The sequence below is a fragment of the Sciurus vulgaris genome (genome assembly GCF_902686455.1).
Source record: "Sciurus vulgaris genome assembly, chromosome: 9".
Taxonomy (NCBI): domain Eukaryota; kingdom Metazoa; phylum Chordata; class Mammalia; order Rodentia; family Sciuridae; genus Sciurus; species Sciurus vulgaris.
This window is the reverse complement of record NC_136469.1, coordinates 135,148,572-135,436,929: the sequence shown is the minus strand read 5'-3', so window position 1 is coordinate 135,436,929 and position 288,358 is coordinate 135,148,572. Positions and strand designations below refer to the sequence as shown.

Genomic DNA, 288,358 nt, shown 5'->3' with positions numbered 1-288,358 from the left:
AGGAATCACTGTGCTTCTCAAATCAACTCGTCCCAAAATCACAACAGGTCCTCTCAGTTTTTAGGTTTCATCTTCTCAAACACTTGGAGCTGCACAGAACAGCCCGAGCCCGAGCCCTGCCCTTCTTCCCTTCATGAACTTGGGGTATTGTCATTACTGTCCTGTGCATTTAACTGTCTTCAAACTTTGATTCTCTGCACACAGTTTAATGGCCACTGCCTTTTAAATTCACACTCGGACCCCAGGTCCACCTCTCTCGTGCCAGTCATTCCCTTCTTCCCTCTTTGTCTCCCTCCTAGAGCGCCACAAGCATCCTGTGGGCAGAGAAGGGATTTAACCATCTTTGAATCTCTAAACCCAGTGATTGGCACTTTATGTTACAAGAGTGGATGAATTTTTTATTACAAAGATGAGGCGCGATCATCAAGAGTTTCAGAAAATAGAGTGCAGGAGAGGGAAACCAACAGTTCCAGGATCATAACAAAAAGCAAGTAACATTTTGTTGGATTTCTGTCCGCACTTCTTGTTGTTTTTAATATAAGGTTTTTTTCTTTCCCTTTCTCTCCTTAAAAATCATACGCACACATTTCAATGTTAGGACTCTTATACTAGACTTTATCACATAAGCATTGCCCATGGCAGCTCGTAGCCCTGAAGCGTGATTAAAGATGAAGAGTGTTCTATAACAGGGCTTTGGGGGGTACAGACAGATTTTAGGCCATTGAGCGCATTGTGAACTTCAACTCTGGTGTGATCAAAAGAGAACTCGGCTGCAACCCAGCTGTTACAAATCAGGCCACAGTTCCCCGACTTGACTAGAAAGTCCTTTTGTTTTGCTTCTTTTACATTTTATACTCTGTGACCTAAATTTAGATTGTCTCCATTTCTCCTTTCTCTGATAAGCAGTAACAGCCCTCTTAACCCGTCACCAGAACCCTCCACCAAGAGTCTCTTGGCAAAACAAGGTGTCAATCACTCTGATTCTATTGCTGTTCTATTTTTTTCCTACCAAAATAAATGTTTTCATGAACTCAAAACGTTTTAGTCATAGCTATCACAGAGTTCCAGTTGATGATTAAAAAACAAACGAGGTTTGGGATGGAATTCAAAATGCTTTCCATACTCCAAATTTGTTCCTCGTCAACAGAGAACAGGGGCCAATGCCTTGAAACCAAACATATTTTTTATGAAACCAAACATCATAAAACACGAGTGAGAGAACCCTTACATCACTCAGGCTGCTAAGATTAATTGACACGCTGAAAGCATTTGTTTCACACTTGCTCAACTGAACAAATACATCCCCTCGCAAAACAAGTCCAAAAATCTTGGCCATTACCAGATGTCTAAAATCCAAAACTCCTTGCTTTCAAATTCCTCAATGAGAAAGCATAGGAGAAGAAGAGAGTTTGGGACTTTAACCCAATGTTTAAGTCTGGCACCAACCAGAGAAGGAGCTAGAGTTATACATTGAAGAACCAAAAGCAAAAAGGGTTAGGAAGTGGGAAGAGAAACAGAAAATACGCTAGAAGAAATAGCCAAAAATATTCTTTTCTATTATCGTCTGTTTATTTCTTTGAGAAAGGGCGTGTCTCATGCACATAGCACATTGCCCATTGGGTGGGTAAGGAGGGTTTGCTTTGATTCTCTGCAGCATTTATCAACTTGTTTCTAAAACCACAAGGAATATGCTGATTGCCTCTTGCAGGAAACTCAAAAAATACAATAGAAATGAAAGCAGAAGATATAAATCATAACCCTCCCCCACAGTGATCAGCCACATTAATATTTTGTTACTGGGTCTTCTCATCTTCTTATTGGATGTGTATATTATGTTCCAAACTAGACCTACTCTTCGATAGCCTATGTTTTCCTTAAGAAATACATTGAGAGTATTAGCTTTGGTCATTAAATGTTCTTATAGGGCATAGAATTTAATGGTTGCAAGAGAGTGCCTTTGTTGATGTGCCATTGACATTTTCGACCTCTAATTTTAGACAAAATCAATTATAACAGTGAAAAACGGATTTCACCACGAACAGCAAGCAGACTTTACCTCCAGTTTTGACTCTTATTGTTTTCTTAAAATTAAATCAGGGACATGTGCAATTTTAAGACTCTGTGTATAGTTGTCAATGTAAATTCTGCACTCCTAAGAGACTACACAGTGCTACTTTGCAACTCCACAATCTGCATGCCCGGTTGCTGGATTTTATTCAGGTATCTATCCAGTACCTTATATGTGCCAGGCTTGGCTCCAGAGCTTCCAGAGAAATGGCTGCATCCAATATGTGACCTTCTCTTTCTTTCTTTCTTTTTTTGGTGCTTGGAATTAATCCTGGGGTGTTTTACCACTAAGCTATATCTTCCGTCCTTTTGATTTTTGATTTTGAGCCCGGGTCTCACTTTGTTGCTGAGGCTGACCTCAAACTTGCCATCCTCCTGCCTCAGCCTCCTGCATTGCTGAAATGTGCCACCGTGCCCACTAACACATGACCTTTTGTGCCTCTCACTTAATCTCATGTTTTTGAGATTCATCCTGGAGCACATATTGGTAGTCAATCCCTTTTTGCAGTCAAATAATAACATAACACACATACACAGACGAGTTTGGCTGGGTTCCTGGCACACTCGCTTGCCACCTGCTGCCTTGTGGCCAGGTTTCCATTTTGGAGAGGACACAGCAAGGACCCTGCTCAATGCACACACCTGGCTGAAGGAAGAGATGCCTGTAGTACAGCCAGGCTCACACAGGGGTCCTCCCCAGCACTGCTGGAGTAGGCACGTGGCTCTAGCACTTCCAAGTTACATGCATGTGTGAAAGACAATGGGCCTAACTGTACCTTTACTTTCTCTTTTGTAAAATGGGGATGCAACCATAGCCACCTCCTGGGGGTTGGAGCATAGTCCGTGAAAGGGCACATGTTCTAGAAGCTCTGTGTAGTGACCGGTCCCCAGCAAGTGATCGATAGATTTTAAAAACACTCATCAAGTACCAACTCTGCAGCAACCCCCAGTCTAGTGGTACGGAAATGAGCAAAACAGGCAGCTCGTAGTGCAGACAGGAAGCTGATGAAATAAAGTGGAACTGGTCACTTGTGACGTAAGGGCAGGATGCTAGGGAAGCAGAGAGAAGGCACTACAGGCAGCCAAAGGGAAAGCACTGAAGAGGTTCCCACAGAACATTGTGACTGGCCCATCAGGACTCAAGCAAAAACGTGGTTAATATCTGTCCGTTTCTCTCTTCACCCCCTGGTGCCACAGTAACCAGCTGTGATCGTCTTTGCCCTCTCAGCTGCATTAGCCACCCTGCTGGTCACCCTCCTCTCCTTGCCAGCCCTCTCTGATCCTTTCTCTACAGAGCACCTGGAAAATCATGCTAAATGTTACGAACAGCATCGCCTCCCCTGCTGGAAACCCTTGCATGGTCACGATTGCTCTTAAAGCAAAAGTCAAACTCTTCGTGCCCTGACTGATTTGACCTCATCTATTTCTCTGACCACTTCTCTTCCGGGCTACTTTATCCTAAAGGCTCCAAACCCCTGTCCCTTAGTTCCTAGAATTCCCAGTGTCCCCTCCTGCTCCAGGTCCCTGTCATATGCTGTTCCCTTTTCCAGAAGGCGCCTTCTGCCCTCCCTGGATAAGTCATCTTTGCGTGCTCCCTAAAGCATCCCTTCCTTAGAGTGACCTTCCTCATCCTCAAACAGAATCTCCCCCATTTCAATCTCAATCACCAATCCCTCTTTTTCTCCACCCTTTTTAGTTTGTACAGTTACTTATTGAAAAGAGACGGTAAAACACAGAGGTGTCCTAAGACCGCATGGCCTCAAGAAAGTGACTTGTCCCTTGAGCCTCAGTCTTTCCATCCGAGCAATGGAAATAGCATGCCTGCCGTAGGAACTTCCTTCCACTGTTACAGGAAGAGTGGAAATGTGCAGCACGGGGCCTTGCCCACAGCAGATCAGCAAGGGTCCTGGGGCCGTGCAGCCCGAGGCACGGCACACTTCGGCTACATTGCCTCTGTTCTGTGTGTGACCAATGCCTGGGTGTGTAGCTGAAGATTAATAAAGGGGCTTTTAGTGAGAAGGGGGTTGGACCAAGTGAACAAATGGAAAGAAAGCCTTGCAGCTTGGAAAAGGGTAACAGGAACAAAGCCCCAGGTTCTGTGAGAGCCAGGGGTATGGGACCCTAGCACTGGTGTGTCCGACCCTTGCCCCCAGGAAAGAGCAGACACTGGACATGGGAGATGCTCCATGAGCTTCCGTGGAATGAATAAACTGTATGGAGTGGCCAAGGCAAGCTCTTGCCTAGGACTGGGAAAATGGTAGGTTCTAGATTGCCTGAGCAGCAGGCAAAGGCCAGATGGCACCAACGGTCAACCCAAAGGCCGCAGTTAGGGCTGGGTCGGTGACACCTTGAAAGCGGAAGACTTAGAAATGGATTCTGCCCCCTGGGCCTGTGACTGCCCCCCTGATCACATGACTCCTGACCACATTGCCCAGTAAGGACTCCTGGGAGCTTTCGAGACTGGCCTATATGTCAAACACCCTGCATAAAAAGCTCCCCATGGGTGCAGGGCCTCTGGTGCCCTTGAGCCCTGGCCACATCGGAAGGGGACTATTTTGTTCCAGAGCCATCAACCCACAAAGACACTGAAATGGTAGCTTCAACCTAGGCTGTTGTCTCACCACCTACCTCCAATTCTGCCAGTATAGATGGAGCCCCCACTGTGAGCCAGGCACAGTTCCAGTTCTGAGAGATGACAAGTCAACAGCCCAGCTCCTGGCCGCAGCTGTGCAGAATTTGGGGTTTTTATGTAAAATTACTTCTGAGCTGCCACTCAACCCAGAGACGGTACAATTACCAATACCACCGTGGAATAAGCTGCAGTGTTCTCTCCACGGTAGACATCAGCTTCGCAGGCCTTGAAAGTGACTTCCAAATCTGAGACTCTGAGGCTCTATCTGTGTTGCAGGGACAAAAGGTGCCTGATAGTGAGGACTGCATGCTTCCCTGGACTGTGTCTTCACTCGGGTGGGGCAGTACCAATTCACACAGCCTTTTGGAAAGCACTTTGGCAGCACACACCAAGAGGGACATAAAACATGTAAACCTTTTGACCCAGTAATTCCACTTCTGGGAACCTATCCTAGGAAAATAATCCTAAATGGGGATAAGGGCCTGTGCACAATGTAATCTCATTTAGAATAGGAAAAAAAAAAAAAGGGAAACAGCTTAACTGTCCAATAGTAGGAGGGAAAGGAATTAAATAAATTATAAAACAACTACTTCATGGATATTATTTGGCCATTCCTGGCTCCAAAGAATAATCAGGGAAATACTTATGACATACTATTGGGTTAAGGAAAAAGCAAGCAGCAACCATGGACAGGTAATATTCAAAGTCTTTGACTAAAGGATCTGTGCACACACATGCATGCATGTGCACACACACATACAAAGGACAAAAATAACAGGAAAAAATAAACTATAGTGGTAACTGGCCATCTGAAAGATAGAACTGTAAATAATTTTACACTTATTTTTTAACTTTTTTTTATAAGTTTGGTTTAATAAGCATACATTTAAAATAAAATGTTAGTAATTTCCTATGGCAATTGTTATGGTTTGGATGTGAGGTGTCCCCCAAAAGCTCACGTGGGAAACAATGCAAGAAGTTCTGGAGGAAAAGGTTTGTGTTCTAGCCTGAACCTAATCAGTGAATTGATCCCTGATGGGGTTAACTGAGTGGTAACTGGAGGCACGTGGGGTGTGGCTGGAGGAAGCGATTATGGGGTATATTTTTTGTATCTAGAGAGTGGAGTCTCTCCTCTCTCTCTCTCTCTCTCTCTCTCTGCTTCCTGATCATCATGTGAGCTGCTTCCCTCTACCACGCTCTTCCACCATGTTTTTCTGCCTCAACTGGAGACCTGAGGAATAAAGCCAGCTGTCAATGAACTGAGACTTCTGAAACCATGAGCCCTTAAATACACTTTTCCTCTTCTGCAGTTGTTCTTGTAGGGTCCTTTAATCACAGGAGCAATATAGCTGACTAAAACAGCAATTATATGGGAATAGAGAGCATAGAAAATAAGCAGGACATGTATCTTGATTGGAAACTTTGCAAGTAATTAATAGGAAAAATATTAAGAGTGAATCACACAGACACACACACACACACACACACACACACACAACTGAGTCCAACAAATAAATAAACAAACCACAGCTGTGATGGCCTGGGAGAATCCTATTAGAGTCACGGCTGATGTTGGGGTGACTTTGGTATCCCCCTTTCCCCAAGGGTGCTATCTGCCAGAGTCCCTTCATTCTTGCTTCCTCCAATTGCTTCTCCAGATCAAGATCCAAGAGATCTTTCTGAAATGCATATATGGTCTCCTTACTCCCAGACATCTTCCTCACTGGCTCCTTATTGCCCCTATGATCTAGCCCAAAACACCCAGCAGGTTTGAACATATGTGTAGTTAGCCTCTGCCATGGTCTCCACCTCGTCTCCAACGTTCCTTCAGCCTCGCCAACTTCCTCTCACTTCCTCCAAAGTACTTCAGTTTCTCTCAGTGCCATTAGTTCTTTCTGGAAAGCTTACTCCATCCCACCCTGAAATCTATTTTCCCAGATACCTCTTAGTCATCCTTCAGGTCTCTAGGAAGTGTTTCCTTCAGGAGAGTTTTCCTGATCATAGAGATAAAATTGACCTGGAATCACACATCTAGAACTCAGTGGAAGTGTCTCCAGAGACCTGCAAGTCCTAGCCTCAGCAAGAGGTTCAGGCGCCCCTGATTTGAAGCAGCTCCCCACCCCCATACCAGAAATCAGCATTCCTTGAGTGGCACTGATATATCACTAATGAGATGAAAACTGCACCAATCTCTACTGATCTTCCTTGGTTTGGGCATTTTTAATATTTCAGTTTATGGAGAAGAATTCTAAGGCTCCGGCGGAGTGACATTTGCCCATAGCAGTTGCCTGAGGTCACATGGCTGGACAGTGAGGGCTCTGGCCATCAAAGCCAGAGGAGTCACCCACCAGCTGCACAGAGGGATGTCAGTAGGAGAGGGAGGACGTGGAAGGCCCACTCATTTAGACTCGAGAATAACATTCCATTGCTTTTGTCTTTTTTTGCCAAATTGTGATGCTCAACTGTCCTCGCCAGCACACTGTGACTCATGGCCGGATTGTCCACTTTTCTCTCCACTACAATAGATCTGCCGAGGACACTGGGCTGGAAAGGGATGTGTGTGGAGGAGGGACCACCTGCCACTAAATCTGCCTTCGTTGAGTCTGGGCTGGCTCCTGACCCTGTACTTGGCTCATATCCACAGGCCTCCTACCAGAAGGCCCCATGTGCTTCCTGCACAAAAGAAACAAAGCAGGGAACATGGGTTTGCCACTCTCTGAGTCATTTGAATAGAACTGAGATGCCTAAGAAGTGCATTTAGGAGGTTTTCCTAGTAAACAATAAATCTAAGCTATTATTAGTATTATCATCACTACCATTAGGCATACAAAATGCACACAAGTCTCAGGTGGAGAGGTGTGCCTCAGTGAATGGCCATGTTACCTCTAGGCCTCTGGCCTCCCTGCCGCCCACGCTGGGCACTCTGAAGGTTTGCAGGTGCAGAAATGAGAGGAATGAAAAACACAAGACAGAGAACGGCCCCTTGCAGAGAAAACTAGCCAAAGCTGCATGCAGGGAGGAAAGCACCGTTAGTCACCCGGGATTCACAGGGTACCTATTGTGTGCTCGGTAACCCATTTTCTGTGAATTAGTTCGATTGATCTTTATATAACAGTCCAAGGAATTAAGCACAGTCACTGTCCTCTTTTAAACTAAGGGTTTGCGTAGGTGGTCAGACAAAAGGTTTGAATGCCAAATCTTTTACCCCACAGCTGCATGACTTTAAGCAGATTTTCCCATTTAGAAGCCTCGGTGCATTAAGAAGACAATATTCCTACTTCACTACGTGGTCAGGACGCAGGGCTAGCATACAGGAAGTACTTAATAAATGGGCACCGTCATAGACTGCCTTCAAATTAGGAGTCCCTGGGCTGCCAGTTACCACCCTTCAGATAGATCCCGGTCCTGGCCTTCCAGCAAATAGCCTGGGATGCCAAATGTGGGCACTGCAGTGACCACACCTGCCCACCAGAGAAGGAGCAACCATGGCCAGCTGGAAGCCAGAGTAGGTTTCTTGGCCACCAAGGTGCTGTGGAGATCCAAGAGTACGGTGGGTCTCACCATTTCAACCAGTGCCACCCATGTGCTGGCCAAGAGTCCTCCTTCCCTTTGCACCTCCTATGGTTTCCCCCTTGCGTTTGCCCCCAGCCAAGTTCTGTGTAATGAGATGCCCTGGAGCCTGCTCCTTGTTATTCTTAACAGGCCGAAGGTTATTATTAGCAGGCTGCCAGGAGCTGCCTACTTCCCCTCCCGGCAAGGATAAGATCTCAAGTCATCCTTCCCTTTTAATGTCTCTCTTTTCTCTCATGAGGGGACTTTGCCCAGAGTCGAGATGCTGGCTCCTGAAACTCCCCTCCTTTCTCTTTGTCTGACCCCAAATCAGCCCACTGTGCCCTGGCCAAGATGAACACCCCGACAAGATCTCTTGGCTGTTCAGACCCCCCCCCCAGCCTAGCTGAACACTTTAGGAGAAGAAACTGTGATGGAAACTTGGGACCCAGAAAGTTCCACTTGAAACCAAACATTTGGCATCTCTGCTCCAACCATGACCAGCTGTGTGCCTTGGGACACGTTCCTTCCCCCGCTGAAGCTGTGATTTACGAGGCAGGCAAGAAGAAGTGCTTTTAGGAGGTTTTCCTAGTAAACAATAAATCTAAGAGGAGTATAAAATCATTCAATGGTGACTGTGAGAGCTTGCTGGGATCCCTACCCTGATCTCATGATGAACGAGTCCTTGCTTTTGAGGACTTGCTCAAGATCATGTCCTCATGGAGCTTCTATCAGGGCATATGCCTCTCATGCAACTCCTAAGAAAGCAGAACCAGTGTCCATGGTGGCACAGTGCCCGGAGAGCAACATTAAACACAAGTTAGCTATCGTCCTCACGATCAACATCATTATGATCGTCATCACTGCTGTGAATGATCGTATGTATTTAGAATCCAGTTGAAAATTCAAAGTCTTTTCAAATCAGCCATCCAGCTTCAGTTGACACTTTGACATGGGAACTCCCTATGAAAGAGGTTGAAATTCATTTTATACCTTAAGTGATATATTTATAAAATTTTGCAAATGCCTAGCAAATAGATCCACATGCATTTTTTTTGCAACATATTCTTTGCCCCAAAGATTTATTTATTTTTCTTTTGGTCAAATAAAAACAGAGTGCATTAAATTATTGGAATGATTTTAAATAAGGAAGTTATATTCATTCATTTACCATATCTTCATTTATCAAATGCTTGCTGTTTAGGTTCACCTTAGCAACAGACTAGAGGTTGAACTTGAAGGCAAAAAACTCCAAGTGCAGAAAAGACAGTAAAGAGGCTTTCACCAAATGTCAGTCAAGAGACAACAGGATGGAAACTCGGTAGTTGCTGAATGAAAGGAGAGAGTTGGGTGTTGGTACATACTCCTCAATGGTCACCTCCAGAATTCAATCAGCATTAAAGACTAATTTTCCCACTTGTATTTTGGTGCATGATTAGAATTAGAGGAAGAGCATTAGAATTAGATGAGAGTTTAGATGGCACGTTGCTGATTACAGTCACTGGCACCATATGGACGACACAAAGATAAATAAGATGGGATTACCACTCCGAGGAGTTCGCTGTGTGGTCTTGTTACTTGTGCCTGGGTCTGTATCAGGTGTGACTCATGTACAGAAGCCTGGCTTCCCCTTCCAAACCCTACAAAGGATAGCTTGGCTTTCTCACGTGAACCAGGGCCCCCAACAATCGTGTTCATCTTCCCTGTTGAAGAGTTCCACGAGTAGAGAAATGAGCTGAAGGACACGCTGACATCTGTGCTCGGGAGATCAACCAAGTGAGAACAAGGGAGTCGGCCACTGAGACTCAAAGTGACAGAGGAATGGAAAATGTCATGGAAAGAAAGGGAGCCTTCTGCCCTGCCCTGGTTGGAAGCTGTGCATGTGGGGAAGCTGGAGGTGGCAAACCAGAGGTGGGGCCTCCAGGGCAAGTGGTGAGGGGTGCATATCTGGTTGTCTCCAGATGGACTTGAGTTGGAAGTGGGGACAAAACTAGGGAAGTTGTCAGTTGACAATCAAGTCCTGGCTGTTTGGGACTGATTGTTCCAGCAGTTAGTGTTTGGCTTCCTGCATTGTTACTGGAGGTAGCGGTCGGATGTTGTACAAATCTAACTTACAGCAGGTTGGCTTTCCGGGTTGGTTAGTGTAGATAAGGGCTTGATTCCCTGGGAAGATCATGGGTCTGAGTTCTGTTTTTCTGTGTCTGACTACCATTCATTTTTATGTTAAATCCATCAATATGGGGGGGGGGGGGGGGAACAAGTATTTCTCCAGAAAGTGAGCAAATTGAAGTTAGCACAGCTAACTGTGGTCTGTCTAAATCAAAGCACTGGCTGTCCGGCAAGTGCTTGCTCTGCCCCTGTTCTCCGTGGCTGTGCAGCAAGGAGGTGGGAGTAGCATTGCCCTGCCTTCTGCTCACACTCCAGGCCACCACCTCCAAAGACAATTCGGGTCTCCCTCAGCCTTTGCATTCTAAGGTTCTGGGATGATGTAACATTTTAAAAACAGTGCCAGTTCTCTAGTGTTTCCTAAACAATCTTAAGGCAGTATGACAGGTTTTATTAGTAAAAGCAAAAATTGGAACACTTGACAGCCACATAACCAGTCTTCAACGTGTTGGGGAATTGAAGATTAGCTCCACCCACGTCCTTTCCCCAAATCCACCATGCACAGATAGGCCTGTAATGCACCCAAGTCTTCTTGGAATTTCTATAACAAGTCATCAGAGAGTTCTCCCTGCACTCTGAGAACTTCACTGAAAAGCCTTGACAGCTACATAAAATCCTATTTCAGAACTTTGAGTGCACCAGTATTCTCTTAGACATAGGTTCAACGGGGTTTCCCTGCAGAACACTCCGTAACACCCTGGACTTCTTCAGAGAACTCTGCAAAGATGATCTAATGGTTCAAATGCTCTGCCCCATCCTTCACAGATATAAATAAGAAACAGTTTCATTTTTTTTCCCATCAGTTGTTCTAGTCAAATTCTGTTAGATCTCTCTGCCCTGCCTTTCCATGACATCTCATGCAAATTCTTTAGCTTTTGGTAACTCTCAGTTACAGGAACAATTTCACTGGTCTATTGTGACTCATTTTCAGATATTAAAAAGACAAATCTAAATCAAAACTTCTATCGCACATCTAACACAAACGTTTCGTCTTTTCTTAAAAGGCTCAAGGGCCAAGGGAGCTGTACAGTGTCAATCATTCTATTATTATCCAAGATGATAAAAATTCCTAGTTTTTATAGAAATAGTTATGGACTAAGTGATACAATGTCTGGAATTTCCTTGAAAATATACAAGATGCAAGTGTGAGGAGAAAATGAGACGAATACATTCAGAGTGTCAATGGAATAATGTCGTGCTTGAGAAATCATTGAAGCCAGAAGCTGGTGCATGGGACTCATCGACTTATCTCTATTTCTGTCTATGTTTGAAATTTCCTGTGATTTGTTGAAGTTTCTTGTGTTTTAAGATATGAAAAGTGATATTTTGGATAAGGATCAATATTATGATCCGAGATGATGTTAATTCTCAAATATTCACAATAATAGATATTTATGTATATTGGAAACTGAAGTGCCTTCTAGTGTGAAATTAGGAATCAGGTCTGATGGGAGGTTGCGCTGAATGGAGGAGAGAATCTTGGGCATCATACAAGGACCTGAGTTCTAGTTCTGGCTTAGCAGGTAAATATAGCATGAGGCATGTCACTTCCCACTCATTCACAAAATGGGAAAAGCACGCAGAGATCTTGAAAGGCCCTTCCTTCCTTAATGGTGTGGACTGGGTCCCTCAAGTCTGCAGGTCCAGGACCCAGGGTGGCGCCTGCATATAGTATGGTGACATTTGTACATTCAGTGAGTGGGTTTGCTGCCCTATTCTTCATAAGCAAACTCCTTTTCACATGACAACCTGCCTTTTTCCCTACAATGAAAGCAGGTCCAGAAGCCGAACCAAGTTGGTTCAGTTTGCCGAGGTCACCTTGAAAAGCCAGGAGGGTGGCAGCAGTCACCACCTGTGCCGATATCATCCTTATTACTGAAAATCAGCGCTGAGGGAAAGAAACAGCCTGACCCCTAAAACCTTCTCGCAGTCCTTCAGGGGCTCCTACCCACCCCAAGATAAGACCAGAACCTTCTGCATCCCACAGAGTCTGAGCAGGAGCGGCGCACCTCCCCTCTGGGCTCATGTTCTCCTTCCCTCCTTCTCAGAGGCTGTCATTCCAGGCCCTCCTCCTCTGCTACCTCAGGGGTCTTTGCACGTGCATATTCTCAACCTGGAAGCATCTTCCTGCTCCGGCCTGATCAGTGCCACTGATCAGGATATTTTAGGGCAGATGTCATTTCTTGAGGCAAGTATTCTCCTAGCCATAGCTTCAACGGGGTTTCCCTGCAGAACCCTCCGTAACACCCTGCACTTCTCCTTCAGAGCGCTCTGCAAAGATGATCCAGTGGTTCCAAGGCTCTGCCTCATCCTTCCCATGATATAAATAAGAAACAGTTTCATTTTTCTCCCATCAGTTGTCCTAGTCAAATTCTGTTAGATCTCTCTGCCCTGCCCTTCCATGACATCTCAGGCAAATTCCTCAGCTTTCTGGTAACTCTGAGTTATAGGAAAAATTTCACTGGTCTACAGTGACTTGTTTTCAGATATTAAAAAGACGAATCTAAGTCAAAACTTCTATTTCACATCTAATACAAAAGCTGCAGCCCAGCTTCTCTCTGCTCTTCCCCTCCCCTCGTCTCCCTGTCTCTTCTGCCTTTGGCAACTCAGATCAGAGTGCAGGAGAATTAAAAAAAAATCTGATCTGGGTGATCAGATTCCTCACCCAGCGCTGCCTGCATGGTCCTCCCCTGGCTGCCCAGGTACTGAACTGCTGGCTTTCTCAGGATGAGTGTCTTCCCAGGGCACCATAGGTTTCCTAGGGGCCCCCACGTTGCACACTTCCCTGATGTGAGTGACACACTGCTTGGTTGATAGCTTGGTTTGCCCCACGATGGCCCCAGCTTCCATGCTCAGTGACATACTCAGTGACCTCCTGCCCCCTGGGAGGACTTCTTGTTGGCTCAAGGGGCTCCATCTGGATGACGCATTCCCAGCCGCCTTCCTCAGAACCACCCGCCTCCTGGGAAACTCGCCTCTCCAACAGCTACCCCTGCCCTGCTCTTCCCTCCAGTCAGCCTTCTCCTTCACAATGCTCAAGTTGGCATGACCCCAGAGGATGTGCAGGACGGGGGTCAAGCACCCCACCACTTCTCTACCCCATTTCTCTGACCCTGTGACAACCGCAAGGCTCTCAAAGATCCTGGTTTTACAGGACAGCTAGCATCCCACACTGCAAGGTAATAAGTAGCACCCCTAATATTTTCAGTCACTTCCCTTGGGGCCTTGTCACTTGGGAAGGAAAGGAGAAGCATTTCAACACTCCTTCATCAGCCAACAACTCTCTGCTAATCCTTTTTTGAATCTCTATTTTTTCTTACGTGGCTTAAAAATGGATGATGCTCTCAGGGTGCAGTGGCACATGCCCGTAATCCCAGCAGCTCAGGAGTCTGCGGCAGGAGGATGGAAAGTTCAAAGCCAGCCTCAGCAACTTAGTGAGGTCCTAAGCAACTCAGTGAGACCCTGTCTCAAAATAAAAAAATAAAAAGGGGCTGGGGATGTGGCTCAGTGGTTAAGCACCCCTGGGTTTGATCCCTGGTACAAAAGAAAAAAAAAAAATGGATAATGGTCAATGTCAAAACGAGTTGATTTTTCATAAGTTCTAAGCACATGGATGAGCAATGATTGCTCATTGTTCTCTGCTTTGGTTCCTCAATCGCAGTTCCAAGATGATGGGAATTCCCAGTTAATATCCTGTCAAACATGGCTCCGTGATTATTTGAAGAATGCCTGTCTTACTCACTAGATTTTATCTCTACAAGGGCTCTCTCTGATAGCTTTAAGACCAAGCATTCAACATCTGGCATTTAGCAGCACCCCCAATCAATTTGGGATGAAGCAATGAATAAAATAACAGAATGAGAGACAGAGAAGACCAGACTTATACCAGGGAGACTCCTTGACTGGGAAAGACTAACAAGCAGGACATCATTGAAACCAGAGTAGATGGGACACGGATCCCCCAAGTCAGGATGCCCCTCAGAATCACACAGCTTTTAAGAGCTGTAAATGCCTAGATTTAATCCACTGGTGTGAGAATTCAATAGATCTAGTTAAGCACCAGTGAGCCACAGTGGGTAGGAGAGGTGAAGAGAGCAAGTGAGGAGGATTCAAGGGAAACCTCGTACCTGCTCCAGAGTATCAGGATACTTCCTGGAGAAAATGATGCAAACAGAAAATAAATATAAACAGATGGAGAAGGGGGCATGGGGCACACACGCTTGGCAGGGACTTGGAGCCACAGGAGAAGACGCAGACAAGGTTCTGAGGCAGGCTATCAAGAGGAGATCCGACTCCTAAGAGAACTCGGTGCACCTACCAAGGGGGAGACCATGGAGCAGCCCAACTGGTGGCAAGCTGTTTGGATGCAGAGAGCTGCTGTTGGAAAGTTAGCAACACCCTAGGGAGGGTAGAGATGTAGATGGGGTGTGCAAACTGGCTCGGATGCCTGAAGTACACATCCACGAAAGGAGGCTAGATCACTCCCCTCCACAGGTCATGGTAAGGATCAAGTAATGACTGATGTCCTGGCACATTGTGTGTGTTTATTAGAGATCAGCTGGAACCACCTTTTTAAAATCATTCCAGTGCTTCGCAAAGTGGCTTACGTGTGTGTGTGTGTGTGTGTGTGTGTGTGTGTGTGTGTGTGTGTGAGAGAGAGAGACAGAGAGAGAGAGAGAGACAGAGAGAGAGAGAGAGACAGAGAGAGATATCAGTGTATACTGACCCAGCTCAGACCAGTCAACAAGGGCCAGTTCTACACATAGCTTCACAGCTTGGCATTCAGTAAATGTCAGGCTGGAGCTTGAAAGTGACCACAGTGGAGTATTTATTTACACCCAGAAAATTGCAAAATATCTCTCTTTCTCTCTCTCTCTCCTTCTCTCTCTCTCTCTCTCTCTCTCTCTCTCTCTCTCTCTCTCTCTCTCTCTCTCTCTCTCTCTCTCTCTCTCTCTCTCTCTCTCTCTCTCTCTCTCTCTCTCTCTCTCTCTCTCTCTCTCTCTCTCTCTCTCTCTCTCTCTCTCTCTCTCTCTCCCTGGTTTCCCATCACATTTGTTAGATTCTCTAGGAATGTTGACTGCATTGAAATGAGTTGACCTAGATTCAGTTGAAAAATCAGTAAAATTGCAGGAAAACTAAAGCAAAAACTCAAAGGGAGAATCTTTCTAAGAAAGAGAGAAGGAGACCTTGACCTGGGGCCAGCAGCAGGTGAAAATGGAGTCTGACTCAGAGCCCGTGTTCCTGGGCACACTGTCCCATCCACACGTCTCACCTCCACTTCTAGAGTGAGTGTGAAAATAAAAGAGTGAAGTTAACACTGACAAGTTCAATCCACATGTGAATGCTCTAAAAGACCAGTTCAAAGGCTCATTGGGAAAGCATAGATTATATTAGGTTAGCTGAGATGAAAAATAATTTTTTAAAAAGGAAAAAATTGAATAGTGCAGAACAGACAAAAGATTGCAATACTTTAATGATACAAGAGATCTTATCACCAGAAGTGTGTTGACATGTATGTAGAATAGTGAGTAACAGAGGTTGGGAAGGGTGGGTAGGGGAGATGGATAGAAGAAAATCAGATTTGGTCAGCATGTGTGGTATTAAGTAGCATACCAAACTCCACTAGTATGCACAATTCATACGTGTTGATAGAAAATAACTTAAAAACATGGTAAGCAACATTAAAGGGAAATGATGGGCATTGTGGATGATACAAAAAGCAAATATGAATCCATCAGTTGCATCAACACTTAGCCAAGTGGAGGCTGGGGATGGGGCACATCTGTCCTATTGGTCAACAATCATCCAAGGTCCTGTTCTATTCCAAAGACAAAAAAATAAAAGCCCATGTAAGTCATCAATTGTGAACAAATAAGTAAATAAATAAACTGACCATGTGAAATTAGCTTGTCAATGACTACTAACACTTGGCACCAAAATTTTGTTAGAGAAATTTAAGCAGTATTAGGAGCCTTAGAAATAGGTAAGGGTGACCATTTTATTTTGAGGATGAAAAAAACCAACCCAGGGACTCTGTATGATGAAGATTCTCATTTAGAAAAAAAAAAATGCACATATGACTAGCTTGTATACTCAAGATACTATTTTACATGCCATGAGGGCATTCAGATTCTGAGAACCAATAAATTCAAAAAGACCATCTCCTCTAGATTGGAGAGTACATACATACAGCAAGATAAAGCTGATCAGAACGGAGAGCTCACTGAAATTCTTGGTCAAATTTGTGGTCAGTGTTCACTTCCCTAACTCTGAACATTTCTTTCCATTAGACATCTCATTGCTAGAGAAGAATGAGGGAGAAAGCAAGATAAAAATGACACTTTTTTCAGTCACTTAATTTCCTTAAATGACATCATGAATTATATATTGCTGTTGCCAAGGCGATCTAAGAAAAACATACCAGAAGGAAACAAAGAAATTGATTGCACCAAAGATGACTAGTCTTAGGCTTTGGAGAATCATTTTGACTTTTGAGTTGTTATGATCAGTTCTCTATAGGAACAAAGACATATTAGTCAACTAAAAATACTCAATCATTGTCTCCATTCAGCAAAGAACAAAGAAAATATCAGTGCATGCTCAGCCCTCTTTCTTTCTGCAGCACATAGAATTGAAGGGCTATTTTCCTGCCACATGTATCAAGATTAGGCACAGTGCTCCCTGTTATTGCATGAAACCCCATCCTATGTCCAGAATCTAAAGAGCCCCCCTCAAACACTCTCAAATAGGAAATGACTTTTTTCTCTAAGTTAAAAAATAATTTCCAGGCAGTGAGTAATTTTTTTCCTGAACCATCCACTCAATGGAAAACAAATGAAGAGGGAAAAAATGAAGTAAACAAATCCAAAAAAGAGGCCACGACACCCAGAGATGGAGAAGCCTGCACACTGACCAGTCACAGGGAGCAGGAACTTAGAGTTTGTCCCAAACAAAACCATAATTTTAACTGGTCCTTGGGTTGAGCTTCACTGGATGAATGACTTCCAAGGCCTCTGGCTCTTTGGGACTAAGCGAGAAGATTATTTTTAGCACAACTATTTGGAAATCTTTGAGAACTTGGACCTGTTATTCTGTCTGGTACCAAAGCAAGCTTTTCACTGAGCTCTCATGAAAAATCCTCAGTCTCGGTGCATTGAGCATCCTGCAGCCGCTCACCGGCCAAGAGCACGGTATGGTGTTTACTCTTTTACAGGTTTGTGGTAAATGTGGGTACAATGGTCTTTTTCATTATGGTAGGTTTTGGGTTTATTAAACAGGTGGTAGTTTTGTAGGGAGAATCCAGGAAGCTAAAGTTCTGGGTCCAACCCTCTGGTCAGACATTCGCTTCATGACCATAGACAGTGGTCTTTGGATCTTGGGTCCCTGTCCTACCTGCCACGGAATGTCTTTGGGAGGATGGAATGCTCTTAGCATTATTCTGCAGACCATGAACTGTTTTGCACGTGTCAGAGTGCTTTACTGCTGTGCCGTCAGAGCACTTTAACAGGACATAGTCAAAACTTTATAAATCATGAACCATGGACGGTAAGAAATGCTGACCAATGTGTAGGTTCCTCATCCCGCCCTGTTGAGCTTCTCCTGTGGGCCAGTCTCAGGCTTATGTATCAGTGATACAGAGCTTACCTTTTACTGGGAAAATGAGCAGGAAATGGTCATAACACAAAGGCTATTGTGTGGTCCTGTGGGACCTGAGTGGTGTCAGGAGGAGAGGGAGCTCACTCAAATGGGAAAGCAGTTCTGCTAGGAAAGTGGGAGCCCCAAAGCAGGAAGCTGAATGGTCGCAACACAGAAGGATCAGGGGCATGAACAGCCAAAGTTCCCATCCTATCCCCAGTTCAGTGCTCCTCTCCAGCAGGCAGAGAAGGACCCGCCTGCTCTCGTAAAATCTCTGAGTCAGAGCCTGTTTCGGCCATCCTCGGTGACCTATCCTCTTTCTATGACTTCCAGGCAAAGCACGTTTCAAATTGAATTCAGAATCAAGTCCAGCCCTCTGTCTTCCTCGGTCTTAAAGTAATCTGTTATAGTCTCCTTCACATGATGTAGAAGAAAACTCATGTTTGGAGACAAAAAGAACTCAGTTCAAATCCTGGCTGTACCATTTTATGTCTGTAGATGTGACCACAGAGCACTGTAGAATATTTTCCTCTGGGAACCTCATGTGAAAGGAATCATATGCATTGGTCATTGGCTTATTTCACACAGTGCGATGTCTCCAGGTCCATCCATGTCCTTGCATATATTGAATTTCCTTCCTCTGTAAGGCTGAATAAGATTCCATCGTGTCACTATGTCATGCTTTGTTTACCATTCATCAGTGGACACTGGGTTGCTCCTCCCTTTGGGCTGTTGTGAAGAATTCTCCATGAACTTGGGTGTGCAAATATCTGTTTGAGTTCCTGCTTTTCAGAAGTGATTGCTGGATCCTTTGATAATCCTATATTTAATTTTCTTGAGGATTCACTACACTGTTTTTCATGAAGGTTGTACCATTTTACATTCCCACTGACAGCATCTTTTATTTTTAGAAGAAAAAAAAATCATAGGTTATTTATAAAGGAATTTCAATCTGTGAACACACTGTCTGGGATTTCGATCTTTGCGTTGATATCATCAGTGTTTCTTCAAGAGTTTTTCATGGCTATTTTAGCAAGAACAAAGGACTTCTAGAACTTACAGAAGTTTACAAAACACTATATATGATATCCCTGTCTTAAAGATTCAAAACATACATTAACATGAAAGCTCTGGTACGTATATGTACATATGTGTTCTAAATATTTGTTTAAAAATTTAAAAACGTGTTACTTTATTATCCCTATGGAAAAATATGATACAAAGTCATTTACAATTATCATCCAGGAAAGATCTGTTCAAGATTAGCATTATTTCCAGAACTTTGATTTTCTAACTCCAAAGGAGCACAAAAGTGGAAATATTGTATTTTGAATATGTAGCACATATTCTGCATAAATTTGCATAATTCAATCAAATGCTTTAAAGCATACTGTATGAGAAGTGACTGCTAATGAGTATAGCTTTCTTTTGGGGATTTTTGAAAACATTCTAAAGTTGGACTATGGTATGCATTGATTGTATACATTGGTTAATTTTATGGTGTGCAAATGATCTCTCTGTAAAGTTATAAAAATTATTATAATGTTTATAAAGTTGTGACACACATGCCCCTTCCCAGCCAAAATAACCAAGTTCACTGCAGGGCAGCGGGCATTCCGTGATGGATTGTTCCAGACGAGGTGTTGGAAACATAAAAATGGATCTCTACCTCGGAGTTTTTAATCAAAAAAATTCTAACACATGAGATTTTTTTTTAAGTGACAAAATGAAACAAGAGAATTGAAAGAAAAGTGTATTGTGCTTGTTTGTTTGCTCAGTACTGAGGATTGAACCCAGGGCCCCACCCATACTAGGCAACAGAGCTAACATCCCCAGCGCTAGAGAAAGAGATTATTTTTAGTTCCTTAAAGTGGGGGAAACTTTCTAAACACAATAAATTTGACTTCAAAAAATGTTTTTACAGTAAAATGTTCTTTTTTTTTAATACCTGAAAAAAAGTAAAAAGACAAACTAGGAAAAAATATTTTGCTGTACATGTCATGAACCATGTGCAGATAAACAAATATAAATATTCAGTGCACTGTCATTTAGTAAAACAAAAGAATGAAAAGATTCCTCCTGTCCATCAACTACTTAAATATAACATATGATGAATAGTCTATAGACGCTGAAATAACAGGGCCAAAGATAGCTCTGTCATCGCCAGTACAGATCACGAAGCTGAACCTGCACATCCACAGGTTCCACATCTGTGGATTCAATTAATCATGGATCAGAAATATTTTAGAAAACTGGGTACTAAACATGTACGGATATTTTTCTTATTATTCTCTTGGTGATACAGTAACAACTACTTACATAACATTTACATTGTGTTAAGTATTACAGGTAATACAGAGATGACTTAAAGTTTGCAAGAGGATATACATTGGTTATAGATGAATATTACAACATTTTCTATCAGAGACTTGAGCATCTTGAATTATGGGGTTGGGGAGACATGGACTCAATCCCCCTCGGACACCAAGGATGACATTCTACACACCCTTACAGAAGCCCAGCAAAGAGGCCAAGGGCAAAACACAGTACAGAGGATGCCAACATGGGGAAGGAGGAGACACAGGGAACTGACAATAGGCACCATCTTCAGGGAGGGAACTGGGTCTCTAGAAAACAGAAAAATAAGAAGAGATTTACTTGTCATTTTGTACCCTTTTTCTTTTGAATTTTAGTATGCAGATATTATATATACAAAAAAGAACTTGCATATATTTTTTTAATTTTTTTTTTTACAGACTGCATTTTGATTCATTGTACACAAGTGGGGTCCATCATTTCATTTCTATGGTTGGACAGGATGTAGGTTTTTAAGCACTGTTGCCTGTACAAAAGCAAAACAACTCAAATCCTTCATAGGTATTTCTTAAACACTGTAAAAGGAACCCACAGACCCCAGAAGGTCTTCTTTAAATCCTCGTTTCCCTTTTTCTCTTATAATATTTCATAGCCCATAATTTCTCACCAGTTTTTATTCAACAAAACTCACGCCTCCCCCAAAAGAGTCTCCATTTCCCCCGCTGGGGTTTTTGTACTGAGCACTGTTCTAGGCTGGCTTCCATTCCTTCAGACAGAAACGTGCAATATAAAATAAAGGCAGGAATACTGCAGCAGTTCATAGATGGTGAGTACAATGGAGAAAGAAAAGCAGAGCAGGAAGAGGGAGAAGGCAGGCTGCACCTGGCCAGGGCTGGACTCCAGGAACAGATGGCATGGGACAAGACTTTGAGCAGGAGCCACATGAGCATCTTGGTGCAGAGGGCTTTCGATGGTGGGGAGAAACATGTGGAGGCCTGAGGCAGAGACCACATGTCCTTAGGGAACACCAGGGAACCCAGTGACTGGAACTGGAGAGTGAGCACAGTGGAAGTCAGGGCAGCTGGAGGGCCTCGCGCACCACGGCACCAGGCAGCGAGAAGCCCTTGGCCCCTGGGTGCAGTGGTGAGCCATCTGGAGGCACCACTGTGGCTTTCCATTACGATCCACACCCCCTTTTCCTCCTGTGTGAACTGAGTCCCAAAACTGGAGTGACACTATCACGGGGCCATTGTCATCCATCAGGCACCTTGACACGTTGTGCCTCTGTGTCAGAGGAGGATCCTTAGTGGGTGATCACCTTGAGAGCCTTTCAGGAAGTCCTGATTGGGGATGTGCCTGTAGACTGGTGCAGACGATTAACCAGTGCCTTTCCCAGTGAACAGCAACCCACTGGTTCAATGACAGATCCATTTCAGTGGCTCTTATCTGTTCCTTCTTTGAGCCTTCATTGCCTGGCTATTGGCAGCATTCAACACCCTTTCATCAAGCACAGCTTTTAGGTTTCTGCTTCCTCGGTTCTTCACCTAGATGTCACCATGGTCTTCTTCCAGACTCTGCCCCTGACTGTCGGCATTGTCTTTTTCATATTCCATCACTGCCAGGGCACCTTCCCTTCCTCCAGATCATGTCAAGCCTCTCTTAAAACCACCTCCTGGCCTCAGCCAACTTCCATCTGTTCTGTTTGGGTTGGAAGGCTCAGAAGTTCTCCACTTACACATCCCTTCTCAGAGCCTCCCCATGACCAGTCTTTTACAGAGAGCAACAGGCAACTTAATCGATGTATCTAGTTTTGACTGTAGCCAGGATTGTGCATGGAAGGTTCTTACCATTTTCATTCATCTGCAGCTCATTTGGAAGTGCTGGTGTCTTTAGCAGAACACTGGGGCTGTCAGAAATAACCTTAAAACCATTCGCGCAGTGGGATCAATCACGTGGGGTTTGTGCTCACCTTGATTTGGATATGGTGTAAGTGTGTTCCCCAGGGATCATATGTTGGAAACTATGTCCTGTATGGTGGTGGGACTTCTAAGGGGTGGGGTCTATTGCACAGTCGCAAGACAGTCCACTCCTCTTTGCTGTGGCCTTCTGCCTTACCAATTGATCTCTCCCTTTCACTTGCATTTCCACCACGATACCATCTTCCCTGAATTGATGCAGTCAGTAGGGTCCTTGCCAAACATGGTGCTGTACAGTTTGGACTTTCTTCCTTCATAACTATGAGCTAAATTAGCTAAATAAATCTCTTTTCTTTTTAAGTACCCAGTCTTGAGTATTTCATTACAGTAGCCAAAAAACAGTTTAAGACAGCATGGTATGTCAAGCCTAACAGACAACATGGCAAAAATAATCTCTTTCATTTGGTAGGGAAGAAGGGAGGCTGGAAGTACTGAGATTTGGTAGAGAATATGGAGTCTATTTGAATAAGAGGCTTTGGCTTTTCAGTAATAAGATTTCTAGGAATCAGGCTTAATTCAAAATCTCAGAGCATCTGTGTTTTCCTCAGTTTGTCGTTCCTATGCTCTGTCAAATTTCTGGGTCTAACTCTAGGATGTTGCAATTTCCCCCACAGGTACCATAAAAGTGGCATGGTATATGTGGTTAAATTCTCTGAGGTGGTTATCTAAAAATAGCAAACTGTGCATGGCCGCGCACGCCTGTAATCCCAGCAGCTCGGGAGGCTGAGGCAGGAGGATCACAAGTTCAAAGCCAGCCTCAGCAACTTTGCAAGGCCCTAAGCAACTTAGGGAGACCCTGTCTCAAAATAAAATATATAAAGAATTGGGGATATGACTGTGTGATTGCTTGTCCCCAGGTTTCATGATTATTTCCTTTGGGAGAGTGTAGTCCAGATCAAGCACTGTGCAGATTTCTTGCTAAAACCCAGGTCCAGAAAGACCATCAGAGAAGAGGAAGGGGCTCAGGGGGAAGAGGAAGGGAAAATAGAAAAGGGCAAAGGGGATGGATATGATCATAGTTCATATAATCTGCCTGGATAAGTGTGCCACCATGAAACCCATTATTTTGTATAATCAAAAGCACTATAAAACAAATTCAGGTTCAGCCATCCATAGTCTCCCCATTTACACAAAACCAGAACCTACTTCTCAAGAAACTGCTTATTCTGAGGACCTTTTAGCCTAAAATATCAGGTATCCACAGTCTGCGCCACCCCTCCCCACCCTCAGCCTGTGTGCCAGGATTCCTGCTAATAAATGGTCCAGTCTCAAGCCTTGTGGAGGGAAAACCACGACCTATCCACTAGCACCGAAGAGACCTGTGCCTGCTTCACCCAGAGCACATGGTTTAATTTCACGTGGCTCTTTAATTGACCCCCAGTGCTAACGGCTTAATGGGACACCATGACATTATGTCCTGCAGATTCTAAATTAAAGTTTGAGACTCCCCTCAGGATTTGCACAGTACTCCAATTAACACTAATTGGCATTAGGCATGGTTATCAAGTGAAAAACATGGTTTTCCTACAAATGCCTCTTCCTTTCTCCTGCTTTAAGAATCCCATAACTTCTGCAAATACTAATCATGGATATATGCAAACAGTAGTTAGGATATGTCTGATGTGCTGTTTACCTTGGCAGAACACTGGAAACAAATGTCTATAATGAGGAATTACATGTGTGTGTATACATACATACATTATGCATGTCTATGTATGTATATACATGTACATCTATATATACAAAATAGTAGAGACAAAAGCAACAATTTTAATGTGAATAACTTTTGACATAAGATGTTTGTAATATTTTTAAGTAAAAAAGGATGAAGAATTATAGGAATGATACAAGATTGCTTTTCTCCATGGCACAGACAAAAAAGACTGGAAGCATGTATATGTTGGAGAGTAAAGGGTAATTATCTCGAGTGATGAGAATAGTGCTGATATTTATCTGATTCATTTGCATCTCTAATTTTCTACTTTTAAAAATACATTACTTTTGCAAAATGAAAGCATCATTTTTCAAAGTCTATTACTGATTCTGTAGAATAAATGCAATGCAGTGGTTTCCTTTGAAAAATTTTTCATCAGGCCTTTCTCTACACCAGCCCCTGCGTGGGGCACTGAGGACTCCGCATCGATGTTATTTTCAGTGGAAGTAGGAGGAAAAACACACGTAGAAAGGTGAGCACGAGAGTGAGAGGCTGCCAATGCCAGTTCCCATGTTCCAGCAGAATCAGCCACGCCAATCCCCACCCTGCAAGGGGACCTGATGTGTGTGTGTTTCTCTTCCAGAGCCAAAGATGTTTATCTTGCTCTATGTCACAAGCTTTGCCATCTGCGCAAGTGGACAACCTCGGGGCAATCAGGTCAAAGGAGACAACTACTCCCCAAGATACATCTGCAGCATCCCCGGCTTGCCTGGGCCTCCAGGGCCCCCTGGAGCAAACGGATCCCCGGGGCCCCACGGTCGCATCGGCCTTCCAGGAAGAGATGGTAGAGATGGCCGGAAAGGAGAGAAAGGTGAAAAAGGAACCGCAGGTAATGGACAATCAAGCTACGTAACGCTTCACTTCACCCCCACCTTAGACCAACTGCTTTCTCTGGTGCTTCATCTCATGGGAATTGCTCCTAAAGTCCCTTCTCTAGCTCACCTTCAATGGTCATAACGATTCACTGAGCTCTTACTGTGCCTCAGGTGATGCCCTCAACTCTTCACCTGCATCCTTGCTGCGTTGTCATGACAACTGTTTCAGATAGACAGGATCACGTGATATAGGTGAGGAAACTGAGCCAAAGCCTGACTAAGTGGAATAGTGGAGATGAACAGGCACCGCGCAGGAGATGGACTCAGACATCCGATGCCTGGAACCACCCATCTATTCCCGCTCCAGACCACGTGTGGTCACAGATGGATAGACAGACAGATGGGCAGGAGGGGAGATGAACAAACTAAACAGAGGCAGAAATCAGAGCCACACACACAGGTGCCATCTTGCTCAGCACTGACGAAGGTACCAAAAGGGCCTCTGGATTTTATTTTTCACAGGTGAAAAGGCAGTCACCTTTCCTAGCTCATTGCTTCCCACTTGTCCTGTAGCAGTTAAGGTGTAGATTTCTTATAGCACTTTGAGGTAACGCAATTGTCCCCTAGTACTTCAGTAATTTTCACTTTTTTTTTTTTTCTCTCCATCAAATAAGTTGGTCCGGGCATCTTGCCAGACTCTGCAGTCCTTCCTAGTCAACCAAATTGAAATTCTAGAGAGACTCTGTTAACTCCAAAGGATTCCAAATCAATCTTTGAAAACAAGTTTCTGAGTGTAAAAGTTAGGACTAAAAAGAGGAAGGAAAAAGTCAATAGATTTGAGATATATGACTCTATCTAATCATCTCGTCTGATTTACTGGAGTTCTATGAAACAGAACCATAATGTATATTCCGGTTATTGGCCAATAATTCATGTATGAATTTCCCATGCAAAAATACTTGGCAAATCAATACTGCCAAACCTATGAACATGGTTCAGTATTAGGAGAAAAACTTTAATAAAGGTTCAACATCAAATAAAGAACCTTGAATGTGGAGCTCAAGTGGAATTTTTCAAAGGCTTCCATAGGAAACACCCATACATCTAAGTTATCACTGTGCTGAGATTATGAGTGTCCTTGAAATCCTGCAGTAATATCAGGATTATAGTTTCGTATTAGTGACCCTTTTGGTGTGTGTCTCAAAGAAACCATGTAGCGGCTAAACCAACAAGCCCTGGAGCCGGCGGATGTAGACTCAAATCTTGGCTCCTTTGATTGCTTGACTTAATACCCTTAGGCAAATAAACTCTGGGAGCCTCAGTTTCCTCATCTATACACTGGTGATAGTACCTGTGAAGTTCAGGGCATGAAGCCTGAAAAACACTCCACAGAATTACTGCCATCTGGGAAACATGAGTAAATGTCAACTGTCATCATTTATTACATTTTGATCTGCAAATGTGTGTCCAGAGAAATCGTGACTATCCAAAGCCATGTAATAAGCTAGAAATCTGCTTCATGAAGTAGTTCCAATGTTATTTCATATTCCATTAAATGTTCATAATTGCTACAAGTTCAACCTTCTGTGAGGCTAGTCCTGCACCCAAATGCATCCATCTGTTTATTCATCCGTGTCCCCTTGAGTAATTCACTCAAAAATTTTTATGCACCTGTTAGTATCTAGTATTTTTCTAGACAGTGTTTCTCAGCCTCTGCATTAATGACATTTGGGGATGGACGTTTATTTGTGCAGGTGACTGTCCTGTGCACTGTAGGACTTTGGGCAGCATCACCCTAATGCCTCTCTCAATGGCGACAACCAGAATATCTCCAGACACCACCAACTGTCCCCTTGGGTAGGAGGTGGGCAGTGCAAAACTGCTCCTGGTTGAGGACTCTGGGAACAAAACCGTGAATAAAACGTTGTCCTTGTCTTGAGAAGCAGACATTTGTGTAGGGGAGGCAATATGTGAAGGCATAATTACACTGTGTCAGAATAATGACCTTTCATTAAGAACTCACTACCTGTCTAGAACTTTAAATTTAGTATTCGATGTCCCCCATTAAATTTTTCAATAATGATAATGAGCAATAAAAAGAATGTTATAAATTTAAAAACTAGTATTCAAAAATAAAGTGCCTCTGCCAGCCTGAGATTATTTAAACCCAACACACACACGAGGCTATGTATCAGCTCGGAAAGAAAAGGCAAGAAAGAGAAGCACTCCTCTTAGAAACTATGGGAGCACAGCCTTGGGTTTTGGGGATGTGCTTTTAATGTGGCTGGAACTGACACAGGGGGGTTCTGCTCCCTGGTTCTCCTTTATTGACACCACAAGACTCTTTTCATTGGTTGCCCTTAGTGAGCACCCACCACATCCACCCCAACCAAGTCCAGGCAGAACCAAGGGCATTTTTTTTGTTGTTCAATTCCCCTACCCTATAAATTTTCTGTAAAAAAATAGCTTTCTCACTGGTCTATAGCAATAATTAGGGTAGGATATTAACATTTCATTTAATTTGAATAAAAAATATTTCCAAATATCTCTAGAACTAACACATGAAACAGACCCCTTATTCCAGTTTACTGTATGTATTTAAGGTATCAATTAGCTTAGCTATGACCTGTATTTGCAGATTTCAAGATAATAACAGCTAATTTGAGAATGGGGCAGGTGTCCTTTTTGCCAATGTCACACCCAACCCCTGTCACAATGACTGGCATATGGTGGATGGTCAACCAATATTAAATGGTTTAGACGGATGTATGCATAATGTATAGGACCACAGATGACAGATGGACGGATAGATAAAATGGCCCTGAAAAGGAAATCAAGGTAAATACATTTCATGGAGAAATAAAAAGAGATTATTTCAGTCCAAGCTTCAGTACCTAAGCATAGACTAACCCTTACTCCATAATTCTCCTCTCTATCTGAGCATATATCTGACTAAATATGGAGAGGGAGAATGTTTCAGCTCTTAGTGTGTAGAGAGCTTTCTACTCTTAGTGTGTAGGTCTTCAGCATATGGACAAATTCTTCGTGCACAAAAAATGAATTACTATAAATTATTACAGTTAGTCCATGACTGCCTATCATCCAGTAGCTCAACACATTGACAAAATATTATTAAAGGACATCCAGGCATGGAGGCAGTGAAGATCTTTTCATGTGCAACATTGTGAAATTACATCCCAGTTTTTATGATTTGTTCTCATTGAATTTTTAAGAGGATGAAACTTAAGAAATCTAGTCTAAACTGTCATTTCAACTATTAGGAAACTGAAGTCAGAAAGCAAATGCACCTAACTAACCCATGGCCAAAGTGGGTTTTATCCCAGATCTGTTGAGTCTATTGTTGAGACTACTTTGCTCACTAAGTTTGGAGTAGATTTAGGTCTAATTTTTTTTTTATAAATGTAGTTTTTGAAACCAAGAGTAATGTACCCAAAATCATAGAAGCAAGGGGATTTGAGTTCATAAAGAAATAGTTAAAATTGTTACTGAGACGAAAAGAATTTTATTAATACGTAAAAAATCAATGATGCAGACAGAAAAAGTTGAGCCCCTGTTGAAGATAAAATAGCAATTTAGGAGTTGTAGTCTTTGATTCTAAAGTTAATTTAATAATAAAATTATATTCAGGTTCCATTTCTCCCAAAGAGAAACAAACATGGAAAGATCAGACTATTCTGACCTTGTTTCAAGAAATAAATATCAGAGTACTCTGGTTGAGTCTAGTAGAGTTTCACCTTAACAAGAAAAATCACCTGCAGGCAGGAAGCAGAACTGGATCAGTAAGAACGCTGGTCCTGACCCACCGAGTAAAGGTTACATTTACTATTTGCATTCTCAATGCAGAATAAATTTCCAACAGCCACTTTTCAAAACTATTAAATCATTAAAGGTAAAGTTAAAATTTTAATTCTTCCCAAATTTACATTACCCAGAATGCTTTATTGCTACCTTCTCCAACTCACTGAAAAACAAATCAGAACTCACACAATGATGTATGTACAATATTCAAACAAATGGTGTCAGAGCACTATCAAGATAAAAAGATTTACTCTCATGAAAGTTAATCATTTTAAATTAGACAGGTCCTAAATGATGTGTAACATACTCAGGAATATGGACTTGAAATTTGATGAGATTTTTCTCTTTTCATTTTTAGGGTATCAGTGATTTTTTTAAAGGACTTGTTATGTAGTAGTACACTGTTAAAGGTGGACTGAAAAGACAAAGTTAGGGTGTACTGGGACCGCGTAGGTAATGCTGTTCATGACTCTTTAATTCAACTATAAACTCTCTTTGAAGGTCTGAGAGGCAAGACCGGACCCTTGGGTCTTGCTGGTGAGAAAGGGGACCAAGGAGAGACTGGGAAGAAAGGACCCATGGGACCAGAGGGAGAGAAAGGAGAAGTGGGTCCAGCTGGGCCTCCTGGACCAAAGGGAGACCGAGGAGACCAAGGGGACCCAGGGCTGCCTGGAGTTTGCAGATGTGGCAGCATCGTGCTCAAATCCGCCTTTTCAGTTGGCATCACAACCAGCTACCCGGAAGAAAGAATACCTATTATATTTAACAAGGTGCTCTTCAATGAGGGTGAGCACTACAACCCTGCGACAGGGAAGTTCATCTGCGCCTTCCCAGGAATTTACTACTTTTCTTATGATATCACTTTGGCCAATAAGCACCTGGCCATCGGGCTGGTGCACAATGGGCAGTACCGGATAAGGACCTTCGACGCCAACACAGGGAACCATGATGTGGCTTCAGGGTCCACCGTCATCTATCTGCAGCCGGAAGATGAAGTCTGGCTGGAGATCTTCTTCACGGACCAGAACGGCCTCTTCTCAGACCCGGGTTGGGCAGACAGCTTGTTCTCTGGATTTCTCCTCTACGTTGACACGGATTACCTGGATTCCATATCAGAAGATGATGAACTGTGATCTGCACGGCTGACCTGAAAGTTCCCAGGTCACCACGGCTGATACCTTGATTTCATCTGGGTTACTGGAAGGTGGAGCGAGCAGGAAGGAGTTCCAAAGAGACTCCTGCAGATTCCAGGGCATTTGCAGACAGTTCCGGCAGAATTTATCAAAACAAGATAAACTACCACACAGCTAAAACCACACCAACACGAGCTATCTACAATAACTCCAGATATGAATTCTCTTGAAAGTCGTGTTCATAAATATTTAAACAAATTAAAGACAATATTAATAAAATTTTATTAAATGCCCATTGTGATAAAATCATCTGGTGATGATATTGTCCCATTAAAAATTCATAAAATCACATTTTGTCTGTTATTTAAGATAAACATAACATCCTAGACAGGGTTTGACAGTTCTCCAAAGGCTATATATAAGGGACTGGGGTTATAGCTCAGTTGGTAAAGTGCTTGCCTAGCATGCAAAAAAACCCTGGGTTCAATCCCCAGAGCTACCAAAAAATAAATAAATAAATAATAATAAGTAAATAAAGAAGGCTCTATATAATAGATCAAAAAACAAAGGTAAGAAATTCTGAGCATTTTCAATCAAACTAAAGTGATAAGTGTCTTTTATGACTTAGTTCTTTGTGCTGGTGTATATTCACTCAACAACTCATTGGTGAGCCTGTGTAGACCAGACACCATGGCGCTGAGTCAGATGGATTACTGAGTTAGGACACAAGCCTGACCTTCATCAGGCTAGTGTGTGGGAAGCACACTGTCACGACTCAGTGCTATGGTTGATTCAATGCTAGAGCTACACAGGACCTGCTCTTCCTGGAATTGGGGACCAGAGAAGATTTTACACATAGGAAAACAGTAGGCACACCAAGGTGTATTTAAGTAGGTGTGCTGGATGGACAGAAAATGAGGAATTCAGTACTGGCTTACTCCCACTCCCTCAAAACATGGTATTTTCAACTGGGAAGGCATGAAAATCCTAAAGATAGAATGGAGACCTGGGAGGGGTAATGGAAATGAAGATGGAAATGGAGAGAATCAGCCTGTAGGTCATTCTCCCAAACCTTTCAACACCATGTCTCCTAAATCATACATCGGTCCCAACAGCATTCTCATAAATAAGGCCGCTGCTTTATATCACGCTAGTGAAACCAGAACTGAGGGCAGGTGATTAGTGTAGAAACAGTGAATCTGGTCAAATTGAGGAATGGAGGCCATCAGGCTAGGAAGTTGGAGACCGCCCCTGGGAGATTGGAATGTCAGAGTCTCCAGAGCCCCTCAAGATTACCTGCCTAACTGCCACTCCCAAGAAGTTGCAGGCTGGGAGTTGCTAATTATTGCCCCCTGGGTCCCCACCTGCCTGAATCCTCCCTATGGCCCTTCCCCCTGCCATCTGCTTCTCATCTTTTTTGTCATACCATCTCCTGGGCCTAGTCATGAAGACAGGAAGGAGAGAGATAAGTGGGGAGAGAACAGGAGAACAAAAGAGACCCTAATCTATAAAACATGTAAGTTGTGCTCACTTCTCGGGACTCTAGAACGTCAGCCATGGCCCCTTTCTCCCTCCCAGGAGGAATCTGTATTATTACCTTTAAATAAAACCTGCTTAATATGCTTGATTTGGCGTGCTTCTCTAATGTTCAAACTTCAACATTTGAGGAAGCAGAACTCATCACCAGTAAACGGCGGTATCACTAGCAAGTGGCTTCTTGTGCATTTCTAAGTCTTGTATTCAAATGAGGCAAAGCCTGTATCCACTGATCCCTGAGTGCTAGCCAATCCACAAGTGAGCTGATCAGAGATGGACAGGAGGAGGCAGGAGAGCTATCAAAAGAATAAATAACTGTCTCTGCCAAGCCCTCTGGTCCCACTTCTTATTGCCCACTGAACTGCCATTCGTCAGCTGATCTCTTCTGTGGTTCTGTCTCATCTCCTGCTCCCTTGAGCAATCGTGTTTCCTTAGGCTTTTCCTTTCGGTATATTCTAGCTCCTTCTATGTATTCCTTTCTTCGCTTGCTAATGTAATACATTTCAATGCCTGGCATGCCTGAACCACGTCACCTCCTTTGTGAAGACAGAGGAACACCTAGATGACTACAGCACTGCCCCTGCCATCAGATCTCTAAGGGCACAGGGATGCATGCATAAAATCAGCTATAACTCTGGAAAAGGGCACCCTAAAACCTGCTAAGAGTTAGACTGGAGATAGAGACAGACGCTGTAAATGAAGATGAAACGTTTACTTCCAATTGTGAGGTGACAGAAGAGGGCCACGGAGACCTCTGCCCACTGGGCCTTGGGGGATGATTGGACTTGGAGTGACCCAAGTGAGAGGAAAGACACAGCAATGTGGACAAAGCACCAGGTGACCACAGAGACCCAAGACAGGCATTGATGGACACTGTTCGTAAGAGTCCCAAAGGCCAGCCTGAAGAGAGAGGGTGAAGCTCTGCATGTTCCAGAACTGGGTGCGACCATTACCAGAGGTGAAACTTATAATGATCGATAGGTTTGACTCCCCCTTATTTTTAGGCCTTTCTTGTCCCCACACTCTGTCCACTTGTTGCTCTCCTGAGTCAGGCAATAGTCCCAGGAGTCCCAGAGCAATGAGGATTAGACCAGGAAGAGAGAGCAAAAGTTGTTTGAGATAATCAACTGCCCACGCATTATAGCTGAAACCAGAATTCCCGGATATAAAGTACAAACAACAAAAGCTATCTAATCTGGGAAATAGAAAATTTAGGCCATTTCAGGACAATAGAATTTGCTGGAGAAAGTAGAAATGGAGATGTCATGCAGACAGTCATGACCCATGAGATTGTTGTGTAAATTTTTTCTGAGCATGATCTACAAATGCATTTATTTTTGGACATTGTTTACTTATCTTGTAAACGCTGTTCATTTCAAAGCCTATTTTGAGTAGCATTTTAAACAAAGTTTCTCTTATTAGTCTTGTGGCCTCAGATAAAATTTATCTTGAGCTATCTGGTGGGGTGGTGATGGGGATCAGAGAGTTCACATGGGAAAGGAAAGAAAGTTTTGGTATTGAAAGAATAAAATCTTAAGCAAATAAATGCCAGTGTCTTTTGTTTCATAAAAAACTAGCAGGTAGAATTTTTCTGCATTTATGAATATTTGTGTAAGGAAAATGGAAGAGTGATTTTTTTAAAAAAAGAAAAATCAAAGTTTCATTCCAATCATTCTACGTAAGGGCTAACTTGTAATGAATATTAATTAGGCAATATGAATTAACTACACACTATCTTGTTCTAGAAAGGCTTAAAGCATCTTAGAAAAGTAAAATATAGATAGAAAACAGCAGTAACAGTCAGGATAGAACAAAACAGTTGTTATGGTTTGAATGTGAGGTGTCCCCCAAAAGCTCACATGTGAGACAATGCAGGAAGGATCAGAGGAGAAATGATTGGGTTGTAAAAGTCTTAACCCAATCAGTGAATTAATCCCTGAAGGGATTAATTGAAGTCATACTGCATGGCTGGAGGAGGTGGCAGTTAGGGCGTGGTTTGGGGGTATATGTTTTGTATCTGGAGAGTGGAGACTCTCTCTCTCTCTGCTTTCTGATGATGTGAGCTGTTTCCCTCTGCCACGCTCTTCCGCCAAGATGTTCAGCCTCACCTCAAGCCCTGAAGAAGGCAGCTGGCCTTCCATGGACTAAGACCTCTGAAACCGTGAGCCCTCAAATAAACCTTTCCTCCTCTATAATTGCGCTGGTCAGATCCTCGAAAAAGCTAACTAACACAACAGCAAAACAAACAAAAAGGCCAGGGCGAGGCTAAGACCTTATTGTGGATCAGAAACATGGATATACCTGGGCAACCATTTCTTAGAGCACATTCTGCACAAGAATGCACCCAGATCTTTCATCACTGCGAATAATGTTGCTTATTATAAAAACTAGATTTCACGAACTCTGAATATGCTTTTTCTGTACCACCTTGGGGAAAAGATCATGAACATAAATAAACTTAAGATACTAGCTATTTTTTGTCTTACATTGTCCTCTCCCTCCTTCTGTAGTGATACGTTGCATCACTGCCCATGATGTCACCAAAGCCACAAACTAAGTGCATCCTAGATGTCTTCTTTTCCCTCCCCCGTCCCCCCACCCCGACTTTTGGTCAGCACAAATTCTTATGGTACTAGCCCCTAAATTACATTTCTGAATCACTGAAACTTTTCATCTCAACACCAAGGTTTCATCCATATATCCCTCATCACTTCCCTTGGTTAGTAGAAACCTTTGCAATGACCCCTCACCTCCAGCCACAACCCTCCAACTCGTCCTCCTTACCAAGTTTAATATATTCTTCTAAAATGCAAACACAGTCATGTCACTTCACAGCTTAAAAAACAGCAATCTCTAAATATAGGTGTCTTGAACTTCTCTGGGTCTTTCTAGCAGGCATGCATTCTATACTCTTTTTCTGATATCCATACCCAGCTTCCTCTGAAGGAATATCCTTCTTTACATGCTTAGTCTGTGAACTTCTCAGTAGAATTGACTCTTTCAGATATAAATCCCTGGTTTGATCAATCAAAGAATAGCATTCCCTCACCAAAAGAATAGGTTCAGGTGATTCAATTAAAGCCAATGAGACTTTGCTGGAACTTCTTTGGAGAGAATCTCATTCTTTCCCCTTGGACTTGAGCTATTGAAACTCCAGCTGGCATTTTACATCACAAAGCTAATACCACTTGATAATGGATTCATCCACAAATGAAGGCAGATGGAGATAAAAGGAGAAAAAGGTGATATTGGCATTATCACTTGAAACTTGAACTAGATATAGCTATGATCAGATTTTTCTTTGGACTTCTCAGTAATGTAACTTCTAAATGCCATTTTAACATACGCCTTCTGTGTATTTGATCATTTGCAAAAGGTGCGATCCTACCTACCAATTATAATAGTGCCTTTTAGCATGCACATTGGGCCTATTGGGATCTAGCCGCTGCTTACTTTTACAGTAAGCAGAAATCACCCATATATATTACATAATCCAAGAAAATGAAGAAAACCGCAGTTCTGGGATGACTTGCCAGTGCAAGTGTAGAACTTTACACAGCATGTTTCATTTGCTCATAAGGCCACTGCTGTTCTTACCTGCCTGGCTAGCTCATCTTTCAAGGACCAGCTCAAAAGTCACTTCCTTTCCTCTACCCATCCCCTTTCCTATGCCAGAGGGAACTGACAGGTAAACTCATTTGTCTTCCCTACCATCTGCGAAGCATGCCTAGTCACATAGCACCTGTTACATGCGTTACCAAGCACCTGTTATATACATTGCCCCACTTGGACTTTGCCGTGGTCTGCACATTTCTGTCTCCTCCGAATTCATATGTTGAAATTTCATCACTAGTGTGATGGTAACAAGAAATAGGATCTTTGGGGAGTGATTAGATCAAGAAGGTCCTGCCTTCATGAATGGGAGAGGCCCCAGAGAACTGCCTTCTTGTCCCTGCCACCACAGGAGAACAGAGCAATGAGAAGACCAGCATTTATAAACCAGGATGTGGGCCCTCGTTCAGTCACTGAATCTGCCAGCACTTGATCTTGGACTTCCCAGCCTCCATAACTGTAAGAAATAAATTTCTGTTCTTTGTAATCTGCACAGTTTTGGATATTTTGTGACAACAGCCCAAATGGACTAGAAAATCCTCATTTTACAGATGGAGAAACAGGAAGAAAGAGGTGAAGCAATGTGTGAAATAAATAGTGTCACGGTAGACCCAGGCCACCTGGCAGTGGAGCCCACGTGCTGGGCCTGCACCCTGTCTCACTGTGTTGCTCTGCCTGTTTACATCTGTTTGTCTGATGCAGATGATTTCCTATTCATCTTTATGTCCCAGGACCTACATGGTAACTGCCATAGTACGTGCTCAATGAAAGTTGATGAGTTAATGGAAGGCAAGTCCTTTCGATCACAACTTTCACAAGTGGCTAGAGAATGAGACAGACAGACAGAGAGGTGGGGGCAATCCCATCAGAAAAGCCAGGTAACATCCTGTGCTTTAATTCAGATTCTTTAGATGACAGCTGCCAGAATCTGACTCACACTGACTCAAGAGAGAGGGGAAGTGAAATAAAAGACAATTCTGGAGGCAGATCTAGGTACTCAATCCTTGGTACCATGATTTTATCTTTCTGTGCATCACAGATCAGCTCCCCTCGGTGTTGGCTTCAAGTTTGGCAGGTTCTTTCCTGTGCAAAGATGGCCACCAGCAGTTCAAGGTTGCATTCTGCATCTCAGCAAGAAAAAGAAAAGCCTTTTTTCCCAAGAGCTTACAGAAGACCCCTGTCTGATAATGTTCTGGCTCTTCTCCATCCTGCTGAATCGAGAGCCTATCCCGCAACAGCGCCTGGCCAGGGGCATGTGCTGCTCCCGTTGACCTGGGCTGCATGGTGCCAACCCTGGAGCTAGAAATAGTATCTGTTCCACCAAAGTCCCATGGAGTCAAGGTGGGGAAGAGATTATTTCCCCCCAGAAAATAAAGGGGCTAGTCCTACACAAAAGAAGCATTGTTAAACTGGCAGTCAAAAAAAAAAAAGAAAGAAAATAAAAACCACTTCTCTACAGTGTTTCCATATAAAATTAAAACCACATTTATTTTATCTGTGTGATACACAGTAAGTGTTGGTGGAATCACTTTTCTCTGTTAACCTAACTTTTGATAATACTTGGTAACAACTAAGCATTTCTCACTATATTAGCCTAGCATCTGTAATGATCTTATCCCACTGGTTGACATTACCCCAAATGAGGCTTTTAATGAAAAAATAGATTATTCTCAACTGAAGCCCTCCTCCTTTCCCTAAGACCCTCTGACTTTTTGCATCAATGCTGGAAGGTGCAACAACATATGCAATTATCTTTGATAATTATAAAAAGGGGGAGCATCCTTTGAGATAAGTCTTGTTACAGAATCACAAAAAGGCCAGTAAATCCAATTCATTCCTTAGACAACATAACAGCAGCCCCAAAAAGCCATCCTAGGTCACAAACTACATTGCTGTCCTGTCTTCTATCTTGTTTTGTTGGGAAATCATAAAGCAGTGCCCAAGGATACCAGTAGCTACAATTTACCGTGTGTCCCCTTCAAAAATGGCACCAGGCTGGATCCTTGTAGAATGTAGCTTATTTTATTCTCAGAAAGAGCCCTTGGTAGTGGCACATTCTTTTTTTTTTTTTTTAATTTATTTTTATTGTAAACAAATGGGATACATGTTGTTTCTGTTTGTACATGGAGTAACAGCATACCATTTGCATATTCATAAATTTACATAGAGTAATGATGTTTGATTCATTCCATTATTTTTTTTCCTTCCCCCTCACCCCTCCCACCTCTCTTTTCCCTCTATACAGTCCCTCCTTCCTCCATTCTTGTCCCACTCCCACCCCCCATTAAGAGTCATCATCCGCTTATCAGTGAGATCATTCCTCTTTTGGATTTTTGAGATTGGCTTATCTCACTTAACATGATATTCTCCAATTTCATCCATTTGCCTGCAATTTTGCCGCCATAATTTTATTATTCTTTATGGCGGAGTAATATTCCATTGTATATATATACCACTGTTTCTTTATCCATTCATCAATTGAAGGGCATCTAGGTTGGTTCCATAGTCTGGCTATTGTGAATTGAGCCGCTATGAACATTAATGTGGCTGTATCTCTGTAGTGTGCTGATTTTAAGTCCTTTGGGTATAGGCTGAGGAGTGGGATAGCTGGGTCAAATGGTAGGTCCATTCTAAGTTTTCTAAGGAATCTCCACACTGCTTTCCAGAGTGGCTGCACTAATTTGCAGTCCCACCAGCAATGTATGAGTGTACGTTTTTCCCCACATCCTCGCCAACACTTATTGTTGCTTGTGTTCTTGATAATCGCCTTTCTAATTGGGGTGAGATGGAATCTTAGTGTAGTTTTGATTTGCATTTCTCTTATTACTAAAGATGTTGAACGTTTTTTCATATATCTGTTGATTGCTTGTACATCTTCTTCTGTGAAGTGTCTGTTCATTTCCTTAGCCCATTTGTTGATTGGGTTATTTGTATTCTTTGTGTAGAGTTTTTTGAGTTCTTTATATATTCTGGAAATTAGTGCTCTATCTGAAGTATGAGTGGCAAAGATTTTCTCCCACTCTGTAGGCTCTCTCTTCATATTACTGATAGTTTCCTTTGCTGAGAGAAAGCTATTTAGTTTGAATCTATCCCAGTTATTGATTCTTGCTTTTATTTCTTGTGCTATGGGAGTCCTGTTAAGGAAGTCTGATCCTAAGCCAACAAGGTGAAGATTTGGACCTACTTTTTCTTCTATAAGATGCAGGGTCTCTGGTCTGATTTCAAGGTCCTTGATCCATTGTGAGTTGAGTTTTGTGCAGCGTGAGAGATAGGGGTTTAGTTTCATTCTGTTGCATATGGATTTCCAGTTTTCCCAGCACCATTTGTTGAAGAGGCTATCTTTTCTCCATTGCATATTTTTGGCACCTTTGTCTAGTATTAGAAAATTGCATTTATTTGGGTTTGTGTCCGTGTCCTCTATTCTGTACCATTGATCTACCTGTCTATTTTGGTACCAATACCATGCCGTTTTTGTTACTATTGCTTTGTAGTATAGTTGAAGTTCTGGTATTGCGATACCCCCTGTTTCATTCTTCCTGCTAAGGATTGCTTTAGCTATTCTGGGTTTCTTATTCTTCCAGATGAATTTCATGATTGCTTGCTCTATTTCTGTGAGGTACGTCATTGGGATTTTAATTGGAATTGCATTGAATCTGTATAGCACTTTTGGTAGTATGGCCATTTTGACAATATTAATTCTGCCTATCCAAGAACATGGGAGATCTTTCCATCTTCTAAGGTCTTCCTTAATTTCTTTCTTCAGTATTTTGTAGTTTTCATTGTAGAGATCTTTTACCTCTTTGGTTAGATTGATACCCAAGTATTTTTTTTTTTTTTTTGAGGCTATTGCAAATGGAGTTGTTTTCCTCATTTCCCTTTCAGCTGTTTCATCACTTGCATATAAAAATGCTTGACATTTATGCGTGTTGATTTTATAGCCTGCTATTTTGCTGAATTCATTGATGAGGTCTAAAAGTTTTCTGGAGGAGGTTTTTGGATCCTCTAAATATAGAATCATGTCATCCGCAAATAGTGACAGCTTAAGTTCCTCTTTTCCTATTCGTATCCCTTTAATTTCTTTGGTCTGCCTAATTGCTCTGGCTAGAGTTTCGAGGACAATGTTGAATAGAAGTGGTGAAAGAGGACATCCCTGTCTTGTTCCTGTTTTTAAAGGGAATGGTTTCAGTTTTTCTCCATTAAGAATGATGTTGGCCATGGGCTTAGCATCAATAGCCTTTACAATGTTCAGGTATGTTCCTACTATCCCTATTTTTTCTAGTGTTTTCAGCATGAAGGGGTGTTGTATATTGTCAAATGCTTTTTCTGTGTCAATTGAAATAACCATATGATTCTTATCCTTAAGTCTATTGACATGATGGATTGCGTTTATTGATTTACGGATGTTAAACCATCCTTGCATTCCAGGAATGAACCCCACTTGATCGTGGTGCACACTTTTCTTAATATGTTTTTGGATACGGTTTGCCAATATTTTGTTAAGGATCTTAGCATCTATATTCATCAAGGATATTGGTCTAAAATTTTCTTTCCTTGATGTGTCTTTTCCTGGTTTGGGTATGAGGGTGATATTAGCTTCATAGAATGAGTTTGGTAGGGTACCCTCCTTTTCTATTTCCTGGAATACTTTGAGAAGTATTGGAATGAGTTCTTCTTTGAAGGTCTTGTAGAACTCAGCTGAGAATCTATCTGGTCCTGGGCTTTTCTTGGATGGTAGATTTTTAATGGCTTCTTCTATTTCATTGCTTGATATTGATCTGTTTAAATCGTGTATGTCCTCCTGATTCAGTTTGGGAGGAGCATATGTCTCTAGAAATTTGTCAGTGTCTTCGGTACTTTCTATTTTGTTGGAATACAGATTTTCAAAGTAGCTTCTCATTATGTTCTGTATCTCAGTGGTGTCTGTTGTGATGTTTCCTTTTGCATCATGTATTTTAGTAATTTGAGTCTTCTCTCTCCTTCTCTTTGTTAGTGTGGCTAAGGGTTTATCTATTTTGTTTACTTTCTCAAAGAACCAACTTTTTGTTATGTCAATTTTTTGAATAGTTTCTTTTGTTTCAATTTCATTGATTTCAGCTCTGATTTTAATTATTTCCTGTCTTCTACTACTTTTGCTGTTATTCTGTTCTTCTTTTTCTAGGGTTTTGAGCTGTAATGTTAGGTCATTTAATTGTTGACTTTTCATTCTTTTCTGGAATGCGCTGCATGCAATGAATTTTCCTCTTAGTACCACTTTCATAGTGTCCCAGAGATTTTGATATGTTGTATCATCATTCTCATTGACCTCTAAGAATTTTTTAATCTCCTCCCTGATGTTTTTTGTTATCCATGTTTCATTCAATAGCATATTATTTAGTCTCCAAGTGTTGGAGTAATTTCCTTTTTTTACTTTGTCATTGATTTCTACTCTCAGTCCATTATGATCTGATAGAACACAAGGCAGGATCTCTATTTTTTTGCATTTCCTAAGGGCTGCTTTGTGGCATAACATATGGTCTATTTTTGAGAAGGTTCCATGTGCTGCTGAGAAGAAAGTGTATCCGCTCGTTGATGGATGGAATATTCTATATATGTCTATTAAGTCTAGGTTATTGATTGTGTTATTGAGTTCTATGGTTTCTTTGGTTGGATTTTGTTTGGAAGATCTATCAAGTGGTGACAGCGGTGCATTAAAGTCTCCCAGAATTATTGTGTTGTGGTCTATGTGATTCCTGAAATTGAGAAGGATTTGTTTGATGTACAGTGATGCACCATTGTTTGGGGCATAAATATTTACTATTGTTATGTCTTCCTGATTTATGGTTCCCTTAAGCAGTATGAAATGTCCTTCTTTATCCCTTCTGACTAACTTTGACTTGAAGTCCACTTTATCTGATATAAGGATGGAAACCCCTGCTTTTTTACTGGGTCCATGTGCGTGGTAGGTTTTTTCCCATCCTTTCACCTTTAGTCTGTGGATGCCTTTTTCTATGAGATGAGTCTCTTGCAGGCAGCATATTGTTGGGTCTTTCTTTTAATCCATTCTGCCAGTCTATGTCTTTTGATTGATGAGTTTAGGCCATTAATGTCCAGGGTTATTATTGAGAAATGATTTGTATTCCCAGTCATTTGGCTTATTTTTGGTTTTTAAGTTGGCTTGATTTCTCCTTTGAGTGGGTTTTCTCTAAGGTAGTTCCTCCCTTTGCTGACCTACATTGTTGTTTTTCATTTACTCCTCATGGAATATTTTGTTGAGAACATTCTGTAGTGCAGGCTTTCTATTGTAAATTCTTTTAACTTTTGTTTATCATGGAAGGATTTTATTTCATCTTCAAATCTGAAGGTTAGTTTTGCTGGGTATAGGATTCTTGGTTGGCAACCATGTTCTTTCAGAGCTTGAAATATATTGGTCCAGGCCCTTCTAGCTTTTAGAGTCTGGGTTGAGAAGTCTACTGCTATCCTTATTGGTCTCCCCCTATATGTAATCTGATGCTTTTCTCTCGCGGCCTTCAAAATCCTATCTTTATTTTGAATGTTAGGCATTTTCATTATAATGTGCCTTGGTGTGGATCTGTTGTGATTCTGTGCATTTGGTGTTCTGTAAGCCTCTTGTATTTGATTTTCCATTTCATTCTTCAGGTTTGGGAAATTTTCTGATATTATTTCATTGAATAGGTTGTTCATTCCTTTGGTTTGTATCTCTGTGCCTTCCTCAATCCCAATAATTCTTAAATTTGATCTTTTCATGATGTCCCATAATTCTTGGAGATTCTGTTCATGATTCTTACCATCTTCTCTGTTTGGGCAACTTTATTTTCAAGATTAAATATTTTGTCTTCATTGTCTGAGGTTCTGTCTTCCAAGTGGTCTAGTCTGTTGGTGATGCTTTCCATTGAGTTTTTTATTTGGTTTATTGTCTCCTACATTTCAAGGAATTCCGTTTGTTTTTTTTTTTTTTTTTTTTTTTTTTTTTTGAGAATCTCTATCTCTTTGTTGAAATGATCTTTTGCTTCCTGCAGGTGCTCTTTCAGCTTATTGTATTATCATTCATTGCCTGCAATTGCTCTCTTATCTCATCCTTTGCTTCGCGAATCATCTTAATCATGTATAATCTGAAGTCCTTTTCTGACATTTCTTCTACCATACTGTCATTGGATTCTATTACTATAGAATCTAGATTTGTTTGGATCATTTTCTTCCCTTGTTTTTTCATGTTGTTCATGTATCTTCCCCTCTAGCGCTGCAGATCTGGGGGTATTGCAGATTTCCCCCTATAGGCTTATAGTGGCCCTATAGATTTCCAAAACCCTTTCTTTAAGGGGAGATCAATATTAGCATTGCCCAAACCAGACACTATGCAATCCTAGACCAAATAGCCCCTATGGGGACAATAACATCATGTAAATAAGGGAGAAAGCGACTCTGAGGGAACAGGTAAACAGAAGGAAAAGAAAGCAAGAAACGTAAAGAAATGAAAACTTAAATTTTTTTTAAAAAGGAGAAAAAAAGAAAATGTACTGTATAATAGTCATATTGTAATGAAACCTCCCAGTGTTCAGTAGCCCGATGTATGAGAGGTACCTGAGAATGAGCTTCAAGCCTCCAGCAGGCGTCACAGGATGGGATTTGCCCCACCTGAAGATCGGAGCTACGGCTTCCAGGATTATCCAAGATGACTGCTCTGGCTTCCAAATGTGTTGGCAAATGGGGAGCTGCAGCTCAGGGGTGGATGTGGTCAGCTAGAGGTCCTGGAGACAGGATGCAGTTGGTCAGGCAGGGGTCCTGGAGGTCCGGTGTGTTTGGTGTGGTTGTGGGATCCTGGAGTCTGGGTGCAATCAGTCGGTCTGGTCCCGGTGATAGGGCGCAGTCAGTTGGTCTGGGGGTCCTGGTGGCAGGGAGCAGTCAGTTAATGTGAGGGCCCCAGAGGTAGGGAGTGATCGGTGGGGCTGAGGGATCCTGGAGACGGGACTCTGTCAGTCCGGCCAGGGGTCCTACAAGGCCTGGCTGTTGTCTCAAAATGGCGGCAGCCACATGCAATCAAACCTGCAAGTACTGCAACAGTCTAGTGGCACATTCTAATTCTAATTTTTTTACATATTTTATTGGTGCACTATAGCTGTACATAATGGTGGGATTTATTGCTATGTATTTGTACACATACACAATATAACAACATAATTTGGCCAATATCATTCCCTAGTATTTCCCTTTTCTGTCCCCTCCTCCCTCCTGGTCCCTTTGAATATAGTCCTTTCATTCAACTCTCCATAGTGAAATCCTTTTGAGTAAACCCTACTGCTTCCTGTCTTGTCCCTGAGTAGTGCGTTCTCAAGACAGCAGAACTCGAGAGAACTTGGTAGGTGGCCTCCGGACGCTGACTCCCTTCCTTCTCATGCTTAAGAAATACCCCAGCACTGGGGTCCCCTACCCCAGCACTGGGGTCCCCAACCTTTTCATACCAAGGCACCTTCTTCCATAGGGCAGGGATTAGGGATGGTACTGAATGAAAGGACTGTATTCCAAGGTGCAGGCTGGGTTAAAAGAACCAAGAAGGGATCTTGAGGTATCAAAGTATTGGCGACATCAGGAACCCATTACCATCTGGAAGCCTAAGGGCAGAGGAGGCCATGGTGGCTGCTGAGTGTGGTAGAGTCTGAAGACGTGCTGGAGAAGAGCTTCTGCCAGGACCACACGAACACAGGAGGAAGCCAGGGCGGTAAGCCCCCTGACCATGTTCCCTTCCACCCTCTGTCTCCTGACTGTGTCCTCCACTGGTCTGATCCATCAACACCAGGGGTCGTGGAATCTAGGTGATGCAGTGCACAGAGATGGGCTTCCCGGGCAAAGAACAGAACAGCGTTGTAGAGAATGGATGGGAGCAGCCGGAGTAGGAGGGTGAATGGAAATGCACCAGCTCCAGGCTTCTCTTTTAGAGCCCTTCCTACTCTAAAGTCTCTAAAATTCCACGCAACTGGCACAACAGAACAGGCAGCCTGTCCTGAGAAGCACAGAAGGGACACCTTTCGGTATTGCTTAAGGCAGCCTGTAACTAATGCAGGAGGAGCCGTCAGGTCTCAGAAGTGGTCCAGCTCCACTTACAAGAGAATTGCCTGGTGGCGTGAGGTCACAGCCCTGCAGTCATGAACAGAGAGTATTGCCAGAGCATTCCCTGGGGAAACGCCCCTCCTGAACTTGAAAACCCTCCTGAACTTGCAAAAGCATCGGCAGCTGGTAGAGCAATCGGGGTCCAAATTTCTAGTCAAATAGCTTTCCAGTTCATCATGAGTTAAATTATTTTCTCACCCTTTTAGAGATGAGACTACCGAGGCTCAGAGCAATTGGGCAATTTCCCCCTTGTCAAACCTTAGTAAATGCAGGTTCTGACTCCTGCCCACCCACCTCCAATGCTATGCCCTGCCATGAGCCTGGACCCACTCCCCACCTAAGATGCTGCCTCCAAACACATCGTGGCACTGTGGGGGAGTCACTCCACCCAGAAGGCTTCGATTTCCTCTGCTTCAGCTGGGAGCCAAAGAGGTCACCATCAGGCTCGTTCATTATGGAAAGAGTGTGGCTGACCACACAGCTCTGCAAACCCCGAATTCACCTGACCCCTTGGCTCTGCATACAGAATGAAGACTGGCCCCAAGGGTCCAGTGCAGACTCCCTGGGTCAGGTCTGCTTCTGTCAAAGGAGCACCTGGGCAAAATGTTAGCATCCCCCGTATATCATTATGCTCAGAAAGATCCAGGCGAGCTGAATCCCTCGCACAGGGGTGTACTGCCACCAGCACACACGCACGCCTGGTCTCAGGATGAATCCTGACAGGACCACCTTTCCACAGGCCTCCTGTGTCCTCAGTGTGGCTTTTATACCAAGCCCAAGACGTGACAAATGTGTTGAATACCTGAAGAATCCTTTTAAAAAGAAAATTTATTTTAATTGAGAACTTAAGAGGCCTGGGACTGGAGCTCAGTGGTGGAGCGCTTACCTTGTATGTGTGAGGCACTGGGTTCGTTTCTCAGCACCACATAGAAATAAGTGAATAAAATAAAGGTCCATCAACTTCTTTTCTTAAAAAATTTATATCTATATATATACACTTATATATGTATATATTACATATATATATATAATTTTTAAGAAAAGTTGTATATATATATAATTTTTTTAAGAAAAGAACTTATGAAACTTGAATGCCACACTGTGGTTTCCAAGAGACACGTGGACACGTCCTTCTCTGTCTACCCCAGGCCAGAGACTCTCAACCACAGCCATACTTTGAGCCGAATCCCTCTTTATCGTGAAAGACTGCCTGTCCATCAGAGGACACATGCAGCGTCCCTGGCCTCTATCCACTAGATGCCAGCAGCACCTGTCCTCAGTAATGACAACTAGCAGTGTCTCCAGACAGTGCCAAATGTCCCCTGGGGAGAAATTGTCCTCAGCTGAGAACCACTTTTCTGCAGTCTTGGCATGGTGACAGAGCCCACTCAGCCCCCCAATCTGTGTATGTGCTAATAATCATTTTCTAACTGACTTTTGTATAGACATAACCACATGGTTGGTCATTTGTTCAGGGAAGATACATGTTTGTTCCCTTGTGAGACCCTCAAGTTGACATGTACTCCATCCCGAAGGCATCAAGAGGTAGCAGAAACTCTGACCTCGTTGAAAGTTCTTCTTACTATCGCCAAAATATTTCTATTTTTCTAAGATATAAAAATCACAAAATCTCCTATTTCTAAGAACTCGCTCCAAAAAAAAATAACTAAAAATGTTTGCAAATATTTAATTACAGAGCCTTGAAGGAAAGCCTACAATATGAATATGGAAAACTGAGAAATGACCTAAATGCCTAATAATAGAATATGTGTTAAATGAATTGTGTACCTTTCTGCAATGAGCTCTAGTAGCTAAAACTGAGGGTGAAAATGTACTAGCACCACAGATGATCATGAAATAATAGAACAACTAGATTACTAAGGAATATTTTCAATAATTATCTCATTTTTTAAAGTGTGTTCGCTCATGTGCTTAGAAAATTTTGAGTAAAATAATTTAAAAATATTTTTAAATTTCTACCATTTGATCTTTCTTTTCAGTCTTCATAATAAACATATTTAAGTTATTTTACATAGCACTTTTTTATATAGCCTATTGGGTCATCAGAGTAGTTGCAAACTATTTTACTTCCAAAGAATTGCAGAGAAAAAGTCTTAAGGGGAGAGACAAAAACAAACCCCCTAAAACTTCAGGTTGAAGTGTGAAATGACATTATCCTTAAAATTACTGGTGGCTTACCCAGACTTCTACTCCCAGGGATCCTTCAAATAAAATTAATACAAAATAATGCTAGGTTGTGTATTTTTAAAATTATTCCCTCCTAACTTGAACAGGGAAGGAAATGAGTGTTGAATTGACATCATTTTATTGAGGTTTTAATAGTCCAGCACTATGAACTCAATGGGCTAGCTCTGGCATGAAGTCATTCAGAACTCAAGCATGTGTCGGATGGCAAAGGCGTTTATGAGCAGCGACATGAAGCCTGGATTCATGGCCTTCCTCCAGTGCCATCTCGGAGGTGGCAGAACACACTGAACCAGAGACTTGCCCAATCCCGTCAGCATTCCAAGGAATGACTGTGAGCCCTGGAAGGAGAAATTCATCCGCTCCGAGGGATCGCATAGCTGCTCTTATGTGCCTGAAGTGCTCTTTTACAAGAGTATTTGTGGGATGCTGCCTTGGCTGAAATAAAGAGAAGAGAAGTCAAAGCCTCTGCCATCGATCCCTACCGCAGCTTCAGAGAACAAATCTGGCCCTGCTGTGCACACTCTTGTTGATGGAACTACTCAGGAACAATGATGGGGAGTTGCTAAGATGGTCCACAGAAAACATCCAGGTCTTTCTATATTCAGAACTAGAAGTGAATATGCCACTTGATCAGACTATTGGCCAATAATAATTAGATGCTTGGTATGTAAGATGCTCAGGACCTAGGATACATATGCAACCACATACTAAGATACACAAACCTATTTTACCTCCATTTAGGGTTGCCAGATAAAATTCAGGAAATTCAAGTTTGAATTTCAAATTATGCAACAAATAATTGTTCAGGATAAGTATGTCTCAAGTATGTAACTGGGTATTCTGTATTCTTATTTGCTAAATCTGGCAACTCTACCCCCCTAGAACTGCCTTCAAAGACATAATGTGGATTCTAGTAAACTTCAAAAGGACTAGGCATACAATTTCTCATATAATAATTTTTCTTAAGAGATTTTCAGAGCTTCAGTTGTAAATGGTCAAAATTAACTGGATCAGAAAGATGTCAGAGAAGCTGATGAGTAGAAGGCAGAAGACATGAGCTGTAGTCTCAGAAATCACCCCTGTGTGCTGGGCACGGTGATGCATACCTATGATCCCAGTGGCTCAGGAGGCTGAGGCAGGAGGATCGCAAGTTCAAAGTCGACCTCAGCAATGGCAAGGTGCTTAGGAATTCAGTAAGACCCTGACTGTGAATAAAATACAAAATAGGACTGGGGATGTGGCTCAGGGGTTGAGTGCCCCTGAGTTCAATCCCTGGAACCAAAAAAAAAAAAAAAAATTTTTTTTAAAGAAATCCACCCTATCTGACTTTTAGTACCTAAGTCCTGTAAGCCTCCATTTCCACATTAGAAGTGGGTGGACAGTATGTGACTGCCTTCACACCCTGCTGTTGGCAGACTTTGCTTCATCCATCATGCATTCCTTGCCACTGTGTCCAGGGCAGTCACAGAATGCCCAGTAAGCCTCCAGGTGACCACCACCCATCAATGAGTCTCCACCCTTGAGATGTAATCAGTTTACCTTCCCTGAATTAAATGAGCCTTTGGTTTCCTTTTGGGCTCTGATGAAAGTTGAAAGCTAATTCAACTCTGAAAGGCAAGGCCATACCTAGTTTCACATCCTCAGCCAAAGAGCAAAACTTAGCAACTGTTTTCTGAAATAGTCTTTTTACCAACTCAGAGCAGGACTACTGGATCCCTACTCTGACCAGGCCTTCTAGGAGCTGGATGGCTCCAGCAGCCCCCAAGGACCTCGGTGGAGGACTGGGGACATCCTGACTCTGACCCACAGCGCTGAATTCGATTCCACTCTGCTCCAAGTTTCTGCTTCTTTCTGCAAGCATGGGCTCCTGGCACACTAGCTGGTTTCTTCACCGTCTTTTCTACTTCCTGAATTCTGCTCTCTTATCATTTCAACCCGGCCTCTCATTGCTGAGCTCCAGTTTTTTGTTTGTTTTGTTTTAATTTGTTTTTATGTTTTGTTTTGTTTTGTTTCTGCTTAGCTCCGATTGCTCAATCGCCGCCTGGTTCTTTCTTCACTTCCTAGTTCACCCTCCTCTCAGAGTGAGGATCTCATGGCTTAGTGGGGCCTTACTGGCTAAGGGGCCAGCCTGAGACTTAGCCACTACCTAGATCGAAACCCTCCTTTGGCCCAGTCATCTTAGGAGTGTAAATACCTTGGATATAACACAGTTGCCTGTTCAAAACCCATCAGCAAGACTTGTTGGCCAGTCTTTTTGTTGTTGTTTTGGTTTGTCTTGTTCTTTTTTCCAAAGGGTGTCGTTGGGTAGGCACCAGGATGTTCAGCTCAGAATCCTTCCAAGAACAAATGTGAAAACATATGTGTAGAGTGATTGTTTTAACTGGTGTCTCCTAAAAAGCAGAGCCTGAGGCCAGCGGCAAAGTGTAAGTAGTTTATTGAGGAGGTAAAGGAAGCATCAAAAGTGTGTAGTGCTAAGCAAACTACCACAGTAGCTGACTGGAGCTAATCCCAAAGGATAGCCAGGCAGTGGAAATGGGAGAGCACACAGTCCCCAGAACCGGTTCACACAAAGGGGAAGGGCAGAGGATTTAAAAGTCAGCTCCCGAGAGTCATTGGTAGAGGGCTTCTCCCAGTAATGTCCTTTCTTCAGCAGTGGGTATACCACTGATACCTGGCAGAAACATGTCTCAAGGTTTGAAAAAGGATTCAGGCATACAGATGGAGATGAGACCTTTGGAGATCTGTGAGAGCCCTCAATCAATTAAGGCCAAAGTCTATGGCAGAGGCATTGACATCGCCTGCCACAGTGCCTTGTAGACTCTCAAATAAACGTCAGCTCCATGGAGGATGGGGTCTTGTCCACCCTGTTCCCAGCACCTAAAAACCATGCTTGGCACATAACCAGTATTGAATATATAAATGAGTGATTGAATTTGAACCTAGAAAATTCTATTTCAGTGAATGTAGGCATTGTTCTTAGGGCAATTTCTGTGGATCCTTTATGTTTTTGCACCATGACCATGACACAGAAGAAATATCTTTCTCCCACATGCTCCTCGGTTGTATTTTAATGGCTTCTTGTCTATTATTTGTCCTTCATATGCACTTTGGTTTGATTTTGACCATACAAAATGATGATAAATGGAGGCCAGCTATATTTGTTTCCTTTCCCCAACCTGTGTCACCAAGGGCAGCTCTTGCTTAAACCCTACCCCAACCACATCACTATGGCAAAAAGTGTTGTGCAGGGACAGCACTGACCCGCCTCCTCTGATAGAATTTGAAAGACTTCCATTTAATCCCATTGCTCTCTGCTGATTGAGAAATATACACAGAAGGCCCAATCGGCCCGAACACTGGCTTTCCTTTAAGAGCCCCCATCAAAGAAGCAGCTAGGACATGAAGCTGAGAGAAACTTCCCAATAGCCGCTCTAGATCTAGCCCGGATGTGTCTACAGAAGAGGACAGAGGACTGCCTCACCCCAAGTCAAGCTCATAATACCCAAGAGAGTCACACCTGCAAGTGACCATTTGCACACGGTCCATTCCCTGTAGTGACCTAAGCCAAGAGAAGCCAGACTCTTGCCATCTCATCAATCAGAATTGCTCCTCCTCTCTCCATGGAAGGAGCCATTTGAAGGCAGGAACAAGTCATTGGCAGTTTTAAGCCACTAATTATAAGAAAGTGGAAGTTCTTATTTTTCAGAGTGTCAGGAACTTAGGGAAAGGGGGAAATGAGGCCTTTCCTACCACACGTCGGAGAAAAGAGCTGCTCTGAAAGCATTTCCCCTTTAACTCGCGGCACCTGCATCATTGGACAGGAAGGGGCTGGCTCTACAGAGGGTCACCTTCAATTGTCCTTCACTCCTGTCACAGACATAAATGCATTTGGATCTGTAGAGGCAATAGATTCTTCAATGGCTAGGGCTGCACCTTCTGTTTGTCCTCTCTCACACACAAAGGTTGTTAGTGGATAAACCCCGCAGCAAATGCTCAGCCAGAGGAGTTGAAGGACATCAATCCCAAGGCTCCAAAACGTCAAATCTTTCTTCCTAACCAAAACAAGGTGAGCAAATAGCCATTCTGCTTTTGCCTCAAGGAGGAGGCTTATGGCAACAGAATGGAATGTGGTGGGTTTGCTTTTTAAGGTACTGACCTCTAGCGGCCGTAAGCAAGAATGACTCTACTAGAGGATGGCTTTTCTTAAGCTTCATAAAATCCAAGCACTGACTGGGAGAAGCTTTAGAGATCATCTTTCTCTGCTCACTTCATAGAACAAAAGGGGAAAAAAGAGATCCATAAAAGGTGAGGAATGGGTCAGCAGTCTCTAGAATGTGGAGGAGCTGAGTTCTGACTTTCATTAGTGCATTCCTCCTATGGCCTGGCACACTTTTGAAAGCTACTTCTCTGTAAATACTGCAACTAATAAACAATAAAAAGTGACAACACTGAAGTTTCAGAGTGAATTACTACAAAACTGAGGTGGATACTGTGGGTAGAGGTTTCCATCCCCGCGAGGTGGTAGGATTTTACCTTAATCTTCTTTGAATCTCTAGAGATTTGCGTCACACCTGCCACATGGCAGGTAATAAATAAATGTCAAATGGATGGATAATTTGACGGACAGAAAAACTTCCATTTGAAATTAGACATCAAATAAAACCAAAAGCTACTTGCTTTGCTATCCAGTTAGCAAATGACAAATCTGAGATTTGAAGCCAGCTCATCAGTCTTCCGCTAAATGCTACCACTCTTTCAGGACCCCACCCTTGCCCCAGGGCCCCACCCACTAATGATGATTTTCCTGAATTTACCAGAAGCAGTTTTTCTACCTCTTTCATCACCACACCGGATACAAGGGTACATTGTTTTTCAGACTTTCAGTTGGAAGTTTTTTATCCTCAAAAAAGGACCCGAGGACAACTTTCTGTCAAGTGTGCATTTATTTGTTCTTTCAACCACTCAACATCTTTATTGAGTGTCTGCTATGTTCCAGAAAATTCCCTGAGTCATGAGAACCCAGAAGGAAAAACAAAATGATGTGTCAACAATTATGTTAGCAGTAAACCCTGGGAGGATAAAGCAGGAAAGTCGCCTTCTAATGGTGGTGGATTCTTTGCCAGGGTTGAGGATGCTCGAACTCAGGGAGAGCCCTAGTTGAACACCTTGCACTAGGTATCCAGCATGGATCAGCAACTTGCAGGGAGCAGGAGTAAAACTCAGGATCCTTTGGTAAAATAACGCAGGTCAGCAGTAAAGAGAAAGAATCTCCAGATGGGAAGGGGCAAATCTCAGGCCCAATGCCCCGTCCCCAACTATTCTTAGAATTAATTTGCCTTTTGAAGATTTTAACAGACTCCATCATTCTTACTCCTAAAATTATATTTTTTATCTTCCCATCTCTATCTTGTTATGAACTGTCTCTAATTCCCCCACATCCTGGAGGAGATGATCCTGGAACATTTGTAAGATTTTATTGCAGTCTTAGAAATAAAAGAGGAATTAAAACAGTGAGAATTACTAAGAGCTGGCAACTAGGTAGGAAGGCCCTGGAGTCCACGAGACCTGGTCCATCCTCCTGAGGTGGCATCCCACCCTCATGAGCCCCCAGATGGCTGCTTCCCTGTCTAACCCTGGTTGGACAGCATATAACAGTGTCTATCTTTTCTGAGAAAAACCTTCCCTGAGAAAAACCCTCAAGTATGGCAATGCCCTCTTGGGATCTGAGCCTCTTGAGAGCAAAATGGTTCAGAGTGGTTGGGGTTCTTCAGCTCTCTGCTCCAACCTCCACCTCTCACATGGTTAGAACACAGGCAGCTACCAATTTACAGATCGATTTGACTCCAGAAATCTGTTGGCTAGCCGTTTCTTTGGACTCTGCAATGCACTCCTCTACAGTGAGTGAGGTCAGAGGCAAGTCCATGAAAACTCTATTTATGCCCTTATCCACCTAAGGACATTAGAAACACAGTCTTCCAGTTTAACATAAATCAAAGTAAGTACAGGTGCTGCTGGGTACTCTTGGTGCCAATATATCCTCTACCAATACAAGGACCCAAATTCCGAAGGTCTGCAAGCATTCTGCCTCAGGGGACAAAGTGAATTGCCTCATAGGGAACGGTGGCTGCCAACAGCAAGGACATGAAAACTCTTGACCTGGAATCAGAGTGGTCATTCCAAAAGCAGTTCTGGCAAACTGCCTGTTTCTCAAGTATTTTAGCACTTGGTGCATTGGAAGGAGACTGTAGACAATTGGTGGTATTGCATGAGAAAATGATAAATGGATCAGAGTGCCGAGCGAAGCAGAGGGACTGTCAGCTATTCCTGTTTAGTGAGACCAGCAAGTCTCCTTGGATAAGATCTTGTTTCAGTGAAGGTTCTTTGAGCAACTTGCCTTGATTATGCAAATGTAAAACAAATGAATATCCACATCCCTGGAAGTGAGGGTGTAACAGAATTTTCTGTGGCATTGCTTCTGCTCCCCAAATTTCCAAATGCCTCTTTTGGTCTTTGACTTGGTTTGGGTTAATTAGCAAAGGTCCAAGACCTTCTGGGAAAAAAAATGTGGACTTAGAGACTGGTCTCTTTCCTGGTGCATTTCAGCAGCATTGAAACCTCAGACTGACTTGGATGGTCCAAGCTGAGACTGACCGGCCAAGATAAATGTTTGGCACCACGGAGGGGAACGCTACATGAAGAGGAGATTGTGACCTGTGGACTGGTAACCAGAGATCAAACCAGAATGCAGGTGATGTGGGGGGGGGGGCGGGTCACAGAAGGTGCTCTTTCTGGTGTAAGTGAGGTCTAAGCCCTTCCAGGTGCTGGAAACCGTGGCAAACCATGTCGCCATGGTGAAGAATCGAGGCTTTTTCAGCCTCGGCACTGTTGACATTTGGGACTGATGAGGAGTGTGTGTTGGAGCTGGTCAGAGAACCATCCTATGCATTGCAGGATATTTAGCAGCATCCCTGGCTTCCTCTCCCTCGATGCCAGCAAGATCCCCCAGCACTTGTGATAACCAAGAACTCCGCAAGCTGAAGTGGGGGGATCAACACTGGTTAAGATGCATTGATACAAACTGAAAGAATATTACCCTAGAATCTCCAATGGAAGGCTTCTGGTATGAGTATCTGGACTACCCAGTCCACTGGGGTTGGGAGAAATCCTAGTTCTTGGATGGCAGCAGTGAAGGTCTCAAGTGTGTTTAAGGAAAACTTGCAGGGAGGAGCGTTCTGCTTTGGCTACCTAGGAAAGTAAACAACTGCCCCCACTCAGTGTTACCAAGAGAACCCGTATAGGAACCTGGTGGTCTGATCCCCCATGGCACATTGTGATTAGGCAAGAAACCTATAAAATGTATAGTTGTTCCTGCAATAAACGAGTTTGCAGGCTGTTCACCACAAGCTTGCTTCCACCCAACTCCTGGAGTCTGGGTCTTGACTCTGCACCCTTACCCCGAGTATGAGCTAGCCTGGCACAAGAGAAAACTACACATTGGTAATGCTCTGAGGAAAAAATGCATAAATATCTTGGAAACCATTTCCAGCAGATTCTGGCTGGAAACTTCTGTTCTCTCTCCACTGGCATTTGAACAAAGGGTTACCCTTTGAATCAAGCCTGCCTCTAAGGATTTCTGAACAACTCTGTGTGGCAATGAAGCTTCAAGAAGGAGAGCTGAGTGTCCTGCAAGAAAGGGCAAACATGTTTTTAAACGACAAATGAAAGAGTTGTGATATTTGTACACTAAGCTAGTGAAGCAGGACTTACCGGTGAGATGCACTTGAGGGAAGTAGTTGGAGAGAAGAGAATGCAAAAATTGTAGGAAAATAAGCTTTCCAACAATAAAACAACAACAGCAAAAAAAAAAAAAAAAAAAAAAAAAAAATGAAAATTTACTACACATACCAGAGCAGCCGTTTTGCTTTTTTCTTCCTAAGGTGTAAAAGTATCTCCAGTTATTTCAAATTATGATATGAGTCTCTAAATAAAATAAATCTTATAGTTTTCTGTTCTTAACAATTCTGACAGCTCTCTTAAGAAGTGACAAAGTTGTGAAATGAAGCAAATGACAAGGAGGTATTGTAATTCAAAATAGGTTGGAAATCACAGCACTGGAGGAAGAAAATTAAATACTTTAATATCTACAAAATGAAAATAAGCTATACAGCAATATATCTGAGCAATATATCTGAGTCAATACATGTTTCTCTCCATTTACCATTGAAATGAAATGTTCCAATTTGCTGAGGTTTGAGCTACATTTCAGGGAGAGAGATATGTAATTCAGTAAATTGGAAAATATAAATCCAAAGTTGAAGAGTGTGTTTTTTGTAAAAATTTTGATTCAAAGGTGATTCTTCAGTTTCCAGCATAAGCCTTACCTTTCTCTGGTGATGCATATTTTGTTCATGGAGAATGAATCAACTACGATCATTAAGTGTGGTAAAATTCAGAGAACAGAGTGAGAATGGTGCATTCATCTAAAGATAAAGTTGTGTCACACGTGTGCAGGTGTGAAGAGCACATCTTGACCTAAATAATGCACCCTTGTGCCTTTACCCCCCAAGAGAAAACAACGCAGGAGTCCCATCTTAGGCTCTGAAAATTTTTGATATTTATTCCAAAGTTCTAATTTTATAAAAGGTGTCAACTACATCATGGTTTAGTCGCATTGACCTTGAAAGAATTGAATATATGTACCTTTTTTTTTTTTAGGTATACTTCTGGCATGAACTAAAGGCCAGAGCTCACTTCCTCTCCAGAATGTGAGGACACAGCTAGCAGACCGCCATTTGCAAGCCAAGAACAGAACCCTCACCAGCACCTGACCATGCTGGTACCCCAACCTCAAATTTCCAGCCTCCAGAACCATGAGAAATAAATGTTGGCTGTTTAAGCTACCCAGTGTGTGGTGCTTTGTCATGGCCACCCCACGCATGAAGCATGTTCCTCAGAGTTCCATGTAAAAAAGTCATGACAATATTTCATTCATTCAATCATCTATTTATTCTTTTTTTTTTTAAGAGGAGATTCCTACAGTTGTTATTGTTGCATAAAAATACTCCAAAATATAATGGATTATAACAAATCTTTTAGAATGCACACGGATTCTGTGAGTCAGAAATTTGAACAGGGCACAGCTGGCTGGCTAATCTCTGCTCCACCATGTCTGAGATTCAGCTAAGAAAACTTGAATCCTAGGAGGAAACTAAACGTCTGGGGACTGGAATCATCCAACGTCATTCCCTGACGTGTCTGGAACCTTGGCTGGGATGGCTTAGGCTGGGACTGCCAACAGCGGGCACACGTGGCCTTCCCATGCAACTTGGCTCCTGCGGGGAGGTGGCCTCCAAGGAGTAGACCTCCTGTGGTGACTCAGAAATCTGAGCATACCTGTTCTAGCATGTAGCATAGAAACTGCACCATCTTTTATGGCTCAGTCTCAGAATTCAGGAAGCAAACCAGCACCACTGCTGCTGTGTTCCCAGTCAGCTCAGACACCAGTCTACACAGACACAAGTAGAGGGAAAACGGACCCCACTTCTTGATGAGCAAGGTCTCAAAGAATGTGGAGGGGGTATTTTTGGTTTTTGTTGTTGTTGTTGTTGTTGTTTGGTACTGGGGATTGAACTCAGGGGCACTCAACCACTGAGTTACACCCCAGTCCTATTTTGTATTTCATTTAGACAGGGTCTCACTGAGTTGCTTAGCACCTCACGTTTGTTGAGGCTGGCTTTGAACTTGAAATTCTCCTGCCTCAGTCTCCTGAGCCACTGGGATTACAGACATGCACCACCACACTGGGAAGTTGTTATAATTTTTAAAAACTGAAAATAACAAGTATTGGTGAGGATATGCAAAAATCAAATTTCTTATACATGGCTGATGGAAATGCAAAATGTTACAGCCACTGGGGAAAAGGGTTTTGTAGTTCCTCAAAAATGTAAAACAGGACCTGCACCTAGGTCGGTGCCATCCCTGGTTGGTCGTAGTCGCGGAGCGAGCTGACGGGCGAGTCAGGCCACTTGCATCGCGGAGGTAGCAGGTGGGCACCCAACCCACCTACCTTGCGGTGCTGGGCAGCGGGTAGCCAACCCCCCAACCAACAGGCCAAAGACAGACGCCATCACTGAACAACCCTGCCCCACCACCATACCAAGGTTTGTCGCCATCACGGAGTTAGCCAGAGGCTTCTTTATAGGCTGGTGCGGGTATTTTGAATTACTCCTGAGGTCGTGGCCATCATCATTGAAAGGGCAACTCCCTTCCTGAGACACCGACAGGTAGAGGACCTTTGACAAGACCCAGGAGCCAAGAAGAGGAGGTATTGAGAGACTCGGGACCAACTCAGAGCCACCGGGGAATATACCCCGCCTGAAGGCCACCACCCCAAGAAGGCCAGCTTCCTAGTGGAGCACCACATTATCAAGTTCCTCCAAGACTTCAGGCTACTGAAGGCTAAGAGACAAAGGTGCCAAAAATATGCAATGGAGAAAAGATGGCCTCTGGGAATCCATATGCAGCAGAATGAAACTAAACCCCTATCTCTCACCCTGCACAAAACTCAACTCACAATGGATCAAGGACCTCGAAATCAGACCAGAAGCCTTGCATCTTATAGAAGAAAAAGTAGGTCCAAATCTTCACCTTGTTGGCTTAGGATCAGACTTCCTTAACAGGACTCCCATAGCACAAGAAATAAAAGCAAGAATCAACAACTGGGATAGATTCACACTAAATAGCTTTCTCTCAGCAAAGGAAACTATCAGTAATGTGAAGAGAGAGCCTACAGAGTGGGAGAAAATCTTTGCCACTCATACTTCAGATAGAGCACTAATCTCCAGAATATATAAAGAACTCAAAAAACTCTACACAAAGAATACAAATAACCCAATCAACAAATGGGCTAAGGAAATGAACAGACACTTCACAGAAGAAGATGTACAAGCAATCAACAAACATATGAAAAAATGTTCAACATCTCTAGTAATAAGAGAAATGCAAATCAAAACTATCCTAAGATTCCATCTCACCCTAATTAGAATGGTGATTATCAAGAATACAAGCAACAATATGTGTTGGCAAGGATGTGGGGAAAAAGGTACACTCATACATTGCTGGTGGGACTGCAAATTAGTGCAGCCACTCTGGAAAGCAGTGTGGAGATTCCTTAGAAAACTTGGAATGGAACCACCATTTGACCCAGCTATCCCACTCCTTGGCCTATACCCAAAGGACTTAAAATCAGCATACTACAGAGATACAGCCACATCAATGTTCATAGCTGCTCAATTCACAATAGCCAGATTGTGAAACCAACCTAGATGCCCCTCAATTTATGAATGGATAATGAAACTGTGGTATATATATGCCATGGAATATTACTCAGCCATAAAGAATAATAAAATTATGGCATTTGCAGGCAAATGGATGCAGTTGGAGAATAACATGCTAAGTGAGATAAGCCAATCTCAAAAAACCAAATGAGGAATGATCTCACTGATAAGCAGATGATGACACATATAGGGAGTGGGAAGGGGGCAAGAATGGTGGAAGAAGGGACTGTATAGAGAGATAAGAAGGGTGGGAGGGGTGGGGGGAAGGAAAAAAATCAAAGTAATCAAAAACTATTACCCTAGGTAAATGTATGATTACACAAATGGTATGCCTCTACTTCATGTACAAACAGAGAAACAAGATGTATCCCATTTGTTTACAGTAAAAATGAATTCAAAAAAATGTAAAACATAGAATTACCATATGATTATGATCCAGCAATTCTACTCCTTGGTATATACCCCAAAGAACTGAAAACTGGGACTCAAGAAAATATTTATATGCAAATGTTCATAGCAGTACAATTCACAATCTATAAAGGGTGGAAACAACCCACCAACTGATGAAAGGATTAACTATGATGTATACATACAATGGAATATTATTCAAATTTATAAAGGAATATCATGCCAATGTGCCATGGCATGGATAAATCTTTAAAACATTCTGTTAAGCTAATTAGGCCAGACGGGCAAATTTAGAGAGGCACAAAGTATATTAGAGGTTACCAGGAGAAATAGAAAGTGGGGGGGGGGTATAAGGAGTTAATTTTTAACAGGTATAGAGTTTCTATTTGGGGTGATGAAAAAAATTGGAAACAGATAGTGATAATGGTTGCACAGCTTTGCCAGTGTACTGAAAGTCATTAAATTGCACGTTCAAAAATGGGTAAAATGACAAACTTGATAATTTTTTTTTTTTTTTTTTTTGGTACCTGGGTTGAACCCAAGGTACTTAACCACTGAGCCACATCCCCAGCCCTTTTTTGTATTTTATTTAGAGGAACTCACTAAGTTTCTGAGGCTGGCTTTGAACTCTGATCCTCCTGCCTCAGCTTCCCGAGCCTGTAGGATTATAGGCATGAGCTATACTGCACCTGGCAAAATTTATATTTTTTAACTATAATAAAAAGAATCTCAACAGATCCACAAGATTTTGTACACTAGTTCATAGAACAGTTGATATTAATTTTACCTGATCTGTTGCAGAAAAAAGAAATCAGTCTGCTTTTGTCAACGTTATAACTCCCTCTTCCCTAAAATAAGACAACAGTCACACAAGAAAGGAAACAATAGGTTGATCTCAGTCAAAAGCAAAAATGCAAAAACATCTAAATAATAGAAACTAAACCAACAGTTAATTTTTGAAATGTCTTGATCAAGTGTATCCCAGGCACACAAGAAGAATTTGACATTAAAAAGCCTATTAATGAAATTTACCACATCAATTGATGAAAGCAGAAAAATTATATTTGATTATCTCAAAAGATACAGAAAAAATGCTTGTGATATGTGATTCAACACACATCCTTGATTAAAACTCTTTAGTCAGCTGGGAACACTTAAAAGAATGTTTTTGCATTAGGATTTAAAACAAATCTGTTAGATTCTTTTATTTTGCTTACATAAGAATGTTTTCAAGAAATGATGTTTTGGAATGAGGCCTTTAATGCTTTTATAACTTTACTACAAGATGTTTAATTCCTATGAACATATTTGGCTTCATGTTAAAGGATCAGAGAGGTCATATTCTGAAGATGAATTAGCTAAATTCATAGTGAGCAATGCCCCACCTTGACTGGTTGAGGTGAACCATTCCTTGCAACAAACAGCCATATTCTTTTCATTTAACAAAGCTTTCAGTATTTGCTATGTGCCAAGACTGTCCTAAGTACTTTACAAATATTCACTTAGTCTCATAACAACCCTCTGGAATAGTTACTATTTTTAACCTTGTTTGGGGGATAAGGAAACAGAAGCCAGAGAGGTTGGGGAGTTGACCCAGATTCTTCATCTGTAAGATTCGGCATTCAACTTACTTCTCTCTTCTCTCCTTCAGGACCTCTCCTGGGCATTAGGGACCTCCTTCATTCCTTACATTTATTATCTACCCCTCCCACTTTTCTTTCCTTCCTTCCTCTTTTTTTTTCCACAGTTTATTTATAGATATTTTTATTGTTGTTGTTTTGTTTTGTTTTGGTTGTAGGTGGACGTGATACCTTTATTTTATTTTGATGCAGTGCTGAGTATTGAACCCAGGGCTTCACGCATGCTAGGTGAGCGCTCTACCACTGAGCCACAACCCCAGCCCTATTTATAGATTGTGTTAAAGTCGCGTCTTGTGGATATACTTGATGCTGGGATTCACTGCGCCATATCCATGCATTCAGTCAGATTCATTGCACTGTTCTTCCCTTTTCCCCGTCCTCACCCTCAATCCCCTTTGACTATTCTACTGGTCTTTGCTTTATTTTGATGAAATTTCTTCTCCCTTTTTTTCCTTTCTCTCTCTCTATTTTCCTCCCAACTCCCACCTTATTTTGGATTAACTTCCACATATCAGAGAAAACATTTGACCTTTGGCTTTTAGGAACTGGCTTATTTCAGTTAGCATGATCACCTCCAGTCCCATCTATTTACTGGCAAATGAGAAATCCACTCTTCATATTTTCAAATTCTCCTTTTATGTTCTTAAACACTTGGCCATTCCTTTTTTTTTTTTTTACATTCTTCATCTGATAATTGTTTTATTGAGTATGTAATAGTGCCCTCTGGTTTGTCGGCTGACTCAAGAATTTCTGCTTGTGCTGTCTAATTTTGGATTGTGAACTCATCTGCAGTGGGACTTGCCTGTGAGCTTCTTGAGCTGTTATTGCTTGAAGAAGGGTCCCTCCAGAAAAGTTTTGTATTGACTCCCCAGAGATACTAGCCTGAGATCGCTTTTTAAAATGTGCCACTGAGGGGGTTCCTTAAAGACCCAGGGAGCATAACTGCATGTGCAAGCCTGTAGTTATGAATTCTCTAGGGAATATTTTCCCATCACTTGCGAAAGACAAACTGAGACAGAAATTGTCCTTGTCTCTGTGTGCCAGCACTTCATCATCCCCTCCAGTTTGAAGACTCATTCTTTCACTTCTGACAGTTTTTCTTGTATAATTCTTTTGATAAATTCTACCTTTCCATTTACTTGTTCCCTTTTTCTACAACTACAAGTGTTGAATTTCTTAGCCTGAGACGCTTCAATTTTTTCTGTAAGGGCAATCTGTCAGCATCTGGGGTCCATCCCTTGTGATCAGTCCATATCTCCAGTATTAATTCCCCACTTTTTCCAATTCAGTGCTGGTAGAGGTAGGATGGAGGGGCCAGAGGTCAGAGATTGGGCGCCTATGTTCTTGAGGACTTAGAAAGGGGCCTGCCGGTCTCTCCATTTCTGACATTTCATTGCCAATCCTGAGCATCACCACTTCTTCTGCATCTGGAAAGTTGAAACTCCAAAGTGCCCAACACTGCTTCCCTAGAGAAGAAACCCTTGGTCTCCCCTAGCAGCAGATGAGGCGTGTGGGAGTTTGGAACAAGGGCTGCCGAGGAGCCAGCCCCTCCACACATAATCTTTCCAGTCTTCCTGCGTTTCTGCCCTAATTCTTCCCACTTTCTTTGGTGTCGTTTTATTGGTTTCCTAGAGTCGCTTTGAAAATGTTCCACATACTGAGTGGCTTAAAAAGACAAATGGTCTCACAATTCTGCAGACTGGAAGTCCAAGGTGCCGGCAGGCTGGTTCCTGCTGGGGCTGGGAGGGAGAATCTGTTCCAGGCCTGTTAGCTGCAGGTGGCCTCAGGATTCCTTGGTTGATGGAGATGGTATTCTCCTGCGTCTTCACACGGTCTTCCTTCTGTGCGTGTCTGTCTGTATCCAAGTTTCCCCTTTCATGAGGACACAATCCTCCTGCAGTACATCCACCCTGATGACCTCATTTAACTCGATTGCCTCTCTATAGTCCCTGTCTCCAAATAAGGTCAGAATCTGAGGTTCTGAGCATGAGAACTTCAACATGTCTTTGAGGAAGGGAGGGAACATTTCAGCCCGTGATACCATGGCTCAGATCCTGAACCAGGAAGCTCTGCAGAGTGGGCGAACTCATCTCCCTCTCATGCCTCCGTGCACCTCTGTCAGTCACACCACACACACACGCACACACACACACACACACACACACATACACAAAGCCAGAGACACACACGCACCACACACAGAGAGATACAGACACACAGGTACATATCACACAAACACACACCACACACATGCAGAGACACATACAGACACACATAGAAATACAGAGTTACAGAGATACACATCACACACAGACACACACCACACACACAGCTACTCACCACACACAGAGAGATACAGCACATGAGCATGCTGACATACATGTGATCCGCAGTTGACCGGTGACGAGTTCTGCTCCCTCTAATGTTGAAGTTTGAACACTAGAGAAGCACGCCAAGGCAAGCAGATTAAGCAGGTTTTATTTAAAAGTAGTAATAATAGACTTCTCCTGAGGGGGAGAAGGGGGCCATGGCTGATGTTCTAGAATCCTGCTTCTGTGACTAGGCCTGGTTTTGCAAATGAGATGCATAAAGTGAGAAGTGGATGGGCAGGGGGAGGGCCAAAGTGATTCAGCCAGGCAAGGGCCCCGGGGGCATTAATTAGCAGCTCCTTGCCTGCAGTCCTTGATAAGGGCAGGTAAGTCTGGTCATCAATGGGCTCCGAGATCCTTGACATTCCATCTCCCAGGGGCTGTCTCCAGCTTCCAGAGGCAGATGGCTCTCATGGCCTCCATTTCTTCGATTTGACCCCATCCCCTATTTCTACACTAACTGCCTGTCCCCAATTCTGGCTTCACATACATACACACTGTTCTAAAAAACATACTCTGACTTTTGGTTAGCCAGGGATGGTAAGATGTGGAAATGATGGTCGAGAAATAAGTGTATTCTCACAAATCACCAGAAAAGCAGTCACGGTGTCTTGGTCTGTCTTGAGCCGTTGCAACAGAATATCACTTACTGGGAAACTTACGACAAAATGTTTTTCTCACAGGTCTGGAGGCTGCGCGGTCCACAATCAAGGGCCTGGTATCTGGCAAGGTTCTCCTTGCTGTGTGTTGCATGGCAGATGACGAGAGAGTGGGAGAGAGAAGACAGGGTAAACTCGTCCTTCGCTGAGGAACCCACCACCACCACCATCATGAAGCATCCCGGGGTGGGTGAGGGCGGAGCCTCTCAATAGCCTCACCTCCCTGCGTGGTTGAGGGGCAATTGTGTTTCCAGCACCTGCTTTTGGGGGGACACATTCAAACCCCAGCACAAGGACTGTAGAGCCAAAGGGAAGGACTAGCATTAGTGAAGACAGAAGAGAGAGGGCAGAGGATGGCCCAGGGCCACTCCTGAGGTTTTCTGGGAAGAAGTGGCTGGATCAGGGCGGGGATGCTGGGTGAGTTTGGCCCTGGACAGTCTCCACCATTTCTGTGAGCTCTGGACTGCAGAGGCGGTCCCTGGTTGTCTTGTACCCAGCCCTGGAGTGAATCAGGACAGGAGGAATATTGGCTTGCTGTGTGCATTTGATAAGAGGTGGTTGGAGGTGTGAGTTTTGATTGGTTCCTTTGAGTATCAAAGGAGAGTTTGCATATTTCAAGGAATTAATTTGCTATCTCTAGAAATTAGCTAGTTTGGGAGAATCAATCTCTCCAGGACCAAGGCTCCAAATGCCAGAGCATCAAAAATACGGAAAATGAGAAAACAATCAATGCGTGTGTTGGTGTGTCCTTGGAGTGCGGCTTCCCCTGGTCCGCTCATTCCATTATTCCCCGCTTCCTTTGGTCTTTTTTCTAATTTTTTTTTTTTTTTTTTTTTTTTGCCACAGCATAGATACTGCCTTTCAGAAACTGTAGTGGGAGCCAGAAAGCAGAGATTAAACTTGTGCATTCAATCTTCCACAGCTGCCCAAAATCACCCCGTGGCAACACTTGCTCTGAAGTGCCTCCAGGAAGACTTGCTGCTCTGAGTTAGACACCTTCCAGGTGGCCTTTTATGATTCTAAATCACCCCTGCTCTGAGCACCTCCTGTCCTTTAGGAAAAATGCATGACAATCCAATGTCAGGGGGAGGGTACGGTTCTTAGAACCCATGGACTCTGGTCACCTCATCACTAATTTGATCTCTTCTGTGTCCTACCGTAGGCTGCACCCCTCTGCATACCCAAGACTGGGATTCCTCAACTAGAAGTAAACTGTCACTTTAAAAGAAAAAAAAAGCCGCCAGTGACCTTCCTTGGGAACGTGTTGCTAAGCTGGTGTTTTCGCCCTGAGACATGGCTGCAGCTTCCCGGGAGCAGCCTGGCCTCACCCACGCTCAGCCCTTCCTCCCAACCAGTCTGGAAGATTCATCAGCACTCCCGGGCCATCTCTCTCCACCTCCCTTCCATCCCAGAAAGCGGAATCTGCAAAGTGCCTTTTGTAAAGTTCCTTAAGGTAAACCACTTTCTAACGGGACCAGGGCTACAGCTACGGTTTCCTGCTTTCAGTTAGCAGCGGCTGGAGTTCAGTCTCTCCCTGAGAGTGGATTGAATGAATTGTAAATGTAAGGGCTCTCGCGTTGCGTGCTCTTGCACCTTTTGGAATAGGAGTGTAGAGCATTACATGGCAGCTTTGATTTGAGCTGCTTGCCGTCTGGTGTCTGGTTTGCAGGAAATGTAAATCCAGTTAACCACAGTCATATGGACTCCTGAGTGGAAATGCTCTCCGACCAACACTAGCCAAAACATTTGCTGTGTGTTGCATTTCTGGGCCTTTTAGTTCAAATTGGTTCAAGTGCTAGTTATGGCCTGCTTCACTTTTATTGCCATTGGACAGAAAAGTAACTCAGCCACAAGGCTGAGGGTTGCCTACCTGCCAAAAGACCTCAGGAAGATCCGCTGGCTGTGGTTTCAACTGATTGTTCCCCTTCGTTGCAAAGAGGTGCTATGAAAAGCTAATAAAGTCTAAGGAGAAATACACATCTGCTATCACATTATTAATATAAACTTTTCTGCCAAGAAATTCACTGGCAGAATGAAATATCTCTCTATACATATCTCCTAGAGTTTATGGAACATCAACAATGCACCAGGTCATGGCTTAAGTTTAGAGCATGCAAAAACGAATTCGACCTGGCCAGAAACTGGGGGTTTGCTGGGAAGACAGCCCTATAAACAGGTAGTAAGGGCACAATGATCTGCGTGCCTTAAGCGGTTTATGGGAAGGTACTTGGAGCACACCCTTCCAGGGAGGGACTCCCAGCACTTGGGTGCATTGTCCTGTGCCAGGCAGCAGCACAAATATGGCTTTACATGCCCTCTCTGAGTGCAATAGAGACTGAATTCATCTGATTAAATGATTCCACAAAGTCGTTTGTCACTAACTTTATACTAAGGAAAGCTAGAATAACTTATAGGACTAGATAATGGATACAAAAAGGGTGCATGTGGCATCTCCTGTCCTCTTGACTGTTTCCTCAGGGTTTTTTTTTATGACTCTCCTCTGTCCTCTAAGCTCTTTCCCCTTTTCATTTGTTTCTTCCACACCCCCTCTCTATTATCACCTCTTCTGGTTTTGGGGTTTTGTTTGTTTGGTGTGTGTATGTGTGTGTGTGTGTGTGTGTGTGTTTGCTGGGGATTGAACCAGGGCCTTGTAGTATACTAGGCAAGTGCTCTACCACTGAGCCGTAGCCCCTCCCACCTCTTCTTAAAAACCTACCAAAATAGAGAGCCTGGTCCACGCAGGCATTTGACTACACATCTATCACTGAGCCCTTCAAGGGCGGAAGCAGGATCTTTATTCTACCAAGAAGCAAAGGCCACAGACTGGTCAGTACAGCTCTAATTTGAGCACCAATGCATAGAATTTTTTACAAGGCTGCTCTCTTTCCATAAACTCATGGTTTCACTGTAATCATGTAATACATTCTCTCTTTTGGCAGCCATGATTCAGATGCCTTGTATGCAATTTTGTCTCTTTCCAATTCCTTCATTCCTTTCCCTGCACCCTGTAGGATTCCCACACGGTCCTCAGGACGTGGCTCTGGTCTGCTGATGACCCTTAGGGACCATCTATTTGTTCTGATGATCGTGTTAGTACTTTCCTTGAAAAATATGTTTGGTTTTCTGCACTGTGTGAAATAAATCATCGACCTAGCATAGCCTAAGCCTTTTATCGCATGTACAAAGCTTCTCAGCTTTCAGTTATAAATTGAAATGAAGTTACAGAATGATAGACTAGCCTAGAATAGTTACACTGCAAAAGTAAGACTAAATGGAGACAGAAAGAGGTGGCAGTGAACGGGGAGGACTTGGGAATCACAGTCTTGAGATCAAATTCTGAGTGTGACTTTTAATGTCTATGACCTTGAGCAAATCGCATAACCCATCAGTCTTAGTTTCCGCTTGTATAAATTGGGGCATGTACTGCTGGGCCAGCAGTGTTACTGTGGAGAATAAAGAGGACATATATCTAAAAAAAGTACAAAATAAGTGTGCAGTAAATCACGGGTCCTATTTTGATGTTGCCAATAAGAATATATTTAACAAGTACCCAATGCAAACGGCGATGACAAGTGGCATATTGAAGTTGAGAGGTGTTGATTTATCTCTTCTTAGCAACAGTGCTCGTGAGAAAAATAGATTCTGGTGCCATTTGATTTCCTTAGAAACACATTCGAAGGTAATGATCAGGAAAGAATGTGGAGAAAAAAACCAATCTCCTTACATTTTTCATTTTCTACATCTATTTCTTTCTTCCATGTGTGATCTATTTATTTATAGAGAATCATTTTTTACGTACTAAAATACTTCACAGTTCTTTTTTTTTTCCCTCAGTTAATAATGACCAGAGTGCTTTATTGGAGAGCTTTCTTTTCCTTTAGCAATTCCCACTCAGCTGCTCTTGATTACCCTCTCACCTCTTTTTTTTCTGATCTGCTTCCATCATTTCCCTTCTGATATTTTATTGGTGCATTATAGTTGGACACAATGGTGAGGTTTGTCGTTACATATTTGTACATGCACACAACATAACAGCATAATTTGGCCAATTTCATTCTCCAGTATTTCCTCCTCCTCCCTTCTGCCTTTTGTACCTTGAGAGGAGTCTGTATGGCAGGAAAGAGAATTTCAGATCTTTTCCCTTTTCCATGCTAATTCCTCAGGAAGCTCAAGGAGACCCTGAACACCTCAAATGAGCTGCTTCACTGACTGAATCCAGCAAGGATTCCATGATACTAGGCCTGGGCCTAGTGTTTCTCCAAACATTCCCTCAATTAATCTTCAGAGCACCCCGACAGGGAGGCTTTAAATGTTCCAGAACACGGCTATGAAGAGGCAGCCAATCAGTAGTAACTTCGGCGTTCATCTGATAAATATAAATTGAGGTCTGTGTGTGCCATGGTCCAAGGCTCTGGGGGTAAACAATGAACAAAATACTGTTTCTGCCCTGTTACAGCTACCTACTAATGGAGACAGGCAGACGCTGACAAGTAAGTGCATATGTTGGATTGGTGGTAAGTGCTGTGGAAGTCATTGGAAGGTACTTAGGAAGTTCTGGGGGATGAGAAGTTACCATTGTACTGTGACCTGTCAGAGAGGTCCTGGCTGAGAAAACGACATTTCATTCAAGACCTGAAGGAAGGAAAAGAGAGAGACAACTGTGTAGATAACTGGAGAAAAGAAAGTTCTAGGCAGAGGGAACCCCAAATGCAAAAGCCCTAAAGACAATTGAAGCACAAAATCTCGTAGGACCTTGTTGAACTTTGGAAGGATCTGGTTTTACCTGGTTGACAAAGGGAATTCGCTGGAGGATTCTGCGTGGTGGAATGACATATTCTCACTTAAATTTTCAACTCTTCACTGTGGCTTCAAAGCAGAGAAATTAGGAGATTCCCACAGTGGTCTGTATGAGAGGAGATAGAGCTAGATCAGGGTGTTGATAGTGGAGGTGCTTAGAGGTGACTAAGTTCTACATATAATCTGAAGCCCAGGCTGGCAGGATTTCTGATGGACTGGCCATATTAGCCAGGGTTCTCCAGAGATGCAGAACCAAAAGGATATGTGTATGTACGTAAGAGGGGATTTATTAGGGATTGGCTTACACAATGAGCCGCAGCAGGCTGTCTACATGCTGGAGGTTGTGGGATGTGGGATGTGGTTCCGTTCAGTCTGAGGACCTCAGAACCAGGGAATGTGATGGTGTAACTCTAGCTTTGAGGCAGAAGGTCTGCAAATTCGAGGGCTGCTGGAGCCCAGAGGCCAGAGAACCTGGGCTTCAGGAAACTGTCATGCCCTAGCTCTTAGGGGCTGCAGCGAAAGACCAGTTCACCTTCTGTGTTTGGTCTCTCAGTCTGTGGCTGACTAGAAGGTTCTCTCACATTGAGAGCTGGTCTTCCCCACCTAGTCCACTCAGATGCCCACACTAACCTCCTTTGGAAATACCCTCTCAGATACACCCAAAATAGTGCTCTTCTAGGTTTTTAGGTATTTCTTAATCCTAAAATTAACTATCACAGTTGTGATTTGTCATGGAAGAATAGGAAGAATTTAAAAGGAAGGCACGTTTAGTGTGTCAGGAAGATTGTAGCACAGCAGGCTTGCAGGGTAAAAGCCAGGAGCTTCATTTAGGGCATGTTAAGCTAGGCGAAGCTGTCCATCAAGGAGCCATATTTGGGCCTGCCATGCTAGGGAGATGTCTGGAGTAAGAATGTGAATTTGTGAAGCATCAGTCCATACATGGTCTGTAAAGCCAAAAGATGGGAGGAGATGACCCAGGGAGTGAGACCAGGTTGGGCTGACCCCAAGAATACCCCAATATTTCATGTTGAGGAGATGAGAAGATACCAGCAAGGGAATGTAAGAGGGTGAGCAGAAAGAAAACCAGGAAGGAATTTGTCCCATAGACCAAGTGAAGAAAGCATTTCAAAAGTCTGCGGTGGGTTACTTTCATCACCAGATGCCTCTGATGAGATCAAGCTTGCTGCAGATTGAGGTCTGATCATGAGACTCAGCAGTGCAGGCAACATTAGAGATTCTGAGCAGAGCAATTCCAGGGTTCCAAGATGTACTGTATTGTCCCCCATTTAAAAAAAAAAAAAAAAAGAAAGAAAGAAAGAGAATGTTTTACTGGACTTTCCTATAAAGAATGAAAATTGAGTAAGCACTAGAAGTAAAGTCTAGTTTTTTTTGTTTTTGTTTTTCTAGGAAAGGACAAATTATAGCACTTCTGACCCTGATAGGAATGAGCTAAGCCAAGAAAGCAGAAAGAAATGATTATCCAGGTGAAAGAGGGGGAATTGTCCAGACCAAGGTCCTGGAGGAGCCCAGTGATGGGGCCCAGGGACAGGTGGAGGTGCTGGCCAGAAGAGAGCAGGATGATTCGCCAGAGCAAGTGGAAGTGACTCTGAGGTGTAAATAAGGAGAGATGGTCTTGGGTCCCTCCCTGATCTCATTTCTTTGCTTAAAAAAATGGGAACCAAGGTCAAGGGCAGAGAGTGAGAAGAGATAGAAAGGTGGAGGTTTACGGGAGAAAAGCTATGAGATTTTCCTACCAGGACTGGATTCCAACCATGGTCATCTGACTTCAAGGCTATGTGCAGTGAAGCCAGGGTCATGGGGACAGGGGAGTCTGGCACCCTCCCTTCTCCTCTGTTATATAAGTCCACCAGTCCTAGGATCTGCAAGTCTCCCTGGCGGACAGAAATTCTACTCAGACTAAGGTCTAGTTCATATGCATCGATGTTAAGAACAATATGTCATTGACTTCAAAATGCCTGACTTCTTCATTGTTCTTTGTCTTCAGAGATCCATCACTGCCAAAATGAATTCCAGGGAAGAAAAAATAAAAATAATTACAGAGGTAAGTCGTTACTTAGATGGTCCCTTGGGATGTGTTTTAAATGAGGAAGTTAAGGCCAATAAGAAGCATTTATTGCATATGTAAAAAGAAAATCTTTAAACAAATAATTTAACTGAGTTTGAACAAGGAACAATTCATAAGTAGAACAACCTCAGAACCAGAAGAGGTTCAGAGAGCTCCCTGCACATGTGGGTAGACAGCACTTAACAGAAAACGGAAGTGAGATATGGGAACAGCTTGACTCATAGTAGCTCAGAGTCGCCTTAGGTGAGCATGGTCTGATCAGTTGGCCACCAAGGATTTACTGAACTTGGCTGCCATGATGGTCTGAGACTCGGGTGTTTGTTACAAAAGTAGTTAGGCTTTCAATTAGTTTATACACTAAATTAGGTTGTAGTTTATCAAGTAGGGTTCAAGGCACAGAGGCATCCTAGACCAGATTTAATTTCATTCAGCACTCAGGCATGCAGTACAGAAGGTGGGTAGATGTGTGGCCAGCCGCCCTGTGGCACTCCAGGTCTTACCTCCGCCTGAACTCTCTGAAATTAATTTGTCATCATTTCATGAATTCCAACCCAATACAGCTCTAACTTACTATGTACTTCTGGAGCCCAGTTCTGCCTGAAGCATATTGATTTCCTTAAGAATTCAGAATGAAGGTAATAGTGGTAGATTATGGTACTAATAAAACCCTATATCCCTGGAGTCTTGCAATTTCTGACTCATAGTGTACAAAAACTAACTAAAACACTGCCAAGACCAGAGAAGGACAGCTGTCTACAATTTGGAAATGGGAGCCCACTGAACAGAAGAATCCTTACTTCTCCACTGGCTGATGGGCTCACCAGCTTGAGACCATAGAGACAGAAAGGAGACAATTTGCTATTTCCCATGCAGTGCATCAAAATGCCTGAGGGAACTCATTATAAAACCTTGCAGATTAACTTTGAGCAAAATATCAAGTAGGAATCAACCACATAAATCTCTATTTTTCTCTTCATTTGTACAGCAAATATATTCTGTGCCTCTTGTCCCAGGGGATAAAGCAGTGAACCACATTCTGTTCCTTCATGGAACTGACATTTCATCTTACTGGGAGTCCTACTGGACAGTCTGTCAGTGGTTGAGGATTAAAACATTGGAAAGAAAAAAATGACCTAGATTTCTCACACGTCCATTCTCAGCCAATAAGAATTTAGAATTGAATTTAGAACCATACTTATACACCTTGATGTTATCATCACCTTATAATCAAGCTGGTGAATCTTTGAGCTAAGAATCCTCCCCATCTGGTGGGCCCTAGGGAAAGGAAGCCAGAGAGAGGCTGACACTTTGCTCAGAGGATGGGGAAGACAGACGGGTCGCACGAACCAAGACCATTCTCTGGTGGGATCTCAGCTCTGCTCTCTGTGATTGAAGTCCACACCTTCCCTAACCCCTAACCCCGAGAGCAGCAGTCTGAGTGAGATTTGAAGACCTATGTCATATCATTAAAATCCAGGTTTTGTGTTCCAACTTTGTCCCAGTACAAAAACAAAATATTTCCCAATTTCAGAAAAAGAAGATTCATAAGTTGGGGTACCAGAAAGAGGTTCTGTGTTTGTCTTGCAGCTTCTTGTTCTACGATAAAACTTTAAAGCTTGAGCACTTTAGACTTTCAGCTCTAACAGCTGGTGTCTAAGACATTAGAAAGCATAATGTGCAAAAAGCGAATGACATTTGCCATTTTCCCTTTTCAAAGAGATGTGCCAAAATTTCTTCTAACTTGAATCTTTCGCAATGACTTACTGCAGTGTTCCTTCTCCCCACCTGCTGGTAAAGTTGGGAAGCAGAAAAACCAACCCATGAAACCCCAATATGACTCTGAAGTCTGTCCTGAGCTATGGTTCCCCACCCTTTCTGGCAGATTCACTTGTCCCCTTTCTTAGGATTTTGAAAGTGGGGAGCACGTTTTCTTCTTCTCTGTGTCACCAGGCCTGGAACACAATAAGCGCTCAATAACCACTGTAAGCATGAATGAGGGCCTGCCACCTACACCACCTCATTCGCGATGATTCTGTTTTGATAGTTTTTCCACACAGGTCTCTTGTGAAGGGCGGACCGTGGTGGCTACTTAGATTGTTAACTGTTCCTCACCCACGGTGAATGTGAACAGATGGAAGCCCCAGGTCAAGATGGAGATTTTAATGTTAATACCTGGAAGGCACACCCCTCTTTCCCTCTCTTAACGTTCTCCTTGTCTTCCCTTCGCACTTTAAAGGAGTTCACTGAAAATGAGGAGGAGGCTGCTGTGGGAAGTCGGAAGAAGAACCCAAAGGGTCAAAGACAACCAAGAAAGAAACGGGTAGGCAGCGATGAGAGAGCCTGTCTGCATGTTGGTGCCCTTGATCAACCGGCCTGCACCCCCAGCGGCCCACACAGAATCTGCCCAGGGAAGCATCCCTTTGTGGGTACCAGTTTGGGGCCCACTCAGGGAAACAGTGAGGCAGGGATGCAAACAGATGCCCGGTGTGTTGGATCCTGGTGGGGAGCTTACGTAGACGACCCTCATAATAAGGCCGTGACCCGTACTTAGAGCTTTTCCCTTTAAGTTTTCTCCCATCTCCTGAGAGAGAAGTCCAGAAACATGGAAGAAGCCCGACCTCTGAGTGTTGTCAGTGAAGGCCATAAACCAGCACAGGCGGTAGATGGCAGTGCGGGATTACAAATCTGTGGGAACTCCCTCTTTTTCCAACTCCAAGCCCCAATTCCACTTCAGTCTGAGCCAGAGGCCAATTCCGGCTCTGGGTCTGCTGGCTGTCCCTCCCCCACCTCTGCAGGAGTCCCCTCCTCGGCTGGGAGCGTCCCCCTGCAGGATAAGCCTTTTCGAGGTAAATCCATTCCCTTGGTAAGAAGCTGCCCTCCTCTGAGAAGGGACCCGGGAAAGGGCTGTTGTGGATGAGATTGCCTGGAACAATGGAGCAGCCAGCCTGGGAGGGAGGGAAGGGGAGCGCCATTTTGCGCCAGTGGTCACGTGGAGAGGGATGGACAGGGGAGGTGGGAGGCACTGGGAGAGCCAAGTCAGGGAAGAAGCCTCCCTCCCGGCTCCTCCAGGCCCCGCACACCACTTCGGTCCTACTGGGCAGAGGAGCCGCCTGCTGTCTTTCCTGCAGGCGGGAGTGAAGCCACACCAGGGCAGCTTGGAGGCGGAGAGGTGATGCCTGGCCCCACGTGGCCAGCCTCTGTCCACTCTTGGGGACCTGAGAGACTTAGAGCCAGATCCACACCCCGACGCTTTAACCCCTTCCTGCCATTAGAGCCTGCTGCTGCTCTGTCCCTGACACAGGGCGGCAGATGAGCAGAGCTGAAGCCTCTGGTGTGGAGCCAGAGGCACGGCGAGCCTGGGCCAGCAGGGCTGAGGCTGCAGCCTGAGCAGGAGAAAGCAGCGGGAGGAGAGGGCTCTGCCAGCCCTCCACAGCGCAGCACTGACCCGCAGGCTTCCCACCAGTTTCGACCCCCACTAGAGCCCTGAATGGTGTCCTCACTAGGAAGCCTCGGGTCCACCCTGGCCATCTCTTTCAGCCAAACTGCTGTGCTTTGTACAACACCTCCCACATGGTGACATTTCCCTGGTTTTACAGATGAGAAAGCAATGCTTTTGCTCAAAGTCCATGGTCAGTCTGGCAGTAAGCCCACCTTGTCGGGTCACAAAGGCAGCACTGCCAACTCTGCTTACTCGTTTTCTTCCCCTGAGAGTTTGGGGAAGACGAAGGAGACTATTCTGGGGGTGCCCAAAGTGGGGACTCCAAATTTGCCCCAGGTTAGCCTGCGACACTCTAGCAGCTGTTTCCCGTCTGTTTGAAGCGGGGAGCAGATCACTCGATGGTGATTTTCTGCAGCGTTCTGCACATTTTACCTAGACAAGGTGAAAATGATCATCTTATGTGGGGACACTTCAGTAATTTTATTTTAAAAAGAAGCCTCATAGAAAAACTCAGGGCCGATGCTGCTCTTTCTGGGGGAAGCGGGAGACCCACAGTGACTTGGGTGTCAGGGATTGTCATCGTCCAGGTCTGAATAGTTAACCAGGCCCATCACCTCACTGGTAACCCACGGCATCCCGGGCGAGGAACAAGCCGACAGGATCCTGGGCATCACTGAACCTCTGCTCTTCTGTTCACAGTCGTCAGCTGCTGGCCCCCAAGAAATGGTGTCAGAAAAATCCCACCTTGGCTCCCAGCAGGAGCCCGGGCAGGAAGAGCCCGAAACTGGCCTCCTGAGCGTGCCAGCCCGACGGGGCCCGCACAGTAAGTGCCGCTCCATCCATTCAGCCGGTACTTTTTAATTGCATTCTGGAGATTGAGTTTTAGGGGTATTATTTTTTTTATGCGTGGTCACTGCCTGTCCAGCCCTCTTTGCCACAAATCTGTGGGTCATTTTCCAGGTTAGCATTTGTCCAGGAAACAGGACACACAGCTTGGGGACGTGTTTCTATAACCAGATAAGTTAGAAAGCATTGATGAAAATAGAAATGGTGCAGATAATAAAATAGACAGTCAAAGGAGAAGGACATAGTTGGGGGTCACGTACCTCAAAGACATGGAACTTGAGTTGGTTGTGGAGATGAGGAAGGTCTGAGCTCAGTGACCTACACTCATCCCCGGCATGCTTGCCTGTCCCCTCCCAAGAACCTTGGCCTGTATTTCACAGTATTTGCTCTTCTGGGGACAAGGAACATTATCTGCTCATTGTAGGGAAAGCAATTGCCCTTCACTCTTGCTTCTCATGAAGAAAAGTGGATTAGACAGGAAGAGAAGTGTGGTATACTTTTTGATCGTTACATAATTGCTACACTATTTCACTGTGGCAGAGCTGGGGAATAAAGTAACTTGGAAATTAGAGGGTTTAGGAAGTAAATTGATCTGAAGTCCAACCCTAAGAAAAATGTGGTTCTAATCTGAAAGCAGTGAATCAAGGAGAGCTGTTAGGTATTAGTAAAAACAGAACCAGAATTTATCCCAGAGAGCTGTTTCTTTTTCTAAATGCTCAAAATTGTTCATTATTGAAGATTCCAACTGTCTCAGCTTGGGCTCCCATAACATGGCTCTCCATATCATAGACTGGGTGATTTAGACAATAAAAGTGTATTTTCTCATAGTTCTGGAAGCTGGGACTCCAAGATCATGAAGCCAACAGGGCCAGTGTCCAGGGAGGCCCTTCCAGCAATGGCCGCGATCCCTCTCTGGGCTGACACGGCAGGGGTTAGTTCTGGAGTCTCTTCTTGTGAGAACTCCAGTTCTGTCATGCCAGAGCCCCACCCTTATGAGCTCACTTGACTCTAATTACCTCCTATAAGCTTATCTCCAAATACAGTGACTTTGGGGGTAAGGGCTTCAGTATACAAATTTGAGCGAGACACAGTTCAGTCCTTAGCATAACTACTAGACATTAAGTCGTTGTTTCAAAATCAATTGAAAAAAAAAAAAAAAATGTCATAGGAGGTGACCAGCAATAAAGGCTTAATGTTATGAAAAGTAGATTCTTCCCTTATTTCTAAAATGTAGAGCTGGGTGCTGTGGTGCATGCCTACAATCCCAGCACCTTGGGAGGCTGAGGCAAAAGGAATGTAAATCTGAGGGCAATCTGGACATTTAGTGAGACCCTGTCTCAAAATAGAAACTGAAAGGACTGGGAATGTGGCTCAGGGATAGAGCACCTCTTAATTCAAGTCCCTAACACACACACACACAAAAAAAAAAAAAAAAAAAAAAAAAAAATCAGAGAGGGATAAACTGTCCACTATGGTCATATGGGTGACTATAAAGATTAGACAATAATTGGATATGAAAGTACTTTAAATATTATGGGGCATTAGATAAATAAACAGTATAAAGTATCTGAGATGAAGAAAGTTGATCTATACATTAGTCAAGATTAAAAGCTCTTTTCGGATTTGGAGAATCCAAGGTATGCAGTTACACTAAGACACGCCTGTTGAGTCAGGACATGACCAGGATCTAGAAAGCCCTGCACACGGCTGAAAGTGCTTGCCGATCTGGAAGCACTGGTGGGCCCAGATGCAGAGAAAATGTGAGGAGCCGAGCACCCGATGCCTAAGAAGCCTGTGTGGCCTGCATCCGTCAGAAATGAGGAGTCGAAACCAGGGGAGGACCAGCCACGTGGTCAGGAGAGCAGAGCAGGTGTCACTCATTACACCCACGCACACTGGAGCAGGGACAGACAGGTCACAAGGAGTAAGGAGGCTGAGAGAAGGGAAGGCGGCAGAGTGAGGGTGGAACCGAGCCCCCGCGCGGCCTGCGGGAGTCTGCTCGGGGGGCGTCGGGGAGGCAGCGGGCGGTGGAGCTGGGATCACGGCGTGTGCAGATGCCGGTGGGGAGAAGGCGACAGCAGTGACGCCCGCAGACCTCGCCTGGGCCGCACACACCTGCTGTTTGCTGGAAGCAGGCGCGGAATCCAGCCGCGTTTAAAATCAGGGACATTGGGCTCCACCTTTGGAAGGCGTGTCAAAGAACCTATGGCCATATTCTAAAACCACCACCCTGGTCGTTCTTTAAAACTCTCCTCTCCTCACTTTTCCACTTGGAAATAATAAACCTCACACCAAATCCAAAGTCAGTCTTGAGGCCCAAGTCTCATTGGCCCTTCCATCTGAGTTTGCCACCTTCCCCCATCACTCCACTTTGGTTGGCTCATTCCTGGCTCAAAAAGCCTCATGGCTTCATGGCTCCCTGACTTCCTGAGCTTTGGTTCCCACGTGAGGGAAGTTCTCCGTGTGTTTATTACACAATTGACTGAAAGGTAGTCATGCTGTAGCAGTTAAGTCCATTGGCTTTGGTATCGAAGCGGGTACCTGTCTTACTTGGGCGAGTTTCCTGACCTCCCTAAACTTCAGTTTATTTGTAAAATAAGAGTGGAATGAATGTCTCAATACCTACAGAGTTTTTGTCCCGTTGGAGGGAAAGAGAGAATACAGCTGAAACGAGCATGATAAATGTATCATGCAGCGGGTGAGGCATACTACAGAGAAAGATACAGAATAAGCGGAACAGGACTCTAGTGGAATGAGAGGAAGAACTGCTATTTATAAAATAAAGGGAGAGATCCCAGCAGGGTGAACGTTCCAGGAGTGGCCATAAAGCAAGAGTGTGCTTGGTGTGTTTCAAGAACATCCAGAAGGCAAGGGATGTTGAAGGAGAGTGAGCCAGGAGGAAAAGGGGAGGGGACTTGTACCCAGTCCTGTGGCTCCTTGGACTTTTAATCCAAGTAGATGAGAGTTGCTGGAGAGTTTGAGCAGAGAACTAAGGGACTGGACTCAAGGTTGAAAGTTGCTGTGCTTAGATAGACTTTGGAAGGGACAAGGGCAGAACAGAGGCAGTGGCCCACCCTGTCACACAGACTGTCCTCTGCCTGGCTCTGTTTTCCTTCGGTGTGCACATGGCCTCCGGGTTCCTCCAGTGAGCTTCCTGTGGGCTGGTTATCTGCTCTGCTGAAACGACACCTCTGGAGAGCAGGGCTTTATCCCCTGCATTCACTCTTTGTGTTGTCTTTGCAGCACAGGTTTTAGCTTAATGCAGATCTCTTGTCTCTTTGCTTTTTTTGCTTGTGCTTTAGAGGTTATATTGAAGTTATTGTCAAATTCAATATCACTAAGCTTTTCCCTTTAAGTTTTCTTTAGTAGTTTAATGTGTTATATTTTATGTTTGGGCCCTTATCTACTTTTCGTTAATGTTTGTATATAGTATAAGGTAACGAGCCAACTTAATTATTTTGCATGTGGCTATCCATTGTTGAACGCTGTCTTTCCCCATTGAGTGATCTCTGCACCATTGTTAAGAATCAGCTGACTATACACTCCAGCGCTTATGTCTGGGTTTTCCATTCTATTCCACTGCTCTTATGCCTGTCTTTATGCTAGTGCCACACTGTTTTAATTACTGTAGTCTTGTAATATGCTTTGAATCCAGGATGTGTGAAACCTACTACGTTCTTTTTTGAAATTGCTTTAGCTATTCAGGATCTCTTCTATTACTTAAAAACTTAGGACAGATTTTTCTATTTCTGCAAAAGAAATGCCATTGGGATTTTGATAGGCATTACATCTATAGACTGTTTGGGGTAGTATTGACATTTTAACAACATTAAGTATTCCGATCTTTCCATTTGTCTGTGATTTCTTTCATTTCTCTCAGCAAAGTTTTAAAGTTTTCAGCGTACAAGTCTTTCACCTTCTTAGCAGTTTACTCCAAAGTATTATTTTTATCTTATTGTAAATGGAATTATCTTCTTACTTTCATTTTTGGATTGTTTATTGTTGGTATACATAAATGCAACTGATTTTTATGTGTTGATTTTGTATCCTACAACTTTGTTGAATTCATGCATTAGTTCTAACAGTAACAGTTTTTTTGTTTTTTTTTTCATGGATTCTTTTAAGCTTTCCTGTATATAAGATTATGTCATCTGTGTACAGAGATAATTTTACTTCTTCCTCTCTGGTGTGGGTGACTTTGAGTTTTGTCTTGCCTAATTGCTCTGGGTAAGACTTCTCTATGTTGAATAGATGTGGTAAGAGTAGTTATCTGTTTGCCTTGTTTCTGATCTCAGAAGAAAAGCTTTCAGGTTTTCATTGAATATGAAATAGCTGTATGACCTTCATGGTACCTTTATTATACTGAGGTAGATGCCTTCCATTTCTAGTTTATTTGGATGTTTTGATCATGAAAAACTGTTGAATTTTGTCCAATGATTTTTCTGCACCAGTTGAGCTCATCATGTGGTTTTGATATTAATTCGGCTAATATGACGTATTGCATCAGTTGATTTCCATATGCGTCAAACCTTCCTGTACTCCTCCTCCCTTTTAAATGTTCAGGGGAAGTTGCATGTTTGCCAGTGAGCCTGCCAGGAAAGGCCTTCTTCCCTGGGCTGGAGCTAAGAGTCTATAAATGAATCATGAGGCTTTTCCTCCTGACAATTTATAAACGCTGTTGCCTACATTTTCTAGATGAGACCTCAACTTCAGTGCTCCACGAGTCCTAACAAGAAAGTTTATAGCCATAGATTGACACTGAGAAAGGTATGGAACTCTGATTTATCTAAGACTTTTACTCCTGAGAAAGGGAATGGGGGTATAAACAGACAGACCAATGGGTAGGTAGGCAGACAGGTAAACAGATCCATCTGGTAGCCTTGAACTCTGAGAACTTAAGACCACCTTCTGAGCGAGGCCACAGGCTGGCAGGCACCCATCTCAGGTCTTTACGTGTACTATGCTACTAATTATCAGAGCACTCCTGTTCTCAGACATTGTTTCATAGATTAGGAGACTAGAGTCCAGAGACCATCAACAGCTAGAAGTGATGGAGCCAAAATCCAAGCCCAAGTCTGTTGACCCCAAAGCTTTCTGCATCACAGTGCCATTCTCCACCCACAAATTTAACCCTGGCTGGTCTTCCCACAAAAGATGCAATGGCAGTGCTCCAACCCAGCAGCGGTTCTCAGCAATCCATGGAAGACTCTTTTTTTTTTTTTTTTTTTTTCGGTGCTGGGGATCGAACCCAGGGCTTTGTGCTTGCAAGGCAAGCACTCTACTGACTGAGCTATCTCTTCAGCCCTGGAAGACTCTTAATATGAGACAAAAGTCAGTTCAGGAGCTGAACAAATAGCTTGTGTAGGAGAGCACTCGCCTAGCATGCGCAAGGACCCCGGTTCGAATCCCTGGCCCCTCAGAGGGGAGGAAGGAAAAAAAAAAAAGCACTCAAAAGTCAGTTCAGAGGCTTCACAAGATTGTCAGTCTGACTACCCCTCATTTTTCCCAAAAAGATTGGCACTTGGGTAGATCATTGCTTTTCCCTTCCCTAGTATTACCCCATTGCCTAATTTTTTAAAAATTTTTTGTTTTTTATGTATTTTTTTTTGTCTTATCCTAAATAAATCTCATCTTAAATAAATAAATCAATGAAAAACATGCTGTCCCTTTGGGAAGCATGCCCTACTCCTGGTGGGCACAGCAGGCCCTGTGCTCCCACGCCCCCTGGGCTATGTGAGTATCTGAAGTCATCCTGTGATGGGTGCCCAGCCCTGTCACCACCACCACCACCAGACCTGGAGACCTGGAGGCCAGAGACCGCCTTTCCACTCTGCCTGGCCCAGTGCTGACGCGCAGATGGCGCTGCACAGGACGTGCTGGGTGAGCTTGGTCTCGAGCTGGCCCCTCTGCTCTTTGCTCCAGGCCCTGCCCCATGCAGGCGTGTGCACTTGCCACCTTGAACAGCGTCCCTTACAACCGAGTCTGCACCTGGATGCCAATGTTCCTCCCTTGACTCTCCCAAACCTCTCATGGATCTGGGCTGCCCCTCAACACTACCACCTTGAACTTGTGCCCATCTGTCACACTATGGCATTGCTACAGGTCCAGGGTTGTCAAGGTCAGGCTGCATTGAGAAACTGAAAGGCCAGTATCACCGACCCTATGTCCTCACACACAGCACTAGACTCATGCCCAGAGGTGCCATCTCCCTGGTGAACTACCTCACAGAGCCCCGCCGTGAAAACTTTGACTTCTAGTTTTCTAATCAAACACATATAAAGTCAGAGCATCCAAATAAAGCCTTTCACCGAACATGTCCAAATCAAACAGTTCCAAATCAAATAAACATCTCGTTTTAGAGTATACACATTCCGCCATGGTTCCATCTTCCACCGTCTCTTAAGAGAATAACCATCAAATGCTAAGTAGTTTCTTATGAACATAGATTTCTTCATTACTAACATCTGTTTCCCATTCATTCATGTTAGTGTCTCTGATTAAAGTCTCTTTTCAGAGCCAATTTCTCAGTATTGGTTGAAAAGAAAGTTCGGAATCCAGTGAAATTTGGTGTAAATGAAATGGATAATTGACTTTAGGTCACCAAGACCTGGAGAGACTGACCCAACACACTACATACTGTAACCAAGTACAGTCTGAGATCTCGGGAGGGCGGCCCGAGGGAGTGGGGTCCTGGGAGTTGCCCTGGAGTCCAGCAGCTGCAGAATGGGAAGAACATTCTGGTCACAGGAGGCCCAGGAGGAACGCAGGAAACACCACCGTAAACCAACACCGCAGCTGCCCACCTCACAGGGCTCCCGGAGGACCCAGTGGAAGGACTGAGACGTGTGGAAAGCACGACCCGTATTTCACACTAGTCAGAGCTTCGATTCTCTAGCCGCCTTTCAAAAAGTTTCTTCAAATCAAAACAGCTCCAGGCTCATCTTTTACCATTTTCATCTCTGATCCTCTCTTGAATGCACTCCAATCTAAAATATCCCCCCTCACCCACCAAAAATGTCCTCGTCAAGGTCACCAGTGAACTGCCCACTGGTTAAACTCCACAGTCAGCTCTTGGTCCCGAGCTCCTTGGTTTCCATCAGCAAAGGAAGTGCTGTCCACCGCTCCTGGGTTTCTACCTTGCTTCAGGTGCTACACTCGCCTGGTTTTCTTTCTTCCCTCTGTCACTTCAGGGTGGGGTCACACCCCACCCTGCAGGCTCAGGACCTGGCCTCTGTATCAACACTCCTTCATGCTGTCATTGCTCGGCTTAAATCCTATCTGTACACTGACCAGCCCCAGATATCCCCAGCCTGCACCTTCTCTAGCCTAAATATGCAACAACCACTTTGCATAGCTAATAAGACAACTTACGTTTTTAATAGCCTGATTGAGGTAACCTTATATATCATGAAATTCATGATTGTAAGTGCACACTTTGGTGATTTTTTTGTAAGCATAAAGGCTTTTGCCATAGAACTACAATCCAATTATGATTTTGTTAGCCCTAAAAGTTCTCTTGGATCTACTTATCTCCAATCCCAACCCTAACCCTAGACAAACACTGATCTATTGGACATTACATGTAAATGGAATCATATGTTATGCAGTGATTTGCATCTGGCTCATTTGGGGGGGTATTCATATATGTGGCATGTATCCACATTTCATTCCTTTTTATGGCTGCGTTGTTTTCCATCTTAGGGACATACCACATTTGTTTATGTATTCACCTATTAGTGGACATCTGAATTATGTTCATTTGGGTGCTATTATAAACAGTGTCACTCTGAACACCTGCAGCATGTCTTTGTGTAGCCTTATATTTTCATTTCTCTTGGGAAGATTCCTAGTGGTAGACTCTCTAGGTTACATGATGAATTTGTTTAATTTTTTAAGAAGTGGTCAATCTGTTTTCCCAAGTGGCTGCATCATTGTACTTCCACCAACAGCGTACGAGAGTTCCAATTTCTCTGTATCCTCTAACTTAAACTACATGGTTCCTGGTGATACACAGGGGTCATGTTCCAAGACCCTCAGTGGATGCCTGAAACTGCAGATCATACTGTTTTTTCTATACATAACTACCCATAATAAAGTTCAATTTATAATTTAGGCACAGTAAGAGATTCACAATGTTAATATTCTGTAATAAAAGTTATGTGAATATTACCTCTAGCAATATCTTATTTTTTCTGTGGGTCTTAGCAAACTCAGCATATGATTTTTTCTGTCCTGATTAAGTTAGAACTTTCACCTTTGCACTTAAAAGGAAGCACTTCCCCACTTCTTTTCGCATGTCAGAATTGCCAGCATCACCACCCTTGCACTTTGGGGTCATTATTAAGTATAAGGAGACTTGAACACAAGCATTGCAAGCATCCCCAGCAGTTAATCAGACAACCCAGATGGTTACCAAGTGTTTAGTGGCTGGTGGTGTATATAGCAGGGATACCCTGGACAAAGGGATGATTCGTGTCCTGAGCAGAAGGGAGCTGAGTGGTGTGAGATTTTATCCCACTCTTCAAAACAGTGAGCCATTTTAAACTTATGAATTGTTCATATCTTAAATTTTTTATTTAATATTTCTGAACTGTGGTTGGCCACAGGTAACTGCAGGTAAGGAGAGAACAACTGTCTAGCTTTTGAGTAGCTGTATAGTGGTATTTCATTGTGTTTTTAACTTGCATTTCCCTGATGATTCATGATTTTGAGTATTTTTGATATTATTAACCATTTCTTTATCCTCTTTTTAAAATATTTTTTAAATGTTGATAGGCCTTTATTTTTATTCATTTATTTATATGTGGTGCTGAGAATTGAACCCAGGGCCTCACACATGCTAGGCAAGTGCTCTACCACTGAGCTACAACCCCAGCCCATTTGTTTATCCTTTTAATAAAATTTCTATCTAAACTTTTTTGTCATACTGTAGAGTTGTAAAGAGTTCTTTATCTATTCTAAAACAAGTATATATCAGATATATAATTTGTAGATATTTTCTCTAAGCAAATGGCTTGTCTTTTCAATTTCTCAATAGTGTTTTTGAAGTACAAATGTTTTTAACTTCGATAAACTCAAATTTATTTTTAATTATATCTCGTGCTTTGGAGTGGCATTTAAAAATTCTTTGCACAACATCAGGTCATGACTTTTTCCCCTGTGTTTTCCTCTAGGAGGCTATTGTTTTAGCTCTTACTTACACAGTGAGGTCTATGATCTATTTTGAGAAAACTCAAATTTTACTCAGCTGAATCTCAGCTTCTGATCTCTCCCAACACTGATCTGTTCCTGCTACATCTTCTCCATCTTACTAAGTGGATATTTCATTTTTCTATTGCTTGTTCCAAAAGCTCAAGAGTCAGCCTTGACCGCTGTCCTTTTATCTGCCTACATCTGCCCACATCAAATCACCACCAAGACCTGCCTGTCTGTGTTAGGCAGCTTCTCATTGCTGTGACCAAAACACCTGACAAGAACAACTCTAGTGGAGGAGCAGTTTATTTTGGGCTATGATTTCAGAGATTTAGTCCATGGTTGGTTGATTCCATTGCCCTGGGCCAAGGTGAGGCAGAACATCATGGCAGAAGGGCTCAATGGAGGAAAGTCGTTCAGTTCTCGGCAGGCAGGAAACAGAGAAAGGAGAAGGGGCTGCAGGAAAGATGAACCCTTCTAGGGACCCCCCGCCCCTGACCTACTTCCTCCAGCCATGCCTCAGCTACCTTCAGCTGCCACCCTGTTAGTCCATTCAAATTAGGATGGGCTGGTGGGGTGAGGGCTCTCATAACCCAATCACTTCCCCTCTGCCTGTTCTTGCACTAACACAGCTTGGGGGACACCTCGGATCCAAACCATAATAGCACTGCTCCACCTTCAGAATAAATCTAAAACAGGACCCTCTCTCACTACCTCCACCACTACCACCCTGGTCCAGACCACGTGCCTCTCTTCTAGAACAAAGCAACAGCCTCCTGTCTGCTCTCCTTGCCCTCATCCCTTCGTTCTCTCCTGCCCCAGCAGCCAGAGTGAGCCTAGGAAAATAGGTCCTGCCATTCCTCTGCTCTTCCCTTGAATGACTCTCGCTCAGCTCAACACCGAGGCCTAGCCATTTAGGATGCCCCCCACCGCCAGCTTGACTCCCTCTTCCTCTGTGACCTGAGGTGTGGCTTCCCGGTATCTCTTTACATTGTGTTTGTGTGTGTGTGTGTGTGTGTGTGTGTGTGTGTGTGAAAGAAAGCTGTTCTTGGCCGCTCTGGGAGTCTATCAAAGTCCTGTGTGAAGCCCCTGCCCTGTGCCACACCACAATGATGTCAGAGCACCTGCTCTCATCCAGACAGATAGGCCCCAAGCCTTGGGGGTCAAATGAGGCACGTCAAAGAGGAAGGGGCAGCAGGCAGGGACAGAACCCCAGGGCCCAAGGAACTCGGGAGGCTTGTGCCAGATGAGGGCTTCCGAATGTTCAGCTAATCTAAAATGAGAACATCAACAAGGCCGTAAGAAAAAACCTGGGAGAACTAGAAAAGAAGAAAGTGACCAGAGAAGTCCCCCCAGAGCGGCTCCACAAATCGGAATCACCAGCAGTGCCGGGCTTCTACCTCAGGGAGAGCCTGTTTTGACTTCCTTTTTATGTAGTGAGACATAAGTGATACTAGTCTATTCTATAAAAATCAGAAAATCAGGAGAAAGAAGTAAAAGAAAATAATGCCCCACAATCTTACGCCCCAGGGCCAGCCACCCTTCACCTTTCCGCCCTCTCCCTGCCCTGCCTTCTTCCTGCCTGGAGGTCGGCAGAGCCCTGTTCCCAGAGAACCACCGTGGTGCGCGGAGCATGCTGGGTTCCTGCGTCTGACTCTCCACCCAGTTCACTTTCCTCCAAGCCCTGGCTTCTGTCCTCTCTTCCTGTCCTGCTTCTGCTGCTGAAGTGATGTTGCCTTCTGTCCCACACTGTCCAACTCCTCATTTGCATTCCGCCCCTGGAATTATTCAAGGCAGATGATTTTTATGGGGGGGGGGGGTTGAGCAATGAGAGGGGCAGAAGTGGGATAGTTGAGGCCAGCGGGCCCAAGCCTCCACACCCCCTGCCCTCCGAGAGTTCTGGAAATACTAGCTGCGTGTTTTTAAATTGCCATAAATTTTTATCATAGTTTTAAATAGTCGCTAAAGATTTCATCTCTGGCCTATTGTAAATGTTTATGTTTAAAAATAAAACTGTTTATCCATTTTGTTTCCCGAAGGAATCTAAACATCACAGTGATTTGATCACCACGGTCAGCTAAATCAGAAATAATAAACTCTTTCTTAGCCGTTGGAAATTTCATACCATCTCCTTCTTCTCAAATGCCTTCCACTTCCCTGCCAGATTTTCTGTATGTTTGTGCTTGAGAATCTTCTATTGTCCACCCTGAATTTTGATTGAGCTGTATTAGAGAGCTCAATGCAACAAAATTGGTGAAAATACAGAGAGGCTGTGAAACTTAGTCAATAATTGTTAATGACTGAAATTTAAATAAATGAAAACTTTTGAGAGGCATATTCTTTATCTAGAGTAGGAGATGGAAGAGAGAGTCATCACCCTGCTTACCTGGTCTACAGCCTATATGACTCAGATAATCCCAGTTAATACCCTCAGATGGCCCGTTGCTAACTCCATGGTGTCCTTGTGAAGCCCTGTGTACTCCAAGGTATACGGCAGCTCTGGGCTAGGCAGCGAGAGCCACAGAGCAATGGCTTAGCTAGAGGCACAGGGATCTCTGCAAAGGTAAAGGCAGGTGGGGCTGCTTCCAGAATGGACCCTAGAGAACCCACTTCCCCAGACAGAACATTGTGAAAGCTATCAAAATAAACTTTATTCTATTTTATTTTAAGAAATTATCTGAAGGTTTGCAACAGTCCAAGGAGTTTTCTGTTTCGGAAAAGCAGCTGAGTGTCAGTAGGAAGAGCAAGCTTGGTGTCCTGGTCCCTTGCCTTAATCCTGTCCCTCTTTACCCAGCTTCACAATCCCACAGGTGGTGGCTGGGAAGGCTACCGCCCTGAAGTCCTTGGAGGGGGAATGCCTCTGGATCTCCTCACAAGTCCCACTGCCTGGGAGTTGGCACTATTTGACCTGTGCACTTCAGCTTACGGGAAAGCTCTTTTCTCTGGGGTTCTTCTTATTGGACGAAATCAGAGCTCACTCTGTGAGAACGGGACATCTGTGGGAAGCCATAGCTGGGGTTGTTTGGCAGATGGCATTGCCAGTTGGGGGTCTACAAGAGAATGACGAAAAATCTTAAAGGGAAAAACTGGGGAATGAGTTGTCCACTGGTGGCTTTGAAAAGTCCCAACGTCGTTCCTATATGCCCAGGTAGGGCCTGAAAAGTCCCGAGGCTCTTATCTCTGGATGACATCAAAGCTCTGCACAGCCCATATAAGAGAAAAAATATTTTCAAGTCAAATATCTGAAAAGGGAGTAGTAGCTAGAGCATGCAAAGCCAATAACCCCATGTTAAAATAGACGAAAGACTTAAATAGGCCTTCTCCAAAAAGGATGCATAATTGACTGACAAGCTTATGAAAGATGCTTGACATCATTAGCCATTAGGAGATGGAAATCAAAACCACTCTTAGATATCACTTCACCTCAGTAAGATGACTGTAATTTTGTAAAAAGACAGAGAATAATAAGTGTTGGCAAGAATGTGTAGAAGTTGGAACTCTTGTGCATTGCTGATAGAAATGCAAAATGCTGCAGTCACTTTGGATCTACATTTTAGAAGTTCCTAAGAAAGTTTAAAATAGAGTTCAAATTAGCATATGACTCAACAATTCAGCAACTAGTCTGTATCCAAAAGAATTGGAAACATATGGGTGTCCACACCACTTACTCATACACAAATGTTCATAGCAACAATGTTGACAATAGTCAAAGAAGTAGAAACAACCCAAATCTGTATACTGATGAAGAGAGAAATAAAAACTACTGAATTACATATTTTAAAAGCATGAGCTTTGTGGCATGTGACTTACCGGTCAATAAAGCTGTTCTTAAAGAATCAAGTAATGGCATGAGCATCAGGATTCTGAACCATGTTATTTGGGGACATAAGATGAGAGAAACAGGAAATTATTTCAATATGCAATTCCTGTGTTTTTAGGAGCATGAGGTTGTGGTTTTTGAGGAGTCAGGCATACCAGAGTGGTTGAGAGAAAAATGGAAATTGTCCACCATTTTCTTAAGCCCGTGAGGAGAAAGACAGGGTTACTGTCAAGAAAAGCAGGCAGGGTGGATAGATCTGGAAGCCGTGTGCAGACATGAGGCTGAGTCGCCTTGGCTGATGGGTTGTCTGGGGAGCGAGTGCAGAGTTGCCCACCGATGGTCCCTTGCTGCCTCTGGAGAAGTGCGTTCTTTGTCCAGGAAATTTGAATTTCTAACCACATAGACCCTGTATATATATATTTTAATGGAATGTCTGGAAATTCCTCGGAAGCCATAAGTTCCTGCATACCCCCAATTCAATCTTTAAAAACTTTACAAATTGCTTTCATCCCACTCACTGGACATTTGAGGGCGCAGACACTTTTTCCGTGCCAGATTTCCCTTGCTGTGTCAGAGAGCCACTTTCTGGATGCACCGCTTCATGTGATCATGAAATCACACCCTCCTGCAGCCTGCAAGGCCGCTCACTCTGCACCAGAGCGTATCAGTCTAGCAAGTTTGCATCACGCGGCTGCTTAGGAATGAAGTGGAGCCACTGACAATAATGTAGGGACAAAATACCTTAGAAGGCCTGCCTTAAAGCGGTTTAAAGAAACTATTTGCCATATTCTACCAAAATAAAAGTAAAACACTTAACCCTCTTAGTGTTTGTGTCAAAGGGAGTGAGCTAGTGCCATGGGGGCCTTGTTAGTAGTGCTATCCTAAGGAAGCCGCCATAATCATCACTGGTTTCAGCCAAACGAGGAGTACGTTTATTTTGTTAAAATGCCTTTTTAAGTATGATACCCCCATGCCTCACTGTTGCTCTGTGTGTTCTTCCTCGACTGGTCTGTCACGACTGTGTACCAGATACAAAAGCCTCCAGCACGGTCTTTGCTCAAAGGCTGGTCACATGCTAACTGGGAGATGACAGGTCATTAAGTGCTTGTGTGGACCAGATTTGGAAATCCGTATAGCCTCTAAATGTCTTTTGCTGTAAAAAAATATAGAGATCAGTTTTAAAAACCAGTGGTTGTCAAGGATAATGGGAGGGAGGGAAGAATGGGAGAAGCACAGAGACGTTCAAGGGCGGCAGACCCGCTCTGTGCGCTGCTGTGTCAGGGGATCCGTGACACTGTGCGTTGGTGCAGACCCACAGAAGTACGCACCCAGGGTGAACCCGAGGTAAATGGTGGTCTCAGGTCACAAGGATGCGCCCAGGCTGGTGCGTCAGCTGGAACACTGAACCTACTACTCTGGGGCAGGGAGGCTGTGCCTTGTGTGGGAAGCAGCTCTGGGAAAATCTCCCTACCTTCCTCTCATTTTGCTGTGAACCTAAACTGCTTACAAAATATAGTATATGAAAATAAATCAATATCATCCTTACCAAAAATATCAGGCAAGAACTATTTTGTATTCTTTCAAGAATTTTAAGGTTTTTGTTTAAAAAAAAATAATACTATTATTCAGAAGCAATGGTGTTTAATAAAATATCTTGTCTCTATTTTAAAGAAAAAATCAGAAGGGCTGGGGATGCAGCTCTGGTAGAACACTTGCCTAGCACGAGTAAGGCCCTGGACTCCATCCCCAGCACCACAAAGAAAAAGGGGAAAAAAAGAAGATTTCAGAAAAGTATTCTGTGAACCAGGTATGAGTAGTAACTGTTTTGAGTAAACTGGAACAACTCAATATCTTCATCTCCTTTAAAGGGGAGTAAATAAGCAAGATGATTTTACATATTCAAAGAAATGTGTTATTAAGCCTGGAAAGGGCCTCTGTCTCTCAGGGAGGGGAGACAGGGAAGGTGACCAGCCAGAGAGCACTGGCAAGCTCCGAGGAGACCAGAGGCCCGGTTACCCACCCGGCACACCACACGCTCAGTGACGCTTGGGGTGCACCTCCCCTACGTGACTGGCACCTTGGAACTTGGGAGGGAAGAGGTGTTAATCAAATGACCACAGAGATATATAAATGCAAACATGACAGATGCAGCCAAGGAAAAGCCTAGGACCTGTGTCACAGGGATGTCATCTGCTGTGGTTACACAAGCTTCAGGTGCAAAACGATGACTTTCTAAAACTGATTTTAAAAAGAATGCCAAGGGCCATTTTAGTGAGCTGACCGAGATTCTTTTCAAGAACTTTGAACCTCAACAAACACATGCAAGATTATGATTGTCATCGTAAATATTTCATGCTTCCATTAAGACATTGAGTAAGCGTGGTTGTGGACAAGATGTGCATACTTTCTACGTCTTTCTATCACAAAAGGAAGGCAGCAGAACTCGGGAACCCGGCATGCTGCAGAAATGGGCTTCGAAGCCCGGATGATGGTCAGTGTTTGCAGAAAGCAGATGCTGGGAAATGGCGAAGCTGGGGTCTTTCTCTCTTCACTTCCTTCTCTCTGCCTCTTGTCCTTCACCGCTGGTCTTCAGCCGCCAGCCTGCCTCCCTTGACAGGGTGGTCAGTGTCAGGACCTTTCTCTTGCAGCATCTTTCCCTCAGAGTCTTCTCAAACCTTCAGCTCTCCATGGTCAAAATGCTTCCCCAGTCTTTGCCTTTGGGCCTGGCCGCTGTCCCAGAGCACAGTGTCCTGGACAAGCACCTCAGACTCGTCCTGGCTCTGAGCAAACTCAGCTTGGAAGTCCCAGCCTGGTCCCTCCTCTTCTGCTTCCCCTAGTAGCCTCACACTCTTGACCGCCTCAGATGAGCCTGCAGACACCTTCTCTGCCTTTCTCTAGACCAGGGTCTTCCAACCTGAGTGTGTTTAGATCCCCTAGATTGCGCTCAGTCAGCTGGGCGTGGCCTAAGACCTAGTATGTCTAAGAAGTTCCTAGATGATGCCGATTGCTACTGCAACCACCACGCGCTGTTCATTGCCTCCCACCTGCCCATCACGTGAGGTTGCACTGATGCCCAAGGACCCCCTTTCCCTATTGTCTTATACCCCGATGTCCCAGTCAGGGTCCCTGGTGCCTTGCCCACTCCAACCCGACCATCCAGTACCTGCACCCAGGTGCTGCTTCTAAAGCACTGCGACACTGACTTCCTCCTCCCTCCACTTTCTTAAAGGCCTCCGCCTTCTTGGAGAACACAATCAAGACTCCCGTGAGGCCCCTTATGTAACCCCAGACTCCTGCCATCATCTCTTCCTTCCACCCAGCAGTGACTGTGCTTCAACCAGACTGACGTTCCTTTTATCAAAGACTCCATTTCATTTCTACCTATTTTTTTTTCAATATTACCCTGTAAGATAAAATTTTTATTTTTATATTGGGATAGATTTTAAAACTTTTTTAAATTTTTTTATTGTAAACAAATGGGGCACAACTTGTTTCTCTGTTTGTACATGAAGTAGAGGCATACCATTTGTGTAATCATACATTTACATAGGGTAATGGTGTTTGATTCATTCTGTTATTTTTCGTTTCCTCCCCCACCCCTCCCACCCCTCTTTTCCCTCTATACAGTCCCTCCTTTCTCCATTCTTGCCTCCCTCCTGCCCCCCATTATGTATCATCATCCGCTTATCAGTAAGATCATTCCTCATTTGGTTTTTTGAGACTGACTTATCTCACTTAGCATGATATTCTCCAATTTCATCCATTTGCCTGCAAATGCGATAATTTTATTATTCTTTAAGGCTGAATAATATTCCATTGTATATATATATATATACCACAGTTTCTTTATCCATTCATCAATTGAAGGACATCTGGGTTGGTTCCACAATCTGGCTATTGTGAATTGAGCAGCTATGAACATTGTTGTGGCTGTATCTCTGTAGTATGCTGATTTTAAGTCCTTTGGGTATAGGCCAAGGAGTGGGATAGCTGGGCCAAATGGTGGTTCCACTCCAAGTTTTCTAAGGAATCTCCACACTGCTTTCCAGAGTGGCTGCACTAATTTACAACCCCACCAGCAATGTATGAGTGCACCTTTATCCCTACATCCTGGCCAACACATATTGTTGCTTTTATTCTTGATAATCGCCATTCTAATTGGGGTGAGATGGAATCTTAGGGTAGTTTTGATTTGCATTTCTCTTATTACTAGAGATGTCGAACATTTTTTCATATGTTTGTTGGTTGCTTGTACATCTTCTTCTGTGAAGTGTCTGTTCATTTCCTTAGCCCATTTGTTGATTGGGCTATTTGTATTCTTGGTGTAGAGTTTTTTGGGTTCTTTATAGATTCTGGATGGTGTAGCACATCAGGGAACATAGAACTGGCACCTAATCCCAAGTCTTCCGCAGCCTGAGTGAGTGATGGTGGAGCCAGGCATCTCTTCACGGGGCCTCGGAGTCTTCATCTTCATGACACCTGGTGATGGTAACACCTGGGCCCTCTCTGTCGCCGTTATCAGGGTCCCATGAAGATTGAGGAGAATGTGCAGTTGACATACAGTAGCTACTGCCCAGTGGTCCCAGACGTTTACATCCATATTCAATGATAGTGTCTCCACAATGCCACTCAGGGCTGTGGCCTGATCCTATGGAAAAGTTTCTCTGGTCAAAGTTAAAACATACAATCCAAAACCCAGACTCATCAGCCATCCATTTGAGAAGGCTCTTCTCAAATCAGCAAATCTGAGCACATCTTTCCAACGGTAATTGAGTGGGTAAGTGTTTGTGTGGCTTGGAGAGTCACATGTCGTTCATTTTATTCTTAGTTAAGTCTAGGTGACGGCCTCTGGCAGGACCCAGGCTCTCTCGTCAGAGTCTCAAAGAAGCCAAGACGTACACTCACCATGTCAAAAGAAGGGTCGTCAGCATTTTCTCATGTCCGCTTACGTGAAGGGCTGAACTGGCAAAATAAAATTGCATTCTCTCACTTCTTAAATTTAATTTTCCCTTTAGGGAAAAAAAAAAAAAAAAGACTTTAAAGTAATTTTCCTTTATTTTTAAAGGCTTACCTCCAATTCCTGCAGCTTCCAGGACGGGCTTTGCCGAGTTCTCCATGAGGGAGCGCATGAGGGAGAAGCTGCAGGCCGCACGGGTGAGGAATTGCATGGGTGGCCTCCTCCCCGCCCAGTGCTGCTTTCCAGGTGTGTCCCACTTGCTTTGGGTGCAACCACGCGGAATCCAGCACCGTTCAATTTATTTTTCAGATTCTAAATGTTAACGTAGGGTTTTTCATCGGCACGGATGAAAATTATGCGTGACAATTAATGTCATTCTTCCAATTGAGGCATCACGTGTGCTTTCCGCTGTTGCTTCCAGAGGGACGGTGACTGAGGATTTCATTCCTCATGACACGTAGCAGTAATTTTTGACTTTTTAGTCCAAGGCAGAAAGTGCGTTGCTGCAGGAAATCCCCACCCCGCGACCCAGGCGCCTGCGAAGTCCCAAGGAGAGAGAACTGGAGACTGGATTTGGCACAGAGGTGAGAAGTGGACCATCTTGCTTTCACACGTATCTTCTCTATTCTCTGGATCTGCGTCCACTTCTGTGAAATAGGGATCATACCAGGACCTAATTCTGGGTATCGTTTTGTGGATTTGGTAAGTTAACACACGTTCACAGAGTTTTCAAGAGTTCCTGGCCCACGTTCTACCCTCCCTCTGTAAGTCTGAGTCGTCATTAGCAGCTATGGTCAGACTGAAAGGGGGAGCCAGTTGGGAAACCTTGGTCAGTAATCCGGTTCACCAACACGAGCCGCTGCTTGATCTCTTTTGAATGCAAACCTCCCAGAACACGTAAGCATCACGGAAATTATCCTGAACAACCTGGCCTCCACTAGTTAGGACCAAAAATTCTCCACCTGTGATCCGGGTCCCCTGTCCAGGCAACCGAGGATCTGATCCTTTAACACAGTCTACCTTGCCAGCCAGAACCTTGGGAGACGCCCGCCTGTCATGGATCCGACAGGCTCAGAACATGGTGAGCCACGACTGGCTCCATAACAGCCTGCCCTTGAGGAGCTCAGTGGGGGTGACCGGCACATCAGCAGCCACTGGAGGTATAGGGTGGTCAGTCCTCCGATGGATGCCCCTAGGAGCCCAGCGAAATGGGGTGGGGGGCAGCATTGAACCTATTTATAATCAGACCTCACTGAAACTTTTCTTTATAAACCATTGGGAAACGACCTTCTGTGTCATGGATAATTTACTGATCTATAGAATGAAGTAACACTTTTCATTTTAGGGTTTATTGAGCATAAAATTTTGTATTTTTTTGTCAGTCTTGACCTTCAAGGATATTCGAAGTTTATAAGTGTTTCATTTCTTTGGAATGATGAGATGCACCAGTGGTCAGAAGAGAAGTTTGGGGAGGGTTTACCCTTAATTTAGTTCGTCCTTAGCTTCTTGACTCCCAGGTTCATCCATCTATCGTTTTTTTTCTATTCCTATAGCCTGATAAAGAGGTACAAAGCATTCAACAAAAAGATGACGTCCAAAGTTATTCAAGAGCCAAGTTCCGTGCTTCTGTGCAAAAAATCAAGTCTCAACCTCAGGTAAGAAATCCTGTCTGTTGAAACCATGCTCATTTGTTTATTTGTGCTTGAAAAAGTATCCGGTAAGAGTTGGCCATCTGCCTACCTGATTCCTGCAGCCGTGGAGCATGTAAGAAAAAGAATGGGAAGTGATTCCTACTTCCAGAAGTCCTAGCATCTAGCTGGAGAGATTAGAAACTGCCTCATTTGAGGAAGGGGGGGTGCATGGAAGGCAGGAAATACTGGTGATGAGACAAGTTGTTCGGTCTGCATCACCTTCCTTTATGGAGAAGAGAAGAGGGGACTAACAAAAAAAAACCAAAACCAAAAAAGGTCATTTTTTTTTTTTTAAGTTAACAAATCCTGTATTTCTCATAACTAAGCAAAATTGCCTCAGCATTGGCCTGTAGAACAATGAATCCAATTTTTGGTATGTTAATCATCTTTTCTAAAGCTTTTACTGCTGTAAATAATATATTTATGTGCTTACCGGAATATAAATAATTGCTGGTTTTTTAAAAGTAACTAATTAGAGTTCCTTACTTAAAAAGGTTTCCAACTGCCTGTTGCACTCGTTAAAATTCCTTGCTAGTCATCTAGTACTTTCCACAGAGACAACAGTCAGGAGGCCTAAATGTGCTCAAGAGCATTAGTGTCAAGCTGGCAGCCGGCTGATTGTGTGGCACTCTTTCGGTTCAAAGCCTCTGACGCTGCTTGTCCTCCCGCTTCTCCTTAGGCGCCCCCAGGTTTCCCTTCTGCAGAAGAGGCCTACAACTTCTTTACTTTCAACTTTGATCCTGAACCAGAGGAATCAGAGGAAAAGCCAAAAGGAAAAGCTAGAGGTGGGACGAGTCAAGAGGAGGAGGAAGGCAAGGAAGAAGAACCACCTGTCCAAGGAGCAAGCAAGATGGTATTGACCGGGAGATGGCAACGCGGAGGGGGCCCTGCCAGGAAGGCCGAGGCCCGGGAGGCCCAGTGGGGAAGAAAGCAGCCTGCCAGTGCCGTGGGGAAGAGCTCAGCTGTGGCCCAGTAAAGCTGTAGGGTTACGGGTTGGTGAGTGGAGTCAGCCTCGCGTGACTCCCTGCAGCGCTTGGTGGCACCCCTCGGTCTGAGCAGTAAGGGCCTTCATTAAACCTGTCCATCTTTCTCTTGTAGGAAAAAAGCGAAGTAACATGGTGTACTGATTTTTCTTGCTAGTCTCCTCAGTGATTAGAAGGCAGACTCTGTTAAAGGCAGAGCAGCCACACTTTCTCTCCCCACAACCTGCCAGTGAGCAGCTTTCTGCATCCAACTCCAGCACCACGCTAGAGCCCAGAGTCCATAACTGCGGGTGGTATTTGTCAGATAAAAAGAAAACACACCACTTTAAAATGGACCAGGGCTTCTGTTTTTCTTTTTTAGTTGATACCCATAAGAATCGTGTATATTAATGGGGCCCCACTGGGCCAAGGTCTTAACTAAGGCTTTCTCCGTAGAAGACACACAGATGACCAATAGGTAGCAAGATGTTAGATGTCACTAAGCATCAGGAAAACGCAAACTAACACCATCTTGGGTTGCCACCACGCACCCATCAGAATGGCTGTTACTAAAAATAATAGGAAAGAGTGTGGGTGGGCTGTGGAGGCTGGACGCTTGGACCCTGCAGCCGCCTGGGGAAGGGAAGAGCTGCTGTGAGCAGTGTGTGACTCTTTCAGTTCAAACACAGTCACCACACGACCCGTGAGTTCTACTCTGAGGATATAACCCTGATTTTTTTTTTCTTTTTCCTCATTTTTTATTTATGCATTATAGTTGCACAGACTGGTGGGACTTGTTACATATCTGCACATGCACACAATATGATTTGACCAATGTCACCCCCCAGCACAGTCCCCTCCCTTCCCCTTCCCTCCCCTTTCTTGTCCCTTCACCCCTTTCCTCTATTGATCTCCATTTGATTTTTAGATCGACGCTACCTTTCTTTTTATTTTTTTTAACTTTTTTAAATTTTTATTTTTACAGACTGCATTTTGATTCATGGTACACAAATGGGGTACAACTTTTCTTTTCTATGGCTGCACACAATGTACATTCGTACCATTCGTGTGATCATACATATACATAGGGTAATACTGTCCAGCTCAGTCTACTATCTTTCCTCCCCTCACCCCCTCCCACCCCATATACCCCGAGATTTTGCAAACAGGAACTTGAGTCGATATTTGGACGCCAGGGTTCATAGCAGCATTGTTCACAATAGCCAAAGGGAGGAAGCAGCCAAGTGCTCACTGACTGATAAATGGGTGAGCAAACTGTGGTGCATAAGTGCACCAGAAAGCCTTTCAGTATCCAAAAGGAAAGAGATTCTGACACCTGCCACCACATAGATGTCGCTTACAGACTTACGCTAAATGAAATAAGACACTTACTAACTGACAAATATTGTGTGATTCACTTCCATGCGATACCTAGGGAAATCAAAATCATATGCACAGAATCTATCATGGTGCTTTCCAGAGCCCCGGGGAAGGAAGGAATGGGAGCTATTGTTTAATGAGTATAGAGTCTCAGATTTCTGGAAATGGGCGGTGGGATTGGTAGCACAGCAATATGAATCTGCTCAGAGCTGTTGAGCTGCACACTTAAAAACGTTGAAATGGTAAATTTATGTCACATATATTTTGCCACATTAAAAAAGGAAAATGGAAAACAATTGAACATTCCAAAATCTGCATGGTTGGCTTATTCCTGGGCTTCGCCCATCATCTCTCCCTCAAAACATGCTTCCCTGAAGTGTGTTTTCTTAGCCAGGTCTCTGAAAGCTTGGGAACATCTCAGTTTATTCCATAGTATTCGTCTCACAAGTCAATACTCGGGTCGCTCTGGCTCAGGATCTCTCATTAGACTGCAGCCAAGACAGTCGAGGCTGCAGACATCTGGAGGTGGGCTGGGCCTGGAGGGTTTGCCTGCAAGGTGGCCATCCATCCCTCCTTGGGGACCTCCGCATAACATTGAGTTCTCATGACCCAAAAGTTGGCTTCCCCCAGAGCAAGTGATCCGAGAGAGAGACTCACAGGAAGCCACAGTGCCTTTGGGGACCCAGTCTCAGAAGTTCTATGCCACCACCTCCTCCACACTCCAGCAGCAAGTTCTCAAGGACAGTCACTCTTTTTCTTTTTTTGCATTTATTTTATTTTTTTATTGCTTGTTCTACTTAGTTACACATGATAGCAGAAAGCATTTTGATTCATTGTACACAAATGAGGTACAACTTTTCATTTTCTCTGGATGTACACGATGTAGAGTCACACTATTCGTGTAATCTTACATGTACCTAGGGCAATGATGTCTGTCTCATTCCACCATCTTTCCCTCCCCCTGCTTCCTCCCCTCCCCTCATTTCCCTGTACACACATTCCTCCATTCTTTACTTAATGCTCCCCCGCCCCATTATGTATCAGCATCCACCTATCAGAGAAAACATTCAGCCTTTGGTTTTTTGGGGTTGGCTTATTTCACTTATCATGATATTCTTCAGCTCCATCCATTTACCTGCAAATGCCATAATTTTATTCTTCTTTATGGCTGAGTAATATTCCATTGTGTATATAGTCCACATTCTTTATCCATTCATCTGTTGAAGGGCATCTAGGTTGGTTCCACAATCTAGCTATTGTGAATTGAGCTGCTATAAACATTGATGTGGCTATGTCATTGTAGTATGCTGATTTTAAGTCCTTTGGGCATAGACTGAGAGGACAGTCATTCTTGAAGGGAAATTTAGGCTCCACCTTTGGAATGTTGCAGCATCAGTTTGAGGGATCCTCTGAGATCACACCTATCACCTCCAAAGCTTACTGGCCCCTTTTCTTAGATTTTTCACTGTGTGCTTCTATACCACCCTTTTAAATCCTACACCCGCTGGGACCCTATCCCTGTGGTCCCAACTCTCGTCTGCCCAGACACTTTCTAAGCATTTTCATACTCAGAGTAGATTTAGGTCCTCTGGACAGTTGGAGATGATCCAGAGGCCTCCATGCTGGCTTCCCTTGTCTGTCTGCCCTGCTCCCCAAAGCAGGTAGGCCAAGAGCTTGACAAACCACACACTGCTACTGGGGACTCTCCTTTTTACTTCTTTGATATTTTTGTCATTCTCTTTCTTCAAGTTATGTCGAAAGCAGGGTTTCCATAAATATTTAGCTTTCTTTTCTTATTGTTTTGTGTATCTGGAGAAGAAATATTAGGAGACCAGTAGCCAGGCTACCACCCCTGTCTTCAGCTCGCTGGAAGACTCCACAGGGTTTAAAAGACAGTGCTCAAACACGGGTGCCAGGTTTGAATTTTTAAAATAAGAGGAGAAATAGGAGAAAGATGAAAAAGGACAAAATTTTGGGAAATAAACAAAATCAGCGTATTTCAGTCTCTGGGCTTAGAAATTGTGCATGCATGATTTTCTCTTGTCCTCACCAAGTCCTGAGATGTAAGCTTTGTTAATATCCCCACTTTACAGCTGATAAAACTGAGGATCAGAAGGTAAATAAGTTCCCTCCAGTCCTCCAGGCAGCAGCAGGAGATGTTGGGCTTCAAAGCCAGGCCATCCAAGCTCAGCCTGTGGCCCAGCCCTTGGAAGGCTGAACACCACATGACTTCTGTGGCCAAGTTCTTTGCATAAACATCAACAGATGAGTGCCTTTAAGGGAGGTGGGCATGGTCAGGATTTCGATTGCTTTCTGATTTCGACATCTCCCAGGTCTATAGGATAGTGAAAAAGAATCAAGGAAAACCCACTTGTTACATATGAAAGGTCAATAATTTTGTACTTTCATGAAAAGCAAGAAAAGGTAAAGAAAGTTTGTTGCAAGACCTGTTAATTTCGATGAGCTCAGTATCAATAATTATTCTCCTAAGTAAACTAAGAATCTTGGCCTGATTTTTTCTTGTTATTTTTTAACATCTTGCAGGATGAGGAAGAACTGTTGAGTGGAAAGGATGCTGAGGACTTCCTATTGGGCTTAGATCACGTGGCCGATGATTTTGTGGCCATCAGACCTGCAGATTATGAAAGCGTCCATGTTTGGCTGCAGAAGGAAAAAGAAATCCTCTTCATACCCAGTAGACTGACAGGTACTTCCTCTTTCATCTTTCCCGCTCAGCATGGGTATCTTCACTTCCTTCAGATGAAATATGGCTGATATATAAGGATGGCCCAGGCGCAGAATCATTCTTATTTCTAATCTGAATTAAAATCAAGAAAATAATCATGAGACAAAAATACAGACCATGGGGAAAAACCCATTTAAAAAATACTCACTCGGAGAACAGCAAAAGAAACCACAGGGGACCGTGTGGGGCTCTTCATCAGGTCAGTGGCCAGTTCTAGGGGCCCTGAGATTCGGGCTGGTGAGGTTCCTCGCCCTCGGGCTACGGCAGGGTCTTGTGGGAGCATCTGATGAACCTGCATTGCCACTCCAGGCTGCCTTTGTGACCTGGGTCTTTTTGCTCTTTTCCTGTAAGAGTGCCAGGGTCCTCCTGCTTACCAACCTAGTAGTCCACACATGAGATGACAGAACATCTGAGTCCCATTATAGAGCCCCCTGTATTAAGAGATGACTTTGGCCTTTATTCTGATTGGGCACATTGAAGCAATAACATGAGTGAAGCGTCTAGTATTGTGACTCACACAGAAGATCTTCAAAAATCTAACTCCTGTCCCTGCTGCTTTGCTATTGTCGAGAGCAGTAGCTTCCAAAGGAGAGTTTGCTCACCCCTGGGCTACAGGAGGAGCATACCCAGACTGCTGCTTATGTTTATTTATAACTTCATCCTTTCTTGGATTAATCTTGGAGGCACAGCAGTGCATGTGTGACAATAAAGAAACAGACATATATTTGGTGAAGAGTTAAAAATATTTTAGTGAAAATTTTGGAGACCGCTAGGTTCGTGATGAGGTGGTATCTGGCATGTGAATGCCAGGGTTCTGGAAGATTCTGCTTCCTCAGCATGCCCAGTCTTTAGTGCAGTCATGCATTGGGGAACAATGGGGACTCGTTCTGAGAAACACCCCTGGGTGGGTTTGTCACTGCATGCACATCACAGGGTGCTCTTACGCAAACCTGCTGGCCCACAGCACACCTAGGCTCTGCCATGGCCTGTGGCTTCCAGGCCAGAATGCACACCAAGTGTTACTGTACTGAGTACTGTAGCAAGTGACACCTGATGGTAGGGACCACACCACTGGGCGATGGACATTTATCAGTTCTGTTTTGACCTATGGGTCACCATCATGCACGCAGCGTGCCATGGATGGGATCGTCCTTGGGGGAGGTAGGCTGTAAACACTCTGTCCTTGTTGGATCCGCTCTCCTGCCCCACTGCCGATTCCTTCCTTCCCAACCTGCAGGGGCCACTGCCAAGGCATCTCCTGAGAAAAACTTCTCTTGTATCTCCAGTCGCCTCCAGTGATCCCCTCCCCTCCCTAAGTCACTGTCACCTCTGCATTTTCTGCATCTCACATCACTCTCTGGCACGATCCTTCATTTCTCGTTGCTGCACGTGGCTCCCCTTGGAACTCCAGAGGGCTCCAAGGGTGGCAAGTGAGCTATGCCGCAGCCCTCAAAGAAGCGTCTGCATTTACAGAGCATCCCTCACACTCTCTCCATGCAATTCTCCCAGAACCCAGTGAAGCAAAAACTAATATCCATTGTACAGAAGGAAGAGCGTGAAGAAATGCCTGGCATGAATCCGCTCAGTGGAAGGGCACCAGAGCTACAGCATGTGCCTCGGCCTCTGAGGGAACATTTCAAGCTGATTCTTCTCTTAGGCCACACTGGGGCGTCAGGTCCTGAATTCTTCTAGGTCTTATCCCTTACATACATGATTCTGAAACATGATATGGCAAATGAACACATTCATCTCTTCATTGGTATGTTGCTGGAAATTAATATGGTAAATCTGCAGTTTCCAAGAACATGAATGAAATCTCTGGGGGTTGTCTTAATTCACCAAACATGGTTTGCAATGTCGAGGCTGGCACTAACGTTTGTCTATTTGTGGACCATCTAGTGCCAACCTATAAAAAGCTTCCTGAGAATGTGCAGCCCAGATTCCTGGAAGACGAAGGCCTTTACATCGGGGCGAGACCGGAGGTGGCGCCCACCAACCAGAACATCATGGAGAACAGGCTGCTGGTGCAGGAGCCTGTGAGTGGGGCCTGCTCCCCGCGGACCCGGTGTTCTGGACACCACTGCGTCCCCTCCTGTCCTTTTGGGTTTCTCTGCAGAAAGTGGTTCCTTCATTTTGGATTTTTTTTTAAACTTGTCTTACTTACATTTCATGATCCTCAAACAACACAGCCGCTCAGCTGCTAAGACCCAGCGTCTGCCAGCTGAGTCTGAACTTTCTGCTAAATCAGACACTGGCAACCTTCCCCCATTCACAGAATTTTTTAAGGGTCCATAGATAGAATGTTCTTCTCACTTTCAAGTTTTTCTCCTATAGTTGTTTCTTCCTTAAATCTTTAATGAACAGAACATAAAATTTCCCTGAAGCAGTCATTTAAACTTTCTCTTAAACTTTCTTGGGGCGGGGTAGTCAGGGAACTGCAGGGGGTATTAGAGAAAGCTCAATTTCCAGGGGAAACAAACCTTCGAAGTTCTGCTGGGGTAGGACAAAGGACATGAAATACAGATGTCAACACAGAATTTTCTTACAAATGTTTGTTTTGGAAACCATTTTCTATCCAAAGAGAAACAATTTTGGTCCCTCTGTGTGCTCGGCCGCAGGAAAGGAGATGGTTCGGAGATGACGGCAGAATCCTGGCACTGCCAAGCCCCCTCAGGCCGTTTCCCTCCAGGCTGCCGTCCACTCGGGAGCCGAGCACCAAGGCAGAGCTGGAAACCTTGTACACAAAGGTACGCTCCTCCCTCTCCCCTTCCGGTCTGCATTAAGATGAAACGGAAGGCTCTGCTTATTGGGGAGCTTGGGGTGCTGATTGTAAATTCTGCTTTGATTTTAAAAAAAAAAAATAATTCCTAAAGAGCATGAAAAGCAACAGGTAAACACCTAGTCCCTTCTGGTCCCTTCTGGTCCCTTCTGGTCCCCTCATATACATGGAATGAGTTTCCTAGCCAGGTGGCCCCGTCAGCATCTTTATTTGCATATCCAGAGAGGCCACCCTCATTTTCACTTTTCCCCTTTTGATCCTCTCTTTTCTCTTCGGTTGCCACACATACTCTGCAGGATAATTTCCCACTTGTTATCTCTTTATGATCTAACTGGAGATTTGCTACTCCTGCAAATCCTTTTTATTATATTATAATAGGCTCTGTATCAACCTGCCCACCTTAAGTCCTCCCTGCACCACTTATTGGATGAACTTCATCCTCAAGCTCTCTGTGCCTCAATTTCTTCATCTATGAAATGGACACAGTAATAATGTCTACCTCGTAGGACGACCGTGCAGATTGAATGAGATAATACATATGTATTGGTCTGTTGCTATAACAAAATACTTGCAGTTTAGCCTTTTATTAAAAAAGAGAGAGAGAGGTTTATTAGCTCACAGTTCTGGGGCAGGGCATCAGTATCTGCTTGGCTCTGGTGAGGGCTTAACAATAGATGGATCACAGTGGCAGGAGCAGAAGTAGTAAGCCGGAGAGAGCGAGCGCCCAGAACAGCTGAACTTGCTTCATAACCATGCATCCTCCTGAGAACTAATACACTCCAGGAGGCCAGTGTTAATCTAGGGCGGTGCCACACCACCTAACCACCTGCCACCAAGCCCCACCTCTTAAAGCTTCCTCCACCTTAACACTACCACCCTGGGGAACAAGCCTCCTGAATCTTTGGAGGGCAGACAAACCATTTCCAAGCCATGGCAGCATCTCAGTACCTACAACAGAGCTTAGTAAGTACTGGCTGTTATAAATGGGCTTGTCCCCACTCCTAGTTAATGTTTCTCTTGCTTTGCTGGGACCCCCCTCCCTCAGAAATGCTTGTGAAGTTGAATTTGAAATATTTCAATACTGACAAAACAGAATGAGGGGGTATAAAGGTCATTCTGTAAATTGGAGCTGAAAAGACACAGGCTGGGCTCAGAACATCTGAGCAGAGGCATGTTGTTGCTCTGTTGTGTGGCTCTGGGCAGGTCCCTTTGCCTCCCTGGACCTGTCTCTTTAATTAAAAAGTAAGAATAATCGTGATCTTCTCTGCCTCATTGGGTCAGCGTAGGTATTGAGATGATGTATGTGTATGCCCCTTTTTAAAATTGTAAGTTTCTGTAAAATATTGTTATCAGAGACAAGTATTAATGAGTGGCTACTTTGTACAGAAATATGATCCTGGGAGCGGATTTGCAAAACAAGCACAACCTGAGCTCAGCCCTTGCGGGATTCATCATCTATTGGTTACATGACAAAGATACATGATATAATTAGTGATCCAGACAGTATGAACTTACACATGTATCAAATAATCCCTCAGTCCATCTTTTCATTTGTCCATCCATTTCAGCGTGAAACGCTGATATAGTGAAGCTCTAAATTGAGAGTTAAAATTAGAAAACAGGAGAATAATTAATATGGAGAGTAGGGCAGGAGGGAGCCCGATTCATCTTGTCTGTCTCCTTTGGAAGTTCTAAACTCATTTGGAAATGCTCTGCAGTCAGGGATCAGGTTATTGGTTACACTGAGAGTAAGGCTGGCTGGTAGAACACCCCTTGGGTCCAAGACCAGTCGGCTGCCCAGTCCACCTCCCGTGAATGACGTTCCCCATCTAGACGCAGGCTGGGCCACTAGAACTGCTCTCGTGAGCTTCCACATGGAATGCCAAAGAAACTATGCCAGTCTCCCGGATGCAGGATACCGCCAGAGATCTCAGCTTAACCTTGCTCAGCCCAAAACCTGGATCCAGGCTCTTGGGCTCCAGCCAATCATCTGTCAGAGCCATTCTTCCTTCCCCTTCCCCTTTGGGAAGCTGCCAGTTGGGAATGAGAGACTGAGTGGAAAAGGACAGTATTTACTTCCAGGACTTACAAAAAAATTGACAGACATAATGTTACTAGTTACAGTCAATTAGCACATACATTACTTCACAGTAATTTTTCCTGGTAACTTATAACATCTACCCTCTGCATTTTTTTTAAGAATCGTCATCATTAACTCATCACCATGCTGTATATAATTGATCTCTTTAAATTTATTTCTCCTATATCACTGTAATCATGCATCCTCTGACCAACACCTTCCTGTCCTGTCCCCCTCTAAGCACCACATCACTGTTCATAGGAGCCACGTTAAAGCAACAACCTCACTGTCCATCAGTGGATGAATGGACAAAGAAAATGTGGTATATGTGCGCAGTGGATGTGTTACTCAGTTTTCCATTACTGTAACAAAATACTTGAGATAAGCAACTTTAAAAGAGAATGAAGTTTGTCTCACAGTTTTGGAGGTTTCAGTTCATTGTCAATTGATCCTGTGCTTTAGAACCTGTGATGAGATAGTACATGTGGTAGAGGAAACTACTCACCTCCTGGCCGCCAGGAAGCAAAAAAAAAGAAAGGGTCTCAATATCCCCTTTGAGGGCACACCTTCACAGACCTTTTTTCCTTCCCGTAGGCCCCGCCTCCTAAAGGTTCCACCACTTCCCAGCCATGGGCTGGTGAATCAAGCCTTTAACATGTAACAATGAGGGCACGTTCAGTGGAATACTATTCAGCAGTAAAAAAGAATAAAATCTTCCCATTTGCCACAGCATGGTTGAACCTGGGAGACATTTTCTAAATGAAATAAGCTAGTCACAGAAAGTCATCAGTGGGATCTCAAATAGTCTCTCCCTCCCATCGTTTTTGAGAGGGTAGATCTTCCTGTTCTATCCTATGGGTAGAAATGGGGAAGTAGAGAAAGGAAATCATTTCACTGAAAGGGGCTTATCATACTGCCGCACAGAGCAAAAGGCGATAGAGGAAGGTAAATCCCAAGGGCTGGCGTCTTTCCAGGGCATTGCTTAGAGGAACGGGTGGGGGCGTTGAGGCAGTGTGGAGGTCTTAAAGTGTAAGACAGAGGCGCAGCGGTTTCGGTTAAATTTTTAAAATTTTTTTCCTAACAAGTTACCTGTTAAGTTTATCGTTGACTAGTCTATCCCAGTCTTCTTTATATGATTATGCAACCTTTTAGGTATTCAAACCACAACCCTTTCATTTCAGAATTAATAGTTTTGCAATTCATTTATTTACTTACTTTAACCATTTCCTCCATTTATTCAGGTCTGATGCCAAAGCCTGTTTTTCCATTGCTCTCTGCAGTGTTTCCCCTTTAATTTTTTTTTAAATGATGTGTCCTGTATTTTCAGTCTCATGTCAAACAGACCTTCTACCTAGGAGTTTTTGACATGATGCAGAAGCAGAGAAAAAGATGGGCAGGTAGAGACCATTTGTTTCATGGACGATTCGTCCATTTTTTTCTCCCACCCCCTCTGTCTGAGGGTGACTCTCAGGGGCAGGTGTGAATGCTAGCAGTTGGCAGGGTGCCCAGCACTGAGCTCAATGCAAATGAAAACCGAATACCTATTAAGTGATTATCCTAAGTGTATTTAGAAGAAATGCCTTCTTTTCTACTCCTCTTGTCTCAGTTGTCTCTTCTACCAAATAGTAGCGTTTTTTAGGACCTGGCTTAGTTCTATTATCCAAATAATAAAAAACCAAGTCAGATGCTGGATCAGGAGTCAGTGATTCCTTTGGCCCTGGTGCACTTACGTCTCAGCGCTCACAGGTCTGCTGCTAACCCAACAGGATCGACAGAAACTGTCCCTCAGTTAAAGTCAAGTCCACTTCTGTTTTGGTTAGGTGCACTAGACCATCAATTTGAATGATGGATGGTATGTCCTTCCAGAAGGTAATTTAGGAGTTTTATTTAGAAGGAAGTTGTTATGGTCGCACATGGGTGGCACACACCTATCATTCCAGCTATATGGGAAGCTGAGGCAGGGGATCTCAAATTCAAGTCCAGCCTCAGCAATTTCATAAGACCCCATATTAAGAGTTCAATCCCCATGACCTTGGGGGGAAAGAGTGTTTATTCATCCCTGCTATCGTGAACATTTTCTTTAATGACAAAAAACATAGTTTTTAAAAATGAAATACTCTGCTATTCCTAAATTGAGAAGAGACCATTAAACATAGAGAAATTCGAACAGAGGTTAGATATCATAGAGAAAAAAGTTAAGTTTCAAATGAGAAAGAATGCAATTATCATATTTTAAGAAGGAACCAATCCAAAAATAAAAATGACAAATGGAGCCAGGCACAGTGGTGCATGCCTGTAATCCCAGCAGCTCGGAAGGCTGAGACAGGAGGATCACAAGTTCAAAGCCACCCTCTGCAAATTAGCGAGACCTGAAGCAACTCAGTGAGACCCTGTCTCTAAATAAAAAATACGAAAAGGCCTGGGGATGTGGCTCAGTGGTTTAAATACCTCTGTGTTCAATCCACAGTACCAAAATACTACTACTATTAAATAATAATAATTAATAATAATAAAGCCAGAGGGGACATTGCAGGTAGAACATACTATAAAATGCAGTTTGGATAATTACGACTGTGAAATAGGCTGGAGTGGTTGAAAAACAGCCCTCCAAGCCCCTCCCTTCCCGCCTCCCTTCCATCTGTAACCAACATCTGTGGTGCTCTCAGGGTGCTCAGCTGGGGATCGTGTGGCCTCAGGGAGACTCTGCCACGTGGGAGGCAGATGGAATCAGATGTCAAAGGTGCCGCTCCTTCTGGGGTGGGGGGACCGGGTCAGGATTCCAGCCTCCTCCACAGCTGCCCTTGATAAAATTAGCGCTTCCCGCTCTGCTCTTCTTCCCAACTTTTCGCCCAAGCAGGGGTCACCCACTGTGTCGTTAGTCAGGGCTCTGTAGGTTACAGGTGACAGAAACCCAGTGCAAACTAGCTTAGGCCAAGAAGGAACTTGGTGGCCTAGAAAACCAGGAAGCATCTGCGGATAAACCACAAAACTGAAGGAGGAGCTTTAGGAACCAGGACCTCAGGCTGGGACCAGGGACCAGGGTTTTTTCCTTCTTTTCTTTTCTTCTCTTTTCTTTTCTCCTCCTCCTCTTCTTCTTCTTCTCCTCCTTCTTCTTCCTCCTCCTCCTCCTCCTCCTCCTCCTCCTCCTCTTCCCCTCCCCCTTCCTTTTCCTCCTCCTGCTCTTTTTCTCTTCTCTCTGATTCTCCTTGAATGTGGGTGGGCCTCATTCTCTCCTAGTATAAGCAGGCTACTCCTCTACAACCCTAGATGGCCTTGCTTAATGACTCCAGATGAAAAGGATCATATTTTTCCCACATTTCATTTTCAATACCAAGGACAGTTGTAAGTGGATTGTGTACCCACCCAACATAAAGGTCAAAGAGACATGGTGTGTCCCTAGGAGAAAGAAATGAGAAAGTTCCCCAGGGAGACCCAGAATAGTTTCAGAATCTACTATGAGACACAGACTAAACTTAAATTTCATTGCTACTATTTTCCTAGGATAAGGGTAGGAACCCATTTTAATACCGCCGATGATGATTATCTTTCTGTTTAGATTCTTTTATCCATCGATATGATCTTGGAACATTCTGAGGATATCGACAGATACCCATCACATTACCTCGTAGCTTTGGTTTTCAGTTTTCAATTGAAGACTGAAGAATGAAGTCAGTTTTACAATGACATACACTCTATCAATACCATCTGTCCTTGGGAGAGGTAGTTGCTACTGTTTTCAGGATAGTTCTAAGTATATAAGAGAAGAAAACAGACACAACAACAGGAACTGGGAGTCTTTCTCCCTAACAGGGATAGTGTTGGGGTGTTTAGATCAGTTTAGCTCCATGGCTACTGAGAGTCCTGGAAGCCTATTACACTTAATTGAGCTGAGCTTAAGGCCAAGAACATCAGCAGTGATTGGAATATGAGTTAATGCAGATTTGAGGAAGGAGATTCAAGGCACAGGTGACGCTGGTAGCATTCCAATTAAATAGAAGCCGTCTCCCAATGCTGCTTACTCATATCAAGAAGAGTGCAGGAAGAAACCTGAGAGCCAAACCCTAGCGATCTCACAACTCTGCAACTCCAGGGAAGAGGGCTAGGCTAGAACCAGCAGGCGCAGAGCCACCTGAGAAGAATTTTCCATCCCATCTGCCAATTGACAAATTGACGTGCAGTTGTACATCTCTTTGTGAGGTCGCAATTCTCAATTAATCCAGGTCATCTGGGTGGTCATCAGACATGTAGTGGCCACAGGCAGGTTAGAAACTTCTGGCACCAACACAGGTTATAATTGAATACTCGTACCTGAATGAAAGAGAAGAAAGGGGCCTCCATTGGTGTTGTCTCAAGTGCAAGGGCACTGACGACCAGAGCTCACCTCTGAAAGGCCACATGGGCTGGCCTAATATGTGAAAGAGCGGTGGAGATGCCTGAGGGAAAGTGTCACTACAGTCTTCAGGACAGTCCTCCATGTGTAGCAAAGGTGGACGTGTGCCACAAGGAGACAAGGAGCTAGGTCTTTCTCTCCAACAGGAAGAGAACTGGAGTCTTTTGAGCAGTCCAGTCCGATGGCACCAGGGGTCCTGGAAGCTCTTCCTCCTTGGATGGGCTGAGCTGAAGGCAGAGACCACCAGCAATTATTGGAATGTGGGCTTAGGCCAATTTGGGAAGCAGATTTGGGAAACAGAGTATATTCTGGAAGTGCAAAGATAATCCATTCCTGATCAAGCCTACCATGTTTGTGAACACATCAGTTTTTTATAAGGACACTTTTTAAAATAGTTATAAAATGTCTCATCAATAAACATCAGAGTCAGTGTTATTTTATAGAAGAAAATGATTTCTCATTAATATAAATGTAGGGCACACTGTATCAGAATCCTATAAGAAATCCTAAATATATATTAATAGCCTACAAATCTAGAAGCAAGTTTGAAATTAAAATGAAATTCAAATGCTCTTTCCTGTCATTACCAGCACAAAAGAGGAAGCAACACAACATAGCCCAGAGTAGACTGGAAAACAGACTCATATGGATCTACTTTACCATAAATGCAGATATTGGCAACCGTTTTGAGAACTAATAGTAACTGAAAATCAGATGACACTATAAAACAAATGGGCATACATTTCTACAATATTGCACATAATGTACACACATGGGTCTCCCCTTTTCTGTTCTGCTGATAGGAAATAATGTCTTATAATTGTAGGACTCAAATGCTGGAATCCCTTCTGGGTTCCCACGCCTCTTTTGCACATCTGTTCAAATACCAGGGCTTTCTTCCCTTCTAAACTAATTGCTATTTGAAAAGGAAACCCTAACTACCTTGCAAGCACCCATTAATCTTGAATTAATAAAATCACATCTGGGAGGGGCTTTATGTGAGGCCTAGTGATCCACAATATGCTACTTGAATCCTTTTCCTCAGCATCCCATTTCTGTGAAGATATAGAGGCCGGAAAACACATTGCATGAGGTCCCAGAGCACTGTATCCACGGCTAGAACGCACGACTTCTGGCCCAAATTCAGCATCGTGACATGATAACATCCAGAATGATTAAATGAAGAGATGATAGATCCTCTTACCCACAGTCTAAAGGACTGAAGCGTCAGTTCCAACTAGATATTTAAAATTTCTATTTAACTTTACAACTTGTAAATAAAGCGTTTACCCACATAATCTTCTATTATCGTTTTTCAGACAATACAAATAGCTTCCAAAACTCATGTCTGCAAAAGGGAAGAATTGAGTGATTTGTCTCAAACCGCCACATCCCGACTATAGGCAGTGTCTGTAGCCAGGAGAAAAATTAAACACACAAAATCAAAGAGGTCTCCAATCCACCTTTAAGTTTCCTGCCTCAACCACCAGCAGTGATTGATGTAGGGCATTTTAAGATTTTATGGAAGGAAAACAAAGATTTACCTGTTGCATTATACAGCAAATAATCCAAGAAATTCTCCCTGGGAATTGCCATTCCTGTTTTTGGCACCCTGGGCTTGCCAGTTCCCTACCTCTATTCCTCTATTATTTTAAATACTGACTCATCCCTCCCCAGGAAAACTGGGTGCCAGCATGAACGGCTTGAGAAAGTGTTAGTCTCTTGCTGCTCTCTACAAAACAAAAACTTCTCCACATGTTTTAGAATTTTAATTACGTGGGAGTATATCTATGATCCAAATAATGATCAGTTTGGACTAGAATCTATGCTTCTCACATTAAAAGAATTTCAAGGTCACTAGCTACAAAATCCCAGAATTCAAGTAACAGGATTAGAGTTGACTGGAGAATAATGAAGTCTGAAAGACGTAGGAAAGCAAGAAGGAAGTGGTTTCTTTTCTCAGTCCTGGTCTTCTGTTTTCCTTTTCAAGTATTCCAAAAGGAGTAGGACGCTAAATAGGCCACTAGCACATTCCCCCTGACTGGACAGGGCAGGAGGAACTTTGCACCCGACTGCTTCCATTGGAAGATGAGAACAGCACTAACCAGTATGAGCTTTAACAGTGTCCCACCCACTCCCTGTTCTCTCTGGCAGGCGGTGAAATATGTGCACAGCAGTAAGCACATGATTGGATCTGGAGACCCTCCTGGAAGTTTCCAACTGGACATTGACATCTCAGGGTTAATTTTCACTCATCACCCCTGTTTTAGCCGAGAGCATGTTTTGGGATCCAAGCTGGCCCAGTTATATGACCAGTATCTTGCAAGACAGCAGAGAAACAAGGCAAAATTTCTTACGGATAAGGTACATTTGATCTCCTTGCTTATTGTTGATGGGGCAGTTTTTTCTGATGGGCCCAAATGATTAAATAACAACAAAACCTTTCTCTGTCTGGGACATTTGACACATTGCTCTACCTAGAGGCAAAAGGATGGGTATAGATGTTGTATTTTTAGCAAGTACAGACTCACTGGTACACACTCACCTTCAAATAGTATGGCAAGAATGATATCAGGTGGAAGACATGTGGCTATCACTTGCCAAAATTATCTCTGTTCCTGAGACCACTGTGACTCAAAAATCTGTCTTTAGAGACATTCTCATTTTTATATGTAGTTGACATAGTATTGTACCTAAACAAGCCAGCTGCTTCAACTGATGCTCAATGGAATGGCTACCCTTGGCCATTTGTTTCCAATGTAACACTATCACATGGGAATTTTATGGGTAATTTTGACTACAGGCAATTTTAGTCTCATGCTCTGATTTTAAATTTTACTGCCCAAATAAGAGATTAATCTATAATACCTCCTGTTATGGGTCTATAATTTTATGATTTCTTCATATCACAAGAACATCATTGTGTGTCCAGGATGCAGAAAGATCCACTGTCAGCTTTGAAGGTAAACTGGTTTCTCAGACACTCACATAAAAGTAGTGTTTCTCAAGAGCAGCTTATTTATTTGAGCCATAGAACAAGGATGAACAAACACTATTTCTTATTCTTGCAGATTTTTAAGAACAGATGGAATAGTTCTCTGTGAGAGTTCATTTTGGTGAAAGTCTGGAGACAGCTGGGTGCGTGAACATCTGTTCACCAATGCTCATACTACTTTGTCCAGGAGAGCTGGGTGGGTCCAGTCACACTGTGTATAGGATTAGGGATAGAGTTTCTAATGCAAAACCTGTATCTTTTTAAGCTCCAAGCTCTAAGAAATGCTGTTCAGACCAGTCTTAATCCAGAAACACCTCAGCAGTCTCTTGATACAAACCAAAAAACCATCAATGAATATAAGTCTGAAATTCGGTGAGTAAAGTTTATAATTGCAATTATTGCTTTTTTTTTCTTGTTAGATATGCACTTATTTAATGTTTTTCTGAATACTTTTCCTCAATGTACTGAATACATATAAAATTTTGCCAAATGAAATAATGAGATGCATCCATCATAGTAACACAAAATTGGAAGTACAATAATAAGAAGGAAGATGTAGAGAAATGGTAACTCATTCTCTGCAAATATAAGCAAAAATTCCTACAACAACCACTTTGGTGAGTAGTGCAATCATAGATTAGTAAAAAGTTTTGGAGGTGCCCCTCCTAGGGACCCAGCAAGTCTACTTCAGACGTGTGCATCTAAGGAGTCACGTGTGCACATGCATATGGTGACATCTGCAAAGATGTAGAGTGTCACTTATAAAAATAAGAAACTGGAAATAAGCCAATTCTGCAGGAACACACCTTGGTCTATAGTGCATGTCTATACCACAGTTAAGATAACTGAATTAGATCTGCACATACCAATGTGGATAAATTGGAAAACAATGTTGAATGGAAAAAATCAGGTGTCCAAGGATGCTCACAGTATGCCGTGGTTCGCAAAGCCTAAGGAACACCTGACACAGTACCCATTTCTTGCAGGCAACCCATGAGTATGGTACATCCAGAAAAGACACATGCTAGTTTCCTCCTCCAGGGAGGGAAGGATGGGAATGGAGTAAAGAGGGTCTTCAAATGCAGCTATAGTATTTCATCTAAAAAAAAATCTTGAGTCAAGGAGACAACGTGTCAATAGGTGTTATCGTATTTATTATCTGTGCTTTTCTGTTTCTTCAAATTATTCATAATTTTAAAATTCAAAAAATAAAACGCTGATCATTGCCTGACATTAAAGGCATGTAGGATATAAAATACTAACATCATCTAAAGTCCCTTTTCCTGGGCAAAATCCTGGTTACCAGTTTTCTGCCAGCCAGTTCTCTGTAGGATGTTATGTATATGTGTTTTACTTTTAAAGGAGTATTGCATATAATATTGCATATTATAGCTTGCTTTCTATGTATGATGCATCTTAGAACTTTCTGTCTTACAATATGTCTAAGTCTCCATCATTCAGGGGTGAGTGGATGTAGATTGTTAATAGTTTATGCAATCTCCAATTGACAGGCATTTGCATTATTCCTATTTCTTATTATTTAAATTAAACTATAATTAAAATTCCTCAGTCTGTGTATTTTCATGTATTTCCACATAACAAATTCTTAACATAGGAAATAATAAATCAAGGAGTTTCAGTGTTATCTTCTGCTTTTTGTGATCCAATCATGAGCTGGAAATTCTTCCAGCAAAGCAGAAATTAATTTGGTTTGTTACTATAATTGGAGAACATGAAGAATGTGTTTAAAAATGAAAATTTTTTTTTTTTTTTTTTGCTTTTGCAGTGCTAGCAATGGAAGCCCCCAGGGTTTCACATGTTAGGTAAATGCTCTACCACTGAGCTACAGCCCCTGCCTGAAAAATGAAAATTATTATTTTATGTTAAAAGGAAAACATTGCAGCCTCAACATGAGAATAATGTTGGTTTAGCACAAATTGGGTAAGAAAAGTGACATCAAGTTTTTCTGAAAGCAATTATTTTGGATGTAAAATTATATTTACTTATTGCTATTTTAAAACAAAACAGATCTGTGTGAGGCAATGCCTGGCAGACTCATTGATTGAAAACCCTTTGCTATGGTTCTGCCGTCCCTGGAGATGAAAACCTGAGGGCTAGCATTTATGACCCAGTGAGAGAGGGGATTTCAGTCCTTTACTGACTTTTCATTTGATGATAAAACAAATTCTAGGCAGGTGGTCTGTCCCTGGATGTCTGTGTCATTGGGCCCATTTCCTTCAACCCCTGCCATCTGCAGATCAGCAGCCCCCAGACCTCCCCACCCAAGCACTGGCTGTGCCCTCTGTTGGCCCAGTTAACCTGGGCCAGCCCTTCTTTAGCTTTATATTTTATTTTTCATGGCAGTATCATGCCCTTGGTTCTTGTCCTCCAAACTGGAACCAGGATATTCAAGGAAGGATGCTCTCGTACTACAGGGAAAAGTCTCTCTACTGAGACTTCACCCAAGATGTGCACACTCTTGAACAAATAAAAATTCTATAACCCCAGATGCCTGTCCAGCTACCATTGTGTATCAGTGCTTTCCTGCACCGCCAAACTTCCAAAGCATTTCCAATGGTGCCGTCTGCTGCCCCCGCTCCAGCCCAGTCTCTCCCACTCCTGTGCTATACGGCCCCTAGGTTGTCTGCAACCCTCTTGGCTCCGAACACCACCCAGCACGTTACCTGTTAAGGCATTCTCTTCCCTCTCCTGATGTCCTTGCCCCTCTGCAGCCAGCTGCCTCCTGTCCATTCTAAGCCTGATCTTCCTCCTCTGCCCAGATCAGAGTTCCTCAGATGTGTTTGTTTTCCTTTTAACCTTTTTAAAATCTGCATTCTCTCATGGATGAATCCACTTTAGGTCAAGCCAAAAATATGGGACATCTTGTGGTGGCGGTTTTCAAAATCATGTAGATGCCAGTGTCTCCCAAGCCCTTGTCTCTGAGCCGGGCATCCTTCCACGCTGCAGACCATCTGCATCAGGTTGCAGAAAATCGACCCCTGCCTCCCTGCTCAAACTGTCTTCTCTTCTTCCTTCATAGCACTGGCCACAATTTTTAATTAAATATTTTCTGGAAATCCTTTGCTCCTTTAGCTCAAGTGTCAAATCTTTCTAGCATTCTTTTTAATGTTTCTGGGAAACGATTTTGATAGGAACTTTAAAAGGAGCTAGAAAAAATATTTTTAAATATTTTTAAATTTATCAGAAAGTCTGAGGGATCCTGGAACTTGGTAAAGTAAGTTTATGGTGCAATTAAAATAAAAAAATAAGGCAGAGGAGGTAGCAGCTAAAGGCCAAAGAGAGGAACAGGTGACCTGATAATGACAAATAACATTTGTGCACCACTTACCAGGGTCAGGCTGGGTTCTGTGAACAGGGTACAGGAACTCTTCTACTCCTCCCGAAGCCCCGGGAGGTGGGCTCTGTTAGGGCGCCTGTTTTATGGACAGGCATGGAGATGAAGCCTCTTGCTCAAGGTCAGCCAGTAAGTGACAAAGCCAGCACTCGGACCTGGGTGGTCTCCTTCAACAACTGCACCCTTCATCTCTGCACCCGACAGTCCTCAAGCAGAATCTATCTTCTACTCTGTCACTGTGCACTTCAGAGAGTCCTGATCTTGGCTACCCAACACCAGCTGGCTATCATCTTTTGCCACCTTCCTTTTCTGCTGCCTCCAGTTGAACCATTAGACACCCAGGCCTCCTCGCTCTTCTGAGCCATCTCTACAGGCTGAGTCGTCACGAGACCTGGGCCTCCAGACTCAGGCCTCCCTCTGGTCCTTGTGTGGTCCCTCAGGCAAACTCACATCCTGTTATCATCACTTGTGTGTGTGTGTGTGTGTGTGTGTGTGCCTCCTGAGCTGAACTATCAAATCCCTGGGGACAGAGACATCTCTAAGACACTTCTGGGTACCCTGAAATGCTACATGGCACTTGTTCAAAAAATTAAATACTTCCCTCCTTGATTAACTAACTCAGTAATGGTATAATATGGTACACTTTGGGTCTGGATCTGGCCTATCATTCATAAAGAGGAATTATAATAGGGTATTAAATACTTCATATATACTTTAAAATGGAAATAAAGAAGAAAGCATTTTCAAATGATGCCTCTTTAGGTCAAGCCAAAACTATGAGCCATTTCATTAGTGCTGAAAATTCTCCAAGATGTGCAATAACATGACTTCATCTGCTCAGCAGGGAACCCGTGATCTCTTATGACAGAAAGCCTTTAGTGTTTTGCTGTTGACTGCAATAGCCACATTCTTTGCAATGTTTACAAAAATTTAGTCCCGAAGAACTGCCTTTAGTGCTGGGTCCCTTATTTTTATAACCATAAAGGAGGTTGTTAGTTTAAGGGTACATAGTTGTAATAAAAAAATTTTAAAGGTAATTTAGTTTAATTGAAGTCAGATTCACCTAGAGAGAACAAAATCAAATAAACCTCTCAAACATAGATCAGCAACCTATTGCCTTCAAATTCACATTGGTGTTTGGATTTCTAGTACTGTCTAAAAATTCTGTAGCTTCCTAGTTGAATATATCATCAGTTTTGTTTGCAAATATACCTAAATAACTCTAATAAACGTTTACATACAATTATATCTTACAGGCAAACAAGAAAACTGCGTGACGCCGAACAAGAGAAAGACAGAAACCTGCTGAAGACCATCATAAAAGTCTGGAAAGAGATGAAATCCCTTCGAGAGTTCCAGAGATTTACAAATACACCTTTGAAGCTTGTTTTGAGAAAGTAGGCTTTCTTTTTTATATTATTTTATTGGACTATGTCATACATCAAGAAAAATATGTAAGATAGATACAGTTTAAAAAATGGCAAATGGGTAGCCTTGTAACCAGTCCCCAGGCCAAGAAAGGAAGCAGTGTAGGCACCTGGGCAGGCCTGGCTCCCCTCTCCACCAGCATCCGCTCTACCCCGGAAGTAACAACCCTCGGGACTTCTGTGATCCTGTCTCCTCACTTTTATAGTTTTGCAATCAGCATGCATAGTTTAACATTACTGTGTTTGAGCTACAGAAGTGAGAGTGCACTGTGCAGAGTCTTCAGTACATACATGCTTCTTTTCTTCAGTGTTATCTGATGTTCATCTACAGTGCATAGCAGTAGTTCATTCTCTTTGCTTTTAAAAATTTCATTACATGAACATGGCAAAATTCATCCAGTTTAATGATGACTGGCCTTAGAGTTGGTTCTGCATTTCAACTATTTATAGACACTTTTAGATTGTTCCTCAAGATAAGTGTGCCCAAGAGTTCCAGAAATATACCTGAAAGTAGAAATGGTGAGTCTGAGCAGAAATCATGGATGCTGTTTTTAGATACCAGGTCCCCAACAGAGCACCTACCATTTCTGCTCAGGTTAGCCATTTGTTCAGTTCATTGGCTAATAAAAAATTCAGATATTCTATCCCACAAAAACCACAGATGTCTCCCAGAAGGTCCAGTGTTTTTCCTTCCCAAATCCATCTCCTAGGCTACCCATCCCACACAAAAGCAATAAATAAGTCTATGCCAATTTCTTCTCTCCTTCCCTCTCCTTCTTCCTTTTTCCTTTGTTCCTTCATTCCTTCATCTTCTCCTTCTCTCCCTCCCTTTCTTCATAAGTATGTCTTTAGGAAATTTACCCATAAGTAACTGCAGCCAAATTCTTTTAGAGTACCCTTTTTTCACATTCCTGATTTGTCTATCCACCTTATGATAAAGCATGATTTTTCCTGCCAAAAAATAACTGAACTCTCAACTAGTTTATTCATGCCTCTGATTAATAACGAGAAAGGGAACCATTCTCTATATATCAGAGATGGATCATAATTTGGGGGCCAAATTTTCCCAAGGTCTATGAACACCAGTACCCCTGCATATCTCAAGGGATTCTTTGGTAGTTAACCTAGAGACTTCTAAGAGCTTGTGCCTTGGGGCACGGCTCCCCGCTAAGCCACTAGGTCACATGAGCCTAGACATTCATCAGCTCTAGACGCTTGACTAAGTTTATCTACAATGTATGGAGGAAATTTCAGAGGGTAGAACTGGGAAACCAGACTGCATCAGAACAGTCAGTAAGTGCACCACCTGCAGCATGCTGGGCGGGATATGAGCACCGTGTGTTTGCCTTGCCACCCCCCCCCCCCCCCCCCCCCCCCGGAAGGGTAGGCTGTTGGTTAACACAGAGAGGCCTCCAGAGAGACAGCAGTAAGGAAACCTTCACGTTCAGTGATCTGGTGCAATGTAGCCATTGCACCTTTTGTTGGTAGGACATCTCCCAGAACTAATGCTCTACGGAACAGATCATGGGAAACCTTAGCTTGGGTTTATTCCTTAGGGAATATCAGCAAAATCATCACAGAAACATTCACATAAAGCCAATGTCAAAACAGTGGTTTCAGGGACTCCCAAGTGACAAAATCAAGCAGTTCCTCAGAGATGTGGAGGGTCAATAACATCACTGCGATGACACTTCTACACTGGCGCTGTGTCGACAGCCCTTGTGGGTCATTAACCCAGAGGGGCATTGCTGCTGAGGGCAGACTCCTGCCCCTCCTCTCACCAACGGTGTGTTCTTTGTTCTTTTTTCTTTTTATATGTATTTTTTAGTTGTAGGTGGACACAATTCCTTTGTTTTTGTGTGGTGCTGAGGATCAAGCCCAGGGCCTCGCTTGTGCTAGGCAAGTGTTCTACCTCTGAGCCACAACCCAGGCCCCAACTGTGTGTTCTTGGGCAAATTATATAACTTCCCTGTGCTGCAGTCACCTATTTAGGTGATGGCAGTCTTTCTCATAGGGTCATGATAATATGTTTTTAGTCAGCTTTTTCGCTCCTGTGACTAAAAGACCTCACCAGAACAATTGTAGAGGAGGAAAAGTTTATTTGAGGGCTCATGGTTTCACAGGTCTTAGTCCATAGAAGGCCAACTCCTATCCTGGAGGCTGAACATCATGGTGGAGAGTGTGGTGGAGGGAAGAAGGGCACATCATGATCAGAAAGCAGAGAGACAGTCCACTCGCCAGATACAAATACCCCACACCCCAGTTCCCACCTCTTCCAGCCACACCTACCACTTCAGCTACCACTCAGTTAATCCCTATCAGGGGATTAAATCACTGGGTTAAGACTCTCACAACCCAATCACTTCTCCTCTGAACCTTCTTGCACTGTCTCACACATGAGCTTTTGGGAGACTCCTCACTTCCAAACCATAACATATGTACAACACTTTTAGAGGAACAACCCGCCCATAGCAAACCCAGAATAAGCATCTTTTGCGATCATTACTCTCCTGCTTAAGTCTAAGAAATAACTAAGGTACTGTAAATTAATTTAAAGGGAAAAAGTTGACCAAAAAGCTGACGAAGAAGCATATGAAGCAGAAATTCAAACTGAAATAAAGGAATTGTTGGAAGAACACACGGAGGAGTACGAAGAGAAGATGGAAGAGTACAGAGCTTCCTACCAGCAGTGGAAAGCTTGGAAGAAAGCCCAAGTTTGTAAACCGGCTTGGTGTGGAGCAGGGCTGGTGGGCAGGATGCAGGAGGGCGGCTCCCCAGACAGCAGGCAGGAAACTGGACTGGCAGACTGGGGGGTCTCCAGGTGGCTCTGCTGTAATTGGTTAATGCTTTTGTTTAAAAAAAAAAAAAAACACCAAGCTAGCTCACCAGAGCCAGCTTTGTCCCCAGCTCAGTGGTAGCACTCTTTTGCTTGCCTGAACAACCAAGTAACAACATAGTAACGGCTAATGTGTGGAGCAGAGCGCTAGGGATTTACTTGTATTATCCCATGGAATGTAGCGCACCTCTGTTTCCCTCAGAAACTATGCAATTACGCACAGGACCCAGCAAAACTGAATCCAGGGGCGACAAGGAAAAGATCAGGGTGACCTGCAATGCCCGCTGCTCTTCAGCCTTCCTTTGATTGTGATCCCCATCCCTGGCCCGCAGAACCGGTACTCATGAGCACACCAATAGCTATACTGTTAAGTTCATTGGGGCACCAGGCATCATGTCTCATCGGCAGTCCTGGGAGGAGCTTCCCAGGCTGGTCCCCACTTGGGTGAGAGGACTGAGGCCCAGAGAGGGCAGGTGGCCAGTCACTCGCCTCAGTGAGCCTGATGGGCTGGGTTGCCTCCAGCTCTGTCTAGCGCTGCAGACAGCCCTTAAAGGAAATGCCCAAACTCCTGTTTGACGTCAGGCTGCCTCTTCCTCTCCAGAGGGCCAAGAAGAAGAAGAAGAAAGAGGCAGCGGAAGAGCACCCCGCTGAGGAGACAGAGGAGCCCCCTCCGGGGGAGGATCCCGTGAAGCCCGTCCCTCCAGAGCCCACTGACCCCGGAGAGCTAGAGCGGAGGGTGAGGGAGCGAGCCGCCCACTGCAGGAGGCGGCCAGGGGAGCCCATGCTGCTCCCCGAGCTGAGCCTGGCGGGGAGCGTGACGCCCAACGAGCAGTGCCCCAGGTGAGCAGTGCGTAGATGCCCGCTGGAGTGATGCCGCTCGCGTTTGGTGATTCTGCAGGATCGGCGGGAGCGCTTGCATGGAGCTGTCTGTCTGTAGGAGGTCTCTCAGCGGCCCATCTGGGCCTGCTCCCCCAGGAGCCGCCCGTGCGGCTTTGAGGCCGGCTGGCCTACCTGTCACCTCAGTGCACTTTTCAGTCCACGGGTAGCATGTCCCCTCTCCCTGTACAGATACCCAAGCCGCTCCTTGCCCCTTGATTTTGCCTACACCAAGAGACCAGAGATTTGCCAGAGCTTCGGTCTTTGAAGGCCTTGTGGAACCTCCCAAATAGAGTGACAGGTGTGCTCTATGGCTAGTATTTAAGTCCAGCTCTGAAACAGACCCTCTGGATTTGACTAAAATACATTTCTAAGCCGAGGTGGCACATGCCCATAATCCCAGCGGCTTGGGAGGCTGAGGCAGGAGGATTGTTAGTTCATAACCAGCCTCAACAATTCAGTGGGGCCTTAAGCAACTTAGCAGAACCCTATCTCTAAATGAAATAAAACAAAAAAGCTGGGGATGTGGCTCAGTGGTTAAGTGCCCCTGGGTTCATTTTTATGTGATGCCTAAGAGAAATATCACTTTCTGTAGGTTTATATGTGTGATAAATTTATAAACATACATTACATCTCTTTTCTCTTTAAAAAATTATAGATACTTTTAGATTCCCTGTTTGTTTATTTTATTTCCTACATCTTATTGCCACAGTTCTCCCAAGTGTGGCCCCAGGATCAGCAACTTTGGCATCTCTTGAGAACTCAATAGAAAGCAGATGCTCAGATTCTACCTGAGTCCTTGGAGCCTGAAAGTCTGGGTGGGGCCAGAGAACCACGTTTTCACAAGGCCTTCAGGTGATTCTGATGCATGTTGCAGCATATCATAATCAATCAAAGGGAATGTGTTAAAAAGTCATTGAAAGCTCCAGACCCAGACTTCAATCTCCAATAACTTCAAGACCTACCATGATTGTGGGGAATATCTTAGACGGGTATCTTCAGCATACCAACATTAAAAGTGAGAATTTGAGCTAAGCAGGTCAGCCTCCAAGTTCACTAGGATGTGGGGGTTGATTAAGATGCCATTATAAGTCTTCCCATGACTTCCATGATCTCACATTTCTTTTAATGTGCCAACAATCTTTTCAATTGTACCTTCTTATGCACTTTTGCATGTGGTCTCAACTCCACATATCAGATACATAAATAAACTGTTACCAAGCAGTGAATCAACACACATACCATATCATGTCCTTTTGCTATGAACATTCAAGATACGGGTTAACGCAGCATGATTTGTCTAAAGGAAAATTGGGGCTGGATTAGGTAATATTCCATTTTGACTGAGCATATACATTTCAGTCCTAATAAGTTTCTGAATTTTCACTGGGATTCGGGATTACGACCCAGTACCTCCAAGCCAATGATCGTAATCACCCCTTCATTGGACCATCAGTAAGGGAGACCATGATAGACGGAGGGTGTTTTGCTCTGCCTGTTGCATGAGGTCCCTGGAACAACAGTTCTGAGCGGTGTCTTAAAATTTTCTTGCAATTTGGCGTTAAATGTTCTTTATAGAAAAAAAACTGCTGAAGTCATTTGAGCAATTCTGTGTCTGGGACAGGTCTAAATTGTAGAGATGTAAAAGTTAAAACTGCCACCAAGTCAGGTGTGGTGGCACATGCCTGTAATCCCAGCAGTTCAGCTGGCTGAGACAGTAGGATCACAAGTTCAAAGCCAGCCTCAACAATGGTAAGGCGCTAAGCAACTCAGTGAGACCCTGTCTCTAAATAAAAATACAAAATAGGGCTGGAGATGCAGGTCAATGGTTGAGTGCCCCTGAGTTCAATCCCCAGTACAGAAAAAAACTACCACCAAATTTAATGAGTAGAAAATTTCTATTTGGAGGTGATGAAAATGGGAGGTGGTGACAGCGGCAGAACATTCTGAAGGTGTGCTGTTCAGTGACTGTTAATGGCTTGTCCATAAAGTCCATGTCACGATATTTTATTCTAGTAAGCTCTGCAAGACAGGTGGCCGTTTTGGTTCACTGGGGGCTAACATGACCAGTGGAGTTGCCCCCGTGTTATGTCCAGTGTCCACTTACCCAACACGCCAGTGATCCTTGGTAAACTGACACTAACCACAGCTGCGAGTGGTCTCATTTGCAGGGTGGAGGTCTTGCGGAGAGAAGACGTGAGGAGGCGCTGGGTGTACCTAAAGGTGCTCTTCAACAACAAGGAGGTGTCCAGGACCGTCAGTCGGCAGCTCAGCGCAGACTTCCAAGTTCACTTTGGACAGATTTTCAACTTACAAATATTCAACTGGCCAGAGAGTTTGACACTTCAGGTACACATTTCAATCATAGTCACTGGCCCAAGAGTGGCGAGGTCATTGAAGGTGTGGGGCAGTTTTAAATCACCTGTTGGCAATGCAGATATCTTGATAGATTTTCCAGAGGAACAGGTCAGCCTCTTAATTTTAAAGTCTTAGTGTGAAGACATCTGTTACCCTCCACAGCTCCTGAAGAGACTGGCAGAGTAATTGGTGGGCAGCTGAAAGAGTTGGGGGTGTGGGGGGCAAGTTCATTCATTGAAGAAACACTTCAAAATCCCTGTCTACAGGACCCTAGCATAACAGAACAGAGAAACCAATTATGTCACCATCACAGGTGGTACGTGATAAACATGGGGTACAGGTGTGAGGATCCCCCAAAATTAATAAATCTCCCCACCAGCCTAAATCCCACCGTTAGCAACTTATTTGCTTTTGTCTGTTTTAGTTTCCCAGGACTGGCATAACTAAGTACTGCAAACTTAATGACTTAACACCACAGTATTTGTTCACAGTCCTAAAGGCCCCAAGACTGAAGTCAAGGTATCAGTAGGTCACAGTCCCTTCAAAAGCTCCGGGGAGAATCCTTTCTTGCCTCTTCAGTCTGCAGCAGCTCTTGGAGCTCCGTGATTTGTGGAGCATTGCTTCAGTCTCCGCCTCATCCTCACATGGCCTCCTCGGGGTCTCTGTGTGCTCCTTTTATCTCTTACAAAGACAATCTCATTGGATTTAGGACCCGCCTAGTCTCTTTGTGATTCTTAAATAATTACACCTGCAGAGTCCCCATTTCCAAATCAGGTCGCCTTCTGAGGATCTGGGTAGATGTCAGTTTTGGAGGACACGTGCCTTGAGGCTGAGTATTCTTTTGCGTGTCCTCTCCTGTGAGGCTGATGAGTTTCTCTCATGACTCCAACAGGCATGCTAACTAGGGCTGCAGATAAGAGGCACGCGTTCCCATGTTTCCTATCTACTACCCAGGCAGACGTCACCCGTCCTCAGTCACCACGTAGGCAGAAATTTCTCAGTCCCATCCACCACTCTGGACAGAAATGGCAATCAGCCATGGCCTTTTCCACCCCAAGCCTGGATCTAACTTCAGAATCCTCTCAATGCGTACTCCCGGCACCCACTGCCTGTTGACTGTGACTGATCTGAAGGTGGCCAGTACCATTAGAGATGTGTAATGATTATCATTTATATGCTTCTGAACCAAGTAGAAAGCAGCTGCTGCCCTCTGCCCCCAAGGACCACCTTGATCACATAGACCCTGCTTCCAAGACCCCAGACCTCCCCACAATTGACCATTGAACAGGGTGCTTAACCACGGCTACTGCCCCTAGGACCCTCCCAAGCTGTGCAGACAGCTCTTCTGACTGCTTAGGGCTTTGCCCTGTGTGTTGAGTACCAACCTCAGTAGTTAGCAACCTTCTAAATCCAGGAGAAGTTTGAGACAGCAGAGATAGGGGTTCTTGTGACAATGGGAAGGAATCACAGAGGAAGGGGGCCAAGAAGTGGGAGGGGAACTGTGCAAGGGCCAGCATGGGTACCCAGGGCTGAGCACCTTGGCCTGGGATCCTTCCAGAGCCTGGCAGATTTGTTCTACACTTTGGCATCTGGGACCTGGGGTGGGGGCAGCAGGGGTGGTCCTCACTTACAAAGCACTAAGCATCAAGACTCAACCAAGTAGATTCCTTGATAGTATTATTATCAATGTGGTTATTGATAAAACAGTGATATCTGCATAACTAAAAGAATTTTCTTGAAATTTTAGAATCTGGCATAGGCCAGTCCCTCATATAATCCTTCAAAATGCCAGCTAATTTCTTTTTAAGTCTTTGCATTCTGGAACTTGAAAATAATAGAATTTATTTTAATAGAACTTATTAATTTAAATTTCACATAAGTGAGAGAAGAAGTAGGTACATTTTCAAAGTAAATGATAGTATTAGCAGTGGAATTGACGTTGGAGGTTTGGTGAAAACCTGAAATTTCCTTAACCCTAAAAATTCCCTTTCTGCATATCATCTGTAGGAAAACTATATATAAATTTCTATTTCTTCCTGTAATTTACAACTCTGAACAAATGCAGGGCATAAAATGAGGTGATTTTTGTCTTCAGGAGGGAGTGGGGAGCCCCCAGACTGCACAGGGAAGTGAGCTAGGCAGCCACTGGCTGGGTGACCACTAGATCGCTGGTGAAGAATCGAGAGCCATGCGAGAAAGGGGTGCACAGGGCCCTGGCTCCAGGCGCATCAGTCCAGTGGGGAGATAAGAGAGAAGGACCGAGAAACAGCACTGGCTGGTGTGCAGAGGTGAACAGCCACTGGACGGAACAGTGTTGACTGCAATGTTTGATTTCATGCATGTTCTGACCACAGGCCCAGTGCTTGCTAGTCAGTGGTGAGATAAGAATACTAAGGCAGTCCTGAAGCAGATGAATCCAAAGGCTGGCACAGATGCCAGGAGTGGGTGGAAGGACCTGGCCACAGAGATGGAAGGAAGGGATCGATTAAAGCAACCTTCAACGGTGGGACCCAGGGCTTGATGACGGTTTGGCTTTAGGGAGTAAAAGAAATAGCAATCAATCAACACTGGCCCCAGGAGAAGGTTGAGATTGGGGTTCCAGGCAGGGGAGTTTGAGCCAGGCCAGCATCGTTCCAGAAAGATCTTGAAACTCTCAGCTTCTGAGGTCTTTCCAAAATACATGCCTTACCTTTTACAAAGCAAATTTGCCTTACAAGTATAAGAGCTTTGGGATGATTGCCTTCATTTCTTTGTTTATCATTCACATTCTCAGTCTCAGCTTAAAATAGACTAACGACTGTTATGTAATACTGCTGGGCAGGTTGCACATTTTTTAAGCATTATTGTTTTCCCACAGGAATCAATCCCGTTGAGCATTTACTTTCCAGTATGTAGACAGAGATGGGGAGTTGAGGCGCATAATCCCCTCCCAGGGCCTGTCCTGATTTCTCGAGCTCATCTTTGGAGCAGCACCATCACAGCGGGGAAAACAGAGATATTTGGACAAGGTCTTTGTTTCCCCGTGTCTTGCTCATTTTTGTGATTGCTTTGGTCCTCTGTGAATAGAGTCCAAAACAGATTATTTTTCATACTCCTCTTACTTTATGCTTTTAGTTGGTGACAGTGAGGCAGATTGTTGCAAGTCATCCCCAGGAGCTAAGGGAAGTAGATACAGGAGGCCGCGCAGGGTGCGGGGTGGAGTCAGGTGGCCAGGAGCAGGTGGGAAGGGCAGGTGGCTGCCTGGGGAGGACAAGTTACCTGGAGCAGAGTGAGGACACGGGTGGTCATCTAATGTCAAAGGCAAGAGTGTACACAGTTCAGGGGTGGATGGGGGAGGTGTCTAGGAAATAACATTTATGACATCGACTGCAGGGCCAGGTCACTTAAACATACCATCTCATGCTGTACTGGAGAAAACCACAGGTACTCTTATTCTGAGTTTCAGAGATGTTGAGTCAAGTGGCAGAGTGAAATTCAAATCCAGGCCTGTTAGACTAGATTTTTATCCTCATTTCACCATATTATTTAGGAATAACAGTAAAGAGCAAAGTCCATGATTGACATTTCTGCTGGACTCAGAATTAATTACTGCCAAGGAGTCTCAGAAGGCAATCTCAGGCACCCCGCATACTGAGCCATGTGGATATTTAACGATCTCTACCATAAGGTGACAGTTACAGAACAATGACAGTAGTCCAGCCACCATTTTAAACCCTTTTTACTTAAACCCATTGAATCATCACAGCGGGAAAGGGGCAAGACCTGGCCCCATACCTGTTCTCCTAACCATCTGACCAGGCTGCATCGTGGTTGGAACATGCAATCCAGCAAGCGTTTGCTGAGCAAAGCATCCTGCAAGTCTCTGTGGGAAGATGAACTAGATGCAATCCCAGATGTAGGTGGCCGGATTCTGCAGACTAGGAGGAGGAAACACCAGGAGAAGGCCTCCCTCCCAGAGGCTCTGCAGAAAAGCAGAGGGAAATAGAAAGGGGATCGTGGCTGACTTCAGGGTGTGGCTGATGTGAGCATGTTTACCAGCTGTGAGCAGAGCAGCCAGAGCAGAATAGATTGATAGCTTTGGAAATAAGAAGAAAGTTGAGGGGAGGCAGGGAACCAGGTCCCAAAGACCGTGAGATGGGGCATGGTGATGGGAGTGGACTCAGGTCCCTTGAGGAAGGAGTGTTGACACAGAAAGGAGGACAGGGCCGTGAAGAGGAGCATGCCAGATGTCCTGCACCTTCCAGTGGAGAAAAGGGGTCTGAGGGCACAGAGGAAGGGAAAGTGGTTCAACACTGAGCTGGAACAGGGCCATTCCCCAGGAGATGACTAACTGGGTTGATGAACAACATCCAGGACAGATCAAAAAGCAGGCACTCATATGAGTTCCAACATGACCAGTGCAAGGGATGAAACTGTCTTTTTAATCAGGGAAATATGACTAAACCCATGCAATATAGGCTTTATTTCTGGATGGGATTTTTGTTGTTTTGTGTTGCTTTGCAGCACTAGGAACCAAACCCGAGGCCTCAGACGTGCTAGGCGAGTGCTCTACCACCTAGCATATTTCCAGCCTGGAATGCACTTTTTAATCTCTCTTAGCTTGATTTCCAAGGTTCTTCTTGCTAGTAGTTAAATTTGTAGCAGATTCTTCAGTTAAAGCAAACAATATTCCAAAGCAGGGAAAGTAAATATAATTTCATAATTGGCCTCAATTTTGCTTTCACAACAGAATTTTTGAACCATTAAATGTAAATCCAATTAGATTTCCTGTCTTGTTGCTGAATTAATATTCCATTTTCAAACACATCCATCATTTGCTCAGAGTGGTGTTTCTTAGGTGGTTAAGTTTGCCCCTTGGGGGACATTTTTGATCATCCTAACTGGTGAACAGTTATAGGCATCACTGGTAGGTAGAGGCACTAACCAGAACTTCTGCAACCTTCAAAGAGTAGGGTGAAAAGTTGGTGAATACCTTGACTGCTTTTCAGCTTTCTCAGATGGAATCCGTTTTTCCTTATTGGAAAGTAATAATTACCTTGTGAGTAGTAGTCCCAATGGACCCCGCCTCCATTGCCCTGGAGGACATAGTGGCCCCTGTCCTACAGACTCAGCTCCAGGAGTCCACTTAGTTCCTTTCTGACACTAGATGGGAATATGGTTCTCCAGACTGGAAACAAGGACTCTTGCACTGAAGTCCCTTGATATGGCCAGTGTTTTGTCACTAAGCATGATGACCAGCACAGGCCACACCCAGGAGGAATAAATACCAAAACAAGCCCAGAAACATCTCTTGAGGTCTTCCTAGCATCAAATATTTAGTGCCTGCTTCAAGTCTGGCAGGGGTACGTTTGCAGACCCATTGGAGTCAGAGAGGAAACAAACCCTTGGTGGTTCTGTTCCAGGAGCTGTAATAGAACTAGAACTGTCGGGTCTGTTTTCTTATTTAATCTTCACCATAAACCAGACACACCCTAAAGCTCCTATGGGCTTTATGTAAAAGGATATCCCAATAAGTTAAAATTTTGGCTACTTAAAAAAGCTAAACATTTTTTTTTTTTTAATGGAAGAAAACACACGCTGAAACTTCATGCAACAAGTGCACAGTTAACAGGTCTAACCTGAGTCTCCTGTGCAGGAATGGGTGACCACGTGTTTGTGAAGCTGTATGGAGAGTCAGAACTGCACGCTCTTGAGAGGCATTGGGGCAGGCAAATCAGAATTTGGAATCCTTGGAAATGGGGAGAGAAAGTGCACTCACAAATTCATAGAGGCTTGAGGGACATATCAGTCATTTGCAATGTATGGAATGTCTTTTGGTTGATTCAAACAAAATATATAGGTTTTCAAGAAAATTTGAAATGTAATAGTTGATGTTACTGTGGTAAGAGTATTGTAATCATGCCTTATTTTATATCATTCCCCCCACCGACTTTTTTCAGTACAGGGAATTGAACCCAGGACCTCATGCATCCTAGAAAAGCACACTACCACTGACTGAGCTGCATCCCAAGCTCTTTTTAAATTTTATTTTGAGATAGGGCCTTGCAAAGTTGTCAGATTGGCCTCAAACTGGTCATTTTCCTGTCTCAGTCTCTCAAGTAGCTGGGATTACAGGCATGTGCCACCGTGCCCAGCAATATCCTTATCTTTTAAAGACGCCCATTGAAATATTGGTAGATGGAATGATGTTTAGGTTCAAGATATCGGAGGAAAGGAAGTGGTTGAGGGTATAAATCAAATAAGATTGACCATAAATTAGTGATAGCCAATGCAAGGAAATAGAGTCCTGCTGTATTATTATTATTATTATTATTATTATTATTATTATATTTATATGCTTGATATTTCCCATTAAAATTTTAATACAGCTCTAAATATTGCTTTTTTTACTGATAAACCTGAATCCAGACAGTATGACTTACATGTGCCATTTATAGACTCTCAGTGGAGCCCCTGAGTTAGGTAGGCATTGCCGTCACACCACAGGGAAGCCGTCAGCATTACAGGTCTTGGTGGAACCAGTCTGTTGAAACGACTCACGGCAACATGAAATCTGAGGTCCTATGCAAAGTTCAGTTCCTATGCAAATTTTCCCCCGCTAGTCCCTCCAAGCTCAGTCAGACATCTTCCAATGTGAGCTGGTGGATCCCAGGAGATGAGCCCAGGATGGTAGCCAGCCACCAACTCATCCTCTTTCTGGGAAAAGACTTCAGATCACATGCCCTGTGAGGGAGGGTGGGCGGAGAGGATCCATGGCCCCTGTACATTCAAGTGGTGAGTAGAATATATGGATTAGAAGGGGACTTTATTATGTAAGAAGGAAAATATAAAGATTAACTAGTAGAAATACAAACAGTAAAATTAGCTTTTTCAGAAAAATAGGGATCAATTATGGAGAAAAAGAGTAAAACACAGAACAGAAGTCAGCAGAACTGTGGAATACTTTGTCATCTTGCCACAAAAGTGAGATGGGCCAAGAATACAGGGGAAACTGGACCAAATGGAGCGGTGGGTCCAGCTGGATTGTATGTTCTTACTCTGCAGTGGCCTTGGCAATGGGCCCTTCCCCTTGTGGCGATGGCATTATAAGAGACACATCACAATAAGGAGTGTCAGAGCTGCACATGATCTGGTGGGCTTTGTCTTGGGAGGACTGAGAAGGAGCTGGGTTGGGCTACAGAGCAACCAATAGGATGACCTCTGAAAGGGTAGAATTTGATAAATTTACCAAATAGCAAGTTTAAATGTGATACTCTCAAGGCCTCCTGGTACAAGGCTCCTACTGACTTGGAGTCTGGTACATATAGTATAAAACATCCAGTGGCATGTCCTTTATGTCACACCCAGGTCAGCTGATGGCATTGCTCTCTGAAGGTCACCTGAATCAGGAAAAAAAAAAAGGAGCCCATTCTCCAAGTAATTCGTGTGTTAATTTAGAATAGGAATAACCAGAGTAGCCTGTTGCTTGGATTAACCTCCCTTCCCCAGTAGATTAGCCAGGCAGGACATCAGGGCCAACAATTTGACTTCAAATGGGTGAAAGTCAGTTTCCATGGGATCATAGTAACACAACTCAGCTTTCTACTCTGAGATGTGTCCTCTGAGCTGGGACAGTGACCAGCACAAACACTAACAATGTGGACTGAGTATCTGAGAATAAGCACATTTTAGTAATAGCTGTTTTTTCTTAGCTATTTCTCTTCTCTGGGTTTCAGGTCTATGAAACCATTGGACACAGTAGTACTACCTTGCTAGCGGAAGTGTTTCTGCCTATCCCTGAGACTACTGTTGTCACTGGAAGGGCTCCCATGGAAGAAGTGGAATTTAGCAGTAACCAGCATGTGACACTGGACCATGAGGGAGTTGGAAGTGGTATGGAAAGCAAATTGTCATCAATATGACTTATAGTTTCACTATCAGATTTGGATATATCTTCTTCACATTTCTCAGCAACCAGATAATTTTTAATTGCTACCAGAAATTCATACTAAAATGATGATGTTATATTTTTGTCAAGTCATATTTATAATCTACTATTGGCCATGTTAATGCATGTAATTATAAAAGTGTTTAGCAGTGTGAATTAAGGACCTTTAAAATTCCCTTCCATTCCTTAATTCCATTTATCAGAATCTTTTATAAGAAAATAATTTGAAATAAAGACAGAATTTTGTACATAAAAATATATATCATGGTGATATTTGTAAAGCTAAAATCATGGCGAAAACTTTAGTAAGTAAAATAGATTATTCCTTAACTGTCTTTCTTATCTTCTACAACTTTAATAAGATATATGATAGAACTTCTCATTGTCCTCCATGTTTCTTAATTTATCTTTGTACTTTAATATATTTTCTTTCACTGCTACATTATATGTAGTTTCTTTAACTCTGTCTTCCAAGTCACAAGTGCATTCTTTGACTGTGTCTAATCATTGTAGTTCATCATTGTTTTCTCGTTCCACTTTTCCTTCCATCTCCAATTTTAGAAACTCTATTTAGTTCTTTTCCAATACGTCTGGCTGGTTCTGATTGCCTTTTGTTCTTTCCTTGGACTCCCAATAATTTCTTTTTTATTCATTCATCTGTCTTATTGAAACATATTAAATTTTTTTAAAGATTATCTGATCATTCCAATACCTATCCACGTATTAGTCTGATTCTGCTGCCTCTTATTTGTGGTGGCTTGTTTCCTCATGTTCCTGGTGATTTTTATTTTTAGCTCATATCTGGAACTTTATCTGCAAGAATTCTTTAAGACCCAAATCCAGTCACCAGTATAAAATCTGAAGTCACAGGCTTAGTCAAAGCTCTGACCTGGACAAGCGTGTGACCCCAGCATTCGTAGGACCTCTCTGGCTATTGTCTTCCTCACTCATTGAATGGATCCAATAACAAACACCTTTAATGTTTCATCAGTCTATTTTGAAGATAAAGGTGAAAATCCTTTCAATATGAAGGACAAATTTGAAAAACGTGAAGATGCTTATGGCATAATGGTGCTATGGTTTTGCATGAATAATCGTTACTGGAAATCCGGACTGTGAAGTCACTATATTTAGGGCCTGAAAATCTTTTCTTCGTTTAGTTGACTAACAAGCTGCCCTTAATTTCCATTTGGTGGAGGTCAGTTGAGCAGGGCCTTGCTGTAGCCACAGTAGCTGAGCAGTGACCAACGTCTGCTGTGTGCACAATGCTTGCCAGGCCCTGTCTTGGCTTTGCAGTGCTCATTCCTGGAACTCGGGGCCCACTTCGGGGTCCTGCACTTGCTCCTTCTGCTAAGAAGTCTCTTTCCAAAAGTATCTACATGTCTCACTTCCACTTTCTTCAGTCATTTATTCAAAAGTCACTTTCATCATGGTGACATCTACATCTGCTGTCAGTGACAGAGTCAAGGCTGGTTCTCTGCATCATCACCCAAAGCAGTCTGGTGGCACTGGCTTAGATCATGTGCTCCCACCCGCCACCTTACCTACTCCAAGTTCCACTTGCCTACCATCTGCATTCTTGCTAGGACTAGACTGAGTCTTCCTTCAAAACATAAATTAATCTTACTAACCTGATGTGTCCCCAGGAGTGCCCTTCTCCTTTGAAGCCGATGGCAGCAATCAACTGACTCTAATGACCTCGGGAAAGGTGTCGCACAGCGTGGCATGGGCCCTTGGAGAAAATGGCATCCCGCTAGTTCCTCCATTGTCACAACAGAACATCGGATTTCGGAGGTAACCTGTGACTTGAACAAACTGATGGCCATATCCGTGTTAGCATTAAAGATTTTCAAGGAGGGAAAGCGCACAATATCACATCCTTTCCTTTTATTGTCAGGTGACCATGTTTTCAGGGTATTTCAAAAATTGTTCTTAACATAAAAATTAAAATGCTAAAGCCTAACAAATATTGGGTATTTATCAGTGTTGAGGAAAGCATCTCATTTCCTCTTCACAGTGCTGTTGACCCATATTGCAAGGGGGAAGAGGCACCCAGCATGTAGTTGTGTATATTTAGCCCTCAGTGAGGTTGCTAATGATGGTTGTGAATCTTCTGGTGGCACGAAAGTCCCTATTCTCCAGCCCCTTCCTCTATTGCCACCTCCTTATTCAGAAGAGGAAAAAGGGCTTCTGGCCTGGCCAGACCACCCCTAGGCAGCCCTGGGTAGTGTGCTGGTCTAGGTGCCTGGGCCACAGGAGCCCTGTCTTCTCCATCAGAGGCCCCCTCTCTCCTTCCCTATAGATGCATCTTGAGTTAATCAGCTCCACAGCTGCCTCATCTCCTAAATGAAAGGATTTATCTTCATCATCAAGAATACACTTTCCAAGTCCAAGACGAGCTATTTTCAACATGTGGAAAACCAGAACAGGCTTCCTTTGGTCCCCTCATTACCCTCTGCATTCCCATTCCAACCACAAGGAGATGGGCTCACACCAAGTCAGGAGCTGCTTCTGCGGAGATGTGCCATGCTCTGTGCTGGAGTTGGGCATTTTGCATTCATTTCGCTTGAACTTAATGCTAGGGAAACCTCCTGGTGTTAGTACTTCCAATTCCTCAGAGTAGGAGGTAAAACAGGATTTGAGTTACAGGAAACACAGAACTGTTGACAAAGCCCCAAGGTCACTATGCCTGATGCTGGCACCTCCTTTGAATCCCAGTGTCCAAAGCTGGGGCCTAAGTTCCTTGTGCCACTATTGCCTTTTTCTTTTGTTTGTCTGCATCTGAGGATCCCAGTGGCCTGGGATATGAGGAATTCAGGGCTTCCTGGGCCACATGCAGAGGCTCCTCTCCCCTGGCCAGGACAGGGCACGACTATGCACAGGGCAGAGTTGTGGAACTGAGTCACATTTGCATCTCTTCCATTCGTATTTCCTATTGCCCTATAACCTTTAATAGCAATCATCAAGAAAAATGGCACACGTCCTTGCGTGAAGATTTTTCTCTCAGGGAGGATAAGCAGTTCTCTGGCATCCTGTGGTCCTGATGCAACCTCTCTGTGGTAAAGTCAGACTCATGGAATCTGTTCCATGAGCTCAAAAAGACCCGGCAGGATGCAAACTTCATGAATCGTCTCAACTGTTTATTCAGGGAGGTGCAGGGATGAAATGGCGTCCATGGACCCACTTTCCTGGTAGAACATAAGCCACTGAACAAAAAAAGGAACTGGGTTTATACAGGTTATTTTGAGGGGTGGTCTAGTGTGCCTGTCAGTTTTCTTGGACACAGGAGTTTGAGCTTTTTTGGTCAAGGTCTGAGGGCAGTATCTGAAGAGGATTTACTTTGGAGGAGATGAACACCTCCTAGAGAATGTCTCTTTTGAAGATGATAAAACACTTCCTCTCTGCCTGCAACCAGCAGCTGGAAAACGCTTGCCTTGGGAGATGAAAGCTGTCAATGCATGGTCCTCATTGTTACTCCCTTTTTCTCAGACCTCATCGTCTTAGGAATTTCTCATTCTCCGTATCCATTAGAATCAACTGGTTTTTCTTGTTGATTTGTTTATTAATTTTTACAGTGCTTTGAAGAGAGCAGATGCCATCTCATCTATTGGCACGTCAGGACTGACGGACATGAAGAAGTTGGCCAAGTGGGCAGCAGAGTCCAAGCTCGACCCGAATGACCCCAACAATGCCCCTTTAATGCAGCTGATCTCGGTAATGTGGCCAGAGGCACACCTGCCATTTGTAAGCCAGAAGTGGCAATAAGAGATGAAATGGCTGAGCCCTTTGTGCTCCTGTTCTTCTGCACCATGTTCTCCCACTAGCACTAAGGGCCCACATGCCCGGCGAGTGAGAGGTTTAAATTCCTGCCTGATGCCTTCCCTGGCTGTGAGACCAGCACGGGAACTTCCACACCCTCCCCACCCTGGTGATGCAGTTGGGAGGAGCAGAACTGCTGCTCAGAAACACTTGGCCAGACACACAGCCACACGCAATGATACCAGCTTCTTCTGGTATCTTCTGGTTGCTCCTTCCTGTAGCTCTGTCCAGCCCCTGAAGAAAGATTCTATTTCCTCTGTGTTTTAATGGAGTTTGTCCTTCAAATCTGCCCATCTGACATTGTTTAACATCTTCCAAAATCAGTGCTAGGTTTCTCCCAGTGAAAGCCACACGTCACCTGGTATTGCGCATTTTCTGGTTCCATAGGTGGCCACCAGTGGTGAGTCCTATGTCCCTGAGTTCTTTCGACTGGAACAGCTGCAACAGGAATTCAACTTTGTCTCAGACGAGGAATTAAGTCGATCCAAACGTTTCAGGCTTCTTTGTCTTAGAAGCCAAGAGGTGCCAGAATTCCGAAATTATAAGCAAGTTCCAGTTTATGACCGAGAAATTATGGAAAAGATATTCCAGGTAAGAAATTTCCTAAAAGGGATTAGTAAAATAATAAAATGTCTGCTATGCCACTTGGTATAATGTTGTATATGAACTTTGTTGTCCTCATTAAATTCTTAATAGCAATATTATTTTTCTTATGCAACACTTTTATATGTAACCTGTCCATTAATTTTCTTGAATTTGATATGTAATCTCTTCGCCTCAATGTAACAATATGTAAAATAACCAGTAACCAGGATTCTGAGCCAAGTGGTTGAACTGCCTACATTTAGAATTGTAAGGTGAAAGGTATCCCAGGGGCTCATGTGGCTATTCCTGCCTTGGCCAGGAATTCAGGTCTGTCTGAATGCAGGAGGTGTCTGCCAAGCACCCTGTACCAGGCTCAGTGGCAAAACACTCCAGGAAAACCTGGATGGGCAGGCTTTGAACAGCCTGGGGTGGCGGGGGTAGGAAGGAACTGAGGAGATGGGCCGGATCTGCATCCCACTCAAGGGCGAGAGTAGGAACAGAGGCTTAGAGGAGGACAGATGGCAAAGGCAGGGGCAGGGGTGGAGGAGCTTTATAGGAACTGCGGGGCACGGGCCGTGTAGAAGGGGCAGACCAGTGGAAAACAGACACATTTGTATTTGACGAGGTGAGTGGAGACCAACTAAAAATTAATACCATTGTGACATCTTACGCTGAAATTATTCTTGGAGAATATATTTGGTTATTTGGTTCTTAGTTATTTGGTTATTTGTTTCCTTAGTTTGGGTTTGTGATCCTAAGGGATAGAAACCCAATTTTGAACCACCTCAGGCACCAACTGGAGTCTGCTGAGCAATGGAATCCCGAAGCAGGGTTACTATCCAAAGACACAGGAGCAGCAGGAAGGCAACTGTGCCTCGGTGTCCCCCACGCGGGGCCTACCTGTGGCCAGGACATTCTGCAGAGTCAGGGCTCCTGGTACGGTGGCTTCCTGCCCCGATTTGCAGATGGGTTTTCTCTGCTTGGCCATAGGATCACTAGTTCATTCAAGTTCACATCTGATGGCTTCAGCCTCCAGAGGGGGAGGTGAGTCCTCCTGTCCCAAGTTCAGAAATCTCAGGAAGTAGCTCTGAGTCACCGGGCCTGGGCTGGAAGCCACCCATTGGCTTTTAACTGTGACGGAGACTAGTCACGAAGGGAAACACGGCAGTTCCCAGGCACATAGACTAGTGACAGAAGGGAGAGGCCCTGGCTGACGCTGCCAGAGGAAACCCCCGTCCTCCTCAGAGTGGTTGTTCCGCCAGGGCAGCCAGATGTCACAGGATGGAGTAATGTTTTCACCAGGTTTCTCATTATTTTTGTAATTGCTTTACTAAAATGGATAAAGCAAAACTCAAGCATGAATCAAGCATGAGTTCGGTTAAGTTGCTTGATGAGTTCAGTGTCTTGAATTCTGACCACTTTCTCTGTTCCGTGGCCTCTCTGTCTTTCTGCTTGAGCACTTGAACTTTTCAACACTGCATAGAATTCTCTTCTGTTGGTAAGGCAGCTTGACCAACTGACTTGGAATCTCGGATACTGCACCAAAGATCAGTTCTGAACCAAAAGTTAGGAGGAAGATGAAAGAAGCATTTGGACCCACCATTTATGACTTGAACTACATGAGATAAATAATTCCCTGACTCCAAGGAGAGCATCTGAGAGTACTTTAAAATCTTAAAATTATCATGTCCTTTTAATTTTAGGACTATGAGAAACGTTTACGAGACAGAAATGTGATTGAAACCAAGGATCACATAGACACCCATAGGGCCATTGTAGCCAAATACCTCCAGCAGGTAAGAAAAATCACTTGAAACAGGTTTCACAGCGGGGAAAGAGCCAGCACTGTAGAATGGGAGGTTCTCTGTTCTTACAAATGACTGTCCCATCTTGTGCAAACCACAGGAATAAAAGTATATACCTGACAATTACCTTTACCTTTTGAATATATGAAACCACTAAGTTATGTCATGGCTTATTATCAGTGATTATTTTAAATGGGGATGATTACAGGGGACTCAATTTCTCAGTCATGTTTTTTCAAATATTTGAATGCTTACATTTATGTTATATTGTATTACAACGATTACCATTGTGATCAGAAAAAAAAAAAACAAGTTTAAAACCACACACTAAGTGCCTTGTTCACCAGAAAACTAAAAATTGAAGTTGAAACATCATTTAATCTTTTTTCATTCCTTTCTTTTCTTTCCTTCCTTCAACAAACTTAATTTGCAACAAATGCTGTAGTGAACACATTCCCCCATCTAATTTATGTACGATATAGCTCTTGCACGAAAAAGAAAGAAAAGAATTTATAGCACTTAGAGGTCCTTTATTAAGTTTTTATGTATTTCTTTTTATTTATTTATTTTAACTGTTCTGCAGTCTAGGGATCAAACCCAGGCCTCTTACATGCTGGGCAAGTCCTCTACCACTGGGCCGCCCTCCTGGTCCCTGAGGTCTCTATTTAAATAAGAACATGCATCATTTTGAATAAGGAAAGGACTTCAGAATCAGTTGTGTGTGCTCCAGACTGGTCCTATTTTTATTTTTTGTGATTGGTGATGCATTCTTCCAGCAGAATTCTACTATCCTTTGTATCCAGAGCTTTTCCAGCTCCTGAAAATGTAACAGTGAACAAAACAGAAAACCCTTGCCTTTAAGGAGTGGACAGTTGGTGGCAGGGACCTGGGGGGACTACAGAGCTGACAGCAAGTGACCAGCAGTAGAGCAGAGAAAGTAACAGCTGGAGCGAGGGAGGGGACAAGGTGGCCTTAGGGCAGACTAGAAGGAGTGAACTATGATGTTTGAATAAGAACATTTTAAATAAAGCTGATTTCTTTCCCTAGGTTAGAGAATCAGTGATAAATCGTTTTCTACTTGCAAAACACCATTTTCTTCTTACTGATTTGGTGGTAGAAGAAGAAGTTCCCAATATCAGGTAAAAATCATTAAAGCCATTATTAATACTTCCTGTAAAATCTTTGTTCTCACTCTATTATATGAAAACTGCCCTACGAGAGCTTTAAGCATGATGTGGTATGCATGGCCCAGAGCTCTGCTAGAGACCTGGTCCACCTGAGGGGCCTGTTAGGAAAAGTCACCGCAGGCTCTCCATGGCACCCAGGACAGCCATCTCAACTCCCCATCTCCAAGTCCACCTCACTGCCTTTGCCATTTCCACAATTCCGTTCAACCAGCCCTGCTGGCATTTCCAGCCTGCAGGTCCTCTTCTGCTTTCCTGATCTCCCCAGGCCAGAATTTCCCCATCACAGGGCCATGGGGGTGGCTACGAGCTCCCCCTCAGAGGCTCTTATGTCACAGGGCAGGGGGTCTGGCTCAGGCACCCCACATGAAGGACATAGGGCAGCAGGGAAAACGGATATTGACGTGGAAGTTGGGAACTGACTGTATTTGCTCGATTGACTCCCTATTTTTAGAATAATCTTGAAAGGTCTCAGCTAGGGGTGAGCACATAAAAGGTGAAAGGTGGTCTTGTGGGTCCATTAACTTTGTGACTTTTTCTGGGGTCAAATTTTATTGTCCTAAAAAGGTCATTCCCTGTGCATATCCTTCCTCTCCCCCATCTGACTAGTAAAAGGCAGCCCCCCACCACCTCCATCCATGAAACAGAAGGGAGACAGTCTCCAAAATTCCCATGGAAACCCCTCTCTTTGCAGAGTCCTATCATTGAATGTCACACAGTCGTGAAAATGACACTTAGAACAAATGATGGTTTTTCATGCTGTTTTTTCTTTTCTTTTTTTTTTCTTTCTTTCCTTCTTTTTTTTTTTTTTTTTTTTTTTTTCCTTCCTGCTTTACTTTCTGCATTAAGTTCTGAAGGCTCGGGGTACGTTCATTCTTTTTTTTTTTTTTTTTTAATTTCAGTTTGTTCTTGGCTTTAAACCAGAATGTCTCCGTATTTACTGGTCCCAGTCATGTGATGCTCCCAGGCTGACAGTTGTGGGAGATCCAAGCCAGGAGTCACTTCCTGGGAGGGAGGCATTGATAAGGGAGAAAACTTGCCATGTTAGGATGCCTGGCAAGACTTGTGTCTCGGAGGCCCTGAGTTTGGGTTAGTAGGTGTCCTGGCAGAGTGACTCAGAGGGGGGCTCTGTAGTCAGTGACCTGAGTTGGAACCCCAGCTCCCCTCCTAAGAAGCCTTCAGCAAATCATAGCACCTCTCAGAGTCTCCAGTTTCAACTGAAAAATGGGGTAAACATTATATTCCAAGAATGAGTCCATTATAGGTAGGTCCTAGCACTATCCCTGATACACAGAAGGGCTTAATAGGTGCACTGAGGGTACCTTGCTGTGCAGGACCCTGGAGAACAAGTGGAACAGCTCCTGGAAACCCTTTGGGATTGCCTATGGGAGCCACCAGTAGTGCCAGGCAGGAGTTGCAGGACCCCCATCCAAAGAGGGACCCAGTCAAGAGGCTGCTCTGCCAGCTGGACTCTCAGCAGCGAAGCTGAGAACCATGAGCCCCAAAGTGGCTTTGTTCTGTGGCCCTTTGGCATGTCATTAATGTCCACTTTCAGATGGTCACCTCTGTGTTCCTGTTCAGTCTCTGAGCAAGAACTTAGGTTCCCCCTGGACTTTTCTCCTGGGGTTCCCTGACTCTTTTTTCATCTTCCCGGAAGTGCTTGTTGAATCTCATCTCAGTGAAAGGGAGAGATTGGTAAGACAAGGATTCTCTCCCCCTCCACCTCCTCATCTCCTCCAGCATAGTCACCTTTGTCCCGGCCTCATCCCAGAAGTGGTGTTTTAGGGACCTAGAGAGAGCTAGATCAGTGCCAGGAGCTTCACGCCCCTCCTGCTTCATCCTCCCAGCCACCCCAAGAGGTGGGGAAAATTATGCTCATTCACAGAGGATGAAACAGAGACTTCAAGAGGTGGAATGATTTGCTCTCAGGCAAGGAGCGGAGCCAGGATTCACACCCAGTGCTGTCTAACGTCAGACAGTGAGAGGTCCCCAGCTCTGCCCGGGAAGGCCGTGTGCACACAGCTGTGCACACTGCCTCATGTGGAGGGAGCAGTGAATAATGCCAGGGGGTGGGTGCAGAGTGGCAGGTCCCTTCCAGGTGAGTGACACTGGCCCTGACGGGGAGGCAGGACTGACAGGAGCAAAGGTGAGGGGTGGGGGAGGAGAGGGCGGGCATATTTGGGGGCTGGCAGGTGAGCAAGGTAGGGAGCCAGAAAGGAGGGCAGGCTGGGGCCCGGGCATGGCTCTTCTTCCTCTGAGGAGTAGCCGAAAAAAATGTTCCACAAGCCAGCTGTGGATGGGCAGGATTTCTAGACTCTCCACTCTCCTTAACAGGGCAGTTTTCAGAGGCCGTGAGAACCCCGGGGCAGAGTTTGGGGAAGTCATCGTCCCGTTTTCTAGCTCTTTCTTTTCCTTTGAGTTCTAATCCTGTTCTGTAACCATTAGCATTTTGGGCCTGAGCCTTTTCAAGCTGGCAGAACAAAAGCGGCCACTGAGGCCAAGGAGGAAAGGGCGGAAGAAGGTGACAGCCCAGAACCTGTCGGATGGAGACATCAAGCTGCTGGTGAACATTGTGCGGGCTTATGACATCCCAGTGAGGAAGCCACCAGCAAGGTGAGGGGATGGCGGGTGCAGGCGCCCAGCTGAGGCGGTCTCCTGGAGGGTGCTCCCTCTTGCTCTTCACATGGGCCTGGGAGCCCTTGCTGAAGCCAAGGCCTGTTGTTGGCGTGTGAGCGTGAATTCAGGCTCAACAGGGCTTGCAGTGGGACTGAAGAGCATGGACCAGAGGTACAGCCGAGCTGCACGGTGGACCCCGAGGCGGGACAGTTCTCCTGGTGTGGCGCTCACCACATCCCTCCTTTTGCTTCATTTTCACGTGAGGGTGCCCCCAGCTAAGCATCACTTTCTCAGGGCAGAAGCTGAAGGTGCTAACTGGGGTCAGGGGTCGATCCACGGTCTAGTCACCTCTAGCAGAGGCAGGGTCACAGAAGAGGGCGTGAGCCGGGCAGATACACAGGAAGCGTCCGTTTATGGTTCTTCCTTCCTACCTGTTCAGAGGACTGAGTTCGGACTACCATGGCCACTATCCTGGGGGCAGTGGGGAGCCCACAACCTCAGGGGAGATGAGTCTGAGTTTCTTATACGTTTGGAGAGCAGAGATAGAAGGTCCAAGAGTTAGAACTTCTTTTTGCTGGTGCCCTTTCCAGTGTCATGGAAGAGGGGATATATGGTCCATTCAACACGAACAAGATCACGTGTCATTTCAGATAACACTCGCTACTCTTACCATCTTCATTCATTAGAGGGAAAATGGAAGGGGATGCCAGAGGCGTGGCCAGGGCAGCACCAGGCCAGTCGCTAGCATCTTCTTTCCTCCTGCTGTTCTTCATTTCTCCAACCCTCCATGTGCTCACTCGCTGCTGTGCCCTGTCTTCTTCACAGAAAATTTCCTCAACCCATTACTGTATATTGACATCCATGCTCATTGCTCTGCTCCTTCTAAGTGTCCACCTGAGTCCTGAATCTGCCGGGGCCTTGCTTCCCAAGCCACCCTGACTGCCTTGAAGCTCAGCTGTGGGGTGAAAACCCACACAGAAAGAACACAGAGGTGTTCGTTCTGCATTTTTGTTTGTTTGTTTGTTTGTTTTTGGTTTTTTTTTTTTTTTTTTAGAACATAGAAGTGTTCCTTTTATTTTTGGTCTGTATATAATACTTTCAACTATTAAACCATTCATTCAGATAATTCAAGAATACATTATTGGTCCTCCATGCTGAGCATTTCAAAGCAGATGCATCCAGATAGCGCGGACATCAGCTCTTTCCATTTAACCTGCCCAAATCTTCACCCCCTACCCTTGCACCCCACCAGGCAGGATTTTCCACTTCCTTTTCTGTGCTCCTACACCCATGCCTGTGGCTACAGGCATTTCATTGAGGTTGCTTGTTTACCCGCCTTTCGTCCTGTTTAGTCTGAACTGAACTCTCCTGTTTGTTTTTTCATCCTGAGTCAGACATTGGGCCTAAAATAAAGGATGTCCTAAACAAATGTTTTGTTTTGTTTTTTAAATAATGTAACTGATGTTTCCAAAGAGAAGTGTGTAGCCGTGATGTTAAATGTTCCACTTATACCATCTCATAGATTGTCTGAAAACCGATGTGAAAAGTCGAGTGTCTGATAGAGACAATTTGTACTTTGTTCAGTAACGAATGCAGAATAATTGGAAACCATAGCATTCAGTATAGATATGCAAGTGGGTTGTTAGGATGGTGGGGGTAGGTATCTGGAAGAGGCTTTCTGGAAATAATCTTCATTTGTTTCTTTAAGAATGCAATCATGAGGGAGAGAGAGGCAAGACCATGAGTCCTCACTGAAGCAAGGAGTCCCTGCCCTTTCCCAGTGAGGTTTGGGAGGCCCAGAGAGATGGGCCTTGCCCGGGGCTTGTCGCTGTGGCCATTGGAAAGCACAGGTTCAGATAAAGGGGGAGAAAACTGAGATGGGAAGGAGGCGGAACTTTCTGGTCAGAGGGATTTTACCTCTCATTTCTGGGGAAAAGTCAGGTCCTGACTCAGGCAGACCCTGGGAGTAGAGGAGAGAGAAGGAACATTTTTCTTTTCCCTCAGTTCTCAGCCAGACATGCAGGCCTGGAAATGGAATCTGGAGACGGCTTTTATAACTGCCAACTGACCAGGGAGGACCTGCAAATACCGAGCCTTCCGAAGTGTGAACAAGCTCAGGGACAAGGGTTGTCATCACAGCCACCAGGACTATACATCTTTGAAGGACTAGACCATATTCTCAGTAGAAAATTAAGACTCTTCGTATCACTTATTTCTTTCATACATTTTCCCTCCTAGCAAATTCCAGCAGCCATCGAGATCCTCCAGGGCTTTCAGTGAAAAGCGCGTTGCCTCCCCAAGCGCACACAGCCCAGCCCACAGCCCCGACCACGCCCTCAGCCAGGTGAGAGTCCCCTACACCGGTTCCGCTTCCAGTCTTGACCCTTAGGCTTTAGGAACCGCCTATAGACTTCGTGGACAGTCTTGCATCCTGCTTCATGTTCTTTCAAAAACAGACCATTTATTAAGCATATCCTACCACTGCTGAGGACAGACTAATTCATCTACCCATGATGGACCCAGGGTTTGTTCTTGCTTTGAAGGTTTTAGTGCGTCCTTTTGTAGAAGTCTCTTTTCAACGAACAATTTGCCACACGACAACAGCTGAAGGGCCCAATCCCAGCTGGAATGAAGAACTTGACCTTCCATTTAGGTGAGCATATGTTCCTCTTTAAATAACTATCGGATATTTTGAAAACATACAAAGGAAACAGAGACTAAGCCAGAAAAGATCATGGCAAAAAGTTTGTAGCTGGTGAGCTCCAGAACCAAGTCCCATGGTTTTCCTCTCAGGCCCACAGCTGACTGCATTCGAGAATAAAAAATGGAAAGATGTCTGAGTCTGGAAACCTGAGGTCATTGTTGGGACACTCTACTTCCCACCAGGTTCTGGTTTCTTCCCTCCCAAATTTTCTCATTCCCTCCCCGACCACTCTATACTGCGTTTCCTTTCTTCCTCATGTTCTCTCCTGAAGCAAATCTGAAACTCCCTAGTTCCCCAGAAGTGATTCTTTCTCCCTCACAAAAAATAAACAAGCATTTCAGAACTTTGGTCAAAAATTTTTAGATATTTAAAAGATTATCACTTTAGTACTTGAAATGACCTTATCTAATCCAACCCTCTGCTTTTATGGAGAAGAGACTAAAAGCCACAGAGGGAAGGTGACTAAGAAACCACAGAGTAAATTAGAGGCAGAGCAAGGATTACAACTAATTAAGCCAGAGCAGAGGGCCAGGTACCACTGTGACCCAGAGAGTGAGCACAAGAAAGGAGAAAGAGCAATGACGATTGCTCAGGGGAACACCTGTGGTGCTCCAGCCTCAGGTAAGCAGTGTTAGAAGACAGGAACCGTGCCCTGGGTGGGCAGCAGGACCCTTCAACAGCCGCAGAGCAGCAGCAGGTTTATGCTGCCAGTGGTCTCCCCGGAGAGGCACCCTCTGGGGCCCAGCTGCTTAGGAAGCCCACCACTGACCAGCACCCCTGGAGGCCACCACAGCCCTGTCCAGATGACTCCTCCAGGGAGGGGGATGGGAATAAGAAGAAAGTAGAACGAATTGGCATCACTTTCCTATGTTCATCTAGGACTACACCACCAGTGTATCTCCACGTCATGTTCAACCACAAGAGTGGGACCTAATTAGAATAAGTTACCCTGCGTGCATGTATGATTGTCAGAATACACTCTACCGTCATGTACATCTAAAAACAACAACGACAAAAAGATGACTTCTTGCAAAGCTTACAGCCTCACTAGCCAGCGGAGGGTTTGGATGGGCACAGAGCCTAAAATAGAGGGCTCTCTCCCTCGGGGTGTAGGTATGACGTGACGGCATCCCTGTCCAAGATAAATCCTTGAAATGAAAGCTCAGGTTTTAATCCCACACCTGTGCTCCTACTTGTGTGTTGCTCAAATGTTGACATTTGAGGGCTGATCATTTCTCTTCTGCCTACTTCCACGGTCCCTGTTCACGTGTTATTTTGCAGGGCTCCTAATGGGGATTACAGCTCAGCGAGTTTACAGTCAGTGAAAGATGATGTGTTTATTAATATTTTCGATGAAGTACTATACGACGTCTCAGAGGTAAGTTCTCCGTGTGAAGGAAAACATCTGAACTCTGCTCTTGGTAAATCCTCTACCCTCTACATAAGTCCTAAGCACAATTTCCATTTTTGTTGTGCTTGAAATATTTGAAATTTGACAAGTATAGTTGGGAAAAGGGAGAGATGTGGAAGAGAACTAGCTTTTTAAGTTATCAGCTGAGTATTTGCGCCAGGAAATGTACTAGTGCTTTGCATGGGCTGTCTTATTCAATTCCAAAATGACCCTATGAAGTAGATCAGGGAATCTCCAGTTCATTGATGGGAAAACTGAAGTTCAGAGAAGCTCTCCTAGAGTCACTTAATAAAGTGTCTGAGCCAGAACCTGATTAGGTCTGTGAAACCCAGGGCCACAGACTTTCAGCTAAAATCCTGCTGCTCTCCTGCTGTCAAATTAATTAAATGAATGTCTGGAGCTCTTAAACAATTATTACTTCCCGTGTGTCCTTTAGGATGACCGTGAAAGGGGAAGTGGAATCCATACCCGTATTGAGAGACACTGGTTGGGATGCGTGAAAATTCCATTTAGCACTATATATTTCCAAGCAAGGGTAAGTACCTAAAGTCAGAGTTCCATGAGCAAAAGCTCAGCTCTAGCCATTTTTCCTGTGAAAGTCTTAACGCTGAGAGAATATACGAGCAATGCCCTTGGAAAGATAAAAATCACTATATGAAGTCATTGATCTTCCATCAGACTTGCATGGCTTATTAAACTTCTGTGTTCCTTAGAGTTCACAGTTAATGTAGGACTGTTCAAATTTGCGAATTTCTAAAACATTTCAACGGAAGCAGTGGTGGGACAAAGTGGAGATTTGTCCAAATGATAGAAGTGGAATGGATGGTGTCTGAAAGTAATTTGAAGGAAACAATCAGAATGGATGATGGCCCATTTAATGACATGCATTCTATTAATAGTTCTGCAGTGCATGCTGTTTAAAACATGAGCACCAGCATGCTCCACAAAGGCTCCCTTCTTCAGAGTTAGCCATTTTACTTAGGGGATCCATTAGGTTGGCAACTCCTGAATGACTTAGTAGCTCTAATCTGGGACAGTTAAAGATTCTGAATATCCTTTAACACCCCAGTATTAAATACACAGCCACAGGAGACCATAAGCCGCTGCGATGACCACACAGAACAAACACTACCTGGCCACAGTCTCCAGCAAGACCAAGACCCAAACTCCAGTCATGGAATCTTGGATTGGCTGCAGTTTCAAGCATCAACTGGAATTGCAGTTGTCCCTGGGGAAAAAGACTAGTCTATGGATCATGTTGCAGTGATGTTCTGGCCCAAAGAATTTACATTTTCCTCTTAGAATAAATTTTAAATTAAAAAAAAAAAAAAGAAGGCATCATTTTTACAAATCAAACTGCCTGTTACATTTGGTGTTGCTGAACTTCACATTTGGGAGATACTCTGAAGTAGTTACTCAAAACCCTTTGCTTGACCTGATGATGTTTTGGCTCTGTTGTGCTTCTGGAGATCACAGACAAGACCCTCACTACTCTGAGGCAGTCTGTGTTCTTTCCGAGAGCTCTGCTCTGGAGATTTCCCTTGCACTGTGCCATAATCCATGTCCTTCCCTAGACTTCCGATTTCTAGGTCCTGATTCTTTTCTCTAGAGCTGCTTTGAACAAGTAGACTACTGACTCTGTAGTAACTATATTGGGTGCACATTACATACCATTGTTTATATATCACCTTGATTATGCTTCACAACACCTCTGGACCACTATTCCCATTTCAAAGATGAAGAAATGGAGAGGTTCAGTAACTTATTCAAATCACAAAGCCTACAGCACATTTGGGATTCAACTTGTAATGACTTCCAACATGCTAAGACTGGTAAAAGGACAGAGAACTATTCCACATTTTGGTTTCTATGCTTCATTATATCTTTGGAGATTGATTTCATTACATTTGTCTTTTAAGAAGTTTTGTCTGAATCCAAATTCCATGTTTAATTGTGGTGGAGGTTGCTATGCCATCTGGTGTGCATAGGCCCAAGATGTACCAAACACCTGAATGCACAGGACAGCCCTCCAGAAGTGATCTGGCCCCAAAGTCACCAGCACCCAGGTTAAAAAACCCTGTCTTAAGTCCTTACACTTCAAATATTTCAAGGTAGTACTCCTTCCTTCCTGTGTCATCCACCTATTTTACAGAACAAATGTGCTCCATTATTTCAACTGTACTTTTTATGTGATTGTTTTTTTTTTTTATCTGCTCACCCCCTACCCTGTCATCTGATTAGATAGAGGCTTTGGGGTGATCTGTCAGTGTAAGGAGAAAAATAAATAAGAGTCTATTCAATTTATCCCTAAAAGGTATTATTCACTGAAATTTTAAGTTCTTTATTTCTCCTGAGATGTAAATACCCACTAAAGACTAAAATAAAAATTGGATTGTTTGCAAACTTGTGAATTTTAAATTCTAGCTTTTAATAATTCTGCAGCATTAGTCTTCAGTAAATTCGTTGTTGCTTCAACTTTACAAGAGTGAGAAAGTCCTGGCTTTTGAACTTCTACATAAGTTATTTCTGAATAAGTAACTGATCAATCATGCAGGGCACATTTATTAAGCAACCTAATGTGTATACAAAACACTTTTACATGTCAGAGAAGGATGATAAAAAGAGGGAAAATATTTTCGGGGAGTAATTATCTGGAAGAATATGACAAATGTGCACACAATTATAAAGTCCAACAGAAAACCATAATCTAACAAATGAAATAAACTATGTGTGTGGAAGAGATAACAAGTATCCATGAAAGAGACAGCATTTCATCTACACAAGGCTTGAAAGATGGGATGGGCTTCCTATGCCAGTCTAAGTGATTTTTATTTGATGAGTTGAGACTCGTCTTTGAACTTCTGTTGGAAAATCGCCAGAATGCTTACCAGCTCATGTTCTCTTCACAGATTGATGGAACGTTTAAAATAGATATTCCCCCCGTTCTTCTGGGCTACAGTAAGGAGAGAAACATGATTCTGGAGCGAGGCTTCGATTCTGTCCGAAGCTTAAGCGAAGGTTCCTACATCACCTTGTTCATCACCATTGAGCCTCAGCTGGTTCCTGGAGAGTCAGTTCGAGAAAAGGTATAACCCTGCTTGGAGTCTGGAACCCACATCCCCTGCCGGTGAAGCGTGAGAGGTGCTTACCAGGTGGAGTCTGCCAACTCTGCACTATACCAACAGGTTCTCCTACTGCAATATATCTCTGTTCATTATTTTTTCAGTTTGAACAGAATAACGAGGAGAGAAGAGATGTGTGGGTTTGCACTTCCACTGAGCCAATAATTAGGTCAATCAGCAGTCTAAACTTTTAGGCAGAGCGAGACAAATGTGAACATGTTCTGCTTTTAGAAGAATTTTCTCAATGTGAAGAAAATTACATATGACAAATGAGAACATCAGATTGCTCTTTCACTTGACATTTGCTGGCAAGCATGCCGAAATAGATTTCCATGTTCTGACCTCACATCCCTGGCTGTGCTATGTATTGAGTTGATTCATAGGCTCATAAAGCCAGATGACCTTCAAGGGTCATCACCATTCATTTCATGAAATAAACAAACATCTGCACAAGTACTCTTTGAAACAGCTCTAGAAAAAAGAATGTCTAGAACTTCCATTTGTTAACAACAGTTCCCAACCTTCATCACCGGGAAATAGCTTTCCTAACATAAATGCTTACATAGCATTTACACACACTGCCCTCGTTGCATTTGGAAGTTATTGTGACCTCTTATGCATATATAAACTAATCCAGTAGTAACAACCACCACCAATACGTTTGAAGTCCCTTACTCTGTCCTCCGCACTGTCAGAGGCTGGAGACATGTTCTCTTCTTTCACACACTCAGGTGTCTTGGGTGTGGGTCTCCAACTTAGAGGTGAGGAGAAGCAGACTCTTTTTCTGCAGGCGCACACAGGCAGCACGTGGCAGAGGTGACGGTAAACGTCTGTCTGGCTCCACCCTGTATTCACTCAACCAGCACCGAGAGTTCTAGACACCGGGGTAGAGCAGTCAGACAAGCAGGTGGCAACGCCGCCCACCTTACAGCCTACAGAGCCACAACCTCCAAGCTGCACTGCAGAACCTAGTGCTCTGCTGACTCTGGTTTCCCATTGGAATCAGGATTTAGATGGAGATGGAAAAAAAAAAAAAAAAAAAAAGTGAGCGCACTGCTGTTTCTTTTCCTGTGTTACAACTTGGTTCACAGAGAAATGTCCTTTTTATATTCCATTTGCTAGGCACTTTCAGGACACAGGGATTATTGGAAATACAAATGGACTGAAATTCAAATGAATTTTATATGCTAGGCTTTGTCACTAAAACTCAGGTTCTCAAGAAAACATTAAAATACATGCATTTCGAAATATTTCAGAAAGACAACTATATGCTCTGAATGTTTGTTTTCATGTATAAACTCGAGAGGGACAAGAATATTAGCATGGAAGAATGCTGCTGGAAAAAAGACGAGCTCGTTATTTCTATGTAATTCTTAACAAAAGAAAAGGCAGTCAGCTGTAAGCCTTCCGAAAAGCCAAAGTTGTCTGGGACTGGCAAAAAAAAACCAAACCTGGAACTGCTCTGTGCTAGGCCTCCTTCCCCAGCCCTCACCTCCTGCGGCAGGACCCTGGAGAGGCATCCGGGGCTCAGGACAGGTCCTCAAGTCCTGCAGCGTCGGCCCTAATGCTGCCTTTAGTGGCATTTCACTGCCCCATTGTGGCTGTGGGAAGCATTTCCCTTAGGCTTCTAAGAAGAGGGCTTATCTCTGGCTGCTGTTTGATAAGGAAAGCATGCTGGTCGACAGGGCCCTGGGATCCTTAACGCTCAGGCAGAAAACACTACCCTCTGGTTCACCTGCAGACTCCGAGAGAAGCTCTCACCTGAAACAATTGGGACCACAGCCTTGAGTTGTTGGGCCTCTAGCAGCAACTTTTGGGATTAGCAGGTTAGAGTCCCACTATCCACATGGGCAGCAGCAGGCTCCCATAGAGAATCCCTCCATATTTTTCAAAGGTATTTATGAATGTAAAAGTTTAAAGAATCAACTCCTGAAACACTTTTTTTTTTCCCTTACTTGACATTGTCTTGGTTAAAAATGAGTTTTTTAAAAAATATTGCTGTTAATAAAGTCTTCCTCTCTTTTTTCTTCTTTCTTGCCTATGATAGATGAGCAACATGCTCAAGAAGGTACCCAGTGTTTTGTTCTATAATTCATCAGTTGGTAGTTATTAGCTTTTAATGAGCTGCTATGTCAAATGTCCCGGGGATGGGTGCTGGATCCTGATGCCTGTGTCCCTCGGCAGTGAATATAGATGTCTGCAGGTCCATGAAGAATGTCCGGCTTTGGGCTGGGGAGGTAACTGAATGGTAGTGCATGTGCTTAGTGTGTGCAAAGCTCTGGGCTCAACTCAGCACTCCCCCAAAAGATGTCTTGGACATTTTTGTCAGAGTGAATCTTGGTTGGCATTGAATTAAGAAGGCATTAGCGTGAAGGTCACCTGCACACCGAGAGCTATCCCCATGTGTCCATTTCCATCAAGTCTGTGAGCTGCTCCTTAGAGAGACAGGGTAGCTCTCACAGTTGTTTCTGCTCAGTAGAGACTGCCATGTGCAGCTGTTAAAAGGCAGGATAAACCCGTTTGCTTTTCTGTGTTTCATTAACCATTAACCCAGAGGTCAAAAAATGTAGCCAGCTAATTACAATAAAAATAAAAATTTTTAAAAATGTAGCCAGCTAAGACTCCCCCAAATTTCATGTCCAGTGAACTTTGAATTTAACAGTTCTGCCTAAATTTGCTTCATAACAAACAACCCAAGACAGGCGCAGTGGTACATGCCTGTAATCCCAGTGGCTCAGGAGGCTGGGGCATGAGGATCATGAGTTCAAAGCCAGACTCAGCAACTTAGCAAGGTCCTAAGCAACTCAGGGAGACCCTGCCTCTAAATGAAGTACAGAAAAGGGCTAGGGATGTGAATCAGTGGTTAAGCACCCCTGGGTTCAATCCCTCGTACAAAATAAATAAATAAACACCCAGATTCTTTTAGCATTTAGCTTTTCCTTGACACTTAAATCACAGACATACCATACTACTTAAATTCGTGTTTCACATCATAAAATGGCATCCTAGTGGCCTAAACAACTATTAATGACTACTAATACTTTTTAGGGGGTTACCACATGCAGGCTAGGGGTAGGAAGGAATGCACCCGGGCACAGGCCCTGCCAGCGATAGCTTGCTATAGAGTTAAGATATAGAACACCAAGGCAAAGTGGTAGAAAAAGTTCCTGACACACTTTATCCACTTGGAAAGTCAGTTGTCAGTTCTGATTCAAGATCTATGTGTTCTTCCTGGACAGTGTTGATAGCTGCTTCTCTTAGCTGCTCCCCTAGCACCCTGTGCCTATCCCCGTAGAAGCTCTGGGCAAGGAGTTGAGCACCTGGTGTTCATGTTCTCCTGCAGGCTAGAAGTTCCTTGAGGGGACTATTTCATAATCACATATCCAGAATACCTGGAATCTTCTAGAATCTTAGCAAACATTTTTCAAGTAATTGGATGAATAAGTAAATAAATGGGCTTAGAGGAACAGGGATAAACTCAACTGGGTACCTTCTTTTGAACCAGTTTTGTTCATAGTTTTCCATCTTTCTAAAAGTACAATTATTTCTGGCTTCACAATTCTATCCTAGAAATCTGTGACAGATATTTTACATTTGAGATGACAGATTTCTGGGTCACCCCGTCTTAAAACCAACATCAAAATGCACATAAAACACCATTGCTTGGGCTCACAAATCAGAATCAGCATGCTGTAGTCTGTTTTTTATAGAGTACTTTAATATTCCAGTGTTTCCACATGGCTGCTTTCCTGTTCACTATTTTCTTTTAATCCTATTGAATGTGTATGTTAAGTGTTTAGTACAGCAGTCTAATTATTAAATTATAAATATAATTAAATAAAGCTGCAGGGATACCAAGATGTAATGGTTTTATTAAGATTCACTTACTCATGCTGCCCAAACCACACTGTTAGTTCACACTGACTGTTGCATCTGAACATGTACCACTGTGTCTCCCCTGAGCATATGTAAGCCCATAAGTCTTTCTTTTTGAAGTTTGAGTCTCAGGAAGATGAGAAATTGCTTCAAGCAACAGAGAAGTTTCAAGCTGAATGTGCCTTAAAGTTTCTGAATCGTCAGTGCCTTACAACTGTAATTGACATGAGTGGAAAAACTGTTTTCGTAACACGCTATCTCAAGCCTTTAAACCCTCCTAAGGAGCTCCTTAATGCCTACCCCAATAATCCACAGGCAACAGCAGTAAGTACTTTATTGCTAATCAGAGACATTACTAAAAATGTTTTAAATTTTCAATATATTGCCACTGTACCATATTTTGTACTATTTAAAAGATATTACCTATGTCAAGGTCATTGGTGATGAAAGTAATGATTAAGACTTTTTTATTACCACAAGACTTGTTTTCTTTAGAAGAGTCTGCAGGTCCCAGGGATGAAAATAAATAGTTCTTGATTCATTCTTTCCATTAATAATTATTGAGTGCTTACTATGTCCCTGGCATTATATTAGGTTGTGAATATTCAACATCTGGTAAGGTATTCTGCACTTTCAAAATGTCTTACGTAAGCATGTCTTCATTGTGTATTCTCAATAACTTTGTTAGGATATGAACCACAAGGCCTCTAGTTTCAGAACTCACGTGCTTTCTATTATACTGAAATAACTACTTGGTACCATGCTTAATGCTATAAGCATCATTGATTTAAATTAAGCAAAAAAAAAATTATTTCAACAATTTAAGCATTTTCAGCATTTAGGTTATCACTACAAAGTGCACCCATACTGGACCATTAAATATACACAGTCCATTCACTGACTTCAAACCACTCCACCACAAACTCATGAAACAGAAGCCACGTGTTAAACAGGACATTTTTAAGTGAGTAACATAATGTTTTTGGAGAGTGGGTGGCATAGGGAGTAACTGCTGCTAATAGTCATTCTTATAAAGATTTAGAAATAAGATGATATATTTTGCAGATGTAGGCCATATTTTAAAAAAACAACCCTGTGTTCTACATGCCATTTTCTCAAGTCATTTTTTTATTGGAAACCATAATAAAGACTTCCATTCTGGCTAGCATAGTAGATGTACAGGAGATTTCTCCCTGCAGAGAACACTTATGAGTGATAATACATTAATATTTGAAATATTTTAAAAATTGTGGCTAAAATAGAAGTAAAGTGAAGGGGGGACACATATACAGACACAAGAAAGCAATATTCCACACGGGCGAGGGCTTGAAGTAATGTCTGCCGTCCTTCCTGAACACTAGAGCCAAGTTTCAGTGAGCCACAGGCTATGGGAGATGGGAGACCCGGGCTAGAGCAGGCTGGCAGCTTAGAGACTCGGGTAGAGATGAGTGAGGACAATGACCTCAGTGGGCAACGTGGGAAGTCCCCACCCTGAGAAGGAATCCAGGCTGTCTAGCCCTGCCTCTGGATGAAAGAGAAATAGAGTCTCACCAGAGAATACCTGATCGTTAACCTGTATTTACTCACATGTGGGATTAGAATTTATATTGTCTGTAGGACTCAAAAAAACTTCAACCAAATATTTAGTTGGAAGTATTCACTTCTGGTAACAATCCCAGATCCCTGTCAAAAGCAAACACAAATCCTTCTAGAAGAGTCATTTCATCTCAGTCTCAAAAAATCAAAATCCACAGAAGTTCTAAAAGACATGAATATACCATAAAAGACCATCAATGAAATAAGTCACCATAAAGAAATTTAAGAATTAGCATAAACAATAACCTGAAGCATCTGACCACAAAGACTGTAGACAGAATTATTGGTACAAGATGTAAAATAGATATTGTTTTAGTCAGCTTTTTCACTGTAAGACCTAACCAGAACAACTTTAGAGGAGGGAAAGTTTATATGGGGCTCACGGTTTCAGGTCTCAATCCACAGATAGCAGGCTGTGTGTGTTAGGACAGGGCTGATGAGAGTATTTTAATGCCCTTGATGTTCTTCAAAATAAGGATAAAGATAACTAAGTTTAGAGTTCAATTTTGAAATTTCTAGATTAGCCCATAAGTAAACAGAGTGTGTGTAAGTTCTAAAACTAGCAAGAAAATAAATGAAATGGGGTGAAGAGAGTTGGGAGGGGAAAAGAAATCACAGAAAAAGTATGGAAAGTAAAATTACAGAATAAGATGATAAGAATGTCCAAAATAAGTTCAAATCATAAAAAAAATAACAATGCAACCACATTAAAATTAAAAACTTGAGGGGCTAGGGATGTAGCTCAGTGGTAGAGTGCTTGTCTAGTGTGCGTAAGGCCCTGGGTTCAATCCCCAGCGACCCAGTGGTGGGGGTGGATTGAGAACTTGAGTTTATCCAAAGATACCATGAATAAAATGACAAATCAAGCCACAAATCAGGAGAGGATATTTACAACATATATAATACATAAAGGAATGGGCACCAGAATAAAAGACAAAAAACAAAATCCTCTTACAATTCATTATGAAAATGCACAAATTTGGAAATGCACAAGAATTCAAACAAGTGGAAACATGGATAGGCCAGTAAACATGGTGTTTAAATTAAAGAAATATGAGTTACATCTCTGAGGATGTCAGGATCGCCAGAGTCCCTAAGTCCCATCCCCCTCTGAAGTGAACCAGGCTCCTTGGAGAAACACTGCTTTCAGGACTGAGCTAGGGAAAGTATGCCATGATCCTGGGAAGTCCTGTTGTACCCAGAAGTGAAGAAGGGGAGAGGGAGAAGAGAAAAAGAACAAGAATAAATAAGGACATTTCAAGGGACACAAAAGTCAGTTTCTTCATCTGGTGGAAGACGGACAACAGCCATAATCTTCTGCATAGGCTGTCTGGTGAAGACGAAGGTAACACAACAGTGGGCAGGGAGTGAGCGTCACTCTTCGTGACGTATGAAACTTGTTTGCAGAATGCGGTAGGGTTTGCAGTTTTCTAATTTTTCTATTTTATTGGAAACGATATTTTAAAGCGGCTCTTGTGTATACAGGCACTGGTCGCACGATACGTGTCCTTGATTCCTTTCTTGCCCGACACCGTTTCCTTCGCCGGTATCTGTGACCTCTGGAGCACGTCTGATGTAAGTTGTTCTCCCTCCCAGGGAGAGGTTTACTAAATCGAGCTAACTTAACTGCATCTTCGCTAAATGGCTTGCATAATTTTCAACTGCAACACTCATTTGTCATCAAAAATAAAATCTATTTGACCATATGAACTAAATTCTGCAGTGATTCACGTCCTGGTTCAATTATCCCAAAATTCAGAAGTTAAAAAAAAAAAATTAAAGAAAGAATTTTAAAAAATGACACTTCAGAGGTCTTAATGCTGAATTATTCATCTAGTATTATTACCTTACTATACCTGTTTTATTCATAAAAGAATCAAAAGTGTGTGGTCTGGGGTTGTAGCTTAGTGGTAGGGCACTTGCCTAGCATGTGTGAGGCACTGGGTTCAATTCTCAGCACCGCATATAAATAAAATAAAGGTCCATTGACAACTAGAAAAAATTTTTTTAAAATCAAAATTGCACTCTATAATTGGAAATGATATAATCCTTAATTTGTGGACTTCTTGAGGCCTGTCATTATCATTGTTTACTTAAGACAGTCACCTACCACATATTGGGCACTGTACTGAGGCCTGGATATGAGCAAAATCTCCACTTTGTGGAATTTACAACTGATACGTGGTGTATGAATTTTCAACTGAATCTTAGGTAATACAAAACAAACATCTTAGGTACTCATTCTGTTTCCAGATCTCACTTTGTACTCTTTGCATTAGAGTATTATATAGCTTCCTTTGAAGGACAGTCCTAAATTGAAGAAATTAAGTACACTTTATATTTTTTGTTCCCCAATATATTTTGGCAACATAAGTGCTGATAATTTCAGAAAACAAAATCTATGACCTTGAGGGATCTATAAGAAGTTATGTGAAAACTAGAAGAGTTCACGTACTCCAGAAGCAGACTGGCCTGATCACTTTATTGATCCGGGCCTCTACTTTCTCACCTGCAAAACTGGGAAACAAGAATACTTCCCTGAAAAAGTTAATCTAGGACAAAATGAATTAATGTGAAAAATGCACTTTAAGGATCACTGAGCACATAGTGAGCTCTCACATATACAAAATAAAAACTAAAACTTTGAAATTAGTGTCTCCCTTCTTACCGCACCCCAATCATACTGAGTGTTGATTCTTGAAATCCACATTGAGAGCATTATTGTTAAAGAAAACACCATGTTCACCAGAAGTGTTGTTGCTGTTTTAAGGCATTATCAATACAGGGTCAACATTTTGGAAAAGATTTTTAAAGTAGGTCTTAGGCTTTAAGGCCCTAATTTCAACTGTGACTTACTAAAATCCTGCATGGTCAATCCGGAATGAAGTACTCAATACCTTTTTTTTTTCTTTTTGTCAGCAATTTCTTGATCTCCTGGCAGGAGATGAGGAAGAGCATGCAGTGTTGCTATGTAATTACTTTCTGTTCCTGGGTAAGAAGGCCTGGCTGGTGATGGGCAATGCTATTCCTGAGGTAAGCACACTTACGCTGGCTGAAGCAGAGGAGTGTATTTGTCTAACCCAGTTAGATGTTCAGATCATGGCAGGACTTGTTTTCATAATACTTCTCTCAGTTGCCCAGAGATGCCTTAACTACCACTGGTAACTTGAAATGGTTTAACAAGGCATTAAGGACCCTGCACAGCACTTCAAAATGTTTTTTAGCAAACCCAGACCCTTTAGCATCCAAAGCCCCTGTTTAGCAGTCCTTTTAGTACAAGCCTCATCCTGTTCATGTTCCTGAGCATCCTGATTCCTTAGGAATCTCGTGTTCTACACCCTAAGGAAGGAAGGGATTCAAAGCAGTGTGTTAAGGCGAGAGATCTCTCCTTTCATGCCCACAGCTTCCATGATGTAAGTGTCTGCTAACTTGGCAGGCAATGGGGACAAGCCAGATAACCCAGGAGCAAGGAAAAGAACGTTGACAACTATATTTTTATATTTTTATGTTACTCTTGCTATTTTTATTATATTGCAGACTTAGTGACTATCAGAATTTTATTTCCTAGTCACAGCAAATAGCCCCCAAATTTGGGGAATGATGGGTAATTGAGAACCAAGGATAGAAATTTCACATGGGTTGAAGCAGCTTATGCAAAGAATATCTCAAAAAAAGGCCATAGAGGTGAGGTAGAAGGAGACTCTAGGAATCCCTGAGCATGAGATAGCAAGAGCAGCTGGCTGGCACAAGGGAAAAAAGAGCAGGCAAGCAAGTGTAAGACCTGGGTTTAAGGTTCCATGTCTACACCTCATTAGCCAAGTGACCCTAAGCAAGTTACTTCACAACTTGAAGGCTATTTTAAGCATATTGTAAAGTGAAATCATGCATGAGCAATAAATAAATCAATCCTCATTGTAATAAAAGAATATAACAATACACAAATATTGTGAGTAAAAAGTAAAAGTCCCTCTTCGGGCTCCAGCCCCAAACCTACCCTCCTCCAAGGTATAGTCTTGATTTTAACACTTTGGCAGGTATCATTTTATGTCAGTCAGCTTTCCATCACTGTGACAAAATAGCTAGATTATCAACTTACAAGGGGGGCAGATGTATTCTGGCTTATGATTTTGGAGGTTTCAGTCCCCGGTTACTTGGCCCCTGTGTTGGGCCTGTGATGAAGCAGAACGTTATAGCAGGGAGTGAGTGGTGGAGCAGAGTGCTCACCTCATGGTAGCCAGGAGCAAAGAGAGAGCACTCGGTGACAAACCCCTGCCTCCAAATCATTAAGCTGTGGACCCACAGATGAAGGATTCATCCATGAGGTCAAAGCCCTCAGGGTCCCGTCATCTCCCCAAGGCCCCACCTCTGAACACGGCTGCTCTGGGGGACGAGACATTCAGTATGCCAGCTTTTGGGGGACAGTTAAGATTTAAACTGTAACACCTTTCAAATCTTCTATGCATGTACATAATTACAAATATGTATCAAATACCTTACTTTTTTATCAGAAATAGAATTCAAATATAATCAGCTTTCTTGATACCTAAATGGCAATTCTACTGACTGTAACAAGAAAATGCCAATGACTGCTTATTTCCAATAATGACAGTTCTTCAACCAGTCTTACAGTGTTCTGGTTGGATTACTGTTGTCCTTATTTGGACACTATACTAACATCAGATGCAAAAATTTCCCCCCAAATTGATTTCATTTTAAAAATCAGTACAACCTAGAACTTCAAATTAATTTTCTCCATTAACCATGGGATTTTAGAAATTCGAGGTTCAACTAAAATAACAAAATGTCTATGCAAACTACTATTGAGTTTACTTGCATCATTAATTGGAAACTTTTTAATGGATATTTCCCTTCAGGGTCCAACTGCCTATGTGTTAACTTGGGAGCAAAATCATTATTTAATATGGAATCCTTGCAGTGGACACTTTTATGGACAATTTGATACATTCTGTCCTTTGAAAAGTGTGGGCTGTTTAATTGGTCCTGATAATGTGAGTATTACCATTTCCTCTTAAACATGGTTGGTTAACTGTTGATTTGTTTTTTTTTTTTTCTTAATTGATCAATTTATTTAAATACCTTACATATCCAAAAAATTTATATTAACACACACACACACAGCTGAAGAAATGTAGTGGCAAGTATAGTGGCAGAATTACTCACCTAAATGGTCCTAAATAAAACTTGTCACCTGATCTGCAGAGAAGCAGAATAATGAAATTTAAAATACAGGATTGCAGACCTCAGTTTCTGTCCTGGCTCTCTCTTCTAAAATAGCATGTACATTGCCTGACCCATAGGTTTTTTAAAATTAAATGAAGGTAACTTATCTCCTGAAAAGAACAGGTTTCTTCTCCCTCCCTTCTTCTTTCTCCTTGCAGTACTGGGGATTTAACCCAGGGCCTCACACACGACAGGCCTATCACTGAACTACATCCCAACCCTCTTTCTTTTTTTAGGGTACCTTTTTTTAGGTACTGCAGACCTGCAGAAGTGATTCTGTCATTTGGGGGGCTCTTTGATTTTATTGTGAGGGATACTATATAGCAGTGGTTACAAATATGATTTAGGGGGTCAGATTGTCTGAATTGAAACTCCATCATTTACTAGTTGTGTGAGCTTGGGAAACTAATTTCTCACAAACTGTGTCTTCATTGATAAAATGGAGGTGATAGTGAGGCAATTACTTCTAAGTAGAAAGTGAAGATGGAGGGTTGTAGGAAATAAATGAGATAATGGTTGCAGAACACCTGTCACATGCTCACAGCGCTCCCATGTTTGGCTGATGGTATTTATACTCATCACATACTGCTCGCTGAACTCTGTGCATCTGTCAGTAAAAAGTGTGCATGCATCTCCAGCACGTGTGTTTTTATTTCTAAATTATTTATATTCACATGTGCAGCAATATTTTATATTACACAAAAAGCACTTTAAAAATAAAAATAAATTAGAAGAGCTAATATTTTCTTCCCATACCCGAGTCTGTACTCTACTTTGAAGATAACTCATTTTTAAAAAAATATTTTATTTGTTCTAATTAGTTGTACATAACGGTAGAATGCATTTATACATTTTGATAGATCATACATAAATACGTGCCAAGCACCCATCAAAGTACCTGCCTTCCATGGTGTCCAGCAAATGGCTACTCCTATTAATTACAGAAGTGAAAATAGTACGGTGGAGTACCACGTTAATTATTACACTTAAAGTGTCATGATCATAAATGATCTGCTAAACTCCATCTGTTTGGGGTATCAAGGTTATTAGTAATCAGACGGTCAACAGGCTCTCAAAAATCCTTTTAAGAACTCGCATTTCTCTCAAAACAATTGTTAGCTCTCAAGACAGTTATTGTATGGTTGCCTAATTCTCCTAAAGACAGTAACGGGCTCACGATGTGCACCGCCATGGCAGCTGTCCTAACTTTGCTCTAAGCCTCACCTGGCTGCGGCGGACTATGGCCTGGCTCTCTGGCACCTCAGCTGCTCTCCACCCCACCACACCACCTCTTTGGATGTTCAGTCCTTTTTCTCCTTCACTCCTTTTCCAGGAAGTAAGTTTCTCCCCTTTCCACTTGTGTTTGTTTCCACTCCTACTCCAAGATCTGACTCTCCAACTGACCCAACTTCCCCCTATGTTTTTGCTTGTCTACCTGTTTATTTGCTCAAGAGTCCAGCAATTCTAAAATATGCTTCCTCCAACCTAGATGCACCCTGAACCGCCATTCCCTGTCTTTCCTTTCCTTCTAGAATTCAACTATTCAGTCTGTCAGCACTCAGACCTCACCCCACTATAACCTAGTTCCTCTTCCTGATCATATCACAGAAATTAAATTTGAGATGTACCATTGCCTTGCTGGGAACAGTGGCACACACCTGTAATCCCAGCGGCTCCGGAGGCTAAGGTAGGAGGATCAAAGCCAGCCTTAGTACAAGCAAGGCGCTAAGCAACTCAGTGAGACCCTGTCTCTAAATAAAATACAAAATAAGGTTGGGGATGTGGTTCAGTGGTCGAGTGCCCCAGAGTTCAATCCCCAGTACCCATCCCCGCCAAAAAAGAAGTACCATTGTCTTGCTAATAAATAAGTCCAATGATTTATTCTCATTCCTCTCTTCTCTCCTTTTCCAAATATGTAACACAGCTAATCCCTTCTTCATGAAAAATCACTTTCCCTCTCCTTGGTTTTGCTAATAAAGAAGGACTTATGTTTTTCATTTTTCTGCAAAAGCTTATTTTTCCCCCCACTGGCTTTTCTTTCCACATTTATAAAAAAACGTTCATAAAGATTCCATATTTATTTTTCTCCCAAGAGCACAACTATTATTATTAACTATGATGCTATCTATAACAATAGGTGTGCTCCTGGGAGAAATCTAAATACACGTATTCAGGGTACCAAATAAAAAGTAAAAGTCCCTCCCGGGTCCCAGCCCCAAGCCCACTCTCCTCCCAGGCACAGTCTTTAATGTCTGCTGCTGTCATCCCTCACCAGCTCTCTCCACCTTGCTCACTCCTTGAAAGCCACTTTGTATGCCTTGTTCTTAGTCAAACACATCAAACACACTTTGCCTGTTTTCCCCATATAATGACCAACCTCCCCTTATTAGGTATCTCTGTAAACTTCTCCCTCATTTTTTCCATTTCTGATCACAGGTCACTTTTGCAGGGAGAATTTCCCTGTCCACATTAAAAGTTCATCTTCCTGCATGTTAGTTTTCTCCAAAGCCTCCAGTTATTGCCACAAAGATAGCAAAACATATCCCCACTCGACATGGCTTCACGCGCTTATTCTCGTGGGGCTGTGGGTCAGCTGCAAGGGCATTAGTGGAGGCTGAGCAGCTCTTGCTTCTCTCTGCAGACCTGTGGGTAGCATGCAACAGCTCTGCTCATATTTAATCAGGGACATGGCAAGAGGCACAAAAGTGCAAGCAGGAACACGCAAAGCCTCTTAAGCACAGACTTCCATCCCATCTACTGGTCATAAGTCAAGATGCAGGGAGGGAGGTTTTGTCCCTTTATTGGAAGGATCTGAACACAACATGAGAAAAGGGTTTGCCTATGGTCAGGGGTTAAGAATGGGGCCGAGGATCACTCTTTCACCTCATTCACGGTCATGCGTACCCCAGGTATTACTTGCTGATTTGTTTGTTGTATCATCCCCTTAGACCCAAGAGGGTGGATTCATTCACAACTCTGTCGATGACTAAAACTGAATCGGTGCTTGATTAAATATGTTGAGTGAACACTTAGTACTTAAATACATTGCAGGAACAAATTGATCACCCATGCAGTTACTCCATACCATGACTACATGCTAGAAGATCCAAAGATGCTCAAGGTACAGTAGTAAATAAAGGACACAGCCAGTGTCCTCAGGCAGTAAGTGTGGTGAGGATATGGATGGATAGGCAGGTCAAGAAACAATGATAAATAATAAAAGAGCTAACAACTATTGAGCACGTATTGCATACCAGGTATTATTGTGAGAGATACAGATGAATCAACTCATTGAAACCCCTCAACCTTCTGAGATTATTACTAGTTTACCCCACTTTTATGGAGGAGTAAGCTGTGGCACAAGGAAGTTACATAAACCATCCAAGGTCAAAGTTGTAAATGTTAGAACCCAAATTCCAACACAAGTGGTCATGTTCCCCAACCCGTGTGCTACACTGCCTCAAGTCAAGTGTCATCTCAGACAGTGTGAGCGCCATGGAAACAGAGAAGTGGCTGCACAACTCAGTCAGGAGGCTTTCCAGGAAGGGCGGTGTCAGGAAGGCCAGCCTATCTTAAGTGTTCAGGTTTCTTACCATCGAGAACTACCTTATTTCACCAAACCTATAATCAACAGTAAAGCTCACCCCAACTTCAGATTTAAAAAATGTGAAAAATGGCCAGTGACAACTGTGTGATGCCACTGATTGTAAAATGGGTAGGATTTTCACAAATCACAAAATGACAAAAGGGGGTAGCCTGTGGAATACCTGGTGTCTCTACTGCCTCTTTCTGTTTCATACACACACACGAGTGAGAGTGAACATACATATCTGCTCACCTATATGCGAATGTAATTGTCTTTATTTTAGATTTGGTTTAATATTCAACAGTATGATTCTCCACTGAGGATAAACTTTGATGTTACCAAGCCCAAGCTGTGGAAATCTTTTTTTTCAAGAAGCCTTCCGTATCCTGGACTTTCCAGTGTTCAGGTATAATTATTTTATTAAGACTACGCACAAAAGATTAAGGAATATTAAATCATTATAGCAAGGTAACTAGTTTCTTCTTGGCCCTCAGTTCTATTCATAGGTATTTAGTTTATAACAGAACTTGCTTTTCAAACTACTTGAGCCAAATTCACACTAAGAAACATGTATGCTTACATATATGAAAACTGGTAAATACGTTTTAGACCCGACAGAAAAAAATTGATACAAAAAGTCCCATGACATAAAAAATATAGTCCACAAAATGTAGTCTACATAATTTTTTAAAATGTTGGTCTCGATTCACTAGATCGATCTCCTAACTACGCCAATGAGACGTGACATCAATTGCAGGCCCAGTCCACTAAGAGCTCAGTCGTAGCTGGAGAGTTCTGACCTGTAGGTGGTGAGCATGAGCACTGTTCACTGAAACTCTTGTTCATTTGATAACTAGATACATGTGTTATGCATTACAAGGTTTATGGTATAAAATATATGTTTTACTATGGCACAAATCTTTGGAAAAAGCTGAAACACTTTGCTCTAGAGAAATCCTCCTGTATGTGAGGTGAAATATACGAGACTTCATAGCAACACAGTTTGAAATAGTTTAAGAACTAGATGATAAAAGAAATTTTGGTACAATAGAATATTTTGTAGTAATAAAATCAGTCAACATTAATGCATCTTATTAAGTACTCTAAGTATATGTTTGGGATCATCCCTTGTACACGGAGAGAAAAAGCAATATTCATAATTATTAAAGTTCAGGAAAAGTGCAAAACAACACATTGTTGATTAGGAGTATTTGTTGATTAGGAGTACAGTAAAATCACAAACACCTTGTATTAATTTGCCTATCTTCATTTATTACAATGTAAGCACCAAGAAGACAGATTTTTACTCTTGGCCACGTCTCTGTTCCCATCACTTGGGAAGGTGCCTGGCAACTGAGTAGCCACTCAATATCTGTTGAATGAAGGAGTGTTAAAAGACAAATGCAGGTCATTACTTCTGTGACGAGGAAGAAAAAAATGAAATTGAGAAGGAACTTCAGAGCACTTTAATTTACTTGGGTGGGTCATGGGCTCATTGGCATCCCTTGTACTATTCTCTATACCCGATTACCTGAAATTTCATTATTTAAAAAAAATTAAAGTTGGAAATTTAGAAAAGGAAAGCACACCTATTCAACTAGGTGTAGGTGATTTCTCCCATTTCTGAACTCTCTTATAGCCTGAAGAGCTGATTTATCAACGCACCGACAAAGCAGCAGCAGCTGAGCTCCAAGACAGGTAATGTAATTATTTCATAAATTCACACATAATCTGCCACTAGAAGTGTAATACCAAACTTTAAACAACCCTCAGCCTAGATCAATATGAAATAATTAGGTCAATTAAATTTTAATTCATGTTTACAAAAGTGATCTCTAAATCCCATGCTCAAAATCAGGTTTTAGCATCAGCATGGTGTGGGACAGAGTACCAGTTAACACACAGTTCTCCAAAGACCCTACCTCGGGTTAGGGCTCTCCATCATGTTATGATGGGTTCTGTTGAGACGTATCATAATCCTCAGCTTAAATATGCCTCTTTGGTCCAATTAGTGGCTTGCAGACCTTTCGCTAGTTTAAGAACCCAACCCATGGAGGTCAGTAAGAGCCTATACAAGTCCCTGAAATTTCACTCACCTTGTAAAACAGAACGCATTCTCCCAGTTTCATAAATGCAGAAACCAAAGTTCAGAGTAGCCCATATATTCATTAAGTGTTAAAGGGGGGCTAAGACCAGTCAGATCTTTCTGTGTGCCATTTCCACTAGACCAAATGATGTGAAGAACATGTCAAGATTAAATGTGACTCCTTTTAAGACATTATTACTACAAAATACCAATTTACTCCCTGTTTTTCTATAAAACCTTATTTAGGAGTCCCATCTAGAACAATCAATCTTCAATCTGCTGCTTCTCTTAGCTTCATCATACTGCTGATTAGTCTCAAGTCACTTATTTCTCCAATATCAAAATGCTTAGCAATTCATCCATACCCTCTTAACTCAGACCAAATTGAACCCCAAAACAAAGAAATCTGTTCAGTGCCAAAAAGGAAGGGATTCTATGGCTCCGAAGCACGGGATCTCCAAATCTGCATTTGGTTAGAGGATGTACAGGAGACTTTAATCAGTAGTGTTTCAATTTGAACCTCAGCTCTTGTCTTAGTCAAGTCACTTACCCTACTTCAAAATACACCCCCATGTGTAAATGACAATATCCCCTACTTCACTGGGTTATTGCTGGGATTCAATAAAAATGTATAAAAAACCCTTAACACAGTACCTGGTAAATAATGGCTCAATAAATGGTGGCTATTTTCCTTCGTTCTATGTTTAAGCTTCATATTCTATGAACTCAATATATACATATACTAAAAATTTGTTATATATGTATACACACACACACACACATCTCAAATGAGTGAAGGTATAGCTCAGTGGTAGGACACTTTGCCTAGCATATACAACATTCTGGGTTCAGTCCCCAGCACCTCAATAAAGTTGTATACATAATAAAAATTAAGTTGCATTAATGGTTGTATTTTGAAGGCAATTTAGAAAAATTCTATCATGAATAAAAGTTGCTAGGGAAAATAATCAATATGAGGCATTTAATAGCCTTACAACTACTTGAGGCTTTTAATATAAGCCGGACCCACTTATATCTGGGTCTAATTTATCTGCATATACATTACCAATATAAAATAAAATATTTTGTGATAATAAAAAGTCTGGTTAAATGTACTGCATTTAGATAGCTTCCACTCAGCACTCCTTTGTTCTTGTCAAGCATCTGTGGTGGCCCTTAGGATGTCATACACTTTCTATTTATAGGTCCATTTCCCAACCCAACTATACATAACCTGTGTTAAATTTTGAATACCAAGGATTAGCCCACTACACCCGGTGAACACCACCCCCCTCACTGCACAGACACCACATTTTTTTTTTAAACAAAGAATAAGTCAGATCACCAAAAATGAAATCTATTTTTTTATGAACAGGATTGAAAAAATACTAAAAGAAAAAATCATGGACTGGAGGCCACGCCATCTGACGCGGTGGAACAGGTACTGTACCTCCACGCTGCGCCACTTCTTGCCTTTGTTGGAAAGAAGTCAAGGAGAAGATATAGAAGATGACCACAGAGCAGAACTGCTGAAACAGCTAGGAGACTACAGGGTAAGCACAAATGGCTTGTCAACTGACCCTGTGGATTCACAATTTCATACTGGAAATTACCCAATAATACCTACATTGCTCCTCCAAGTACATATATAAAGCAGCATTGACTAAAAATGTAATTCAAAAAGTTTTAAGTGTAACAAATAACATAATGCCTCATATTAAAAGACCATAATTTTTTGTAACAGGGATCTATGAAAAATACTTTTATGGAACATCATGAATATTAAAATGAAAACATCTGGCTAAATCATATTAGACTCAAATGTGCATAATGGTGAAAATAAATACTCTGGATCAGTTTTTTAAAGGACATGCTTTTATACTGATTATTTTTCCCTGCTAAGTGCTTTATTAACATACAATATATCTTCCTCTTTACTGCCTATTGGTAGTACCATGTGTTCATTATCTATAGCTGGATAACCACACCTATAAGGCAATTACATAACTAAGACAGATAACCTTATAGGTTAAACAGTGTGAAGGTCAAAGTAGATTAGTCACTGAGTAAAACTCAAGACTAAGGACAGGTTCTTAGGCAGAATGTGTTCAGCTCAAGTAACGTAAAACTAAACAGCGCTTAACAGTAGAAAACAGTACTGGTTTAACTGGTGAGCAGTCACACATCTCAGAGTACCTGTACATGCTGTCTAGAGCAGGTGAGAGTATCTGTGTACCACTATTTCTAGCAAGTTTCCTGAGGCTCGCTTTGATCACATGCCCATTCCTCTCTATTAATCTCTGTGATGGGGGTAAAGTGCACTGATTAACCTAGGTCTGCGGAATTGCACAGATTACTGCGAATACTAGGCCTGATCATGAAGAGGGAAGGTAACAGGCAAGAATGACTAGATGACTGACAGGTATCTTATATGCTAAAATGCTGGCAACTAAATAAACACGGGTGTTAAGGCCCTGTTTTCTGTGTTGTTAACATACAGCCAAATAGAAAAACTGACCAGATGACCCCACAACCCAGAAGACTTATTGTATTAAGAATTACATACATGGGGGAAAACACTGAAATCTTCAAACCTCACTAACAACTACCAATGTTTTTGTTTTTCTTCTCCCCCTCAGTTCTCTGGATTTCCCCTTCATATGCCCTATTCTGAGGTGAAGCCTTTAATTGAAGCCGTATATAGCACTGGAGTACACAACATCGATGTTCCTAATGTCGAGTTTGCTTTAGCTGTATATATCCACCCATATCCCAAAAACGTTTTGTCTGTTTGGATCTACGTTGCCTCCCTTATACGCAACAGGTGATTTTTTTCATTGAAAATTCTGCATCATGTAAAAATTACAATTAGCATATGGGAACATTTTAAATTATATTGATCATACCAGAAGGAAGAAAATATTTTCAAATAATGAAATAAATTTATCATTACCCTTTTTCAAACTGTGCAAAAAATAAGCGTTCTTATTGGCCATCTATCTTGCCTCTGCCACTGTGACCATAAATCCAGTTGTGATTTCCCACAGTGGGGTACACTACGGTTTCAGGCCTGTGCTTTCTGTTCTTGCTTACCTTCTGTTTGGAAAATGCTTCTCCTTTCTGTCCAACAGAATGTCAACCATATTTTTAAGACCCAGAAAAACACCACCTCAAAACACAAAAACAAAAACCTCAAGACACTGCTGTGCAATTCACGTCAGGAACCCTACTCCACAATGCCAAGATACTTAGTGAAGCCTCTAGGAGATAACTGGGCAAGAGGACAGGGCCTCCTGACAGCTTCAGTACTGTTTTTAAGGAGAGACGGGAAAGGGCTTGCTCTCTATCCTCTTTTTCTTCTTCTCTCTGCCATGTGAAGATATAAAAAGATGACTTTCTACAAACCAAAAAAGTTATCCTCAACAGACCCAGGATTTGCTTAGCTTCACAGATCTTGGACTTCTCTTGGATTCCCAGCCTCCAGAACTAATAAACAAATGTTTGTTGCATAAGCCACCCATTCCCTATATTCTGTTACAGCAGCCCAAATGAAGACAAACACATACATACAAAATCAATTCACTAAAAAAGACTTACTGTTGCTTATCTGGAAACAAAATAGATATATAAATATATATATATAGATCTTTATATATTTATATATATCTTTATATAAACAGATTTATATAAAGCAGGATTCTTGACAATAGCACTGACGTTCAGGACCAAGTAACCATTTGTTATATGGCCTCCACCTACCAGATGCCGGTTGCAGCCCTTCCTTCCGCCAAGTGGTAATAAGAAAAAATATCTCCCGAAATGGCCTCTACCTCCTCTGAGACAAATGGCCTCCAGTTAAGAACTATTTATACAGCTCACTTTAAACTAAAATAAACCCATAAAGACACAGAGGACAAAGTTAGGGAACAACTTGCAACTTGGCTTTACCAGTGTTCCTCTATCAAGCTAGTCTGTAATTGTGTGTTGACATACCTCTGCTATCTCTAATGTGAAGTCTTCAGGGGACAGTTCCATGACTGACTATAACAGTTACCATATAACAATATACAGGATGGCACAGCAGTGAAGAGCAGAAAGTATGGATGAATCCTAGTTCTGCCACTTAGTAGCTGAGTTCCATGGGCAGGTTAGTTTACTTTCCCCATATGTAAGATGGGAATAATCACATTATCCACTTCATAGCATATATAAAGATTGAACAGGTTAGTACACATAGAGCACTTCGTACACTGCCCGGCATAGTCAGGTGCCACGAGATACTTCACGTAACTGCTGCATTTTTTTCCCTCAGAAGGAAATCAATCACAAAATCCAAGGCGAATTTACACCAAGTATACAGTGTTTCATTGAACATGAACTATCCCGTTCAGTTAATAATGAAAAACAGGATAATGTATAAAAATGAAATGCAGATTCTAATATGATCCCATACAATGGTGTGGGGAGGAGGAAGTGGTAGAAGAGCTTTGACTAGACAATATGTTGACATTTGGAAACCAGTTTGGTTCAAGATAACCAAAATGGGTTGCTAACATCAAGTAGCATAAAACAAAACAAAAATGCAGCCGTTCAAATACTTAGAACCCCTGGGAAACTAGCAGCTCAAAGTTAATTAATTTATCAAGGATAACATTTAAGCCAAATCTGAAACATCATTTAATCATGACTTTTTTTTCCCCATAAGGATTATCAAAAAATTTCCCTCGAAAATATTATATTGTTTTCTGATTGCACAAGGGATAAACCTTAGTTCCCCTTTGATGACTCAGGAGCATCACTGTGAATATGCAATTTTACCACTCAACCTGTGTAAACAGAGAAGAGGAAGTATGGGGCAAGATGAGGCTCACTCCAGAAGAATTCTCATGGTTTGTTTTCTTAAAATAGTCCCTGATGCCAGCTTTTCAAATAAACTGTATTAATACTTGAGGAAATAAAAATACAGTAACTATGAAACCATCAGTCTTACAAAATAACTTTCCCTTGTGTTTACTTCAAGTGTTAGTTGAATTAAAATGCATCTGTGAATTCTCCTTATTATACCCAATGAGACTTTTTCTTCATCTTTAGACAGCACTAAGAGTTTTCTGAGTCTAAAGTAAAATCTGCCTATCTATAGTTTATATTTCTCCTACTCCTGCTCTCCCCAAAACAAAAGATACCAGAGGCCACAAAGATCTTGACTATGATTACTTTTGTTTAAAAAAAAAAAAAAAAAAAAAAGTGGCATGTCACTGACTGTTTTCTTCTTCATGACAAAACGAAAACAAAGGATGACATAAAATGGACCTAATATATGCCTTTCTGAATAGTGGGTCTCACTCTCACAATCTTTTTACAAAGCAATTAAGATAAAATTATAGATTCAAATTTTGTCTGTTGAATGACTAATTTCAAAAAGAAAACTCAGGTCAGTGACACTTAATGTCTGTACAAAACTGTCAGGGTCATGATTTCACAGAAACATAAAAGAAAAATATTTAATGCTATTTTATGCTAACGTAAATCGGGATTGAGATTCATAACAAAATGACAACACGAAAGATATTACTTGGTAAAACCTCAAAGTAGATTTTATTTATACATTTTTTCAAATGATTGTGGAATTTTTAAAAATCCCTCCCAAATTTGACAATTTAGGGGCAGCAGTGGGAACCAGGGGTCTTGGAAGAAAGCAAATACAAATTAGACTGGTGCTCTTCTAGCTCACTGAGCTAACACCAAAAAGCCAATTTATTCTACAACCTTAAAGAATCTCCTAGGTGGGTATGTTTGAATTGGCCCTCTGATAATTGTTCAAATAAACAAAATATTACAGAAAAGAGATTCACTTCCAAAATGTGTGGTCTTTGAAAATAAAATTTCAGAAATGTATGTCTGAAAAGATCTGCAAAGCTTAGTACAGTGTTTCTACATAAAAAGAAGCAATAACCCCACTGACTTTAAAACTCGAAATAACCTAAAAAAAATTCTTTAAATGGCATGGCATTAGTGACATACTTTTCAAAGCATTCCATTTAAAAGAAATAAGACTGTTCTCAACCTTATGAAATGACCTAATCCCTAAAACAAAAACGTATTTTGCAAGAGAAACACTGTACAATTCACTGGTAAATTAAGATTTCTGAAGTGGTAATAAATGGGGCCAAAACAAGACACAATCAAAAGGGATGGTTAACACAAGAAATGTGCTATAAGTAAAGTGCATGAAAGGAAGCCTGCTCAGCTAAATGAAGTAGACAAAGGTCAGAAGTCAAGGGTCATTCGCCAGAGCGGCAGCAGGCTCGAAAACCACACTGCAGATTCTGGCATCCACTGGCGGTATCAGCGTGAGGACCTGCATGAAAACAGAAAAATGTGAAAGGAGGAATTTCTTAGAGATCATATAACAATAGTTTTGCTTATGAAGGAGCAAAGAAGTTTGTTTTCCCAACAGTACACTGATATCACAGACGTAAATCTCATAATGAATGTATAAAAAATTAATCAGAATAAAACTGCCAATAGCAGCTTGACTTTCATGTATCTCTCACGGTCTAAAAGGCAAATTAAGGAAGATAAAGAAATAATTCTTTGGCAACAACCTTACAAAATAAAAACCCAAGAAGAAAGGTAGATAATCTATAGAAGTAAAACTGCCAGGCTCATTTAAAGACATATTCTTATAATCTGAACCTCTTTCCTAGAAATGTAATTAAAGCAAAAACAAGCTCATCTGTATGTAATAGGTCAGCTAAAGAATCCAGTATTGAGCAACGAATATCATATTCCAAGTTTAAAACAAAATATACTAGGGAGACATAGACTTAACATGTTTTCCATATTTTTATTTAACAGTTATAGTAAGAAAAAAATCATGTAAGGTTAGATGAAATTATTTTCCAAAATTGAATATATAATGAGTAATTAAACAAACATTTAGGACATAATGAAAAATTGTATTCACTTACAAAGAAGAGTAATAAAATATTTGTGAATAATTATCCCATACTATGCTACCCAGACACTAGATAAAAGATTAATTAAGGAACATAGCTGAGAATTAGAAAATAACAAAAAAGTTTCACAGCACATATTTAAATGTTAAGCATTCTGAATAAGTGACAGTTTTCATAAAGGCAGGCAAATGTGGAAAAGGTTGTTTCAACTATATTGAATACTTTCACTATGTCTGCACCATGAACAAAAAAACAATGAATTAGCTCTATATATGCACTATAACACCCAGAATATTTATAATTGTGACTACTATAAAGATCAAAAAATGTAAAAAGTACATGAAATGTAACTTTACATTGGAACACAGCAAATGGACTGTAAGTGAAAAATTAGAGGACACTGGAGTGACACCTAGCTTAACTTAGAAATGTATTTAAAATTTGAACTGTGTTTTAAAAAGATTTCAACAAGACCACTATGCTAATACCACTATGAGACAGTAATTCCTTGCAACTGAATATATAAAACACATGTATTTCCAGAAATTTAACTTGTCCTTGCATTCCAAAGAGGCATACACAAAAGAAAAGGCATATACAGTCACTAAGGTGTAATGTTCATACATTTCACTATGGAAATGACAATATATCTTTAAGAAACAGTGAACTTTACACATCTGTGTGGGACAGCAACAGCTTATGATTTATTTTCAAGTGTTTATACTTAATATTGACATGATGTCTAGGATTAGCTTCAAATTAACAGGAGGAGCAAATATGGGAAGAGGTAATAATACAGATGAAAAAAGACTGCCATAGCTGTATAACTGCTGAAGTTAATGGTAATTAAGAATCATTATATTATTCTGTTTACATGTTTTTAAATTTTCCATAGTAAAAAAAGTTTAAAATTACTTTAAATATAAAATTAGATCACTACAAGTCCTCTTTTGGGAGGAGGGGGTATAGGGAATAAACTCAGGGCACTCGACCACTGAGCCACATGCCCAGCCTGGTTTTGGACTTTTTTTTCTTTTTTTTTTTTTATTATAAACAAATGAGATACATGTTGTTTCTCTATTTTTACATGGAGTCAAGGCATACCATTTATGTAATCATAAATTTACATAGGGTAATGTTTGATTCATTCTGTTATTTTTTTGGTTTTATATTTTATTTAGAGACAGGGTCTCACTGAGTTGCTTAGCGCCTTACTGTTACTGAGGCTGGCTTTGAACTCATGATCTTCCTGACTCAACCTCCTGAGCCACTGGGATTACAGGCATGTGCCACTGCACCCAGCTACAAGTCATTTTTATTTCATCAAAAATCTATACTTTTAAATCAAAAGTAAAATGTGCCAAATATTTAAAATTTACAAAGCAGCATTTTTTGTTAATATTTTCCCTGACACAATGTGAGTCACAAAGTCAAGGTGAGTTGTGTGTGTGTGTGTGTGTGTGTGTGTGTGTGTGTGTGTGTGTGTGTGTGTACACACATGGTGCTGGGGATTGAACCCAGGGCCTTGTGCATGCGAGGCAAGCACTCTACTAAGTGAGCTATATCCACAGCCCCAAGATAAAATTTTTTAGTACACATTAGTATTTACTAGAAACGTCCTGATAAGGAATGCTATGGTTTCAAACTCTTCACCCACTGCCAGTCTTTGGCCGTTTTTCCTTTGAATGTGCGTCCAGCTTTACCTACCAGGCATCACCCAGACCCCCACATTTCTCCTTAGCCTGTCTTTCCTCAGCCTTTCTATGGTTACAGGACCTTTCTCCAAGATCTAAGCCCTGCCTCAGGTACCATCTCCCTGCCATGACACTTAGTCTGCAGAAATTTTTAATTGCTGGTTTTTGCCAAATTATAACTGATTATGATTTTTATCAGTATATAATTCTATTTTTAATGGAAAAATGAGACAATAAGACTCAATTTTGCAAAATAAACACCCAAAAACGCTTCAAAATGTCTAAATTTTTTCTTTTAAAACACTGGTTCTCACTACGCTGATCAAGCTGGTACAAACTCCTCAGCTGAAGAGAGCCTCCTACCTCAGCCTCCCAAGTAGCTAGGACCATAGTTATGTACAACTGCACCTAGCTATGTCCTTTTTTTTTAAATGATAGAAAAGTAAAGAAGAAATTCCATACTGCATTCAACAGTAGAAAGATCATAAACAATGGCTGAAAGCAATGGAAGTGAAGTACACATCAGGTTTTCAAGGAAAAAAAGTAAGTAGGAACCTCCAAGGGCAAAGGGACCAAGGAAACTATTCTCCTGAAGACTCACGCCCATCAGACACCACAACAGCTAGCTATTCTCCACCCCACCCAAAGATACAGGACCCGGCATCCTCCGTTTCCACCCAGGCCACCCATGCCACTTCACTCTCGTAGTCTAAAGCATGATGGGGGAAAAAAGAAGAAAAATGTAGACATAAAAGTTTGTGCCCTGGATTAAGTAAAAAGTCAATACAACGGTGATGTCAGTTCATCACAAAACAAAATTCTTGCTGATATTAATATAAAATGTGCCAACTCCTTATAATATGTACTATAATAAGTTTCAGTGGGATTCTAAATGTATAAAGAGAGGAAATTAATATACTAGTGTTTTCAAACATAAAAGCAGACTAGAGGAGCCTATAGATACATAATCACTAATATATTAAATGCCTCATAATTACAATACCATCATAAGGTCATTAATAGAACAGTTATTGGTATCTGATCCTAGTGATCCATGAAAGCAATAGTATTCATCAAAGCATTTTATTGTGAAGATCAAAGTAAAAGTGAAGACAACCTCTGTTTAAAACCTACTCTCAAACTGTAGAAAACAGGGAAGAACAGTAATTCCCAAAGCAAGGCAACTGTGAGCAAGGTTAACGTAACAAGCATCACAGAAGGAATGCTGAGAAAAGAAAACACATGGACAACAGAAAAAGTAAGGCAGCATAAGAAAGAAATATAACTAAGACATGTTGGGCTGCTAAGTATGTCAGGTAGACAGCTATCCACACTTAAGAAACACTAAAAATTCTAATGAGAGTTCCTTTAAATATCTGACTCATCTCAGGGAAATTTCTACCTCAATATAGGAGAAAATTCAAATGGTTATAATGTATGAGGGCTAAACTATATTAAAGAATAACAATCATTAACAATATGCATTATGATTATGCATTAAGTAAAAATTTAAAATGCATGGCAAAGAATAACTTGGAAGAAAACGTTTAAAATATTACATGAAGGTGGCTATTATTTCCTCAAATTTTTACTACAGAATGGATTTATCCTTCCTAGGTTTTAAGTACTATGTATCACTCATGCTGTACATCTGCACTTACCTTTACTTACCTTTAATTCCTCTTTTACTTAAATTAGAAATGTAAGAAAGCAAATCATCTGAGACTGTATCACCTGCAGAACTATGAGCTAATCTATCTTAATTCATAAACTGTACATGCACTGAAATGCAAATCAGCACAAGTGTATTTGCTACCATTATTCAAATGTTCTTCAGAGCTCTAATCTATGCCATTCCAATGAACGATTCTTAAAAGATAAAGAATTCTGTAAATGTTATGGCTAAGAAGCCTTTTAAATTCAAATCAAGTAACAAATTTAAAAGTCATGAAGAATCACTGGAAGAACTGAATTGGCATCTTATAGCAGTGCTTTTAATACAGGTATAGCTCAAGGCAATTACTAATCTCCAAAATCTGCTAGTGCTAGTGCTCAGGAAACAGACCATTCTGCTTTAATTAACACTTACTGTTCACAGTCAATGAATAATGCTTATCAATATTCTTTTAGTTACTAACAGAGTTCAACAAAACACATTTTTGGTTAAAAGTTACTTTCAAATGTTTAAAATATGATCTGTCACCTCAATGTTTTCTTATTATTCTATAACACTATATCTTTGAAAACAGACTGCTTTCAGAAATAATAAATTAAAAGCCTCCCCCACATTCACTAAATATTTAGTGAATATTAGCTGAGCTGTTTTAAAAGACACTGTGTCAAAAGCGTCATCTTCCAAAATGAAAACAATTCTAATACTTTCTAGGTTGTCCATATGTCCTTTCAAGGAAAATAGAGAACCTTTTTTTTTTTTTTTTTTTTTTTTTTACGGTGCTGGGGATGGAACCCAGGGCCCTGTGCTTGCAAGGCAAGCACTTTACCAACTGAGCTATCTCCCCAGGCCCAGAGAACATTTCTTTAACGACAGCTAGTTGGAAATCAAGAACACAAGTCACCCTGTAAATCTGAAGATTTCCATTTCTCCCAAATCATGCTTTGATAAGTCATAAAAGAGAATTTAATACTGAATTATTCAAGCACTGCAGTTTCCTGCCAAATCTTCCAAAGTCAGATTTTTTTGGTCAAAAATCATTTGTTGAAAATTACCAACCATCTATGAAATTTTTTTTTCACTGAACAGAAGGAATAGAGCAGCTCCTTTGGAACACTATAATAGTTACATATTTCAAATAGGTTAAGATAAAAAGAATATTGACAAAGTATAAAAGACTTTAAGCATTAAAACATTCTATTATTTAAATTGATTCAAAAGTTTTAAAATGCATAAATACGAAAAGGTAGACAATAAAAATGAACTGAAACCCAATATTCACAACCCCAAACATCTATATAGCAAAAAATAAATGTAACAAATTAGGTTGTGAGGTTTAAGCCCAAGCCCTGAATAAAATGTTTTTCTTACGAGAAACAATCGCTTACTGATTATTTTGATGATAAGTCCTATAACTTAAAAAGTACACTGAAACTTCAATGATATAACTTTGTTTAAAAAAACATCCCTTCTCAAACCCTTTTCATCCACAAAGGTAACTGCTTCATCGCATCAACTTTGTTTAGTTGTATAGTGCTTTGTTTTTATAGGTTTAGCGGGCTGCAACAAAAATAACATTCATTTTCACTGTTCCTTATTGTACACTGAAGGCAAGAGAGCAAAGATATGCTCCAACTTAGCACTAAATATCAAGAACTCCATCTCCTGCAAAACATGTAATTCTAGGAATAAAAGAACTAAAATTCCCATCTCCTGATATACATCTTAAGAAAAATGTAGTTCTGAGAAATAGCAATTTGTTAACCTATCTACCTTGTCATTATTCTCTAGTCTTCCTGGCTCCTGTCGTTTTCTGTGATAGAAAAACTCGGCTGATCTTCCTGACATATTACAATGAACCGGACTCTCAAAGACACCAAACAGTATGTGGTATAAAAAGATAGGTACACAGCAGAATCTGAGTGATCTAAATTTTCTTCCAGTTATAAACATAGGAGGCTCACTTGTTTATTAATAATTGAAGGACAGCTTTTTATGATTCCGGGAAATCCAGTCTCTACCAATGACATATCAGTGCCAAAGTGGCACTGAACATATTTTGAAAGAGTATTATTAGGCCAACTGTAGATAGGCTTAAAAGAAACAAATGAGGAAATATTTATCTGACGACATTTAAAAGTAGGTTCAGGAATCAACCTCCAAAATATTATGAAAACTTCAGCCATATATAAAGCATCTCAGACTCTTTTCAACCCCATATGCTATGCACTTGTCAATCTTCACTGAAATTTACCTGGAACCAGACCCAGAGCTCCTAAAGAGTTCATATTGATGAAAGCCCTCCTTACTTTCCTGCACTGAATAAATCTGTCCTATAAGAAAAATGTGTGTACCATCCCTAAGAAATCAGTGTATCTAAAACATCAACACCTCTAAATTGCTAATGAAAGCCACAACACCAGAGGAATTTTGAAATTTCTATAAGAATTTTAGTATTTCTACAATAACTTACCATTTTAAAATGATTAATCTATATACCTCGAAAGTTTAGCAGAACAGATACTTGAAATATCTATCCCCCAAGAAAAACATACCTTTCAAGAAGTTAATTAATGAAAATCTGTGACTGCTTAAAATTTTAATCAAATTTAAAGAACTAAATCTGAAAGTAAGACAATTTGAGTAATTAGGAATTTAGAAATAAACCATAAAATAGAAACCATAAAAATAATTAGAACTTATAGAATTTTTAAAAAACCAATTCCTTCAAAATTATCTCAATGTTAAAAGGCATTACCGTTAATGTTGTCACAGTAGTAAAAGTATTCATCATTTAGAGAAGGACATGCTGATACCAAATCCTGCAGGCCTGCTCCGGTTACAGTAAGACAGCCAGAGAGATTAAGGTGCTCCAAGTAAGGCAGCCCTCCTCCCAGAGTTAAAACCCTGTAAAGGAAATGATTCCACACTTAGATCCATTAGCTTGGGAAAACATTTCTGCTCCTATGGTCCACTGAACCACACTAGTTCAGTAAAACTTTCAACTTGGTAACAAGAAAATTTTAAAATTTCTGTAAAACACTGATAACTAACCTCATCATCAGGTAGGAATACATTTAACTCAGAAGAACTCTATATATTTTTTCCAAAAGAAATACAGTAAAAAAAAGTTCGTGAAATTTTTTTTTATAAGAACATTACTTCAGCTCTTACAGGAAGGAAGTACTGAACCTGTGATTGTTAACGTTCCTCCTACCAGACTGCCTAAGTAAAAAGTATAAAAAAAAAAAAAAAAAAATTACTAAAGTTTTAAACCTAATGACCAGTATTGCTGTTCCTCAAAAAATTAGTTAGCATATAACCTGGAGTTCCTTTCCCAGGTATTTACCCAATAAAATATGAAAACACATTTATATAGAAACTTGTACATGACTGTTCACAGCAGCATTATCCATGTAGCCAAAATTTAAAATAGCTCAAAAGACCATTCACTGATAAATGGATATACAAAATGTTGTATATTCATACAATTAAATGTGATGTAACCCAAAGTACTGACACGTGCAATGAGGGGCATGGACCTCATGATGCTAGTGAAAAAAGCAGACACAAATGCTACATATTATAAGAGTGCATTAATATTACTATTCCAGAATAGGTTAATCCACAGGGGGGGGAAAAAAGGCAGCGCTTCTTTTATCATGGGCTGGGGGGCAAGGAAGAATGGAGAGTGACTGCTAATAAGTACTGTTTCTTTTTGGGATACTAAAAATACTCAGTATTCAGTATTTTATAAAAATACTAAAACCCAATGAATTTTACACTTAAAAAAAAGGGCTAATTTTAAGGTATATGAATTACACATCAATTAAAAAACCTACTAGCATACTGTGCAAGAATATAAACATTCATATAAATAGGATAGAGTGAAAGGGTACAAAAACAACAGTGATAGAACCATAACATATATTTAAGAACAAAACTAAGAATATCAGTTTTCTGTACAATGATTATTGAACAATATTGCAACAGGAAAAATTGAGAAATATGAAAAAGAGAAGGCCAAGAAACTAACAATGAATTTAGTAAAAAAAAAAAAAAAATTATGCAGGTATATAGGAATTAGGAAGTAAGTAAACACTTGAGATTAGAGAGCACTATGGAAATATTGCCAATGCATTCAGTGAGGCTACAGCATAGTAAAGAATGGGAAGAGTACATGGTGAAAGTTCTGTGAATACATGTTTAAAAGAGGAAATCAATATAGTTTTGAACTTACGTTTGGATTTTAAAGAACTTTTTTGTTTTTAAATCATAGATTGCTACCATCTCTACAGTCTTTAACAGCAATAGCAGTTCAGAAACTCCGTGGTTTGATGGCACCCCAGTATTAGAAATAATAAGGCAATGCATGGTTTAAAGTTTAATTTTTTTTTTTTGAACCCTGGAGCACTTTCCACTGGGATACATACTCAGTCCTTCCTACTTACTTAATATTCTTATTCTGAGACGGGGGTCTCACCAAGTTGCTGAAGCTGGCCTTGAACTTGTGAACCTCCTGCCTCAGCCTCCTGAGGCACTGAGATTACAGGCATGCACCACTGCACCTGGCTTTGTTCCTCACCCCCAAAGTGGAACAGTTCATAGAAATTAAAATACTTAGCTTTCAAAAAGTGGTGTAAAACCTCTCAAGAGGTTTCTCAATGCAAGACAAACTGCATGGGGTATAAAATTTCATGTTACAAATACACTTGAGTAAGGGATTTATGTGGTCACTGGCCTTATTGACCCTTAGTGAGAAATCAAACCAGTACAAAAGTAAACAAGCAATTATAATGTCATATGATGAATGCTCGCCTGGGAATATGCAGAGGGGCCTTGGGAGGTCAGAAAGGTTTCCCACAACTGACATAAGCTGTGACAGAAACGTAAAAAAATGAACAGAAATCAATAATGGGAAGTTACAAGAAGATCAAATGTGATTGAACATAATGACTTTAAGAAACTCAGTGAGATTAAAAAAAGAAAACAGAAGGACAATTCAATGAAATCACAAAAAGCAATTTATGATCCAATAAGAAATTCAAGAGAGACATATTTTTTAAATAAAGGAAGAACCAAACAAATCTTGGAGTTAAAAAACTCAATGAATGAAATAAAAACAAAAGAGAACTTCAACAGCACAGTACATCAAGCAAAAGAAAGAATCTGAATTTAAAGAAAAGTATTTTTAAATTATCTAGTAAGACTGGGGGGAAAAAACAATGAAAAAGAGTGATGACAACCTACGAGACTTACAGTATACCAGTAAGTCATTAAGCGAGACAATTTTTCCCATAATAACGGTTACAAAAAGAGAACAGAGAAAAAGCAGGGACAGAAAATTTACTTAATGATAGCCAGAGGCGGTGGCACACGCCTGTAATCACAGCAGATGGGAAGGCTGAGGCAGGAGAATACTAAGTTCAAACCAGCCTCAGCGAAAGTCAGGCACTAAGCAACTCAGTGAGACCCTGTCTCTAAATAAAATACAAAACAAGGTTGGGGATGTGGTTCGGTGGCCAAGTGCCCCTGAGTTCAATCACTGGTACCCCCCCAAAAAAAAGTTTATTTAATGAAATAATTGCTGAAAACATCCAAAATCTTAGAAAAGAGATGGATATCCAGATCCATGGAGCTCAAAAATGTGTAGAGATTTAACTGAAATAAATTCTCTACAAGGCACAATTTAACTAGACTGTCAAAGTAAAAGACAAAAAATTTTAAAAGCAGTTATAAGAGGAAAATGTCAAACTACATGTAACGAAATTCTCATTACACTATCAGCAGATTTCTCTGCAGAAACTTGGCAGGCCAGGAGATAATGGAATGATATACTCAAAGAGCTGAATGAGAGAAAAAGAGAAAGACAGACACAGACATATGAAATAAGTAAACTGTGGGCTGTGGCTGTCGTTCAGTGGCAGACCACTTGCCATGCACATGTGAGGTTCTGGGTTCGATCCTCAGCACCACATAAAAATCAATAAATAAAAGGTATTATGTCCATCTACGACTAAAAATGTTTTTGTTTTTTTTTTTAAGAAGAGAATTGTGACATCAAAAATATAAATTGTGAGGTAAAGGGTAAAAGTTCAGTGTTTATGTATACAACTGGAGTTGTTATAAGTGATTAACTAATGTAAGATGTTTTATGCAAGTCTCATGGTAAACACACAGCAACCAACTGTAACAGATACATAAAGAATAAAGAGAAAGGAACCAAAACAGCACTACAGAAAATCTCCAAATTACAAAGATAAACAAGAATTTTTTAAAACAATTAACAAAATGGCAATAATGAGTTCTTATCTACCCATAATAACAATTAATATAAATGAATCAAGTTCTCCAATTAAGGACAGAGTAGCCAAAAAGACTGGAAAAGACCCAACAATACGCTGCTTACAAGAGATTAGCATTAGTTACAAGAGATTAGCATTAGTCTTATGGAGGGAGATACATGGGCTGAAAATGACAGAATGAAAGAAGAAATCCCAAGCACATGGTAACCAAAACAGAGCAAAGGTGGCTATATTTATATGGGCTAAATAGAGTTCTAGCCAAGGAGACAAAAAGGTCATTATTTAATGATAAAAGAGCTCAATTAAGAAGATAAAACAACTATAAATATGTGAATGCCCAAAATTGGAACACTCAAGTATACAAAGCAAAGTAGTGAACATAAAAGAAGAAACAGTAGTACAAAAATAGTGAAAAACTTCCAATACCCATTTTCAACAACAGATGAATGAGCTAGACAAAAAATTAATAAGGATAGAATTGAGCTTTAGACAAAACTGGCCTGATATTTAAAGAACTGTCCATTTAAAAGCTTCAGAATACACATACTTCTCTAACACATGAAAGATTATATGGTAGGCAACAAAACAAATCTTAACAAATTTACATCTTAAGACAAAAGGCAAAAACACAACATACCAAAACCTATGGATACAGTGAAAGTCGTTCCAAAAGGAAGGTTTTTAGTGCAAGGAATGCTATGTTAAAAAAAGAAATAGCCTAAAGAAATGGTCTAGCATTACATCTCAAGGAAGTTAAAAAAAAAAAAAAAAAAAAAAAAAAAAGTCCAAAGTTAGCAAAAAGAAGGAAATAATAAAGATCAGAACATAAGTAAATCAAATGGAGAACAGAAAGATCACAGGAAACAAAATCCACAAAAAAAAGAGTTGTGTTTTTTTTTTTTTTTTAAATAAAACCAGCAAACCTTTAGCTATTTGAAAGACAGACGTGACTATATAAAATAAAAAATGAGAGATGAGACATTACAACAGACACCTCAGAAATAAAAAAGATCCTAAGAGACTATTTTGAATAATTATGCACCAAATTTGATAACCGAGAGCAAGTTGATAAAGACCTAGAAAAATGAAATCTGCCAAGGTTGAATTGGTAAGAATCAGAAGGCCTGAGTAGACCAGTTAATAAAAAGATAAAAGTAGTAATCAAAACACCCACCACAAAGAAAAGCCCAGGAATAGATAGGTTTACAGTTGCATTCTACCAAACTTCCAAATAAGAACACAAATATTTTCTAAACTCTTCAAAAACCAAAACAGAGCTGAAGTAAGCATCTGATATTTTACAAAGTCAGTGTTGCACAGATACCTAAGGCAGACAAGATGATACCACAAGAAAACAAGTCAATGTCTGAGTGAACACAGATGGAAACAGCACATCAAATTTAAACCTAATAATCAAGTGAGACTTATCCCTGGCATGCAAGGCTTGTTTAAAGTAAGTAAATCAATAATGTGATGCATCACATGAACAGAATGAAAGACATAAACCACATGATCATATCGAGTGACACTGAAAAAGCACTCAATGAAGTTCTACAAGCTTTCTTGAATAAAACCTTTCACTGTTTAGGTAGAGAAGGAATGTTCTTCACTATAACAAAGGCCATTTATGGAAAAAAATACCGCAGCTAACATTGTAATCAATGGAGAGGAAATGAAAGCTTTTCCTCTAAGACCTGTACAAAGTGGGACATCCACTCTCACTATTATATCTAACATAATAGAAGTACTATCACAAGCAATTACACAAGAAATAAAAAGTTCAAATTGGAAATAAAAGAGTAAAATTATCTCTATTTATAGATGACACAATCCTATATGCAGAAAACCTGAAAGACTCCACAAATAACCCAAAACTGTTCTAATAAATGAATTCAATAAAGTTGAAAGATAAAAAATCAGCATACAAAAATCTATAAAAAAAAAGCAACTTAACCATAAAATAAATCAAGAAATCAATTCCATTTACAATAACATCAAATAAAAATAAAACATCCAGAGATAAATGTAACCAAGGAGGTAAAAGATCTGTACAGTGAAAAGTATAAAACACTGATGAAAGAAATTAAAGAGGATGCAAATAAATTGAAAGATATTCCATACTCATGGCTCAGAATTACTGTTGTTAAAATGTGTATATTACCTGAAGCAATACATAGATTCAATACAATCCCTATCAAAATCTCACTGACGACCTTCACAGAAATAGAAAAAAAAAAATCCAAAATCCATATGAAATCACTAAAGATCCTTAATAGACAAGGCAAATTCCAAGACGGGAGAAAAACAGGTAGAAGCATTATGTTTCCTGAATTAAAATGACATGTTACAAAGCTGTAGTAGTCATAACAGTACTAACATAAAAGCACACACAGACCAACAGAACAGAATAGAGATCCCAGAAATAAATCCAAACATATGGCCAACTAATTTTCAACAAGGTCACCAAAAATTACAATAGGGAAAGGACAGACTCTTCAATAAAAGGTGTTGGGATTTACACATGCTATACACAAAAATCAACCTGAACATCAGACCTGAAAACATAAAACTCCTAGAAGAAAACTTGAGGGGAAAGTTCCTTGACACTGGCCTTGGCAATGATTTCTTGGATGTCACACCGAAAGCTCTGACTATAAAAACAAAAATAAATAAATGGAATTACATCAAACTAAAAAGTTTTACACAGCAAAGCAATCAGACAAATGAAGTGAACCTACAGATTGGGAAAAAAATATTTCCAAATCATTTATCAAATAAGGGGTTAATATCCAAGATTTCAAAAAGAACACATATAACTTACTAACAAGAAAATATATAACCCAATTTCAAAATATGCCTATAGTCCTAGCACTCAGGAGACTGAGCCAGGAGGATCACTTAAGTCCCTAAGTTTAAGACCAGCCTGAGTAACACAGCAAGACTCGCTCTCAAAAAAGAAAACTACTTACATACATACATATATACAAACACTCCACCCACAACAGCAGACTACACATTCTTCTCAAGTATACATGGAATATTCTTGAGAATGAATCATATGTTGTGCCAAAACAAATCTGAATAGAGATTAAAATCACAAAAAAGTAATTTTTTCTAATCACAAGGGTATTACAAAGCAATTATCAGAAGGAAAATGAAAAGTAAATAATATGTGAAAGTTAAAGAATGGACTTACAACCAATGGATCAAAGAAGTCATAAAGGAAAGTGATACAAATGAAAACAACATAAAAAAACTTCTGAGATTCAGGAAAAGCAGGTCTCTAAGGGAATTTATAGCTGTCAATGCCAACAATAAATAAGAAAGTTAGGAACCTAACTGTACAACTTCAAGAATTGGAGAAAGAAGTACAAACTAAACCCAGAGATAGCAGGGAAAAGGAAGTAATAAAGATTAGAGCGAAGATAAAACAATACAAAATTAATGGACTAAAAAAAATAATACAACTAAAAGTTGAGTCTTTGACATCAAAAAAAAATTTACAAGCCTTTGGCTAGATATTAACACACTTAGAAATAAAAGTGAGTACACTGCTATCAATTCTACAAAATTGTTTAAAATTGCTAGATAGTACTGTATATATATGATAACCTAGACAAAATAGACACATTTCAAGAAAAATGACTAAAAAAAGTACTAAAAGTGACTCAAAGCGGAAACAGAAAATCTGAACAGACTTACAACAAGCAAGAGAACCAATCTGTTATGGAAAAACCTCCCTAGAAGAAGCCAAAACCAGATAGCTTCACTGATGAACTCTACTAAATATTCAAAAATTGACCCCAATCCTTATCAAATTCTTCCAAAATATACTGAAGAGGAAGACTTCCTCCTTCCTCTGTGAGGTCAGCATTACTAAAAGACACAGAAAGAAAACTACAAGGTCATGTATACAGTATTTTGATGCAAGATTCCCCATCAAAATACTAGAAAATGGAATTCAGCAACTTACTGAAAGAATTTTTTACCATGACCAAGGGTTTTTATCAACTTTCAACATACAAAAATCCATCAACATAATACACACTACAGAGGGGAAAAAAACCACATGATCATCTTGATTCAGAAAAAGTATGTGATAAAATACACAGTAAACTAAGATAGGATGGGAACTTCTGCAAAATGATAAAGGTCAGATATGAAAACAAAACAAACATCATGCTTGATTGCGAAAGATTAAAGCTTTTTCCTAAGATTAAAAACAAGATTAAAAACACTCATTATTGCCACTTCTACTTAATACTAGAATTTCCAGGAAAAATGAATAGACAAGAAAAAGAAATAAAAGGCATCCAAATGGGAAAGGAAGAAATAAAAATATCTCTTTACAGATGATCCATTTTATATATGGAAAATCCTAAAAGATTCCACAAAAAGCCTGTTACAACTAATAAAGTGAATTTAGCATGACAGCAGGATACAGACTCAACACACAAATTTAGTTGTGTTTCTTTACATAGTTAATAATGTGAAAAACAAAGAAAATAATTCCACTTATAATAGCATCAAAGAAAACACTTAGAAACTAACCAAGTGTGAAAGATCTGTGCAATGAAAATGAACACATTTTGAAAGAAATTTAAAATTATCTAAATAAATGAAAGGCAGTCATGTTCATACATTGGAACACTTAATATTGCTGTCATTAGCAAAGGGATCTACAGATTAGCAATTCCTATCAAAATCCAAAGGAAATTCTTTACAGAAATAGAAAAAGTCCAAAACACTAGGCAGCATTTATATAATAACTAATTATAAAAATTCATGGCCAATGATAAATAAAATTTTCTTTGAAGTAAAATGTTCCCTTTATTATATAAGGGAGGATACAACAAGGAACTAAGAATTTATATGACAATCTCAAAATCATTTATTTTTATTTCAGTATTTTCTGTTTTCATTTATTAGCACAAAGGAGCATAATGGCCTAACACAACAAAGCCTAGTTATGCTGGGCTGTTTTGACCTGGTTTACCTGTTATTGGCAGGTAGTTGCAGGTTATTTGTTTTGTTTTGTTTTTAAGAAAAGCTGAATAATTCTTACTTGAAATGGCACTATATTATTTCTGCTTTAGAGAATACTCAGTTCTAATTTGTGATTCCTGTTAGAGCAATCTCCCCCCACCACCCCCACCCCCACCTAGCAATGATCCAGAAGCAAAGAAATCCCAGTATCTTTTAAATTCTGTTGTGTAGCTTTTGTTTTTTTTTTTTTAAATAGGTTCCTAATTGTTACGGAAAATAGAATTTATCAGTATTGTTATAATGCCCATTATTTGTACATAAAATAAAAACATTTTTCAGTGAAAAAAAGAAAAGCCTAAAATTCATATGGAACTCAAAGGACATCAGATAGCCAAACAATCTTGAAAAATAAGATTCACACACTTCTCAATTTCAAAACTTACTACAAAGCTATAATAATCAAAAGTGGTGCCACTTCTACTTAACATAATACTGGAAATTCTAGTCAAAACAATTAGGCAAGAAAAAAATCAAAAAAGCATCCGAACTGCAAAGTAAAAAGTAAAAAGAACTTTGTTAGTAAATGACATGATCTTATATATAGAAAACCCCAAAGAATTCATTAAAAAATTGTTAGAGCTAATGTATAAATTCAGCAGGATATAAAACATACAAAAATCAGTTTTATTTTAATATGTAAGCAATGAATAATATGAAAAGAAAATTAAACAATTCCATTTACAACAATATAAAAAAATATAAAATAGGAATTTAAATATCCCCATGGATTTATACATTGAAAACTACAAGACTGCTGAAAGAAATCAAAACAATGACTCAAACATTTGTATGCTGTGTTTACAGCAACACTACTCATAATAGCCAAAAGATGGAAGAAACTACTGTCCAAGAATAGATGAACAGATAAACACAATAAAAAAATACTGTGGAATATTACTCAACCATAAAAAAGAATGAAGTCCTGACACATGCTAAAATACGGATGATCCTTGAAACGTGCTAAGTGAAATAAGCCTGACTAAAAATGAACAAGTATTTGATTCTACTCTAGGAAGGGTGCAAAGGTTAAGAATTTAGAGACTATTTTCTTATCAAAATTCAAGATTTAGTCCATTCCTAATGAAAAGCACAAAATAGTATATGAAGGTCGCATGCAATTCTATGACTTCATTCTAGTTTAAAACCTTGTCGACCTACATTTTTACAGTTATGCTCTTTTAGTGAGCCCCACAGAACAAACTTGCCAACTCATTCTACCGATCCCTGAATAAAACTCAGTGACTAATGCAAAGGGATACAGTGAATGTTTCCAAGTAGTATACCTGAATATTTCTGTTCCCAAAAATTTAAATATGTGCTTTCTTTAGTTGTATTTGTTCTCAAACCTACAGAAACCAGTTGTACTTGTTACTGTATTACTATAAGTGGTTAACTGAAACATTTTTTAATCCAATATAGTGAATGTAAAAAGAGGTGCTTTTAAATCTTAAATTTGTACTTTATTTCCTTAGCCTTTTCCCAGAAAATGTATACAAAATACACTAATTTTATCCAGATCTTTACCCAAAAGATTCTTTTTATCAAAGAAGTTTTCAGTTCATCAAATAATGAAGTAGCATTCTATATTCTCTATCCTGTCATCCTATATTACTTTTCTTTAGAATATTTGATCCATTTTATGTTTACTATCTATTTCTACCACAAGGTAGAAAATTTGTCTTCTTTATTCTGGATCCCCAGCAATTAGAACAGGGCAAGACACATAGTAGGCGTTCAGTAAATGTCTAAATTAGAAGGAGTGTTTTAGGTAATTAAAAAGAGAATCGGAAACTCAGATTGCAGACTTCAAAATTAGCCACCACATAAGACAGATCCTAGGTATTCCCTTCTCCCCAAAATGAAGTCTTCCCTTCAAATCCAAGTTGTTTAAGAATATCTTAGAAGCAAAATCCTCATTACTTGTGAAAATGCTAAAGAAGAAATGCAATTGACTTTTTTTTGTACTGGGGATTAAATCCAGGGGTGCTCAACCACTGAACCACATCCCAGCCCGCTATTGTATTTTATTTAGAGACAGGTCTCGCCTAGCGGCTTAGGGCCTGCCTCAGCCTCCTGAACCCTTGGGATTACAGGCGTGTGCCACCACACCTGGCAATGCAATTACTTCTAACCCCAACAGCAGTAAATTATTCACTTATTTCTAAGGATAATAGTATCAGAATATTTTAACAATAAAAGTCAAAAATCATACCAGGGAACACCACCCAAAAAACACTGTTCTTCAGCAAATTTTAATTAGGAAATTAACTACTTCATCCAGAACGACAAAAAAAAAAAAACCTGTTTTTGGAATCCAAATAAAGCCTTAAAATTTCTTTCACAGAAGCACTCCCTCCTAATACCAGAAAGTTTCTAAATCCTTTTTCAATGAAAACAACACCTCTTAATTAGATTCATTAAAATGATGACTGCCTCTAACATCAATTTTTCATTATATAGAATTTTAATAAATTCTAGGCTATTTCAAATATCCTGAAAAAAATATCCTGGGGAAAGATAGGAAATCTGCTGTATGGTCAGAAATCATTGCAGCTCTGAAATATTTCAAAAGTTGTATGAATTACTTTATTCTTTGAAGAAACAATAAAACTGGTCTTATTGAAAATGCAGCTGAACAGTCACAAACAAATTTTAATAAGGTATGACGGTAATGAACAATAATGGCAATGGAAAGTGAATCATCATGTTCTGAACTTAACCAATTGCTTTTACTTTAAAATCAAGTTGCATTCAAAAACAAAATCATATTAAAGTTAGGAACATAAACATAAAAGTATTACAAAATTAATGGAATAAAACTCACAAGATGGTTATATTTGTCAAACCATAATGGTAGTTTACTCATGGAAAACACTTCTGCTTACCACAGATGACTTATAGAACGTTTGTATGATTTCATCTTAAGTGCACACACACACACACAACCATACACTACTGCGCCCCCGCCCTGCTCCAGAACTGAGAACTGTACTCAGGACAACTCCACATTTGTTTTTTTTTGTTTTGTTTTTTTTTTGAGACAGGGTCTCCCTAAATTGTGGCCTCAAATCTATGATCCTCAGCCTCCCAAGTAGCTGGAATTACAGACAATGAGCCACCACAGCTTTTGTGTGTACGTATTTGGGAGGGGAGGGGCTTAACTGTTGGGGGCTGTGCCATGTTGATCACATCGGCAGCGAGGAGGTTAATTGACATAAGCACACTCAGGTGATTTTATCGTCCCCGTACACAAGGTATGCGCATGTGTTCTCCAGCGCTCTTAATTGTGCCTGCTCGGACATCTAGCTCTTGCTAATCTTTGCGTAAGAGGCGTGGCCCTGCTCTCCGCCTCCTGGAGGTGATATAAGCATAGGCAGAGGGAGACAGAGACACAGCAGCCATTAGCAGAAAAGCAGAAGACACGCGCGCGGCAGCAGCAAGTAGGGGCATCGGCGGAAGGCAGATCACAGAGCGGAGAACTGAGACGCATCACTAGGGCACCTTAGGTAGACACACCCTTAGTTCACAGGATGCAGGACGCTCCAGTAAGAGGCAGTAGACCTTAAGTGAGGCGTAGCAAGTCTCTCTTCCTCTAAGCTCTAAGCAAAGCCTGTCCTTCTCTCAAAGTCTCTCTCCTCTCAAAGCAAGTAAGCCTCATTTCCTCTATCCTCCATAAACAAACAAGCAAGAAAGCAGCGCACTAAAGAGAAAGAGAAAAGTGCCTCAGTTTCCACTCCACCACCCATAAGACCCGTGCAAGTTGTTGCTGCAAGCGGTGACAAATATCCACGGATTTGGTACCGCAAAGAGCCAGCGACACTTAACCACTGAGCCACATCCTCAGCTCTTTTTTGTATTTTATTTAGAGACTGGGTCTCAGTAAGTTGCTTAGGGCCTCATTAAATTACTGAGGCTGGCTTTGAACTTTTGATTCTCCTGCTTCAGCCTCCTCACCCACAGGGATTACAGGTGTGCACCACCATGCCTGGCCTTAAGGGGGATTTTTTTGTTTGTCTGTTTCTTTGTTTTTTGTGGTGGGGAGGGGAAGGTTACCAGGGATTGAACTCAAGGGCATCTGACCACTGAGCCACATCCCCAGTCCCATTTGGTATTTTATTTAGAGACAGGGTCTCACTGGGTTGCTTAGTGCCTCACTTTTACTGAAGCTGGCTTTGAACCTTCAATCCTCTTGCCTCAGCCTCCTGAGGCACTGGGATTACAGCATGTAACACTGCACCCAGCATAGGTATATTTTTTGACGGCATAGAGTATTAGGTTTGTGCTAAGTAAATTTTTCATATCTAACATATATGACATCTCTCTCCTAAAGAAAAACATATAATCAATTTTCCAAAGGCTCACATCAAAGATCAAACAATTATTACACAGCAGCTCCTGCTTACTGAAAATGTATTTTGTTTCTCTGCATCTCATTGTTACCATTATTCACCTAATGTAAGCCTCACAGCTATGCCAGCTATACAGAAAAACAGAATCTAATCCCAAGTCTGTCTGGTCCCAAAGCCAGTGAACCATGGAACTGTCTTCAACACTACGGCTAAGAATACTCATGACCAACAGAGTTCCAAGTGGGTCCCATGAAACATACAGAATAACCTGAATATTAAGGAAAACTACCTCTTGGGATTAATGAATGTTTCACCTCTACTTCTCTTTTTCTCTAGAGGGAGAAAAAAAAGTGGTTCAGTTTAATTTGCTAAAAGATTATGCTTACCAGAAGAAAAAAAAAAGAGGAAATGCAGAACTTCTTTCACATGCTACCTTTATGACTTAAAGCATAAGCAGATCATGATCAAAACTCAAAAATTCTAAACTCTTACTACACAATCTACAGTCTAGCTCTGCCAGTGCTTTGGTTTTTGTGCACACTTCAGCAGCTGTGTAACTAAACTAAATTACTTCCACAGACATTCTGTATTTTCCAAATCTTCTATGTGAAACCATAATATACACAAATAATACAAACCAACTGAATATGATATACATATTTTGTTACACTATCTGTAAAAACCATCCTATTCATTCACTAAAATACCTTTAAAAATGTAATGCAGCCATTTACAAAGTATTTATTAAACTTTTAAATTTACATTCTTCTATATCACAAAGGGTTTAACTGGCAGAAAAAAATTCATCCTGTATCAAAAGTCATATTGTTCTACCTTTCTGAAGTAGGTTAGACTGTGGTTAAACCTCTTGCTTTAAGTAAGTCATTTGAGACTAAGAACATGTCCATTACTCTGGATTTTATTACTCACCTGAGACCATGATCTGTGATCTGATAACATCCAGAAAGACTGAGAAACAAAAGTACACGGCCAGTCTCTTGATCAGGTTTTTCACTCCCAAAGTGAATTGTGTCCTTTCCCCTAGGCAATGTAGTCCTTGCTGCTCTTCTGCACACTGCAGAAGACTCTGGGAGTGCTGACATAGTTCTTAGGGCTGTTCCTGTGCAACAGAATGAATGACCACAATATGCAAAAGCTGGAGAAGCACAATGCTGCTGCCAACAGACACTAGTCCTTAGTCCAACAATATCCTTACTGTAACAAGCAGTTGAGGGACAGCCAAAGTTGGATGCTGTTTCCATTACACAGAGACTTTCAACATTTCTATGTCTCCATTCTACAGCATCTTCAATATCAGCCAAATCTTCAGCATCTAACATCCACACATAAGGAGAAGAGAAACTTTCAGAGGAAACAGGCTTAGTCCAGGTGTGTTCATTATTTATTTCTTCTCCAATGCCTTTGTCAGTTAAATTGTGCAAACAGGCATATTGCTTGGTGGACTGCATGGTAATGTCTTTATTTTTCCATGTAGTCGAAGTAATTTTGCTTGTAGAAGTTTTCAAAAAGCCAGTCTGATGAGATGTCAGAATTCCAAGAGCTCTGGAAATCTTTTCTAGAGCCACATCTGTGATTTTCTCACATCCAGACAGATCAAGATGCCGAAGACTCTGGCAGCAACCCAGCCAAGACCAACTATAATTAAGAGTGACAAGACTATCAATGGATGTTGTTAATTTCTTCAAAAGCATCTGACTACATGTATATAGAAGGATATCAGAAGAAAAATTTTAAATCTACTGTATACTCAAACACAGCAACAATTATCAGGCATTATTTTTGGTACTAAGGATACAAAAAGATAGTAAGAATAATTAGGAACCCATGGCATTGCTAGCATATCAGAAAGGTAGGATGGAAGAAAGACAAAGATGGGAAAAAATTATGTTTAATATTCTAAAAGTAAAGTATACACACTAAAGAAAGAATAACTAATGATTAATTGAAGATACAGACAAAACAAGCTCTTGAAACAGATTATCATTAGCCTTGGGGAAAAAAAGAATTTATCTCTTCCTTTGAAATAGAAAATGCTAGGATGGGAGAGAAGGGGCAATCTAAAATAAAGGGGAAATTTATTCAAGCTATCCAAGGAAGTATAATATGTAGGGTGAAGCTTAAAAAATGTCGTACACTACCAGAAAAACTGCTAAGAATTAAAAGGGAGCTTTGCTAAATGGCACTTAGGGCCCAACTGAACTCTTTTTTTTTCTTAATATATTTTTTTAGTTGTTGATGAACCTTTATTTATTTATATGTGGTGCTGAGGATCAAACCCAGTGCCTCACAAATACTAGGCAAGTGCTCTAGCACTGAGCCACAACCCCAACTCCCAAATGAAATCTTAAAAACATAATATCACACTACATGGTAGCTCAAAGGCCTATATTATACACACTACCCAACTGTAAAGATAGCAGATGATACAGGATCAGGTGAGACCTATGGACAAGAAGTAAAGAACTAGAGGGTGCTATCAAGTTACAGTCATACATGACAAGATACAATAGTAAAAAAAAGTGTGATTAAACTGCAACTATATAAATGAAAAATTACACAACAATTCTACCAATTCTTAGAATTCAATTACATTTTTAAAAAAAATTTTTTTGTTGTATATGGACACAATACCTTTATTTTATTTATTTATTTTTATGTGGTGCTGAGGATCGAACCCAGTGCCTCACATGTGCTAGGCAAGTGCCCTACCACTGCGTCACAACCACAGCCAGAATTAACTATATTTAAATATTAAAAAACTAACCTGTCAAATGCAGAATCTGAAATGTCAGTTTGGGTGAGATCCAGATGCTCCAAGTTAGGACAAAGTTCTAAAATCTGCCTAACCTAGAAAGAAAAAAGTCACTTTGAAGATCTGTTCATCTTTAGTTAGATAATTATTTTAGTTAGATTATTATTAATATATAGAATCCAGTAGTTTTCAAATTTACATGCATGTAAAAACAAAATCACTTGAATAACGTATTACAAATACATCTTCTGGGCTCAAGTCTCTTAGAAGCTGTGAGACTGAACCCATGAAACTTACATTTTAAAGAACTACCCAAGGAGATTCTGATGTAGGAAAGTCACAAGATATACTTTAATAACAACAATGAATTTCATTTTGCCCATCTCACCATACCTTACACATTACAGAGAATCATAAAATTGAGAATAAAATATTTAATCCTCTCCTTGTCTCAGTTATCTATAACATGGAGGTAATGATACCCACAATACAAGGATTTTTGTAAGAACTGAAATAATATGAAAGCTACCTATGCATGGGAAGATACTCAGTAATTTTTTCCCCTTAAACTCAGGAATAAGCAAACCACTTATATCACTCTTTTTCTTAATATCTAAACTAGTGCTAATCTATACATACCATTTTGCTGGAAACTGCAGAGCTGTATGCTAATACTAAAGTTTTTACGGAAGTACCAACATATGGTAGAACATTATGAATTAAGCCATGGAGTAAACGCTTTTCCATTTGTGCAATGCTGATAGCAATCGATTCTTCTCCAGATTCTTCTGCAAAATGAATTCAAAAGTCAGAACTTAATATACCAATTTTATAATAAGGCTAAAGACTCACCAAATAATTAAATATGAAATATTTTGTGCTGTCTTTAAATGCTCTTCTATAAACAATTCCATTTTCAAGCAATGAAAAAAGTTTTGAAAAGAACTCTGAATACTGAAATAATTCTTCAAAAGAACAGAATATATGATATCAAGAGAAAAAATGGCCCACAGTAAAAAAAAACACCACCAGTTATTCTACTTTAGTAAAAAGGACAGGAAGCTAAAAGAAATTTGAAACAGAACTCAACCAATCTGATCATCATGAATTGAGCAAGGGAAGGTACCTCAGAACCATTAAGAAGTTGAAAATAAACATGGCTTTTGAGTTTTACTTAGTAACTGCTGAAAATCTTGGATGTTTACAGCAGGTTACATGACTAACACCAACCACAACAGAAACTACAAACTCCAATTTTTGATATAAACAAAAACATACTTATTACAATAAAAAGAACAAGCTAATAATTTTAAAGCCTTTCTCAGGATCCTATTATTATTATGCCTAAAGACCTAGCTGGAATGTTTCCAAAACATCAGTTTAAGAGAACAAGATTTACTTAAATAAAGTATAGTAAACAAAAGGGACATGATCAAATAGTGAATTTATTACTCATAATTTTATATTTAGTTATCTTATATATGCAAAATATAAAGAAATAAAGATTACTTTAGTGAACCCTATTTATTCTACTACAAATTTATTTCCAAGTCATTCTTTTTTGTATACTGTTTACTGCAAAATCTTAAAAAAAAAAAAAAAAAAAATAGTAAATATACTGAAAGGAAAAAATAGCTTCTCTCCACAACTAATAAAAACACTTAAATTGAAAAGGCACTGAAGTAGATGGTAAATCCAGAGTTTGGTTCTTGTTTTGTTTTCGTCTTTGTGAGGGTTCTCATTAGTTGCCCAGACTGATCATGACTCCTGAACTCGAGGAATCCATCCCCCTCAACCTTCGAGGGCTGGGACTATAGGTGTGTGCCTCCACATCCAGCCACAGTGTAGTCTTGAATCCACTAAAAAACGAACTGGCACATTACCTCAGAATGGCTCAATCCTTTTTTTATAATTCTCTTTATATTTCTTGGTGTTTTGTTTGTTCTGTTTTGTTTTGTTTTTTGGTGTTGCCAAATGAACCCAGAGCCTTGCATATGCAAAAGCAAGTACTCTGCCCTTGACCCTTCCCCTTGGATGTGAAGAGAAAAGATGAACATCTTTTTTCTACCTTTAAGGTTGAAACAAATATACTAGTTTGATTAGGCCTTTAAAATTCTTATCATGAGTATTATGAGTTAATTTTCTTGAAAAGATAAAGTAAGTCTTCCCTGAGGTAACATGTGAGAAAAGACACATCTCCAGGTCGTCGCTCAAATTTCTAAGGGAACATAATCACTCTATTTAAAACTGTCACCACTTTCCCCTCTTCTAGGCATACGTTCCATTCTTTTTCTCCATAACTTTTGTCACTTCTCCTATGGTATGTACTTTGCCTGTATTTATTGTCTGTTCCCCTCTCCAAGTTCTAGCTCAAAAAGACCAAGGGTTTTCTCCATTTCATTCACTATGATATCCCTCAAATCTAGAACAATGTCTGACACAGGCAAGCGAACCTCCCAATCTAACTGGTATTAATAGACCTCTTCCTTATGAAGTACCTTCCAACTTGCAAAACTATACCAAAATATGACATCTTCATTTCAAAAAAATAAACTACTTTAGTTGCTGAAATAATAATCTCTGTACTTATGGTCCTTACTTTCCACATATTTAATTCTTCCACCAGGCCAACTTATTTTTTTTTTTTTTTAGTCATTCTTCTTTATGGCTGAGTAATACTCTGCAAATGCCACATTTTATTCTTCTTAAAGACTAAGTAATAATCCATTGTGTATATATACCACAATTTCTTTATCCATTCATTTGTGAAGGGTATCTAGGTTGGTTCCAAGCTTAGCTATTGTGAATTGAGCTGCTGTAAACATTGATGTGGCTGCATCACTGTAATATGCTGATTTTAGGTCCTTTGGGTATAAACCAAAGAGTGGGATATCTGGGTCAAATGGTGGTTTCCATTCTAGGTTTTCTGAGGAATCTCCATACTGCTTTCCATCCTGGATGCATCAATCTGCATTCCCACCAGCAATGAAGAGTGTACCTTTTTCCCCACATCCTCACCATTACTTATTATGGCTTGTATTCTTGATAATTGCCATTCAGCCTGGGGTGAGATGAAATTCTTAAGAGTATTTTTGATTTGCATTGCTAGAGATGATGAACATTTTTTCGCATGTTTGTTGGATTGTATTTCCCCTGTGAGATGTCTGTTCAGTTACTTAGCCCATTTATTGACTGAGTTGTTTTCTTGGTGTTCAGTTTTTTGAGTTCTTTATATATCTGGAGATTAGTGCTCTGAGGTGCGTGCAGTATACATTAAAGATTTTTTCCCTTTCTGTAGGCTCTTTTGTCACATTACTTTTTGTTTCCTTTGCTGAGAAGAAGCTTTTTAGTTTGATTCCATCCTGTTTATTGATTCTTGATTTTACTTCTTGTGTGTTAGGAGTCTTGTCAAGGAAGTCAGGACCTAAGGTGACATGATGAAGATTTGGGCCTATTTTTTCTTCTACAAGGCACAAGTTCTCTGTTCTAGTGCCTAAGACTCTGATCCACTTTGAGTTGATTTTTGTGCCAGGTAAGAGATAGAGGTCTATTTTCATTTTTTAATATGTATTTCCAGTTTTCCCAGTAACATTTATTGAATAGGTTATCTTTTCTCTGATGTATATTTTTGGCACCTTTGTCTAGTATGAGATACTGTATTTCTGTGAGTTTGTGTCTTCTATTTTGTACCATTGGTCTACATGTCTATTTTGGTGCCAACACCATCCTGTTTTTGCTAGTATCGCTCTGTATATAGTTTAATGTCTGGTAGCATGATACCTCCCGCTTCATTCTTCTTACTAAGGATTGCTTTGGTTATTCTGGGTGTCTTATTTTGCCAAATGAATTTCATGATTTTTTTTCTAGTTCAATGAAGAATGTCATTGGGATTTTAATAGGAACTGCATTAAATGTGTATAAAGCTTTTGGTAGTATGGCCATTTTGACAATATTAATTCTGCCTATCAAGAGCATAGGAGATTTTTTTATCTTCTAAGGTCTTCTTCAATTTCTTTCTTTACTGTTCTGTAGTTTTCAGTGTAGAGGTCTTTCACCTCTTTTGTTAGCAATCTAACAATTTATTTGAGGCTACTGTAAATGGGGAAGTTTTCCTAATTTCTCTTGCAGTAGATTCATGGCTTATGTATAGAAATACATTGAATTTGTGGGTATTGATTTTTATGTCCTGCTACTTTGCTGGATTCCTTTATGAGTTCTAGAAATTTTCTGGTGGAATATTTTGCATCTTCTAAATGTAGAATTATGTCATCAGCAAACAGTAATAATCTGAGTTCTTCTTTTCCTATTCATATCCCTTTAATTTCTTTTGTCTAATTGCTCTGGCTAGTTTCAAGCACTATGCTGAATAAAAGTGGTGAAAGAGGGAGTATCCTATCTTGTTCCAGTTTTCAGAGGAAATGCTTTCAATTTTTCTCCATTTAGAATGATGTTGGCAAGCCAAATTCTTTTTTAAAATGGGAAGTTTCATAAATAGAAATTTTTTAGTTTGTTTTACCAAGACTATCTCATTTGTTATTTGAGTATTTCATCATCTTTTAGTAATTATCTAAAATGATACTCATGAAAGAATATAGATCTTTCACTTCTGTACTCCCAAATAGTATCTCTCTTTACATCTATTGCAATATCTTTCATTATGCACCACAAATTAAGAAGTAATCATTCTTATTCTCTTCTACTTGTAAGTTCTTTAAGGGCAGGGAAATACTCTTGTTTACCCTTGAACTTTCCCACATGGCTTAATGAATGACTACACTAGTTTTTATAACATTTTACAACTTACAAAGAAATATCATAGATGGAACTTTTGTTTTTTCCCTCCACAGTGCCCGGCATGCACTCTACCACTGAGCTACAACCCCAGCCCAGAGTTTCCATATACATTACTTCTTAATTCTACAACTACCTTATGAGGCAAGTATTATGACTTTAGAAATGAATAAACAGACTCAACAGATTCATGGTTCCTTCCTCTAGGTCACAGATGACTCAAAAATGCTCATAAACAGGCTTAATGAAATGGCCCTAAGAAGCATGTTATAAACTATAAAGCATTATAATGAATGTATTTTATTTCCATATGGAAAACAGGCAATCTTTTCTGGCTTTTTTATTTGAATATTAAAAAAATGGGAAATAACACAACACATTTTTACAAGTTCAAATAAAGTATTATTATTCCTTCAAATTTTAATAAGTAGGCTAAAAACCTACTAGTTTCTTTAGAATACACAAAACACATGACTCTTAACACCTAATAACTATCAAATATAATGTTAGTTAGTAAAACACCACGTAATAATTTTAATTCCAAACGTGGCTTACCAGACTCATCTATATCAGCATCTTCATCCCATTCCTGGAAAGCACGACTTTCATCTTTCCTACTTTTCACCCATTCCTCATCAGGCTCAGTATCAAGTTCAGTAGCAGGACCACTATACCAGTCACCTACTCAATGAATAAATAAGAGGAACACAGAAAGATCAGATCACCTATCACAACAAAAAAAATTAACCTATTTACAATAAAAATCTATACACAAAAAAGGTGTGAGCCCTAGACAATGAATCAGCTATTATTTTAGAAATATTTAATGATGGTTAAGAAAAATACACTTAAATAAGCATAAGCTTAATTTCAAACATACTTAAAATAACTATCTCTATATGGGTTCAACAACTAATTAATAAACTAATAGCTGATATTTTTCCAAATACATCTTTCTAAAACAATGAAAACAAAAGTACAAAAATTTATACTCTGCTGTATATCTGCTCTATATCTATTCTCTCTATAGAAAGCTTTTTAATTTTACCTTTTACAGAAATAAGTTTAATGGTTATTATTTTGTTTGAAAAATAATTATCAATAGCCTTACATGCAATTTTAAAAATCACTGAAAATAACCTAACCTTTGTCTCCTACCATGGCTTCACACTGGCTCCATTACGATGACAGCTAATAAACGAAAGGAAACGCAACTTTCTACCCTGTAGTAAGCAATCAGTGAGCAATTCAGAAGTAGGTGGGAGCAGAATGAAAAGGAAAGACTAAGGTAAAGCAAAACCATAAATTTATAGATCCTGGAGAATATAATGCAACCAAGTCATAAAACTGTAAAGTGAGAGACAATGCAGAGGTAATTTACTAAACTTTTAACTTAATATCTACATTTAGGGTTTTTTAATCTAGATACCACTGACATTTTAGGTTGGGCAATTCTTTGTTGTGAAGGGCTGATGTATGTACTGCAGGGTGCTAAGCAGCACTCTGTCCTCCACCAGTAAAATATCCAAACATGGGACAAGCCAAAATATCCCCAGACATTTCAAATATCCCCTTGAAGGAAAAAAAAACCCTAAAATATCATAAGTAAACAAAAGCCATTTTTTATTGGAACTTTTTGTTTATATATATTGAAACCAAAAAGAAGCGTATTTAAAGATTTGGGTGACTTCATGGAAATTAGCACAGCATTATCACACTTGGTGACATTCATATCAAATCATACCTAATTATGTACTTTTCTTAAAAATTCTCAATTAAAAATAGCTGAACAAAAAATTATTTGATATATCCATATTTGCCTTATTTAACTTTTTGCTCAATGTCATTATCCCACAACTAATTAAAAACACATTCCACATAATAATTCTAATCATTTGAGTCATGTAAGTCTACCTAATTCTCCAAATAGCATCACATGAAAAATATTAAGTATCTAACAACAGATTATTTTTAAAGTTCTACCAGCTGGGTATGGTAGCCCACGCCTGTAATTCCAGCTACTCAGCAGGCTGAGGCAGGAGGATTGCAAGTTCAAGGCCAGTCTGGGCAACACAGAGAGATCTCAAAAAACAAAAATGCTACATGTTATTGTAACAAATAAACTATTTTATAATAAGACTCACAATTTAAATCTAACATCTGAAAAATACATACTTCATATTAAAGTCACACACAGAAAACTATTAAAAAATTAATGCAAATTTAGAGGTTAGTTCTCACCTAGAACAAATTATTCTAGTGACAGAAAACTGTACACCATATTAGTTGTATTTGTTCCATGACTGCATTATATGCTCACGAAAAGAAAATTTTCTCTTAAATTGTTCATATGCATGAATAACTTAAAATGAAATTAGTTATTATAACCCTATTGTTTAGAGAATGAAGTATTAGCAATTACAAAGAACAAAAAGATATGTTAAACACAAAAACAGATTCAGCCACCACCAACAGAGAGCCATTATGGTGCCTCATCTTTAAATTATACAAAATTAATTTAGTTTATATTTTTAAATAATATAATTAAAGTAGTTCTGAAAATCTAATACATTGAGTTATAAGTTTTTATTATAAAGACCTTCAAACATAGTCAAATGTAGAAAAAACAATGAATGCCCATATACCCAACACCTATCTTCAATAATTATCAACATTTTGCCCATGTTTTTGGTATTCCCTCTCCCAACTATTTTTTCCTAATTGTTTTAAAGGAAATGGCAGACATATCATTTACCCATGAATGCTTTAGCATTGCTAGTTTTTCTTAAAATGCATACTGAATACACATCATCTAACTATGAAATCTACTTTTTGGTCAAGCTGAGTTTCCCTGTCTGGCCACAAGGATCCCTCTAGTAAAACAAATGGAAATATTTTTTAAACAAACTAAAAGTCCTATATACCTACCTCTGGCCCAATGAACAGGATAAAGATGTTTCCAAAGTGATCCAGTTTTTGCCAGTTGAGACCATTTAGTGCTGACTTGACTGCATCGACATAATTCTTGAGGATTAAGATAACTGAAAATTGACAGCATTACCTCAGGAGGAAGATGGGTTATACCTGTGGAGTGTTCTGACACTTCTGCTTCTGAAATTAAAAAAAAAAAAAAAAAAAAAAAAAAAAATTTAGCAGTAAAGTACACAAGAGCAAATGCAGTAAAAAATTACAATCACCTTTCTGTAAGTAAAATCCAGTGCCTGAAGTTAATTCCTTCCTGCTTGCAAGATGTGAAACGGAAACAACTCGTATTAGAGGTAACATGGAGATGTTAAACTTGTTAAGAACCCGTAGGGTTAAACTATCATGGCCCAGATCATACTTCATCAGTGGGAGCTACAAAGTGAAAACAGAATTGACTTCCTTTTACAAAGGCGTCACAAAAAAAAACAATACTCACTTTGTAGCATGAGTAGCATCATTTGAAAAAGGAACCAAACAGGTTATACCGCTTTAAATCAACAAGTAGAGTTAGCCAGATTATGAGATCTCCAAGGTATTTTTAATGACACACAAATTTCATGACATTTTTTTTTTCATGCATTATGGCTCCTGTTAGTCTTTCCTTGTATTTTCTCTTTGATTTTCAAATTTCATATAAAAGGTCTATGAAATCTGACTTCTTTAACCTATAGGTGCCTTAACCTACTTAAATTATTAAATTATGTGCTAGTTGAGACAACATAATGTAACTATTTCTGATCCTGGCACACATCAAAAGAAATCTTTTGTTAGTAACAACTGTGGAAAGTCAGTCACTGGTTATACAATTTTCTATAATCTATTATTTCAATACCAATTCTCTGAAAGAAAAGTGAAAATGAGTGTTACAATAAAGAATACAAAATATGAAAAATTTATCACTAAAGGTACTATGAAGAATTTTAGAACTGTATATCTGATTTGTCTTCATAAAGCAATTTAAACATACAAATATTATGATCAAATTACTTTAAACTGTCACTTTGAAAATGCCGAATATTTTAAACTTAATGCAGCTAGAATATGCTTTGAAGGAATGGGAAAATTAAATATATTAAGTGTGATGCCTTTAAATCCTATGTTATAATTACAATTAAACCAGAGACGACAAGTTCTAGCTTGGTATCTAAGGCACAAGCTGCATTTCAGAATAAAGCTTACAAGCTTTATGAGTTTAATCATAGCTTAACTTATAAAATCATTTTTGTTTCAACATGAATCTTACCTACTTCATTAAATAAAATATAAGACTGAGAGCTCCCTGCGGCTGCCCAACATTTCAAAAGAATATCATCCTGCATATAGCTACTCTGGGAAAAGACCAAAATTCAAAATTTGAAGTCTGGTATGTGAATCATTTTTGCACCACTATAAAGTTAAAAAATCATTAAGTCAAACCATGGCATAAACATATTGACTTTAAAAACTAATGAAAAAACACAATGAAAGAGAAAGCACCCACTATAGTCAATGAAACGCAAAAGTTAGGTGATACTACAAAAGTGCTTTGTATATGTTCAGAGTATATCTAAATTCTAGTAAAAGTATATCTAAATTCATTCAAGGAACCCTGTCTTGCAAATGGATATGTATGTGTGTGTGTGTGTGTGTGTGTGTGTGTGTGTTAAATCATCATAAACACTAAGTTTGAAAATAGAAACTTCTGTTTTCAAGACTGTGTAAGTGGAAATAAATGATTTCAACTGATCATAATGCAAGTCTGACTTAACTCATTCCTCAAACAAAACTACAATTCATAACAAGATGTTAGAAGCCCTGAACTAGTAAACTGCTCTTTATTTAAGTATACAAACCTCAAGCTGGGCATGGTAGCTCATGCCAGTAATTCCAGCAACTCAGGAGGCTGAGGCAGAAGGACTGTAAATTTAAAGCCAGTCTCAGCAATGGCAAGGTGCTACACAACTCAGTTACACCCTAAATAAAAATACAAAATAGTGTCCCTGTGTACCCTCGCCCCAAAAAAAGGCCTGAAAAAAATGAAAAAATAAAAAGGGCTGGGGATATGGCTCTGTGGGTTCACTACCCAGTACCAATAAACAAACAAACAAATGAATCTCACCTATGTCCGACTTTTCATCCACAGAATACTTGAAAAACTTCTGTCGCTCTTCAGCTTGATTCCACAGGCTAAGCCCTCTAAGGAGTTCGGCGGTATCCTTCTGAGAGCAGTGCTGTGCAATCACTTTCTTTTTAATATCCTTAAGTTCTTCATAGGTAAAATATTCCATTAACATGGGCTGGAAAACCTAAATTATAATATTCATTAGAAAAGATGCTTGGTTTTATTTTACTCTATACCCTTTAAATTATTACTGACTCAAGTGTAGTATTATAGCTATATATTTTAATAAGATAAAAATTTTAGTTATTATCACTAAGTCAGTTGTTCAAAAACAACAATATCCCCCAAAAGACCCTTCTATGGTTTCATCAGTTAATAAGTCAGACCCTAATAATTTTAAAACATCAGGACAAGAAGGCTTTTAAACAGGGCCTCTTCCTCAAATGAGAATGACACCCTGCATACTAGAACCATAAAAGTCAAAACGCTTCTGAGACCTTGAGCTATTCAATATTGTTTCAGGACTTTGAAGATGTTTCCTCTAATCATTATTTTAGTACAGTGGTTTCCTTGCTGCTTATCCATGGAAATTTATAGATATATTTATACAATTAGAATAGTCAGACATGGAACCAAGGCTTTTTCCTTTTAGTTCCACAGACAGTTTTAATAGGTTGATCACAAGTTAAGAAACACTGCTCTAGTAACTCAGTGATTTCAACACTGATTTCATGCTACAATGAGTTGGGGAACCTTGAATAAAGATCCGTGCCATGCCACCCACCTAATTTAATTGGCCTGGCATGGGCTTAAGAAGTAGGTTTCTTGAGCTGTGGTCATGGCTCAGTGGCAGAGCACTTGCCCAGCATGTGTGAGGCACTGGGTTCGATCCTCAGCACCCCATAAAGATAAATAAAGGTATTGTGTCCATCTACAACTTAAAAAAAAATTTTTAAAAAGGTTTTTTTAAAATTATTATTACCAATCTGATTATAAGGTGAAACCATAGTTGAAAATCATTACAGTAACTGTTTTACAGTTGAAAAAATAAAGTACTTTCTTTGTGTCTTACACTGACATTCATTCCATATTAGAGAAAGAAGAGAATATGTTCTGCTGGTTTAATCAACAATATTGTAATACATATGTATTGGGCAGAAGACTGACAAATTTAAAACTATCATTTAATTACAAAAAAAACTCTAAGAACTCTTTATAATTAGCACACAGAAAATACTTACGAAAGTCACAGAATCATCTAAGTGTTCTGCAAAAATATTAGGGTGACATAAAAATTTATTACCAATGCCACTTGCACTTATAAAAACATATATTACTTTATTTGTATTTATTTATTTTATGTGGTGCTGAGGACTGAACTCAGTGCCTCACACATGCTAAGCTCTACCACTGAGCTACAACCCCAGCCCCCAAAACACATATTTCTTGAGTATATGAAGCTAGATCATTCATTCTGTAAAAGCAACAGCCTTCATGAGAATTTTAAAACTATGCATTTTTTTCCCTTGGGTTTTTCTTTGGTTCCCAAAAGGACCTGGAAGCTTCTCTTCATCAACTGGAGGCTTCTCTTCATCAACTGGACATATCTTCCTATGTAATATTTTGAAGAAACTAAGGTAAAATAATATTTTTAAATTTTTGTAAATCTAAATCACAATGGAAAAAAATTACTTACCTCTTCTTCCTCTTTCATGTGAGGAAGAAAATCTCTTGTAAAAGCCTCTAACCGCTCTTTCAGCTGTTTTGCATAATTTAACTGCTCATATTCATTCTGGAAACAAAAATATTGTATTTCAACGAAAATTTTGCTTCATTATTTATATTGTACCTAATCCCAAAAAGTGAGTTTAAATTTAACATAAAACCTCAAAAAAAAAAAAAAAAAAAAAAAAAAAAAAAAAAAAAAAAAAAAAACCACACACTGATAAACAGCACAGTGGCCTCTGTACTTTTATCAGTATTAGAGGACCTTATTTAATTCAATGTCATATTTTCTTGGAATTTTACATATGTTCCTTAAGCATGTCCACATGGCTTCCATTTGCACTTATATCCCCTAATTACCAAATTTGTTTTTCTACACCAGATCACTCTTTTGTCCATGAAATCCACCCAGGCCTCCTCCTCCTCCCATAAATGTTCACCGAGACTACATAAACAATTCAAATAGAACCTCTTCTAATCCTAGGAAGTCAAACTCAATAACCATTTATTTTCTGTTTTTTCTACCTTCTAATCACTACATTCTATCGGTCCCATTTCCTACATAAATGTCAAATCTGTTCCCTCTCCTCTATTTCCACTAGACATTACTTTAGTTCAGATCTTATAAATGGATAATACATGAATGATACAAAATTCAGAGAGTACAAAGGACTATTTAATAGAACAATAAATCTCTCATTACTCTTCAGTATCCTACCCAATCAACCATTTCCCCAACAAGTAGCTACTAAGTATTCTTTTAGAGACTATCAGAATAATTTGTTTATAATACTATTCCTGCTTGAGGTTTCTTTTCCTTCAATCCATCCTCCACCCTGCTGCAAAATAGTCTTTCTAGGATCAAATCTAAGAGACAGGCACATGGTAGTTTAAACCTATGCTTCACTGAACCAGAAAGGAAATAAACTAAGATCAAATTTTGAATATCCTGTAATACATATAGAATTAAGAAGAAAATCTCTACAGTACTATCCTAAACTATACTCAAAAATGCCTTTAATTTGCAGGACATAGTGGCGCACACCTGTAATTACAGCAAATCAGGAGACTGGGGCAGGAGATTCCAAGTTTGGGGAAAGCCTCAGCAATTTAGCAAGGCAATTAGCAATTAAATTTAGCAATTCAGTGAGACCCTGTCTCAAAATTAAAAAATAAAAATAAAAAATAAAAAAAGGGCTGGGGATGTGGCTCAGAGGTAAAGCACTCCTAGGTTCAATCCCGCATGCCTTTAATTTTATATTATACAACCAACATTATCATGTTTAACCATCCTGCTTCCTACAATTAGGAAAATAAAATACAGTAAACATTATAAAGCAATTTTTGTTGTTTTGAGGTTTTTGTTGTTGTTGTTTGTGGTGTTAGGGATCAAACCCAAAACCTCCCGCATGCTAGCCAAGCACTATACTATACATCCCCAGCCCTCAATTTTAAAATAAAATTTATAAAGTTGGAAGTTTTTATTCAGCCTAAGCAACAATTTTACCTTGAGTCAGGAGTGACTGAGTTGATAACTTTCCTTTCAGCATTCAGCAAATGTTAACAGAATATAACAATTTTATGGTAATAATATTTCACTCATGAAAACAACTTTAAGACTAGGTAGGAGACATCCATTATAAAATTTTATTAAATAACAATAATGTCAAAATTAACAGACTCTAATGAAACTAAACCAGGCTCTTCTGAGCTTTCTTCTCAACTAGGCCTGACCTTGGACTCAGTCCTTGGCCCTTTTAGTACATTTAGGAAAAATCCTGCTGAGTCAGTTTAGCAAAACTCTTCTACCCTTGGTATATGACCATCTCAGTATTTGATCAAATTCCTCATCCTCTACCCTCAGTCTCTTACCACCCTGGCCTGTTTTCAGTAAAAATCCTGTAGAGTTAACCTAGCAAGACTTCTCCTATCAAGATTTTTCCCCTTAGTGATTTTCCATCCATTGACCCCCATCTTGCTTTCTAGCTATAAACCCCAACTTGTATATTTGGAGTTGAGTCAGATCTCTCTTCCTTACTGCCAGCCCCTACTGCAGTCGTCCCTACTGAAAAAGTCTTCAAAGCCATCTGTAACTGTCCTTACTGAAAGTCTTCATAGCCATCTTTAACTAATGAAACACTACATTTTTCCTTTAACCTAATAGCATTTACTACAAATTGCTAACGAGTTTTGCCAATGACATAACAGAAGACAGTATAAATTTTAATAGTTACATACCAATTTTTGCAACTCACCTTAACATTTTTCAGTCCCTTTTCAAAGAGGCTAAGCATCTCAGAGAGTTTATTGTCAGAATGTACATTATAAATGGTCTGGCTGCGTTGTTGAAGCAAACCAATAATGTATTCATTTTCAATCTGCTCATGCATTTTGAATTCCTTGAAAGTAGCATACAAAGACTGCAGAAGAGCACGGAAATCGTTGTTGTTGGAAAAGTTGGTTTTAGAAAGCTAAATAAAAATTTAAAAAGAAGACAATAAATACATACAAACATGTAGCAATGTATCAATAATAAATATTCGCTTTTTCACATAGAAGATACATTTAGTTATATTAAAGTACAAATAAAGGAAATTTGTACTAAAAAAGCAAGTTATAATAGCAAGATTAAAAGGTACACTAGACCAGGAAGATGTTGGTTTGCATTCTTTTTCCATTTTTTTTTAATGTGTGCATTATAGTTGTTCATAACAGTGGGATTCATCATTACAAATTCATACATGCACATGACATAACAACATCATTTAGTCAATATCATTCCCTATTGTTTCCACTTTTCCTCTCCTTCCTCTACACTGATCTGATTTTCATAAGCTATCCCCCACAAAACACCTTTCTTTTCCTTTTTCCTCCCCAGCTTCCAAATGGTTTGCAACCTTAAAGATTTGATACAGAAAAATAATGCACACACAAATCACAGTTTCTTTAAAAAGGATCAGAAGCAGTCCCAAACTTAAAATGCCATTATTTTATAATAAATACAAGCAGATACAATATAGGGATGTGGTAAATATTAAAAGAATTGCATTACGAGAATGTGGTAAATGCTTTTTTGTTTCGATGTTCTTTATGGTATTAAACTTTTACAATTTAAACCAGGCACAGTGGTAGCACGTCTGTAATCAGCCTTGGGAGGCTGAGGCAGGGGTTCAAAAGAGTTCAATAGTGAGGCACTGCCTCTAAATAAAATACAAAATAGGGCTGGGGAAGTGGCTCAGTGGTCGAGTGCCCCGGAGTTCAATCCCCAGTTATCCACCCCTCAAAACTTTACAATTTAAAAATCCAAAATCATTTTATTATAGTTTGTTACAATTTAATATCAAGATGAGGATGATCTGAACAAGAAATAATTATAAAATATTGACTGCTAGAATATTACTAGATAATTTAGGGAATTTTTTTTTTTTTTTTTTTGAAGAAAACTGTTACCAATATTCAAATAATTAGGAAATTACCTACTCATCTGGGCTGGAGGCATTATAATAGTGTAATGTGGAAACCTAGCACACAAGAATATGAGTAAAGTAAATCCACTTGAAGGAAAGATACAAATCAATAAAAATAGGAAGAAATATACATTTTAAGTTTCTTTAATTCTAATATTCAACAAAAGAAAAATGCCTATTCCAAGATAATTCTAAATTTTTACACATAGTGGCAAGTTAAATTCTAATAATTAAAATATACAAATTATCAAGAAATCTGTTCAAGTTAAAATTCAAAGTAATATTCAAACCCTCCATTACCTTATATTAAATAATCTACCTTCTACTGTATCAATTCTACTTTCAAAATTCATTTTCAAGGTGGAAGTCTGCTAGATGTGGTGGCACTCTCCTATAATCCCAGGAAACTGGGAGATGTAAGTTGGAGTGGGCAACTTAGCAAGACCCAGTCTCAAAATACAAAAAAAAAAAAAAAAAAAGGGCTGGGGATATAGCTCACTGGTACATGCCCCAGTTGAAGCCTGATCAGGTTCAATATAACAGAGATAAATGAAAAGAGAAATGCCGATACTAATAATTCCTAGACTTGCTTTCTAAAGTCTGATCTAATATTTCTAAAATGGAGCACCAATCTAGGCTGTTTTATTACCTGTTCTTGGTAGCAACTGTGGTCTTATGACAGAGCATTAAAAAAATACAACTCACAAACTCCTAAAGCAAAATTGTTCCACTATATGTAACAGAATTAACTTAAGTATATTCTATAAAAGGCAATATAGGTTAGGTGTCAAAAGTCACCTGTAATCCCAGAAGCTCAGGAGGCTGAGGCAGGAGGGATCACAAGTTCAGAGCCTGCCTCAGCAACTTAGCAAGGCCCTAAGAAACTTAATGAGATCCTGTCTCAAATTTAAGAGAATCATTTTTAGAGAACCTAGGATCAGATTCCAGTTCTACCATTTATGTAGCTGTATAACCTGGTAAATTACTTTTTCACTTAATGGCCATTTCTTCTTGGTGTTAGATGGGAACGAAATAACTACTTCAAACGGCTGTGATACTTAAGTATGAGCTATTATCATTTTGAAAATTAAACATTCATTTTATAAATGTATGCACTTCTTACTCTTTAAATATTTACTAAGCAGCTATTTTGAGCCAGCAACTGTTCCTGGTACTTGGGATACATGAGTGAACAAAATGAAGATTTCTTCCTTTATGGAGTTTATATCCAGTGAAGGGAAATAGGACAATGAATAATTAACCACAATACATGATGAGTACATCATCCAGAACAGGATGTCAGCTTTTTCTGTCAAGAGGCAGAGAGTAGATATTTTAGATTTTGTAGGGCAGATGTTCTGTAGCAACAATATAACTAGGATGCTGTAGCACAAAAACAGTCAGATGATAGTAAGCAAATGATTGTGGCTATATTTCCATAAAACTTTGTATTTACAGACCATGAAATTTGAAATTTCATATAGCTTTCTTTGTTTTCTTTCCAACCAACTTACAATTCGAAAACAGTGTTTAGTTGTTGAACTATAAAAAAACAACAGGCAGAGATTTGGTTAAATATATTCTGCAGATTTAAAGAATACTAAGAAATGCCACACAAGATTACAACAAAATTCATTAGTAGTTAATTGGTGCAAATACTATCGTGTCATTTTACATAAATGAAAATACCTTCAAGGGGCTGGGGTTGTGGCACTGGGTTCAATTCTCAGCACCACATAAAAATGAATAAATAAAATATAGGTATTGTGTCCATGTACAACTAAAAAAAAATGTAAATTTTTTTAAAAAACTATCAAAAATTTTGTAAAAATATGACATAAATCAAAGCATTAATAGCTATAATTTTTAAATGGCAAAAAAATTAAACATACTTGAGTTAAGATAGGTACCATCTTAAAAGACATGCAAAAAATTTTGCACAACTTCTCATTAGACTATGGGAAATTCTTTTAGACTTAAAAACAAACTAAGGCAAAAACCAGTTTTCATGCTACAAACTAAGAAACAAATGGCTATGTAAAATGACTCTTACATTGTAGGTTCAGTTCAGCATAGTGGTTGAAAGAATTAACTCTGAAGCCAGATGGTGAACTGATTCTGCACAAGTCACTAAATATCCCTACACCTCAGTTTCTTCACCAGAAAAAATGGGGTTACTTATATTAACTACCTTATAAGGTTCATGTGGATGACTTCATAATATATTAATATAGTATTGATAATGTTATTTATATTTTAATAATATATTATTATGAATTTATGGACATACCATAATTATCAGTTATTAATATATTAACAGATTCAAAGAGACACAGACAATAACATCAACTAGCTCTATTGAGCTTCTCTGCTATTATTTCTGTATTTGGTCCAAAATAAAAGTATCATTAGAAGTCCTTCAAAAAATTAGTACCAAAAAAACTAAAAATGGAACTACCATACGATCCAGCAATTCCACTTCTGGGTATATGTCCAAAGGAAACGAAATCAGTATCTAGAAGAGATATATGCACTCCCATGTTCATTACTCTGTTATTCACAATTGCCAAGATATACAAACAACCTAAGTGCCTGCCAACAAATGAATGAAGAAAATGTGATTACACACACACACACACACACACACACGCGCGCGCGCACTCACATACAGCAATACTGTTTAACCATTAAAAAAGGAAACCCTGCATCATGGGGATGTAGCATTGTGGAAGAGTGCTCGCCTAGCATGCACAAGGCCCTGGGTTCAATCTCCAGTACCCAAAAAAGAATGCAGGGTTAAAAAAGGAAACCCTAGTATTTACAACAACATGGATAAACCTGGAAGACATGATGCTAAGTGAAATAATTCAGAAACAGAAAAACAAATACTGTATGATTTCATTTATATGTGGAACTTTTAAAAATGGAACCCACAGAAGCAGAATAGTGGCTGCCACGGACCATGGGGTGGAGGAAATTGTAGAGATGTTGGTCAAAGAGCACAAACTTTCAGTTTTAAGAACTGAGATTTGGGGATTTAATGTTCAGCATCGTGACCATAGTTAATAATACTGTATCATTTACTTGAAATCTGCTGAAAGAATAGAACTTAAGTATCCTCATTCCATTACACGTGTGTGCACGCGCACACACACACACACACACACACACACAGTAACTATTTGTGGTAATGGACGTTTTGATTAATCTTGGTAATTATACAATGTATATTCATATTATACCATCTAATTGTATACTTTGAATGGATACAATTTTAATTAACTTTGCCCCAATAAAGTTGGGGAAAATGATCAACAGATGAAAAGCTGAAGGATGAAGGAGGAAAGGTTTATACAATAGATCGAAGATATGAGTTTCATTTGTGTTAAATATGCAATGCATTTGTTAATTTGATGAATAGTAGGACAATAAAGTAAAATGAAAAGGGTCATTAAAAACACTAAGTCAGTTCTTCTCCACATGAAAAGTACAAATGTTTTTAACATGTTATTGAAAATTTGATTTAGTTAAAATAATAACCAGAAGATATAAAATATAACTCTTTAAAAACCTATTTATGTAAATAGGTTTTTTTCAAATTTCTGTATCCACTAAAGTATTCAAACACATACACTTGATGGGGGTTGCTAAATACTAACAATTTCTAGAACATACTGAGGCCTCTAATAGGCTTGGCACTATAATAGGTGTTAAGTATTACTTCTTAAAACAATACTAGAAAGTAAGTATTGTAATTCCGATTTTATATACTAAAGAACTGAGGTGCCAAGAAATAATTTACCCCAAATCACACAACTGTGTAGTAAACAAAACAGATCAGGTCTCTAAGACTCCAATACCTATGTTCTTTCCACAAGAGATGAAGGCTGTCCCAATCACAAAGCTATCTTTTCAGATCCAAGGAACTAAATAGAAGAACATTTACTCTAAAGCAAAAGATCTCACCACAGGGGTAATTTTGCCCCACAGTAGATAAAGAGCAAGATCTATAGACAGGTTGATCTGTCACCACTGGAGAAATGCTGCTGACATCTAGTGGATAAATGCCAGAAATGCAGTCAAAACATCCTACAATGCAGAAGACAGCCCCCAAGCCAAGTCTGGCCCAGAATGTCAACAATGTTTCACTTGAGAAATGCTGTTCCAGACAAGTGTTTTGAAGAAAACACTTGTCATGACCTTCATCATACAATCCAGTACAATCCAGATACAGAGATATCACAAACAGTTCAAACAGACTTTGGGACATGATATTTCCCTCTCTAACTTGTGATGAACTCTAATATTTATTTTACACTTTACTTTTTAAATGCTGTTTCCAACCCACAAATCAACTTAAAATGTAGGTCACAGGACATATTTTTAAAAACAATGATTTACAGTAGAATATACTAAGAGGTGATACATGTGTACATATGGAACAGAACACACAATTAACAATAATAACAGTCACACGTGGTCTCTTCCATATGAGAATTTATATCTGGCTGTCTCAGACCCTCTACATCTTAAAATATAACAACCCTGCCTGAAACTAAGTCTTAAGTGTTGTGCCACTTAAAGCCAGTAAACTCAAAAATAGGCATGAAAATACATAAAAACTCAGAATTACTACTCAAGTTTTTATTTTCTGTCTACATGGCCAGACAATGCCTTCATTTAGATTTTATGCTCGATAAAAAAACTTTAATATTGTCTGGTCAAATTTACTTCACAGATGGAGAAAACAATGACCCACAGGTGAACTGTTCTGCATAAAATCATAAGAGTAATAAGCAGCAGAACCAGTGACATAATGCAGAAAACACAGGTTTCAGAAAGGGAAAAAACCCTAAGATTAAAATTCAGGCTCTACTAATTACTACCTGAACAAGTTGGATAAGTTATTTTAACCACTAAGACTGTTTCCTCATTTTTAAATGAGGGATAATACTTGTCTTACAGGGTTCTTATGAGGATTAGGAGAAATGACGTCAGCATATAGTAAGAACTCATTAAATTCTCTTTTCCTTTCCCTCCCAGTTCTCAATTCAGTAACTTCTCCACTAAACCAACTTTCCCAAATGTCAGTCAATAGTTCTTATGGGTATGCAGAAAATTGGAAAAAAAAAAAAGAAAGATTGATCAAAAAGCTATTCATCTGTTTAAAAAAAAAAACTATTCAAGTTATTCTGAGCTTATATTTCCTCCTTACAGTTTTTATCATAAAACTTTCTTTTATACAGACTAATAAAGTAGATAGCACTTTATACTTACCAAAAACTTGGGCATTCCTTAAAGCCTCCACCACTTGCATTTTTAATTTTTTTTTTTTTTTTTTTTTTTTGGTGCACCAGGGATCAAACTCAGGGGCACTCACTCAACCACTGAGCCACATTCCCAGCCCTATTTTGTACTTTAGTGACAGGGTCTCACTGAGATGATTAGCTCCTTACCCTTGCTGAATCTGGCTTTGAACGTCAGATCCTCCTGCCTCAGCCTCCTAAGCCACTGGGATTACAAGTGAACGCCACCATGCCTGGCACCACTTGCATTTTTATAAATGAGTTACATATAAGTCTGGGAATCTTGGCACTAACCACATCCTTACAAATTCTACCCATTTTGTTCTCAGAAATGAATCCAAAGAGACGATTCCTAACACTTTACCGCTGAAATGACTATATAGCCTTCCTTTATTCCCATGATTCCCAGTTTGGATTTTCATCCTAACACAGGTGTTAATACATATTAAACTGTGAATTCCTTAAGAATAGTGACCACATCTCACACTGCCAACAAGTTACTACAAACAAGACTGACAAGTAGAAATTCCATACTCACTGACAGAATTAATGAAGTTTTGAGGATTCCAGAAAAGACAGGAATTGGAGTAAAATGGGGAAAGGATATCAATCAATGCAAATTTTTATCAAAATCCTTCCAATCAGTGAATTAGCAAAAAACACCTCTTAGCATACTACTACCAAAAACATCAGTAAGTATTGTGGTTTCACATGAAGAAAATTAAGCAGGGGTCCTAATCCTGACTTGGGTTTCCATGTGGAACTATAACTAACTGCTTACATAACCTCAGCCTATTTAATCTGGGCCTACAAATACTTAGATAAAAAACAAAAATACTCCCTGCCTTTACCTAACCCAAAGCACTGTCAGGATGACAAAGGTGAAAAAACCTTTCCATAAAATCTTTATGAAAGAGAAAATCCATGAGCAAAGTATTAAATCAGATATAATACTAAAACACAGCCACATGTGAAGAAATTTTCTAATTAGTCTAAGTATAGAAATAACCAATATGACGTTTGTAAACAAACAGTTGCTTCTAAAATAAATCATACTTAAAAAGTTCAATATTGGAAAAGTAAAAAACTGACTGTAGATACCAGCTGGACATTCAGAGTCAAAATTTAGAATATAGTGAAATATACCTTTGCAGCTTTTCAGTTTGGTCATTAAAAAATAGTTCTCATTTGGTATAGCTTTATTGCAGGCTATATGGATTTGATATCCTTGATCTATACAACTAAAGGTCGGTGACGGTAAAACTTGAAAAGACAAATAAAAAGCAAGAAACTCTTAATTCTGTAAGACCATTTAACCATTACAAAATACATAATTTTCCACTCTTGCTCACAAAGGACATCCTAGGAGAGATTCCCACTGGTTAACAGAATCAAGAGGAAATGATGTAAAATTCCTATGCGGTTTTTTTTTTCTTTTCTAAATTACCTTGGTCACAGTTCAGAAAACTGGACTGTTAAGTCTTCTCCATAAACACATATAATAATCTCATTAACTGTATGTAATCAAATCAGAATTAGTGATAATTTTTTCACAGTAATATAAATTCATGAAAAATTTGACTTAATGCTATATGAAATTGAAAATGCTTTATTAAACACGTTATGCAAGAGGGAACACGTAAGAATTTTATTTGACTCAAATATTGCTTTTTTAAAACAGGCAACTTTATTTTCAAAATTTGTTCAAATGTTATCAATCAGTAGGAAAAGACACAAGAATGATGACTAACTTCTCCAAACTGTTGAAATAAGGCTGGGACTGAGGCTATAACTCAGTAATGCGGTGCTTGCCTAGCACTCGCAAGGTTCTGGGGTCAGAGCCTCAACACCACAAAACAAACAAAATTAAGGCTGGTTAGTCTTCTCAGCAAACAAATGAATTGTGATTATTAGGTCACATTTATTTGGAAATGTGAAAAAAACTAGAAAAATATATACATGCACAAAATTTTCCACTTAATAGCAGGTGACCCCTAAACTACCTCCCAGATATAAACTGGAGAGAAAACTCTGCAGAGAAAAATCATAACTTCTCTTTATGATTTCTGAGAAAGTGGAAAACCTCCCCATTTTTCTTTCCCTCAATTAAAGGACACTGTTAGAACAAAATAGAAAAGACGAGGAAGACAGAAACACTACAATACAGACAACTGAAAAATTCACTTCTGATGAGCTGAAAGGCTCATCCATTCCTTAAGAGTCTCCTGGATAGGTGTTTCTGACCCTTGGCTGCACGCTGCACACTGCACTCCCCTGGAGAGATTGAAATTACACTTTATGTCTGTCTGGGTTCCACTCTCCTAATTTCAGTGGTTTGAATATCAGAATTTTTAACAGCTTTCTGGATGATTTTAATAGGCAACCACGTTGTTAACCACCATCCTGGCCAGCTCTAATGTTTAAACACCTGAGTCGGGTTTTGGGGGTTTTTGTTTTTGTTTTTGTTTTTTTCATTTTCAAAATGAAGCGGGAGGAGAAAGATGTTTGTGGGGCAGGAGATGTTTGTGCTAAGATCTGAAACTCAACCTTACCGCTTTCAACTGCTGGTCTTGAGTGTGGCCTAGCAATGCACACTCTGGGCATCCTCCAACCGACTCTCTGTGTTAAGAGCCTCTGTTTGCTGTCGACAGCAGTTCTGCCTAATGCTATGTAATTTCTGAAAATTCGTAAGTTGATTTCCATGCTTAAACAACATGCATTTAAATCCTATTTATCTGGTTCACTTCTACAAGAAATAAGACTGCCCGAAGTTTTAAGGATAGCCATATGACTTTCCCCAACATAAATTGACAAATACGGGTAATTTTAATTAAGTCATTAGCAAAAGGTCCTGGGCTACCTCCACTTTAAAAGTGCTTCTCCAGTTTAGGCGGGCTGCACCAATTAATAATCCGAAAGGGTTCCCACAGTCAAACCAACTTTCCCCGAGGCCCCTTTTATTTGAGCCCACGCAACGAATTCCAGCAGAGAAGAGCTGTCCTCTAACAAATTTTTACAGCGAGTAAATACCCCGGGCAATAAAAGTTGTGAGAAAAACAAGAACCATAAACGAAGAGAGAAGGTCCACTCTCTCCTAAACCGTTTCTTCTCCCAATTCCAGCCAGAGAACAGCTCGGAGGTAAAATGCAGGGGGAGCTGGGGCCGCTGCCCGGCGCGCCAGGAAGCGAGCCAGAGTTGCACAAGGATGCACGGGCGTCTGCAAAAACGCGGGGAGCCCCGAGCAGGCCGAGGGCGGGTACTGCGGGCGAGGGGACCGCAGCAACCGCCTGCCCGCGCGGACGCGAAGCCCCACCGCGCCGGCCGGCCGGGGTCCGGGGGTTCGCGGCCCCGCGCCCCGAGGGGCTGGCGGCAGGCAGCGCCCTCCCCTCCGCGCGCCAGGCCCGCGGGCAGGAGGACGCGCCGGGCAGGGCGGCGCCGCGCGCCCCGAGGGCACGTCCGAGGCCGCGGCCGGGCTGGGGGCGGCTCCCGAGGGGCCGGGGGCCGCGGGGGCCGCGCAGCGCTGACAGCTGCGCAGGAGGCGGCGACCCCGGGGGCTGCGAGCGCCGCGCAGGCCAGGCCGCCCCGGGGACCCGCCTGCTGCTCGCCGCCCGCCCGCCGCGCCGCCCCGAGCCGCAGGCCCCGCGCTCCGTTACCTTGTCGCAGTAGAGCCCCACCAGCTGCTTCATCCGCCAGTGCGGGGCGGTGAAGACGTCCACTTCTTCGGGGAAGGGCGCCATCGCCGCGGCTTCAGCCTCCGCCTCAGCAGCCGCGGCCGCCGCCTCTCCATAGACACCCTCGCCGCGGGGCAGAGGCGGCGCGCCCCCCTGCGCATGCGCCCGCCCCGTCGGCGCGCGCGTCCGGGCCGCCCGGCCGGCGGAGACGCGGGGGCGCGCGGGCCGCCGCCATGCGGTCCCTGCGGCCCACGTGACCGGGCGCGGAGGCTCGCGGCTCTGCCTCCCGCCTCCACACCCATTCCTTGTCCTCTTCGTGTGTCGCAGGAAGAAACTAAGCCTTGGTCCTGTAGTTTCGCCTCCCCAAAACAGCGGGTGAAGCGAGAGGTGGCGTTCGGGGGCGCCCGCCGGCCTGGACGCCCAGGCAGCCCCGCGCCTTGGCCGAAGGCGAGCCCCGAGCCCACCTGGGCGCCCGACCGCGATGCCCCTCGGCCCGCGCGCGACCCGGCCCTGCTGGGCCGGCCTCCGATTCGCGCCCGCGGCCTTGCCCACATGCCAGGCTCGGCCCGGGCTTGGCTCCGGCGCAGCCGAGCGAACCCGGGCTGGGGTCTCCGGGAACGTGCGGCCCACGCGGGGAGCGGCGGCGCCTGGCAGGACCCGGGCGTGAGGCCGAGGGCGGGTGCGGGAGAGCCCAGCAGCATCCCTCCATCTTAAGACGAGGCCTAGCGAGAGAGAAAGGGGCTGGACCGGCGTCACTGGCCCGAGCAGGGTCCCCGGGTCTCTTGGCCATCCTCACCCCATCCCCGGGAGACAGGCTCCGCTCAGCCTGGTCAGCCAACCCGCCAGGGCTCGGCTGGAGGAGTGATGGGCCGAAAAAGGAACGGCAAGGGCCGGAGAGGCTGAGAATGTGGGGAGGGTGTGTTACTTGCTCCGTGCCCTAAGCCAGGAGGGCACGATGGTGCATTCACCCCAGCATCTCTGTTATCTATCGTAGTTTCTCGACAACATGGGGGCCCAACATTCAAAAAATAAGAGTATAAGGAGGTAGGAAAGAACCTTGCCCTGGAGAGCGCCTGTTCGGTTCTAATCGTACCATGTGCCATTTATTGACAGGCAATGTGAGCGAGCAGTGGCACAAAACAAGACCCTGGAGATGAAAGGTTCCTGGTTTTGCCAAATACTGGTCGTACGACTTTGGACAAGCTACATGATTTCTCTGTGCCTCAGTTTCATCATGTGTGAAATGAGGGTAATAATACCTACCTCATAAGATTTTTAGGAGGATTTAGCAAGTTCATGTATTTGAAGTGTTCATAATAGTACTTGGCATATACTAAGTGCTGTCTGAAAACTATTAGTATTAGATACAACAAGCTGGGCTCGCCTGTAATCCTGGCTACTCAGGAGGCTGAGGATGAAATATCGTTAAGTTCAAAGCCAACCTGAGCAATGCAGTGAAACCTTCCCTCAAAATAGAAAGGGTTAGGGACGTAGCTCAGTGGTAGCGTGCCCCTGGGTTCAGTCGGTAAGTACATACGTACAAGAAGTTGTACATAAGTACAACTCTGTGAGCTAGCACTGTAGAAAACTGTCAAAGACATTCTGGTAACTGCCTAGGGTAAGTGAATAATCTGGCTTATGAATCTGGTCCGACAATACCCTCCCAGGCACTGTCTTAGTTGGGACACAGATGGCTTCTCCAGTCTGTTCTGAGGAAATAGGAAAAATGCTTAATGGAACAGAAGGATAGACAAAGTCCTTCACAGTCCCTCCCTCTTATCCTCTCACCCTGTTTCCCCCCTTTTATTTTCTCTTTCCTTAGTGCTTTGCCTCTATACTTTTTAATGTACCTCAAAAGACATTTTCTTATTTCCCCTCTATTTCTTTACTTCATGCTGATCTTTCACACCAACTGTCTTGGAATGTTGAATCAAACCTCAGGTGAATCAATTCTATAGAGAAATGAGCTCCATGAGAGGTGCTCATTGTACCCTCAGCACTCAGAACAGTGTCTGTCATACCACTGGTACTCAAAAAATATTTGCTGAAAAAAGAAAGAAGGAATGAGGTAAATTCATGGAATTCTTGTAATTTCCTCATTTTTACTAATTTTGAAAATACCTTGTTGTATTTCTCTTGCACCTGTTTGTGTCTACATTGCTCACTAGCATATTTCCCAAAATAGCCACATTATGGAGGTATTTAACAACAAAAATGTCCATCCACACACAAAGTTTATAACTCAGATTTGTAACTGTGTAAGTTGGCTGAAGTATAATAACAGCTACTTTGGGCCCTGACTATTTCAAAAAATTAGGATGACAAAAGGAAAAGAGATTAAATTATAAAAATAAATAAATAAGGCCTGTTAGTCATTTTTCCCTTCGAGAGACACTGTTAACTTAAGCTCCATATACTGAGTAATATAGCAATCAATCACCTGATATGTAGAATAAATGATTAATTTATAATGCACTGTAGCTGAAGAGAGAAGACACTGATCAATGTAGTGTCGTAACTGTAGATTCTCACAACTACAACAGATAGGAAATGTTCTTATGACCTGGTTGTCAGTTGAATCACCTTTCTGTGTGATTTCTTCAGGTACAAAAGCAGACAAATTCAAAGAAACCAGCCTTTGGCCACTGCAAAGAGAGTGCACAGAATAAGGCCTGTGGATAGAGCTGTGAAAGCCCACATGGTGGCGTGCCTGGTAGGACTGATGGGTCTCTTCCCCACGCTTATTCTCCCTGAAAAACTGCATGCTACAGGGGGAAAAAAGTCTTATTCCCTGGCAACCTAAAAATACAATGACCCCAGGCCTCTTCTGTAGAATTTTCTGCCCCTAGTTTTGAGGGCTCTGGAAAAGATTGTCAGGGAAGGTCAATTCTAAGGCATTTAACTCTTGTCTATTTCATTATGACATAGCACTTTCTCCAAAGCGGGGTTTGTTGTGAAAATAAGCAATGTAATTACAAACCAGTTGGAATCATAATCCTAACCAAATTTGATCATCCCTGTTAGTCAAAATAGCCGATCAACAACTGCTATAGCAAACCAAGTTGATTTAGGGGTAAAGCTTTCAATATGAATGATGGCAAAATAAAAGATAGCCAGCAAGTTGAAATGCAATGCCAAATGCTACATTTGTTTTTATTTTCCTTTAGTATACTTTCTATGCAAATGAAGCTTAATCAGATATATGAGTGTGTATTTGTTTACAGTTTCCTCAAATCTTTACTTTCTTTTTTTTTATTGTAAACAAATGGGATACATGTTGTTTCTGTTTGTACATGGAGTAAAGGTGTACCATTTGTGTAATCATAAATTTACATAGGGTAATGTTGTTTGATTCATTCTGTTATTTTTTCCCTTCCCCCCACCCCTCCCACCCCTCTTTTCCCTCTATACAGTCCTTCCTCCATTCTTGCCCCCCTCCCTAACCCTAACCCTAAACCTAACACTAACCCCTCCCATCCCCCATTACGTGTCATCATCCACTTATCAGTGAGATCATTCATCCTTTGGTTTTTTGAGATAGGCTTATCTCACTTAGCATGATATTGTCCAATTTCATCCATTTGCCTGCAAATGCCATAATTTTATCATTCTTTATGGTGGAGTAATATTCCGTTGTATATATATATACCACAGTTTCTTTATCCATTCATCAATTGAAGGGCATCTAGGTTGGTTCCACAATCTGGCTATTGTGAATTGAGCAGCTATGAACATTGATGTGGCTGTATCTCTGTAGTATGCTGATTTTAAGTCCTTTGGGTATAGGCCAAGGAGTGGGATAGCTGGGTCAAATGGTGGTTCCATTCCAAGTTTTCTAAGGAATCTACACACTGCTTTCCAGAGTGGCTAAATCTTTATTTTCTTTAAATTAAATACTGAACACTATTGCCTCATTGGTTTTTACTATATAATTACAGACACATTGCTATGTATATTACTTTACTAGGGCTGTCATAACAAAATACCACATGCTGGCTGGCTTAAATGGAAATTCATTTTCACAGTTTTCGGAGGCCAGAAGTACAAGATCAAGGTGTCAGCAGGCTTAGCTTCTTCTGAGGCCTCTTTCTGTCACAGAGATGGCTACCTTCTCAAAGTGTCCCCACTCAGGCTTTTCTCTGCATGTGTGCATCTCTTGTATGTCTAATCTATGATCTACCAGTGAGATTGACTTGCCCTCCCCAACCACCTTGTTGTAACTTAATCACTTTTTTCTTTGTTTTTTTTTTTTAGACAGGGTCTCATTAGGTTGCCCAAACTGGCCTCTAACTAGTACTCTTCCTGTATCAACTTCCCTTGGCTGGGCTTACAGGTGTGCTTCACCATACCCAGCATTACAAAGTCCTGTCTACAAAATGTAGTCACATTCTGAGGTCCTGTTGGTTGGGGCTTAATAAATTTAAGAATTTTGGGAGAACACAAATCAGTCCAAAACACTACAAAAGAAAAAAATTTGTTCCTAAGATATGATAAAACCTTTCTTACAACAACTATAAAGAATTTGGAAATAAATAAATGTACATTAATAGGATACTGGATATCATAGAAATTATAGCCCATCCAATCGATTGAAAAGTAGGTCACCATTAAAAAGTATAAGAGAGAGCTCTAGCTGTGCACACGGTTGCACACCTGTCATTGCAGTTATTGAAGAGAGTGGGGCAGGAGGACTTGCAAGTTCAAGCTCCCCTTGGGCAACTTAGCAAACCCTGTCAACTAGAGGTACTGGGTTCAATCCTCAGCACCACATAAAAATAAATGAAATAGAGGTATTGTGTCCATCTACAACTAAAAAAAAACTTAAATAAAAAAAGAGTGTTTAAAAAAAAAAGCTTTCAGTTTAACATTAATCACCATTGATCTGTAATGCCAGAACTCTGTCTAGCCTCTGGAAGTCCCATTCTCCCTCACAGACATATCCAGATGCTTCCTATATTTGTACTTGGAGATCTTTGTCCCAATCTCCTGCCATATGTCCAATCCTTCTGATAATAGGAGTCTCCCAGCTTGTCACCATGAAGCCATCCCAATGAGTTCTACCTGATTTCTATTCCTTAGACCACCACCAAGCCCCAGTACTACTTCCTCCAGGACACACACAGGACATTATTTTCCCAGGTCTCTCAAGCAAGCCAGAGTTGTCACCAGCAGTTTTTAGAGTTCACATAGTTGTTATAAAGGTGGGGCCTTGCCCCATTGTGGGCATTTGACTGTTCACCTGCTCTTTGCACCCAATGAGTCCTGGTATCCATTTTCAGAACTTCTAGTTTGCTGCCCCTAAGGCCCATGTATTAAAGGGTTGGTCCACAGGCTGTGCAGCAACTGGGAGGTAGTGGAACCCTTAAGTGGTGGAGACAGGTGGGAGCTCTTCAGGTCAATGGGCAGTGAGCCCTTGACTCATGTAGCTGACCCTAGACCCTTCCTCTTTAGAGTCCCAGCCATGAAGTAAGCAGTTTTGCCACTTGTTGCCATTGATGCCTATCAATGGCATCAGTGGTATCAGAGCCTTGATGGAATGAAACCTCCAAAAGTATGAACCAGGGTAAATCTTATCTCTTCATACTTTGATTATCTCAGGTTTTGTCACAGTAGTGGAAAACTGACTAAAGCAAAATGTTTGGAGTACACGGTTCTTGACTTGAAGTACAAGGTAGCACATTGGAATGCAGGCACAACATACTGTGCCACCTTTTTTTTTTGGTACCAGGGATTGAACCCAGGGCTATTTTACCACGGAGCCACATGCCCAGCCCTTTACATTTTGTTTAGAGACAGGGTCTCGCTGAGTTGCTTAGGACCTCAGTTACTAAGGCTGGCTTTGAACTCGTGATCCTCCTGCCTCAGCCTCCTGAGCAGCTGGGATTATGGGTGTGCACCACTGCACCTGGCCTGTTCCCCTTTTTTAAGGTGTGGAGGTCTCTTCCCTACAGGCTCACTGATACCCCATACACAAGAAAAAGAAATAGTTGGACATATACAAAGGCATAGATAATAAAAGAGTTAAGAAGAAGGGGTGTAAAAGAAAAGGGGACAGTTAGGACAGAAATAAAAAGGTGAGAAAAGCAGAATGATAGTCGGGGTAAAGGAAAGAAGGTGGAGATAAAACAATGAAAATACATCAAGTGTTACCACGTACCAGGCACTGTAAATGTTTTCCAAGAATTCATGTGTAATCCTCATAATATGTGGAATGTTCTACTATTTTTCCCACTTAACAGAAAAGAGAGCCATTGTTTAAAGAGAGCCATTGATTTGTTCAAAGTCAGAGAAATAGTGAATGAAAAATCCAAGATTTAAATCAGTGCTTTTTTTTTAAATCTTGCAATGTGTCCACATCTTACACTGAAAAGACAACTCTGTTAATTAATTCATATCAACAAATTACATGTTTAACGTGTGCTATTAACCTCTGAGCTAGAGCCAAAGGTGACTGCTGTGGGATTCCTATTCTGTCTTAGAGGAATAACAAACAAATAATCAGAGAAGGATACAATTATTCAGACCAAGTAAAGTCCTGAGGACCCACCGGGAAAGGTCTCTCACTCTAGTTTGTAGATAGCTAGAGAGGACTTTCTGGTAGAAGTGACCCTTGAACTCAGTATTGACAGTTTCAGAATCACCCACCTGAGGCTGTAGGGACTTTGTTTTTATTCATTTAACACTGAACAAATTTAAATTACTATTCTTGAAAACCTCACAACTTTTAAGGAAATTCAATATTTTGTTACCTGTCCCATTCTGAATTAGCTGAAGTTATCTTTCAGGTATTCTTAATTAATTCAACTTTGTCCTGTGATGACTACAGCATTAGCTACATCATATATATATATATATATATATATATATATATATATATATATATATATTTTTTTTTTTTTTTTTTTTTTTTTTTTTTTTTTTTGGTGGTGCTAGGGATTGAACCCAGGGTCTTGTGCATGCTAGGCAAGCACTCCTCTACCAGCTGAGCTCTATCCCCAGCCCTACATCATATTTTTAACAACAAAATATCAGAACAATGACATGAATAAAAGAATAATCTAAGTGTCTTATTTCTTGGCAATTTTAAGTACTTGACACTATATGGTAATATACTTGTCTGCCTTTATCTATATCCCCAGAATAAGTAGTAGGCATACATAATAGGAATAAAATATTTCTTGTTGCAGGAATAAATGAGGAGAAAAAGAATAAATGAGAATTCAAAAGGCCTTTGCAGACAAACCTTCACTTTTTTCAATAATGTACATAAATGATTTCTAAGAAAAATAAGCCCCAATAAGCTACATTTAAAGTCCTTCTTTCTTCAACAATAGTTCCTCCCTTTAAGAGTTTCTCACCTTGACCCCTTGGTTGGGAATTCATTCCTAAGCTGGATACTGGGTGAGGCTTAGCAGGGGATACCTATTGACCCAGATTTCCAATTCCTTCCCCTAGAAGAATGTAAACCACACCATAAAATATGGTAGAGTAACCTTAAGTCATTTAAAATGATCGTAGAAGTATTTTTAAATATTACAAAAACATAATTTGCTTCATTACAAATATGGAAATATAATGTGTACAGTGGTTTCTTTGCAAACATTTCAGACAGAAGCCTCTGATTTCCTAAAAAATGCCTGTAATGTCACCTATCTTGTTCTTCCTCTGCTTCTTTTTTTTATATTTTTTCTTTCTTTTTTTTTTTTTTTTTTTTTCCCAGTGCTAGGGACTGAACCCAGGGCCTTGCATGTGGTAGGCAAGCGCTGTCCTACTCAGCCACACACCAGCCCCCACCTATTTTGTTCTTAATAAATATTGCCAAGTCAACACCAACTCCTTGAATGCCTATCAAAGGCTCCTTTATGGCTGGCTCGCAGGGTGTATAGCCCAAGGGAAAGGTGACTGCCTCAGGGATATCTCAACACAGCATTTGCATGTACGAGTAAGGGAAAGTATCACAGTTTCTGGGATGAAAAAGAACGATAAGCTTCCTGTAAATCATCAGGTTTACAGTCATTGTAATGAGGAAATCTGGTAGGCAATTGCTTAATCCCTGATGTCCAAAGGGGCGGGGGCGTTCAGGGAAATATCAGTTGTTTCCTTCCTCTCTAGCCCTGATGTTCAAAAACTAAAAAAAGACAAAAACCTAAAAACAGAGTATCAAAAAAAAAAAATGTTCATAGTTGCATAAAACAGACTTCTGAATATTTTAAAATGCTGACAGCTAACAGGCAGAAAGACAGGAATTTCTATTCATTGACTACTAACTTGTTTTGAAACAGTGTGGTTAATACATACATTAGTCTGAGACCTAATCTCACCTCTGCCACTATCTAGCTATACTCAAAGAACCATGGGCAAATCAATGCCCATTCTGTTTCCTCAACTGCAAACTTGGCCTGGGATTCTATTGAGTGATAATGAGTGCTAAATAATTAATAAAACATTAATGAATCTACAACACATGTAAAAAGGACTCTGCAGGGCAAATACTTACCTGTTCTGTGAAGTCAAGCACAAACTACCCAGATAAGTGAATCAATAATTAGGTGACTTTCAACTAATCATTATTTCCTTTTATAACCAGTTTAACTATGATCATTTCCATTTACTCTTCCTAAAATATCTACCAAGTTGATTTTTTTTGGCTTATAATAGGTCTTCTCCCTTGTGTGCAAGACGTTAACATTTGTAATTGGATTTTTTTTTTTTTTTTTTTTTTTTTTTTGGTACCTGGGATTGAACCCAGGGGTGCTTTACCATTGAGCTACATCCCCAGCCCATTTTATTTTTTATTTTGAGACAGGGTTTTGCTAAGTTACCTGAAACTTGTGATCCTCCTGCCTCAGCCTCCTGAGTAACTGAAATTGCAGGTGTATACCTTCAGCGTGGTTGAATATTTTGTTCTTTTCATGCTGAGGGTAGAACCTAATGCCTCAAACATGCTAAGCATACTCTCTTATCATTGAACCACACCCCCAGCCCTGTTTAATGGTAGCAAGATAGTAAAGAAAAATGGATCAGTGTGTGGACCCAGTTTCCTCATATGTAAAGGGAATAGTAAGTCCCTGAAGGATATGGAAAATGATAATACCAGGGTAGTGAAATGATAACCCCCCAAAATTGTCCTGGAGGAAGAGGGAGGCGGGAGGCAATCATTAATCCTCTCCCAGTAATATTGGGCCCCCGGGGGAGGAGGTGCAAACTTTCATTCCTTCCTGAGTTCATGGGCAGCATCTCCACCAAAAGCAAACATTCATCCCATCCCAACCACAATAGGTCCTGCAGGGAGGAGGTGAACACTGAAACTGAGACCTGGACATTTGCCCTTTCCCACTGCGAATGGGTCCCAGAAGGAGAAAAGCCAAGTGTGAAGCTTGGGGTAACAATGGGTCCCAGAGGAAGAAGATAAAAAGTGAACTCTGGCAGAGTTCTGAGCTTTCAACCCTTCCCAGTAACAATAAGTTTCAGACTCTTTACAACTTACTTCCTGACTGCCCAAACTGACACATTCTGCTTCAGTCTCCAGTGATTAATTCACCCTCATTGTAACATAAAACTCAGAGCCCCTCTGTAACCTACCGCCATTTTCCACTCCGAAAATGAGCCCCTCCATTTCCTGATTGATTGACTGCTGCCAAATAAAGGAAAGCTTGCTGATCTGTTTGAGGTCTGCTTCCATTCCGGTTATTTGTGTTTCATAATGGTGCCAAAACCATGTTAGTTATTTTTGCTCCAGTTCCTACCTCTCAGGTTATCCTGAGAATGAACTGTATAGAAGTAGGCAGAGAGCTTGGCATAGCAAACACTAAATGTTTTTTACACTATTACTTTTACCTCTAATGCAAGGCAATAGGACAAGACATTCTCTTTAGACTCTGCCAGTTCTCAATTTCTAGAAACCCTAGGTCTAGCATCTTGAAAGCTGTTTCTTTAATTCTATAATTTTAGCTGGAGAAGGAATTTAGAGGTAGATTTCATTGCAAGTGAAAGAATAAAAAATGACAATGACTTAAACAAGATAGGGTTTTCTTTGTTTCATGTATTAGTTTTCTACTGTTACACAACAAATCACTCAAAAACTTAGTGGTTTAAAGACAGCAATGTTTATTATTTCACAGTTTCTAAGGATCAGGAAATTTAGAGCTGCTTCAGCTGGCTGGGTATGCTAGCCCACATTCTCTCATGAGCCAGGCGTGGTGGTGCATACCTGTTATCCTAACTGTTTGGGAGGCTGAGGCACGAGGATTGCAATTTTGAAGCTAGCTAGCCTCAGCACTTTTGTGAGACTATAAGCAACCTATGAGACCCTGTCTCAAAATAAAAAATAAAAAAGGGCTCCCAGCCCTTTTTTGTGATTCAGTAGTAGAGCACCCCTGGGTTCAATCCCTGGTACCAAAAAAATTAATTAGATTCTCTCATGAACTTGCTGTCAAGTTTTCAGCCAGGACTATAGTCACCTGAAGACTTGACAGGACTAAAAGATCTGCCTTCAGCTCACTCAAGTGGCTGTGGAGAGGTCTTGGACCCCTATAGACTGTTAGATAAAGGACTTCAGGAGATCACCACATGGGACTTTCCATAGGGCTGCTCAGAGTATGTCAGCTTGCTTTCCCCAAGGTTGAGTGCCAAGAAAGAGAAGGAGTGTGAACACCCAAGATTAGTCAGGATTTTATGATGTACTCTCGAAAGACACCACTTCTGCCAGATGCTATGGGTCAGACAGATAACACCAGTACAGTGTGGGAGACTATAAAAGGATATACATCTCAGATATCAGGATCATTTGGTGCCCTCTTGGAAGCTGGCTACTACCCTCACGTGAAGACCAGTGTACTCCAGGCCTGGTTCGGCAGCTCTCCATTTTGTCATTTTAGGGGAACGGGCTCCTTCCAGTCCATTGATCTGCCAAGTCTAGGGTGTGGTCTTTGTTTTTAAGTGCAGAGAGTGGCATTTGCATTGCAGATAGTAAAATGGAAGAAAGGATGAGAGTCTAAGCATTCCTACATATTAGTTATCTCCTAGGAGTCTCTGAAAATCATTCCTAGTTATTTCCCATAGGATGAAACTTATATCACATAGATTACTTTGTTGTAAACAGGTGAGAAGAGTGACTATGTGTTCTTGTTGGCCATCTACCAAGCCAACAGGGGGTTGGCTACTGTAGAAGAAGGGAAGAACAGATACAGGAAAGCAAACAGAGATCTCTGTGATTTGAACAGTTAATAAACATTGCTCTCCTTTCTTAGTCTCTATAGCATCTTGACTAAAACTCAACCTTCTCACTTTTTAAAAAAAAATATTTTTTTGGTATGAATGTGTGTGTTTGTGTGTGTACTAGGGATAGAATAGCTGTGAATGAAAGAATGTGAAGAAAATGAAATTATGGCACTTGAGTTGAAGAATATCCTGCTAAAGTAAAATAAGCCAAACTCAAAAAACCAAAGGCAGAATATTTTCTTTGATATGCAAATGTTAATTCACAATAAGTGTGTTGGAGGGAGCTAAGGAAGAATAGAGTTACTTTATATTAGGTAGAGGGGAGTGAAGGGAGGAATGGGGGTAGGAAGGATACTAGAGTGAAACAGACCCTATTACCTCATGTACATATATGACTGCATGACCGATGTGATCCTAAAATATGTACGATCAGAAAAATGAGAAATTATACTCCATTTATGTATGATTTTTCAAAATGTATAAATGCATTCTACTGCCAGCTAATTAGAACAAATAAAAAATTAAAAAAAAAAAAAAGTATAGCTGAGTGTTAGGTGTCTGAGCTCAGAATCAGATTTAGGTACCCTTCCCAGCTTCATCCATCCTTCCTGTGTGAACCAGGGCAAATGACGTACTCTCTGAGTTTCTCAGTCTTCACTTATAAAGCAGAAGAAATAGTAATACATACCTCATAGAGAATTAACTGAGTTAACAATTGTAATAAGCTTTCACAGTGCCTGGAACACTAAGCATTCAATAGTCTCTAAAATTATTGTGTACATTAAAAAAATAAGACCAAAGGATCCAAGATGGCGGACTAGAGGGTAACTGCATCTCCCGATGCTCCATAACGCAGGATTGAAGAAGGGGAGGTATGAGAGACTCGGACCAACATACAGCCGCAGGTGAGTCTCTCCCACCAGGTGAAGCTTGGCCTGGGCGGGAGGCCTGGACAGGGGGCAGCTTCTTGGACCAGGACAGGGCAGCGAGAGACTTCCCCTGCTCCCTCCGGCATCAGGCTCGGTCCACAGACAGCTTCTTGGAGCAGGCCACCCAGTGAGAGCCTTTCTGCACAGAGCCAGCTCCAAGCCCCGGACCCAGCGGTGGGCCCCGGCCCACAGGCAACTTATGGGACCAGGGCAGGGCAGCGAGAGTCTTCCCCAAGCAGCCCTGCTCCCTCTGGCAACAGACGGGGTCCACAGCCAGCTTCTTGGAGCAGGCCCGCCCAGTGAAAGCTTTTCCACACAGAGCTGACCCCAAGCTCCGGACCCAGCGGCAGGCCCCGGCCCACAGGTGGCTTCTGGGACCAAGGCAGGACAGGGAGAGGTTTTCCCCCAAGCAGCCTGGCTCCCTCAGGTGGATGCAGGCCCTGTCTATAGCCAGTTTCTAGGAGCAGGACCGCCCAGTGAGAGGATTTCCAGGCAGAACCAGCCCCAGCCCTGGACCCAGTAGCGGGCTAGGGCAGCTTTCTTCAGAAGTACTGCATTATCAAGTTCCTCCAAGACTTCAGGCTACTAAAAGCTGGTAGGTGATATACTAGAAATCTACAGGGACACTATAAGCCAATAGAGGAAATCTGCAATATCTCAGAGTCCCACTGATATCTGACCAATATGAGAAAACAAGGGAAGAAAATGTCCCAAACAAACCTAGATGTCCCAAACTATATCAATGAAACCCAATGACAGCACAGCAGAAGAAATGTCAGAAAGGGAGTTCAGAATGTACATAATTAAAACAATCAGGGAAGCAAATGAGATGAAAGAGCAAATGCAGGCATTGAAGGAAGAGATGAAAGAGCAAATGCAGGCATTAAATGATTGCACCAACCAACAGTTAAAAGAGCAAATACGGGAAGCAAAAGATCATTTCAATAAAGAGATAGAGATGCTGAAAGAAAAAAAACAAACAGAAATCCTTGAAATGAAGGAAACAATAAACCAAGTTAAAAACTCCATAGAAAGCATAACCAATAGGATAGAACACCTGGAAGACAGAACCTCGGACATTGAAGACAAAATATTTAACCTTGAAAACAAAGTTGACCAATCAGAGAAGATGGTAAGAAATCATGAACAGAATCTACAAGAATTATGGGATATCATGAAAAGGCCAAATTTAAGAATTATTGAGATTGAGGAAGGCTTAGAGAAACAAACCAAAGGAATGAACAATCTATTCAATGAAATAATATCAGAAAATTTCCCAAATCTGAAGAATGAAATGGAAAACGAGGTACAAGAGACTTATATATAGGATTCCAAATATACAAAATTACAACAGACCCACACCAAGGCACATTATTATGAAAATACCTAACATACAAAATAAAGACAGAATTTTAAAGGCTGCAAGAGAAAAGAATCAAATTATATTCAGGGGGAAACCAATAAGAATATCAGCACATTTTTCAATCCAGACCCTAAAAGCTAGAAAGGCCTGGAACAACATTTACTAAGCCCTGAAAGAAAATGGATGCCACCCAAGAATCTTATACCCAGAAAAACTTACTTTCAGGTTTGATGACAAAATAAAATCCTTCCATGATAAACAAAAGCTAAAAGAATTTACAAAAAGAAAGCCGACATTGCAGAACATTCTCAGCAAAATATTCCATGAGGAAGAGATGAAAAACAACGATGCAAATAAGCAACGGGAGGAACTAGCCTAAAGGAATAGCGAAATAAAGGGGAAACCAAATCATGTCAAAAAACAAAAATGAGTCAAATGACTGGGAATATAAATCATATCACAATAATAACCCTGAATGTTAATGGCCTGAACTCATCAATCAAAAGACATAGGCTGGCAGAGTGGATTAAAAAGACAAATCCAACAATATGCTGCCTGCAAGAGACTCATCTCATAGAAAGAGATACCCACAGACTAAAGGTGAAATGATGGGAAAAAACATACCATGCACATGGACACAGCAAAAAAGCTGGAGTATCCATCCTCATTTCAGATAATGTGGACTTCAAGCCAAAACTAGTCAGAAGGGATAAAGAAGGACATTACATACTGCTTAAGGGAAACATAAATCAGCAAGACATAACAATCATAAATATCTATGCCCCGAACATTGGCTCATCCATGTACGTCACACAAATCCTTCTCAATTCCAGAAATCAAATAGACCACAACACAATAATACTAGGCGATTTTAACACACCTCTCTCACCGCTGGATAGATCGTCCAAACAAAAATTGAATAAAGAAACCATAGATCTCAATAACACAATCAACAATTTAGACTTAACCGACTTATATAGAATATACCATCCAACAAAGAACGAATACATTTTCTTCTCAGCAGCACATGGATCCTTCTTTAAAATAGACCATGTTTTATGCCACAAAGCTACTGTTAGCAAATACAAGAAGATAGAGATACTACCTTGTACTCTATCAGATCATAATGGATTGAAATTAGAAATAAATGACAGAATAAAAAACAGAACCTTCTCCAATAGCTGGAGATTAAATAATATGCTATTATACGATGAATGGAAAACAGAAGACATCAGGAGAGAAATAAAAAAATTCTTAGAAGTAAACAAGAACAAAGACACATCATATCAAAATCTCTGGGACACCAAGAAAGCAGTACTTAGAGGAAGATTTATTTCATGGAGCGCGTTCAACAAAAGAAGTAAAAATCAACAAACGACTTAACACTACAGCTCAAAGCCCTAAAAAAAGAAGAGCAGACCAACACCAAAAGTAGTAGAAGACAGGAAATAGTTAAAATCAGAGCTAAAATCAATGAAATTGAAACAAAAGAAACAATCGAAAAAATTAACAAAATAAATAGTTGGTTCTTTGAAAAAAATAAACAAAATTCATAAACCCTTAGCCACACTAACAAAGAGAAAGAGAGAAAACTCAAATTACTAAAATTCGGAATGAACAAGGAAATATCACTACAGACACGAGTGAAATACAAAACATAATTAGAAGCTATTTTGGAAAATCTATGGTCCAAGGAAACAGAAAACCTCAAAGACATCAGCAAGTTTCTAGAGACATACGAATTACCTAAACTGAACCAGAAGGACATACACAACTTAAATAAATCAATTTCAAGCAATGAAATAGAAGAGGTCATCAAACCTACTAACAAAGAAAAGTCTGGGACCAGATGAGTTCTCAGCAGAGTTCTACAAAACCTTTAAAGAAGAGCTCATTCCAATACTCCTCAAAGTATTCCATGAAATAGAAGAGGAGGGAACCCTCCCAAGCTCATTCTATGAAGCCAATGTCACCCTGATACCTAAACCAGAGAGAGGCACATTGAGGAAAGAAAATTTCAGACCAATATCCTTAATGAACATTGACGCAAAAATTCTCAACAAAATTTTAGCAAATTGCATACAGAAATACATTAAAAAGATAGTACACCTCGATCAAGTGGGTTTTATGCCAGGGATGCAAGGTTGGGTCAACATCCGGAAATCAATAAATATCATTCACCAATAGACTTATCTATAGACTTAAAGTTAAGAATCACATGATTCTTTCGATTGATGCAGAAAAAGCATTCAATAAAATACAGCATCCCTTCGTGCTCAAAACACTAGAAAATATAGGGATAGTGGGAACATTCCTTAACATTGTAAAGGCCATCTACACTAAGCCCATGACCAGTATCATTCTAAATGGTGAAAAACTGAAAGCATTCCCCCTAAAAACTGGAACAAGGCAGGGATGCCCTCTTTCACCACTTCTATTCAACATTGTCCTTGAAACTCTAGCCAGAGCAATTAGACAAACCAAAGAAATTAAAGGGATACGAATAGGAAAAGAAGAACTCAAACTATCCCTGTTTGCTGATGAGATGATTATATATTTAGAGGAACCCAGAAATTCCACCAGAAAACTTTTAGAACTCATAAGTGAATTCAGTAAAGTAGCAGGTTATAAGATCAATGCTCATAAATCCAATGCATTTTTATACGTAAGTGATGAATCTTCAGAAAGAGAAGTTAGGAAAACTACCCCATTCACAATAGCATAAAAAAAAAATAAAGTACTTGGGAATCAATCTCACAAAAGAGGTGAAAGACCTCTACAATGAGAACTACAGAACACGAAAGAAAGAAATTAAAGAAAACCTTAGAAGATGGAAAGATCTCCCATGTTCTTGGATAGGCAGAATTAATATTGTCAAAATGGCCATACTACCAAAAGTGCTATACAGATTCAATGCAATTCCAATTAAAATTCCAATGATGTACCTTATAGAAATAGAGCAAGCAATTATGAAATTCATCTGGAAGAATAAGAAACCCAGAATAGCTAAAGCAATCCTCAGTAGAAAGAGCGAAGCAGGGGGTATCGCAATACCAGATCTTCAACTCTACTACAAAGCAATAGTAACAAAAACGGCATGGTATTGGTACCAAAATAGACAGGTAGATCAATAGTACAGAATAGAGGACATGGACACAAACCCAAATACAATTTTCTCATATTAGACAAAGGGGCCAAAAATATGCAATGGAGAAAAGATAGCCTCTTCAACAAATCGTGCTGCGAAAACTGGAAAACCATATGCAACAGAATGAAACTAAACCCCTATCTCTTGCCCTGCACAAAACGACTCAAAATGGATCAAGGACTTTGGAATCAGACCAGAGACCCTGCATCTTATAGAAGAAAAAGTAGGTCCAAATCTTCACCTTGTCGGCTTAGGATCAGACTTCCTTAACAGGACTCCCATAGCACAAGAAATAAAAGCAAGAATCAACAACTGGGATGGATTCAAACTAAAAAGCTTTCTCTCAGCAAAGGAAACTATCAGTAATGTGAAGAGAGAGCCTACAGAGTGGGAGAAAATCTTTGCCAATCATACTTCAGATAGAGCACTAATCTCCAGAATCTATAAAGAACTCAAAAAACTCTACACCAAGAATACAAATAATCCAATCAACAAATGGGCTAAGGAAATGAACAGACACTTCACAGAAGAAGATGTACAAGCAATCAACAGATATATGAAAAAATGTTCAACATCTCTAGTAATAAGAGAAATGCAAATCAAAACTACCCTAAGATTTCATCTCACCCCAATTAGAATGGCGATTATTAAGAACACAAGCAACAATAGGTGTTGGCGAGGATGTGGGGAAAAAGGTACACTCATACATTGCTGGTGGGGCTGTAAATTAGTGCAGCCACTCTGGAAAGCAGTGTGGAGATTCCTCAGAAAATTTGGAATGGAACCACCATTTGACCCAGCTATCCCACTCCTTGGCCTATACCCAAAGGACTTAAAATCAGCATACTACAGAGACATAGCCACATCAATGTTCATAGTTGCTCAATTCACCATAGCCAGATTGTGGAACCAACCTAGATGCCCTTCAGTTGATGAATGGATAGAGAAACTGTGGCATATATATATATATATATATACAATGGAATATTACTCTGCCATAAAGAATGATAAAATTATGGCATTTGCAGGCAAATGGATGAAATTGGAGAATATCATGCTAAGTGAGATAAGCCAATCTCAAAAAACCAAGGGACAAATGATCTCGCTGATAAGTGGATGATGACACATAATGGGGAGTGGGAGGGGTTAGTGTTAGGGTTAGAGTTAGGGTTAGGGAGGGGGGCAAGAATGGAGGAAGGAGGGACTATATAGAGGAAAAAGAGCAGTGGGAGGGGTTGGGGGGAAGGGAAAAAAAAAAGAAGACCATCCAAAGAACTCTTTAGAGAGTCTTTGCTCCTTTGAGAAAATAAGGCTTAGAAATAATTGTTTTATAAAAAACTCAAAGTTGAGTGACCCTCCCTTCACACTTTCTGACCTAAAAAGATTGAAATCCTTTTCCTCTATAGTATTCTGGAAGGAATTAATTTTATCAGTCCATTATCTTAAATAACATAAAGTTACATACTTATTTTTGTAAACATATGCTTTTTGCAAATGAGATACAGAAAAGCCAGGCATAGTGGCACACACCTGTATCCCAACAGTTCAGGAGACTGAAGCAGGAGGATTCCAAATTCAAAGCCAGCATAAGCAATTTAAAAAGATCCTAAGCAACTAGTGAGATCCTGTCTCAAAATAAAAAATAAAAAGGACTGGGGATGTGCCTTAGTGATTAAGTTCCCCTGAATTCAATCCCTAGTACCAAAAAGAATAAAATGAAATACAGCAGAACAGTAACCAAGTTTGTTATTTAACATTATAATGCCCAGAAAAAAAGTAGAAATGGATGCAATTATTACTACCAGATCTTTTGGCAAAATAATGTCTTGATAGCGGAATAATTGATCAACAAAAGAAAATAGTACTTTATATTGACCTAGCTTGCAGGGTGAACAATGAGATTACTGTAGCATATTTGCTACATATAAATGTCTATGCTGAGTCAACTTTAGGATGGGCCGAAATAAAAGTGCAGTGATTCATGAAGCACTGTGTTTTCACACGTGTGTAATCTTGCCAGTCTCCTACTGAACATTCCTCAGAAATTCCTTTCTTACATATAGCATAACAGTTCAGTGACCTTCTACAAAGGAAAGAGTGAATTCACAGATGAGAGCCATCAGTTACTGAAAGACTAACTGCATACTAGGCACCCTCTCATCTCACATTATAAATTAAGTTATGGCAGCTCACTTTTACAGATGAGGGAACCAAAGTTCAGAAACACGGAAGTAGGATTTGAAGCTGGTCTTCTTTCCCTGCACAACTGTCACACCTTTGCTAACTGTTAAAAACAAGTCTGTCAGCACTTGGTGGCATGTGCCTGTAATCTCAGCTACTCCAGAGACTGAGGCAGGACAATTGCAAATTTGAGGCCAGCCTAGGCAACTTAGCAAAACCCTGACTCAAAATCTTATAAATTTAAAATTGCTGGGAATGCTGCTCAGTGGTAGAGTGCCTGTGGATCATTCGCCAGTACCACCAAATAAATAAATAGAGTCTGACCATGCAGCCTTGCCACGCACCTTGTAAGTAAAAAGGGGTGAAGAGTGGGAGATAATGCAAGTAATGGAGAGCAAAGCAGGAGGCAGAATGCATGCTGTTTCAGGGTTCTTGGTACAGTAAACGTCAACCAAAGAGCTTGCATGCTGGGGGTAGCTGAACTAGCCCAGTGCCCTGCACAGCTCCTCCACGCATGGTCCTGAGAGAACCTGCAATGCAGTCACATGAGGAACTTTTCAATCTGGGATATCTGAGGGTCACCCTCTGAAATGTGATTCAGTGCATTTGGGCAAGGTCTTGGATTGTGTATAAGATTCCTGTGCAACTGAAGTTTGAGAACTATGATTCCAGTTACTGACTCTGCCTCTATATTTAAAATTTTTCAAACTTGACAAGAGTTTCAGAATCCATGGAAGTAATGGCATCATTTGCAACACTCAATTATATGATATAATAATATAGGATCCTTGGGATACTGGTTCCAGGAAACTCACCAACCTCCAGAATACCAAAAATCCTGGTATCCACATTGTTCAAATCCCTCATGTAAAATGGCATAGTATTTTCAAATAACCTGCACACATCCTCCTGAATGTTTTAAATCATCTTTAGAATACTAATAATACCCAGTGAAATGTAAATGCTATGTAAATAGTTGTTACACTGCATTGTCAAATAATGACATGTTCTGTCTATTTAGAAAAGACACAATTCCACCCCACCCCCTCATCCACAGATACTTCCAATTCACAATGGTTAAATTCACAGATGTGGAACCTGCAGACATGGGGGGTCAAATGCATAATACAGCTAAATTTAGATAGAAATAGAATAGACTTTGGGAACCGATCTGAGTCCAAATCTCTGCAGCAGATTAGTTATGCAACTATAGGCATGTTTCTGAACATCTCTGAGCCTTACTTTCTACATGCTGCAGTAAAATATTGATTGTAATACCTGGGTACTGAGAAGACTGAAGGCAATATAAGTATGTGTAATGCCTGGCACATGGTCGTCTTTCAATAAGTGCTAGTTATCTTTACTATTAAGCATCTAACACTGTATGAAATAAGATGCCATATCTTAATAGACTAACATTAAATATCAGGAGCTGGAAGTTTCAAATTTTCAGCCACTACAGTGGTTCAGCACATTCCCATTGGAATCATATTTCCTAGGTTCCAATCCTAGATGGGCCACTTTCTCACTTAATACCAGCAGGGTAAATCAGCATGTCTTTTGTCTCTTGGGAATGAGGCCCTTGCTAACATTGTTAAGTCATAAATCTGTTTGCTGTGCTGCCAAGACATCAAAGATTACATAGGTAAAGAGTTTGCAAGTGATTGTGTGTGTGTGTGTGTGTGTGTGTGTGTGTACTCAAAAAAGAGAAAATTTGCTAATTTCTGTTATTACTCAACAAATACTATGTGACTACCTTGTACCAGAAACCACAGATTTATTTTGTTCCAAAGAGTAAACTTGCCATTTTCTCTATCCTCTGATTTTGCCAAGCCTTCTGTTTTCTCATCTCATTGACTTTATTTTTTTTTTTTTTTAATTTTTAGTGTTTTTGGAGCCAGTGTCTTGCTATATTGCCAAGGTCAATCTTGAACCCTTGGGTTCAAGTAATCCTAGCACCTCAGCCTCCCCCAATAGCTAGAGCTATGGTGTGCTGCCATTCCTGGCCTGTCATTGACTTTTACCACTGTTCATGCTGTTACCCAACTAGGAAAATGACAGCAAATGAACCTGAGTGGCCAGCACTATTCTAAGGACTTTGGAAATGAAATTTTTTCTGTTCACAGAATGACTGTATGAAGTATAGACACCATTATCATCCAGATTTTACAGACATAAAAACTGAAGTGGGGAGGTTATGCATCTTACCCAAGGCTATCCCGTTAGTAAATAGCAGAGCCAAGATTTAAACCTACACAGTTTAGCTGCAGAACCTGTATCTTTTAAGGCAACTACATGATAGCCCTTCTAGAGACTTTGGGTTTATCTTCAAAGCTTTTGGTCTCCATCACTTCAATATCTAATAAGAAAGCTAACTTGGTAGAACTTTTATGGAGCCACTGAAAAATTTACCAGATGTGCCTGAAATTATTTGAATCCCAAAGTACCCACAGCTAATAATGTTCAAAGTATATAATTCTGAGGAAAGGAACACAAATTAAGGATTGACCCTTGCTTGAAAACTTCACAGAAATCCTGAAATAAAAGGAGAAAAAAAAAAAAAAAAAAAACACACAAAAAATAAAAACATGGCTTATTTGACCATAGCTAGGAATCTAGTGAGTACAGCCTACCTGTACCTATTTTCCAGCACCCTCCAAATGAATCTGAGTCAATAAAGGAACTGTCCCAAACCACATGCCACACCACATGCCACACCCATGAAGCAAGAGGAAGTTGATTCACTTTCCATGTGGCCGAATGCATACAGAATTGCTTCAATTTCCTATTAATATTTTTCAAAAACCCATTTCCTTATTTTACTCATATAAAACAAAATATTTTCAATTAAGTTGACTCTTCAGATTTTAAAAGTGTGAGGTTGATTTGGGTTGCTGTTTTATGTCGCGTTGTTTTTTGATGAAACTACAGTATGTTTGGGAATATAGTAGTAATGGAGAATCTTCCTCCACTTGCTTACTAGACTGGGATTTTAAACAGTGCTAGCCTTTCATTCACTGTATTCAATAAGCTTCATTTAGCAAGAAATTACTATACAGCAAGCACAAAAACAAAGATAATGCAAGATCTCACTCGAGTGGAATCCAAAATTGAACTCACAGGAGTAGAGAGCAGAATGATGGTCAGGAGAGGCAGTGGGGGTGGGGAGGATGGGCTGGGGAGTCATTGATCAAAGGGTAGGAAGCCTCCAATAGAAAGAAGTAGATTTCCAGATCTGTTACACAGCATGGTGACAATAGTCAGCAATAATGTATATTTCAAAATAACTAAAACAATAAATTTCCAATGGTTCACCATAAAAACTGATAGGTGAGGGGATGGATATGTTAATTTATTTAATCATTCCACATTGCATGTGTGTAAAAACATCACATTATAGTCCATAAATGTCTACTTATACAAAATTTCAATCAAAAATCTGAATATTAATTACAAAAGAGGAAGTATTAGATGTTGAAGATTTTCTAGTTTACTGTGATTGTCATAAAACATTTTGGTACTATTAGAAATTGCAACTATTAAATAATCTTAAAAATCTCATCCCACTGTTAGTGATTTGAATCACAGGAGTGCAGATGGCACTTGATTATATGTCACCTTATTTAGGTTCCACTCTTTAACATTCACAGCAATCCATGAGAAAACATGTGAAGGTATCCAGAGGCATGCCTGGCATACCACATAAGCACTTAACGTTTTTTAAAATGGAAGTTTTAATTCTTATTTAACAACTTATCTTCTTTACCGGCTCCATACTTAGTTGTATTGCCCTCCTGCTTGACAGGTAGCTCTGGAAAGACTCATTCAACTCAGATGAGACCAAGCCAAGCCCTATGTTACCTCTAAACACTGAATCAAATAGCACAGGATAGTGCTTTTTTTAAAACTAGGGATCACTAGGCTGGGATTGTGGCTCAGTGGTAGAGCGCTTGCCTAGCTTGTGTGAGGCACTCAGCACCACATACAGATAAATAAAGATCAATAAACAACTAATAAATAAATAAAAAAAAAACTAGGGGTCACATACAGGTTACAAGATAATTCTGGGTTAAACCCAGAAATCATTTTTAATAGAAAACACCCATGCAGCTTCCTCAAAGCTGAGCAAGGACTGTGTTGACTCCCACAAATACCATGATCAAATGTACCCATTATTATGAAAAATAATTACTGTAGAGGATGTGATAAATAAAATGTGAATTGGTTAGTGTATTTTGATTGCTGTCTTCTCATCTGACTTCAGTTTAACCATAACCTTAATGGAAAAGCTAGTAATTATACAATTACACTTTTGGTTAATGTAATTAACTAGTTGAGTTAAGGTGTGAAGGAATTTTATCTGCTACTGACAAAGTAGAAAGACAAAAGAAGTGTCAGATTTAAGTGTTTGGTTCACATGTTGAAAACATGGTCTATTTTGACGTATTTGAACTTGAAACTTGTAGTATGTATGCATGTGTATATGGTACTGGGTATGGGACCCAGGGTGCTCTGCCTCCCAGCTACAACCCCACTCCTCTTTGAGACAGGATATCACCAAGTTGCAGAAGTGAGGCTTGAACCTGCTATCTTCCTATCTCAGCCTAAGTCACTGGGAGTACAGATGTGTGCCACCACATCTGGCACTTGTAACATTTTAATCAAACCAACATAAATTGCACCTAAAACATATTTTCAGAAAAAATAATAAGAAAGAATGATAAAGAGCAAACAGCACTGATGTCCACCAGCTGGAACTGGGATGTAAAATAAGCAATAATATGAAGGGAAATGTTGAGTTTAAACAACAAATTCAGACTTCATTCAACCTATATTTTAAAAAGAAAAAGGTCCAAATATTATAATGAAGATAACTTACTATGTGGGTTTATCAAATATGCCAATCATATTCTTCAAATAAAAGTTTAAAATTTTCAAAATTAAAAAGCTGTTTGGAAACAATTAGCTGAATTTATTGGTAAAGAAAGGGAAAAACACTATATTCAAGTTCCAAGACTCATTCCTTATTTATTTCACTGTTGTTAGTGATAAAGTCTTATTATCCTTACCAAAGAATATTGTGGGACAGGAGAAAACAACATCTCACATATTTTCTTCCAATGTGTTTTTATATGGTATGTACAACTTTAAATCTCAACTAATGAATCAGGAACTATGCGGTGTTGACACATGGCAGGCCAGTGCTCTGCCTCCAGCCCAGCCCCAGCCAAGCCCACTGACGTCTTACCACTGCAGAACATTTAGAAGCAATGCTCACTACAAGTCTGTGCAGATATCAGAGTCCAGCTTGCTAAGAACAAACCGTATAACGTTTTCATGTTTCATATGTTAGATATGCGTAGCAGGATCAGTTAGTAAATGACACGTTGTTTAAATATAATCTCACGTAAAACTTCATTCTGTAAATGTATAGGAGTAAAAAATAGACTTTAGGCGATTTAAATTTTTACAAATGTTTTATGATGAAAAATTCAAAACAAGCACAAAAGGGAAGAGAATGGCCAGAAATACGCACCCTTCCCCCCATGTTTCTAATACCCGCTTGCTTCAACAAGTATCAACTAATGCACAAGATAACGGAACTCTGGCACTCAAAGACAGTCTGCTGTTTTCACACTAACGTTACCTTCATTAATTAACGTTACCTATCAATACTACTTGATAGAAAGTCCAGTGCAGTGATGCACAGCTGTACTCCCAGCAACTCCAGGGGCTGCGGCAGGAGGATCAAAAGGTTGAGGACAAACTGGACAATTTATCAAGACCCTGAATCAAAATAAAATAATAAAGGAACTGAGGATGTTAGGGTTAGGGTTAGAATGCTCCTGGGTTTAATCCCCAGTACAAAACAAAACAACAAAAAACTACTTAGTCAAATACTTTTTATTTTTTGGTGTTATGGTGTGATATGAGGTGTCCCCCAAAAGCTCATGTGTGAGAGAATATGGGGACTGTTCAGAGGTGAGGATCGGATTACAAGAGCTGTAACCTAATCAGTGGATTAATCCATTTGTTGGGTTAATAATTTGAATTGATTACTGGGTGGTAACTGTAGGCAGGCAGGGTGTGACTGGAGGAAGTAGGTCACTGGGGGTGACTGTTGGGGCTTTGTATTTTGTCCTTGGTGAGCAGAGCTCTCCCTACTTCCTGGCTGTCAAGAACTAAGTAGCTTTCCTCTGTCACACCCTTGGACTCATCTCAGTGATGACTCATTTTTTGCTGCCTCATCTCAGGCCCAGAGCTATGGAGTCAGGAGACTGTGGACTGGACCTCTGAAACCATGAACCCACATAAACTTGTCCTCCAGTATGTTGTTCTTGTCAGCTCTTACCGCCCCAGTGACACAAAGTTGACTAAAACAAATATTTCCAAAGACATTATCTAAGTTATAACATCACATATGTAATTGATATTCAAGCACAATTAAAGGTATTTATTTCAACATTCAAACATATCCAAGGGTTCAAAAAGACATTTCTGTTAGGGCAGTAAATATCCTAGCTACTCTATTCTCCTCAAACTTTTGCAACATATGATAAAGGAGATAATTTAGAAAGAAATAACATTATATTGTTACATGTTACTTTTTTGACTCAAACTCTTTTAAAAAGCTTTATGAAAGTGTAATTTACAATGAACCTCATGTAAATAACAGTTCATTCCTTTTTATTGCTGAGTAGTATTTCTTTATGTGTTCTATTATGTGTGTGTGTGTGTGTGTGTGTGTGTGTGTGTGTGTGTGTGTGTGTGTGTGAGAGAGATTTGGTACCAGGCATTGAACTCAGGGGTACTCAACCACTGAGCCAAATCCCCAGCCCTATTTTGTATTTTATTTAGAAACAGGTCTCACTGAGTTGCTTAGTGTCTTGCTTTTTAGCTGAGGCTGGCTTTGAACTCTTAATCCTCCTGCCTCAGCCTCTCAGCCTTCCAAGCTGCTGGGGTTACAGGCATGCACCACCACATCTGGTAGATTTTTTTTATCATTGCTTTTAAACAATTTGATTATGGTGTACCTTGGTGTAGTTTTTTTTTTTTTTTTTTTTTTTTTTCATGCCCCCTGTGCTTGGGTTTCATTGATCTTAGATCTGTGGGTTAATAGTTTCCATAGAATTTGAAAACTTTTAAACTAGCATTTCCTCAAATATTTTATGACCCTCCCCGCCCCCTTTTTTTGTCCTATTAGAGACATTTTAAGTTAGTCTGTGTAAAGCTGTGCACAGTTTGCTGAACATCTATTTGAGTTTGACTTCAGCTAGTTTCTACTTGGTATGTCCTTAAGTTCATGAATCTTCTGCAATCTCTTGTCATTTATCCCACCAAGTGTATATGTCACATCTTGTTTTCATCTCTACAAGTTTGATTGACATTTATCCATGTTTCTACTTAACTTTTTGAATAATATGGAAGTTACAATATAACATCTGTGAATTCTAACCTCTTATTTTTCTTCCCATTATGAGTCCTGTCTTCTTGCTTATTTCCTCTGCTAGACATTGCAAAATTTGCCTTCCTGGGTACTGGATATTTTTGTATCCCTATAAATTTTCTTGAACTTTGATCTGGAACAGTTTCTTGGAAATAGTTTGATGCTTTAAACGCTTGTTAACAAGACAAGAGCCCAGAGTTGCACTATTCCCCACAACTGAGGCAAGAGCCTTCTATACACACTCTCGAGGTTCTGTGAATGCTGAGGTTTCCAGTCTGTCTCCTGGAAACAGGTACTCTTCACAGGCCTCTTGGAACAGGACACAATTACCTCTAATACTTTTGAGTGGTCCTTTCTTTGGCCTCATGTTATTTTCTCACATGCATGTACTGACCAGACCCCAAAACTCAGGGAGATTTGTTGCACATCTCTAGAATTCTTTCTGTGCAGCTCTCTTCTTTCTAGGACTCTCTACTGCAACTTTAGCACCTTGGTTTCACCAGGCTCTGTCCCAACTTAGGGACTCCACCAGAATGCATGTTCACCTTCCCTGTTTGGGGGCCTGGAAATGCTCTCAACGTAGTAATCTGGAGCAATTATATAACTAACTTAGTTTCCTGTTGTTCAGGTTCACTGTCCTTCATAACTGTTGTTCAATATCTTGATAACATGTCTGTCCATTGCTAAGTAGAATGGATCTGGAACTATGTGTTGCATTTAAATATTAGTGAAATTATATGTGATAGTAACATTTTTTCTTACAAAATATAAAGATACTGCAGTCATAAAACATTTCTTCCTGTCAGCTATCTAATTTCTATGTTAGAAAATGATCATTAATGGCCTTTGGTGATAAATTAATTTCTCATGTATCTACAATTATTACTTTTGCAAAATTCTCATCACTTCCTTAGAAGTCACTGAGGGAAAAAAAAAGCAGAGAGCCTGCCACTGGAGACCCCTTTACACACCAAACAGACAAAGCAACTGTAAGACATTTCAGTGAAGTGGAACCAGGCTTAGAGATTTTTCCACATCACTGATTTCATGTTCAGTAATATAAGCTGAAGAAGAATGCAACCTCCTCTAGTTCACACTTTTTATATTTTCTTCTATTATTCCTTTACTTCAAATATTGGTTTATAGTTATTTTTAGTTAATATTTATAAGACAAGTAGAAACTAAGAATTTTAGTATAAAAATGAGGTATCACAAACAAAAATTATTTAGGATATAATGACCTACCATTGTAGCCTATAAAAATTTTCTTGCATTCCTCTCTCCTAGATTTACTAGGCTTCAGTCTCAGATCCCATCTAAGCCCAACTGCCTTCAAACTCAATCCTTAGCTACCATGTGGCAGGACAAAAATAGAACTACTCAAGGGAACTAAAATTTTAGTCTTAACTTCTCAGTCATCAAATCTTTAGTTGGACAGGCAGAAAAGTCATCCTGACTACCTCTGGCTTTTCTCTGAAGGCCTATATACCATCAGATAAAGGTATATACAACTGGACCACATTTTAAAAGGGGTGGGAAGAGAGAGCCCTGCTTCTATTATTAAAAGCCTTGTCTGGCCTTGGCAAATATTTAACTCTCTGGGCCTTAGTTTTCCCTCTTAATAAAATAAGGAAAATTACAGGAGGTAAGACTGCAGAGGAACACAACTTGGAAAAGCATATTATTCACTGTAATCTTTTATATATACATATATACATACACACACACAATTAGGACACTGTTTCAAAAATGTTATTTAAGTCTTTTGACTCCTAATATGATACAGTGGGATATTTACAAACAACTGTCCCTCTAAACAGCAATCACTCATTACTCATGCAGTATAAGCAAATGCCTCTAGGGAGGGAATAAGGCCTTTTCTCCCTTTTCTGGGATGTTTCTACAAAACCTAGCTTCACCCTCTTAGAATATTTCCTTACAAACATTCTTAACTTGAATTATAGTACCTTCATTCAGAGGATTGGTCTATGCAAAAATGTGAGCTGTCCATGGAGAATTGTTTTCCAACACTATTCAAGCAGCCTAAAAAGGGGTACAATCCATTACCTTCAACAGAATTGAAAATCCGGTAAATATTACAAGGTTAGGTGCCACAGTAGAAAGAAAGGAATTGTTACCCTATGATTTTAAAAAGAACATGCCAAAAGAACATCAACCAGTGGGGTCAGGGAATACACAAGGAGCAGAAGTTGCAGTAATTTGAGTTAAGACATAGAAGTTGCTTAAGCAGTGCAAGAATAAGGAAGCAATATGAATCAATGCCATTTTTGGGTGTTTATAGAGGTTTTTTGACAAAACCAAATTTTAAAAAGAAGCAAAGAAATATACCACACCTTCATCTATTTCTGGTAACATGACTGCAAACTACAGATGTAATCACTGATTCATTTGTTCTGCATCAAATGTATAATGAATACACACTATGTATTGTGCAAATGAATATGATCTTTGCTTTTATGGAACATTCATTCCAGGCTAGCAGGATGACAAGTTAGTAATTAAGTTAATCAAATTATCACAAATTACATGCAACAAAGAAAAAAAGGAAACAATAGTGGAGGACTTGCCCTAAGGTGGTTAAGAAAGACCTCTTTAGGGAGGTAACATTTAATTTCACTTTATTGGTTTTTATTTAAGATAGTAGCCAGAGTGAGTCTTTTAAAACCTAACTCAGATCACACCTTTTCTCTACTTATATCTTTCTGTTGTTCTTTGTTTCAAAGTCCTTCATGATTTGGTCCCCAAAACTTTTCCCGTCACACTACTCCTAAAGAACTTAACCTCAAGGTAAGTTAGGTTTATGTCTCTCTCTTGCCAGGACATAAACTTCACCAGGGAATATCTTTACTTTGTTCACTTTTATATCCCAAATGTCTCTAGAATTGCTTGCTTCTCATAGCACTTCACTAATTTTCAGCTCGATAAACATAAAATCACTGATTTTATTAATATTAAAGCATAACATGAAGCATAATAAAGTTATCACATACAATGTTACACTAATATTTAAATGCAATGGAAAATATTACAAAATAACATTAAACATAATACAAAGGCAAAAGCTAGGTAAGATTTGATTTAACATGACCAGTGCGCTCATTCCAGTCTGGAGCACAGGAAGACAAGGAACGTGACTGGCCTATCTGCTGCACCATTCAGCTTGCTTCTCCCTGTGATTTTAACTGGGTTAAGATGGAGAAGCCCAGCTCACGCCATCTAGCTGTCATGAATGGTAGTAATAGCCGGATACTCTTTCTGCTTAGCAAAGGAGTCTTCCTTTACCTTAACCCAAAACGCTGATAAACTTAGGGTCTCTTTATTGTTCTTCAATGTACATGAAGAACTAAGCTGCAATAATTCATTCTCTTCTTCAGGTACTAAGTTCAACTCGATTACTGATTCAGGGTTTTGAAAAGCAAATGGATCTTTTATGCAACTGTTTTTCCTTAATGCCTTAAATTTCTCTTCAGGAAAGAAATGGTTTAAAATATGAGAGAGAAGTGAGATGCAACAGTACCATTAATTTAATTTCCTTCAAATTGTTTTCATTAATAATATTCTCTTCAATATGTTGTAAAAACCTTGGGAACGTGTAGTGGCTAGGACGATTACTTTAAGCCTTACTTGCCATAACAATCTCTTGGAGAATGCTTGGAAATGTTCTACATGTAGGAAAACATCACTGTTTTCCCCACACAGCAACATTATTATTAGTAATTTTCAGCAACTTTTTAATTACTTTGCTGTGTTTTCGAATTGTTTGCTGTTTCATTACGTGTAATTCCTTTACAGTTCTTCCAATTTAATTTATATTGTCCAACAATGCACTTTTCCAATTCTGTAAAAATATCTGATTTACTTAAATGAGAGGTTAAATTTAAAAAGCACAAAAAATCCTCCAAAAAAAAAATCATCCTGCCATGCATACCTGACATCGACCAAAAGTATGCAGCTTCCAATACCAGTGCTTTCATCCAGCTGGACTGCAAAATCTATACCAGATCGTAGTGAAGGAATAAGTGTTGATTCTAAATTTTCTGCAATAGTACAAATTCGAAAAGACAGTGTATTGTTGCTACGTGTAGTTTTTATCAGTTGACTTATCAAATATTGTACATACCATATCCAAACATGCTGGAAGGGTAATTTTTTCAGCAGCTGTGTGAGCCATTTCCTTTTGCCACACGATATGCAACTAAATATGCCAAGTAAGGCTTTCTCACTAACAGCAGTAGGACAATGCAGAAACTGTGTTGATAACTTTGTCTTTTTTCTCTCTTTGAAGATATTCAAGAGGTTTATCAATAAGTTCACCATGCTACTTCCAAATGTCTTTAATTTTGAAGGTTTTAAGATTTCATTTGCCAAGAATATTATTAAAAATAATACACTGAGGTCTATCCTTTTCAAGTGGCTTTTCACATTTGATAAAACCATATTTTAAATAATCTTTATTATAATACCTTGTACTTGCTTTTTTTCTTTTTAAAAAGTGGCTCTAATGAAGTTGAATTTGGAAGATTACAGTCAATATTTTGCTCAAAGTTCGTACTTCCAGATCCAGAACATGTTTCTTTATATTTTATCCTATTATTCCTTTTTAATAAAGAAATAATTCATTTTAACAGTAATTTATTCTAGTTTGGTTAAAATATTATAATTGCTAGTAACTAAAAAAAAAAAAAAAAAAAAGGAAAAAATACATAGCCTATATAACATCTTTCCAAAAAATGTACTCAGAGTTTGCAAATGAATGTCAGATTTCACATCTAGTTGCGAGTCATGCTATAATAAAGGCAGAGTGCATGTTCACCTTGCCAACATGGACACCAAGTGACACCTATGTGCAGATGATTGGAAATCATCCCTTAGTCAGTGTACACTGTATTCATCATATATCCCCTCTATCAAACATCTTTCTCATATATTGAAATGGACCTTAATATTCCTAGAGATGGGCATGATTTAGGCAAAGGATCTACACAAAACATTCTTGTACTTTGTATTTTATTTTCTTTTAAAAACATTCAGTTAACTCACAGAATTGACTTCATGACTCATTAATGGGTAACACAACTACTGTGAAGAACATTGACAAAAGGACATTTTGTGACCTCTTCTGTGTTGGTGGCTTCAGTATCTGCCTTGATGATGAAAGAAACTACCTAATCTGCTAAACCTTGTTGACTTGTAACAGGAACTTCTTGAAGTGGCAGGAACATGTCTTAGATTTTCATTCCTGAGACTTTTTGATAGGAAGAGTTTTGGGGAATGACAGTTATGGTCAGATCTAGTGAGGCTAGCTCAACTATCAGGTTGGAGCTGATAACGTTTTAGGGAACTTTCCTGGAATGCGTTCTTGACCTGGGAATAAGACCAGAGACATAACATTAAAGCATCACAATGCAAAGTCCCTATGGGGACTTGATATCCAGGATCATGGTGGTGAAGCCAAAGGCCGCAGCTCCTCTCCTCACCATCTTACACTAGTATAGGCCTACTTCCATGGGCCAAACCATCTCACTCAAGATCAGTATACTGAAAAATAAAGTCAGTAAAACCTAGGAAAAAAAGCACTAGGAACTTTGTTAAAGTGTATTAACAAAGCTGAGTACAGCCAGCCAAGGAGTATAGCTCATTCACCACATATACTTCCTGTGTTGGTCGTGGCTGTTTGGGGGGGACTGTTATTTATTAAGAATTTAATCTTAACTGTTCAAATACTTTTCATTAGGACTTATTATTTAGTTTCTTATCTTCTGTGTTCTTGATGCTTTGGCACTTGGATGGGGATTTGCTGAGCAGGAGAGGTACTGCCCCTCCAAGGATTAATTAATTCCTGTGCAAAAAACTCAACTCAGCACTCCCCCTGCACCTACCTTTTGGGATTGTACACACCTGGCCATTAAATCACTCCATGACCAGGCACCAGGCAATTAGGGGAAGCCCCTTCTGCCCCAAACCAGTTAAGTTATTCAAACTAGCTAATCTTAAACCTGTTCAAACCTGCTTACCCTGCTTTGCCTTTTCCTTCCCAAGAAAACCAAACAAATGTTTCCCTGGTTCCCACTGTACTTCCTCTGTTCACTTAGTGACCCTGGTGCTTCCTTGTATGGTGTCCCTGTGTGGTGTAGGGTGTTGTGCATCCTATTTCTAGGGATCTGTGAGTATTAAAACTTCTTCGGTCTTGAAGTCACTTTCACATCTGTCACCATATGGATTGAAACAATTCCTGAGAATAGTTTACAATGTTATTGTGTTACTGATTATGAAGTTGTATTGTTTGGCTCTCACCCTCTTTGCCCCATATAGTTTGTTATTTTTCAGCACAAATTTTACAGGCCATGAGTTCTTCAGGAAGTCAACAATGTTAAATGCATTAACTTTATTTTAGGGGCAAAAGATCTGTATGTGGTATCTGGTCATACTCTGAAAGGTGTGGATATGAGAGAGAATTCAAGACCTGGTAGATGCCTTTGACTTAATCTTGGTTACATGTTTGAAAGATGACATGCTCCAAATATTTAACCTTGGCTTGAAACAGGCAAGATTTTTCTCTGGAGGTTTTATGTCCTCTATCTGCCAAGGATATCAAAATGATTAGAGTTTATGGCAGACATCTCTTGGATGTCAGAGCACAGTATGCATCACCAATATATTAGACCGAAACTTTATTGCTGGAAAAGTAACCATATCTAGACCCTTTTAATGAATAAGAAAAGTTGGAGAGCAATTCATAGTAACCTTGAGGCACTGCTGCCTTTAACAGGTGAAGAAAAAGAATTATTGACTCTCCTTCTGTCATAGATAAGAGTTCCAAAATGGAACATTTGTCCTTCTGCCATCTCTTCCTAGGTATTTTACATATTTGTACATAGCTAAAGAAAAATACTGCTAAATAGAACATGTTACAGTCTGGTTTGCCCTCTTTCTTTACTTATGCCTTTGAAAGGAGCTTAATGGAAAGCCAATGGAGTTTGGGAAAATAGGGTCAAACCTGACAATCTGTCCTAAACATAAGTTCTGAAGCTTTGATTTAAACAGAGATACATTCAGTTAGAACTCAATGTAAATCAGACTGCATGTGCACACACACACACACACACACACACACACCAAAATATGAGCAAGTACAATTCCATAACCCAGCCAGGTTCTGTTGGGATAGGTCCCTTCTGGCCAAAACATCACCTACCCACAAATGTGTACACTGATGCTTAAGATGTGCATACTAACGATGGCTGTTGTGGCCATATTACCATGTCAGAGAGTGCTCTTTGTTTAATTTTGCATTTAGTCAGTCATCCTTCCAGAGAATTTCAACTAAGGTGACCAAATACTTGTAGAAGCTTTCTCACACAGGAAGGTGCATTCATGTGGTCATGTGATATGGTTTCAGATCAATGAGTTTCCACTCATAAATATTTTTATCTACAAGTTCCTCAAATAGTGTTTGTCATATGGTAAGTACTCAATAAATATATTTGAAAGAATTAAAAAATTAATGTAACTACAGTAAATTATATAATACACATTCTATTTTTATCATGATCACTGTAAAATAAGTTATCAAACTATATTTGGGCCATTTAGTAATAGGTAAGAAAAAGTTAATAAAACATGTTCCTTAAAATAGGGTCATCACAGATGCCATTTTCAAAATAAACTTTCTTGCAATGTTAAGAAGTGGTAGAAACAATGATCCTATAAAAACACATGTAACTATATGTAAATTTAGCTTATAAAACTTAATATCTAAATCTACCTGAAAATAAGAAACTTACACACAAAAAACAGTACCTTATTTATAGTACAGAATATATGGGTTTTTATTAATTTAGAAACAATTGTCTTTTATCCCCCTTGGGAGTTTATAATTGGTTATGCTCCAATTACTGTTGTATTTAAAATCATTCTCAAAGGTCTTAAACAATTTCTAACTCAGACACTTCATGCACAGGAATAGCAGAGGCAGTGTCTTAGAGTACAAACCAAGTAAATGTGTTTAGAAAGCACAGGGAAGTCCTTTTTTAATGGAAATAGGATACAAGGTATAAGGTAAGTGCCAGGCAGAAGCTGAAAATGTTGCAAGTTTGACAGAAGAAAATATGAAACAATTGTCCAGGGAAGTAATAACATGAATGGACCAGGAAAAGTTAGAATTTTAAGTGAGACTGCATGGTCATCTTAAACACCTAATGCATTAATCATTACTGCTCAAACACTTGATAAATTACTAACCTTCTACATTCTAAGGTAAAGTCCCCAGGTACTATGAATAACATCTTCTAAAAATCACAACGTCTGTTCAGTTTAAGCTTCTAGTGGCTCTACAGTGTAACAGCCTTTAAATTGAAGCCTCATCTTTTTAGGTCTCTCCTTCATGTTATCTCCAGTCTACTTTTTTTTTTTTTTTTTTTTTTTTTTTAAGCTCTAAAACTACGCAATATTTTGAAGTAGTTCATGTTTTTTTGTTTTTGTTTCTTTTCCTTTTGGAAGTACTGGGGCTTGACCCCAGGGGTGCTTTGTCGCTGAATTGTATCCCTAGCCATTTTAAAAATGTTGATTCAGGGCTAAGGAGGTTAGCCTTGAACTTGTGACCCTTCTGTCTCAGCCTCCCAAGTAGCTAGGCAGGAATGGGCCAGTATGCCCGTCCCCCAAGCCTGTTTTTGTTTCAGCTAGTATTCCCTTTGCCTGGAATATTTCCCTTGCCTTTTTAGACGTTTGAAATCCTCTATATTTTTTAGGATTTAGCTCAGAAGCTACAACATTCTCCTAATGCAACTAAGAGTTAAGTACATCTAAAGTTCTGGAGACTGGGGATACAAAAAACCGAAAATGGATGTTGATCTATTAATATAACAGAATACCTGTTCAGCTGTTACGAATGAACTGGAGCTACATAATGCTGACAAATTTTAAAAACAACATTAATAAGCTAGGTGCAGAGCATATATAAATTGCTGATTGTTAAAATTGTGCAAAACGTTCTGTACATGTAATTAAAAAGCAAAACATAAAGGTGCTTGTAAGAGTGGTTATCACGAGCAAGAGGCCTCTGGGGAACAGAATGCGATGTGGGGGAGCTGACGAAGGACTCCAATTATTTACATTATCATTTATTTCTCCAGCTGGATGGTGAGTGCACACGCACAGTAATTTTGTTTCTATCTTTCCTCTAAGAGCATTTATAAGGCGCAGTGCCTTCCCGAAGGATTTGCGCATCTGTCGTATAACCAACAACTTAAAATTGCCCGCACCCCGCGGCCCGCTGTCGTTTCCCGCAGGGTCACCGCGCACACAGGCCGCACGGGTGGGAACTCCGCGCCGGCTTCAGGTACGTGGATTGCAACCCTCTCTTCCCAGGTTGCCGACTGGCTCCCTCTGGCGCCCCAGAGACGCAGCCAGGACTTGAAGGGACTTCGGTCAGCGCCGCTCGGCAGACCCTGGAACCCTCCGCTGGCATCCGACGGCTGCGCCCATCCTCCCTGCAGACCTCGCCTCGCCCAGGCAACCCCGGAGGGTCTCGCTGTAGTGGACATGGAACACTCCCATCAGAAACGGACGTTTTCCTTCCCACTTCCAGCCACCAGGACCCGGGCTGGCCCACCGCCTCAGGCTTTTGTCCGCAAAAGCTGGCCTCCCATTCGCTGGCCTCCCATTCGCTCCACTACGCCACTTCCGGCATAACCTCGCGCCCCCGACCTCCTGCTGGATAAAGACTGGATCTGCGCATGCGCGAAGCCGGGCGCGGGGGGCAACGGATCGGTCTTCTCTTGCCTCCACCGTTCTCGCGGCGTCTCCTCTTCCCGCGGGAGTTGTTTGAAGGATCTGGCGGTAACCAAGCTCTGGACGCTCTGAGGCCAGCCTGCGGGACTCTGCGGAGTCTGGACGGTTGGGCCTCCGGGCAAGCTGGTGAAGGCGCCGAGCCGGAAAGTGTACATTCCAAAGGAATTTTGAGTCTGTGGGAGAACTGTGAAGACTTTTGAACTTCGTATAATTTTACTTATTTAGAGTACTATATTGCATTTAATAACCATAGGAGTCCTGTGTCTTCAGGTTAGCAGGTCATTGACTTTTTAAAATAAATCTGCATGTCATCAAATAAGTTTGAAATATATATACTTTTATCTTCCCTATAATTATTTTAAAGAAACACATTTCTTGATCATTAACTGCAAATCAGTGCATCTTGGTTACAACCAATTTTCCTATTGGTGTATTTTATGGTCTTTTGTTACAAATTAAGAAATAGAAAAAAAAAAAAAAAAAAAATGGTACCGAAGCATGAGTCTCAACTCTTAAGACCTCATGCGACTTTGTCAGCATTTCTATTTCTCAAACTTTAACTTTTTTTTTTTTTTTTTTTGCAGTGCTGGGGATTGAACCCAGCTTTATCCCCAGTCCCCTTTAACAGCTTTAATAGCTTAGTCATTACTTGAAATTGTAAAAATTTTGCTTCTCTCCAGGGGCGCAGTTAGAAGGAATAACTCTGATGTAGCACGGCAGAGTAATGATGGTTGACAATTGTATATTTCAAAATAGCTAGTAGAGAGAATTTCAAATGTTTTCAGTATAAAGAATGATAAAGTTCAAAGCACTAGACATTCCAGTTACCCTGAACTAGTCATTCCACATAGTATACAATATGAAATACTACATTGTACCCCATAAATATGTGTCATTATGTCAATTAAAAATTTTAAAAAATTAGAATTTTTTACTTCTCTCAGTTGGATTTGTTAAATCGGCTTTTTTTGTTGTTTAGCAAATACTTATTTTACATGTTTCAAACTAAATGAAAGAAATGCACTGAGAAGACTCACTTCCTCCTTGGTATCAATCTAGTACTATTCCTAATAGTCTAGTTCTATTCCTGCAGGTAACCAGTTTTAATTAGTGCTTGTTAATCCTTCCATACTTCATGAAGGTACAAGCAAATAAAAATCTACATTCTTATTTCACTATAGCCCTCCTGTATGTTCTGCATCATTCTTTACTTTGTTCACTTAACAGTATATTCTGGATATTTCTCCTTACTAGTATTTGATTAAACTTATTTGTTTTTCCTATCACATTTTTTCTATTTTGTAGCTATATTTCAATTTATATAGTCAATTCCCTACAAAAGGACATATGTGGTTTCTAGTCTTGGGATATTAGAAACAGTGTTTCAGGAAATACATATCATTTTCTACATTTGCAGGGGTGACTAGAGTCTCAAAAGAAAACTGCTATATTAGAAGAAATATATTTGTAAATGTGATTAATATATTGAGTTTTCCTTCACAGAGTGAGGTCCATCAGCAGAGAATGTGTGGTATTGCTGTTTTTGATTGATTTTTTTTTTTTTTTTGGAGAGAAAAGAACCAGAAATAACTGGGGCGATGTTTGTTTTTTTGTTTTTTGTGTTTTTTTGGTAGATGAAAACTTGGTCAGTAAAATCTTGAAAAGCATGGGAATATGAGTTAGAATAATTAAACAGCATATAAAAAAGAAATTGCTGTGTGATAGGAAAGCTTAATTTTGACTGTTGAACTGTAACTTTTTTTTTCATTAAACAGTGACTTTGGTATATTTGTCTAAAAGAATTCAAAGATATTTGGAAAAGTTAAATCTTTTGTGATCAAAATTCATATGCCTTCCTCCATGACAAGTAATTCACCAACAGGAAAGATGTGGGTAAATGTTACACAAGTTTATTTTCCTTAGTTTCTTGAATCTGGAGTGCTCAGTCACTGAGCTACATCCCCATTTTTTATTTTTGAGACAGGGTCATGTCAATTTACTTAGGATGACCTGGAATTTGCAATCTTCCTGACTGCGTCTCCCTAGTAGCTGGGATTACAGGGCCTCCAACACATGCTCATTAGCTGAAATTAATTGGAGCAGTCAATTACTTCATTTCACAAAACAGGAAGAAGATTATGAAAAGAGGAAGACAGTGACATTTCAAATGATTTTAATTATTTTATTTTTTCTTGAAGGTATTCTGGAAATTTTGCCAATTTTTTATAGTATTTGCAGTTGGTATGTATAACATTTAAAATTTTTCTGAATTGAAAACCATAAGGGTTTTTATAATTTAAGGGAAATACATCCAGAAGTTTTAAAAACACAGATAAACATTTATATTTAAGTGACCTTATATGTATCTTTCCATAGGATCAAATAATAGGATTATAATTAAAAACTGATTTACTAGGTAATACTAGTTTTATTTTTTTTAAAAAAAGATGCCAGTTTCAGGTAAATATATTGAAATGAGTGGTTTATTTAGAAAGGAAGGCAAAAGACCATATTATTTTTGTCCAAAAGTTATTGTTATTATTGTATGTACATTTTTTTGGTACCAGAGATGGAACTGAGGCACTTAATCACTAAGCCACGTCCCCAGCCCATTTTATTTTTTATTTTGAGACAGGGTCTTGCTAAGTTGCTTAGATTCTCAAAAAATTGTTGAGGCTGACCTCAAATTTGTAATCCTCCGACCTTAACCTCCCAAGCTACTGGGATTATAGGCATATGTCACCACACCTGGTTTGTCCAAAAATTATTGTGTCCTTGTTTTAGGGAAAATATTTCAGACAAGGGTTACTTTAAGACTGTAATAAAGTATATATGGAATATATCTATGTGGGAAATTAGAATTATGGCTTTTCACTTTTTGCATGAATTATAGCCTCATGAATTATTATTGCAGTCTTGAATTCTAAATTTGGGGAAAATAAAATGATTGTTACTATAATGCCACCTGGGGATAAGCTTTGATTTGTTTTCATTTCTATACTCAAATGGCAATGAAGTTCAATTTTTTGTGTGCCAAATTCTAGATAAATTCTTGAGGAATATGCCATAAAATGCATATTGATAATGCATTGATAACGTTTTGTTTATAAAATCAACGAAGGCATTCTCATTAGATTGAAAGATAAAATACCAAATGTGAGAATTCAGGCAGTCCCAACTCTTTCAAGACACAGGTCATGGGATCCCTGATTAAAGGTATGTGTAGCTCATATTTTTTTTTTTTAATTTTAAATTTATAGTAGCTGCATTTTTCCTTCTGAAATATATAAAGAAAGAGATACACATACACATACTTAAATATACATCCTGTCCACTGGAAATTCTCCACCACTCGTGCCCTATAATTCTATTCAATTTTGATACTAATTACCCAGAGTTAGCACAGATCCCACAGGATAAGGGCTTAGTGGCTCACTCCCACAAGACCTCAGACAGTAGCCACAAGTCCCAGTGTTTCCAAGCTACTGGCACTTGTGCCTGACTGACTCTAAATTTGGGGGTTTCCAATATTCCCACCCATAATCTGATGGAATGACTCACAGGACTCAGAAAGTGCTATACTTCATTATAGTTTCAGTATGAAGGATACAATTTGGGAATAACCAGATGAAAAAAGGATATGTCAAGGTGTGGGAGACAGGGTGCAAAGTTTTCACTGCCCTCTCTGTTTAGGCTACCCTCCCAACCGGAAGCTCCTTGAGCCTGGTCGTTTAAACATTTTTATATGGCCTTTCCTTGCGCAGACATGATTGATTAATCATTGGCCACTAGTTGGCACTCTCTTCAGGTCCTCTCCCATTCTCAGAGGTGGGGGATGGGCTGAAAGTTCCAACTCCACATACACCTAATTGGTTTTTCTAGTCACCAGCCTCCATCCTGAAGCTACCTAGGGTCTTTATCTTCCATCTGCCATGAGTCATTTCATTAACATAAAATTAGGTATTGAAAGTGACACACTATGAATTACAGAAAACATTCATATCACTCAAGGAAGTTCCAAGGGTTTTGAGAGCTGTATACTAGGAACCCAGAACAAAGAACAAATATATTTGAAATTATACCACAAAAGGATAATAAAATGAACACATGCAAGTTCAAAGCTAACCTCAGCAAAACCTACGTGCTAAGCAACTCAGTGAGACCCTGTCTGCCCCTGAGTTTAATCCTCCGTACCAAAAAATGAGCACATATACCCAACATCTTAGCTAAGAAGTAGAATGTTTAGGTAACTTTTTAAGCCTCTTGTGTCCCTTTCTGAATGAATATATTTCTTATGCCCAGAAGAAATACTTTCTTGAATTTTGTGTTATCCATTATCTTGTTTTCTTTGGAATTGACTGTAGTTGTAGGGCTCTCTAGTTGTATCGAGCTGTCTAGCTGTGTCTTTGCCTTTCTTTGACCTTAGCATAAATGGAGTTCTGCTGCATGTATACTTATGTAGCTAAGTTTTTCCATTTAACACTTTTTCTAAGAGTAATGCAAATTTAATTCTGTGCTGTAGTATTTCCCTTTTTACTGTTGAGTAGCATTGTGTTTTAGAAATAGTGCACAGTTGAATTATCCATTATATTTTTTGCTATTCTGAACTAAACTGTTACCAGTCTTCTCAAACAGGATCCAAAGTTCCCCTAGCTAATAGCTTAGAGGTAGTGTTATGAACTGAATTGTGTTCTTCCAATTCATATTCTCTGTCTAGAGTTGTGATTCACCTGTTAATTTGGTTGATAGTAATTTCTTAGATATTCCGGTGTCATCCCCAAGTCTGAATTACTTTGTTTCTGCGAAGGGTGTAAGCTCCAGGACAGGTAACTCTCTGCCTAGGATGGGAAAGAAAGAAAGAAAGAAAGGTAATACTGTTTTCCCTGAGATTAGGTTGGAGGGGGGAGATTAGCAAGAAGAAGAGAGGGAAAGAAACATGTTCAATTTTAAAATAAGTCACAGTGGCAGAACAGCAAGGGCTATATTCAAAGCATAAAGTAGACCACTGTTACATACTTTCTGGTTTCTGCTATTTTACCTCTAGATTGCATCACATTCTTTTAGCTAATATGCTTTTACAATCTTATAGTAATTGAAAATTTTTTGTTTAAGTGATATTTGATAGGTAATAGCAACTGTGTGCATGATCATGAGTCTGTCATATGGGGAGTAGAGTTGATTTTGTGTATTTAGGCTTAAAACATGATTTCTCACAGGTTTCTCACTAAAAATTCTCTGCAAAGCAACACGGTAAAAGTGAAACCAATGGGCTGGGTGCAGTGTCATACGTAATCACAGCCATCCAGGAGGCTGAGGCAGATCACTAGTTTGAGGCCAGCCTGGGCAACATAGCAGGACTCCCCCCATCTCAAGGAAAAAGAAAAAAAAAAGTTAAACCAATGAACTTTTAAAATTTTCATTTCTGATATAAAACAGGACTTTGTGAGTATCTTTGATGGAAATTTTAATTTTTTTAAAAAAATGGGCCATAAGTTGAGTATTGTTGAAGCTGATGGAGTATATTATTTTTATAGGTTTCAGTGTCCCCTCCCTTGATGTAGAATATATATCATTTGTTGGATAATTGTATTAGACCACTAGTGACTACCTTTTTTGGTCTTATGTTGGTTTTCTTAAAATACTTAGTGTTTTTAACTCAGATAACTCATTTATTCAATAAGGACTATTGATATACCAGGTAGTAGATACATAAAATTAATAGAATTGAATTAATATGTATTATGAAAGTGTTCATGTGTACACCAAAGTAAAGAATGAGTAATAAGCCAAAAACCCAACTTCTAGCCTCATAATGACCAACATTTAGCCAGTGTTGTTTCTTTTCCTTCCCCCACCCCCATCCACGTGTATACATACTCTGCCCTGCTCTCAGCCAGAACTGCACTAAAGTAAACCCTGATACAGCATTTCACCTAATATCCAGTTTGGATTATTCTAATATTTTTGTATTGTTTTTCACACTTGTTTTTTGAATTAGAAGCTACACTTCATACATGTATTTCATCTGATTGACATTTCTTATGTCTCTTTTAATATATACCTGAGTTCCCTTTTTTTTCCTTAAGACATTTATATGTTGTAGAAATTAGGTCATTTGTCTGGTTGAATTTCCCATATTCTGAATTTGAGTACTTTCATTCTACCCTATGTATTTAACCTTTTCTATCATGTGTATTTCCTATAAATGAACAGTAAAATCAGGATGCTTGACTAGATTCAAATTTGAGGGCTGGGGGCAAACTCTCCCAGGTGAAGACTGATTTTCACGTTTGCATCCTTAACCCTTGGCATAAAGTCTGGCACACAGAAGGAGCCCAAGAAATCATTTCCAGGTTCATCAGTGAGCACAACAAATCAGAAACAGGAAAACAAAAACCATGCTTCCCCTTTTTACTGATAGGGAGGCAACAAGGTTCAAAATACAACATATACTATAAAATCATGTTTTCAGTCTATTGGCTCTTTGAACTTCATAGTTCCATTTACCTACCTGCCTTTACAAATCATACACTAGGGAAAACTCAGGAATGATTATGTCAAGCTGGGTGTGGTGGCACATCCTATAATCTCATCATAAGTTCAAAGTCAGCGTCGGCAACCTGGGGAGGGCCTAAGCAACTCAGTGAGAATGCTGGGGATGTGGCTCAGTGGTTAAGCACCCCGGTTTGGAGTCCTGGTACCAAATATATATATAATTATGTCAGAGAAATAAAAGTGGTATACAATTTTCTTTAAATTTCAGGTACTGTTTTAAGCAAGCATTTTATCTGGACTTTTTCATTTATTTTCATTTTATTAGACCTTAGCCTGCAGACAAAATATAGACAGGTAGTTTTCTTAAAAAAAACTGCTACTGAATAAAGACAATATTGGGACACATTGAGAGCAGAGATTGGTCTCCTGGAAGGATGCTGACATTGAGGGTCTTCTGTGTGACTCCAGGTTCAGGCTATTGGACCAGTTAGGTTGGAGGCTATTCAGAGCTGGGCAGATGAGGAAGTCCAGTGTGAAAGGTGTGGCAATGTCCTGAGGTCTTCTGGTGATTCATGGTGATTCTACACTGACTGGCTGACTTGGGAAAGTTCCTTCTGCCCAGGATTGGCCAGCAGATACAGGATCTCTGTTGGAGGTGAAGCCACCAGTGAGCTCAGCACATGGGCTGTGAGTTTGAAGTTTGATTTTTCCATGACACCACAGGATTCTGGGACCAGCATTCTTAAATAATTAATAAGTGGTGCATTTGGGGTGTTTGTTACCTTTGATTTTGATGTAATTTATTTGATTGTAAGTTTATAAGTATTTATTTTTAAATACATAAGTAATTATACATTCATTTAACAATGTTGTTTAATAATGGCTTACAAGTTTCCAGAAAATTCATCTGTCAAATATCACCAGCCAGTTCTAGCATAATGCTTCCTGTGCTGTCATTTTAACCTGTGCCTAAGTCCCTGTATCTCCTGAAAACTATTGGTTACATCGAGAGACTTGCTTGCTCAGATTCGGATTTTCTTCACATGCACGAATACTTCAGAAGCTGTGCTGTGTATTTTCCTTTGCTTCGTACATCAGGAGAAAGTCATGTTTTGCAAGTGTATGAAGGTATGAAGAACTTCTTTCCTCTACACAGAAGCCCCAGCCTGCTCCCACTGATAATCAAGTGAACGTAAGTACAGTGAAAGTAGAATAAACCACCAGGGAAAAGAGGACAGAAGAGATTGCAGCAGCAGAATCCGGGAAGGTGGAAAGGAAGCGACGAAGCAACAGCATGGAGGACATGGAGCTGACAACTAAGCTGACAGCAGGGACGGGGCGTGCAAGCTGAGAGGAAAGCTGGTTGCTGCCATGAACTCCCCGGAGGAGAGCGGGTGGGGGTGGGGGTGGGCGTGGGGCGGCGCCGGAAATCAAAGGGACGTCGGCCGGTGCAAGCGCGCCCTCTGCAGCCCTGTGCAGCCCTGTGCAGCAGCAATTCCTCTCTCCCCACCCAGGACCCAGGCGAAGACAGAACACACTCCCTGAAGAGGCTCTTACCTTGGGGTACTAGGCACCAATGAGGTCAGAAGTTCTAGGAAGATGTGGTGGGATAGGAGAGAGAAGTGAAAATCCACATCGTGAATAGCGAGATCCCCGTCGTTGGCATTCAGGCTGACCCCTTCCAGGCAGAATGTCCTAAAGCTCCTCTCTGGGAAAGGCAGACAAGTCTCCTAGTGAGAAAGTGCGGTGTTTCGTGCGCAGGGCAGGCGCCCCTGGACGAATCCTGATAGTGCTTGGAGCTGCTTCTAATTAGTGTCTTAGGTTATTTTATGTTTTTTAAAAAAAAAACAATTAGCCAAGGTCAGACTATTTAATGTGAGAAAATCTCACATTAAATCTAGTCACCAAAATGAAAACTGATAGAAAGATACTGGAAGGAAGCAGGCATTGGCAGAAGAAACTTTAAAAGAAAACCAGAAAAACTATACCTGTAGTAACTGCCTCAGAAACATCTATGAAGCAGCAGAGGAGATGCAAAACAAAATGAAACAAAACAAAGCATACACAAAAATCAAAACGCTCAGAATTTTGACAGTACAAATAAAAAATCAAAGGAGGAGTTGGAAGATGATAATTTTATATTCAAGAAAGTATAAGAAAAAAGACAAAGGAAAGTAGAAGACAAAAATATGAGAAACTTTGAGACTGGGAAATCTAATTAGAAAGTCATTGTATGAATAATAGGAATTAAAGAGAAAACAAATTGGAGTACAGGAAATTACTGAAAAAAACCGAAAAATTTTCTTAGGCTATAAAGATATGAGTTTGCAGACTAAATGGTCCATTGATTATCTGGCACAATGAAAGAAAACTACCCTCCACCAATTTCATCTCTACAATTTCATGCTACTGAGAACAAAAAGTCCTAAAAACTTCCAGACACAGAGAGAGAGAGAGAGAGAGAGAGAGAGAGAGAGAGAGAGAGAGAGAGAGAGAGAGAGAGAAAGAGAGAGTAGGAGAATGGCTTCTGATTGATTAATTAACAGCAGCAAAGAATGTAGAAACCAATGGAACGCTGTCTTCAAAATCCTAAAGGGAAATGATTTCCCACTTAAAATTTACGTAACCAAATTCTCAGCTAAGCAAGAGGGTATAAAAATGATATTTTACCCTATGTGAAAGTGTCAGAAAGTTTAGCTCCTATTATTGTCTAAAGAATCTACTAAAAGATGTGTTCCTAAAACAATGAGGGAGGAAGACATGAGGTCTAGAAAATAGGGCAGCTAACACAGGAGAGAGGGAAGAGGTGATCATAACCTGAGCAGTAAGCACAGGTTGGAACAGGAAGCTGGACGGCTCAATGAAGAATGTTTCCGGGAAATCCACAAGGAAGAGAGAGAGAAAGAAATCATACACATTCCCTGAAACATTGACTAAGGCTCATGATGAGCACGTTGAGAGACGCACATGTCTTGCAGAGAGCTGGACCTTAGTCTTAACGGTACATAAAATGCCAAGCTAACACAAGCCAGGAAGGAGGAGGAAGAGACAATTATGGCCTTTGGGTTTATACCAAAGGGAATGTAATCAGAGAGTGGTACAAGTCCAGCCACGGGTAACAGTCACAAGGTCATAATGATGTAAGTGCTGGTGCAGAATTGACTTAAAGTGGTGGTACCCCCTACGGGGAGGATGAAGGGTGAAAGAGAATGCCTTGAAGTCTGGGGCTAATGCCCAAACCTCCTTTTCCTTACTAGGAAGTCAAAAAATAATGTTCAAAACAGAAGCCTAGAAACAGCATGTAAGCATGCTAGTTATATAAGTGGAAGTAAGTACCAGGAAAAATTATTGAAAATGCCTATCTCTGGAAAGTGGACTTTGACTTGAGGAAGGGCTAAGACAGGAGAATGTGAAGTTTGGTTTAGAAAAAAGCTTCAGAGTCCATAGCCATCATTACCGTAAGAGCTGCGGACTTGGCCCTCGACGTGGAGTCCTCTGAATTCCGGCTCTCTGGCACCTGTCAGTAAGGAGGCTGTGGCCTCTGAGAGGTTTATAAATATGCCTGAATTTACTCATCTCTAAAATAAGGATAATCATAAAGCTAGCTTGGGAAATGTGAGAAGTAAATGAATAGGCTTGTGGAGTGCTCGGCACATAGTAACGCCTCAATAAACATTGGCTTTTGTGGTTATTATTTCCTGAAAACAAGCAAAAACCATTCATCGACCGTTGGGAAAAAGGACGCCAAAGTTGTTACACGGTTTGGGGCCAGAAGTCTTGTGATGACTGAAGTCCTCTCGCCTATTCTCCACTCTCGCTGCTTCTTTGGGGCTTCAATCTCGAGGACTCTGGCTAAGAACAATAGCTCTGTGCCGGGTGACTCCCAGGCTCTCTCGGTCTAGGTCCGAGCAGCGGAGAAGCGAGCACCATTGGTGTTAATCGCGCTCCAGTTAAACTCTGAGGAGCCTCCCTGGTGGTAGGAGGGGAAGTGGGAGGAGCCCAGGAGGCCCGAGCTGGAGGAATCCCAGTCCCCTGGATGGCAGCTCGAGGGTGCGCGCTGTCGTGGCTGCCGCTGCTCCAGCTGCTACTGCTGCAGCTGGGGGCGGGCGCGGCGGGCGAGCGGTGGGGCGGGGAGGGCACCAGCCCGCACCTGCAGAGCATCTTCCTGGGCCGCTGCGCCGAGTACAGCTCACTGCTGAGCCCGGAGCTGCGGTGAGCATGGCAGGTGGAGCCGGGGAGAGTCCGAGGTGAAAGCTCCTGGGGAGGGGGAAACAGCATCCAGGGGTCCTGGTGGGGGTGTTAGCGAATCTTGACGGGATAGATGGGTAAGGTTTAGGGCAGGGGCCAGTGTGGAGGGTGGGGGTCTGGAAGTGAGGGACGGGGGGAGGAGTCTACTGCGAGGGGTGCACTGTGGTGGGGGGTCGGATCCAGGGTGATCGCGGGGTAAAGGCGAGTTTGGATGTTAGGGAACAGACAAGTGAGGATGGTGGGAACATGAGTTTAAGAGAATCATTCTCTAAAGTGGACCCCCTGTGCTGACCCCCCACATGCTCTTTTTTTCCAAGAAGCAATTTACCTGCAGCCCTGCCTGGCCTCAGCGGACAGGATATGTCACACTCTTCAGCAAACTTCCTTTTCCCTGCAGCAGAAATGCAGGCCCCAGAGAAGGTTGATAAGAGGAGTTATCAAGTTACTCTGAAGGAGGAGACTTGTGAGCAGATCCTAAAACTCTGGGAGATAAGGGCAGTTCCTCCTACCCATAAAATCTGTAAGAGCGTGTGGTTAAGAATCCAATTAGAACTGGTCAGCATGGGCCAAGGTGACCTACAGGTGCCATGACAGTGGGGACTTAGACGTCTGATGTCACCCTGCTGTCAGTCAAAAGTCAAGAGGTGGGCCTGGGTGGGACTGTCTGGAAACTTCACTGGGGTTCCCAATAAAACTGGAGTGTAGGAAAGGCACACTGTCCCTCTCCTCTCTGAGCAGACCTACTCTCTCCCTTGAGAGTGTCCCCTTTCTCTTTTCCCTATCCCACACTTCTTACTGATTTTTGTATCTTCCTGGACCCCTTCTCTTTTGTTTTCATAACAGCTCTTTCTTGTGCCAGTTGTTTTTATTGTGATGCATGTTAGGCAATAGGAAAGAGCAGAGAGTGGCGTGAGGAGCATGTGCTATCCACCACCCAACCTCAGAACAGGTGACCAATGTGGTGGGAAGTGTCTCAAAGCCAGTGTGGGCATCAAGAGTGGGAGCTGGCCCTGGAGGGCTTACTTTTGGTTTACCAGGGCCTGGAAGCCTTTCATATCACCTGGGGCTCACTGCTGGATCCACAAGTCCTACCTGCTGGCCTGGCCTCACCTTGTTCCAAGCCCAGGATGTCCTGGCTGCACACTCATGTCTCCCTGAACAGGCACCTGAAGCCCAGAGGCTGCATGATTTATTATGATCGTCCCTTTTTAGTTTGTGGTCTTTTCCTCTTGTGAGCCTGGGGTGAGACCATATTCCCTGGCTCTGAGAGACCCGCCAGTGTCAGATTTCTGAATCCGTCACTCGAGCTGCAACAGTTTGTTGTCTGTTTTGTAGATCATATTCTGTGGTCGGCATGTGACCGATGGCTGGTAAAACATCTGGAGAAAGCAAGTCCTTCACAGCACATCATGGTGTGTGTGTATTTTTTTGTTTGTTTTTTTTTTTTACTTGTGCTTTTATACAGGGACAAAAACTGCACTGCCATCTGGGAAGCCTTTAAAGTGGTGCTGGACAAGGATCCTTGTTCCGTACTCCCCTCTGACTACGACCTCTTCATTGACCTCTCCAGGCACTCCATTCCCAGAGACAAGGTAATGCCCTCTGTCTCAGATAAATCCTCTCTTCCTCTGTGGAGAGACAAGGTCGGGTACAGGGTCAGCTGGCCCCAGGATCCCGTGGTGTCACAGAAAAAGTAAGCCACCAACTCAGCCCATGTGCTGAGCTCGCTGGTGTCTGGGCAGCTTCACCTCCAACAGAGATCCTGTATCTGCTGGCCAATCCTGGGCAGAAGGAACTTTCCCAAGTCAGCCAGTCAGTGTAGAATCACCATGAATCACCAGAAGATCTCAGGACATTGCCACACCTTTCACACTGGGCCTTCTCATCTGCCCAGCTCTGAATAGCCTCCAACCTAACTGGCCCAATGGCCTGAACCTGGAGTCACACAGAAGACCCTCAAAGTCAGCATCCTTCCAGGAGACCAATCTGCTCTCAATGTGTCCCAATATTGTCTTTATTCAGTGCAGTTTCTTTAAGAAAACTACCTGTCTATATTTTGTCTGCAGGCTAAGGTCTAATAAAATGAAAATAAATGAGAAAGTCCGCATAAAATGCTTGCTTAAAACAGTACCTGAAATTTACAGAAAATTGTATACCACTTTTATTTCTCACATAATTTTTTATATATATATATATATACATATATACATATATGTATATGTATTTGATACCAGGACTTGAAACCAAGGTGCCTAACCACTGAGCCACATCCCCAGTGTATTTTTTTTTTTTTTTTGAGACGATCTCACTAAGTCACCTCCCCAGGTTGCTGAGGCTAACTTTGAACTTATGATGAGATTATAGGCATGTGCCATGCACACCCAGCTTGACATAATCATTTCTAACCTGAGTTTTCCCTAGTGTATGATTTGTAAAGGCAGGTAGGTAAATGGAACTATGAAGTTCAAAGAGCCAATAGACTGAAAACATGATTTTATAGTATATGTTGTATTTTGAACCTTGTTGCCTCCCTATCAGTAAAAAGGGGAAGATGGTTTTTGTTTTCCTGTTTCTGATTTGGTGTGCTCACTGATGAACCTGGAAATGATTTGCTGGGCTCCTTCTGTGTGCCAGACTTTATGCCAAGGGTTAAGGATGCAACCGTGAAAATCAGCCTTCACCTGAGAGACCTTTCAGTCTGGATATAGCATGACTGGACTACTGAGTGTCAGATGAGCCAAAGAGTGGGGGGCATTGTCATTTATATTGTGTGGCACGAAAACACTATCGAGGGTGGAAACTATAATGCATTAACGTATACTATAAGAGTACTGCGTTTCAGGCAATTTAGAAAAGTGCTTTCTGTGATGGCGAACTGTCCTAATCATAGCTGGGGAAGGAGAGAAAGGACTCATGCTCCCCATTTTCTGGGTGTAGAAACTGAGACAGGAAGAGTACAGGAGATGACACACCTAGTCAAGACCTTGGTCAAATCACACAGTTAGTGTATGACAGGAGCAGGGTTCTAATCCAGGTCTCTTGGTCTTTTTTCATGCAAGGATCTCACCACATGTAGATGATTTTGTACATGGGAAAGTATTTCATTGTCCTTTGCAGGATGACCTTGAATTAAAGGAGTGGGAATGGACGAACTCTTTCAATGCATAAAGAGACACAGAAAAGGAAAACAGTCTTCTGCAGCAAGTCAGATTTGGGTGCGGGACGTGTTTCCTGCTTGACTCACTGTGCCTGAGTCAAGCAGTGATTTTATTTTGTATTTGTTTGTTCTGTTTTTCCTTAGTCCCTGTTCTGGGAAAATAACCACCTCCTTGTGACTAGCTACTCAGACAACACACGCCGCTTTATGCCTCTGTGCGATGTTCTGTATGGCCGGGTTGGAGATTTCTTGAGCTGGTGTCGACAGAAAAACGGGTCTGGTAAGACTCTTGCACCTATGGCATGAGAAGCAGGAGTTCCTGCTTACTGTGTGTTTGCCACCCACGCCGAATGCTTTCATATGCCTTCATCTCACCATCCTCTGAGGCAGGCGGTGACAAGAATCATTAATAGAAATGATAACAGAAAACACTTCTCTTTTACTAGGTACAAGTTTAAGCACTTTACGCATATCAGTTCATTTAATCTCTGCAGTAGCTCCGTGAGATCCCTATTTTGACGTAAGGGAACTGAGGCACAGCAAGATTAAGGAACATGCTTCTGGGTGTCTGGCTAGCAAGCCACTGTCACTCAGTCTGACTGACAACCCGTGCTCCAACCCAGTGCCATGCTACCTTCCTCTTCGCATTATGTAGAAGGCAAAACTGAGGATTTAGTGTGGGTAAATGACTTATGCACATAGTGCAGAATGTGGGCTAATGTGGAGCTGGCAAATATTGTAAATGAATGGCTTCCCTGATACGATCTTTGAAATGAAATGTGTTTTTTGCTTTTCTCTTAGGACTGGATTACCAGTCCTGTCCTACATCAGAAGATTGTGAGAATAATCCTGTGGATTCCTATTGGAAAAGGGCATCCATGCAGGTAAATCTGGGATGGATACAGTGCTTGAGCATGTGTGGGCACTTGTGAACACAGAACAGGGGGGCTCAGAGAGGGGACCCCAGGGCAGTACTAACTTTCCTAAGCCTTGCTTACTAACTGACAGCATCCGGATTCATTCTCTCTGCTTCACCAAGTTGAAAGCGTTTAAGGAGATAAACTATTTAATGCAGTGTTTGATCAGAGAAAGCATTGGATAAAAGTTAAGTATAAATGAGGATATTTCATAGCCATTATTATTTCTATTAAATCATGGTTGCTATTAGTATTTCAAATTAATTTGTCTTTTTTGTCATGTCTGATGGGATGGATAACCTGTCCTTTATGGAAGATTGTGGTCCGGGGTCTAGATGGAGGGGTTAGAAATATCCACCAACTAATATTAATAGGAGAGGAAATAATAAGAGTCTACAGATAGGGCTGGGATTGTGGCTCAGTGGTAGAGCACTTGCCTAGTGTGTGTGAGGCACTGGGTTTGATTCTCAGCACTGCATATAAATAAATGAATGAGAAAAACCCAACAACTAAAATATATATTTAAAAAAGAGTCTGCAGATAAGCTAGAGACATAGAAATGGCCTCCTTAAGCTAGGTCTGTTGCTCATCACCAGGGCTGATGATTGCCTTCAGTAGCTATAAAATGTCAATGATTGTAGTTCACATTCTCTGTCACCAGGCTTAGAATAAAGGTTAGAAATAAAGAGGGACAAGTCTTTAGCTCAGTGTCTGGCAAAGAGCTGCCAACTCTCAAATGTAAGTTACACTGATGAGGAGGCAGGCAGAGATCCGGGTACTTCCACACGCCGGCCCCACCTCCCTTTCGGGCGCATCATGTCTCTTTAGGTCCCATCTTCTACTCTGGGTCTCCAGGTTTCCACTGAATACATTGCTATTTAGGGTAAGAGGCCTTTCGCCAAATCCTCCACCACAGCTGCAGTTGGGAACTAAGCAAAGGGCTCCCTGCAAAGGACACTGTAGGCCCCTGGGCTCTCTAGCCAGCTCCAGTGGGAGAACACTCTTTCCCTCTTCTCACGGCTTCTAGCTTGAGCCCTAACTCTACTCAGCTGGCGGTGCCTGCCAGAGCCCCTCAACTATAGAAGGGGGTTGTCATAGTAACTCAGGAGATGTCAGCATTACCTGTAAAGGAACCATATATTCCACCTGAAAGATCTGCCCACCTTCTCCCACTTCCCCCAGTTCTGTGATGGGAAACCAATAACAGTGCTCTCCATTTGTGAACCCTTAGAATATGCTGGGTAGTTGACGCATGAGAAGATGCTGTCTAGAACAGGGACGAGGAGAGGACCTGAACCTGAGCCAATAAGAACTCAATAAAAATTGTCGTTGATATTATTACTCTTATTTTTGCAATGCTAGGGATTCAAACCCATAGCCCAGAGCTTATAGGTAAGCTCTCTGTTATTGCGCTACATCCCCAGCCCAAATTTTAAGTTATTATTTTAAAAATTCTCATCTGTATTACAGTCTCATGAGGTAGATGTTTTTACAGATGGTGAAAATGAGTTTCATAGAGCTGAAGAGACTTTACTAGAGTTACAGAGGCCAAGTACAGGATTAGAAACCAGGCAGTCTAGCAGCGAAGACCAAAGTTTCAACCACTGCATTATATAGCCTCATTGTATCTGTATGTGTTTTTAAATGAACTCTTCATTGTTAGTGTAATAGCTGCTTATGACAGAGAGTGACAAATTACTGAAAATGTGAGTGAGAATCGTCCCTATTCCTACCACCTAGAGGCAACCTCCCTAACACAGTGGTCATCCGACCTCGGCATCTGAGGATTTAATTTTGCGGGTTAGCACCATTTGAAAGCAATCCAGACACGTGTGACATGGAGTGTACTGTTGTCATGACACAGCTGGTATGAGGCATCATTTCACTTAGAGCATAAACCCAGGCCTGTTTATCTCAGTGACACATAATTCACCCTCACTTGTATTTATTCTAGCACAAACATTTTGGGGAAACTACATGCTCCCAGGGTATTCGGAACTGACGATTAAGGGGTTTCTCTGGACCTGTTTCTCCCTTTGGAATTACTAGACTTCTGCTTATTTATTTATTTATTTATTTTTGGGTGTTGGGGATCGAACCCAGGGCCTTGTGCTTATAAGGCAAGCACTCTACTGACTGAGCTATCTCCCCAGCCCCTGCTTATTTATTTTTAACGTAGCAAAGCTCAGGCCCTGTATACCCGATCTTGCATTTTGCTTTTGATATAAACCCTTCCTCTGCTATTGCAAATACATAGCAGACTTTTACTAAGGGCTGGTTATTATGTCAGATACCAGTATCATGGTTTACATACTATTCCTTTGTGGTTGAGGGTTTTAAATTGGTTTCTCATATTTTGTAATGACAAACATGCTGCATTGCACATCTTTGTGCACCCTGCTTGTGGTGGTCCTTAGTGTGTGCAAAATATTTCTGACTCGTTTGCTGCACCTGTGGTTTGCATTCTCCTGATTCTTGGAGTTATTTATGTGTGACTTATGTTGGCCAATGAGATGTGAGAGGGTGTGACCTCTGTGACTACAGGTGGAAGCCTTTAAGACTGTGTCTATGAAAGGGTCCTAGTGGTGCTCACCTGAGATGTGAGCCACTGGAGGTAGAATTGGGACAGGAGGATCCTAAGTTTGAGGCCATCAGGGCAGTTTAGTGAAACCTGGCTCAAATAAATTTATGATAAAATAAAATATAAAATAAAATAAAATAATAAAAAATAAACAACACCACAAAAAATAAAATAAATTAAAATGGGCTGAAATGTAGCTCAGTGCTTTCCTAACCTACACTAGGCTCTGGGTTCAATCTCTAGTATTTCCCCTCCCCCCCCCCCCCCACCCCCCCCCCAAAAAAAAAAGAAAGAAAGAAAAAAAGAATGTTCTGTGATTTGCCACCTTCCTTTCTCCCTTCTATGATCAATGATTTTGCAGCTGTGGAGACTTCCACAGCGAGGCTCTCAGAGTGAGAACACAATAAGCAAAACTCTATGGGCCTGTGATGAACTTGTGGAATGAGCATAAAATAAGTCTTTTTGTGGCTTTAGCCAGTGGGACTTTGATGCAGCATAAGTCAGTTTATTCCAGCTGGTACTGATACTGTGTATGTCATACCATCTTTGTGTATTTCTATCATCCTCTTAGGGTAGAACCCCAGACCTGAAGTTACTGAATCTATGACTTTTTGACATTTGAAAGCAATTCACTTCCCCCAGATAAACCAGTTTGCATCCCTACTAGCCATGTGAGATATCAAATTTTTGCCCATGTTTGAGAATTGTCAATTAAAAAAATGTTTATTTCATAGCAGAAAAATGACATGTCTTACTTTGCTCAAAATAATGTTTTTTTTTTTTTCCTTGCAGTATTCAAGAGATAGTTCTGGGGTGATCTACGTCATGCTGAATGGTTCCGAGCCCACGGGAGCCTATCCTGTCAAAGGGTAAGAACTGCAGCACCAACAAGTGCAACAGAGAATGCCAAAATGTTAGCTGTTTTGAATGAAGGCTGAAGAGAATGGTCCTAAAACCCAGTCTAGGGCTTGCTTCTTCAAATTCAGGTCAAGCAAAACAGATTCATGGCCTGGTGATAGAAGCATGTCTATACAGTTAAGCCATTAATAGCTGATGAATGCATGAATAAGGAACCTAAAAATAAAAGCTGAAAAATAAAGCTACTTAAATGTAATTATAGATCAACTAACAACTGAAATGCAAAAATATGTTATTTCTTTAGAACTCTAAGAAATGTCCTCCAGGGCTGGGGATGCCCTAGGATCCATCCCAAGCAGTGCAAAAGGAAAGAAGGAAGAAAGAAAGAAGGGAGAGGGAGGAAGGAAAGAAATGTCTTCCCTGTCTCTCAGTTTTTTTGCAGATTTTGAAATTCCATACTTCCAGAAGGATAAAATCACACGATTTGAGATCTGGGTCATGCATGAAATCGGGGGACCCAATGTGTAAGTTATGATGCTGTTGGTGGTGGCAGCTGTGTAAACATGCTTTTCTCTGATATGATATGATTAGGTCCATTTTTAATTTTTAGTTTTGGAGAAATGCCTGTCTTCTCTGTTTCTAACATGGGTAATCGAGAAAGGTAGAGGCTTGACTTCTGGGGAATGCCACTAGCCAGTCTTGAGCCCCCAGAGAAACTCTCCTTTGTCCAGCAGACTCTCAGCCATAGAACATGGTGTTCCTTTTTGAGTAATTTGGGCAGCTTTGGCTAGGCAAGTTTCTTATGCATTTGTGAGGTTCTCCTTCCCGTCATATAAGCCCCAAAGCCTTCACCAGGGTTTTCAGCACCAAACCAGGGACTCTGCGATGAAGACTTTTTTCTCAGGGAGCAAACATCTCTACAACCGGATCTCAAATAACTAGGAAGGGGAGTTTTACAGTGCATAGTTTTTGGACTGGACTTGAGTTTATATGCAGATGCAAGCTTGAACTCATATTTCCCACCAAGGAAGGGCACTCCTGGCCATAAACTCAAAATGGAAACAGTTGAACCCTTTTGGTTTAGAAACTTGCCAATGAAGCTTCAGCCCATTTAAAGCTAAAGAGCCATGATGGAGCTTCCGAGGCAAACTGGGGCCTTGTTCCTCAGAGCATTGGTGCTACCTGGAGGAAAGTATCGCCAAACCCAAGGAGTGGGTGTGCCACTGAATGTGCGGTCCAAGAGAACCTCAGCAAATCCCTGTTTTCATCCTCCCAGTACCCTCTAAGACTTACCATATACTGAGTGTTATTTTCTCCTATCTCTTGAGCAACCGATTGCAATAAATTTGCAATCTACTTATGTAAGTTATGCCATATGTCTTTTAGGAAGTATATTGCAATAAATTTGCAAACTACCTATTACATAAATTGTACCAAAATCTGCGTTTCCCTTCCCAAAAGACATATTACACTCATTGTTTCATGAAAAACATGTATTGTTTTTCTTGTTTTCTTGAGAAGTTGCTCTTTGTTGGAAAGTTATGCTTGCTTATTGTTTCAGTGACTCTGTTAGAGGAAGCTTGTCCTTTGAACTTACGTTTAGCAAGATTAGGAAATCACAGTTCAGTGTCACCTCAGCTTATCGTTTCTATTTCAGGAGAGGTTCCAAAAAGTGTCAGAATGCATGGTTGTACATTTGAGTCACCAGGTAGAGTTGTAAGTCCTGAGCTAAGAAAGAGGGAATCTTGGACTCTTCAGATTTTAGGGAAAACACATGAGGACTATAGTTAATAAAATTGTATTGTATTGGGGATTTTTGTTAAATAAGTAGATTTTAGCTACTCCTGTCATGAAGAAGCAACTATGTGAGATGATAGGTATATTAATGTGTTTCAGTATGGTGACAATTTACTAACTCTATATAGCTCATAATATTATGTGGTAAGCCTCAAATAGCCACAATAAAATTTATTTTAAAATAAACAAATAAAGCCCCAGATAGGCAAAGAGCTACAAATGACATGACTAGCACCTGATTGTGTTTGGCGTGGCTTTGGCTACCTTTGTTTCAAGGAAATGTAGAAGGACCATTGACTCTTTGTCACGAGCAGTAAGAGAATCAAGTTTGTTTCCAACAAGTGGATTTTATTCATGCAATGCACACTCAACTCAACATTCCTAATAATAGCAAGTCACAAATACATTGAAGATTCATTCCCTTGTTCACCTAGAGTCCAATCCCCATGGACTTACTCAATGCAACATCTCTTAGCCAAGAAGCCGGTCAGCAAGAACGAGGGGATTCTTCTCAGCCGTAGCCTCTCTCAGCTCCTCGGATGTCTTTGATTGGCCTTGGGTGTCCAATAAGCCGGAGGCTGGGAAGCAGTCGTTGCCGCGGGAGAGGTGATCAGTCATCTGGCCTCAGTGATAATGGTCAGTCAGCAATCAGTGATAATGTGGACAGCAGCCGGGCAGTCAAGAGAGAGCGATGTGAAGTCCTCTGGTCACGATGCTGCTGACAGTTTGCTCCAAAAGTTCAGGATTTAAGTAGTGATTTTCAGCCCAGTCATGCTCTGGTCTTCATGGATAAAGACCAGAACACGACTATGCTAGGAGCCGCCACTCAGATCATAGATCAAGGTTCATATCAGCATTGTTCAGGAGGGTCATCCTGCCACACAGCAAGTTTGTCACCAGGCGCCTTTATTTTAGTTTTACAAGTCCAGGCAAATAGCAAATACAGCTTATTATTACTGCATAACACATGACGACAGCAATTCCCATTATTTCCTTGTCTCATCAACTCCTCTCTGTGCCCTGGCACCCCAGAGCCTCCATGTCACTGCTGACTAAACATCCCGAGTAGAAGCCTGGCCCAGAGGAGGGCATCATCCTGACTTTGGAAGAGTCCTGGAGTGATGCCCCTGGGCACTCTGCCCTCTCTACCACGCGGGGTGGGAGGCCATTTCCCCTCATAACCCAGGCCTAAAACCACACTGGCGGGGTGTCTCTGCCCTGAGGCCTTTACGATCCATCCCTGCTTAATTGTGACGTCAGCAGGGAAGAATCACCACGGGTGAGAGTGTGGAAAATGGGCACTCCCCGCACTCTGCCGAGGTGTCATTTGCCAGTACACGGCCTAAGACCTTGTTGACCCAGAACTAAAGTTCTTTATTTTAGAAATGTACACCGAGGAAACAGATAAAGAAGAATGTGTATGAAAATGAAGTTTCAACAAGGTTTGTTGTAGGATAAAAAGGCAGTGAACTATAGAAATCAACCTAGGTCTTCCAAAGAGGGAACTCACGATATGAGTTATAGCCTGTAAGGGAGGCATGCAGGGATTAAACACACTGTACGTGTATACATGATGGGACACACACACACACACACACACACACACACACACACACACACAGACATGGGCTAAATAAAGCAGAACACAAAACACCATAGACAGCAGAGTGTCCTTGCTCTATTTGAGCCTTGTGGGAATAAATGCAGTTAAAAGTCTGTAACTGTGATCCAAGACCCCTAGTGTAGGCTTGAAACTGTAAATTGTGCCCAATCCTATATATACCATGTTTTTTTCTGTACGCGCATACCTATGATAAGGTTTAATTTTTAAATTAGCTACAGTAAGATTAATAACAATAACTAATAATAGAACAATAGCAATACACTGTAATAAGAATGATATCGCTATGTCTTTCTCGTTGTACTGTACTCATGTCTACAAGATGAGATAAAAGGGAGTGAATGACCGGGGCATTTGCCACTGGGTGTGGCTGTGACTTTTGCAGTGTGAGGTGTGACAGCAAAACTAGCATCTGTTCTTTTCCCTTCTTCACACTTGCATGGTGGGAAGGTCACTCCTAGGTAGCTCTGAGCAACCTCCACATAGGACTTTTTTCTTTGCTTATTAAGTTGAGAACTTTCACCTTTTCACTTGAAGACTTTTCTTTGCTTATTAAGTTGAGAACTTTCACCTTTTCACTTGAAGCACTTCCCAGCTTCTCTTTGGTTACACCAAAATGGCCCAGTGTTGGGTCTTGAGAGCATCCTCTACCGGGTTTACCGAAAGCAGCACTTTTGAACTAGAGACTTCCCCGTATTCCCTCTGAGAGGAAAGTATCTGAGAGCACACTGTCGAAAGAAATTTTATTTAACTTAGGAACGGCTTCTTCCTCCTCCTCCTCCTGTATTCATTTATTTTTAAAATATATGTGGTTATGTTTTAGGGAATCCTGTGGAGAGGGCAGTGTGAAGATCCTGGAGGAGAGGCTGGCGTCCATGGGGTTCCAGTACAGCTGCATCAACGATTACCTGTAGGTGGTGCTGTGTATAATCCGTGCACCCTCAAAGGTGGGGGGGTGTGGAAGGGTTCCAGGCTTCACCTCTGAATGCGGGGGATGGTCTTCTGGGTGGCTTCTGGAAGTGGCCCTGGGGAGCACCTTCTGACCAGGGTGTCGTCTGAGCCCCTCCCTCTTCTCAGAGTCCATTTGAGTGACAATCAAAGGACATTATCCTTTGCCCATTTCTGTTTTCCTCCTCCCCTTGTTTACTGTATGGTAAGGAAAGGATAAAGGATCCTGGTTCCTGTGTGTCTGGATTCCTGGGAGTTCTTGTCCGTAATAGGTGTGAAGGCGGGAGTTGATTTTAGAATTTTACACACCAGAGTCCAGTGGAGACAAAGAGTAGCTACCATTTATTGAGTAGTTATGGACCAGACTCTTTATCTCGTACTCAGGTGTCACTCCTGCTCCTTAGACATTGAGAGAAGCGCAGCTGAAACCCTGGGGGTTGTAGGTCCTGCTTCCCTGGACTCAAAATCCCTCTCTCCACTGTGCTCTGCCTCAGCGTCTAAGGAAACAGACGGGGCTGGCTCTTTGGGTCTGGACTCAACACTGGAAGGACTCGGTGGCTTTCTTGAACATTTATGAGTGTTTCAGGGTGGAAACTGGCATTGATAGGACTCCGAGGAGGTCCCCCAGAAGAGAGATGGGGACCTCAACTTGACCCTGGCAGGTTCTTTTTTTCTGTAGTACCCGGGTTTGAACCCAGGGGCACTTAACCATGAGCCACATCCCCAGCCCTTTTTTATTTTGAGACAGGGTCCTGCTAAGTTGATTAGGGCCATGCTAAGTTGCTGAGGCTGGCTTTGAACTTGTGATCCTCCTGCCTCAGCCTCCTGAGTTGCTGGGGTTACAGGCATGCCACTGTGCCCGGCCCTAGCAGTTTCTTGATGTACAGTGAAGAAGGAATTTCAGGATGCATCAGAGAGAGGCACAAGCAGAGATTTTTTCAGGAAAGTAAGGAGTGCACACTCAAAGGGACAGAGCGAGGTGTGCTTTTGGGGTCTCATATTCTTCTTCTAAAGGTGTTTTGTAAATGGTGACTGTGAGAGGTACGTGGGGTAACATCAGCCTGGTGGACTGGATCCTTTGGCTCACAGAGCAGGGCAGGCCACGGTGGTCTGGTTCTTTTTAGGGTTAAAATTATTTAGTTAATAGATAATACATGAAGTGCATCCATATCATGAGCTTCTAATAATCTCTCTATGCTTCATTTAATTAAAATGCACTGAGTAAGCTGGCAGGTACACAGGCACTAAATAACTGGGCTCACGAGGCTCTAGGATTTATGGGCCTTTCAAATGTTTAGGGGAAATAGGCCTGGGGAGCGCAGGCAAGGGGGTGTCCAACTTTCTTCCCAAAGCACTGATTAAGAGTTTTTCCCAAACAAAGTCGTACATGCATGTAGACAGGTTACAAACTCAGGCTCTGGAGTCAGCCAGCAAGGTTCAAGTTCAGTCTCTAATTCACTCCCGTGAGAACTTGGGTAAGTCACTGTCATCAGCTTTCTGTAAATTGGAGATGAAAATCCTCCCAACTCCATTTGGTTGTTTTAGGATTAAGCGACAGGATCTATGTAACAAACACAAATTTCTTGATACACAGTAAGTGCTCAATAAGTACTAGCTAATATTTTAAAAAGGAAGACTTTGTATCTCCAGAACTGTTCAAGTATATGGTGTTTGAAGGATGGAAGTTATATAAATGATTCCTAAAATCTTATTTTTTCTTTCTGTAGACCAGTGAAGCTCTTAAAGTGCGTGGACCACAGCACTCACCCTGACTGTGCCTTAAATTCGTGAGTAGACGTCTAAATTCAAATCGCCTTTCCTTTTCAGATAACCTCTCCCTAGCATTACAGAACACAGGTGAATTGCATTATGGTCCTAACCCACCCTGACCTGTGTGGCTGCAGGGTGAGGTTTATTCTTCTGCACCCGCCTCACCTCCTCAGTCTCTCTGGGCGTCCAGGCTGGTGCAGGTTTGAGAGATATCTGCCAGACTCCTCCCAGGGCCTGCCTTAGACTCCTCCTAGGACCTGCCCCAGACTTCTCCCAGGAACTGCCCCACACTCCTCCCAGGACCTGCCCCAGACTCCTCCCAGGGCCTGCCCCAGACTCCTCCCAGGAACTGCCCCAGAGGTGGTTCCACGTGATCCCCTGCTCCAGCAGCACTTTCTTCTGCAGAAATTCTACGAGTGAGGCAGCAGAAGGACCTTTTAACATTATTGTTTCTTAATCCTAATTTAAATTCTTATTAAATTTTTTGGAAATTTATATGTGTGTATGTATAAGACAGAATTCAACCCTTCTGAAAGAAAGGGTTGAGAAAGCCTCTCGGTTTACCTACCCCAAGGTGACCACTGCTTCTAGAGTCTTGTGGGTCCCTTTAGAGAATTGTGTACCCATATGGGTACACACACACACACACACACACACACACACCTTATACCAGTCTTATACTGTTATACCAGTCAAAATAAATCATAACATACATAAGACTCTGGACCTGTTTTTTCACTTAACAGTATATTCAGGAGTTGTTTCCACGTGTTTTTAAAACATAAGTTTTATTTTATATATTTGAGGTTTGCAACATGATGTTATGGGAAACATAGAAAAACAGTGATTAACGTCAAGCCAATTAACAGGTCTGTCATCTCACACTGTTACTTCTTTGTGATAAGAGCAGCTAAAATCTGCTTAACAAAAATCCCTGATATGAAACAATTTTGATACTGCATGAATATCCTTTCCCAACACCTGCTGTGGTCGCTGTGATTTCCTTCTTTCTTCCTGCATGTTGGTTCACTGCAGCATTGTTTATACCAGTCAAGATGTGAAAACAACCTGGATGTCCACTGATGACTAAAGAAAACATTTATGGCCGGGCGTGGTGGTGCACGTCTGTAATTCCAGTGGCTTGGTAGGCTGAGGCAGGAGGATTGCGAGTTCAAAGCCAGCCTCAGCAAATGCAAGGTGCTAAGCAACTCAGTGAGACCCTGTCTATATAAAATACAAAATTGTGCTAGGGATGTGGCTCAGTGGTGCATGTAAATTCAGTGGAACATAATTCAGCATTAGAAAAGGAAATTGTGGGGCTGAGGATGTACTTCAGTTGGTAAAGGATTATCTCTCATGCACAAGGCCCTGGGTTCAATCCCTAGTGCCATGTGTGCACATGGGCACACCCACACGTGGAGAGATCTTGCCATTTGCCACAGCATGGAAGAACCTGGAGGACATTATGCTAAGTGAAATAAGTCAGATGCAGAAAGAAAAATATTGCATGATCTTATCTCTATGCGCAATAGCAATTAAAAAGAAGGAACGGAGATGCGGCTGAGCGACAGCACTTGCCTAGCACACATGAGGTCCTGGGTTCAATCCCAGGTACCTCAAAACAAAATAAAACAAAACCAAAAAACTGAAATACATGCAGACAGAAGATCTCCACATTTTTGATAAAGCTGCCTCAGTCTTTTCATAGTTCCTCATGGGTGTACCTTGTGCAAGTGTGATTTTTTTAACCTCGGTGCCCATGAATGACATTTAGATTGTTTTCAGTCATGACCCCTTAGCAGCAGTGACTAAGAGGAAGTGCCCTTGGTCCATCTCCTTCCACAAGTGCTCGATGCACAGCGCTAACGGCAGCAGACATAGACATAAGCTTGCTCATTGGCTTGTTTCTGGTTTGGTCTTATTTTCATCCACGTGTCTTTGTTTTTTGTACAAAAAGCAATCAATCCTGCTGGAGATTTCCTCACTTGACGGTGCAAGGCACCCTTTTTTCAGTTGGTTCAGACCAATCTTTCAGCGGCTGCGGAATACTCTGTTGAATGACCCCATTGCCAGTTATTTAATCCTTCCCCGGTCATAGGCTGCCACAAGCGTCCGGGTGCACACTCGGCAGGCAGGGTAGGGGACTGTAGATCTTTCGCCTCTGTTTGGGTCTTTCTTGCAGTGATTGTTGGCAGGTCTGTTTTTAACAGTTCTGCCCATTTCCTTCCAATGTGAAGAATGAAACCCTCTTTCACTCTTTGCCAAGCTTTCTCCACTTTGGTTGCTTTAGCAGGAATTTTACAAATTTCTTTTTTGAACCTCTTTAGCACCGGTAGATAATTGATGAAAGAGGAACTCCAAGTAGCAAATGGACAAGAATAATGTGATAAAAATTAAAAAGGTATGATTTCTGCCTCAACTTCTTTGACATACCTTAAGAAAAAATAGAAAAAAAAAAAAGCCTTTTCAAAAGATGTTATTCAATGCCTGATAGCCCTGCAAAATTACTGGAGTGCTTTGGGAAAACAATTTGACAATATGTGACCAGAATTATGGAAATCCTCTGGATCTCTGACCTATGCCAGACTTTGGGAGTGCTTTCAGTACCCTATTCTAAAGAAAGGAATGGATAAGTAAAAAAACAATAAAAATGTGGTAAGTTTAGGGACAATTTGTGTTTGGCATTTAATTTATTTGCAAAACTTTAGCGAATGTGGCATATAAGAACAACTGTTGGATTAGCCCTGTGATCTTGATATATATGTAACTATTAAGTCACTGATTTTAGACTTGAAAATTGTAGTTAAAAGTTATAAGACAGTTCAATTAAAATTTTAACCATTATTGGAATACTTAAAAGAAACAAGATTAAATTTTATACATTTATTAGGTTTACTAGGACCAAATATTTGAGAAGACTTGGCTTTTACAAAACTTATAAAATATTTGAAAAGAATATGTAATATTTAAAAACTTGAGTGTAAAATATCTTAATACAAAATAACTTGAGTTAAAGACATTCAAGGTAATTAACAAAGTGTGAAGTGCCAATAAAAGCTGTCAGAGCTCAGAAGACTTTTAAATAGAAAGACACTATTCAAGAATTAAATAGAAGAGTGTATAAGAAAACCAGTCTTTGAGATTTATAAATTTCATAGCAAGAATTAAGTTTTAAACCCAAAGTAACTGCAAATGCAAATAACTCTACCCTCATGTACAGCCTCACATCAACAAGAATAGCTTGTTAAGCTAAAATTTGACAAACTCATGCACAGAACATACACACAAACATATAAAGCAAAAGAAAACAAAACCATTGTTTCTATTTGTGGATAATAATCATAGGAATGGGTCTGAAAAGACAAACCCACGCTGCTAACTCTAGTTACTTATAGGAAAAGAGCACCAATTGTAGAAGGTTGACGGGAGGGTCTCATTTTTACTGTGCTTAGTAATACTGTATTAGTAAGTACTGTGTTAGTATTTCATTTTCTAAAAAATAAAACTAAATGTATTCTTGTAATGATTAATTATTCAAAAGTGAAGATTACCAAGTCTGGAACTTGAACTGAATCTAAGTTCAGAAGTGCAACTGTAGGAAACACCCAGCAGGAGGAGCCCGACACAATGTCGTGGTGCTACTTCAGTGAAAAGAGGCAACGTTGAAACAGGGTCAGGAATTTTTTTTCCCCCAAGACGGGTCTCTGAATTAGGAATTTTAAAGGATCCAGCTACTAGTACAGAGTCATTATATGTTTCATAGTTTTAAATAATTATCTTTTGACCGATTTAAAAGAATTCAGGATTCTGTTTTTAAAATAACCTAGAGGTAGACTCCAATTTTATGAACAGGGTCTATATTTTGACGGGTCCCTCTCTCAGTGTCTGTAGGTCAGGGCCGGGTTTTCTCCGTCAGTTAAACTCTGGTGATGTAGTGTAACGTCTCTCGGTGAGGAACTTTGCAAACGCTATGATACATCCACGCAACATGAATTCATGCACGGGGGAAATGAGCCGGTTGCAGGTGCTCCCGTATGGAAGGATGTCCATGGTATGGCGTTAGGGAGCTAGGTGGAAGAAGCGAGTTACAAATCTCGTGGGCTTAAAGGGTGTGTGTGTCTGTATGTGTGCTTCACATTCCTGGAAGGACAACCCAAATTATCAATGGCAGTTTACTCTGGAAAGTGGGAATAAGGAGACTAAGAGAATTTTTCTTTTCGCTTCATAACTTTCTGTTCTGCCTAAAACTTTCTACAGAATGCAAGTACATTTTTGAAAGCAGATGTCAAAACATCAACACTGACTTTTTTTTTTTTTTCTATTTCTTTTCAATTTTCAGGGCAGCAGCATCTACTCAAAGAGAAGTCCCATCTCTCTATGCAGAGCTGAGTACCAGCCTTATCGTTCCTCTCTTGGTGGCTATAGCCTTAGGTTCTCCAATGTAACTGGAGACTCGACTGTGCTGTCCTTAAGAGCCCCAGGCCCTGCACCTACCCTTACAAAGTCGCTGTCCCTACTCTGCCCACTCTGAGTGATACCGTTGTTTAGACACTTATTTCTGGGAAAGTCTCTAACAGCCTGAGATAGCATTTCAAGGACACTTATGCTCAGTATTCCAGAGGCAAGACATTAATCAAGTTCTATTTAGCAGGTTAAATCTGCTGCATTGGCATTAAAGCAAGTTTTCATTTTGTTATTTTTATAATGATACAAAACATTGAGACCGGGGCTGTTATACAATCATATATAATCAAACATATTTAGACAGTTCTAATAGAATTGAATTTCATATTTTGTGTGTGTTCTTACACCTCCAGAAATGCATGTGTGTTGGTAGCTTGAGATGTATGTATACTATGTAAGTGTGTGTGTGTGTATATATATCTGATTTGCAAAGATTTATGGGTGAAATCTTTATGTATGTGAATCACTACATAAACAAAGGTTTATGTAGTGATTACTTATAGTAAATTAACAACCCCAAATGTCCAATAATGTTTACATTTTTATTCAGCTCTTAGGCCTGCTTATAGAAGGTATCATATGCCCATAGAACAGAATATCATCAAACAAGTAAAAGCGTGTTCACCAACCCAACTGCCCTTGTCCTGCTGAGTGCATACATTAACTGCTGTCCATCTCCACCGTGGAATACTGCTCAGCAATAGAGAGAAACCAGCTGTTGACGTGTGTGATGATGCGGAGGAAACTCAAAGGCTCATGCTAAGGGAGAGAAGCCTGACCTATAGGCTACATGCTGAATGAGTCTCTTTATATGGTTTTCTAGAGCAGGCAAAGCTCTAGGAAGGGAGAGCAGATCAGCATTGCCAGGGGTAGTGGCAGGAGGTGGCTCAGGACTAAGTGGGTAGTGGGAAGTGAACACCCTGCTGTCCTGTGTCTCAACTGCGGTGGTTTGTTATGTGAATCTGTGTATTTCTCAAACTCACATCAAAAAGAGTCCATCTCACTGTACATAAATTAAAAAGGTCTCCAAAGAACATTTAATCACATTGGAAAATGTTAACAGCAAAGGCAAGAGATAGGATCTGAGAATTTATCCTATGATTCAGTTATCTAAAATATAATAGAACTCTAACAAATTGTGTCGTGTGTTTGTATGAACTACATATATTGTAAATGAATGGAAGAAAAGGAAGGAAATCAAAAGGCCGAGGAGAGAGATGTCTCTCTGATAGTGGTTTTATAAGTGACTCTACTTTTACCTTTGAATTTGCATTTTCCAAATTTTTTCCAATGAATATTCATTACTTTTATCATCAGAAAGAGATACACACACACCTCATTTATGTGCAGCAATTTGACCCAACACATTTCCAGGGGAGACAAACAGCCCGAAGCTTGCAATAGGCTCCTCTCCCTGTCTGGCCTGAAGAGGGCAGGTGTCACCTATGCCAGCTCCCTGATGCCGATGCAGGGGGGCAGCAGGTGCCAGGGGAGCTCGTTGCCCTCCTGAGGGGCCTCTGAGCCCCTTTGGAGAATGGGTGAGCCACCCCGGCCGCTGGCCACCGCAGTGCCTCCCCCAACAGCAGAGCGCGGACCCTGCCCTCCCCACCCTACCTCCCCCACCCGTCAGCCCTCTGGCAGGCCCACTACGCCACCTTTGTTGATGCTTGAGCAAATACTCTGAGACGGGGCACTGGCCGGCTCTACGCTCATTGCACAGAGCACATATTTACAGTTCAGCCTTGTGACAACCTGGAGCTCACCTGGTTGTCCTGGTCAGGCCTCAGTCTCTCTCCCTGGAAATGATGTCCTTGGCCGTCCATTGCTCTCCTCATTTCTCCTCATTTCCCACTAACACTGCTACCTTTGGGGGCCTACCTGCAGATCTGCCCTGTCCCCTGTGCCCAAGGCAGGGCTTGTCCCTCCTTTGGCAGGAAAGGCCATTGCCAATGGCTGTGGTCTGAATATGGTTTGCCTTTCTGGGCTCAGGCAGGCACTTAATCCTCAAAGTCTTAGGTTAATATGTCAAGAGGGTGGGAACTTCATCCGCCTGTTGTATTTAGAGGTGGGGCCTTTGGAAGTGGTTAGAGTAGATTGATTAGGTCAGTTGGGTGGAGGCCTTGTGATTGAATCCTAGTGGCTGTCAAAGGAGAGGAAGAGACAACACAGACATAAGGGCGATACATACACATTCCCATTATGACAGGATGTCTACCCGTGGGGACGCTGCTGGAGTCTATCCCATGCCCAAACAGCACCTCATGCCTTAAAGACTGAGGTGAGCCTGAATAAATCTCTTTTCTTTATTAAATAGCCTGCCTCAGTTGTTTTGTTACATTAATAAAAAAATCCAGGCTAATATAACACTATTTGCTTCCACCCTCATCACTATCATAGTGACTATAGCCGCCACTTACCAAGTTATGTGATTTGCTTTCTAGCTTTCATGCCCAGCATGCTCCCAGGCACTGAGCAGAACAGAGATTCCTACCTCTACACCAGGATCCTCGGGAGCCAGTTGTGGTAGGACCCAGCCTGGACAGGGACAGGGCAGGAGGTGGGAGCCATGTCAAGCTCAGGAGGTGAAGGACACATCGTGGGAAGTGAGAGTGTAGAGGAATCAAGACCTGGTGTGGTTGGAAAACTCATTTGGTGCAGCCTCCAGTGTGAACTCTAGATTCAGTGTCAGCTTCTTGGAGGACCCATGCCACCTGGCACCAGGCGCAAAGCTGCTCCACTGTAACCCAGGTGCGCCCTCCTTTCTCCTCCCCGACTGCTCTGCCATCCACTTGGCAGGCGTGAAGCCCTACCTTAGGCATCACCTCCTTAGTGGCTCTTCTGTCACTTGCCTTCCTTGTCCTTGGCCCTGTCTCCCTTCCCCAGCCCTGTCCCCGACCATGGTCCATCTCCATGGTCTCCTCGTGGTTTGCCTGGGCACGGTGGCTTCTTTGGGCACTCGTCCATCTTTGCAGCCCTGGCTTGGCCATGCCTGGGTAACATGGACCCTGCACACGTGTGTGAAAGCCAGAGTGGTGTGCAAAGAAATGAGCTTTTAGAAGAAAGCGGCGTGAATTTCTTCTGTTGGAGGAGGTCAGGAATAGTACAGGAGAAGATTCAAACCATCGCGCACTTTTAATTTTTTACACCATATTTCAATAAAACCCTTGAAGAAAGGGATAATACTGTGTGTGCGAGGGAAGCAGAGGGGGATGGCCATGCTAAGGAGCCGGCGACTGCTGGGCTCGGGAGGAGGAGGAAAGGGCTCACTGACCTCGGCTGACAGCGTCTCAGGCCAGCCAGCTCCTCGGGCTGATCCCATGGAGTCCCCAGCCAAGGGGTGTCTCTTAGGCAGCCTTGGGGACGCAGTGTCCACTGCCTTTCGGTTGCCTGGGTTACATGGCGACTTCCAGTCAGTCACCAGCAGCACACTGACCTGCGACTTAATTAGATGCTGCCATTTGGAGTTAGATGGAAAAGAAATGCTTTTCTTTATTAAAAATGACAATCGCTTCACTTTCTTCTGAATATAAAAATGATTAGACCTAAGCTCTTGGAAAAGTTTACACAACACAGAACAACTGGAAAGAAGGGAAACATGCCATCTGCCACCCCACGTGCAAAGCATCCGACGTTTTTCTATGTGTGTTCGGACACATTCATCTTCTTAAACACGTGCTGTTTGGAATCAGGAGGACAACCTAGCTCAGGATCAGTAACCCACGGGTTCTAGCCCTTTTATGATTTGCTGATTTCAAACCTACCCTGCTCCTGCTTCTGCTGTTTCCTCTCCAGCTGCAAGAACAATGGTCCTAAGCGAAGTTCCTGGCCACCTTCTTACTCAAAACCATGGATGGCTCCCTAATGTCAGAAAAATGAGCTCTATTTATTTATTTATTTGGCAGTGCTGGGAATCAAACCCAGGGCTTCGGGCAGGTTCGGCAAGCTCTCTACCACTGAGCAGCTCCTCTCACCCAAAGTCATATTTTTGAATCTAGTATTTAAGACCTGCCCCTTTACTCCCAAGCCACCTTCCCACTCTATGCCTGGGAGGCTCCTCCATGCTGCTTGTTTCAAGATAAGCTTCCCATTCACCTCCTCCTTGCTAGCCTCCTCCTTGCAACCTTGCTTTGTTCTAGTTTTCTAGATGTTTCTCTTGAGGACAGTGACCTGTCCATTTATCTTTGGATCTGTCACAGTGTTCTACCCTGACCAGTCATGACCCCAAGAGCATGGGATGAATGACAAATCATTACTGAATCCTCGTTTAAAATTAAGTGACCTAGGTGTCCTTCAATAGATGAATGGATAAATAAAATGTGACATACCTACATGACGGAGTATTACTTGGCCATAAAGAAGAATGACATTATGGCATTTGGTGGTAAATGAATGGAACCAGAGACTGTCATGCTAAGGGAAATAAGCCAGACCCAGGAGGTCAAGGGTTGATGTTTTCTCTGATACATAGGAACTAGTTCAAAATGGGGGGGAGGGGGGAGAAGAGAAAAGAAAAAAAAAAAAAAGAAAAAGAAAAGAAAAGAGGGGATTCCATCGAGATAGAAGGAAGGTTAGTGGAATAGAAGAAGGGGATTGAGGGAGGAGGGACAGCATAAGGGAAGAACAGGGAATCCACCATCATGTACCCCATGAAACAGGAATTTTAAAAAACTCTAAGTAAATCAGAAAGGTCAGGAGAGTAGAGGGAAAGGAACAGGGGGAGGAAGGAAGGGAGGGAAAGAGAAAGTACTGGGACTGAATTAGAGCAAATCATACTCCCTGTTTTTATAATTATGTCAAAGTGAATTCTATTGTTACGTATAACTAAAGAGCACCAATAAAATTTAAGTGAGTTCATCGGGTTTGGGGAACCAAGGAAAAGGTCCCCGGGGTCAGTCTAACACTGCAGCTAAGGGCACGGGTTCTGAGGACTAAGAGTCTGGCCCAAGTCTCAGCCTTGCACTTGCAGGCTGTGCAGACCAGGGCAACTCACTCACAGTGTCTCAACTGCTTCACCTGCTTTGTAAGGAAGGATTATAAATGTTCACAGTGAAGTGACTTATTGTGCGTGAATTGCTAGGAGCGGTGCCAGCCAGTTAGCACTGTGTAAGTGTCACCACTGCTAGTGTCTGAGGCCGTCCAAACACCTGCCAGGCGGCACTTTCCTCAAGCCAGGAGCTACTATGCAGCAGACACTGCAAAGCATTTTTATTTATGGCCCCTTCTTAGCCTCACTCAGCCCCATGAAACTGGTTCTGTTACCATCCTATTTTACAGAGGAGAAAGCAAGGACTCAGGAAGGTTACTCCTTCCTTGACCAAGGTCACTTCCCTTCACTCCTGTTCCTCTCTGATCAGGGCAGGAACCAGCAAGCGTCTGGCCTCTCAGCTAAGAAAGCAGCCCTGCGTTTCAGTACTAACTGGCAGATACCAGCACCAGCACCCTGTCGGGCACAGAGGGTGCTGAGTGCAGACCTGCTGAGTGAATGGATGCTCAGTCAGTGTTTTCCCAGAAGGGAGATGCTCTGGGAGGACCCCAGAGCACAGTGGGAGAGGGGGTGGAACAGGAGAGAACTGGGTTCTTGATTTTTTTTCCCTGCTCTGGGCACCCTGGTCCCCATGGTGGCCACCTCAACTTGACTGTTTTCTCTCTAACACATCAGATTTGATAACAAGGGACTTTCAGAGACTGAAGGAGAAACTGTGGGAACCGAGATGGTGAAGATATTGAAAAAGATGAAAATACCCTCAACACCCACAGAAAGGGGTCTCAAATCTCCAGGGGCTCTGGCAGGAGGTAACTCAACTGCAAGCCTGCCTGGCCTGGTTTGGTCCATATTAATGCCCCCTCAAAACATTGGAGGCAATGGGATAACATAGAGGCCCAAATTTTTAGGGCAATAAAATATTCTTTTTGATACCAAAATGGCAGATAAATTGAATTATATATTCATTGAAACCTGTAGCATGTGCGTGTGTTTGCATTCTATCACTGAGACAGAATACCTGAGAAAAACAACTTGAAGAGAGATGTAATTTGGCTCACAGTTTCAGTGGCTGATTCAGTCCATGACCATCTGGTTCCATTGCTTTGGGACTTTAGTAAGGCAGAGAACCCTGGGAGGAACAAAGCTGCTCATCTCAGGGAGGTCAGGAAGGAAATGATGGAGAAGAAGGGGCTGGGGACGAAATAGATCTTTCAAGGGCACAGCCCCCATGTCCACCTCCTGCATCTACACCTCACTTCCCAAAGTTTCCTCCATCTCCTGAAAGCCCATTAAGCTACGAGTTCATCAATGGATCGATCAACAGATGAGGTTAGCTCCCTCATGATGCAATCATCTTCCAAAGACCCTACCTCTGCACGCTGATGCATGGAAAGCCAAGCCTTCAATCCATGAGCCTTTGGGGGACATGTTGTATCCAAACCACAAAGAGCACAAGACCACAAGTGAACCCTAATGTTAAATATGGACACTGGGTGCTGGGCTGTGTGGTTGCAGAAAATGTACTGCTCTGGTAAAGGGGTGTTGATAATGGGCTGTGTGTGTATTGTAGCCTGGGATGGTAGGCATGGGTCACTGTGCCATGCCCTTCTGCTCAATTTTGCTGTGAACCTAAAACTCCTTCAGAAAATGAAAAAGGAAGCCCAACTTGAAAAGGAATTTCAGACCATTGAGGAAAAGTGTGTTTTCTGTAAGCCCTCTCTTGATAAGCTATACCAACTGTTGGGTATATTCATGTAGCAGAGGGTCTTTCACAAAAATTGGAGAAACTGGAGTCGTTAAATAGGCAGAATCTGGATTGCAAGGAGTCTTATGATGTTGTTAAACAAGAAGGAAAAAAAATGAGAAAAATCCTAAAAATATTCCTAAATATTCGTTGATTTAAAGAACTATACTGGGCCGGTGCACACCTGTAGTCCCAGCCACTTGGGAGGCTGAGGCAGGAGGATCTCAAGTTTAAAGCCAGCCTCAGCAACTAAGAGAGACCCTGTTTCAAAATAAAAAGGATTGGGGAATGTGTCTCAGTGGTTAAGCATCCCCTAGGTTCAATCCCACAAAAAACAAACAAACAAAAAAGACTGATAAAAAGCGATGACCTTCTGACGGTCTTCAGAAGTGTGAAGTGTGAATCATCATACCTGGCCTGTCGACAGGTGGCTTATTTGAAGTTCACCTTGAGTGTAATTGTTATAGATTAGTCTGTGATATAGTTGGGATCTTGACTGTTCCCTAAAGGTCCATGTGTTGAGGACCTGGTCCCCAGGCCAGGACACTTGAGAAGCAGTGGACCCCTTGG

General features: G+C 41.1%; 5 protein-coding genes across 14 annotated transcripts in view; 4 read left to right on the top strand and 1 right to left on the bottom strand.

Annotated features, from left to right (window-relative positions):
- Nucleotides 1-31,747, top strand: part of C1QTNF7 (C1q and TNF related 7) — a 119,622-nt gene extending 87,875 nt beyond the window's left edge. For all 3 annotated transcript variants that reach the window (XM_079153615.1, XM_079153613.1, XM_079153614.1), the window contains exons 2-3: nt 24,639-24,884; nt 29,191-31,747. In XM_079153615.1, coding sequence (XP_079009741.1) covers nt 24,647-24,884; nt 29,191-29,822 — 870 coding nt within the window. In that variant the 5' untranslated portion in view covers nt 24,639-24,646 and the 3' untranslated portion in view covers nt 29,823-31,747. The remainder of the gene's footprint in view (nt 1-24,638; nt 24,885-29,190) is intronic.
- Nucleotides 31,748-63,922: 32,175 nt separating this feature from the next.
- CC2D2A (coiled-coil and C2 domain containing 2A) lies at nt 63,923-166,241 on the top strand. 3 transcript variants are annotated; one of them, XM_079154520.1, is made up of 37 exons: nt 63,923-64,145; nt 69,495-69,551; nt 71,812-71,895; nt 73,714-73,837; nt 91,938-92,026; nt 92,312-92,413; nt 93,383-93,484; nt 94,200-94,373; nt 98,407-98,569; nt 100,508-100,644; nt 101,227-101,355; nt 110,012-110,221; nt 111,118-111,224; nt 115,464-115,604; nt 118,192-118,348; nt 119,072-119,310; nt 121,518-121,695; nt 129,420-129,576; nt 131,278-131,425; nt 133,207-133,345; nt 133,838-134,041; nt 135,739-135,831; nt 136,888-136,979; nt 139,470-139,637; nt 141,879-141,984; nt 142,184-142,293; nt 143,626-143,722; nt 144,192-144,290; nt 146,665-146,841; nt 150,874-151,077; nt 153,835-153,924; nt 155,269-155,382; nt 157,224-157,358; nt 161,460-161,582; nt 162,816-162,874; nt 164,638-164,815; nt 165,902-166,241. In XM_079154520.1, exons 2-37 carry the CDS (start codon nt 69,513-69,515, stop codon nt 166,088-166,090), a joined length of 4,857 nt encoding a protein of 1,618 aa, XP_079010646.1. In that variant the 5' UTR covers nt 63,923-64,145; nt 69,495-69,512; the 3' UTR covers nt 166,091-166,241. The 3 variants fall into 3 exon arrangements, 2 of the variants coding, with proteins under 2 accessions (XP_079010646.1, XP_079010645.1); XR_013766310.1 differs by lacking the exons at nt 63,923-64,145; nt 69,495-69,551; nt 71,812-71,895; nt 165,902-166,241 and adding exons at nt 71,907-72,421; nt 162,469-162,655 and having other exon boundaries at nt 164,638-164,714; XM_079154519.1 differs by lacking the exons at nt 63,923-64,145; nt 69,495-69,551; nt 71,812-71,895 and adding an exon at nt 71,908-72,421.
- Nucleotides 166,242-168,830: 2,589 nt separating this feature from the next.
- On the bottom strand, nt 168,831-216,269 carry FBXL5 (F-box and leucine rich repeat protein 5). Its single transcript, XM_079154092.1, has 11 exons — nt 216,089-216,269; nt 205,918-206,133; nt 203,634-203,729; nt 201,935-202,121; nt 199,780-199,962; nt 197,407-197,532; nt 192,700-192,848; nt 192,073-192,155; nt 190,218-190,943; nt 176,346-176,494; nt 168,831-169,620 (listed from the first exon to the last, which is right to left on the bottom strand). Exons 1-11 carry the CDS (start codon nt 216,170-216,172, stop codon nt 169,544-169,546), a joined length of 2,076 nt encoding a protein of 691 aa, XP_079010218.1. The 5' UTR covers nt 216,173-216,269; the 3' UTR covers nt 168,831-169,543.
- Nucleotides 216,270-216,349: 80 nt separating this feature from the next.
- LOC306669906 (uncharacterized protein) lies at nt 216,350-227,545 on the top strand. 4 transcript variants are annotated; one of them, XM_079154094.1, is made up of 4 exons: nt 216,350-216,769; nt 217,220-217,355; nt 218,711-218,819; nt 227,168-227,545. In XM_079154094.1, the coding sequence occupies exons 1-3, from the start codon at nt 216,588-216,590 to the stop codon at nt 218,786-218,788; spliced, it is 396 nt and encodes a 131-aa protein (XP_079010220.1). In that variant the 5' UTR covers nt 216,350-216,587; the 3' UTR covers nt 218,789-218,819; nt 227,168-227,545. The 4 variants fall into 4 exon arrangements, 3 of the variants coding, with proteins under 3 accessions (XP_079010220.1, XP_079010221.1, XP_079010219.1); XM_079154095.1 differs by lacking the exon at nt 227,168-227,545 and adding an exon at nt 224,913-225,354; XR_013766238.1 differs by lacking the exon at nt 227,168-227,545 and having other exon boundaries at nt 216,350-216,553; nt 218,711-219,385.
- Nucleotides 227,546-262,715: 35,170 nt separating this feature from the next.
- BST1 (bone marrow stromal cell antigen 1) lies at nt 262,716-281,387 on the top strand. 3 transcript variants are annotated; one of them, XM_079153610.1, is made up of 9 exons: nt 262,716-262,911; nt 264,413-264,539; nt 266,249-266,384; nt 266,906-266,988; nt 270,395-270,471; nt 270,892-270,984; nt 274,702-274,788; nt 276,554-276,613; nt 280,936-281,387. In XM_079153610.1, the coding sequence occupies exons 1-9, from the start codon at nt 262,736-262,738 to the stop codon at nt 281,039-281,041; spliced, it is 945 nt and encodes a 314-aa protein (XP_079009736.1). In that variant the 5' UTR covers nt 262,716-262,735; the 3' UTR covers nt 281,042-281,387. The 3 variants fall into 3 exon arrangements, with proteins under 3 accessions (XP_079009736.1, XP_079009737.1, XP_079009738.1); XM_079153612.1 differs by having other exon boundaries at nt 262,827-262,946; XM_079153611.1 differs by lacking the exon at nt 270,892-270,984.
- Nucleotides 281,388-288,358: the final 6,971 nt, after the last annotated feature.

Excerpts from the sequence above, each read along its gene's own strand:
- CC2D2A (XM_079154519.1), top strand. The coding sequence starts at position 72,239 with ATGGCAGTGCGGGATTACAAATCTGTGGGAACTCCCTCTTTTTCCAAC. Across the intron at positions 129,577-131,277 it reads CCATGAGGGAGTTGGAAGTG|GAGTGCCCTTCTCCTTTGAA; the intron begins GTATGGAAAGCA and ends ATGTGTCCCCAG. Across the intron at positions 134,042-135,738 it reads TTATGGAAAAGATATTCCAG|GACTATGAGAAACGTTTACG; the intron begins GTAAGAAATTTC and ends TTTTAATTTTAG.
- FBXL5 (XM_079154092.1), bottom strand. The coding sequence starts at position 216,172 with ATGGCGCCCTTCCCCGAAGAAGTGGACGTCTTCACCGCCCCGCACTGG. Across the intron at positions 197,533-199,779 it reads TCCTGTTCATTGGGCCAGAG|GTGACTGGTATAGTGGTCCT; the intron begins GTAGGTATATAG and ends TTCATTGAGTAG. Across the intron at positions 169,621-176,345 it reads CTACTGTGACAACATTAACG|GTCCTCACGCTGATACCGCC; the intron begins GTAATGCCTTTT and ends GTTTTCATGCAG.
- LOC306669906 (XM_079154094.1), top strand. The coding sequence starts at position 216,588 with ATGCCCCTCGGCCCGCGCGCGACCCGGCCCTGCTGGGCCGGCCTCCGA. Across the intron at positions 216,770-217,219 it reads GCGCCTGGCAGGACCCGGGC|GCAATGTGAGCGAGCAGTGG; the intron begins GTGAGGCCGAGG and ends ATTTATTGACAG. Across the intron at positions 217,356-218,710 it reads TCATCATGTGTGAAATGAGG|GTACAAAAGCAGACAAATTC; the intron begins GTAATAATACCT and ends TGATTTCTTCAG.
- BST1 (XM_079153610.1), top strand. The coding sequence starts at position 262,736 with ATGGCAGCTCGAGGGTGCGCGCTGTCGTGGCTGCCGCTGCTCCAGCTG. Across the intron at positions 264,540-266,248 it reads ACTCCATTCCCAGAGACAAG|TCCCTGTTCTGGGAAAATAA; the intron begins GTAATGCCCTCT and ends GTTTTTCCTTAG. Across the intron at positions 276,614-280,935 it reads CCTGACTGTGCCTTAAATTC|GGCAGCAGCATCTACTCAAA; the intron begins GTGAGTAGACGT and ends TTCAATTTTCAG.